Raw genomic sequence first — 276,343 nt, 5'->3', positions numbered from 1 at the left:
CAGTCACTCGACTCCCTGTTAACAAACCCGACCAAGTCAACGGAAGAAGAGATCGCGTTCGAAACACACGAATCTCTCTCTTCTCGTCGAAGGTCAATAGGAGCGAGTCGATGGTTGGCGAAGGGATAACGGCGAAGGGTTAGGAGAAAAAGAGAGAAGAAAGGCGAATCATGGAAAACGTAAGCACGAAAAGGAGCGCGCGAAGAGGGAGAGATGAAAAGAGAACGGAGACGAGGCGTAGGAAGGTTATCGACACGGACTGCAGTTAGCGAAAGAGAGCAAGGGGATACGCGATGGAGTAAAGTGGAAGGGAGAAAAATAGGGTGAACGAAGGCAAGCGACAGAGAGGAAGAGAGTAGTTGCGCGATAACGTGGCGTGGGCGGGTGTCGCTGACAAAATGGACCAATCGGCTGGCTGGGTTGCCTTGTAACCGATCCCGCGGGTTAACCAGGAACCAGGAACATCGACCAAGACTCTCCAAAAAGCCGATATGCCCAGAGCGCACGCCTAACCGTCCTCGTCGCCGACTCCACCCTGCTGCCTGCTGATGCTTCCACATGCGACCACTTCCTCTTTCCCTCTCTATTATATATTTCTCTTTCACCCTTCCACTCTCCACGCGTCTACTTTATACGTCGCCTTTCCTCTCGCCGTCGTATCGTACGTTCTATCTTCGTTTTTCTCTGTCTCTCGCCCTTGCGGTTCGCCGTTCGCATTGCGTTCCTTCGTTCGATATATACGCACCAGTCGAGGCTCTGTCTTTCTCTGTCGCACCGGTTGGCGAAAGTTCTCGACAGCTGGGTGGATTCCTCGATGGAAGATGGAGTCGTTAGAGGCTGCCCGGGAATGGAGAGATATTCTCCGCGGCTGGCGCGTTTCACCGGCGAGTTGTTAAATTACTTCGATGAAGTTGCCGTAATTGAAACTGGTCATTGAGCGAAATGTGTTTAGAGCCGGGCTCCGAGAGAGCTAATCGCCGCGTAACGGCCTGATCACCGGCCAGATAATCGATGAACGATCGATGTCGACACAACGCTTGCAAATGGTTACAAGTTAAATTAAAATTCGTCGAAGAACGCGCCAGTGCTATTCGCGCGGCAATTTGTTTTCGTGTTTATGGCGAACGATATTGCGTTGAATCGATGAAAAATGAATTACGCGTATCGCGATTGAAACTGGACAACTTGTACTCCGATCAAGATACGAGGAATATCTGTGAAACGTATAAATCGAAATAACTTATCGATAGACAATATAGCAATATCGTTGAGTATCTAGTAGCTTGTCGTAGTATTTCTATGAGCGTCATTGTACTAATTTAATGGAAGATGGATTACTCGTATCGTAACGGAAAATGGAAAACTTCTCGTAACGATGCAACGAATGTTTGTAAACGTTTACCAATTGAATTAGAACATCAAAGAACAATGTGTAATTTGTAAAGTAATTCGTTTAGATATTTATACGAACGATCGTTGCATCGATTCGATCGAAGACGAATTACCCGTATCATGACAAAGAACGGAGAATTTATATCGTAATAACTTCACGAGGAATGTTTATTTTCTCGATGGTACGACGAGCTAAGCGTTAAATGATGACGAGCTATTAATTTCTGGTTTCTGCTCGTTCTTTTAAAAACATCCGTCCTGGTCTTCCCGATAAGCATCGTCTGCAATTCAACGAGCGGAAGGCGGGCAACCGTTGTGCAACAAACACGCGCAACCCGAACAATGCCTCGTTTCAACGTCGCGTCGCCACGTATCGGATACGCGAAAAGAATTTCGTGGCGGGGAAACGAAAGGATGAATGTCGCGATTATCGATACGCATCGGTTCCGTGTACCGTTTTCAAGCTACATACCCAATATGACGTGAAAAGGGCCGTTCTCGTTCGCTCTCTTCCATTTCTACGTTGATCTTTGTCGCACACTGGATGGCACGGTCGTCTTGCCGGTCGTGTTTTGACAGTTGCTGCTCTGACACCTCTGGCACATTCATTAGAAAGTGGTTCTCAATCCCAGGTAACCGTGGAGGGTCGAGTATAATTTAATTTTGGAAGTCGATGTAAACGGATATTCCAGCGTTCACGCTTATTGTTTCTCTTTTTCATACTTTGTTGGAGAATTGAAAAATATTCTAACATAAAACACGGATTTCCGCGGTGTTATTATGGAAGTTATTAATCGCTAATATCGCGAATGTTAGTGAAAATTTATTTTTTCATCGACGTAACTGAGCAAACGAAGATCTGTTATACACCGTAAATACTTTAACGACCACTTTGGATATTTCACATATCTTTGTACAATATACGTGTTTTTCAATCTTAATAATTTCACGATCCATCGCCTAATTATCCTAAATTACTGAATCCTAAATATCCTAAATAACGTTTAATCGAGTCATTGTCGAGTATACACGAGCCACCGCGAAGATGCAAATTTCAACAAAGAGATCGATTTACGAATGCTACGCGCAAATAAAAAAATGACCACGTTTCGATGCCTTGCCGTCCGAACATTTGCTCTTCAAGCCACCGTGGTGACAAAACGTTCGCGTAAAAATCTCCTTCGGTGATCGTTATCGATACGATCGAGTCTCCGGCTCCTTGTTTCTCTATCGGCATTCGGATGGATAAAACCAGGGAGCGTAATCTATTAAGAAGGAGAGGCGCTCTAGTTGAGAGACTCTGATAGACATCCAGCTGTCCGGATTTAGATGTTAGGATAATACGGTGTGGTCTGGGCCTTGCAACAAAATAATGTAGTCCACTCTGAATGGGGGAAACCCGGAATGAGCGGGAGGGCGAGGAGGGAAGCGGGGAGAAGCGTCGACAGAGGAAAAAGAGAAACAGAGATGGCTGACGTTCATGATGATCGAGGAGAGGAGGATGAAGCGAGATCAACGGAAGAGTATCGACAGAGAGTAACTATTTCTCTAGTGGTTATTTGTAGACAGATTCGACGACGTGACAATGCCGCGAAAACCATAATGGGGGCCCATAGGGTCCCCACTATGGGAGGCCTTAGTGAGATTACGATGCCCACCAGGTATTTGTTGTAGGTCTTAGGCAGGCACCGGGGTACCATGGAGAGGTGTGAAAGTGATGGTAAATCTTCGTTGAATCTTTTTAAAATCGCTACTCGCCATTGTTGCGGTAAGAAGTTTTTCAGGCTTTACGGATCTTTCTCACTCCCGGATCCCTGTTTCCTCCCCTCCCTTTCCCTCGCTCGTGCACACGTTCTATATTTTAGATCTGCCCTTCCGGCAGTGTCAGCGAGATCATGGACTCTTGGCTGCTTAAGGGTGCGATCGAAACTCGAAAGAAAGAGGGGAAAAGCCGCGATACTCGCCTAGAGAAATCGGTATTGTGCTGGAGAGATCGCAACAAGGAATAATGGAGCATCACGAACGGTGACGCGGAACGATCCACAATGCGGCAAATCGCATTTTCATTTCTTCGTCTTTGTAAAAGTTACAAGTTCGAAAGACGCGAACGATGTTTCCATGCGTGATAATAAGATACGGTCGTACCTTTGACTTACGTATGGTAACCGACTACGGAACGATCGATTCAACTAGAAAAAGACACGTAAAACAGACGTAAGACATACGTAACACGATGCGTGTGACGGTGTATACACGTGTTGTGTGTTTTAAGATTCGATTAAATTAAGACACATGGTTTCTATTAATCGGTAAAAGTGATCGTAGAAGTAAAATTGATCGTGCAGATTAGAAATAACGATTACGTATAAACCAAAATAAAATAGTGAATTATACTGAATGTATCTTTGAAACTTTCATGAGAACTAAGCACGTGAACACGAATCTGTTTAAAGAAACGCCGCATAGAAACGTCGTAAGCAAGAAAGAACGTATGTAATTCTATTATATAGAGTTTTATTCTCAGCCTGAAATGTCTACAATCAAACATTTTTTCCTGGATACTTTTTCTGAAATCTTTTCAGCCATCCCGATGATGGACAAATATAGCCCTGGTCGATTAAAGCGTCTCGCATGACCTGCTACAACCCATAATAAACTGCCCCATTGCAAATTACAAATTCGAAAATCGGCGTGTCGACTTTCATCGGGGGTCTCGTATCGTATCCGAGTTCACACGGGGTTAATGAGAGGTTAGATATAACTTGCCATTTTGGACCATAATGCGACACCGGCGCCCATTTAATTTAAGTATATCCCGTGCATAGGATTTCAATGGGGGTGTGTCACGCGTCACCCCTGGCCCCTTCGGCCAGGCCTGCGACAACTTCATGGGAAAAACAAAATATTTAGCTAACTGGAACAACTGGCTGAAAATATTTTCTTTCCTCGATAGATTATTGTATCGTGACAAACGCCGTTCTTATCGAACAATAATGAATTTTGATCGATGTTTCAGTAAACGATTCGATAAATCCAAGAGATAATAAGTGAGACACTCGGAAGCCAAGCCGATCAATTTCGTTTCCTCGCAAACGAGGAAATTTTCTCCAAATTTATCAACTCATTTTATCAACTTCCGATGATCTAAAATCAACCTAATTTCAAATAACTCTAATTCCTTAATTTCTTTCACGTAATAGAATAACGTTTAGTATTTTTTTTTGTAATTAAATGATTTACATCTTGATGGGGTTTATCGGATTAGCTACAACTCAAATGCAACAGAAATTTAAAAGTGTCCGTTTCATTTCACAAAGCATAATTAGGCGTGGAAATACGTATATCTACATACGTTCGAGGTAAGAAGAAAATTCTTGGTACATCTACGTCCAAGCTGTCACGTATCTGCAACATATATGGATATGTCAGGCGTCACTACTGCCCCTGCGAGGTACTAAGCTGCTTACCACTCTGGAGTTTATGCTGTATTATGTTCGATGGGGTACCTTCTAACTCTATAGAACTTGCGTGGAATCCGTATCTCGCCTGCTATATACGCTATCTTATCATTCAGTCATACGCGCGAAGTACCAATACGCCAGGTTCTCCAAAGATCAATGAACAGAATTCAGCTCCACGAACAATTATAAATAGCACAAGTAACATACAACGATCGCTTCGATACGAAGTAACCGTATAAAAGTCCCCTGGTTGGCAAAAATAAAAAATCTCATCCCTTAATATTTACGAGCGACGATAACATTGGCCAATTAATTAGACTTTCATCGTAGTTTACAGTTTGTACATAAAACAACCGTTCGTCGCCGTAGTCTCCTTTTTTCTCTCGAGGCGCGATCTTTTGCCCCCTTCGGCAACAGGACCGACAACATTTCGAGGAAGTTTCTGACGAGGGTATTACGCAAAACTGTATCGGCTTTTCCGTGTTTTGATTTCGCTCGAAAAGCGATGGAACGAGAATGGAGGGTAAGAGAAGGCCAGATACTTAGCCGAGGACTAACAGCAGGCTACGGATTAAAGGGGGTGAAATGTTATTATTGCAAGGGGTACGTCTGCGGCCGTGAGTACTAAGTAGCCCGGTTAAGTATGTTGTTTAAGCCAACACTGTAAGTAACCATTCCCCCGAGAAATTGCCGTGATGACATCGTACCCAAGTCGAAACTCCGTTCGCGTGGAATACTTCAGCATCGAAGTGCCTTGTCCAGATGGCTCTCCTAATACCCCGTTTTTAGGGAAGCATCGTGGAAAACCGAGGCGCTCGTGTCATGATACACGATGGCAAGAAAGGTAACACGTTCGAAGTATTGGGAAACTTCGACGTCGTTTATCAACGATGCATACCGTGAAACCGACTTACGTCAAGCGTAAGACACGTTTTTATCGCTCATTTTCTTCGACAAATATCGCAGACGAGAAGACTTTTTTTTACACTTCTTACGTTTATTACAAGCATTGCCTGGTTTGTGTAACATGGGTGACTAATAAATGTTAAACAATGACAAATTATGATTATCATCGGTTCAATGTCCACAAAATGATTATCGTATACACATAGATTAGACATTTACGATAGACATTCCTCCGTAACAAATTGCAAGGCCTAAAAATGATATCGTTACTACATGGCAACCCATCGGGTTCTTTCGATGTTTTCTACCTCATAGAAATATATTTTGTAAGAACAATTACTCGTAATATTAATATTATTATTTATATAGATACTTGAAAGTTCGATAGTTTTTCAAGTGCTTTTCCTGCGATTATCGTCTTTCCTCTTTTTCGACGTATCATCTTTGCGCTGCTCCTTTGTACAAGATAAAAATCTCTCTCATAGCGTATAAATTCATACGAATCGATGTTTCTGCAGTTTATGATACCTACGTTACGTGAAAGACACACTTTTCTTCCTCCTTTCCTTTTATAAAACACGCATCCTTTTCAACGACACGACAGATGCTGGATGGTAAGTTTCTCCATCGAGGGAAATAATTTTATACTTTCGAGTACGGAAATATAGAAACATAGGCGCGAAGCGTTCACTTCCCGACGAGCGAGAAGGAAGTTCCTCTGATATCCAACGTGTCGCCGTGGTTAAACCGTGCTGAACGAATAATCATCGAGGCAAATTCCAGCTTCTAAGGCGAGAAGCTTTTGTACGACAGGAAAATGACAAATGCACTACCTCGGACCGAGATTAAAATACGCTATTGCCGTTATTAGAGACGAGTTTTGAGCCTTTACTTCAAGATAGAACGGTAACAGACGTATAATTTCCTGGAAGCTTTGAATTGAACAACTCTCTCGCTCCGCCAAGTCGAGTGAGACGAGTGTAACCGGCTTTCAAAGCTTTGAGGGTGAGGAAGCTCATTAACGAGAGCTTTCTGTTCCTTCTTCCGTCTCTCTCACCCTCTCTTTCTCTCTTGGTTACATCGACGCACCTTCCATCTTAGCATCCGATATCCTTAACGGAGCTGGGTGAGACCAATACACCCTTACACCCTTTCGCGTTTCCTCTCCTACCAAACCGAACCGAATTCCTTATTTACATAAATACGAGAGCTTAATGGTAGTAAATTGCGGTAAATTTATCTCATAGGGTGCGACGTGTGTAATTTCCGCTCGTGCAGCCGGCATAAAATAAGTCTTCGACGCTTTCAATTAAGGATACATTCGAAAAACAGAATGAAAAACGTCTCTAATTACGTTAACGCTTAACTAATGAGGTGTTTATACCGCGAACAGTAACTTTAAATTAATCGAAATACCGAGAGGAAAATATAAAGTTGTGTCAAAGTGGCTTTAATTATTATGTAAAATTATTCGTAATTGCATTACCGTTTAAACGATATAACGTCTTGCACGTACGTTTGCAATGCGATCGTTTCATGTAACCGATCGACGCGGTGCACAATTAACGGTGTTAATATTCGTTTCAATAAACATTCGCTACAAAGATAATATATTTCAACGATAAAAATACAGCCAGCTTAACTCTCTTCGATTAACCTACAGCTGGTTCTTTTAATAAGCTCCATCAAACATATCTGGCACGTTAATGGTACAGACATCGGGGACCATCGATTTCTTCGAATTCCGTGTCGATCTCGCGGCAATAAAACCAATCGAACTTACAAAGGCAGATAGAACTGGCACGTACCGTGATTACTGTCGCTTTTAATGACACTTTCTTCGGTGACTTGTAATAGTAGTATACGGGCGCGTCGAACGTAATTATTCCTCTTCGTTACGATCGAATGAATTCAATTAAACGGTGAGCATCTCTCCCCCCTCCCCCCTTCTCTCTCTCTCTCTCTCTCTCTGTGCACGTATTTCCGCTATCGGTACTCGTGGAACGTTCGTTAACGACACGTATGTACGTTTCCACGAACAATTACCGAGCAACGTCATTAATTTCATTCGAAGTGAAAATATCTACTTGGTTGCAGGGTAGAATCAAAGTTTCCCTTCGTCGCGTGGCTTCGTGGCAAGAGTAAGAGATAAAGAGGTAGGCGAGACGTTGCTCTAGGAAACCGTTCGATCGCCAATCCAAACGAAATCGCAGGAAAGAAACGTGACGAGAGGAGGATTCCTAATTCAACGTACGTGACTTGTGCTTCTACGTCGACAGCTTTTTAACCCTTTTCCCCTGCCTGCGCGGCGGCGAAAAAGTTTAAGTATCCCCGGGTTGACTTAAATACAGACAGCGAGATGTGGTTAATGCAACCGCGAAATAAAGGGCGTGGTTTTAACGCGCAGCCGAGGATTGGCTGTTGAACTTGGCTACCCGGTCGATACTGGCCGACTATATCTGCTCGACCTGTATACTTGATACTTATCCGGCAAGCGTGTATGTACATCTGATCTCTCACCGCTGCTGAAGAGGTGTTGGTATCCCCAGGCCAGGATCGACACGGCAAGATTCAGCGGTAGAAGGTAGACGAGCAAACTGCGAATCTTCGTTTCGCTGTGTCTATCGACCGCTTCAACGTGAAACTATTGCCCAATGGTAACATTCGTAAGAACCGTCTCATTGATGGCGAACAATCGAATTTCTTAGCATATACGCATAATGGTAGCAAAAGGAAGAATATAATTTCGTGGATAATCCGGTAGCGACACACTGATAACGATCTGACAGATTTTACGAGATTCTCGGAAGACAACGATTTCGCTTTTACGTATAATTATCACAGGGAGATAGTAAGAGAAAATAACGATCTACAGGTAAATAATTGAAAGTAAATTTGAAATAATAATATTCGGAATATCGTCGCTTTCTTTTATTCTTGCAAGTATAAAATTGATCGTACGGTAGGATGGTAAAGTGGCTTCTTCGCGGCTCGTATAATCGCGATCGTAATTAATTTCTATTGGTATAAGCCTGGACGTTCCGTGAAAGTGATCGAGTATTCTTTTATTACACGGCTATTATTGTATCGCGTGGTCGTTTATATTAATCTTACTAGCGAGCGTTCGTTGTGTTAACGACGATTAGTCCTCAAACTATTATATCCCCTCGGTGCAAACGCGTTCCATCGCGTCGAGACAGAGAAAGACGTTTTGTATCATCGGATGAAGCAATCTCGGCCGCGTTATACTAATATAGAGTATGAAAAAAGAGATCTACGGAAGGCTGAACGAGCCCGAGCAGACGATCAATCTTGATTTCTTAATGCGACATTAATAGGCGGTGATTAAAATCTTCTTAATGATACCGCGACTTTCGTCATACGGATTGCAGATTAAATCACGCGATTGCCTGCAATTTTCAACAGTAAGCGAAGATTCGTCTCTTAATAATGCCGCTGTACCAGCGGATTATTTCGTCGAAGGGAAAGTACGTATCTCCCGGCGATCATGCGATTGCTTATGGGTCAAGTGCTAGGTTAATCATAATAATCGAGTAATATGTTTTTGCACACGTAATTTTATACAATATCTTAGACGTTATCTAATTGCGATAGTTGTACTTATTTTCAAATTCCAACGAAATTACCCGTAATTACGTAGAAATTACAATACGGCAGTCGTAAGATAGCGAGAAAATGTCGTTGACTTGTTCTGCGTGGATTTATACAGATTTATAAAGATGACGTTAATCGGAAGTCTAATGAATTGGACGAATTTTTATTACTATAAATCATAAAAATGGTATATCAGCTATGATATCCATTTTTCATCAAATCATACAACAAAATCGTAATTATGTTTATATGATATATATAAGTGTAATAATATGATATAATAATGATATATATAGGTACGTTTAAAATCACTATTATTTCCCATTTTATCTTTTCTTCGAAATTACACATTACCCACGAGGTCCTTTTCATAAACCACAGCTTTTCCAACTTCTCCTTTACTCTATTAACATTAGGACTTTATTAACGTTACTTTGAAAATCCCGGTTTTACTCGAATTTCCTGAAATTCTATAAAGCGTGTACCTAATTATTTTGAGAATGTAAATGTGTTTAGAAAATATTGTCCGATTATCGAATAATTAATTCCTATGTATCTTCGATGGATCTATCGCTATAAAAGCGATCTCGGTGACGTTCACCGATGCTGCCCCTATGGTCAGTCGACGAACAACCGACCGGAAAACTTATATCGCCGCACAAAAGCGAGTAGGTTAGTATAATAACGCGATATCCATAATAAACGCGACCGGTATCCTCTCATTGAGGGCAACAATGCCTCTGATAGATGAGTTAATCGGTAAGTTCCTCCCCGGTGGGGCGAGGAGCCCGACTCGACGTTTCATGTTTCATTGTGAGGCATCGTTGTTCGAGGACGTCGACGACGTCGCCGTCGACGATGTCGACCGTTTTTACACGGTGCGCTCTACCATTGAACGGCGTGAAAAACGCACAGCATGTCCAAGAGGATGTATATTCAACGAGGAAGAAGTAAACTCGACGTGATTCTAATCAGTGACACTGCGTGATTTTTAACCTTGATTCATGGCTTTTAGAGAGTATCGATCGGGCGATTTGAAAAAAGAAGGATTCCAAGTTTAAGATGAATAATGATAATTCTTATTTAGACAAATAGCTTCGATTCTTTGCGTCAGTCGATATAACGGATACGAACAAAAGCAAAGTAATGTAAAAAGCTGGAAAATTTTAAGTGTTGCAAACGCGATATTAAAAATAATTAATAATTGTTACATAGATGGAGGTAATTTTGATCTTCCGCCTCGATTCGTAAATACATCATGGTCGAACAAAATCAACAAAATTGGGTAATTACGAATTGGTAATTTAAAAATTTTCCTGATATTAAAAACTAATTTTTCTCTAAATAGATAATTTCGATTCTTGCTACATCGAACACGGATAAAACCAGGTATTGCGCGTAAATATTTCCAGAGTAAAATATACACTCTCCATTTTGTATTTGTACATTGTACGGGCACAAGGAAGTGTGCGGAACATTGCCTCGAAGGATTCAGGACTCCTATTATCCGGATCAGTATTTGCCAGTGGTTCCCAATGTAACTTCCAATCGAATATTTTTCCTTGTCGATATCTAGCGATCGAAGGGAGGAACAGTTGGGAACTACTGATCGCCAGAGGAGTAATTCATCAGAGAGGATGCTGGGACTGGCGGACCTCCGCCTCCCTCTTCTTCTTCGAGGTTTTCTATCGTTTCTCATTTTCTATCCTCGTTTCTCTCGTCGTATCCCTGTTGTATTCTAACTTCGACGACGACCAACGAGGTCAAGCCGCCGTAGTCTGTGGTTAATTTGTCGCTTCTTTCGTTCTTATCCTGGCGTTAAACGTCGTTGGTCACCTCGTTTCGAACGTTTATAAAACGAAATCGATGGCCGACCTATCGCTGACTGAGGAAGATCGTCGACCGATAACGAGCTTAAATCCTACGTGTCGTGGTTTCAAGGAAATTCGAGCGACGTTCGAAGATAGTTTGGCATTTCTTTTCTTCCTCTTTTAAATCACTTAAAATCCGGGAGAATTCAATAATGGCAGACGTTCGCTCTCATCAACGTAACTGCACGCAAGCCACGACTGACTGCAACCTAAACGACAAGAGGGGAGGCAGGCTATATTAAGGATTGATTGACAAACAGGCTGACCCACATTTGCGAACGAACGCGAACCAGCACACGCGTTCATAACCAAGTCCTTAAAAGATACATTTCGTGCGGATAATTATACGGCAACTGTTCGAGGAAGCAGAAACGGCACGTGTCCGGTTAATTTCTGAATTTCAGGCTTGCAAAAAGGAGTGAAATTGTTCTTGGAAAATGGCCGTCTCTTTTTTTGCCAAATTACTCGGTCGCGTGAACGAAAGACAAGCACGGAGGCTTGTTAAAACGATGATTAAACGATGCGATCCTCGCGCGATTCCTTTCCACCTACCGGGAAGAAGAATATACGTGTATATCTTTATCGTCGATATCGACGCCAACTAAAGCAATACTGCGGCTTTTAAAATCGTCCAACAGCGAATGGTTTCTCTAATGGATTCCGAGAACCGTCAGACGTCGTTGCTTTTCTTTCTTTTTCTCCCCTTTTTCTCCCCTTTTTCTCTTTCTTTTTTCTTTTTCTTTATTTCATTTTACCGTCGAACCGAGCGAATAAATCTCAACCTCGATGATCCTGCCAGCCACTCGATTTCCTGTGTACATGTAAATCCACTTGAGAAATAAACTTTCCCGATAAATCGGTCCTTCGAAGCATCCAGGTTATCCTGTAATCAATTATAACGCTCTTCCCGAACCGGTGAAACGAATCCAAACGATTCCGAGGAGCGAAAGGGTTCATGATTGCGGAAGTTGCAGCAGCAGGTCCTTCTCACCGCGAGGCCTCTCGCCTCTCTTTCCCTTACCATCCGTGGAGGCAGAGCAAATTGCCTCATTCCGCACGAAGAAACGGAACGTTTTGTCCTGGCAGGCGTCTCTAGTCGATATTAACTCGAGCCACGGACGATCTGGCGCGTCCTGATGATTTCATCAGGCCCGTCTCCGCAGGATCATCATACTTTGTAACCGCGCGGCAAAAAGCAACTGCTCGGGCCAGGACACGCCAGGAAATATATGCCCGTAATACGGCGTGGATTCAACGCGTCCGCGCGCAACGGGTGACGTATGATGATAGTGTAGCCCAGGAGAATCAAGATGGCCGTAATAATATCATTATCCCAGTGGTCTCCATCGGTCGTTCGGGGCCTCGAGTAAGACATTTACCGTAACGACCGGCCATTCGTTATCGAGTCCCCGGCTTGCCTAACCTCTGTAGGAACCGCGACACCGACAGAATTCTCAACAGAGAGAAGGTCGTAGATACCATCAACCCGTTGATGCCTCTCTCGATCTCTTTCGATGCCCGCTAACGTTTGCTTCGAGACTCAGACACTTGGAATTCGGGTAAATGACGAACGAACCACGAACTATATACAACCTATATAGAAAGTTCGTCGTATTATAGTAAGTTCGATAACTACCGTTCGTTGGCGAGCCTGATCTACCAATTACCAAGAGAACCTGATTCTTCCACCAGTGGTCGACGCGACGAACGCAAGGCAAACATTTACTTTGCTACATAGATTATAACGTGATTTTTATTCCCAGCTACAAGACATCTTCCGCTTGGCGTAAAATTATTGAATCCACGAACGCGTCTGTACCACGGACCGATAACTCGAATTGATCGCTTCGACTCAGCAATCAGTCAAGCGAGGCTGCGTCAACAGGCTTAACCGAGCGCTACAGAGGCTTGCCTATACTTCATCCGTTTCCACACATGCTCCAGCGTCAGTTTTTCTGAAGACCCATAAAGCCTCTATCACCATCATCATTATCGCCATTACTGTGCATCCGCTAACAGTCAGCTGGATTCGAGAGCCACGCGTTGGCACGCAGGTAGTCGGGAAAGAGAGTTGTTTCTTTTAGAGTCGTAGAGAGGAGAAACGCGGGTACCTATGTCGATAGCGTTCGAAGCGTCATAAACGAGCGACATTTGTTTAGCGAATTTCACGGTGCATGCTGCATTCATCTCTCGGCTTGGCCACACGATCATCTCGTCAGGTCGTTTCATTGTCGGCTTAGAGGTTAGGTTTAACATGGCCGAATGACGGTGTACGGCTTCATTAAGGCTTTCCACGGTACACCGTTGGTGGCGCTAGTGATGTATATTAGCGATATCTCATAAGCGGGAACGGGAATTAAAAAACAAGGGATACGAATAAGAGGAAGAAAGGCAAAAAGGCTAATGACGTCAGCGTCAGGGCAGCTGCCTCGGTTATTAATTAAGAATACGGACAGACGAACGGACCAAGTGATCGTACCAGCCTGAAATTTGCCCAGGGGACCCCGGGAAATTAATCGTGCACGATGGATTCTGAACTTAGGAGACCGACCGGGCCGAGATATGGATACCTCTAGGCTACGACTACGCGTGCTAGCAACACCAAAACTTAATTACCGTCGAACGCACGGCATGGAACCCACAGAAGCTTACGGGATAGACAGAGAAGCAGGAAAAAGTGTTTTACGGCTGCTAATTAATACGAAACCGTCTAATGGTGAAATTCATCAAAGAATCATCACCGATAAACTTGATGCGGCTACCTTCGCAGACGAATCGTTTTCGAACGACCTTACGACTCGAACGTTCGAGTTTCGTGCTTGATCCTTCGGATTGGAAAATTTACAATTATACAATTTTTATAACGTCGAATGCCAATTTAATTTCTCTCGACCGACCAGATTTTAACGAGCTCTAACAGCGTGCTCGAAGCGCATTAAAAAAAAAGAATTCAAATACCAAGCGATACAAACTTTATTCCGCGACGCGATAATTAACGACATGGCAATATCATCGGACACGGCGGCTGAAAACCAGCAGGGAAACAAGGGAAATCAACGAGTCACAATGAACGTAATCACGGGAAACGTTGAAGTTTATTTCTGCCGGATAATTCATAGGATAAATTAGAATTCTAGCCTGATGAAGCGGTAAAGAGCGCGGAGCGGTGGCGACCGCTGTAGCAGACGCGCGCGGCATCCTTTTAGCGGCAATCCCACCTCCGCCCGGTGGCGATGGTGCTGGAAGTTGAGCGCGGCTCAAACTGGAAAGCGCCGCCGTTGCTTCTCCAAGAATTATAATAACGAATGCTTAAATCAGCTTAGCCACACTAACTTCGCTTTTGCGACTACCTCCCATGTAAATATGGAAGTAGCTCTCTACAAAGTGGAAGAGTGGGAGCCCCGTCGGCCGATTGGGTAAACCGGGTAAGCTGGTAGGGAGTAGTAGTACCACGGCGTCGCTGGTGAATGAGGAGGTAGCAAAAGAGGTGGCGGAGGTGGAGGGCGGCAGAAGTGCGACGCGTGGAAGAGTCAGAGGGATTCATGAATCGCAGATGCGGTGGATTAGACCGTCTTTGCCGTATTTCTGTTTTCGAGGAAGACGGCAACGGGCGGCAGCCAGATTATTGCGAAAGTAGCGCCGTCGGCGAAGCTGCAGCCACGGTTGGATTAGGAATTAAATAGCCATTAAGTACCCCTTAACGGACCCTATACATACTGGTTGGAACGTGTAAGTACACGAGTTTTCTCGGCGGAAGTGAGTTCGATGTGCAAGTGCACCTGGGCAAATTGATCCCGAAGCAGACCGGCCGAGTCTCCTTCTTAAAGGATAATCGATATTATCGTAACATATTCGTTTAATTTAACTTAAAACTATGATCGGAGTGAATGCTCTCTGCAACGTGTTTCTGCGACAAACTGTCGTTTTCATAGATAAGGTAGTTGAAGAACAATGTAGCTATTCGCGTATGAATCTGGATATGAAGTCACCGTTTAGAAGTCACATCGTCGATCGACTCCATAGATTGGTAAATGGAGAAAAATAATGTTACGAATGTTATGTTTTAAATTGACTTTGCCACTTATCGTTGTCTGCGCCATTTCCTTGTATCGTAGTAACTCGACGTACAGAAGTAAATCATCCGTTTCTTCAGAACTGGACACTGATCGTGTTATCTGCGTAATGAAATTGAGAAATTTGCAAAAGATGAACTTCAAAAACGTTAATTCCTCAGAGAACATATTCGCTCTAACCACAGCGCGATTCGTTTAACCACGGACAGCTTTTTTCTTTTTTCTTGTTCGTTTGTAACGTGTTTCACGCATGCGAGTGTACGTTCGTTGGTGAATATTTGTTTTCCTTTTTAACAACAGGAGCGTAATACGTCTGAACATAACGCGCGATCGCGAGTGGCCGATGAATTTTTTAATACGATAGGAGCAAAATCTTGGATCTATCGATATTTCACTATACAGTTATCGGATTCCATTTGAGCACCTCTGATACGACGGGTTCAGCTATAGAGAGCTCTAAACCGAATCCAATCCTGATTGACGTGAGGGAAAGAAGAGGGGAAACTATCGCGAGGATTATCTTTGGCGCCACTAACACCACCTACGGACGCCCACCAGATCTAGACGAAGTCTTCTCATATTATATTCTAACAAGGGATGGTGAGACGGTGGTCCGAGAAACCTTCTCGGTCATCATCATCATCCATCGAGTAAAACAAAAGGCCAGCTGTCAAAATGGATCTCGAGGGTATCGCTGGATCTCTCTCTCTCGTTGCATGGATACACTGATCCGCATTAAACAGTTCGTCCAGAACGATGTTGCGCCTACGCTTATCGAAGTATGACACGTATAATCTGTAAAGAGCCCCTAATAATGGATGAGTTGATCGTATGGTTAGCTACCTTCGAAGGGATCTGATCCATGCTTATCTCACAAAATACACCAAGTTCTTCTGCTTTAACGTCTACAAATAGTCTCGGCCAGAATCTGGTTTAGTTGTTCAGATTCGGTGATTTAATAATCGAAAGATAATTCGATGATCGTCGGAACAGATTGGACTGCTGCACGTGGGAAAATGCGTTTGTTCGAAGACGTCTACGTTCGGCTAACTTGCTTCGACTGTGTCGTAGACAAGGACGCAACGATGGGAAGGATCGAAGTGGAAGGATCGTAGGAGAGGGAGGAAATGCTTATAAGAGACGTAGCTTATGTTGAAGTGGATTGTTTGTAGGCAAACACGACTGACTCTTCGCTCAAGATCTCGGTGTGTTAGTCGAAATGTGGTTGATACGTGTATAGCCAACGCTCAGGTACGATGTAGCCAGAATGACGCTGACTGCGACCGAGGCGAAGTAGGACCACGAAGATGATGATGATGGCGATGGCAACGAAGGTAGTGGCTCGTAAAATAAAAAAGGAAAGAGAAGGAGGCACCACGCCAGGGATGAAATTACCAAGTCGCAAGTCACTGCTGTAACACGTTAACCCGAGACTCGTCCAGGCTCTGGTATTATAAGTAAGACGTCCTGGGAGAAGGTGGGTTCCAGATATCCGATCGCTGGAATGTACGTAAGCTGGTGCTGTTTCTTGTGCTCGTTTCCAGTTCTCGTGTTACCTAAGTTACCTGCTGCTGTGCTATCTTGCATTATCAAGAACAAGACGCGATTGATCGATGCAAAACGCATTAACTCCGCGAGCTTTTTTTACGAAACCCTCTGTTTCTTCTTTGTTTTTTCGTAATGAAAAGTACCTTCGCCAGACTGGGTTATAATTAAAGCTAAATATACACCTATATTTCATCGCGCTTTATCTAGAAGTTTATAGAACGCTCAGCTGCATCAGGACACGTATCAACGTTAAAACGTAATCGAGTCAGCTTTACTATACACGGAACAACTATGTCAATGTCGCGGATTTGTAAACATCGTTAACTCGTTCGCAACCAACGGTGGTCTGATTATCGAAAGGCCGAAGTTTTTTCCACACCGACCAATATTTGAGTTGAATCGTCGATTAAACACCTCTCTTAAACAGTCCGAACAGAAGTTCCGCAATACCTGCATTCATAAACGTCACAAGCAGGCGCAACCGCACTTGCTATCGTCGCTAGAGTTGTTCTTTCGCGGTGTCGAAAGACAAATAGGGGACCATAGGGTATAGGGACCGAAAAGAGAGCGAAAGAGATGAAAGACGACGAGTACAATGGTAGCAGAAGGTGAGCGACGAAGAGAGCGTAAGAGCGGGTTGGAGCGAGAACAGGACTGGGAGATGCACGGTTAGTTAGGGCTCGTGTTTGCCGAGCGAGTTACCCTAACCCAACTCAGGCGGTTGGCGGAATTAAACGTTCGACGGAGGCTCGTTAACGTCATGAATATGTACCCTCCTACTCTGGCACTCGCTACTCCAACGTGGTCCACTCTCACCACGCTCTGGCTACGCTTCATTCCAACAGCAGACTCTGGCCAGCGCTGTTTGCTGGTTAATATTCATCGGTTACTGCCATACACCCAGTCAGATCCGGGGATGATTTTCGATGAGTTCTGATTACAATCGATTTGATCGCTAGTCGGCCAAGATCTTAACACGAACCAGAGGAATAATCGTACGCGATTCAGGCAATCCCAGGATGTCTTTTTCCACTAACGGGATTCAGAGACGTATCGTGCCCTTCCCCTTCCGCCCCTGCCCCCAAAAGGAAATTTTCGATACAGGTCTACGTACGTCGACGAAAACGATCGTTTTCGACAAAAGGAACAAGCCAATTCCTCCGTGAATGAAAAGTAAATGGGGTTAACCAAGCTCGCTGGTTCAGCGGCCTATTATTTCCAGGGTAGATACACACAATGAAGACACGAATCTTTCGCGCATCTTCGCGGAAAGAAACGTAAAGAGGAGTTTTGTATGGGTTACTCGTAGCTCGTGGATTTGATATTCGGGTAGCGGTACCTATATATATATATATATTAGAGTATCGTCAAAGATTCGAAAGGAATGAATAGAAGAGAAATTGTGTGCGGTAGAATGCTGAAAGAGGAAGAAACAAATTTATAACCACTTAAACACAGCTGGATTTTTGTATGCTTTTTATTCCTGCTAATTAACCGAGAGGTGAACGATGAAAAGCAGAATGCGATTCTTAAGCCACCGGTAGCCCGCGAATCCAACGTGACAAGTTATGGCGCTTTTAAACAGGAAGACGTCTCTTGAAAAGCGTGACGAGTCAACAATGAATACCATAGTCGGATCCGTCCACAATATCGCTTGAGCATACGAGTAACCAGTTATCGATTCACGGCACCGGTAACTGTGATATATTTCTATTAAAGGAATGATTGCTTCCAAAACATTAAACGATTATCCATATTATTTCCTATGTAAAAAAGAAAGAATAATTGAAAAAACCAATATCACGGTAACAAAGGTATAAATTGAATTCTAGGTGGATTGAAAATAATGCAGGGGAGAGAAAGAAACCGGTTGAAAACTGAATCTCGACATTAACCATAACACAACCGTTCCCTTCCACAATTAATTTATCATCGAGTCGACACGTTAGCGGAGCATTCAACTTGGCAATAGGCTTGCGTTAGTCTTCGGCTGCTGCGAGTTATGCGTTGGTCATTTATATAAATAAGAAGCAGAAGCGATACCTGACTACCATCCACAGGGTGACTCCACACTTTGCATTATTCCCGAACGGCCACGTTCGGCCAAGAATCAGACACCGCGACCGGGGGGATTACGAATACAGAAGAGAGCGCGAACCGAGTATTCAGAACACGTTCACGAGCGGTATCGTTAGCGTATTTTTCTTCGAGCAACGAGCAGACTCGTATATACGCTTTTAATGAACGGCTACTGTCCCGTGCACGTCGACGATTATAATTGATGAAAGGAATTTTCACGATTGAAACGTCTTCATTTCCAGTCCCAATCTATACCTATCCCTTTCCATGATACGAACATCGAGAACATAGGCCAACTCGACAACCAAGTCGTATGTTTTTAATTTAATAGCCCAAATCGAGGAAAAATTTAGGTAATTGATATTACGACTTCCAAAATTATCGAAACATCCGACTTCTACTTTCCGTAGAAATGGTGTAGATTCACAAAGGTTCCAACGAAGGAATCGTTTAAAGGATTTCCTATGATTTTTTAAAAGTAAATAATTACACCTTTCGTTCGAATTTCTTTGATATTAATTTTTACGCCGTGATCGTGCCAAATAATTTCGCTTGTCGCAAAAATTTGAACAATTTCGTCAAACTAGGAAAAGAAAGATTTGAATACTCTATTATTCCATTATGAGCAAACTGTGCAGCTTAACGTAGATTACCAACTAGACGGACCAGAATTGGGAAGTCGACATTTTTTTCGACAGATTTGTCTTGGAGAAACGTGAGATTTTTTTTAGAAAGACCGCCAGAATAGCTGAAAGACGTCCGTTGTGCTCACGAAACATATGCGACGAAGAGAAACCGGGGACGGTAACAGGTCGTCATAACATTAGTCGAAGGCCTGACAAAAGATCCCTAAGCAAATAAACATTCTAACGAACCAGTTACTTAACCACTGTGCTGACCATCGTCCATCGTATAGCAGCAGAGGGGAAGGAAGCAAAGAAAAACAGAGGAGCAAAGACAAACTGGTCCAGGAACCTGATGCAGAACCATCTCATTACCGGATGCTGTCGCAAGCTGCGGAAACACTGAATTCATTGGGTGGATGAACCAGTCTCAAGGACGCTAAAATTCGACTACTGATCACAATTAACGGTTTCTGATGACCCGAAAAGGTTCAACTAGGGTCCAGTTCAAGAGGATTTTTAGCTTTCTTTTTAGCTTCGGATAGAATGAAATATTCATGTTGTTATTACAGCTTTCTCGTACAGACAACGAGGTAGAACAGGCTGTTCTATCTGTTGGAATATTCTCCTTAAAAAGCGTAAATACGTTCGGCCGACCATTATACTAACAGAGATACAAAGATAACAGATAACGCTGAATTGACAACAAACATGAAAAAAGAAAGTGGCAATGGTCGTTCTGGTTTTCCAAGCGATGAAACGTGACACAAAGGCGTGTATACTATGTGAGCGCAATTCGTCATCGCATTCACGTTGTTCCGTGAAAGGCCTTTGTATCTAAGGGCTAGTTCGACTCTCAATTAACCCATCAGCTACCGAATGGCTCCCGCGTTTAAGTTACCACGAAATCTCCACGTGAAAAAAAGAAGAGAAGGAATACGAGAAGTCGACGCGAAGTGAAGCACCGAGGAGGAGCAGGAGGAGGAAGTAAAGAAAAGAAAAAGAGAAAGAGAGAGAAATAAGAGGGCGGAGGATAAAGCGATGGAGCGAGAAAGAGAAACGATTGAAAGTCTAGTCCGAAACCGCTTAATTAATTCAGATTTATCCGAGGCATGACGGGCCAAAATTTTATTCAATTCTCCCTTTAATGCCAGCTTCCTTTTTCTCTGTGTCCCGAGGAGACAGGAACCTCCGCCGGTTGTGCGAAGCACGTAGCCAACGTGACAACTTCGTGATTATTATTCCCGCAATTAAGAAGTAACCAGAAGGAGGAAAGAAAATACGAGCTCGCGCGACGAATGGTCGCGAACTAAAATGCTCGCCGCGTCACGTCGACCGTCTTACTTTTCCACACCTTTTTTCCCCCTTTCTCTTCTTTTTTCTCTCTCCTCCCTCTCCCTCCCTCTCCCCCTCTCTCTGTCTGTCTCTTTCTCTCTGTCGCTGTTGAAAAGAACACGTTTGTTTTATTATCCGGCGTAACCATCACTCTGGAGGAAATCACTGATACACAAAGCGTAGCCGGTTGCGCGGTGAATTTCTCACGATCCGCTGGACGTTCTTTTAGTGGAAAAATGAAAATACATACAATGGTGCAGGGAACGGTGGTTCGTAAAATATGTGAGAAGACGACAAAGATCTTTCGTAAAAACTTACAGTTTCTTACGATACGTGTTACTTCACTGAACAACGGTTTAGAGGATTTCATTTCTATCAAGTACGTTCGCGACACGCACGAACGATCTTTAAATCCAGACCTCTTCATCAAACTATCCAATCTGTCTCAGTAACTATACCCGCGATGTATAATATGTCTACGGTGTATAATACGCTTTTTCTCCATTCAGTTTTATACAAAACGCTCCTTTAAGACGCGCTGCGAGTCTTATTTTCTTCCATCCACTCGGCCGGTTAAAGTCGACTACCAATAGTAGTCGTAATTTTACGGTTACGCATGGCTCGCGTAGCCATCGATGAGCATCGGTTTCTGACTTCTAGACGTGGCTGCTGAATATATCGCATCCTTCTCGAATAAAAGTTGAATTACTACCGTTTGACGTGCGAGAGAAGTCGTCTCTCGTGTCAGGTGGCTGGCGTTCTCGTTCCCGTCCGTCCGTTTCTACGAGTCACACCTTGCAGGAAACACTTCAGGCTTAATTGCTCCTTCAGGACCCTCCCCCGGCGGCCCGTGAAACGCAGAATCAGCATCGAAGCCAAGGATATATCCAAACGAGTTCTTAGCATTCCACCTGCACGAAACCGAGTTTCCAGCCAAGATAAAGCGAAATTCTCAACCATACGCGTTATCACGGAGGTAAACGGTGTAAAATGTGAAAAGCGGTAGGAAGAAGTTTGTCGAGAACGTTTTGTAGCTTCGATATCATGGAAATAAAAATTCTGTCGTGGATGGCTAGTTATTGAAAGCTGAACTTTTACGCTACATCATTTTGGTAGCGAGCGAAGAAGAGTTTAAAATGCGCGCGAAGGGATTTGTCTGTACCATGACAAGAACGTGTACTGTGCATCCAACGTCTCTAACGTTGAAACTACGGAGTTAGTTAAAATGATAATTCCGTAATGTTTCACAGAAACTTTCCGGTTTGCGTTACGGCGAATTTTTGAGATACTTCAGATGGAAGCTTGTTTTTCCCTTACATTAGATACTTTTCCACGTTTTATTTCAATTTTTTTCCGACTTATTTCCAAGTAAAAGCTTCCTACAAAGCTGATATCCTCGCTTACTTTCTAATTACTCTTACCACGCTAATCGTTTCTAATAAGTAAGTGTAAAAATCTATTTGCGACCCAACATACTTACAACATTCCCCGTTGTTCAATCCAACGATCGAAACATCTGCAAGTACAATATCCACGGAAGGAGATCGGCAATAGCTTCCATCTAGATCTAGCGAAGCTGGCACACGTGATAAGTCCAGAGAATTAATCCGCCCTTCAGGAAGATTACGGATTTCGGGGAAAGTAAGGATTTCCGTAGGATGGAAGGGTGGTGGTTGCAACGCAGAAACGGCAATCTTCTGAAGTGTTTGCTCTGTGTGTCCAACAACGCTTACCCTCCCCATACCCTTAACTCTCCCATCTACCAACTCTCTCTCTCTCTCTTTCTCTCTCTTTATCCAACTCTCTCCCTCTCTCTCTCTCTATCTAACTCTACCCCGAAGTTTCCTCAAGTTTATCACGCGTCACTGTCGCTTCTATCTAGGAGAACGCGTGCTCCCGTCTTCGTTCATCCTGGCTGTCGAAAGCTCACGCGTTCGAATCTCACTCGACACGGGCCATCGTTCATCTCCGAATCGTCGATAGGTGGATTCGTTGGGTGAATTTCGCGAAAATCGCCGAGGGCGAGTGGCCCGATGTGGCGGCGATGTTTGCCGCCTACACGTCGAGTATTGTTGAATCACGGCCAGCCCCGTAAGGAAAAGGGAACAAATAAAGGGTTATTGTATTTACACCGAAGCTTCGGGCGATGGCTCTGACACGTGTGTACGCTATGGGAAACGCTTGTTCTTATTCACACGGACAAATCTGTATGATCTTCGAATTTGATATTTGTATCGTAATCGAAGATTTTCAATCGTCCGTTTCTTGGCGATGAATTACGGTGACCAATAGATAACCTTTAATATTCTTGGTTTGGAGAATTAGACTAATAGAAGAATAGTAAACAGTCTTAATTGATCTTATATAACTTTATAACCACCTAGCACATTATTTGATTTGCACTTGATATTTACTCTTAGATATACGTAGCTATCCAGTTTTTATTACAACTCTCTTTTAGATTCTTGAATAGCTAACCCATTGTACGTTCAAATACACCATAGAGATGCGAATCATTTATACCTGATAGAAGAGCGTAAGAGGAGGAGAACCTTGAATCTTAAAATGTAAAAGACACTTGTAAATTAATATATCGAATTTCTTCATATCTATGCATCCTGCGAAAAATAGCACATTGTGCGTTTCTAGGATCTGGTATTTCAGATTGCATGCTGCTTTTTTTAATGTACTACAGAGAAATAAATAATCGGGAATTAACTCCGTAAGTATCGGTCAGGCTACCAACTACAATTCCAATAAAATTTCAATAAAACAAGAAGCTTTAAATAGACAAATTTAGCAGCATCGTGAACATCGTCGATGAATCCTCGGTTTGTCTCGTGCTATCGTCTGACACGGTAAACGCCAGCGAAGCTTCTCGCATTAGCATTTCACACGGCGTAATGGCGAGCACGGCTGGACAACGTTGTTCCTCATGGTCAGGGGGCGTTGGTACGCGGAAGCGGTGCGACAAGGACGAGAAGGTAGCTGGTGGTGGATAGCCAGGGGTGGTGGGTTACACAGCACCAGGAACGAGCCATCATGCCTTGTGATTACCGGTAACCCCTGGTACGGGGCAAGAGGCGGGTGCTGGGTGCAGAGAACATAGCCTCTCATTAGGACTCGCGTGGCGCGATGCGAAATAAGGGTGTATCGCCAGTCGGGAAAATTGTAAGTGTCGCGAGATCAAAGCCGGCTCTAGTAACGCGATATCGCCCCCGCATGATAGGGCACGACTTACCCTCTCCCACTCCCCCCTTTTATCCCGACACCCAGCGTAGGCGACCGTGTCAAACGACCATCCCTTTCACGGGACCGAGAGAGAACGAGCACTTGCTCTGCTTACAAGCCGATGGGTGGGGCACGTAAGGAAATATAGCCTCGCAGAAGGTGTCAACTGCAGCACGACGAACACGAGTAATCGTGTATCAGCCATTAAGAGTAGGGAGAGCGTTGGTCGCTTAATGTTAAAGAGAAGTTCGTAGTTGAACAAAGTCGAGTAAGAAACCTTTCCTTCGGTCCTTTTTTCATCTTTAGGAAGTAGGAAGATGAATATCACTGGAACGGCAGAAATTTTACACAGAGGCAAACTTCTTAACGAACGACAAACTCCTTTTCACGCAGGATAAACGAGATACTTTAATTTTAAATTTGCAAATCAGAAAATTAATTGGATGAATGATCTATGCTGTTATACGTAAATATAAGATCCGCGTGGGATATGAAGCACAGTGTCAACAGGGCGTTCTGCGACGTGGGAAATTCATCGATTATCCGCGAACGATATCGTTTGACGAATCGACGATTGGAATTCGACGAAAGATTTCTAAAAGCACAGTATCGAAACGAAGAGTCGCTGTTCCACGTCATCCGTTTAAGTTGGTCGAACTTGTGGTATTCGTCGGACACGTTCTTCGAACACGGCCAAAGAAACTGGCGTGGAACTGTATCAAGACAAAAATCGATACCGCGTTCCCCGTCGGCTATCTACGAAGCATTCGTCCAACCTGGCAGCGCAATACGTAAATTAAACCGCTACGGAGCTATCAAGAGGATTAAACGCGAATGATCAAAACCGTCTCCCTTTCGATCTGTCTTCGATTCAACGTATTAGATTAGATTAGATTTTATAAAGTCCCGTCCGGTAATATCCGTTCGACCAACCGCCAGTCCATTACCTTATCGAACTCGTAAACAACGACGACGCTGGACAGAAGAGCAATAGGTAGCTAGAGGAACGGGCCGATATCGCCAAAGGGCTATTTATACTTTGCTAGACAGGCTAGCATTCAGGATCGTACATTAAACGTGCGAGCTCCGATTTTCTCTGAAAAGGAGGCCACCGCTATCGGAATGAGAATCGATACGGGAACGTTTTACAGAGTAGCCGTGTATGCGTGTCGCGGCACCGTAGAGAACCGTGCCAGGTAGCCGTTTTGCTTCCCGCGGGAGCACAAATCACACGTTTCGAGCCGGTGGGCCTCTTGCCCGCAATTATAACCGCGTACAAGTTGTAATAACCGTGCACGAGCACCGTTTGTAATATATCCAAGCCACCCTGAGAGGCGACTGCACACCCAAGAGAACGACGTTAGAGTGGTCAGGAGGGACCTGTTCCTCCGACGTTCGGCCAACCCCGTTTTAGAGGCGACTCGGCACATAGCACCTATATCATCGAAAGACTGCGGAACACGAGGGGGGATGAAACCGGCCGAAGGACCGATAGGATCGGGCTGCCGTGCGCCCCGCGACGTTATTTACGATCGATAATTAGCGGTATCTATCGCTGGCGGCGCCAACTTCACGCCGTACTCCGCCCAACCCGAGCCAATGATATAGGTACCATACGCGAGGCCAGAGAGTGTCAGAACTCTTCTGTGTCTCTACGTTGCTGCCGCGGTTTTGCTGTCGTTGCTGTTGGCCAGTTCGAGTTATGATCGACGCCCAGGACCGCTCCGAGCTCGTGCTCCGACTCCAGACCGGATGGAAATTACTCGCGGGGTTAATTACTCATATCTGCGTCAGCAAAAGTAAAAGTTCGCGTTCCATGGATAAGTGGAAGAGACTTTTAGACGCAGAGTTGGCACAGTTGTGGCTGATATACGAACGCGTATAGAGCGCGTATTTCTCTATTTAATTGCGTCTGGCGAGGGAAACTGGTTCGTTTTCATACGACCATTTTTCCCTCGCACGATCATAATGATAGAGCACGCGCATTTTTGTTATCGATCGCAACTGTTTCATCTACGAATCGTAAGGTAGATAACGGCTGAGATCAGAATTATATAGCCGCGACTATAGAAATGCCAGAATGGTCAAAATGACCAATTCGATAGCCTTTCGTTTCACCGGATTTTTAGGAATTTTAACGATCTATCGTGAAACGCACGGCCCAAAGTCAGTTTCTTCTCTCGAATTATTATCTTTCCACATGCTGCTCACTCTGATTTCTTTGGTACGTATTTCATAGTACATGATCGTTGCCTACTCTAATATTAGACTCCTTCAGCGTGACGAACTGAACTTCTTCGTTCACATCGTCGCTCCTAAGCTAGGGTTCTTCATGAATTTTTCAGCAAGTTTTCAGCGATTTCTCGGTTTTTTTCAAGGATCTTGCTATGTAATTTACCAAGATCATATTTGTGATGAAATAACGAACACGGAGGACGAGATTCGCGTAAGGATGATGTTAGAGATATCAAACGGGTTAACGGAATTCGCTTAGGTAAAATTCAATTAAGAATTGATAATGAGGTGCGAAGTGGATGCATGTGTGTACAAAAGGTAGCGAGGTTGCCTCGATAAGATTACCGAACATCTACCAAGCATGGCGTTACAACGCGAATTTGAATAATTAACAATATTGCAATGTGTCGAGTCACTTGGCGGAACAGATGGCGATTAGCAGCGTACAAACCGTTGGCATTCGCCGCCCTGTGAGCGTTCGAGCTCGAGCGCGCGCGCGCCCCAGCGACCGCGAGTTTGTACGTGTACGAAACAATCAACACCTGAGCCACCATTGGAGCCTTCCATTTTTCAGAACACGTTCGTTAGTTTGACACTTCTCGGCACACAGCTTTCGAGGTCCGAAACGTAGAACGAACACTTGAGAAAAATTAATTAAGTTAATGGACGTGAGAGGGCGGTAGAAACTGATAAATTGGTGAGGAAAATGGCCGGAAGGACGAGCCGTAAATGGAAAAAGAAAAATAAATAACGCTGTATAACGGACGACTGCTTCGAAATAATTGCAGAAATTATATTCGAATTAATAACTACGACGCGTCTCGCGGGACGTTGATTGCTGATCGTCATTTTCAAAGTAACGAAAAGCTAAAATTATACGACGATCGTCGACGATGCTGCATCGTGAAAGATTTACAGACGATGCGTAAACCGAGTCTCGACGAATCGATGGAATTTGGCAAAATGGAAAATTGGGAATTCGTGCATGACGAATACAAGGAACGTTCCTCACGAGGGAGACCAGCGACAGACGACAGCGTGGTGTAAACACATTTACGCGGTCAGAAACGGAACGAAGTCAAGAGCGCTCGACGGAAACGGAAGTGCCTGTCATAGCTGGATACATAAACACGCCACGCTATTATATATTCACGCAACGGGTGCCGCGAATAATCTCTTAGTCGCCTTGAATTTCCTAGCGGGATGCCTGAACAAATATCGTTTCCTACCTCGCAAAGCCGATGTAACCGTGGCGAGGTAAACACACCGGCGCGCAACGTACAGATTTTCCTCCCCGTCGAAACGCCATTTCTCTATTGTCTTTAAAATTGCCACAGAGAGATACAACGTGAAGCATTTGCGAAGATTATCGCGTTGTTCGTTAATGTTCATTGCACAGACGAAACAATGAAATTAATAATAAATTATTTGCTGTTTGGCTATGTTTCGGCTATGGTTAAATCTTTCGGTTAGCCTGCGGAAACGCAGTACGCAAGCACGCACATTATTCAGGGCCGTATCTGTGCCATGTGGTCAGCAGGGCTCTTGGCAATATTTATGCCGGCGTAACTGTCCGCCTACCAGTAAAGGGGTTCCTAAACGCATCAATTTCACGCCGCGGCGCGAAAAGGGCGTGAATATTTGAAACGGATATCCATCTTCGGTTACTTTGTTATTTGGCCGGCGCGATCGTGGAAAGGACCTTCATTTCCTATTATTATTTTTTCAGTCGGCTTTTCGTGACCCATCGATATCAGTTTCCTGAGTTTCGCGTTTGAAATTTTACCCTTTGACCCTCGTGTCGTAGCCACGTCGAACGTAACGTCACGTTCGTAAGTGTATTCGCTCGTATCTACACGGTCGTAATAAAAGATCGTGATATTAAAGAATATAGAAGATACTCGATGTAAAAAATGTTCGTTACAATGTTCAAAGGGCGAAACAAATTCCATTGAGAAAAATATAAATTTGCGTATACAACCGCGTTCCGTCGTAATTCGTAATTATAAATGTGGAAACGCAATGTGGTAGCGAAATCGACGCAGTCTCGACATCGAGTCGCATTCGTAATCGATTCGTACGTACGGCTACGTCGTTCCCCGGGAACACGAATTTGCCTTACGGACGATTTGTTTTCTATTCATGGACAATTTGACGAGGCTGCTGCCGTTGCAGCGGCGCCAGCTTTGTTCGCAATTCGGTATAATGTCGCATGTATTTGGATCACGTTCCACGATATGTCAATATAAAGGAGTTACTCGTGGGTCTCTGCATACCAATTCAGGGGCGGAGCAGCTTGTTATCCTAAATACACGAAATCCTTTGGAGACGCTGGGTCCGCCTTTGCTCCCACCCCTCCCTCCTTTCCTTAGTTCGCCACCCCTCTACAATTCGACCCTCCATCCTTTCCTTACGTTCTGGATAATGCTAGACAAATTGACGATTCAGTCGAACACTAAAGGACACACTGCGTCAATGCCAGCGTCGCCTAAAGGATCAATTTAAGCGTATTATAGAAATTGACGATCCAGAATATCGTGCGTTACAGCGACGACGAAAGGGGATCTTCAAACTTGGAATATTCTAACGTCATTAAGAATTTCAAGAAACGATAGACGGGAAAGAAATATACTCGTCGAATTGATACACCTGCTCCTTTTCCGAGATCGGTGTAAGAAGCGACGACACGGTTTCGTATCATCCTACTAACAGCGATTATCCTACAATGAGAGTACCGGAGGAGTCTCGTATTTCTTCCACGCGTCTATTCGCAGGACGACTAGACCCCACTGTCTCAACTAAGTCTCGACATGTAAAACACAAGCTAAAACGCTTGTCCCCGGTATATCCAATCGAGCAGAAGGTATCGCGATTTTTTAGTTCCGACGAAACTCGTCCTACCGATTGATCCAAACTGAACGAAGAACGTAGTGAAGCTAAGCTTACGTTGTCATAATAATATCATCGACTTCGTTTCACGCAGACGTGCACGGTAAGAAGAAAGAGATTCCATCTCCGTGGTTCCCGTTTCCATCTTTCAGTCAACTTCGCGGCAAGCACGGAAACAGGGGCGAAGAGGGTGAAGAGAGGCCGCGCGACCTATCTAATTTTTAACGCCGATCGTTTCACGTCGGAATATCGACGACTCGAGAGGACAAGGAGGAGCCGACAGTGGATATAAAACAAGCGAGTTGAAAAGTAAATCGGGGAGAGCCAGTGAAAAGAGAGATTCCTCTTTCTATTTTCTTTCTCTTCCTCCCCTGTCGTTTCCCGCCGCCTACGGAGCGAGGTCGGAGCCAGGGGGTTCGGTCGAGGACAGAGATTGGAAGACAGGAAAAAGGAACTCGCGCTTTATTCGAGGCCTTTTTTTACATCGATTCCGGCAGCATCTCGCCTCCTTCAGATTCTTGCTCGAGTCGTCACCGAGGGCTCGTCTATAAAATATTTGCTTTGGTAATGAGGCCATGGTTGAGCAAGGGGGTTCGTGCCGTTGCACCCCTGTCGAAAGGACTCAAACGGCAAATAGAAGAGTGCCGAGTTTGAGTTCCAGTAACACCTTCGAATACTCGGCGAATCTCGCCGACAGATCTACCCGATAGTCTTTGCCAAGAAACTCCTTCGCCACTTTTTTCGCAAACAAGACGTATACACCTTCGACACTGACCTTTATCGAATGAGTACTATTATAATACCAGCCTTTTTATACGAGAAATTCCACGGAGTAATCTTATCGAACGTAAACTTAATCGTCCTGATCTTTTGAAAAGGAAAAAGTAATTATGTATAGGTAAATGAGCGATTAGTTAAATATTTGTAGAATAAACTCGACTCAGTTCGTGATAGCTCTTCTCATTCGTTTTGTTGTTCTAGATTCGATTTGGTTAAGAAAAGAAAACTAGCAGACATCGTGAAACACTTGAAAGAAGAACAGAAAAGCTTGCGATGTTGTTATACGCGTTTTCAAGATATTTAAATATTTAGAGTTAATAGAAAAAATGTACGCTTTTGCGGGGCTGACGTCGCCTTTCTAATAATTAATTGGTTCCCACGCACGTATTAACCACAGGATTATTTTCCCTCGACGTACCCGCACGATCCAATTAAACATTTACATCGGCCACGAACCACAGCTTCCATCCCCCTATTTGCATATGGTGGCTCGAAATCAATTACTCCGCGTCTTCGACAACGAATCGAAGGCTCGTAAAGTCTCGCTCGGCCGCGTTTCGAGTGAAATGACGATCGGGCAGGGCCCAGGGTTCGTGGCAACGCGTTAACGCACAATACCGTAACGAGCTAATCACGATATCAAATTCTTTGCCTGTCAGCGCGGCATTTCGATGCTAAGATATCCGGGCGTAGAGACAGCGGGGGGTATGCTCCGTAGAAAAACGTTGGATGACCGATTATGATGAAGCGATTCTCCCAGTGTGGACCAAGAAGACAACGGGAAGAGAAGGATGGAAGCAATCCCAATATACCTCGGAGCGAGCCTTCTCATAATTGAAACACGCAATCTTGTACTTACGATAATGCATTTTGCCCGGGCGAGGGCCGTGCTCTCGCGTTAGCGAGAACACCGCGTGTGTCGCGGTTCGTTTCGTCATTTTTCTAATTAACACGTCTCACGTTCTCGCTCGCGTTTTTGTCGCGGCACCACGTATGGACGACGAGACCGACCGACCAAGTAGACCGCAGGGGAACAAGCGGGGGATAATTGAAGCTCTCTGAAAAGGTGTCATTAACGTAGGATGAAACCAATTTCGGTCTATCAACGTTATCGAACGATCAGCAACAACCGTGGAAATTCACGAAACGATTCCTCCAAGGTCTAATTATCCCAGGACGCGCACACGCGAGCAAACACGCTTCACAGCTTTACAACCGAGACGCGATCGTTAGGTACAAGATCCTTTGGATTTCCATTGTAAACGCGTGACGATGCGTGGTTTGCAATATCGACAAACGGTTGGCGAACAAAGATGGAAAGAGGATCCAAGGCGAAGGGTTGCTGAACGAATCGAAGTACCAGGTACGTGCGACCAGACCACGGTGCCCCCACTACGTGTCAGATCAATCATACACCGTGCATTCAGACATCCCGCTGCGATACAGGACAACTAGCCCCGCAATTCGTTTCTTCTCTGTGGCTGCTGGCCTGAAAGAACGTGCCCGCAGCCCTCTCTCCTTCGGAACCTGGCCCCCAACTGGTATCCACGTTCGATATGTTACAATAAAACCACTATCCTAGCGCCGACACGTGATGACTCTATCGGACGGGCCGAAGGCAGACCTGGCCTTTTCTGAGAATCACGCGTCTCTCGTTCGCGTCTCTCGAGCAGGATGCACCAGTCATCGTCGAGACGTCGTCGACACGTTACATGCCCCCTTCTATGGCCCCTCCACCATCGGCTGTTTCATCATGGAAATGGTACGAGCAATCGTTGCGTCGCGGCGAAAGGATGAGAAAGAGGTAAAAAGAGGAAGAAAAAGGAAGGGACAAAACACTTCCCCTCTAACTAGTTACGAGTCCTTACGGCACTGCTGTGCCCTCCGGGAAGATCGAGCAGGCGCGAAATGGATCTGGCATTTCGAATGGATTGGACCCCTCTCTTCTTTGAATTTATCGATAGTATCGGGATGATCCCGGCGCCCTCGTGTTTGCTTGCTTGCCTCGACAACGTTAGGCGTTATAATTTAAACGAATCACGGCCTGAGATTCTCTTCCGTAAGAATTATTGTCAGAGAACCGATTCCGATCTAGTCGCTCGAGAATTACGTGTTACGAATATTCGATGAGTGAGAATTATTTTTATATTCTTCGTTCAACAGGACGATATCTTTCCCCCTTGTCGTTCATCGTATTCGATACTAAGATGATTCTAGTAATTATCGATGTACTATTAATGGAATAACCGAAGACCGAAAGAAGAACACGATACGCGGTTGTCCTTTTGTTTGATTTCACCACGATCTAAGAAAATACGTCCTTTTAACTAAATACATCCTTTCCTCGCGAATATTTTAAACATGCTCCATTAGCGTAACGTTAAATATCTATTTTAATCTCGTCTTTAATAATATTTAAATCTCGTCTATATCTTATCTTTAAACCTAACAGACCGTATTAAAATACTATTTATGTCACATTGAAATACTTTCTGTTAATCGTGAAGTAAAATCAAACTCGCAGAATCGATTCAAGAGGAATGAACTCCTTTCGGAAAAATGAAATTCAGAACGGTTTGTTCCAGCAAGCGTACAAACGGATTAAAGCCGTATCAAGCGAACGGGAGAACGAAATAATCAAAATGGCAGAAAGCCGGCATTATACCGGCATCTAATTCAACGAGCTCGAAACGAAATGCAGTCATGACGAGAACTTTTTTCCCCCGCGGGAAGTTTCCACGGCGGAACTCCGTGCTTAAGTGGGTTCCGCGTTCGATCGCATGCAAATTAGATTTGGCGAATTGCACTCGTGAGTGCCGCTCGATTCCCTCGAATCTTATATTCCAGGGACTTTCACGTAGCTCCGTGGATCCGTGGCAGGTAAGGGCAAATAAATTTTTTCACCATCAATCGTATTACACCGGTTCGTTGTGTAACGTTATTACAAGCTCGTACTACATTCCTATTAGATACTTATCGCTCGAACCTCCTACGGTTGAGCCGGCTGCTATCGACTGGTTCGCTCTCCCGTTTTCCACTCTCCGACCATTTTCCCCCCTTCTGTTGTCGTTATTGCACGTGGCCGAGATTACAGGGTTCGCCACCCTTGCCAGATCGACTTTCGTCTGAAGATTATTCAAATTTCGCGTGTCTCGAATTTAACCTCGAAGATTTTCACCTTCTCACCCCAACTCGTTGCCAAATTACCGAAGAGCTTTGTTTCGACGTTCGGATCGTTACGTGACCGACATGTTTCGCGTCTTTCTCTCGTAATTGCGTCGAAACAGTCAGCGAATAAGCAATTTTATAACACGGGTGATAATCGACGAAGGTCTCCGATATTTCTCTTCCGTTCGAAAAGGTAATATTCTACGCGATCTGATGCAACCACGTTACATAATTGACACGAGGTTCCATATTATGCGGTTACTAACTGGAAACAATGCAAAGATGTTCCATTTACGATCCAATCACGCATCCGCGAATCTCGTTCGAATTATGCAACGTCCAGTTATTAGTGCAAAAGAAACATCGGTCGATGCGACGTCCTTTAAAGACGCGCATTAAATTGTCCACCGCAAGACCGCAGGAATAACCGACGATTTCATCAATCTGCCGTCTCGTAACAGCGGCGTTAAACGAAGCGCCGTCGTCTGTTTGCTCAAATCGTTCCCAAGAACCATGGAAAATCGTCACCGTGTATCTCGTGTACACGAACTGATCGAACGTTGCGCACAGGGAACACTCGATTTCTCCGCCGAGAATCCTTAATTCCCACCAGCCAGTGCCCATTTACTTTGCGGTCGGCATATGCAATTGCATCGGCCGTGCAAGTGAGTCCCTGATGCGTCCTGCGGTCAAACATCATCACCGTAGCTCACGCGCCCTGACGCAGGATGCACCTACCCTGCGGGACCTTCTAATATACGAAATTGCTCGTCCTGGCATGTTTATTTGACGTCGGGGCTGCCGTACTCGACCCGTACTTCCAATTTACCGGCTGACATTTTTCAACTTCCTCCGCCGCATCGCGACGTTTCTACTTTTCTTTCTTTTCTCTTCCTCCCTCTTCTTTTTCTTTTTTTTTTTTCTATTTTCGTCAGCGTCCCTATTTCACCCATTTCTCTTTTACAGTCGTGCTTCTCTCGCTTCTTCGTCGTTCTTTTTCGTTCGCCTTTTCGGTCTTTTACGCTTCTTCGCGGCGATTTTTCGTTGGTCGAAGCCAACAACTAACGGTTTCACAGAGGCAAAGAGGCAAGGCTCGATGAACGGTTAGGCCGATGGTTAAAAGCGTGCTAGCGTCCCCCAGCAAACTCACGTGCGCCTGAAGCTTGAAACGTTTAATTCGCCGATTTGCAACGGGAATAAGGTGGTGTTTTAACAAGAATTCTTGTCTCTTTGGCAAACTCCTATCCTCGATAATATACTTGAACATCTAATCTAGTTCGTGTTGGAAAATAGGAACAGCTGCGATACACGGAAGATTCGAAGTTTATCGGATTCTGATCAAATTAATCAGCTATTCGTCGGCTATTCGTATTTTCTAGCCGTCGCTTTAAGAAACATTTTCGTGGCTCTTTAAACAAGGAAATTCTTTACGCGCTGTAACAAACAGTATTTATCCATTTGCCGAATTTGTTATTAAACAATTAGAGGATATCGTGTTACAGTAGCTGTCTACATATTAACGTTACATTATTTACAAGACGTACGTATTTGTTTGCTTGATTAGTTAACTAAACACATTTATAATACTAATCCTATCGAATGTATCTTTTCATATTTAAATCTGATCCCTAAACCTCCTCACGAGCCCCGCAATGTGAAAGGTTAACGGGACAATAACTTAACTATTCACGACACATTTATCTTTAGCTTTGTAGTATTCGAGATATCGATTCGAATTTAATGTATTATACAGGGTGATTGGTAACTGGTGGTACAAGCGAAAAGGGGGTGATTCTACGCGAAAAATGAAGTCGAAAACATAGAACAAACATTTTTTTTTTTTAATTTTTCCATCGAGACAACGATCTACAGTGAGATCCGTTATAACGAGACGCGATAAAGTGCACGCGTACCGAGCGAAAATTCAAAGTCGATTTTCTCGAAAACAAAGCCTCGAACGAAAAATTGTTATTCTATATTTTCGACTTCTTTTTTCGCGTAGAATCACCCTCTTTCCGCCTGTACCACCAGTTACCTACCACCCTGTATGTAACGAAATACGAGTTGACGAATTTTTCAATCGAAAATGCGACGAAGAATGCAAGAAAGTGACTTTGCGAACTCGCAAACACGACGCATTATGCAGCGTGCACAACAGTGCGTATCCGTTCAAACGTCCGCCGGCGATAAATCGGATAATGCACGGAGGCGCGTCGCACGATGTATCGGCGAACATATAATTAACACGGACCAGCGTTCTACACAATCATTCGCATTATCGTGCTGATTATCGTCTTCGGCTTGCATCATCACCTCTGGCCGAGCGGGAACCGCTAAATCGCTCGATACTAGGCCTGATTCAAAGGAAAATGCTACCCCGATAATTACTGCGGCTAATCTCCGCTCTAACTGCGAATGTAGCTGCCGAAATATACTTACTCCGTGAGAAACAGCTATCCATTTATCTTATCCCATCGATTTTCCCGCCTTTTGCACTCTATACAATATTCCTAAGATATTGTCAGATAATTGTTCTTGTCGTAACGAATGATTTATTATTACTTCGAATTATTATTGCCGCTTCTTGCCGAACGACGTACGAATACGACGAAGCTGTAAAAGTATCGCCCATTTAATAGCACAGAATAGCATCAGACTAGCATCGACATATTCATACTATCGTAAATTGTTATAAACGTCTTACTCATTTTCATGGCACAAACACATACACCATCTTCGCAGGTGACGTGTATTGTTATGCAAATGTTAAAATTTGATTATCTAGATATTATTTCAACAGCGATGAACGACGTATCACGAAGAACAAACGTTATTCGGTTCATGCTGAAATGCTAGAATTCGAAGGATCGGTTAATCGGAATTTAATAAAGTTCCTCAATTGCAATGTATCATATGAAACAAACTCGGCAAGATACCGTTGCAGATAGACGAAAGTACCAGTTATATTATTACTTCATTTATTCAGTTACATTCAATCTATATTTTACACGCCCATAAATGTAACATCGAAACCAGATATTTTATACAACTATGAATCAAGCTTAACCTAACATGTTTCACCTCAATAACTATTAGGTGAAGTAAAAAGTTCTGAGCGCTTTTTCGCTTTATTTCGACGATGAAATTAACATAGTCAAGATTATTCGATTTAGATTAAATATGCGCCGTTTTGTTCGATTACTTTTGTCCATTTTGAAGGCAATTTCATAATTCCGCGGTTGAAGAAGTCCTCGTCCCTATTGGTAAAAAACTTGACCAGCTCATTTTCACAAGCCTCTCTTGAGGCCAGTTTTGTACCATCAAGAAAATTTTGCAAAAACTTAAAAAGGTGATAATCGCTTGGTGCCAGGTCTGGACTGTACGGCGGATGCGATAGAACCTCCCAGCCAAGCTCTCGGAGCTTCTGACGCGTCGTTAAAGATGTGTGCGGCCTGGCGTTGTCTTGATGGAACACAACACCTTTCCTATTGGCCAATTCTGGCCGCTTCTGGTCGATCGCCTGCTTCAGTCTGGTCAGTTGTTGACAATAGAGGTCCGAATTAAGTGTTTGCCCCGATGGGAGCAGCTCATAATGGATGATTCCCTTCCAATCCCACCAAACACACAATAAAACCTTCTTGGCCGTTAATCCACGCTTGGCGATCGTTTGGGCCGGCCCACCGCGATTGGACCACGATCTTTTTCGGCTGTTGTTCTCGTATGTGACCCATTTTTCATCGCCAGTCACCATCCGCTTCAAAAATGGGTCGATTTCGTTACGTCTCAACAAAGAATCGCAGGCATCAATTCGGTCCAAAAGGTTCTTTTGCGTCAATTCATGTGGCACCCATACGTCGAGCTTCTTCTTGAGACCAGCCTTATGCAAATGGTTCCAAACGGTTTTCTGGCTAATCTTCAGTTCCTGGGCAATGGAATAAGTGCTCACATGCCGGTCCGACTCGACGATTTCCATGATTTTATCCACATTTTCGACGATTGGCCTACCAGAGCGTGCCTCATCTTCGACGTCCATATTACCAGAACGGAATCGTTGGAACCACCGCTTTGCTGTTGCATTCGATACTGTACTGGGTCCATAAACAGCACAAATTTTTTTGGCCGCCTGCTCCGCCTTTTCACCTTGGTCGTAGTGGTACTGAAGAATGTATCGAATTTTCTCTTTTTTTATCTCCATTTTCGAACGCTGTAACACACAACTGGCTTCACCGAACACAAAACTGACAAAGAACCTTTTTGATGCGTAATATCACCTTGAAATCGGTGTATACTATGACTCGATGCGATGTGCACATCGTGAGATATGGCTCACTAAAGACATCTAGCGAAAAACGCTCAGAACTTTTTACTTAACCTAATATCTATCTATCTATCTCTTCTATTTAACTTTCAAAAACTGAATTTTTCATTTTCATACATGTTAACGAATAAAGAAAATTTGAACAGTGGCGAAAAGAAGTTTCGTACAAAACAAAAAAAAAAAAAAAAGACCAGAACGGTAAAACGTGAAACGAGCACATTCGAGTGAAGTGTTTTCCCGTTTCGCGTTGTAACGAGGATCGAGTCGATTAAACGGAACACAGGCCGAACGACAGCTTGTATAATACATTTTTAATTCCGACGGACGCATTGTTGAGCCACGCTCGATATCGCTGACGGATCTGTGACGAGATATCGTATAGGTGCATCTTGGTCATTAAGCCCCGCGCTTTTTGCGAGACGAGCAACGATCCCTATCAGTACAAATGAGTGTCATTTGTACCCCGGACCCAGCAATAGGATACGAAAGTATGGACGCGTCTCTACAAGTGTCGTCATTTTTTTATATTCTCTTTTTTCCACCTAACACTATGTTTTACTACGCTCGCGTCTTTCTCTGCTTTTCTTTCTTTCCATTTCTCTCCCTCCCGCTTTCTCTAGCTGGATGTTCTATACACGCACACGCACGCCTTGTATCGACGCTTCGTGCGTTCATACACGAGACAATAAGCGAATGCGCTCGGCTATACAAAATGGGATATTGTCCGCGAAAATAGAAAATATTAATTTCGATTCGACCACGTGACACGCTTTCTTTCAACGCTGCACAATGCAACGCAATATACCGCGGCAAGCACCAGACAATTAAAAGTCCGTTGTGGAAAATATTGGCACTCTTGGCCAGCCAACTGTATCGATTAACGACGAAAACACGTTTCGTCTGGAAGCCGCGGCCACGTCGAACATTATCGGGCGAATATCAATATTAAATAAGCTTTTTGAAAACTACGATTAAACACGCGTTTCGAAAATCCTATATTTCGAATAGTTTCCAGTCTTTCTTTCTCTGACTAAACTTGATCCGAACGTTATATAGATACAAATGGGAGAATAATATTAAATAAATTTAGATCGTTTAAAAAGTTGCAAGAAAAATATATAAAATACGAAGAAGTTATTCGAATGTTACTATACAATAAGATAAAAATAGATCGATGTAGATATAAAGTATGTTTGCATAACCTCTCGTTTATTTACATCGTTAGACAGTTCTCGCAAAGTAACGCCAAAATTCTTGAATATCTTATGTAAACACCTGTTTCTAAACATTTTCTTTACGTGTACGCGTAATCAACGATATCGATGTAATTACATATTGCATGTAATTTCGGAATAGAACGAACGTATAATACGTTCGATTCCAATATGGCCGATCTGCGGGCATTAATTTCTGAACGTACGATTCTGAGGACTGCGGAAGCTGTCTGTCACGATTGGTCGTTCCGATATGTTCCGAGAATCCATTTCGTTGAGGTTAAAATATCCCTATGCGCGGTACAGAGTTAGTCCCGAAATGTGCCTGTATTAACCACGACTCGGCAATTTGCGCTTATTAATTCGAATTATCGCTGCCAAGTGGGTGTCCAACACAGGATATTAAAACCTCTGACCTTTGACAGGATGAATCGTGCCGAAGTTCACTCGGCTCCGCTTTCTGACATGGCGTATTTCTTTCAGCTGGATCGACACGCATGCGAAATTCACTTACCCGTTAAGGACACTGGGCTCCCACGATCAACAGGCAGCAGATCGAAGCCTCGACGTCGATAAATTACGACGCTGTAAACTCTACCGAATACTCTCTCTCTCTCTCTCTCTTCCTTTCTCTCGCTCTCTCCCAGGGCCACGTGAAATTAGATGCCATTAAACGATCCGCACGAGAACACTAAAAGCGATTAACGTCATTCAACGAACCCCGAGCGCGTTGTTCCTCTCCGTTTTTTAAAAATATGCCCGTCAACGCGACCAACGTGATCGCGACGTTCGACGAAAATTGCATTTACCACGGAACTTTCAGCCACTTCAGTACTCTAAACGCACTCGAATTTACTCGCGCGATACTTCAGCCCGACATAGACCAGGGATAAAACGGCCGGTTTCGCTAATTCGTTGTAATTTTTATCGTTGTAAAACAAGAGCACGTCACCGTGCACCGCCGTTTTGTAACAACTACGAGTTACATAGATGGCGAGATGACCGTTAATTTTTTGACATAACCGCGGGAAACATCGTCATGAAAATTTCCATAAATGGACGTTTACATATGTGTATTTAATATTCGAATAACGACTATAACGAGAAACGTGATGTATTTTTCTAAAGATTCAATTAACATCTTACAGTATTAATATCTACGTATTTTACATACGTATCTTTATATGCGTATTATTCTACAGACGTATTAATGCAACGTTAATCGAAAGTAAAATGTCCTATCCCCTTATAAACGCGATAAACTCATTATTCTCGTCAATCTGCCACAGTAATTTTATCTTACAAGAGATTTCAATCTTCGATAAAATCTACTTTTAATATCAAAATAATTAATAATCCATTAATATCGATATCGTTATAGATTATAAACATGTTTCTATCAAACGCCAACAGACATGTAACTATCGCCACCTAGCAGGTAGTGGCGGAAGCGCCACATAGGAGTGGCGTTACCGACGTTGCGGGTTCGGCCGGAAACTCATAAAGGTGTACGTCCAACGAACCACGATGATAATAATAATAATGATGACAACAGCGACAGATGTAGGACGCGTTTGAATCCCCGCCCAGGAACGCCCTCGAGGAGACTATTGGCCCGATAACCCTAGTCCGGGAAAAGGCTGCCATGGCCGGCAGTACCTGGCGAACGATCCAATCAGAATTCGTGTCGGCCAAAACAAAAGGCACGCACAGTCCTCGAGAGGGTTGCAAGTTTGAACAAATGAATACCGTGGTACCCCCAGGGGTGTCGCGACGGTAAGGAGGACCGAGAGGGTAGACGATGGATTCCCGAGTTTTTGATGTATTAAACCGTGGGCTCTACGTGACACCGAATGCTAAGTAGACCTTTGAAATAACCACACGGCGTATTCGAATAGCAGAGAGTGGCCCTCCACTGCCTCTTTATTATTACGACCGGCACCGTTATTATTATCGTCATCGTCATCATCGACCGCCCTTGTTCGTTCCGCAGCGTCGAAACCCGTGCCGAGTTATTATCGTCACGCTCGATAAATTAAACAGCCAACTCGAGTGTGACCCACAGCGTCTATGATCGCCATCGCCGATAAGATTTCGATCGACCCTTAAATGTGGCCAACTTTATCTAGATACCATTTTCAATCGTTCCTCGAACCTAGTCGAATCCCATTGTGAACGCCTTTGACCCGCCAAATCGTTGGCACCGTTTCGGTCAGAATGTTTCATGTATATATAGCTACGTACACCGATATGTGGATATCGATTTAATTCGACAAATGAAGTTATCAAAATTTTGATTGGACAAACAGAAGAGTGAATTTGTTTGAAATCGTTAAATAACGTGCGAGTTTGTACATATAGTCTCTTCTGTTACGTGTATGATTAACAACGTGTTCTTCCTTTGCCGGAACTCGAAATTATTATCGTTTGTTTATAGTCTAGCGTTCGACTAATAATCGTTATCCTTTCCCCGAGACCTATAATTTACCACTCGATTGACTGGCAACGTTGGTCAATTAGAAAGGAAAGGAAGCAGAACCAGCGGTGCGACGGTTGCACTTACGCTCCTCGCTCTTCATTCTCCAACATATATTCCAAAAGTGATCCGTCACGTCCTGTGCTCCAGCCTTATATTCTGGCTACCGTTTCTAGTTCTACCAGCCATTTACGTGCAACATCTATAGAGAAAAATACACGTTGCCCATGATCCGTTCTGAACAGTGAAATGACCTGGACCGAAGGATGCTTATTTGCCAGAAATCAGCGAATACCATCTAACGTAATCTTTCTGGCTCGAAGTACGCTTAAAGGCCAGGCTCAGCTACTGAAAATGTTATCTTAGATTGCTTTTTTTTTTGAAAAAAATACGATTACAATCTGACATTGATAATTACGATAATACATGCCATTTAGCGTTATTAACAGTATCGACGTTTCAGAAAATTTGACTAAGATCTTGATCGTTTCGACATATGTACTTATTTCGAAGCATACTTTAAGGATCAGTTTCGAACACTATATACAGGGTGGTTGGTAACTGGTGATAGAAGCGGAAAGGGGGTGATTCTACGCGAAAAAAGAAGTCGAAAATATAGAACAAACATTTTTTTTTTTTTTTAATTTTTCCATCGAGACAACGATCTACAGTGAGGTCCGTTATAACGAGACGCGATAAAGTGCACGCGTACCGATCGAAAATTCAAAGTCGATTTTCTCGAAAACAAAGCCTCGAACGACAAATTTGTATTCTATATTTTCGACTTCTTTTTTCGCGTAGTATCACCCACTTTCCGCTTGTACCACCAGTTACCAACCACCCCGTATATGTGTGTGTGTGTGTGTGTATAGGTAGAATTTTTTCCAATTTAGATAATTACAGTTCTTCCGTCTTCTTCTTAAAAATTCGATTACGGTCTCTTGTTGATGATAATAACGGTATAACGAGATTGGAAAGACAATCACGCCTCGATGGGAGTAAAAAAAATTTGTCAATGTTCTCGTTATTTGCCAACGATGTTGCATTACCCAACGTCCGGCAAACGTGACGAAATAAACGTGTTGGTAAGGACGCAGAGTGTGGAAATCAATTTGATAGACGAGTGTACGCGTGCCGAATTACCTCTACGTGATGTCGGACCGTTTCACCATTTTCGTCATTATATTAACGACGAGACGAACACGCCAGTCTCGACTTCCCAGTCCCGCAATGGTTACACGCGTATCGCAATGTTACCATGACGAACAATGGTAACATCGCGATCCAGGGCACGTTTCCACCCCGTGGTGAGGCAAATCGCGGAGGCGGCGGTGGCGGTACAGGCACAGGCACACTGCACCTCGTTAATTGAAGTCCGGCGGAAGACGACCATTTTCCAAATTTCATACTTTAGGTGCTCGTCTTTCTGCGACGCGCGATAACGTTGCGTAAAAAATGGAATTTTTTTGATTGAATAATTGCCAGCACGGAATTGTAGAATTTTCACGAACCTAAATGCTTCCGTTTCTCGGTTCGTTCCGCGATCGAACAACGATTTATTTAAATTACGCATCGAATTGCGCCGGTGGATACGTGCGTCGATTTAACCGATGAATTAAGAAGGAGGAAAAGCAAGTATCTCTCGACGATATCGAATGAGAATTGTTCATCTTGCTGATTATTGCTTTTGTCGATAATAAACACCGACGCCGATTCTTTGCGTTTTACACGAACGCGGAATGGTCCCAGGGGTAACTTCATTAAAAGTATGGTGGCAGCCTGCTAAACTAGAAATATCGATTAATCTTTTTTTTCGCGCTCGATATAATCCTTGACGGAACAAGGCACTAATCCGGGCTCCTGTCATCCGTCCTGGGGTCCTGCTGCTCTATCCGACGGATGAGACGGATTACAGCTCGTACCAAATTAACCTTTGTCTCCGCTTTGCCCCGCTTCACCACCCCGGCAGAGCTGATATGTCGAGTTTACACGAAAACTCACTCAACCGGTCGCGATAACGCGAAACTAAAACTATCCTTGGTGACACAACAGGTGTCCATAGAAGCCGCGATATGGATCGACAAATCTTCCGGTTTACACGGTACGCTCCGTCGAATCCATTTGCCGCGATCAGTCCTGTCGTTTCAGCACTTCGAGCCGTGAAAGTGAATCCTTCCAGATGATCTTGGACGATTCGAGGAAGACACAAGCTCCGGTTATAGCAGTCCTTTCTCTTCTCTCGTCGTAGCTAATAGATATAGAAAGATAATAGCGAAAATGATTCCCTCGAACGTTTAAAACGACTCGATCTTAACGAACTCTTACGGACCAAGGTACTTAAGATTCCTTAGATCCTTCCGGAATATAAAAGACGAAGCAACGACGGTTGCCGTTCGAACGCAAGTAAAGATATTTCGAGAGATCTTGACTTCGATAAAGTCCACACATCGACGACCACGAAGGCCTGGAACCTTGAATAGAAAAATGTCCGTCCGACGTTCATCCTGAACGTACAAAATGGCGTTTCTACCCTCGAGGGGTGGTAACGCGTGTATATTCCAACCCTCGGTTCCAGCCCCTTCAGATCCATGGGGTAACAAGCACGTAACGTTATGTAACCGTATACATGCCTAAGATCCTGGAGGGTTGGCAGAAAATCGGGCTTTGTCGCCTGGCCATGTGTCCCTAATGCGACTCCCGTGGGGGGTCATTTCTATTCTATTTCCCTTTCATGGGGTGTGTCGACGGTTCCCTAACCCATCCCGTACCGCCCTTATCGCGTATGGTAAATGCATCACGGAGACCCCACAAGGGTGCTCTCCACAGATTGACGTAAAATCAATGAACGAAGTCAATGGGTCTCTCGTTCGGTTATCCAAAGAGCAAGGAATGGAGAATGGAGCAGTATTATATAGGGTTGCAACACGTCCTATACCCTGGATAATACGCTTGTTAATTACTTAGTATCACGGATCGAAAACATCGATGAATGGCAGGTATAAAGAAGTTCTCTCGGTAGATTTCCATGATTATCGTGAAACTTTAGAGATTACGTTTCCGTTTAACGAGTTCTGAAGCACACCTATACATCCGATATTCGAATTAATATAAAAATTGTAATTTGCAATTTTGCGTGACATTATCAGAAATTTTCTTTGATAATTATTATCCATGAACGATACGAAGAAAGTGCCCGCAATTATCACGAGAATTTAAAGATCATATTTCTGTTTCTTTCTCTCGAAGAAGCCGTGAAAACGGTGCAAAAGTGGATGCGTTAAACGTTTAATTTTAACGAGTTCTGAAGCACACCCATACATCCGATATTCGAATTAACATAAAAATTGTAATTTGGAATTTTGCGTGACATTATCAGAAATTTTCTTTGATAATTATTATCGATGAATTTGATAATTATTATCACGAGAATTTAAAGATCATATTTCTGTTTCTTTCTCTCGAAGAAGTCGTGAAAACGGTGCAAAAGTGGATGCGTTAAACGTTTAATTTTAACGAGTTCTGAAGCACACCCATACATCCGATATTCGAATTAATATAAAAATTGTAATTTGCAATTTTGCGTGACATTATCAGAAATTTTCTTTGATAACTATTATCGATGAACGATACGAAGAAAGTGCCCGCAATTATCACGAGAATTTAAAGATCATATTTCTGTTTCTTTCTCTCGAAGAAGTCGTGAAAACGGTGCGAAAGTGGATGCGTCAAAATAAAACTGGTATTTATAATTTTCTATACTTGGAAAATCGATCACTTTCCGATTCCATTCGTTGATCGTTTCGAGCCAATGAAACTAAAATAATTGTTTAACAGCACAGATTTCCACTGTAGGTGGATCTCATTAACGAAAATCGCAACTGTGAATGTAGGAACATATATTTTATTTTAATTAAAATAGTAATTAAAAAAATTACGATAATTACGAATGTAGCTGCAGAAGCTTTTATCGTAGCCAAACGTTTCGATGGAACGGAAAAAACATTTGTGTAACTGACGGAAATCGTCGGGCGAAAGTAAGTCTCTCGTTCAATTAAATGTACGAATAAAGACAGCTCGTTATTCGAAAACTTTGTCGGTAGTTAAAAATAAACAACTCTCCGCTCCTAGATAAATTCCATTGGTGGAGAAAAGTTTGCACGATCTCGTTTGGAATCGTGTAACGATTGTGAACGAGGTAAAACAGACGTAAAAAATAATTACTTAATGGTCGTATTAGAATCGAATTCCTTCCCTTACTAGCGCGAACGAACGAGACAAGCGATATAATTAAAGTGGAAATCATTGCACAAGCGTCTATTTAAAATTGTGACTGTCAGCGACGAGAAAGGAACTGACGGCTAATCCAAGATCGTATATGTGAAAGAAACGCTCCATAAACTAATTTCTACGCGGGTTTATTTATAACCACGGCGTGTGTAATCGACACTCGGCTACCGTGAGACGAAAAGAAATAGTTTCGAAGCGTAGCCGTTCGGATCTAAAAAGTGGAAGAGTCATCGTTGCTAACGAGACGACGACGGCCAGCCGTAGTCATTATTGACGTTCTTCCTTCGAGAATACCTTCGTTCTTAGCGACAGATATTATCGCCATTGTTAAGATCCCATGATGCAGATCACCAACGTTATAATACAGCGCGATCATTACCGTTAAATTGCTCGGCCGCGAAACCTTTTTAAATATACGGTTGACACGTTGCTATCACGCGAACCTGCTCGAGGTGAAATAATAATATAGTTGGTACTCTGTAACTGAAATAATATTTTTTTCATTAATATGTAATTCACAAAATATACTAAATCGCACAATCTTCCATTCCGTATCACGTGTTTCGGATCTTGCACTTCTATTTTCTATACGGATACACGTATCTATCCTTTGGACGTCGCTTTGGTACTCGATGTATACTCGCTGCTAACATCCTTTTACTTACATCTAAACTTATATCTAAACTTACTTATTAGATCCTGATAGTCTAAACCGTTCGAAACTAATCTACTCCGATCTATGAACCTGTAACTGAAATAATATTGGTGTATCGTATAAGAAATATCAGTAGCTAAGATTTGAGAGTTCTACGAGTGAACATTCATAAGAAATTTCTTTTTATTTCCACGATTACGAAATTCTCGAGCCTAATAACGTCTTTATTTTATTATCTATTGTATATTAGTTATCTATTTATGGGAAAAAGGAAGTATCTCGCTGGTTACATTGCAATCGATCAGCTACTTCCTTTGTTCCATTCACAGCAACGTATTTCGTAAAGATATCACGCTGTTTGTAATATTAATACTAATACTTTACGCATAACGATATCGAACGACCTTGCCGGGAACATTTTCTTTCCTCGTCTCTTCTTGCATCGTTCTTATCCCATCTTCGGATGTCCGTGTAACGTAGAACCTCTTGTAAAAAGTGTAAAACCCTTGCTACAAATATAGGAACTCGTTCCTACCAATGTTATTCCGTGCTACCAATATTTCCTTCGGTCGAAGACGTATCAAACGAGATAACCGCGTGCAAACAGCCCGAGCTGCGACCACGAGTGTCACGATCGTATCTCTTGACGATTTACATTTAGATAAAAAATCTATCAAAGTTTTACGAGATCAGGAAAATGCACATTCCGCGACATTTCCTCAATCTCCCGAGAACCGATGGCATCGCTCGATCGGCTCGATCGTGGCAAGGATCCGCCAGAGGATGTTCCGCCGCGCCGGTCGGCGAGTTTTCCGCGGAAATGAAATAAAAATGAGGACGAAATGCTCTCTTCCGAACAGGTAATTCCCGATATTTCACTCTCTCTCCCTCCTACCTACCTACACAAGCTTCGTCGCGGTCGGCCCCATCGCGTCATCCCTCTATTCCTCCACCGTAGGCAACAACAACGGTTGTCCCCCATCAACCTACCAACCGTACCACCCCCTCGATGCTTTTCGCGCTTGCTCGCCCGTCGCTGCCGGATTGCTTTTTGTTTCGCGCTTTGTGCCTCGTCCTTTGTTTCCGCGAGTCGCCGCGAGGAAATGACAAACAAATGAGCGCCGCACTCTATAACGTCTACGCTCGTCGCCATGGCGATGGGACGCGGCCGATCGGCATTTTTAACTCGAGAGACGCCACCGTGAAACGCTTCGAACACCATCGACGAGGATCGTGATTGGAAAATTTATTTCTTCGAGAAAAGTTGTTACAAAGAAATGTCCAGCACCTACGTCGATGAATTCTAATTACTGTGAACTGTTTCTTCATCGATGCATTTAAATAAATGCACTTGTGTCGTATATATTTAGCCTTCTTCTATTTAGTTACACTTCGATGAGATCGTTTCGTTGAATTTACAAATGTTGGTACTTATGTAAGTCGGAACCTCGATGAGTCAGCCGTCTCTGACGGGGACGCGAATGTTTGAATGGAATGGTCCTTCGTTCGGAGAACAGCTTCTTGGCAAGCTTTACGTAAATTGGAAGAACCGATACAGATGTGTACGTAAGTAGCAGATACTCGGGCAATGAAATACGAAATGAATATTTAATTACTATGGTATATAAATATAATAATTCTTCGATCGAAGTTGAACGATAATGGAGATTCTTATTGAAAAATCATTGTGATCAATGTTTTCGTATCAAATGCTTTCGTATTTCATTTGGAGAACAACTTTTTGAGAAGCTTTACGTAAATTAGAACTAATACAAATATGTATGTAAGTAGCAGATACTCGGGGAATGAAATACGAAATGAATATTTAATTACTATGGTATATAAATATAATAATTCTTCGATCGAAGTTGAACGATAATGGAGATTCTTATTGAAAAATTATTGTGATTAATGTTTTCGTATCGAATGCTTTCGTATTTCATTTGGAGAACAACTTTTTGGGAGCTTTACGTAAATTAGAAGAACCGATACAGATGTGTACGTAAGTAGCAGATACTCGGGGAATGAAATAAGAAATGAATATTTAATTACTATGGTATATAAATATAATAATTCTTCGATCGAAGTTGAACGATAACGGAGATTCTTATTGAAAAATTATTGTGATTAATGTTTTCGTATCGAATGCTTTCGTATTTCATTTGGAGAACAACTTTTTGGGAGCTTTACGTAAATTAGAAGAACCGATACAGATGTGTACGTAAGTAGCAGATACTCGAGGAATGAAATACGAAATGAATATTTAATTACTATGGTATATAAATATAATAATTCTTCGATCGAAGTTGAACGATAATGGAGATTCTTATTGAAAAATTATTGTGATTAATGTTTTCGTATCAAATGCTTTCGTATTTCATTTGGAGAACAGCTTTTTGGGAAGCTTTACGTAAATTGGAAGAACCGATACAGATGTGTACGTAAGTAGCAGATACTCGGGCAATGAAATACGAAATGAATATTTAATTACTATGGTATATAAATATAATAATTCTTCGATCGAAGTTGAACGATAATGGAGATTCTTATTGAAAAATCATTGTGATTAATGTTTTCGTATCGAATGCTTTCGTATTTCATTTGGAGAACAACTTTTTGGGAAGCTTTACGTAAATTAGAAGAACCGATACAGATGTGTACGTAAGTAGCAGATACTCGGGCAATGAAATACGAAATGAATATTTAATTACTATGGTATATAAATATAATAATTCTTCGATCGAAGTTGAATGATAATGGAGATTCTTATTGAAAAATCATTGTGATCAATGTTTTCGTATCAAATGCTTTCGTATTTCATTTGGAGAACAACTTTTTGGGAAGCTTTACGTAAATTAGAAGAACTAATACAAATATGTACGTAAGTAGCAGATACTCGGGCAATGAAATACGAAATGAATATTTAATTACTATGGTATATAAATATAATAATTCTTCGATCGAAGTTGAACGATAATGGAGATTCTTATTGAAAAATCATTGTGATTAATGTTTTCGTATCGAATGCTTTCGTATTTCGTTTGGAGAACAACTTTTTGGGAAGCTTTACGTAAATTAGAAGAACTAATACAAATATGTACGTAAGTAGCAGATACTCGGGCAATGAAATACGAAATGAATATTTAATTACTATGGTATATAAATATAATAATTCTTCGATCGAAGTTGAACGATAATGGAGATTCTTATTGAAAAATTATTGTGATTAATGTTTTCGTATCGAATGCTTTCGTATCGAAAACAAAATGGTGAACAGGACAAAGCTACTCGCGCAACGATAATGCTTCTATTGCAATTCTAGCTCAACCGTAGGGGGAATTGCTTCGACCATGGGGGTGGCTCCGTGTGTGCCATTCAAAGTCGACGAGTAGATGAGCCATGAATTTTTCTCTCGGTGGTCTCTGTAACTATCGATTGTGTTTCAAAGTCGATTGTGTTTCCATTATGTTGGCAACCGAGAGAGGAAGAAAGCGAGAGAAAGTAGAGAAGAGCCGGGTGCTCGAGAAGCAGAAACTGGATGGGGGAGAGAAAGGAGAGAGAGAGAGAGAGAGAGAGAGAAAGGAAGAACCCCAAAGTACGGAACGTCCAATTGACTCCGCCATATTGAGTTTGGTTCTATGGGCTCTCGAGTATACAGGGCTCTTGGAATCGAGACACGTTATACGATGGTCCGCCCGTAGAAGGAGCTTCTAGGCTAACTTCGTTATGGGGTTTCTACGTGACCAAAATCCGGCTGGATATGGAACTAGCGTACGATACGCGCTACAAAAATGTACATTGCCAGAAGTATCGGATAATGTATTCCTTAAGTTCGCTTCTTTTTCAAGATAAACAAGAGAGGAACATATAAATGAAAGGAACGTACGCTTGCTATCTCAAAGTTATCGCTTTTAATATGTTACACTGAGTTACGTTAAATTACACAGAACACACATAATACGCAGAAAGATATAAAATATCCTGGAGACTGGAGAACATTTAGCAGAACTGAAAGCAATAATAGAGAAGAGACAAACGACAAGAAGGAGGCACAGCAAGGAGGCTAAAGACCAAAGTTGCAATAGTTTTTGGTCATTAGTTGCTAATTTATAGTTCCTAATTTTTAGTGTTTACAGGTAGAATAAGCAAGGTAGTGCAATAGAATAGAGTGGAAAAGAGGGGAGGTAGACATATAAGAAGAGAAATAGACATAAGAGATGTAAAACCGAAAGTTCGTCCAAAGCCAAGAGGCACGGACTAAGCAATAATAATAATAATAATAATATAAGATATCCAAAGAACACGTTGTAATTTTTAGTGGATGAAACAAATCTCTCCTTAGGCCCCATTTCTTTGGTCGTAATCGTAAAAACACGAATTCGCGAGAAAGCATATTTTTAAAGCATTACCAAACATCCACGATTTAGTAACAAAATGTACCTACGATGTAGCGTTAATAGAATTTGACCAAATAAAGGTATACGTCAATGAATGCGTATTGTAAGTAAATCTTTTTTAAGAACCGCAGCATCTGATCAAGATTACCGTATACCGCAACTATCGTATACCGAAGACGTATCGCCACGAATTTACCACCGGAAACTTAGGAGAATCCCGGAGGGACCATTGTGACACCCTGTTCGCGATATGTATCAAATTATCCTTATAATAGAAAATGGCGGCAACGTTACACCTACCAGGTGTTGTGCTAGGCGCCAAAGAACGGTCCACACTGTAAGAACACAATGAATTATAATGCACTCCGTGTCGCGCACAATAATATCTTCACAATGCCGTTTCTGGCTACAAAAGGTGTTGCTTTAATGGGAATCTGGTTACACCGAAACCTTTTAACCAACGTCGTCGCTTTTCCCGCGCGTGTAAACAGTCACACCGACCACTGATCGAATCTTTTCCCCTGGAAAACACATTTTTGCCAGTTAGGTCGGGAATATGATATTCGATGCTACAGGGTAAAACGACGGTTTTCGATATTTCTGTATCGTCTTTATCTGCGCTGATTTCGAAATATGCTCCAGCTACTTAAAGTGGAATAGGATTACACAAGAAAAATGTAGGATAGGTCGTTCCTTGGGGATCTCGTAAGAATATGAAAAACACAATTCGTATCTCAACGTCGGTCACGAAGAACGTGGATTGTAATTGATCGTTACGAATTAATGACGGTTTCCGATATTTCTGAACAGTTTTCACCAGCAACTATTCATCCTCGAGTCTAAACACGCGTCAGCCAAGTACTTGAGCCTGCTACGATCTTCGAATTTTTCAATCTTTTTAAATAAACACGAAGGATTTTTAATATTTTAAGGTGTTTAAACACAGAATTTTGTTGAAACTGAATACGTTTTTTTTTTTAACGTTAGAAACATATAATTCGATCAAAGATGACTGAAAGAACGTAGCAAAGTTAGAGTAAGTAGAATAGAATTACGCGGAAAAAATCTCGGATAGCTCGTTTTTAAAAAATCTCGTGAAAGTTTGACAAACACGATCCGTGTCTTTACCTGGCTACCAAAAATAAAGATTGTAATTGTAGGTAGAAGAACTTGACTTGGCCACCAGAGATGCAGATTATAGTTGCAGATAAAAGGACTCGACCTGGCTACGAAAAATACAGATCGTAATTATAGGTAAAAGGAGGAAATTAGGATCGAAACAGAAGCTACGCGTTAGTTTGGCGATACATTTTTCTTTCCGTCGGATCAGCGCTTGTGCTATTGGATAACTACGGGCGTAAAACATTAACGAGCGCTCGTCTCTCTTCGCCAGTTTAATTACGAAAATTCGTTTCGTTTCTCCGATCAATTAACTTAATGCTTCTCAAACGTGAAATCTACCGTATTATTACAAAGTGGCGTGCAGTTCGTTGCACGAGCAAGAATGGGACAAGTCAGTCCGAGAAAGATAAAAGAGTGACCGTTGTAGTAATGTTCGTTGGTTTGTGTGAACTTGCACTTTAAGGAAGCACAGTGAAGCACAAATCAAAATGCAGTCGCTACCGGAAGAGTACTCGAGCAGTTGAAGAGCCCTTCGCTATTACTGTGGAGGACTTCGCAGTGCTTGACGAATCACTCACTAATTGCGTTCGTGACATGGCCCAGAACTAACAAATGGTTTCTTCGCTTGGAAAGTGTCGATTATTTTTTCTTTTCTTTTTTTTTTTTCGCAATCTCTTTCACCGTATTTTTCCAACCGTATACACATCCGTGAATTGTACGCGAAGGTTGCGAAACTTTGTGAAAAAAATGCGGAAAATGCAAAAAATTGAGTGAACTGTTAAATATTATTAATAGTACGAAATCTGTTGATATAGGGAGAGGAAAAGTCGATGTTTTGCAGTTCGATTTTGGAAGTAAAATTACGTTACTTTTCGAATGAAACGCCCGCTAGACTGGCTTACTATTATTCTCTCTATTGTCCTAATGGGGGATAATCATAAGATTCTCCTTGAGAGTCTCATTACGAATCAAGGACCCCTTAATGGCTCCTATGAAACTCATTGGCCATTTAACGGCGAGGACGCGCCGATAAACGCCGAAGGATTGACGAGCTCGAGTGCGAATTTTCTCGTCAATCATTCTCTTCTCCTTTGCGACATTTTCTACTCGCAAACTCGCAAATTACGCGAAAAGATTATAATTACGAATTCAGAAGCTGGTTTAATCCGTGGTCTCTTCTGTTTTACGAATAATCGTGGGAAAGGAGCAACTGTAACATTTAGGGGAAGATAATAGAAACAAAATTAAAAATATACGTATTAGAGTTAGGTATGTACACGAAGATGAGACACGTCGCGCACGTTATGCTCGCAACTGTATCGTATTTTCATTATCATCAAATTGGACACGTAGTACAGCTACGAATTTTAACAATGGTAGCCTCACCATACTTGCCTACGTACGCCCGACACCCTTTATACGTTCCCCTTGCGGAAACGCGACGTCTCCATGGTTACAACATTGAAACCCCGCTAGGGGATGACAAAATGGAGAGGCGCAATACTCGGTCTGACAAAAGCGAAGTAGAATCGAAGAAGTTCTTCGGCTACGTGTAACTTGTACCTGAAAAGTCGAAATCTATATAGAAGCAAATAAGCAAACTCGCAAAGTTTCGCGCTAATGCATCCGCCCGATGATTAAAATTCTTTTAAACGAATTCGAAAAAGGAAAACATCTCTTGCTACAGGTAGAAACGGTCGATACCTTTACGAAAGTATCGACGATAATTATTAACAGTCTAATATGCCCGATAGATTAAACCATAAGTAACAGTTTAACGACTAGGATAGAACTTTGGTCGCGTGAACACCATTTATATAAATGAAATTTTAATTAGCGAACTGCCGATTCGATCCACTTACTTCGACGTAACTTTCTATTATATGAATTTCAGCTAGTACGAACAGGTGCAGATAATTGGAATTCTATGTATATTCCAAATTTATAAAATTACAAATATATCGTACGAAGATATATTCTAATGATCGTTGTATGATTTACTAAACTCTGTAGGAATTAAATGCGATATATATTTTACTAGCGCAACCAGTTTCTTTCGACGACAAAGGGAAACAGAATTACGATCGCGTCATGTCCACGCGATTTGCGTTAACGTCGTTCAATAATAGCGCCCGCATCGACGCTATCTGTCATCGGAGACCATTCAACCCATGCGTACCCACGACAGAGCATCGCATTTGACGATGTTCAACCTGAAAAAGAAACCCCAAGATCTTATCTTCGCGGTTCCTGCTGAATGGCAGACTATCCTTTTGTCATCTAAGTCTGATAGACTTCCAATGATTCCAATACGACACTTAATCTGATTACGTACGATATACAATATGAGGAGAAATAGAGTTCGAGAATAGAATAAGTGAAAGCATAAATAATATCGAAGTGTCGATAAATTTTACATAATGCTGCAATTTAAAAGAGCGACGCATTCGTATCTAATAATACGCGACAATTTATCAATATACGGCCCTAAATCAACTTACAACTTGCAACCTTAGGATATCCTCAGGTAATGTATAATATCGTCGATATTTCAAGGTTCTCAACGTCATTGTATAATATTGAATATTGACGATATCGTATCAACAATACATATTGATTTTTCTACTTGAGAACATTAAAATACATAGTCCAAGAGGATATCGCTCTTGCATTTCAGTCAAAATCAGACTATAATCGAACACTGCTGTATGTATACACTGGCAACTATATTTACTGATTGTAGAATTTTTCTCTCTCGTTACGCGGATTAATAAAGTTCAGTAGGATAAGGTAAGATAAGGTAAAGTAAAGTAAAGCAAACAAAAGGTAAGATCTATAAACAAAAGAGGATCATCGAGTAAAATGGCGACCTGATACACAAGCGTCTAATCCCGGATGAGACGACGGATGTGACGGTGGCAGCAAAGGACGACGGTGACGAAGGTGGTAGCGGGAGGCGACGCAGACGCATCTCTCGGATTACGTCTTAACAAGCTCCACGACGTTCATTTGTCTTATCCGCTCTCGCTAATGCGACAGCAGCTGTTGAAATGATTAATTCACCACGAGGATGTTCCTACGCCTTATTCAGACTCGTACACGCGGTCGAGCTTGCGCTACCACTGCTACACTCCGACTTTCCATTATGATTCCCATCTCGATTAATCAACCGCCTTATCGTTACTATAAATACCATCGAATGTTTAATTAAACATCGTTCACCGTGACAGTCGTTTGATATGAACGCGTCACACGTACTATATTTAGAATAGAGATAAAAGTAACATCGTGTACCTGTTCTTTGGGCGAAGAACGGTTCAAATTATAAAATGTCCTTTTCATTTAGATCGGCTAGAAAAATATATTTATAAATTTGTATATTACATTTAAAATCTAAAAGATGAAAATATGTACGTGGTACGTATCATCGGAGTAATATTTACGGTATTTTGTCGCGTGATGGTTCCTCAACTCGGTTTCAAACAATCATTTCATTGCTTTACTTTTTGTGATACACTGACACGTTGACGAAAGTGTTCAAACACTTGTAAACAGCTCTTATGAATACATCTACCTCGTTATGTGTGCCGGGTTAGCGTTAAATGGTAGATAGCAACGCATACAATCATGACAATCATGTCTCGTTACAATGCTAATAAAATTTTATAATATTTCGTATAACGTAGATGTAGTATGTAATACAATATGGCCATAAAAGTTTTCTATGGTAAGTATACAAATACCTTCATGACCGACGCTTTCATTATTGAGCTAGTGTACGTCAAAATATTTGTAGATCCTTCGTGCTTTTTATCTTTCAAGTAGCTAGAGCTATATTACACAAGCTATTTATTATGAAATAACATCGGTGTTTCAAATAGATTGAAGGAGAAACGAAAATAGCACAATTATAAAACTTCAGTTGTCTCCAGTTTTGAAATGGTAAGAAGAGCAGTATGTACATAAAGAAACCTTATTACAACTGTTTATACTTTGTCAAAACAACGTTCGATCGTTGCGATCTGAATGGATTAACTTTCAATTTCCATAACTTATCTGTTGCGAAGGAAGACGGGGGATCGGTTATTGTTACCGATCGATGACTAATCCGCTCTGGAATCGTTAGTATTCGCTACGTAAGGGCGCTAACTGACTCGATTATGGTTCAGGGCCCGCGAGAACAAAGGACCACCAACGTGACAATTGAGCTTCATCGCGCTGATATAAAGTTACAGATGCGAAGGGAGAAAATGAGAGGCGAATATTAAGTCGGCATACAAAATGGCCGTCGCGAAGTGTGGAAAAAATAGGGATGCGTTAGCTCCTCTCGCTTCTGTGTACCACATGCTGGTTCACAGAATGCAATGCGCGTGGGGGACGAAAGACGTGACGCGCATGCGTCAACTACACGGATCGAAAGCTCCGCCCGGTGACTGCCTTTGTTTAATCCACGGTACCTACGCCCACGACATGTGGCCAACAAACTACGAATTTGTCTCTCGACGGGATCCTAATCTTGGATTGCAATACGCCACAGATGCTAAAAAGCATGACGTGAGTGGGAATTCGATGGCGCGAAATATGCCAGTAAGCTCAGGACATTTTTTGTCGTGCTAACCTCAATTAAGGTTAGATAATAATGTTTTATTTACACGTTGTACAGACGTTTATGAGTGTGTTGTTGTTCTTTTTTTAATAATAAAGGATATATATAACGATGAGAATGTACATTAAACGAAAAGGTAATAAGAAATTGTAATTACAGAGATTAGTAAATATGTAATAATTATGTATATATCGGGAATTTATAAGCTAGATTGAAACGAAGCATAAGGCTTTGGAAGACTCAAACATAAATTTAGATAAATTTACACTCGTATTATTTTACTTTTAATAAATATGGAAATATATGAAAAATATCGTACATATTAACTGCTTATAGCTATTTAATTGTATAAGTTGAACGAAATTATTAGTTGTAAAAAATTATTCGGCATGTGGTAGCGTGGCCGAGCGGTCTAAGGCGCTGGTTTAAGGCACCAGTCTCATCTGGGGCGTGGGTTCGAATCCCACCGCTGCCAAATTTTTTTATATGTCAATAATGTAAAACATTTTTTAATTGCCAATAGAAAATATACATATTATAAAATTAACGCAGTTGAAATGAAAATAAAATAATAACCATAGTAGTTAATTGAGTCATTCTAACCAGATATATTAGAAATAACTTTAGTATTAATAGTGAAAGTACTAGAATAATTGTATATTTATTATACAATTAATGTAGAATTACTATGTACGTATATAAATAAAATAATAGAGATAATAATAGAGGTTCTGCTTTACCGATAAATATATAGATATTATCTAGCATCAATAAGGAAGCAATCTGTAATAGCATTTACAGAAATGCTAAATTACAGACAGATATACAGCCATCGACCAAGAATAGGATAGACTTCTCATGTAATGTAAAAATGTGTCACACGATCCGAGGGCTACGTAGCTGCTCATGCCATTTTACTGTCACATGCGACATTATCGATTCAGTATAAGATCAGATAACGGCGCTATTGGAACAGTATGAATTACAATTAAATTAATGTTCGATATAATTACAGTAGAGAAGAAATTTTCCCTCTAATTACAATCGGAATCGATCTATGTTTTACATAAATCATTCAGTTTCACTTTAAATTCTTCACCTTCTAGGTTAGTATCCCATCCAATGTACAAATCACTGGAGATAACGTGCTTTTAATGTAATTCATTTTTCATTCAATTTTGTAGTTCATAGAAATTAATCATTGTATTATTAATTCTGAAGAACAATACCATTTTCATTTTCCATCCACTGCAGACTGCAGCAAAGTTTCGTCATTACTTGAAGGCATAACTAGCAGAAAGAAAGTATAAATGCAAATCAATCAGTAAATCAAAACATTGCTCATGTCGGAAATATGAAACTCTCTGTAAACAGAAATGTCCGTGCACCCTGGAAATCTGCAGCAGACGCAATGCACAAACGTGTAACCTGGTAATTGAAATGAAAATATATGATGAAATGACAAAAGAAAATATTTTCTTCTGTCGTTTATTATCGCATAAAATTATTTTATGATCTAATATTGTTATGCAATTAATTTCAACTGAACCCTGATATTTTATTAAAAAAATATGAATCTGAAAAGAAACTAAAGTAATTTAAATTATATTTTTATAACTTCATCTATATAATTGTGTTACTAAAATCTTATTTTTTGTGTTCAAATAAGATGGTGATGTCAATTTCTACACTTTATGATCAAAATATTTTAGAAATTAACTCTAAAAAATTTTCTTTATTTTTTATTATTTCTTTATTTATTATAACAATTGTTTTATTTACATAAATTTTATGTTATGACCAATAAGGAACAACCCGAAGAGTCCAAAAAAGTCCATTTTTATAAAAAAAGTAATTCTGTAACTACTAACAGTGTGTTCAAAACCAGTTGAAATCGATTCAGAGTAACTATAAAAAATTTAGCAGGTCTTTTAAATTAACATAAAAGATAGTAGGAGCAACCGAAGGCAAAAGTTGATGAAGTAAAGTAGATGGAAATGGGAAACACAAGTATTTGCTGATTTTATGTTCTGTGCTATTTTTGTGTAGAAATAAGCAAGGGACTTTGTTTGCTCAGATGCACACTCTGTACAAAGAGCTTCAAGATATATTTGATTAAATTAAATGAGATAGTAAGTATTGATATTGAAATATAAATTTCATTTTACAGACATTGTTATTGTAAAAAAAATGGTCTAAGATATAAAAGTGAGTTATAACATTTATATACTATATATTTATTTATAATTCACAGTCATTTATGTAATATACATATTACTCTTGTATAGAAATGAGTATTCTATTCTTAGTCAATGGTTCATCTAAATCATTTCTATTTTCCAATTTATTCAAAAGTGAAATAAATGTTTCCTTACAGACATTTTGTCATTATGAAACATGTATCTAAAACTTTATTTATCTTAGATAAGGAAAAGTATAACAGTCGAATATTAACAAAATATAAACCACTTCTGTTCCTACTAAACAATATATATGTACATATATTAGTTAATACTAGCTATCTTGTGAAACATATGATTAGTTTCTTTGGATGTACTTTTGTTTTAACAAAATCAATATAAAAATGTTCATAGATTTCATTATGTATTATGAAAGAAAATGAAATCAATTAAAGTAAACCTAATATGTACATATGTATTTAAAATCAGACTTAAAATAATTGTTTGACCGGAAAAATTTTAATAAACAATATTTTAGAGAAATATATTTAATATTATAAGATAATTTTGTACGATCGCGTATTTTAGACATAGTATTACTGTAATATCTGACAAAACATCAAAGTGCAAACTCATAGCTTTTCGTAAATATGTCACGTAAGCATTTTTAGAAGATATAATTTCTAGGAACATTTGATTGTAGGCTTTAGTAAAATTCATTTTGACGTTGAACACAGATCCGATAAGGAGTTATACTTCGCTTCTCATGATGACCTCTACTCTCATCTATATGGAGATGAAAACTTTCGTCAGTAATACATTGTCAACTTCACTGAAAGCGCGGAATTTTATGTATGACTAACGTCATAAACGATATCGATTTATATCTTTAAATTAAACTTAAGAATTATTTGATTATCTTTTTCGGTTTGACTAGCACAACACGTATATTTTTAAAACGTACATTTGTACGTAAATATGTATACACACAGATATATATAAAAATTTAAAAGCCAAATCTGTTTTAGTGCATAATTGGAATAAAATTAACACGTACAAATTAAAAAAAAATTTTCTACGTATATTATTAATCATTAATATTAATAATCATGATTACAAATGATAAAATTGTTTATCTATCAGTTTTTGAGATAGTTAAATTACATTTTCTCTCTTTTGTGTATGGCTTATATTTAATAGTGAAAAGATTTCCTAAGTGGGTCTGGGATCCTAAGAAGTTTTTTATGATGCAACAGCGAGATAAACCTCCACCTTGTCTTGTGGACAATAATTTAGGAACTCATTCTTACGTAAAAATCAAGGTAATTATGTATATAATTATAAAGTCTATTATAATTTAATAGGGTAACTACATAACGTAAAATCGAATTTCGATTGTAAACGTTCAAAAGTGTATTATGGTCGACCTCTGATAACACTTGACAACCTAATAGTCTGATGCACATCCGATTTTGATTGATAGATACGATTATAATACATATATTTTTAACGGATGTCGAAAACAGCTGTGTCAATTTCTTTTAGAACACAGTCCAATTTATCTCGTATCAATCTTTTTCTTATCGTTGTTTGTTTTTATTTATCATTAATTTTTTTATTGCTCACATCTATACATGAAAACTTAAAACTTCTTCTTGTCAAACGAAATGCATCTATTTCTAATTTAATAATACTAAAATATCTTTAAATAGTAATAACTGATTGAATAATAAAATAATAGAAAGATAGGAAGCAATAGAAACAAGAATTTGTTCTAAGAGGAAAATTTTCATTTCTTTTACAGGGTGTAAAGTTCCATTATGTAGAAGCTGGAAATAAAAATGATCCACTTATATTACTTTTACATGGATTTCCTGATTGTTGGTTATCTTGGAGAAAACAAATACCATGTCTTACTCAACATTATAGGTTTAAAATTCATTCTTTTTAATATTTTAATAAAATCATGAGATTACTTTTTTTATATTAATTATGTCTTTATTCATCCAGAGTAATAGCAATAGATTTGAAGGGGTTTGGAGATAGTGATAAACCAGCAGCTAAAAGTTGTTACAGAATACAAGTACTAATTGAGGAATTGAAACAATTTATTTTAACTCTTGGAGTAAAGCAATGCAGTATAATCGGTCATGATTTGGGAGGACTTTTAGGATGGTATATGGTAGCCCTATATGGGGACATGATTCATAAATTTGTTGCAATTTCATGCCCACATCCTAATTTGTATTGGAATGGGAGACCTGGAGATTCTATTTTTGATTTAAAGTAAATCTATTATATCTATAAGTTTTCTAACGTATTTTATTTCTAAGATATATATGTTCATTTATTTATTTACGTTAATGTTTAGATGGATACATTTCAGTAGATTACCATTTTTGCCTGAAATTGATGCTCTTAAAGAAGACTTATCAATAATAAATGATGCATTTCAACATCTTCAACTGAATAATGCAAACAATGAGAAGGATTATGTAGAAGCATATAAATATGCATTTAGTAGGAAAGGTAAATAAACTCAAAAAAATTTAAACAATGCCTGTTATGTGTATATAAAAGATGACAAAATTAAAATGGTTAATTACAGAGGACTGGACAGGTGCAATCAATTATTATAGAAACCTTCCTTTAATAAGACTTAATACAGATACTCGTGATCAAATTTCTACTCGAACCTTGCTTATAATTGGAAATATGGATCCAATTGTAACGATAGAAAGTGTTGTACAAAGTTCTGAATATGTTGAGAAATTTAATGTGAAAGTAATCTCTGAAGCTCAACATTTTCCACACCAACAAAAACCAGATACAGTAAATGAAGCAATCTTGAAGTTTTTTATGGGTAAGTCATTTTGTAAACTTTTGCAAATACTAAGTTATGCAATGAATAAATCGTGTTCTAGGTGCGATAAATCATGTAGAAAAACCATCATCCAAAAACATTATGTCTTCATGGTTTGGATCTCTTGGTAATACTGTCAAGTATGGTAACCATATGTTTGATGCTGTCCATAAAAAGACCAGTGGAGTAGTTAGTGCTTTACCCAGTAAAGTATTTTATTTAGGTCAAACTACAAATTGAATTATATTTTTATCTATATTAAAATATAGGACTTACCAGAGCCTGAATTTTTCTACTTTCTTTATTTAAGTTTTAGGCTCTCAGTGCAACAAAAAATATCTAGTTACTTTTCATCACAAAACAGAAAAGACTACAAAATATGTTGCCATATATATAATAATTAAATGTTTTTATAGCTTAACTATAGCATTACATATATACTATAATTTAATTACTACAGAACAACTCGAATGAACCTCTTTATCTTAATGACTGTCTGTATCAACAAATGTAAAAAAGGCTGATTTATTTTAACATGTTTTGTCTAATATTATTTACATTTTAATGAATGAGATAGTTTTAAGTAAAAAATTCTATCACTTTTTTAATAAACATGTATACATATTTTTTTCATTTAATAACGTAAATATACATATATATACATAAATTTTAAATATAGTATTAGATAACATGAAAAATCTGTTTTTTCATAAAGTAAGTGTATATTATAAAGCTAGTATAAAAAGATGTATTCAGACATTTACATTATATTAAATACTATATTAATAATTGTTAAAATTATTTTTGATAAAATATTTATATATTTACTAAAATAATTTAATATAATGTAAAGAATAAATTAAATTGTTAATTATAAAGCATTATATATTTATTATAATAAAAAAAAAAGTATATATATACAGTTACAGTTTTTAATATAAAATTTGTAAATTTATTGTTTTAAGAGGCAGGATCTGTTTCATTATTTTATTGTGGGCTTCCCTCTTATTGTTAATTTTAAATAAATATTATTTTGTCGCAGCTTTTTTAGTCTGTTTTCTGTAATAACGATCGAAATTTGTAATAAGCTATTTAAAAATAAAGAAATTAATACATATTATTTAAAATCATTTTACTTTATACCAGAGAATTTCCTCTCTGTATATACTTACTTCCCAAAATTTTCACCATCTTCAATAGTTTCTGGTAATTCACAGTTCATTGTTTCTGGTAGTAGAAAACATAATAAAGCACCAAGTAATGGTCCAGTTCCAAATATTAATGGTGGTAACCATGGTGCAACTTTTCCCTAAATATACATACAATTCAATAAAGCGTTATTATACTACAGTCATAAAATACATATGGATTAAGCATATAATATGAAAAAAAATATTACCATTGTTGCAATATATGGAGCAATCATACTCCCAACCCTTGCACAAACACTTCCTAAACCAACACCAACATTTCTAATTACAGTTGGAAATACCTCACTGCTATACAGATATATTGTTGGAAAACTAAGTGACATTCCTGCAAGACCTAATGTAGCCAAAAGTACTGTGAAATTTGAATTTGATATCACAGCTAGTAATAGCAAACTTGCAGCAGATAGAAGATTTCCACTTATTAGAATTCTTAAACGTGATACACGTGATATTAAAAATAAAACTACTATAGTTCCAGGCAGTTCAACAGCAGCTGAAAATATTATATCAAATTTTAAATATGTATCTTTGTTGAATGAAAATAGGTATTATATAGACTTACCTGATACAGCAACATTTACAAAAATGTTACCATCAATATAACCCATATACTGTGCTAATCCAAAAAAGCAAGTACCACACACAAACCAATTAAAACATACACAAATAGTTTTTAATCTTAAATTGGGAGTTCTAAACAAGTGTGTTATATTATATTTTTCTTTGCTTTGCTTATGACGAAGTCCAATATTGCTTTCATATGTTTCAATTGCTATTTTAACATTTTCTATTGGTATTTTATTTCTGCCAGCTGCTTTGACTAGAATTTGTTCTGCTTTCGATAGCTTGCCAACAGCAAGTAACCACCTTGGTGATTCAGGTATAATCCTACAATATATAAAAATGTGTTTAAACTCTACTCCAACTTAATGACACATAAATGTTTAATATTAATAATGTTCCTAAATTAATATCGTTAGTGTTCAATGATTAATATTACGTACCAATAATATGATAATAAGAAAAGGGATGGTATGGAAACTGCCATTTGAAAACCATCCCACGTATGTGTTAAATATGAAATTAAAGGATTCATTAGGTGACCCAGTAAGAATGGCACATGGAAAAGGACTGACATAATTGAACGCCATTCTATTCCTACAATCTCCATAACTATAATTTATTACGTATTAAATTATATTCTTTCATAAATCTATATATTATGTTACTTATATAATTTATCAGTTATACTTACGTAAAACAAAACTAACAAGCATAGTACCACCTGTAGCTACAGCAGAAATAAATTTAAATATCACAAATAATTCAAACCATGGAACAAATGCACTTATAAATCCAGTTAACGATTGTAATCCTATGGCAATCATCAAAGGCTTTTTTCTACCAATTCTGAAAAAGGAACAAAGATTATTTTTATTATTTATGCTTTTTATTACATCGTAATAATATTTAGCATACCGATCGGCCATTATACTGAATACTAAGTTACCAATAAGAACTCCAAACATTATGCAAGATTGTACAAAATTTGCTAATTGTTCTCTATCACAGACCAGGTCCCACTGAAAATAATTATGTGCAGTAATTTGTAAACTCATTTCTTGGAAGTACGATAATAAATTGAAAGTTCAATTTACTTGAGTTATTATACTCTCTTTAAATGTGCGCCTATCATATTTAAAACTTGTACACTTCTCCATTGTACCATTCCCTACATCTATATAACATTTCATTATTGTAGATACATTAGTGGCTGAGATTGGAGCAGCACATGTAAAATTAGTTGGAGGTGCAAGAAATACAATGGAAAGTTGATGCCAAGCAACCGGAAATTTTACAAGAGACAATGCCACAGCAATAACAATGTGCCATGGGCCCATCACACCCATAGCATTTTGTATAACATCTAATGGTGCATGTTCTGAAACAGAGCATTCTTAATTATCAATTATTACATGTAAATAATTCTACATCTTAGTACATAATTCCATAATAATAAAATTGAAATTAGAATGATAACAATTAAATTAGATTGAAATAAAAGGAACACTACTATCATACATATGTAAGTGCACACGTATAATTTAAATTATGATTGCCGCCAATCACTTCTACATTATCGACAGATGGAAAATATTAATACTTTTGCGTTATATATAATGTCTATGGTAAAACTAGTATTTATTTTTAACTCATGTATATACATATTTATTAATTTTTACTACGAAACTCAATAATATTAATGAAAAACTGATATTATTAATAACGTTAAAAGCATTACTACATGTAAAAGTTATTAACAAGTATAAAATAACTTGCAAATATATTATAAAACTACAGAAAAGCTATCGTAACTTATCATTATTAAACACACTTATAACTGAATAATTGTAACATACAACTTTCCAAGTATAATAACGATATTTATATGACATATATATTACTCAGGTTACAGTAACCTGAGTAATATAATATTTGAAATCCGAGAAAAATTTATCCGAGTTAATAACATATTTATCGAAGTACAGTGTCTAATTATATCGTAAGTAAATATTATTTTTATACAGTAATATTAAAACGTTATAATCTTTAGAAAATCATGACAGAAATATGTATATGTACATTTAAATTTCTAATACGCAAATTACGTACGCGTCTAAAATAAAATTCAAAAGGATTTGAAAAATATGTATAAATAGATAGAAGGAAAATAATAGCAAATTTTATGAATACATTGTTAAATATTTGCAATTCAAAAAAATTCTTTTTTAATTCTTTTTTTCTAATCACGTCGATTCTAATGTATTCCGAACTATGTATTATTTGTAAATTAGTCAAGTAAGTCTTTACATAAAAATAATTCGTGTCATTAAGAAATAAAATTCTATCTGTTAATAAATACGTATTTTTCCTATTCTAATACATTTCGATCAGTTTGAAAATTTCGAAATCTGTTTAATTGCATAAAAAATATATAACTAGTAACATAGGTCATTTATTAATAGATCATTGATAAAGCATTTCAAAACAAACAGAATTTTTATATTAACTGCATTCCTATAATTTATACGTTATGCTTCTAAATTTCCATACAAAAAAATATTAAAATGCAGAATGTTGAAGTTTAATTGAACGGTTGAAGATTAAAATTGAAATTTTCATGTAGTGATAAATGTATCATTTCTTAACAAATTTTTATCCTTTTTATTTTCTCAACAAAGAAATGTTATCTTTCGATTTCTAAATTATATTTTCTAGGGTAAGAAACATATATTTTATTTTATTTAGATAAACAAATGACAAGTACATATCACAGAAAAGATTTTAGTTTATCAAAATCTAAAACATTAAAGAATTTCGCTGTGATTTTAAAACCCATATATTTCATTATTAATTATTATTCATAAGTGGAAACTGTAAAAAGGAAAAAGATATTCGCTCTTTGGAATTAAGTAAGTTAATCTCTATATTTCTCTATATTACGATATTAGATTATATGAATAAAACATATGTCCAAAAATTGTCTCTGATTACTGATTTTTTATCTTTGTGGACTCAGCATAATTATTTTTTCAGGTACACATTTCGATGATGTAATTGCAGACGTGCGGATTATACCACAAAATTGAATGTATATTTAGACTCATGTTGTGTTTCAAATGTTAACAGGAATAAATATAGTAGATGTAACCGTGCTAAATATATATATTGCCTTACCTTTTATCGCCTTTTCAAGCATTGTATTTTAAAATTTCTGTCAATTTTATGTTAAAATTCTATTTCAATTTATACAATTACTATCTACACAATACCACGCGTGTCTAAATGTTTGAAAGCCTCAACTTTTGTTGAGTGGCTGAGGCAAACTGAAAGAGCCTAGACCCTGTTCTTTATCTGTTTTATCGATGTAGATCACAAGCAAAGCTATCAAGTTAATAAATATCTACCTTATCGATACTTTTGATCGTTATGTTATCACCATACCTCTGTATTGTATCTAACAGTAAGTAATGATTGTAATGATTACTACAATGATTGGGGTTAGATTAATCTAACATTGTACTACAAATATTAATAGATATAAATAAATAAGCTCTTTTTAAAACAGGATATTTTTACGTTTATTTTGTATAACATAATAAAAAATATTGATGGAAGATAATAAATATTAATTGTATAAAATTATAAAATTGTATTTTTTTACATTTTAAATAGGTATTCATTTGTCAAATGCAAACGAGCTAAGTATTTTACTTGAGGAACGTTTTGGTTCGTTATGTTGTTCATTCTCCAGACTTAATTTTCTTTTTTTCGATTCCGAGGTCTCCGAAGTATTACTGTTTTGTGAACCTGTACTCTCTTCTTTGTATCTTGCCAAGGCAGTTTTTGTTAAATCTGCAGCACTCAACTCGGGAAATTCCTCCTGCAAACTTTTTTTATTTCTAGCATACCAACTGATAAACGTTTCTTTCTTTGGTCCATCTTTTGCCTCTTTTGTTTTCGACTTTAAAGGTATAGGTGTTAGTGCTGTTAACTTCTGTGGTTTTTCTGGAGTTATTTCTAACCCAGCTAATCCTATTTTACATTAAAAATAAAATTTGAAAATATAATTAAACCAAAATAACTCTCCCCATTTCACCCCCCATTTTAGTAATAATACCTTTCGTCGCCGGAGAATTTCCACTTTTTAAAAAAGGATTACTTCTTCTTATTGATAATGATTCAGTCATAGATAACGGTTTAATTTCTATATCTGGCTTTTTCGTAATAGTTAATGAAGGTGTGGGCTCTTCAATATCATTATTCGATTCTTCATCGTCACTTTTATTGACATTTTCATCATTGTTGTCATTATTTTCTATGTCCTCCTTCTTTTCTTCTACCTTTATATCAGCAATCGACTCCAATTTATTGGATAAAGCTATTCGATTTATTCTTCGTGCATATTTAATTGCCAATTCTATAACTTTTTCTGAAGCGATTTGTTCGCATAATTCTACCGCTCGATACTCCAAATTACTTCGGCAAGCAAGCTAATTAAATAAAATTAATAAATACGTAGAAAGATACATCAATAATTTATAAATTTAATAAACCACAAATATTAAATTTACCGCAATAAGAGACAGCACTGCTTCGTTCTCTTCTGGAGGACTGGTTCCTAACTTCCATAATTTTAGTTCTTTTTCCGTTTTCTCAGTTTCAGGTTCACAAAGCGGCAGACGTAACGATATTTCTGTTATTACTGGGCGAGGTGTAGTTGGCGGATAATGACTTCCCTTGCATAAAATGCAACGAGCGATACTTTGTTGTTCGTTTATCCCAATTATAAAATAATGATCTGCTTTACCCTTAGACTGTTCCAAATTTATTAATGTAATATAACGGATGTAATGTAGTGAAATATATTTCTTACTTGTTCACTCATATCACTGGCCACTTTCCATAAAGAAGACTTTTTATTATATACTCTTATAACATCATCAGCATCCATTGTTACGGGGGATCCAAAATCGGTAATTCCTAACCACATTAATTCTGATGATGATGACAAAGGGAGACATAGTGTTCGACTAATTAAATTTACTCCCCGAATTTGAATTGACAGTAAATTCATACACTGATCTCCTGACGCCCCTATTTAAATATCTCATTTTTTAACAAGAACTTGTTAAAAAATAAAAAGTAAAAATGATCAAAATACCTGTTCCAGTATGATAAGCAAGTACTAAATTATTTTTCAGTCCATTCATTGCTACTACAGGACCCGGCAGAGCTACAATTTCACGCTGGGTGCCTCCTACAGTAAAAATTCTTAAATGTCTCCTGGACGTTGCAAGTGCTACAAAATTATCACCAGCTGCAATACAATGTCCTTCTTCATCTTCAGGAAGATCTAATGACCATTCTTTATTTCCAGAACCCCAACCTATTTTTCATTTAATTATACTTTTTAAATAAATTGAATAAATCTGGTTCAAGCAATAATTATGTATAGTATTAACCTTGTAATGCTATTACAACAAGTTTGCTTCGTGTATCACTACTTGATGGACAATTTAATGCAAATGCTTCTGGTGATAAAGCAGCTATTGTATGTCTTAAGTAATTATTGATATGCATACTACGATGTACTGCCGCATCGTGAAATTCTACTTCAATACTAGATTCGTCTCCATCTTCAGATGTAAAGCATCTTACCATACCCGTATCATTCCACACCTATATATTATGAAAACTAACATTTTAATATATGTATGTATATATTTGTACATATATAATGATTCATATTATAATTTACAAAAAATTTTACCATAAATCGAGATAACAAATGTACTGGTGATGAACCAGGTTGAAATGGTGGTTGTAAATGAATTTCAGGTATAAAAACATTTGCACCATGTTGTGATTTTTCAGACACTACATCAGAATGACTTTTTTGGTCATCTTCAAGTTCTATTGATGCCTTTATTTTGTTTAAAGATATAACATTTTCACCGTCATCATCGTCATCATCATCTTCTGGAATATCAACATTACTATCTTCGACATCTCCATTTGTTTCTAAAGGTAATTCATTACTTGTTGTTCTATTGGGAATTATCTAAACATATAAAAATGATATATTTATTTTTAAAGCTTTAAAAATAATATATATGTTTTACATATATGTACCTACAACATCAATACATCCCAATTGGCCTAAAGAGTCACAGAATGCAATTTCATCTGATTTATCAATATTCCAAGATAATGCAGTAATTTTAGCATTCTGTTGATGCCCAATATAGCCAATTAATTCTTTACTTTTTACATCCCAAACAACTATTTCTCCTTGTACTGAACTAGCAGCTAATAATGTGCCACATTCGGAAAACTTACATATATTAATTTCCTTAAATGAAGATAATAATATAATAGAATACATATTATATTAAATAAAATATTTAGATAAAAGACAGCATACAGTTTTCATATTAATACATTTTAAACGGAACAATTCCTTCCAAGAAGATCTTTCAACTATAACTACATCTTTTGCACAAGGATATGCAAGATAACTTCCATCCTTAGGATGAAATGAAGGCACATTATACATTTTAGCTGTAAAAAATGAATTACATTTGGGCACAACATTGGCCCAAATATTTGCAACACGTTTTTCTTTAATATTCCATACTCGTATTGTACCATCTGCACTTGATGATGCCTACATAAATCAAATATTATAAAAGGTATCATTACATAAAAACAGAAAACACATCGAGTATATATTTTACCACAAACTCTTCTTTTGGATCCAAAGACAAACCTAGTATAGGAGCTTCATGACCTATTAGTTCTATGTTATCTGATGTATTAATATCCGTAACTTGTATTCTCATATCACTACAATGTAATATGTATTAAATATATATTAATTAAAAATTATTAAAATGCTTTATGCACATTTTACATACCACCCTCCTGAGACTATAATATTACTATTTTTTGTTGTTGCTAATGCTGAAACAGGTGCTGAAAATCTAGTAACTATTCCTTCTTTTTCAAGATCTGGATAACTAAGAACTTGAATTGTATTATTATCATTGCCAACAAATATTTTTCCATTCTGAAATCATTGAAAGATTTTTTAAAAAATTATGAATATCAATAAGTATATAAAAATAGATTTCATAATTAATATTTTCATTTAATATTTCTACCTTTGATACAACTGATATAGCCTGTTCTGAGACACAACATGCACTTGGATCATCATCCATTAGATTTAACCAGGATCGAACATCTCCATCAGATCCACAAGTAACAAGCCCTCCCCTAAAAATATAAATATTATTTTTCTAATTACATGTTTTCTTGTATTCTTAAAAGATTGCTTTGAATGCATTGAGCTTTCCTTTAATGTTTCCTTTTATATCACTAAAAAGTTCTAAACAAAGGAAATAGTTAAAAAATGTGCAAAAATTGCAAACATACTTATGTAATAAAATATATTTATATTAAAAGTGTTAGCAAAAAATATCATAAAGTGTATGAAAAAATGTTGATTAGTATTTATATCTTTACTTACTTTTCACCAGTAAAATAACAAACATCTGTGTGTCCCTCTGGATGTGCATAACGCATAGGTTTTTTTATTAATGGCATTTTTCAATAGATTAATTAATAACTTTACATATAGTTGAATATAATATATTAACTAACTTTCTAAAATCTTTCATCGGAAAATTGTGATCCTCTACACCCGTATTTTGGCGCGCATTCTCCAACTGTACACCTTGTACCCCTTTGATTAGAAATTTTACAAATGTAAATTTAAATAATATTTACATTAATCACTTACATTAACCTTACACTAATATTACTTTACTTAATTTAATTTAATATATATACAAAATAATATGTAAAGCTAGAATAAAGGCTGGTGAAGGTTTTCATAGGAAGTATTTATGAACTTAGGGAATTTTTTTATATTAATGCATCAGTCTGGAACCTATGCTAAGATGCTGTTTCTGCAGCTAAATTCTATACGTTTGATAGCAGACGCAGCCTTTTCTAGACTGGCCTATGTTCAGCAAGGAGTTTGTAAATTTCGTCATTGTAAGATATAAATTTCTCTATTAGGATGACCATGATTTCAAAGGCTGCAGTGGGTATTGCTGTTGGCATAGCTGGAATTTTTGTTGGATATTGCTTTTATTTCGATCAAAAGCGTCGTAGTGATCCAGATTTCAAAAAGAAATTGCGTGAACGTAAGTCAAGCTATTAGGTAGTTTTTCCAAACCATGTGATACATAGCTTATTCATGCTATTTATGATTCTGTATAAAAAACACTTGTAATATTTGTCAATTACTTTAATAACATAATAATAAATTCAGAAAGATAATTCATTATTTTTAGAAAATTATATTTTTTTATTTTATTAAATTTCATATCATTGTTAATATTTTAGAGTCTCTTATCAATATACTTTAAGATTTGGAAATAGTATTTCAATATATAAATTACTTGGTATATTGATATTATATATACTAGATATATAAAGCTTAATATTATTATTTCATGCTTGTAGGTAGAAAAGCAAAGAAACAAGCCCAGAGTTCTACTTCAAAAATCCAAGATTTGAAAGACCATGAAGTAGTACAAAGATTTTTCTTACAAGAGGTAATATTATATTTGTTAACTGTTTATCAAATATTAGACGATTAGTTTTCTTTTATTATATTACCATAATATGTTTTAAAGGTCCAACTAGGAGAAGAAATGCTTACTTGTGGTGATGTAGAAGGAGGAATTGAACACTTAGGAAATGCAGTTGCAGTTTGTGGACAACCTGCACAGTTGTTACAAGTTCTTCAAAAGACACTGCCACCACAAATTTTTCACCTTTTATTACAACGATTACAACCTATTAGTCAGGTATGCAACAAAACTAATCTTTTAATAGGGACAATGAAAGGGGAAAATTTGGTTTCTCACTTATTGTTACAGAAACTATCAACTCAAATTGCAATGGCTGAGGAAGATGTTGAGTAAAATACTATACAAATTGCGTTGAATATTCCAAAAAATAAAATCAAACCATTAGTAGAAAGTGTATGTTTTTTTGCTGATGTAGACATTTGTGTGTCTTTAATCTGGTCAAGCTTTTTAATTATATGTTTTGTTCTCCTTGACTAAACTTCCATATTCCTTAATTGTATATTATTAAGTAAAAACGTGATTACTTATATGCATTTAAATTATAAATGGAAGAAATTCTTGTATTCATTTCTAAATACAATCTCTATTTAAAAATTTTCATTAGCTATTTTTAAAATTGTGACTGCCACAATAATGATTTATAGTGTGCAGACCAAGTATGTATTAATTAAAATGGCAGAAGATACGTATATATATCACACAGACTCTAGAAAGATCTCTAGTCACACAAGATTTTCTTTATACGATATGAATATAATAAATTGTTCATATTTGTTAAATGTTTCACAATTTTAAGAGTGAGCAGAAGTATAAAAGTAATTAAGGAGTGCATTGATCTTATTATAAAAGCTAATATAATTAGTGCTATAGAAGTTTCAGAATAATTTTATGTATTGGTTGTTGTAACATGTTGAAATATTATACTCCCTTAAAAAGGAATTCATGTGAAATGTGATCCTAAATAACATGTTATTTCCTAGAAGCATTTACAAATGGCTAAAAGAATACTATTATGACTATATATTCATAATGAATATATTTTATAAAATTTGCACAAATTTATGCAAATATATATTCTACCTTGTGAATATAAAATTAATATCCTTGTAATAGATGTATCATTATAAGCATATGTACATGACATTATTTTCAACGGTACTCACTAGCATACTAAACACTTTATAATTATTTTTTGTATAAAAAAATGTTCTATTCTTATAAAGTAAAGGCAATAATAAGAAAGAATCTGTTTATATCTTAGTATTTAGCAAAAACTGTTTTTCTTAAAAAACTGTATCATGCGGAATTAAATAAATGTTATTAATAAAAAAAGGAATACGTTCAGTAATACCTTCTGCATTAAAAAATTTTAATGAATATAATGTAATTTATGTAATTATTTAAAAAGAGAGATGGAATATCAAAATTATGATTTGAAAGTATTTTTTATAAAGAAATTATCAAACATATTTTTTTTTAATAAAACAAAATATAATATAATATGTTATGTCCTTTAATTCCCCTCAACATAACTACATTATACAATGTTTTACAAATATTATTTCTATTAACTATAGAGTTATCTGATCAGTCACTACCGCTATACAGGTAGCTCCCAATCAATATACAAATGTACAATTTCGTCTCTCCAGACAGCAAAATGAATGAACACATGCCCTTGATATAACGGATAAAAGTAAAAGGAAGCAAAAAAAAATATCAAAACAGTGCCCACAGTAAGAATAAAAAACGAGAAATACATATGTATAGGTGTAATGATCGAATGTTTGAATCGAGATAAATCGTCTTACAATGCTTTGCAATGATAAATTAACTCGTTATCATCGTTATAATCATTTAACAAATTAAAATATGAACACTAGATTTTGTATATTTTTCATGATATAATATTCAGTAAACATATTTCATCCTAATACCTATGTTAATATAATTAGTTTTCTTGATAATGATATTTGTATTAAAAAAATAGGCAATATTTACATGTATATATAAAGTTTCCAAATATGGCTCCTTTGTATTTATAACTTTATTTCAACATGTTAAATGGTGCAAATTATTATAAATAATGCAGTAACATTTTGCATAATTTGAAAATTATAATACGGCAGTGTATAGCTTTTACTTAAATTGTATTTAATATTATAATCAGTTCTGTACAATTCTTTTTACATTTACAAAGCGACAAACGAGATACAATTTGAGCAATTAAATATAGTTATCACAATGAACATTGTGAAATATATGACATATGATAAACCTTCTTAATCATTTTAAATTATGATAAAGTGTACAATAATATACTATGAAACTTTTATGAGTTAGGTTTTATATCTTTCTAAATTAATGGAATATCAGAATTAAAATTTTTGAATTCCGTACTTTTTTAATTTGTTTTCATCATCAAGAAAAACTAATTTTTATATCGCAGTTTAGGAGCGCTATTTTGAGTTTAAAATTTCATTCCTTGCTTCCGCCATAACATCCAGAGCGTTTTTTTGTATAAGAATTTTCCCAAGATCTTTACCGAGCTCTTCAGCACCCAAAAGACTTAAATTGCTTACTTTACCAGGTGCAACACTACAGTACAGTTTTGGTTCTCGATATGGACATTTTCTATCATGCAACAAATGAAAATTTTATGAATAACATAATATATTCATTATAATATAATCTATTTAACTTATTTGCTTACTTTGAAGGTTCTCCATCATCATCAGGTATATAAAGCTTACTTTCAGAAGTACATTTGACAATTTTCTGCCCATCTAAAGACCACACAGCACCAGTAAGCATAAGAGTTTTGTCTTTTAAATTTGAAGAAACAGCAACTGGTGCTGAACATCCACCACCTAATGTCTTTAGAAAAGAACGTTCACATACACATCTTAAAGTTGTTTCCACATCATATAATGGCTCTAAAAGTGACAATATTTTCCAATCTGTCTCTCGACATTCAACCCCTAATGCACCTTGTCCAACAGCATACAATGCTTCTTCTGGTTCCAGTATCTATCAGAATAAAATGTAATAAGAAATGCAAAAATTTTTATTATGAAATTATTATAATTTCAATATATAATGAAAAATAAAATTATTATAATTTCATACAAAACTGTAGTAAAACTCACCTGATTTATTCTATTCTCCCAATTCAACCTTTTTAAACCAGCAACTGCCAAAATAATTGCTGCAAAAGGTCCATTTTCATCATCTAGTTTTCTTAATCTAGTATTTAAATTGCCACGAATATTTTCCACTTTTAAGTGTGGCATATTTCTAGCTAACTGGGCTGTTCTACGCAATGAACTAGTACCAATCACACTACCTTTTGGTAAAGTAGATAATGTTTCATTTTTGTACTTCTTAGACATAACAACTGCATCACGTGGATCTTCACGTCTATAAAAATATTTACTTAAAATTTCAAAAGCTTTACTTTATCGAATGTAAACTTAATGAAATGTATAAAATATACACAGTAAAATTATAAGATGAGTATTTTGAAAACATATTATATATTGTCAGATATTATAGTAACATTTTTTGCCATTAAACATAAACACAAGAAAGAGATATTAAAGTTAAATAATATATATGAAAGTGCTCCACTTAATAAAATTTAACCAGAATGATCTACATAGACTATAGACAATACGTATTTTACATATGTAGTACGTGCCTTTCATGAATATGATAATTTTATTACAAATTTAAATTCTAAATAAACCACCATTTTGAAGTAGCAGAACATGAATAGAATATTACATTTGCTTGCAATATCATTAACTTTATTTTATACTCACTTTAATATGGCACCTAATGCCATTCCTTCTGGTAATGATGTTGGTAAATCTTTTAATGAATGTACCACAAAATCGACACGACCACTTTCAAGGGCAAGTTCCAATTCCTCTGTAAATAAAGATTTTTCCCCAATTTTAGGTAAAGATTTATCTAAGATTTTATCTCCTTTGGTCACCATTGTAACTGCAAATAAAATGTACAGTTTGTCATTCAAAAGTTCATTAAAGAATTCCATAGAAACAAATTATCTACAGATAAATACATATACAAAAAGTCATATAGGTATTTCTTATATAAGTTTGTATATAATGTTTACTATGATTTATATATTATATAAGAGTTTTAATTTTAATGTGTATGTGTGTATGTCTGTGCATGTGCGTAATGATTATTTATTAACAATGACAATATAAAAACATTTAAAAGCATATATATACATGCTACGTATATTATAATAAATAAATGTTTAATAAATTATTAATAAATAAATTTTAGAATTTTAAATAAATAAAAATTTGTATATATAATTTTACTTACTTATTTTAAATTCTTTTGTTGGATGATATTCTTTTAAACATTCTATTACATATTTTGTTTGTTTCAAAGCCAACTGAAATAATTATAATGATATTTAAAATTTAGTATAAAATATGCAGTTATACTTGTACTATATATATTTGATAAGGCATACTGCATACTACAGATTCAAAATACATAGTATGAAATAAATACTAAATATTTTCCAATACATAAAGCATCAGGATACAATATTAAAAACTGCTGACTAATGTACATTCAAGAACAATAATTATCTTATGACATTTTATAAGTCATATATTATGTCATTTGCGTGTCAAGTATAATTTATAACTTTTTAAAATGGATGAGAAGAGCTATTTTAAGATAAAGTTATGGAAAGAATATTGTTTTTTATCCTTTTTACATTCTGAAGAATAATAACAGAGCGTATTTATCTAATTATTATTATTATTTCCAACCATATAAAATTTTGCAAATTACAGCAGTAATTAATGGCAAGCTATAAGAATTAACAAAATCATACTTTTTTCTTTTCTTATAAAAAATTAACGTATTTCTACATTTACCTCGCTTTTCCGAGACCCAACTCGGATTACGTCACGTGCGTCCGCATTCGTCATTATGGCAACTCAAATTTCTGTTCTTTTCGTATGTTAATTACCATATAATATTATCAACAATAATTATTATATAACAAGCTTATTTTATTTTGGAATGTTGCAAATGTACATTTATGCCCAAGGGACATAAGAAATTGAATTAGGTCAAAGATACGAACAACTTTCACTATACTTGCAAGTAATGTCTGACGCGGACATACAGCAACTTTAATATTTAAAAGAAAGAGTTGTATATTTCAGAATTCTCATAGCTATTACATAAATGTTTGGAGTTTATTTCACAGTTACTGACACTGCAGCAGAAGGTGAATATAATTAAAAATATATATATGGAAGAAACTACATCCTTATGCACGTCATACTTCTACTACATAAAGACACTACAGAATGTGAATAATATGACTTGAGTGGAAGCGACGATACACGACCGACGACTGACAATGAGTAGAAGCAGTGTTACCAGATTCGAGTTAGGTTTGGGTTAGGTTCGGGTTAGGTTCGGGTTAGGTTCGGGTTAAGCGTGGAAGTGGAATCCATTTATCAATAGTAGTGTAGAATCGTGAAGTAGAATGCTTCTTAATGCGTATAACAAATGTAACATTCGATAAAGATAGCGCAATATTTGAAAAGTTTATTTCATAAAATTAAATATTTTGACTTTTAAATAAAAATATTTTTAATTTACATTTTTATTTCTGACACGTATTTATGAAAGATTAACCGGAAATCACAACACTGTTTTGGTAAATAGCATCATATATTTTACGAATTTTAATTCATAATATTTAAAAAATAAATTTAGTTTACATGTAAAAACAAACATATATACATAATTAGGTACATTGATAAAATTTTAATTAACGATATATATGTATACATAATTATATACATGTATATATGAAAATTAGAAATAAATATTTTATATATAACATAATTGCACTTTTCTATATAGTTTTAATAAATATAAAACATAATTTCACAAAGTATTTGTCATTATGTACAATATTAATATTATATTGTAGATACATAAGATACTTTTTTGGAAAAATAGATTTCATAAAAAATATTTTATGGAAAACAACTATATTTTCTTATTAATTATATTTCCATGAAACGTAGTTTTTGTTACTATATTATTATGCTCTAACCTGCCGAACATTGACTAGCTTCATAGGGACGTAAAAATTAAAAAAAAGAAAAATAATTTTATCTCTAATATGTCTAATTTTTTATACAAATAAAATGATATGAATATCTTATGTATTCAATATGAAAACGGGACAATTACATTACATGTATAATATTTTCGTATTTTAAATTGCACAAATGTAAATTATAATTAATTAATATTAGTAAAATAAAATAAGGATATTAGAAATATATAAAGATGTATTTCTTTTCATGGATGTGAAAATATTTTTGCTTATGTTAATATGTAACTTAGTTCGTGCAGAAATTTTTAATTAAGACTAGTTATATATATATATGTAATATTCAATGCATAAGCAAAACCAATTAAGTTTTAAATGCTAGTTGAATACTATATTGTCAGCTTGCACTTTACTAAACGCATAAGCGAATTTTTAAATATAAATTAATAGATTAATTTTATGATAACATTGTATGTTTCAATGATAAAAAAAGCGCTAAACTTAATTTACCGCCTGTATTTTTGCATTAAACAATTTATTGCAATAAACATCCACTTGTATTCTTTGGATCTTTGGTAGTTTGATGAATTGAATCTTCTTTAACAGGAGGTAAATTTTGTTCTTTTTCTAGTTTAGCAGGATTTAATCCAGACAATGTTCTATATACATCCAAGTTCCATATAGGATGATGCGATTGCATTTGAAAATCAATTGGACTCACTAAACCAAAAGTAGCTTTTGTATCCAATGTTGGAACCTCCCCTGGTATTGTATGATGATAACTTTTAAAGTACAAATTATTAAAATTAAATTTTATTCAGAAGTTGCTTCCTTTAATCTGAGAGAGTGAGAGAGAGGGAGAGAAAGAGAGAGAGAGAGAGAGAGAAACAGTGAGTGTGTGTGAGAGAGAGATATGATACTTACATTAAACCATTTTCACGGTTACATTTATCAAGAGTAAGTTTTACTATAGGTGTTAGGCGTTTAAATACAGCATGTTGATCTGGCTTTACTCTAGGTGCTGGTCCATTTATTTTTCCATACTCCTGACATAATATCTTTGCTTTCTTTAAACACGCTTCACTTTCCTGTAAGGCTTTAATTGCTTCTCCACACTTATCCATAGATAATAAATTCTCACCACAATAATTATAAGCCTATAAAGTTTAATTGTGTAAGAAATTTGTATTTTTTCATATTTATATCTTTTAATAATTTGTTTACATAGGATTGATAAAATGCTGCCTTGAGTTCCAGATATTTAATCCACTGTGCTGATATCTCTGCTTTAAATGGACGTAAGGTATTAGCAGCATCCAGAAATAATTTACTTGTTTCATTAGCTAGTGCTGATATTAAATTAGCATTATGTTTTAGTTCCACTGCTCTGGCTACTGTCACTATAACATAATGTGAGTAGAAAAATATACATTCATTAACATCTGAATAATGACAAATGATGTTGCATAATATTATGAATTTATTCATTGTTCAACCTTCCTGTGCTTCCGCTGTACATTGATTCACATATGCATTTATTATTCTTGGATCTAGATCACTTCCTAATGGTGGAGGATTCGCCAATTGTGGTAAAAATTCTGTTTGTACAAAAGTAAATATTCCTGCAGCCCGTCTTAGCATAGTATGTACATCTTTTGCTTCATTCATATTTATACTAAATTGTAATGATGGTACTTCTTGTAATATTACTTATTTTACATTTCTGGTTATTTTATATCTTATTGCTTATACTTACTCATCCTTGGCAGCAATCATTGCAGCATGTTTCATGAACCAAAGTCCTACATTCATGCTCATATTAGCTGCTTCATAAACAGAATCAGCACTAGAACTATAATAGATATTTTAAATTATATGGTAAAACTATATTTTGGATTAAATAAATGTAAAAGAATATATTACTAGGTACTTGATCCCAATAAAGTATGTGTCCACTTATATACAATAACATTTCTAAGTTTGCTAGGATTAGGTCTGCCAACATGTTCAGATTGTTCTGCAGCAGAATTTATTTCCCATATAAATCCATACACTAAGCTTAAATAGCTATGAAAGGCTGGTTCTATAGTATCACTTGAATTATTTGCATTTTTTATTAACTCTAAAAGACGACTTCTTGATAATCTTAGATCACTATAATGAACAATATAATACAATGTAACATTGATAATATTATATTTTATTATTTGAAATAAATTTTTTATAATATAATGAGAATATTTGAAATATTCATCAAGCATATGTAGAATTAAATGCGTTTAATTTAATTTCTTCATAAATATAGCTAACCTGCATAGTTTTCTTGTAGCATCAGTAGGATCAGTTATTTTTAATTCGAATTTTTGATTTGTCGTGGCTTTTAGCACGTTACGATGAAACCAATGTGCCATTTTACTAACAATTTAAATTAACGTGTTCTCTTTGATATTATCAGAGTACTTATAACCAATCTCTTCGATTTGACAGATAAAGGAAATCGAAGTAAAGCAGACAGCACAACACAACTACATAAACGTTATACTCAATGAAAGATATTCCACTTTTTGCGCAAATCTTCGCACACTTCCGCTCTGTGTGTCAGCGTGTAACCAAGAGTCGGCCGTCATATTTATTTTCTAAAAAGGTAAAAAATATATCAAAAAACAATGTATGTATAGCAGTAGATAACATTTTAGATACATAATAATATATGTCGTATCTCATTATTGGTATGATAATTGTGTCTTAACAAAATTCACACATTTGTTATTTAACCTATACAATTTTGGTGAAATATATAACATATACAGTGGCTCGCGAAAGTATTCGAACGTTTACACTTGCAAATTTCAATTAACAAAATGGGGTACTAAACTAATTTGTTAAAACAATTTGGTATCTATAGTGACGGGAAAGTCTCAAGATTATATCAGTAAAATTTGAAAACGATTCAATATAGACAGGAGTTGTGATAGATTTGTTAGAAACATTCATGATAAGTGTCTCGCAAAAGTATTCGAACATTGTAACGCTGTTGATAGTTTTTCATCTTCCTTTGCACCGAATGTAAACATCGTTGCTAAATAAAAATATTGGTCATTCACTTGATGTTAGGATATCGTTTCAGTAACAGGAACGTAAAAGTGTGCACAGTGGTATTTAAAATGAATACCAAAAAATCTGAAACAAAAAAGTGTGAAAGAAAAAAAATATTCCGATTACATGAAAACAGCAAATCATATAACGAGATTGCCGGAATTGTGAGCAGAAGTCCACAATGCATTATATAATAAAAAAGTCAAAGAATGAGGGAACACTTGAAAACAAAGATCGATCAGGTCGGCCAAAGAAATTGACTGGAAGAGAGGAGAAAGTTATCATTCGCGAATTAAAAAAAAATCCTACTAAATCCGCTCCTCAACTCGCAAGTATGGTAGCTAGTATATTTCATAAAAAAGTTTACCCGGAATTATGTCAACGAATCTTACGAAACAATGGTTTTCATGGCAGAGTACCGCGAAAGAAGTCATATATTAATGCGGTAAATCATAAAAAAAGATTGACTTTTGCAAAAACCTATATTAATAAAGATATCAAATTTTTATTTATCAGAATAGTTTTTCTCGTTTTTAAATTAGTTATATTTTAATTTTCTTATCAACTTTTCGATCTTTTGTAAAAATATTCTTACAATATGTGATGTCCTTGAAATCTAACGATATTTTATCTACAGGCTGATAAAATTGAGAGATATCACAAAGAAATGTAACTGCAGAGTTTCTTTTATATAAATTTATTATTATCATTAATCATGATGTAATACTTAAATAAATTTGTTATTATTTTTCTTTTTTTAGATGGGTGAACACACAGGCTTAACAAACTGTGAGGCTCGGGAACTTTGCAAAAAGCCTGACCCAGCGACAAATGGTTATATAATGCAACAAACAATGTATCGTATTAAAGATCCAAGAAAATCATTACCTTTTTATACTGAAGTACTCGGTATGCAGTTATTACAGAAACTTGACTTTCCTGAAATGAAATTCTCTCTGTACTTTTTGGGATATGAAGATCCAAAAGACATACCTACTGATAAGAGAGAAAGTATTGAATGGACATTTAGTCGCAAAGCTACTTTAGAACTTACTCAGTATGTTTAAAAATATATATAGTCTAACATATTAACTTAAATTTATTAGAATTAATTTTGGCTGCTTTTTTGTAGTAATTGGGGTACAGAAACTGACCCTGATCCCAAGTACCATAATGGGAATACTGAACCTAGAGGATTTGGTAATATACTCTTTAACTATTATATAATTGTTGAGATACAAAACAAAAAATTATTATATACATGTACAACATATTCCCTTAATTTGTAGGTCACATTGGAATCACAGTACCTGATGTAGAAAAAGCATGTGAAAGATTTGAAAAGTTAAATGTGGAATTTGTAAAGAAGCCTAATGATGGTAACATGAAAGGAATTGCTTTTATCAAAGATCCAGATGGTTATTGGATTGAAATTTTAAATCCAGTAAATATTGCAAATTTAATACCAAATCAATAAAAGATTTGGTATAATGTAATTCTTTTGAATACTCACAAATGTATAAATTTCATCAAACAAAACAATCAGAACTAAACCAAACCATTTTTATGCATATGTATATTTAATTTTATATGTACATGTACATGTGCATAGTAAAATTGTAAGATTGTAATTATTCATATTTATGTATATTTTATAGCACCTGTACATTATTATATTACATTGTGTTATATGTATAATTTATGTATAATGTAACATCTAATTATTCTTTAGTAAATAAAATCAAAATATTTATTTTTAAGCAATCAACTTTTTGTAAAAATAAATTCACATAAATTTTCCCCCGTTTTATATATAAGTATATATAGTTTTAAATATGATTTCATTCTATTTGACTATCGTTCATGCATGAAATCGAGTGAATGGAAAGTATAGAAAATTACTATTGGTTCATCTATGTATAGTAACATGTCAACATATACACACATGCATAGGTAATACTATTTGAGTGGAGTATCTTACGCTACAGAGTTCCTAGTCCTAGGTATCTTAGCTGTATACAACAGAGAAATGTCATATTACCGTATATGACTTTTAATTTTGATTAAATCATGTCTGTATAGCCACTTATATTTGACCTAAGTATTATTTGCAATAGTATCCTGTGATAATCTTTTCTCGTTTATATCATTAATATTTTGTTAGTCTCATAATTTTCAATGATCATCTATTACATTGAGGTTAGGTTTCGAACCGCAACATGATATACATCAGTATTTATTATTAAAAATTATACCGTAAAGAAATTAGAACGATATTTTTCGAATTGTGTCTTTGAAATAAAAAGGATGTACAATTCAAATATATTTTATGATTAATATCATTCAAATTTTTCTCTTTTAGTATGGTAGAAGATAAAAAATATGAAATTGACAGCCGAATTGAGTGTGATGGACATCAAGGTACATTAAAGTACGTTGGTCCTGTTGGTAAAACTAAAGGTTTGTGGCTTGGTATAGATTGGGATGATCCAACACGTGGAAAACACAATGGTACATATGAAGGAGTAAAATATTTTAAAGCTAGGTAAAACCATACAAAAATATAATTATATAATTAATTTAGTTATATATAAATAACATATTTTTGTTTCGTAATAGGCATCCTACATCAGGTTCATTTATACGACCAGGTAAAGCAAAATTTGGGATTTCTTGTCCTGAAGCTATTAAAATTCGTTATGGCCTTATCAATGATGAATTAGCTGGCATTGATAGAGACACCTTAACAAGCTTACAGAAAGAAATTAATGCACCCTTTTTGGAAGTTGTTGGTTTTTCCAAAGTAAATAAGAAGCAAAGCAAATTTGATCAATTAAAAATTGTGTGGTTAAGAGAACAATGTGTTAGTACTACTGGTAATCCTGGAGAATTAAAAGAATTATGTCCAAATTTGGAAGAATTAGATTTATCTAAAAATTTAATAAATAGTTGGCAAATTATAGCAGATATCTGTTGTCAACTTGACTGTCTTGTTCGGCTTAATCTGAGGTAGATTACCAAAATCTTATTTAAATATGTTAATAATAAGTAATTACCATTGTTAATATCTATTTTTATTATTTATTTAGCGAAAATTATTTACCAACTGAAGAAAATATGGAAATATTAAAAGATTCATTTTTTATGCTTAAATATTTAACTATAGCAAGAATGAACTATAATTGGTTTGACATTCAACGATGTATGAGTATGTTTCCATCTTTGCAAGAACTTTCAGTTTCTTTCAACATTGTGAACATCATACACAAGCCAATAAAAGATGAAAATTTAATGAAAATATGTAAATTAACTCTTGAAGGAAATTTGATATCTAATTGGGATGATATTCTTAAATTGGGATCGCTTCCACGGCAAGTTAATAACTTTAGTTTTGTGTGTGTGTGTGTGTGTGTGTGTGTGTGTGTACCATTGATTATAATTTGTATTAATATATTATTTATTAGTAAGATATTTATATTGAAGATTTTTTACAGTTTAGAGTACCTTAATTTAAATTCCAATAAGATAGACAAAATAAGGTTCCTAACTGTTGAACCAACAGCAAAAACCACAGCCTTTTTTAATCTGCGGCAATTACATATATCGCAAAACAACATATCAGAGGTAAAATAAATATTTATATGATATAGGTAAATTATAAAGTAAAATAATTTGATAATATAATTTATAGTGGCAATCTGTATCAGAATTAGAAAAGCTAAATAATTTGGAAGATTTGAAATTTAGAGAAAATCCTATTTTGAAAAATGAAAATTTAGAAACTGCACGTCAGTTAATCATAGCGAGAATTTCAAAATTAAAATCATTAAATGGCACTGAAATCTTACAAGATGAAAGACGTGGTGCTGAGTATGATTATTTGAAATTATTTCTATCGAAGTGGACCGAAACGGAAAATGATGCAGACAAGAGAAATAGGTTCATAATAGAACACCCTCGATATCCAACATTAGTTGCAAGTAAATAAAAAATACAATGAATACGTTTAAAAGTTAGTACTTCTTTAACTTTTAATCATGATATATTGTTCAAAATTTTTAGAATGTGGAATTTCTGATATTCCATCACCTAAAGTGAAAGTGGAAATGGTTTCTAACGTCATAACAGTAGAGTTTGTATGCCCAGATCATCCAAATCAACCTAGAGGAATTAAAAGAAAACTATTAAAAGATATGGAAGTTCAAAAAGTTATAGGACTTGCACAACGACTTTTTAGAACTGGAGGAAAAATTCCAAGACTTTCATTTATACAACAAAATGTAATTATAACATTTTACAATTTATATATGTATATTGGGGTATACTTGAGCGAAATAACAAGTTTGCGTTATCGTGTACTTTTTACGTGGAAGAAATCTTTTAAAGACACCCTACTCGGGGAGGGAAGACGGAGTAGTGTGGAATATTTATCCATTACGGTGGCCGCCGTCGGGTGCGACAGGATAGCGTCGCAAACTCATATCGTGCACCTAAATGTATTTACGTGATCATAAACTTGCGGGACTCATACACCCTCAATATATATTTGGATTTATTATATATTTTTTATACTACTTTTATGTAATTTTTTAGCTTTCGAAAGATGAAATACTTCTTGATAAACCGCTTCAGGAACTCCGATACTATTCAATACAAGATGGAGACCAAGTTATTGTAAGATGGTGATATTAAATGAATTTCATAGATGTAATTGTATTTTGTACACTGTTAAGATTTCATCACCATACTTTGTTATTAAACTTTTTTAATTGCATAGATATATTTTCTGTACCCTTAGTGATTTGCTGTACTTTGTTAATTTTTACTGTTAGTTGTGGTTAAATTTTTAAATATTAATTCTATTAATTTATAAAAATCGTATATTATTGGAAAAAATATTTTTCATTGCAAAAATTAATACATTTTATATGTACTATAATATAAATACTATACAAAACACAAGTTGCAGTATGTTTTTATACACTATACGTTATATTTGTTAAAAATGGCACAAACTTTGTTATAAATATCATATTAAATATCTAATTTTGTTGCGCCTTCTGTTCAATTTTGCCATATTCTTCTTTTTCAAGTTGTTCTCGTGTCAATAGGGATAATCCCAACTGATTTTCACGTGTAAATGGTTGGGCCATTTGTCGTAACCAACGTTTACTTATCTAAAAGTTACGATTAATAATTACTAATATTTATTTTAGGCGTTCTAAATTTTGAGTTTTACCTGCACAGCTTCCTCGGTTGATAAATTACATAAACTATCAGTTAAATGTTCTTGTATCCATTTTGGTAACTTACTTCGTTTATCCATTCTCGAAAACCTCTAAAAAAATAAATATCGTCAAAGAAATGATTGTAAAAAACTAGAATTATTTGTCATAATTTTTGTTACCTTGTCTGCAAATACCATTATACCATAATCAGTTTTTCCTCTAATTGCTCTTCCAACGCATTGTGCTGCGTGTCTCATTGCATCAAAAGTTAAAAAATCATTTTCTCTGATCTGTGAGAAGAAAGAAATGGTCATATTATTGATACTATTAATATAAATATTTATAAATCTACAATTTTGTTTAATAACCTACTTGAAATTGATCACGAAGATATTCTAGTCGTGCTTTTAAAATACGCGATTGTGTATATACATAAGGAATTCCAAACATCAAAACAGCTCTTCCCAAATGATGATCAAAATCAACTCCTTCTGATACTTTACCACGTGCCACAGAAAGGAGAACAGCACCTCTTCCATTTTCACATGCTCGTATGTAATTTATAAGAGCTAAACTCGTTTCTGCGGAATCCTGAGTTTCAATAAATAGTAATTTGTGTCTTTGAAGTTGATCTACCACACCTTGATCATACCTATAAAAGTAAACTATAATTATATTATTATAATGATATTATCAGTATAAATTAATTGAAACAAACCATGCAGCAACGACAGATTCCATGTATAAGTAGGAGGTAAAAAAACAGACTAAACCATCAGGAACAGTAGCTGCAAATTCAACTAATAGTTGACCATAATTTCTTATAACAGCAACATCTTCTCTTGTTTCATACTTTGACGAAATTGCAACTTGGTCATTACCTTTCGCTACAATCTGACATTATTTTTGAATTAATTTTTTAGTAATTAATATTCTAAACAATATCACACTTACCATTGGTAAGAGACAAGGTCTGGCTAATGTCATAGTAAAAGATGACATTATGACTGGATGAAAATTTAAAATTTTAGGATACATGTCTAATGGAGACAATGTTCCTGAAGTAATTACTACTGACTGAAATCTATCAAATATAGGTTTTATTGCAATAGACGAATCTAAACAAACAAAATGAAGAATTGGATTTAAAACATTAGGTGTTTTGTCATCAAATGGCTCCACAATAATTGTAAATCCTTTTGTATATGTAGATACTAATGTTGCCAGATGTGTCACTAATATAACTGGTGAAAAATCGGTTAAATCGGTTATCTCCATAGTACGTAAAAGAGAAGCTAGTCGTTCTGCACAAAATCTTAATGGTTTACGTTCTATTGAAACTTTTGTTTGAACATCTCTCAGAAACGCAGCAGGTGATTCTTGAACTACGTGTTGCACACGTAGACGCGTTTTTAAATATTCTACAAATCGTCTTAAAAAACCGACAAAATGTTCTGCATTCCTAATATTACCAGGAACCACCTCTATAACAAATATATATAAATTAAATTCATAATTATTCTAAACAAATGTAGAATTAAGAATTTACCTTGCAAAATTTCATCTGGTAAGACAGGATTAGCTAAGATAATATCTGTTTCTCTTGCAACATGTGCATCTTTTAATCCTTCTACTAATCTCTCATATTCTTCTTTTAATTTATTTACATCATCCTCTCTCATCCTAAATCACAAATATTTATAATGGCTTTACAATTATATATTAGTCAATATAACATTTAAAACATAACTTACTCAGCCACTGTTTTTTCAAGAAGTTGTATATTGGCTGAACTTTTTTCTAAAGTTCTTCTATTAATTTTTACACTCATTGAATCAATGCATACATTATCTAAAATTAATTAAGTAGTTAGACTTTATTTAATTTTTGCCACATAACTAATGTATTAGCTGCATTGTACCTATATTGTGAGCTTCATCAAATACTACTACAGAACTTTTGCTTAATTCTTTTGACACAGTTTCTGCAATCTTGGGATCTAATAAATAATGATAACTGTACACTACAATCTGGGCATGTAAAATCTAGAATTACATGATAAAAACATTAGTGCTTTATATTGTCTTAAAATAAACAATCTGCTTACTGAAATGCTTACTGTAAACCTTGCAAGAAAATATGGACACCAATTGCGGTCTCTTCCATATTCTTTCAAATCATCAATGGAATATATGCCTGGTGGCATAAATTGTTCTTTACCTTCCATATCAAATCCTTCATAAAAATTACAAATTGGTGTTGATTCATCATAGTTATGTCTCTCACGAACATATGATGCTGTGAGAGAATGACAACGACCATCAACAATTTTGCCTTCACGTTCTCTGCTTACCTAATTTAAATCTATTGTTAATATACTCATTCATATAAGGTACATTTATTAAAAGCAATTAAGTTTGAAATTAATTACCTCTGGATGAATACACATATTTTTTCGTGAACTAAGAACTAAGCCAACAATTTTAGGTTTACTTTCTGTTTCTTTTTCATAATAATCCATAAGCTTTTTTAATTCTTCTATGACTTTTTCTATTTCTGGTACAGTACGGGAACAATAAATTAATTTTGTCACATCCAATGGATTTTCCAACATATATGCTACAATTAATGATAACAAAGTTATAGTTTTTCCAGTGCCTGATGGCATTTCCAATAAACAGTGCCCCTAAAATTATAAATAAAATTTAAATGTTAATTAGTAATCATATGACACAAAAGTGTTGAAAATACATACTTTAGCATCCAGGCCACGTTTGAGCTCGAGCATATATGCATATTGTTCTGGATAAATGTAATCGTAAGGAAAATATACAAGTAAGCCGTCAACACTGATTCTGTAAATGTAAACATATAGTTAAACTTTATACTTTAAATAACTAAGAATATTGTTAAATGGAAATTTATGATTACTTCATATTTCTATATTTGTTATTAAATAAATAACAATTTTATACACAACAAATATCATTTATTTATTAATATAAAAATCATTAAGTTTCAAACAACGGATGAGGTTATATCGTTATTTGAACTGGTCATTGCACATGAAAACGAATACATTACGTTTATACGCTTCATAGATCAACTACGAAACTTGTGTTCGTAAAACAATATTTTTTTGAATACGTAACAAGAAATTTTTAATGTTCTAAAAGAATAATTGTTTAATTTATTTCAATACAAAACATTCTATATTTCAATATATGCATTCAATATCTTGTATAATTGATATTGTATTATTATAATATAGTAATATAAGACTTAGTATATAAGTTACAAAAATTACATTGAAACACTGCAATATATTACAATTTTGAGATTTTTAATTATATATATTACATAATTTATATTTTATAATTTTATAATCGTTGTTTTGTACTAAACCGGAAGAGAAATAAACACATAAACAAATAACGAGCACTACAATATAGATATAGGTAACACATTAAAAAGCTAACGAAGTCCTACTAATGTGCACTTATGTAAGTAAAGATCATACTAGAATTAATAAGGTTTAGTTATATTAGGTTTAATTTATATTATGCGCAAGATAGAAAAAAGTATATAAATTTTTTTATGTACTCTAAAAATAATCAATATTTGAAATAATTATAATCATATTGTAATCGTAATATGTAAATAATTTTAAATTTCAATAATATTTGAAAATTTTATACTAAATTATTCGTAAATTTTTAATATTTTCGAAGTGTGAATCGATCTTTACGTATCGATATATATTTAAATCGATATGCTGGTCTAAACCGGAAGATGTTCGCTACTTAATGTCGTTTCCGTGAGGATTTAGCGTCTGTACTGCTACACGTGCATGGACAGTCATAATTTAAAATAAATTAGGAACGTAAATTTATATACCTAATTTTTAAAATGGGAAAGCCAGGTAAATAGTAATCGTTTAAAAATATTATTCTTATATTTAATATCTTACAAAATGAAGGTTTTTTGACTACAACACGATTTCTACAATATAACAACTACAATGATAACTTATTTTATACTCATGGAGTATAAGACTATTTAATTTATAAAATATATACATGGATCTATTTGAACGTAATTAATCATTTTTTATATGAATATGTTGGGCATTCAGTCAGATAAACTATAATTTTTGTATTTGTGTGATAGTATGTTACATTAACCTATATTTGTATATTTAAGATGTTTTTGAATTTATTTTCTGCTTCAAATGGTTTATGTACTGAAACAATTAAACCAATATAAGTTTTTATAACAATGCTCTCGTATATATGTTATTTAATATCATGTATCGTATCAATATTTTATATCAATGCTACTGTATCTACTGTTGTTACAAAATTTATTTCATTACAGGATTTTCACCAGGTGGTGGTGGATTTAGAGGAGGCCGAGGAGGTGGACGAGGAGGAGGTGGACGAGGAGGTGGTGGTGGACGTGGTGGAGGCAGAGGAGGAGGAGGAGGTGGTCGAGGTGGTGGTAGAGGTGGAGGTACTCCACGGGGACGTGGAGGTAGAGGTGGAAGAGGAGGACGTGGTGGAGGCAGTTTTAAAGGTGGCAAAACTGTAGTCATAGAACCACATCGTCACGAAGGTGTCTTTATAGCAAGAGGAAAAGAGGATGCATTAGTTACTTTAAATTTGGTACCAGGTTCAGAAGTATATGGTGAAAAGAGGATAAGCGTGGAGGTACATAAGCAAGTTACTATAATTTGTTATGTTAATATGGAAAATATAATAATTACTCATATATGAATATTACAGGGAGAGAATGGTGAAAAAATTGAATATAGAGTTTGGAACCCTTTTAGATCAAAGTTAGCTGCAGCTATACTTGGAGGAGTTGATCAAATTCACATGCCTCCTGGAAGCAAAGTTTTATATTTAGGCGCTGCATCTGGGACTACAGTATCACATGTAGCAGATGTTGTTGGTCCAGTGAGTTTATATAAATATTTTGTCTAATACGTATAAATTGCATACATTAGAGCCACTTTAGTATATTATTGCTAATTTGGTGTCGGAGTTATGCTACAGAAATCACATTGCCGTTTTTCTGATTGAGTAAGATAAGTTATATCTTGCTCCAAAAAGACGTTTGTACAAAATTAACAGTTTACCTTTTTATTTAATCTATGAATTGCAATTAGACCTACATTATGCCTACAAATCATTTGTAATACACGATGATAAATTTATTCCTTCTCCTTATTTTAGGAAGGATTAGTATATGCTGTAGAATTTTCTCACAGATCTGGTAGAGATCTTATAAATGTTGCTAAGAAACGAACAAATATTATTCCCATAATTGAAGATGCGAGACATCCTCACAAGTATAGAATGCTTATTGGAATGGTAGATACAATATTCGCTGATGTGGCGCAACCTGATCAAGCTAGGATAGTAGCTTTGAATGCCCAATATTTCCTGAAGAACGGAGGTCATTTTGTTATTTCTATTAAGGCAAGTATATTAATTAGTATTTTAATAGATTTCAAATATTGTATTATTTTTTATTTGTGTCTTTAAGTTTATATAGTCATTATTTTGATTTAGGCGAGCTGTATAGATTCTACAGCTCAACCTGAAGCAGTATTTGCCTTGGAAGTAAAAAAATTAATTGCTGATAAACTGAAACCACAGGAGCAAATCACATTGGAACCATATGAAAGAGATCATGCTGTTGTAGTTGGAGTTTATAGGCCGCCACCTAAAAAAGCTACCTAAAATTATGCATATGTATATATGTTTTATTTAATTGTTAAGATAACATTATAATGACTACGAATATATGCGATAAATTTTAATTACGAATGAAGATATGAAAATAATCTGTAATATAATGTAAAGTAGATAGTTATCCAGATGATTCGAACATTTTCTACAAACAGAGTTTATTTCATTATTGTACCTGTGTATTTTGTATACAGAAAAAGACATACACGTACGAATGTTTAATACAAAATTTATATTTTAAATATCATATGATCAGTTCACTTATACTTTCATACAAATAAACGAATTTTAAAAGCCATATAGTATATTTAATTGTATACAGCATTTATTTTTATTTTAAATGTTACCCAACTTTAAGAGATATGCTTTATATGTTTTTAGTACTGCAAAAACAAATGAAAATTACAATTACATCTTATAAATTCTTTTATTCAGATAAACTCTTCAAAACTAAATTTTTCAACTTATGTAAAAATTATTTAAATTAGTTTGTATTATATTCTCACATTTCATTATGTTACACATGAACTAAACAAAAATGACTCGTCCACCATTAAATACATCCAAAAGCGGTAAGATGCTTTCATGAATAATTATAACCATAAGTAACGGTAGAAAATTATTTTTAGGAAATGCTATCGATGAAAATCGTAGACCATCAAATAAAGCGCTCAAATTTAAAAAGTCGATAACTACAGCAAGCCGTAAATTTAATTCAACTGTGAAAACTCTAGATCGTTTAGTAGGAGGAGCAGATGTTCCCGAAGAAAGCGGAGACGTATCGAAACCATCGGAAGAAACTGTAGAGCAAACTGTTGTAGTGGAATCAACATCTAGTGTGAAAACTGAAGATGGAAAACTTATTCGTACAGCTGGACCATGCTGTACTTGTATGTCACAAGTACCAGGATCAACCGGGTATAAATATTATTTTTTACATCCAATTTTTAAAAGGGAGTGAATTTATATTGGAGGAACGTTTAGACGAATCGAAACGTTAAGAAATCGTGTTTATACAAAATATTGTCTTGTAAATGCAGAGATAAGAAGGTGGATGAAATGATCGACTATGTGCATCAAAATTTACAAGAAGCGGGTAAAGCACTGGCTACCTTAGGCGAGAACTTTGAGCACGATTCAAAGGTTGAGCCCTGTACGCAAGTAGAACCGTCATGAAATTGGGAAAATGGGGGTACAATAAATAAATAAAGTTTCTTTATAAGATTGAATATGCGAATAAATAAAAATGAATGAACTAGACTGTCCTTTAAAACTCCCAATTTCGTAATACGAATAAACTCGTAATCCGTTATTTAAAGAAAATTTAGCCCTGTAATATTATAAAACATAAATATGTATAAGGTAATACACGCAAATTGAATTTATTTTTACAAAAGTTAATGTTCGCTGACATATTTGGTCGAATACAACAATGGATTGGTTTGGTTCAAAATAAATTGGACATTTGTAAGAACGAGATCGAATCATTGCGTAAAGAATTGATAGCACGAGCTTGTGAAATCGACAATCTGAGAAGACAATTGGCAGAATGCGAGGAACGAGAGGCAAGTTTATTAATTAAAATCTTTATTTCTCTGTAATTTTTAACATAATAATATTATTATAGAAATCAGTGGCAACTACTCAAACGGTTGAACCTAGAATAAATCTCGGATCACCTGAAGTTCCAGTTCCAGAAGCAGTGACAATGGCAAATCCAGTCTATGAATCTGTTACTGAGGGAATACCAGCAGAAAATACTGAAAGAGAGCCTACCGTAATAAAGGAGTCTGTCGCAATGAAAGAACCTGAAAACATCGAAATTATTTGTACCGACGTAGCTATACAATCAATTTTGAAAGACAAAGACAGGATGAGACGAGAAATTGAAGTAAATTAATAATCTTAATCTTTTACATTTATCCTCGAGTTTGAACGAAATATATTCTTTTATTAAAATGTGAAAATTCAATTGTAATAGCTGGAAGCTGAGATAGCAAGGCTTCGCAAAGAAAATGAGCGTATAATAAAAGAACGTGCCGAATATGAGAATGCGATACAACGAGCATTGTTACGAGGTGTTTCCTCATTGAATGTCGAAGCATTGAGAGTTATGCGTTGCCCACCAATTCCATGTTGTACTCCTTGTGCACCTTGTCCTGCTTCCGCTATGTAAGATTTCATATTTCATGTTCTACAATTAAATTAATAATTGGGAATTGAAGGATACAAATGAGAAAATTAATTTCAAAGGCATTAAGCAAAAAATGTTCTACGATGATAATCTGTATGCCACGCTTGAATACTTTTTAAACATTTGCGATCCTTTCACTTCGAAATAAAGAAAAAACATTTATTGATCTATATCTAAGCAAGGTCAATCTTGACTCATTCAAGTTTCACTCTCAGGGAACCGATTGTGTCTTGTAAGAAGGAAGGCGCGTCGGCTGCGATCGCTAAAGGTTGCGTCACTCAACGTAGTGGCACTTGTGGAAAGACGGCTGTTCGCGAACAAGGTTGTTATACTGTAAAACGACCTTGTGCCAGTCCTTGTTGTTCTGCTGGAAAAAGTCAAAAGTCTGCATCAAACAATAGCATGGTTTTTCTTCTTCATCAGGGAGACACAGAGAATATTTGTAACTCGAATAACACGCCAATGTCTCGAGTTTGCGGTTCGCCGGTCATGAAAAAGATTGAAATACCACCGTGTCCTAGATTCATTATATAATAACGTTCACAGTATATAATAGTAATAAGCACTTGCTTCGTGATAAAAGTTCCCCAAATTGTTTGAAATAAAACAGACGAACCACTTAAATTTAAAGTTATTGATGATTTTTCAGTTTATGATGTGGAAATAATAAAGAAACATGATATTGAAAGTATAAATATAACTTTATATAATATCGTCAGAAAATATTATAAATATTAAACATCCATTCTCATAAATAACATTAAGATATTTTCCATTATTCAATGTAAGATAGAATTGGAGGACATAGCAAAGGTTGCGTGATATCGTATCGAACCTCAAACATCATCGACACATCGCAATCCAATTCCAATGATTTAAATACGAAGTTAGTTTGATTACTTAAAGCAATTAATTCGATAAGATGAAACTATATCAAACGACGACAAAAGTGAATGTGTTAAAACATTTCGAAGTTGTGCATTAATAATAATCATACATAATTCATTGAAAAAATTTCGCAATTTTTTCTATCGATTCTTTTAGATTCTTAAACGTTTTTCGGCACACATTGTATGGCTGAAAAATTGTGCGTCGAAACCACTGCTTTCTTTTACGAAATTTTTTATACATTCTTAATAAAGATTACAGAGATATAAATGTCAATCGAGTATTAAAATTCGTTAAGTAACGAGTAGTTGCACTTCTTTGATAAGACACTCAAAAATAGTAGAAGGAATCACGATGACAGAATGTAAAGACAAGTACGAAACTTTTTAAAACGTTTCGTGTTGTAAGACGTATGGCTGTTAACGTTTTACAAGCTGGAAACGGAAACGAAATCGGAGGAATTTATTATTTGTTCGCCGTGAGCATTTGCTTTCAAGATATAATAGGGCTAATCTGTGTTTCTCGATCAGCATGCTGCATCACGATGCGAACATTTTTTTACACAGAATCGCTAGTATAGAATCTAAAATACGTATTGTCACGAGTCACGAGGCCATTGGTTGAAAGCGTCCTGGCAATCGTTCAGTTCATGCCGATCGAAAAGCCTCGATTTCGGTATTTCTTAAGTGCATTTTCATATTTGACGCAGTTGCATTACCGAAGGACGCCGAATCGAATGTTATTCGCCTATTTCCTGAATACATCAATAACATTACAAAAATATTTGCAAAGTATAACGTTAATCGAACGGATAATTACAGCTGATCCAGCAGCATGGTAATGTTATTAATATGTTTTTAGTGAAGTTTCGGGTTCCCTTAAGGAAAATATCACACGCTTTCTCAAGCATATGCGTTGTCGTTTTGCGAAACGATCTGTAAGTTCCTTTTTTCTCTCACGTACTAGAAGTATTACCAGCAGTTTGTAGAACTTACGTAAAGTTTCGGTATGTAACTACCATATTGTCTCTGTGTCATTCGATCAGCAGTTTAAGAACGCCTTGTTCAAAGACGTCTTAGACAACATCGTCCAATCTGTGTTATTAGTCGTTCTGTTACGATAACTATGGTCGACAGTTAATCCTGTTAATTTTTTATAACGTTGGCGCATACAAAATAATGTTTTCCTTAAAAAAATAAAAGGAATGTTACAAAGAAGCTTGCCGTCAAATCAACAATTGTCTTTTCTTTTTTGGACGACTTTCGTAGTGAGGTAGCAGTATGACAAAAACGTTTGAACAAGAATCGTATCGGGGCCATTCTAGACTGGTCCCTTGGCCAATAACGAAAAAGATATATGCTTCGACGGTCCGATGAAAGAAGTTTATTTGTTGTGGATCAAATTAAGGAATTCCTCGCGAGTCTTTGGATCGTCCCGGAACACGCCGAGCATCGTTGACGTAACCGTCTTGCTGTTTATTTTCTGAACTCCTCTCATTACCATACACATGTGCCTGTAACGTAAACAAAGTATTTTTAAGTTATTCACTGCTGCTATATATCGAATAATTACTCATATCTCACCGTTAAAATTGACAGTAATTAATTCACCATGTATATATTAAACGGAGTTTGAGATTTCGCTATAATCTATGTTAACAAAGATACTGTTATCTAATGGGCAAGAAATAAAATAAATACTATAATCAAGATACGTTACGTTGTACATTTTAAACACAATCTACGTTCGTTCTAATGTACATGATACTTAATCTCGGAGTTGCGAAAAAAGTATTGGTACTAAAACCGGTTGGTAATCTTTTTATTAGTTTCCTCATTTTTGTAAGCTCTCAAGGCGACGCTTAACATTTAATCGACATAGTTTTTTAATTACCAATTATTCAAGCACCATCGCTCTCTTTTTCCCTCCCACTGAACCTGTTTTTCCTCTTTTGTTGCACGCAAGTTAGGTAATTCGTTCGCAATTTATGATTACGTTGATTATGTATAACACAAATTATGATATTTGAATTATTGAACATTCGGTATACGTAATTTAGATGATCATTAACGATTGCAACTCCTTATTTCACATTACAGATACATCCTGTTCACAAGAATCTTAATTGATTTGTTCGCAGCTAGTACACGATCGAATCGTTACGTGAACGATTTATACATAATTATTAAACGCCTTTATGTATACGTTCTTAAGTATGGAATGAAGCGTTTTCTATTGAGTGATAGCACCTTGTTAGTACAAGGTCGTATTCCTATATGCGATTAATCCTTGCGAAAACTATTGCTCAAGATCCGAGCGTATTGGAACGAAACCGAAGGCAATATAAAAATATGAAGAAAATATCTTGCCAACCTACGTCTATCGTATTTCTTTGCTCTGTTCAATTGTAAGTTTATTATAAGAATAGTGAATGAATTTTTTTCGTTAAATTAAAAAATACGTACACTCCTTCGACGACCACAGCCACTCCCGCTGGTTGCACCGCTTTCGTTACAGCTAATGCAATTTGTTTGGTAAGACGTTCTTGAACCTGAAGTCGTCGGCTGAAGACCTCTACGATTCTGTAAGAAATCAGACAGGAAAACAGAGATGAATATAGTAGAAAAGATTTGGCTATTAAAAGGGGGAAAAAGAAAGAGTAAAGATATAAAGAAGACGACTTTACATAGAACGTAATATGGAATAAAAGATAGGTAACGAAAAGTGAAAGTTCCTGCTACGACCCTGGCTCGAATGTCTGAAAATCTACTAGTTGCTTACCGTTTGAAGGCTAATGTTAAGTTCATAACATTTAACAAGTAAGTGGACACCGGTCGATTAAGTCTAGCAATGCGTGAAAGTGGTCGGCGTGCCAACGATCGGCGTATTCTTTTCTTCTCGCTTTAATATTCCTCTAATCAAGGCCGATAACTATTGCCGGCTATTACTGCCGATGCAATTTGTTATCGCGAAATTGTGAAATGCAATATCACAGTATTGCTTATTATTTTAATTAAGTTTTATCTATCAACATTTTAACGAATCTTTTTTCACCATGATCATGACCACGTAAAAATATCGAACTAAATTAGATAACGAAACTGTTTATAGCGAATAAAATAATTTTCATTATTCTTAATAGTTATTTTAATGATCTACGAGAATCGATCTAAGAGCGAATCCGTCTAATCGCGTTTAAGCGAGAACAGTGCAGTATCTCATAACGGCTTGAAGTTATTGAAAAACTCAGCACCTTTCCCTCCTTTTATTTCATGGGGTTTGTTGCGTGCTATGATTGTTGTGAAAAACCCGCGGAATTCCCGTGCAGACCCTCACAGGTCGCTCCGTACTCTCAAGTGCCGGTAACGTAGGGGTGATCAGTTGCAGAATAATTTTCACAAATCATATTGATCTGACCATTCTTACAAGCTCAAATGCATAAACAACCGATTCGTGTGTTCCTCCACTCTCAACAACCCTCGTATGAGGGACTATGAGAACCTCATCTCGAATAGTTTAGATTTAGCGTACATCGATACCTCCACGTTATCGGAGTGGATCATATCAGACCATCGGACTATCATTTGAGGGAAAAGTCCTGAGTCTCTGCTCACTGACAGGCAGCTACTAATGACGAGGTGAATGCTTCATGGCTTCATAAAGTCAGAATTTCTTAGATTTATAAACATAAACGTGTACAGACATACAGAAGACATAAACGTTAGAAACTATAAATGAGTACAAGAATAATAACATAAATTTTGAATATAGGATGAGCATAAGGAGAAATTCTGACTTGGTATCTAAAATGTTATATATGATAAAACGTGCGTAACAAAAAACAAAGAAAGACCCGAAGCGGTATTCTTGTGTCTACGTTGTCTTGATGTATCATACGTTACAACGTAAACGTGTAGGGAATGCCGAGATGAATATCGATTAATATATCAAAAAATATAATATTATTCTATTCAAAAAAGTGGAATTGAGCTTAAAATCTGTCCTGTAAAAAAATGATTTGCGCCATAATATGTCATCCTTCGAATCGATCGACTTTCGTTAAAACAGTTTTTTAATAACTTCAACTCCTTATGAGATATTCCACTGTTCTCACTTAAGCGAAACAGACTGTAGAATACAGCATGTGATAATTCCTATATGAAGTTAATTATGTCGACTATGATTAAGTTCGTTAATCTCTGTAGGAGGCTCGCTTTAATTACGTCAAAAATAAATCAGTACGTATCGGTTAATAGCGTTAATAAAACGTCGCGCAATGATGACAGTTCAATCAACGCGATTTAATTGATCGCTGGTACAAATAATCTAGCATCAATTAATCTCCATTTCCGCGAGACAAGATATTAGCTGTCTTAATCTGACGAACGATTCAGCTGCTCTCACGGGATTCAATTGCACCAGCACGATGTCTCGTGTTAATTCAATTTACGATAAACGCTGCCTTCTAGTAAAGAAAATTCCTCGTTACCTGGCCAATTTGCTCAGCCCAAGGATCTTCTTGCATGGTAGGTAGCCGATCGAGACTTTTCCGTAGAACGGTACCAAGTGATGCTCGCACATGGAGAACATCTCGATATCCTTCACTACAACCATCTCGTCGTGATCTTCATCGTATATCGCGTCGTTTATAACGTCTGGAATAAATATGTAAATATTATAAAAAGATCACAGGAAAGAAACATGATAAATATATATTTAGTAGCACTTGGGTGAAGTAATTACAACGTTATTTTACGATTAAGCAAAATTAGAATTATAACGTCATACAATTGAATATTAAAATAACCTGTTGATTCCAAAGGTGTAAATTCTTTAAAAACAGTTGACCAGTGATAAGTTTCGTGAAACTGGATGATAATACTAGGACGAACAACGTTTTTATATTTAGTTTCAAAAACCAAATAAAAGGATAGCTTTGATAACACGCGATTGATCGATAACGCAATGGATTGCAAACCTGTTCTTTCGTGATTTATCGCGTTGACTTATCCTCCCGCAGCTTTCGTATGTATATAAAAAAAAAAAAAAACAGAAAGTAGAAAGATATTGCATGAAAAAATCTTGTATATATATTTATTTATATATTTCGTTTACTGAGATCGCGTGATCGTTACACAATTTTAATGACTCCGTTGGCGCAAAAAACAACCAACCTTGTACAAAGGTGGGAAAATGGTTGTCGTTTAAATTGTTCTGCGAAAGAACATCTTGCACGTGGGTTAAGGTCCTCGCGATCCTAGCTGTGATTTACTCGATATTGACCTACTTACTACAACATTCGTACTAGTGATGGTGTATAGGTATGAATCGGTGGTTGGTAGGTGTCGGTGGGAAATGGAGGGTGCTCTCCACGGTTTCCACGGCAACCTTAACAAGAAACACCTTCACAATGACCGGCAATGATGAAACGAATTCGCGCCCCGGTTAACCAAGTGTATTTTTCCATACGTAATAAGATGCTCCTGTCCGCTGTAAATAAATGACCCCTCGAAACCTTTTAACGTGACGAAACAATGATATATAAATTCCAAACGCTTTGGCGGTGGAAATTCATTTCAACGAGCTTTTACGTGCACACCTCCGTTTCTATACTAGACTAAACTCGAGCAATTTCCTCTCTTCTATACGAACTACCTTTGAAGGAGATGCTGAAAGCGTACAGTTTAATTTTTCCACCTGGTGATCTGACGCGATCAACCTTCGACCGAGATTTGTGTTATCGATCAAAACAACTATGCAGAATATTATTAACTAAATGGAGCATCATCGATCCGATAGTTTTTATATATTTTTTTATTGGTAACCTTTACCTCTGACAACAGTGGAATCATCGAAAAAGGGAAAGTGCAATCGCAAACATATGGCACAGAAACGTCAGACCACAGGCTATATCGATTTTGACATTGTATTTGTAGAACCGTGTGTTATATGCAATATCTTTCGCGTAGTATAATCTAGAATTAACTATCACGTTAATTATCGTTAATTATAGAGTATCAGTGCATTAAAACAGGTAGTAGCACTTAAACATGATTTTGACTCGATCGTTGCTCACGATCCTACAAAAATAAATTAACGAAGAACAGAGGATTAATGGTTTCATGGAATGTATACTATAGATATACCACTATATGTCCTGATACATTATCGATAAGAATGGAAGGTAAAGGGAACTTATTATAGGGGAACGGTTCCGTAGGAGTTGGTGGTGGGTGACTAAAAGAGAGCGTGGGTTGAGCTTTCGTAGGAAAGTGCTCTGGACTCGTTTCAAATTCACTGGGGCGAGTAGAACTGCCGTTAACCAGGCTTATCTCGAGGGCAGTTGCACTCTAGGTGGATGGAGAGCTAAGTCGAAATGAATTAAAGGGACACCACCACCTGTAGCTGCTGTTTCACCTACATCAACGTTGTGTTAGATCGTACTATTTATCGAGAGCCATTTCGTACAAGCGAAAGTAAAATATCAAACGGATTATATAGCGCATCAATTAGATCAATTCGATGGATTCTCGACATGACTAACAAATTGTTTCTTAATTAAGATTCTAATATAAATTATAAATTATATACGTATATCCGAATAATACAATATTATGTCGAGGAAATAAATTGAAATTTAGATATCGAATTAAAGCGGTATATCAGGGCATCTTTAATGGGCATGTCGCTTTTACTTTACTTGGCTATTCGTGGAATCATAATTACCGCGAAGCAGTAGCATTTCTACGCGATACGCGACAAATGGAAGAGAAAGATGAAAGGTATTTTCTTCGAGTCGCTGTACGTTCCTGAGACCCATTTATATCACGAGCTTTACGCCTTCTTTTTTTCGAATTGTACTTAAGACTTCCTCTCTTTTCCCCTGTGACGGATCTCGAGTAACTCGAAGGAGGGAGGAAAGAAATGGACGGCACTTTCCTCGAGTGGGTATATTCATGGTTTTATCTGTTCTATCGACCCTATACCTTAAGAGAATCATGATTAAATGGCCGTATTATTTTCAGTAAAATAAAAGATCTTTTATGATTAGAAAATCGGACGACTTCTTATCTGATTTATGGAAAATTACATTATATTATATTATAAAATTATATTATATTCTCTTATCTTTACCTTGTTATTTTATTTTTCGTTCCTATTGTACGATATCTTTTTATTCTTAATTATTTAATTATTTTCGTTCAACTTATTTCCTCGTACATTTCTTATACAAGGTAATAAAAACGTGATAGCTAATGATAAGTGACTTACCATCGATGCTTTGATCGTAACCTTTGGTGAAGAACAGCATGGCTTTCGCAGCACGTTCCGGAGTCTTTAAAAGACCTGGTCGATCAGGATCCTCGCCAAGTGAGCTCAAAAGTAGCTTGTAACTCCGTGACATTTCCGGAAGTAGAGCCTCGCGCGTGGGTGGCCTATGGTCTAGCTCCAAATCGTGATGAAAGGTACATTTTTCATGTCCTGGTAAAGCAAACACTTTAAAGTATCTCTATCATACTTTTTATCATACTATCTATCGTACTTTTCAATGTTTATTAAATTCACTGAACTCTATTTAAATTTAATTTTATCTCGCATATACGTAAACGTCAATGTTTACTAGATCCTGTTCTTGGCGATTATGAAGCCTGATTTCATTTTTTTAAACATCATCGTTATCGTTGGCAATGACCCGCGCTGACGTAAGACTCACGATTCGATAGGTTTGCTTGCGTGTGGTAACGAAAAACAAATTTGTTGCCTTCCTATGAGAAGCACATATTCGATATTGATAACAAGTACAAGCACGTATTTGCTATTTTTAATACATACTACGATACCTCTGCCAGCAAACACCTGTTCGCAAATTTTGACGAACAAAGATTTTCCTAATGCGTCTTTTGTCTCTCGATACTCTTTGCAAAGTATAGAAGAAGGTACGCAGTAAGATTTCTAGACAAAGACACGATCGATCGGCAAACAAAGTTGAATCACGAGTTTGACGGGTACAAGTTTAATAAAAGCAGATGTCTAACAAAGTGACACGATTTTAATTGGCAAGTGGAACAAATCAAAGGAACAACATAAAAGGAATTAATAACGTAATAACGAAACGCAACGTAAGGCAACCTTAATCCGTGCTTATTACTTTGGACCAGTTCTTTTTTTCTTCTTCCTCGCTTCCTTTAACGGGTACGAAACATTGTATATTCATAAACGTTAAATGTTTCCATTCACGATTAGCATAACGCTTTAATTCACATTCGCAAATGTAGATCGATCGATGGATCGATCGTCCGGCGAGGGTCCCACGCTACTCTTCGAACGATGCCTGTAATATTCCAAAGTGTTCTGATCCACGACGAGGTTTGTCGCTGACGGTCGTCTTGCATGCATTGCCGAACTTATTGCATAACGATTAACGATGGCGTTACATCAAGCAGAAGGCGAGATTTCTATCGATAGCCATAATTTATCACTTGTATAACGCTTCATTCGCGAGCAATCTAGAACGTATTAAATTAAAGAGAATCAGTTCTCGGGACTTCTCTCGGCATAGATTTGTTCTTGCAAGCGCGGTAGATAGAATCTAACACTGGAATTGACGTATTCAAGATGGAAAACTAAGTTAAACCATGCTCTTGCTAATGAACGGTATCGCGTAATTCAATCGAGTAACGGCACTGCTCCAATACGCTGTATCAATATGCACGCATATTGTACGCATTCCTGGAAATTGGTAGCCAGGTTCAACTTTATTATACGTACGTGATATAGTTACGTTAGTTATCATGAATTGCATGATTTTTGTTTTATAGAAGGCTAAATATCGATCCGATAACTATACGCTGAATTACGAGGGCAGACTGAGAAGTTTCCAGAATGACAATGACAGTAAGACAGATAAAGCAAATCTTAGCGCGGATGCCGCAAACTTTTCAATCTGCTCCTGTAAATAGACGAACGTTAATGTTTCCAAATTCGGTAAATTGAGTTAATTATTAACGCTTTGGTTCTATTTGATTTAATCAAAATTTTTCGTAATTTTAAGACCTTTTCCCGAGAAAGGAAATTAAAGAAGGTTTAACAAGAAAGAGATATTATTACGAAACATAGCACACGTTGCTTTGCACTCTACAGCAGAGGTGGCCAACTTCATTATATAATACATGACGACTATTTTTCTTAAAAATGTGTTCGCGATCTACCTATTAAAATCTTCACGTTTAACACATTCAAACATGCGCCTTGTGTACCAATAAATGAAAAAGAGAGAAGAGGTATTAAACGAACATGGCATTTTATTAATATTAATATTTATTAACAAGTCGACCGACCGAACGTGGTCCACTTGTTGGCCATTCCTACAGCACGTACGACACTTCGTTATTATGTAAATATTGATCTCTTCAATATTTACGATTATGTGGAAAGATTGCACGTGCAAAAACCCATCGATTCTTCGTAATCTATTTTAGCGAGCAAAGATATTATATTTGGAAGATATCGAAGAAGCAGGAAAGCAAATACACGAAAGCAGCGATTGAAAGATCATCGACGCACGTTTTATTCAAAACGATGAAGTCATTCTTGTTTCTAAAGTTATAAATTCGTGGCGAATGAAAGTGTACGAAATTATGTCAACCTTTTTCACCGAAAAATAAAAGATGCTCTCCGTTCCTTCAGAAAGTTGATAGTCGCGTTACGAGGGATCGTACATTCGTAACATTACAGTTATGAGTTACGTTCCATCATAACTGTACCCCAACAGTTCCCAGGGTCTTTTATCATTTTACGATCAGCAGGTTACAGTTGACCTGGAAACGGGAACTATGACCACAGTGCTCTCCAAATCTTTGTCACGGATCACGGTTTGATCAATGACAGCGACGCTGCCCGAAATAAAATTAAAAGTCGGTGAGATGACCGAGATTAGACTAACAACAATGGAGAGTGGAGAATAAAACGAGCATCGGGTGTATGAATGTTTTGTCACGGTCCTTAATACGTAAATGATACCGTAACGTAATTCCCTCTTTTTCTTCCTTCTTCTTTTTACGGAAAGTGCAACAGGCTACGGTTACTTATGTTCGTGCAATCGATTAGGCACGCAATTAACGGCAGAAGATTCCGTCGTTTTGAGAAAATTGAAATAATTGTTCTTCGAATTTGCAGATAAAGCGCATAACAGAGTTAATAACGATCAATGTTACAGAAAAATTTAATGGCGCGTTGCTGCAATTTACGGAGCGTAGATAATATCAAAACCTGAATGGAAATTGTTCAATTATCACAAATATCCAAGTCAACAAAGTAGCTGCCACTTGTTGTAACAAGTATATCTAATAGCTCGATGGAAAAAGAAGCATTCCAAATTTTCCAATCAAAAAACGTCTGATCCGGCAAAGTTGTAAAGTCTCGAATCTGGGACCCTTTGCACGATCAACGTTGCGAATGAAATTTAACGAATCAGGTGTTACAGATTCTTGCTACTAAAGCAGTGTTACACAGTAACAGGTTTTATTGGCAATGAAATAGAACTTTTATAAATCACAAACCCTACGCGACATAAAAATGTATCTAATGTCGAAGAAGATAAATCTATAGCCTATCAGTTAACTATAACGCAAGTAGACTATAATGCAAAGTGGCCCTGGAGAAACGCGATTTTGTGTATCTATCTAATTTATACAACTTTCAAACGATTATTTATCGTATGAACATTCCCGTTCCATCTATTACGCAAAGTACCAGCACGAGAACTGCCTTTCAGCTAATAGGTTTCGCTATGTAATAATAACACTTAATATCGTATATATATTATATTATTTAACTCGAAAATTTGTAAATTCAAATGAACTTGGTAGTCGACTAATCGTGGTAACACGATAACATTCGTAACATTCCACTGGTTCGTTACTTGTTATTAATCTCGGAAATTTCCTGTGACGCGAACGTGGCAAAATCCCTAATCGGAGGAGTGCTAATCATACGTGGAAACGATACCTGGCGTGGTGGAAGTTCGTGGAGTTCTGGGCGTCCCCGGTACATCCAAATTGCTCTCTTCGACGCTCTCCGACCAGGAAACAGTTCTTATTGGTCCCGGCTTTTTTATTTTCATCTTGTGGTCGTCTTCGTCGTCGTATATGCTTAGGTCCTTGATTTTCGCGCATTGAGTGGAAATCCCGTTCATGACTGCGTCTTCCGATCCTGTTCGCCACTCGAACTATAGTAGCAATAGTAACACGGCCTCTTCTCAATCCGATAGATGATCGATCAATGAGGAACACAAACGCTCTATCAAAATTGGTTGAAGGTGTTTTTCAAACGAATGGCACACAGCAAGCAGAAAGTAAACGTAATAAACGGTAGAGAATCGAAGCGATTGACGCTAAACGTGCCGAGTTTATAATAGTAACTGTATTATTAAATTATTTACTAATACATATACACATCGCGGCAATAGTGGTTTAAATTCGTCGAATCGTGGTAAAAAGAGAATCTGTTCCATTTTTAATTCTGGAATGTTGATAATTGATACTTCGTTAATTGGCCACCGTTACCCCCACCAGTTCTTGGAACTGACTTGGAAGAGCCTCTGATATTACGTATGTAGAATAAATAGATGTGTCAGGTATATATACCGGGTAATTATTGCGACGGTGAATGAGTATTGCCACTTTCTATTATAGGAATACTTTTGTTGACGAGGAAATATCGTTCTGTCGTTTGACAAGAGACTCCTTCTTTAAGGATTGTGGAACCACGTAACAAATGGCGCGCGATTTTCTCTTAATGCCTCTAAGTATTTCAATATGAATTTCGAAGCAATTTGAAACTTCTAAAATATCAAATATGATTTTATGTTTAAAATTTTTTAGTCCCGATGATTTTTAAATCTTGTGTCTTGACAGAGTTCGAGTCTGTTTTACATTTTCGTGACTCATATAAAATATCGAAGATAGAACACACTGTACAGATAAAATATAATATATATTAAGATGTATTAAGATTTATACAAGTACAGAGACTTTCAAGATTTATCAAGTTTCTCAAAAGCTTTAAATATCAAATCATATTGAAAGCGATTCAAAGTGTTTCAGCACATCCTCTACCACGTGATTCACGAACAATACGCGTGTTATGTATATAGTACTCGGCAAGATTCAGCGAATCGGGTTCTACCATCAAACTGATGAAACTTACTCGCAGTCGGATTGACTCTGTCGATTCACGTGCACCCCTTGGATGTTCGTCGAACACCGGTACGAAAAAAGTGAAACGTCGTTAAAAACGTCCGACGTCGTTTTCCCAAGATTAAACGTTCGTACTCATGAGAGAACAATCGCGAATATTATTATATTCTTTAGACAAAATGAACGAAAACGAAAGGGGAAATAAAGGAATGAGACAGGTTTGAGACACGGGAGAAGACAGAAATAAGAAAATAAAAAAGAGAGTGGTCAACGAGTCCGAAAGGAAAGAGAAACGACCGCGAACTCGCTCGGTTAAGTGACGCAGTGTGACTGAACCGACGGAACTGTGGAGAGTACGAATGTTCCCTATGGTTCTTCCGTCTCTATCTCTTTCCCCCTCTGTCTTTGTTCCGCCCTAATCGCACCGTGTCTCCGTCTCTCTTTTTCCCAACAAGTACTTTTTTCCCTCTCGTTTTTTTTTTAACCTTTATTTTGTTTTATGTAGAAAACTGTAGTGACCGTAGCCGTTGAAGCGTGGTGTCACTACTCGACCCCCAAAAAACAAATTCTCGCGACTGATGAGCAAAATCTCGCGTCACGTTCAGTATATATCGGGAGAATGCAAGTACTGCACGGTGAGAGTGACATAGAAGTGAGAATACCTCCCTCCAAGCGAACGATCCTCCCGCTACAGCGTTCGAGAGGGAAATACCCAACTTTGCCCGGACTACACACTGCGAGATGTGCAGTGTCGAGTGACACGTAGCGCCTCGCCATAGCAAAGTGTCGAAATATCCGTAACTTGCGATTGCGAGGTCGACATGGCACACGGTTACGCTTTTAGCGTACAAAAATACCGTGAGAATTATCGTTTCTAGATACATATAATTAAGATTCACAATGAAACATACTAAATGAAAATGATATAGAGCTGCAATGATATTAGTGAAACAGTAAAGGTAACCCTTTCCATTGTCAAGCATATAATTTTCCAAGATATTTTTGCACAGATTAAGAACCTCGAGTCATTTTCAGGGCCATCAATATCAATTTGGAATTATGTATTCCTTTCGAGAGTACGAATTCTAATCTTTAACAATTACAGGTCAACTTTTACTAATTATCGTTTGAGCAGAGGGGACTTAATACTGCAGGAATATAAATTTATTAAATAACTTCCATTAATATGTATAGCTTCTTAACTCTAAAATAACCAGCTTCTATAGTGAAGATAAAGTAGGTATATTTTCCGATCTTAATAAAAATCAACACTAATTTGCTTATATAATGTTCTAAAAAAGAAAAGTAAAATCCATCGCCACAAGCATTTTGATTTTTCTATGGTTTAATTTATGATTGCACGCTACATAGATACATATATTGTACTCATCTAATATCGGAGTAACCACAGATTGATTACAAGGAAAATTTATGATGGAGCAACAGGAAAGCACAGAAGGAAAAGAAACACTATCCTTTATGGGTTTTTAGAACGCGAGTCAGAATTTACGTCATTGTGATTTCCAAGAGACCGGTTCCTCGGTACTGATCTTATTCCTTTTATTCGCAGGACTCCTTAAGACCGTGTAAACGTGTTTAATGCGCGTAGATCTTTCTTAGTACACGTTTTACGCGTACGTCAAACACCAATTTCGCGAGATCATACTTAATTTTGACTTTTATACATTCTATCTTCTCTACGTAAGCATCATGAAAGATGCACAACTCGAAGAAACCTATATATTTTTATTTCCTATTTATCAAGACATTCCTAAAACGCTATGGAAATATAGTAGAGTTATTATGAAAACACACGTATAATCGTCATTTTCAGATGCAAGCGATGACCTTGAAAACAGCGACATAACAAGATCTCGATAGCCCTATAAGTACTGTTGGTAATTAATAGCGACAATGATAAAAGCGATGGTGGTCGCATGCAACTGGCCATTCCCTGTTTCAGTAATTAAGTTTCAACGTCGATGAGGTTATCATGATATTCCGGCTAGGCTATTAGTCTACAAGGGGACCTGAAGGTGGAATGAGTAAAGTTACTATACGTCTATTATAGTTTGTGATAATATATTAGAATCCGTTAACTGACTAGCAACTTACATATGACTTACACTTACTTATTGCCTCCTACTCGTTACTTGTTCTATTCTCCTACTATTTCTGTTAATTGTACGATACTTTTACAGGACTGCCTTTCGAACTACGCTTTTTTAAAATAAGGAACTATAACAAAAATAAATTATGATTAATAAGTTAGTCAATTCAAGCTGCAATGACATTGTACCTATATATATATGTATGGAAAAGTATACTTTAAACGAGTCTTTGCACTTTGCATTACTGAACGAATAAAGCATAAATCTTTGTTTTATCTAAACGATCTACGCGAAAAAATAATGCGTTGGCTCATATTATTTTCTGTACGACGATAGCGTATCTATCGAACTGTACAAAAGCGCGCAAAGTTACATTTCTCGTCCGTATTCATAGTTGCACTACTGAAACTCGTCTGATTGTGAGATCAATTGACCTTCACTACTTGCAATCAATACAAAGCTGCTGTTGGTACATCGCGAAGTATCTGACATCCCAAAAACCCCGCTGAATATGTTCAACGAAACGATAAAATTTCGCCTTGTTACAAGAGTCTACTTGAAATCCATGAAGAAGGAAAATACTCTCGACGTTCCATTGTGCGGATTTTATTAACGTTCGTCTAACGACTTAACGAGCGTGAAGCTTTTTGCACCGGTTTAGAGGTTGCGTTATAAAGGGGGAAAAACTAAAGGAAAGGCGACGTATAGAAAACTAAAGTGTATCGGTGAAGAATTCGAGGTCATTCTCATGTAACAACAACAGCGAATCAATGCCAGAGGAATGTACGATGATAGGCACGCGAAGAATGGATCTACCCCGAATCATTTAAGCATAGAGTCATAAAAGCGAGAGCTCTCTAGCAAAAATCACTGTTCCATCATAATTTACTTCTCTATGTAATAGCAATAGATAGGAGATAATCAATACAATATCTTTCTTTTAATAATTATTTTAATTATTTAAAAATCGATCTCGGAAGTAGTAAGATTTCATTTCTACAAATGATAATTTTTAAATAAATAATAAACAGTAAGGACCTATATTTTGTGATATCGTGAACTAGAAACTCTATATCCAAGTTCTTTGCTCTATCCTAATACCGCATGCTTTACCCTAATACAAAGTATAGAGTACGCAGATACTTGATATGATTATATAGTCTCATGTCGATATCGACGATATCGTTTTATCGTTATTTAATATGATTGGCAAATATAAATCTATTATAACATGACATCGAGCCGCATGCTGAAAAGAAATGCAATGAATATGAGAAGATATAATCCCTCATAGGTGTTATGTACTCGTTCTAGTCTAATAATTGAGGAAGTCGCGATGAAATTAAAAAGTCATGATAAATTCTAACTAACATATCTATGTGTATATGTGTGCAATGGCTATTAATTTATAATTAATTCATAAAATGCTTGTAATTACAAGCATTTACAAGCATTTAATTTCTATTCCGTTTATAAGACCGATTCCATGTCCAATACACTTTTTATCATTAAAGTATTAAACAAAAGAATAACTGAACTTAAAATGTTAATAAACTCTGCAAAAGTAAATATAAGGTTTACAACTTTATGTAGATATAAAGAGTTCAGTGAATTGGTAGAAATACAAAAATTACGATATTAACATGATACTTACCGCTTTTGGCTATGCAATTCATTTTATCTCTAAGATGATCTTCGATGTATTTCTTCATGAAAATCGAGGATTACTTATGCAGGACTTATATTCTTTAAAAAATAAAAGAAAGATTAATGTTTTCTCTGTACAATTTCTATAATATATATATTATGTATTATATATATATATATATATGATAACTGTACAATGACGTCTCAAGGAATGATGAGGAAAAACGCGACGGTTAAGACTGAATGTAAGTATGTATCGAAGTAAGTATGAATCGTTCACTAACGATTCTCTTTCCAACTACAGATTTATATATCTCTACTCAGATCGAAAAACCTTTGTCAAGCTGATTCCCCTTCCATCTCTTGCCACTTTGGTATTACAGCAGGAAATACGAGCACTTCTTTTCGAAACTAAGAATAAAGAAAGTTGTAACAAAGATATTTTCACTATAATACAAAGGCGAATTATCTCTTTTTAATTTTGTAAAAATGAACAGTAATGAAATCGTAGATAGATGATATTAGAATTGTGAAAATCGTTTATAGCGTCAACATAACATTCTAAATTATGATCATTAATAAAAATAGAAAAATAATTTAGTTTTTTTTTGCGGTAAGTTATATAAATGAATGACATACATTCATTTGGATTTTATGGAAAATCAAAACAATAATTAAAATCTTATACAATACTGAATAAATACTTAACAGTACAGTTATATAAAGCAATTGTATCAAAATCTCCATTTCATCTCCATTTGAAAAAAGATGTGACTGAATATGTCTATTGCGGACGATGAATAGTTATCTAAACAAAGTCAATTTTCATCCTATCATATAGTGGTTTGGTTTAAATGTAAACGTAAATTTATTTGTAATGAAAAGCAGTTTTATTAAGGAGATAATACAAATGATTAACATCTATTAAAGTATAAGAAATAAAATATAAAACATTAACATTAACTCATTCATCAATTAGAAATATAAAGATTTATATGATGTGCGTTAATCGAGCACATATACATAGTTTCAGTAATCAATAAATATATTTTCTTTGTGTTATACTTTATATAATGATACATTTATAGAAAATGTAAATGGATTATATATATATATATACACATATGTATATATCACGTATTATTGTTTTTACCAAAACAAGTAGTTATTTTATTATATCAGCATTATTATCATATGTTAAATTACGACAATTACGAAGACTCATAAAAAAATTAATTTTGTCAACTAAATACAAAAGAAATGCAGTGTCATCATAGATAAGTATGTTTTGCATTTTTTTCTTCGATATATATATATATATTTAGTTATATATATGAATATATTTTTATGTGCATATTCAAAGCACGTTTCAAATAATCTTTGCAAACTAAAACTTGTTATTTAGTATTCAAAAATACTTAAAAATATAATTTAACGTCTGCAAATTGTTTTAAATGCGATTATGTAGATAAAAATATTTCTATAAAAAATAGCTATCTGTGGAGTGTTAATTAGTTGGAAAATTGAAAATATTAGTATCAAATTTAAATATAACTACAAAACAAAAAATGCAATGTTCCCCATTCCTATATTTTTGTTTTCGCTATAATAGAGCAAAGTTGTACCTGTAACCTGTAAGTATATAAAAGACTTTATGTTTCAATGGAAGAAACAACTTCGAATTTTATATCCTTCTTTATCAACTCATCGATCAATGATGTTTTATTAAATGCAGCACCAGCAGATAAAACACCACCACTAAAACAGTATAATAAAAATTATAAAATAATATGTATATGGAATAATATACATTCAAGTAAAAGCTATAAACGTACGTTACAGGTATTTTATCGGATTCCTTAAGTATTGTTATAGCAGAAAGTAGTAACATAACGCATGTAGCGCCATATGCAGGATCGGTTCCACTAACTTTAGTAATCATTACTTTGTTTGGTAAATTGTCATGTTTATCAGTAGGTTCAACTAATCCTTCAGTCCATCCATCTGCTTTAAAGGTTATGGAGAAACGAGTGTTATCCAGTATCTCCGGCTTAGGGCCTTCGCGGCTTATATATCCACCGGAAAAGAAAGTGGGATACTAAACAGAATCAAATAAATTTTGCAAAACTTGCATTACTTTTTGTTTCAAGTATCAAACTGATATGAAATATGTATTTTATAATAAAAAAATAGGACATACCTTTAGCAACAAATTACGACCAAATTCATATTTAGATAACATTACAAATATTAAACCAAAAATAGCAGTTGTCAACACAGAGAAAAGAGATCTATCATTAAAAAAGAAAGAGATATATTTAATATGAAATTTTTAATATAATTCTTATGATTGACTTTAAGTAGCTTAATAATAAGATAAATATAAATTTTACTTGAGTGTAAAATAAGTTTGAACTTGAACTGGCCGTTGTTTATATTTTTCATACAAAAATCGCTGGGTACGCAGAGCTACAGAACGGTCAGATCCTGGAAATACCATAGACCAACCTTCTGATATAGAAGATTTGTGGAGGAAACCCCTAAAAGGTTATTAAGATTATTAAGATTAGGAAACATAAACAATGCAGAAATGTATTTAATATATTTATAATTAATTTATATAATTATAATTATGTTATGTTTATTTTATTGTTAACCTTGGTTTAAGCTTTGGCCAGAATTGAGGTAATCTCTCAGGATAGAGTTTGGAGCGCAACTCGCGTAATTCATGAAAATTTGCAATACCATAAATTGCTGATTCATATGTTCCATAATGAATGAGAGCACCGCTAACTTTTGTAGTTACCCATGTATTTAGATAAGTTTCGATAGAATTGACTTCACCATTAAATTTTTGTTGTGTAAAAATGATACCAAGATCACATGGTATGCTATCAAATCCACATGCACTTATGATATAGATACCAGCTTCTTCTGCTGCCTTATTATATTTTAATTGAATACTTTCTATATACTGTAATACAAAAATAAAAGGATAAACAATGTAAAAATATATAGCACAAGTAACAAGTAGAATTAATATCAAGTTATTAACTTTAATAATTTTGAAACATTTTGAAAAAATTACCTGTGGTTCACCACTGACATCAACTTGATGAGTATGTGTAGCAATACATGCTTTAATTACTGGTTCTCCATAAAATCTATATGGGCCACAACAATTAACAAGCACTTTAGCTTGTGCTGTCATTTTTTTTAAAGACTCTTCATCTTTCAAATCAGCAATCAATATAGGTACATCTTCTAAAGTTAATTCATCATATTATTATAATATAAGCAATATTATGCAAGAACTTAATGATCTAATGTTACCAATATCAGAAGCAAATTCTTTAACAACTGCTTGTAAAGCTTGCTTTCTGCGTCCAGATACTCCAAATTTCATTTCTTTTTCTTTAGCTAGTTGTGCTGCTACTTTTACAGCATATTTTCCAGTATATCCAGTAGCTCCAAATATCACAAAGTCTAATCGTTCGTCTGTCATAATGATAACACCTAAAAATAATAAAATATATCTCTGGTTTGGTATAAGAAATGCCAATGTCATATTTTTGCAAAAATGAGTTAAACCTGATATTAAGTTTGCAAACAATTGTATATTATATATAACAAAAGACAATTTCAAATTCTATGTAGAAATGACTAAAATAACATTTGTATATACCAATGTTAAAATGTTAAAATAAACCTTCTGTAGAAAATAGCAAAGTCAACATAAAAAACAAAAACAACATAAATTTTATTGTCTCTTTCTATCAAAAAAGAAATTTGGAACACTGGAAACATCTGTGTCAGAAATTATTTGAACATAAATTTTTTTAACATATCTTTAAGTGCTAATATTTGAATTTAATAAATGCTGAGAGTGGCAAGAGACTTGCATCAAACCACAGACATGTATATGATCATGTCAGTCTCTTATTAAGACTATAATTACCGTATGATTGATTTAACTTTTAAATATTCAAAGGTAAAAAACTAATATTTCATGGTCAGACTATTTATATACACATATGCAAATTTATATTTTTATGAATATAAAAAAATTGAATATGCTCAGGTAGAAAATTGCTTTATACTTTATTATGTTGTATTATTGCATGTAATAATTTTACAATTATATAATGAATTTAAATAAAGTACATGTTTTTACTTAAATGTCATCAGTATATAAATTATTATGAACTAGATCTGGTTTGAAGTTCATTAATTAATAAATATGAATTATTTATATATATGTATATATAAGTGCGAATTATATATAAGAAATAAGATATGAACAATAATAATCCTTGAATATACTTCTTTAAGATGCGCATTGGGAAATATCAAATAAAAACAAAAGACACGCCTTTTAGTATACTATCTTGAATATTGCTGTAGACTGAAATGTCATTTCGCCGGTAATTTGATATAATTATAATTCTCAAGAGTTTACTATATCTTTAGCAAAATTATAAAATTTTTATATCTTGTCGACAAAATACATACCTTGTATAAACGTTGATAAACAGGATCACAACCTTTTTCCGTGCTAACTTTAGTAACGTTGCACTCTTCCTCACAATTACGTCTTTCTATCCGTATGTTGATAGAATCGAATTGAGCTTGACCAGAGTACATACATACATATGCATACATATGTATACTGAATACCAATAGAGAGGGGATTTTATTACGTAATGTTCAATGGTCTGCTGTTTTTATACATCAAATACAAACTTTTAACTATAAAAATTATTTTTAAAAATTGAAAATATAATATTATCTTATACAGAGATACTTACTTCGACGCATTTGCATTTGGTAATGTGTTTTATTAGTACAATACGTTTTCCTTTCATCTCCGACATATATTATGAATAAAATAAGTAAAATGTTAACAACCAACCGTTGTTATATTTCCATTATTTAAATACATATTTAAAGGATCTCCCTCGTTTATACTAATAAATGTGTTAAAAAATAATTCTAGCAAATAGTCAAACGAATTAATTTTCAGAATGACTTATATGTCATCAAAAACTTTCATTTATGTTTCTAAAAAGTAATAAAATGCATTACCGTAATTGTCCTATTTCAATTATACAATATTAAATTATTCTACTACATCATTTATTTTTCTTAATTTATATTTACAACAATCTTTTGTTTTATTACTTGTAGTCTGTATTCGGCTAGTAATAAATTATATGTAAATAGCTCACTGTTTAGAATATCACTTTGCAATTAAAAACCTAAACTAGCAAATTTCTATTGTGATTTAATTTCAATGTACTTTGTTTTATGTATACGTAAGACACGAAGTATCGTTAACGTGTGTACAATTCCGCTTTCTCTTGGCTATATATCATCACATGTATACACTATTATTTACAGAAATGCACGCTAAAATTATAAATTTTTAGTGTTAAGAAATTCACCTTATATGAATAAAATAATCTATAAAATAATTGTTATTATTTTATAGCCCAATAAAGGCGATCCAAGCAATCTCAGACGATGAAAAAAAAAATTACGTTACTGAAAAAAAATATTTAGCGTTTACGTGATTTTTAGGTTGAAAAAAAATTAATGCATACATACAAAAAGCTTATGACTTTCATTTTTTTTATGAATATAAAATTCGTAAATATTTCTTACGAAAATGGAGCGCAATTAATTTTTTTGATAATGTTCTAATGGAAAAAGTGATAAAATACAAAGTTTTCGCAAAAACTTATGTACTTTACAAATCCTTATCATAACTTAAGATCGAGAAATATGTTCATACTCTTTTAGAGATATTGATCGTTGAATAATTAAAAACTCATATCCTTTCCTTTTAATTACAATATATAGTTATATTCAATAACTTTTAACTGATGCAAGACTGAGGGGTCTAGCCTTTTGTTTATTCTTTCTACAAGAAAGCAGAATACTATTTCATTAATTCCAGAGTTAAATATACATCGAATATAACTATCTCCTTATTCTAATATTTACAATATTTCACATTGTTTTTGATAAAGTACAAAACTATAGTACTTTAAAAGAATGAACGGAAAAATAGAATTCTTATCTACCTATTCAATTGCGAAAGTATAAATTCTATAAAAGAGGAGAAAGTTAATATTTGTTTTCTCTTTTAAGAATGTAATCATCCGTTAGCAAATATCATATTTGTAGTTTGTTCTTAATTTTACAATAAATACATAAGACAATATAGCTCACGTACGCTGCGTATCACCACAAAATGATGTCATTCTAGATATTTCTTTTGATGTAAAATTTTCTTGGGTTTTCAGTTAATAGAAAATTTATATAATGTTGAATATATAATTTTTACAATTTTTGCAGACATCATATGAAATAAGACATCATTACTTTAATACCTATCGCAGTGCAATAAAATATCAGTTAATGTAAGATTAATTATTAAACGATAAATCAATCATTAAAGTTTGAAGACTTTTATGTTGAAACGTAGTATAGTTTGAAGTGGTGAATAACTGTATATAAGCTACACATCTATTGAACATACATGATCAGTATCGAAAATGCAAAATATGTTACATGCGATTTAGGAAGGCATACATTTTGAAGTACGTATTTAAACATTGTACGTAATAATATACCCTACAAACACATTAATTTGATCTTAGTTCGTTATCAAATCTTACAATAATTGCACTGTAATAAAAGAGACACAGATACGTAAACATAATTTCTTACATATCGGAAATATTAACGAATAGAAACTTAAAATTTTAGCATCACTCCTTTTCAAGAAACCCGATATATTTAAAAAAATTATTAACTATATGTTAAGAATATTTATAAACTGATTATTTTCACACCTCTCCTAAAAGATCCTAAAAAGATCATTCAATCCAGATAGAATTCTTGCATATTAAATAAGCAATGGAATAAACTTTATACATAGGTACAAGTCACAAGTAGTACTAAATCACAGAATAAACTGTGTAAAGAACTTCACGCTTAAACAATAACCATGTTTAAAGGAGCATAATATAAAATGCTCAGTCAGGTAAAACAACACAAGGCTCCATCGAAATTACAGTTGCTTAACAACGCATTCAAGGACGGTAATAAGGAAGGAGCACTAGGAGTTAGCATTTGGCGGAGGTGGTCTTCTATCATAGTCTCGTCTATAATCTTTGTTTGGTCGCCATTCGCTAGGATAATTATCTCCAGGGTAACCTCGACCTCTAAAGTGGCTCGGAGGAATATCAGATGGAGGATAACCACCGCCACCTCCACCTCCATATCCTCCTGGACCGTATCCATAACTGGGTGGTCCTGATGAATATCTATAATAATCACTGAACACGAATTTTATGATTATTATTTTTATTCAAAATCTTGTTTCATTCTTTTAAATTTATAACTTACCTCCGTTTGTCATTCATATGGATATTACGGTCGCGATCTCGATCTCTGTCACGATGATATCCACTAGACATTCGTCCATAAGAATCAAACCGGTCACGTTTATGATCTCCAAATCTAGGTATTGATAATCTAAATTATATATTGTATTATACAAAAACGAATCTGTACTGTTTCTATCACACTGATTATACATACCTTCCATCTCGCATATCTCTTCCATCACGGGATAACCAATGGTCATCCTCTCTGCTTCCACTGTAGTGTCCACTTATACTGTAACCGCCGCTATCTCTCCTAATTCGCTCATCTTTACTTCCACTCATCCTGTCCATACTTCTATCACCATGCGCTCTATCTCTGTCCCTATCACGTTCTCGATCTCTCTTCATGTCTTTGTATTTTGATTCTTTCTCCTTGTGTCGTGGCGTGTCCACACTATTAGTGGTACTTGAAGTAGAATTTGGCGTCGACGTAATGGGAGTAATGGTGGTAGCACCAATAGTAACTGTAGATGTATTGCTGATACTGTTTACAGCAGATATAATCGAGAGATGTTTCTTACTCGGTGTGCAGCTACTATTTGAATTTTCTTCCGTATCTTCAATCTTTCGTTTTTGTGTTCTACTCTCTTTAATACTTTCTACTTGCTTTTCGATATGTTTTTCGGTATGCTTCTATAAAATAAATTACATTGATGATATTTCTTACATTGTAATAATATTAAAATAAGAACAAATCTCTTATTATACCTTTACATTACTTGATTCTTCTTTCTTTTCTGGGCTAGACGTAGCACTTGTATTACTTTCACCTCCTTTTTTCGTCGCATGTTTATACAATTTATAAAGTTTCTTCGCATCGAATTCTGTAAATTTAGATACAAAATACCATAAATTACTTCTCCATTCTTTGATTTGTTCAGGATCTCTATATTCTTCTAGACAAGTGTTAATTTGGTTTCCAATTTGTACAAGACACTGTCTTGTGTGAGCGACTTGTTCCGCTTCGCTCAAAGACTGGTCTGGTCTATCCAAAGCCTTAAGTGCCTTCTTTACTGGTCTCATCTTTTCTTTGCACTGCATAGTAGAAAATACAATATTCAAACTATTGTGTAAATTTGATATATAAAAGTAACATTAAATTTTTAAAATAAATTAAATTAATAACCTCATTAAATATAGAAGGATCCAAATCACCAAGAACATCAAGAGCTCTTGGTTCATTATTAGCAGTAAAATGCATCGGACCCGCTGCTTGTTTTGCTTTTTTAGCCTTCTTATTTTCTTTTTTCTCCCTTTTAGCTTTCTTTTCCTTCTTTTTTTCTTCTACTATCTCTTCTACTTCTTCTTTAGTTTCTTTCTTTACGACAACCTCTTCTTCTTTCTTTGTAGATACCTTTAAGTAAAATAAGCATGAAAACATTTATGTATAGAATATTTCTTAGAGTTAAATGTAAATATGTAACACAAATATACTTTTAATTGTATATAAATTTACCTTTTCAACTTTGGATTTAGATTTATTACTTTCTTCACCTGAACTATCATTTTCCTCTATAATTTCTTTTGTAATTGCAGTTTTTGTTTCTTTTGGTTTTCTTGGTTTTCTTGCTTTAGTCTAAAATTAATATTTGAATATATTAAAATACAAATATGAAATGGAAGATGACAAGGTTTAGGAAAGGAAAATGCAGCAGAGAAGCGCTCATAGAGGAAAAAGAGGCATTCAAACAGTGATGTAAGGAAAGAAAGGAAAGGCACGAAGAAGAAGAAATGGGGAAGATAAAGATGATCAAAACAGAACAAGAAGCGTGGAAATACATTAACAGATATAGAAGAAATAGGGAAGGCATAGATGAGGATATAAGCGAAGAAGAGTGGAAAAATCATTTCATGGAAATTTCGGAAGGGACAGAGCACAAAGAGAGCCGAGAAACAGGGGGGCATAGAGAGGAAGAGAAAGCAACGGAGGGGAGAAAAGATAATATAAGGAAGGAAGAGGTGATTTACCAGCTAAGGAATTTGAAGGAAAAGAAAGCAACGGGGGAAGACGGGTTAAAAAATGAGGTGTGGAAGTATGCACCGAAGGAAGTGAGGGGAGGAGGCGTTATGGGAGTTATTAAAGAAGATATGGAAAGGGGAGGGGATACCAGAGGACTGGAAAAAAGGGGTGATATGCCCGATATATAAGAAGGGGGACAAGAGAGTAGCGAAGAGCTACAGAGGGATAACGCTGATGGATACTGCAAGATCTACGCAGGGATATTGGATGAACGTCTGAAAGTAGAGATTGAAGACAAATTGGAAGAGAGCCAATTTGGATTCAGAAAAGGAAGAGGAGTGACCGATGAGGTTTACATGATAAACCACATCATAGACAAACAGCTAAGCAAAGAAAGAGGAAAATTATATGGATGCTTTGCGGGCTTAAGAGCGGCGTTCGACAGGCTAAACAGAGGGAAATTGGAGGAGAAAATGAGGAAAATGGAGATTAGAGAAAAGCTAATCCAGAGGATTACAGAAATATACGAAGAAACGAGGAATATAGTGAGAGTCAAGAACCACAACACAAGAGAATTTTGGACTGTGAGGGGAGTCAGACAAGGATCCTCATTGAGCCCGAAGTTATTCAACATCTACATGGCAGGACTAGAAGAAGAATTAAGGAAAGGACAAGCCGGGGGCATAGTGGTAGGATAAAGAAAGGTATGGTTATTGACATACGCAGATGATATTGTGCTGGTGGCGGATAGAGAAGAGGAGCTAAAGGAGATATTGAAGAGACTCAAAAAATTTTTGAAGGAAGCCGATTTGGAGCTGAGCACGGAAAAGACTAAAATAGTAGTCTTTGAAAAAAGAAGGAGCAAATGGAGGCAAAAAAAAATGAAAGTGGGGGAAGCAAGAATTAGAAGAGGTGGACAAGATAAGATACCTAGGGTATATACTGCAGAAAAACGGAAGTGATGAGAAGCGCATACAAGATAGGAAAAAGAGAGCAACAATTGCAATGAAGAAAACATGGAGCGTGGGAGAAAGAATATTCAAACAGGACTACAAAAGGGGAATGAAGATGTTTGGAGCACTGGTAGAGAGCGTGGCGCTGTTTGGAGCAGAGGTATGGGGATGGAACATGGAAGAAAGACTGGACGGAGTTCAAAGGGGATATGTGAAATGGATATTAGGCTTAGATATGACAACACCAAACTATATACTGGTGGAGGTATGCAAATTAATAGAAATGAAAGAGAAAGCATTAAAAAGAGCAGCAAGGTATGAAGAGAAAGCCCTAGAATCAAAAAAGGAATTAGTAAAGGAGTGCATAAAGGAAAGAGAGAGAGAATGGGGGAATGGTCAGGAAGGGAAAAGAGCAAGAAAGAGAAAGAAGGGACTAGAAGAGCTAAGAAAAGGAGGGACGCAGATAGAAACAAGAGAGGAGTAAGAAAGGATGACAGCAGACCAAATTATAGAAGAAAGAAGAAAAAGAGAAACAGAAAAGAGGGGGAAAAGGATAAGGGAATCCAAGTATAACATACACTACAGAAACATAGCCAAAGAGAAATTACCAAAGTACTTAGAAGGGAGGATGAAGTGGAAGGACAGAAGAATACTGGCAAGATTCAGATGCGGAAACGAGACCAAAGCAAGGGAATACTGGAAAGAAGAGGGGGGAAAAAGATGCAGACTATGCAAAAGGAAAGAAGAAGATCCAAGACATGTAATAGAAGAATGTGAAATAACGGGAGGACCAAAAGACATAGGAAAAACGCTGAACGAGACTGGAGAAAGTTTAGCAGAACTGAAAGCAATAATAGAGAAGAGAAGGGCAAACGACAAGGAGGAGGTACAACAAGGAGGCTAAAGACCAAAGTGGCAATAGTTTTTAGTCATTAGTTGATAATTTATAGTTCCTAATGCTTAGTTTTTAGAGTAGTAGAATAAGCAAGGTAGTGCAATAGAATAGAGTGGAAAAGAGAGGAGGTAGATATGTAAGAAGGGAATTAGATGTAAGAGATGTAAAACCGAAAGTTCGTTCAAAGCCGAAAGGCACGGACTAAACAATAATAAATACAAATATGAAATGAATAATCTATAAATTATAAATCTATATATCGTCACCATACAAAGATGAAAGCCATCAGGAATTTGGAAATTACCTTAAATTGATATTCAGGATGTGGGATAAGGACATAACCCTGCCAAGATAGATTATAACGATAAAAGGGATTTTTATGGGAATACAATAAAAGTAAAATAATATATCTTACCACTCCTAATTTGGAGTCAATTTGTTTTTTGAGTACTTTTAGTAGATATTCGGCTCGAGTGTTTATTTTTTTTAATTGAAGTTTGCTACCATTTGGGAGAAGTTTATCACCCAGTTTCAAATTATTATCCATTTTTATGATTTCCCATGAACCCATGCCATGTTGGTATATACCTCTTAAAAGCCTAGAATCATCTTCGGAGCTCCAATCACAATCAAAATTTGCCGGTTTCAATCTGTGTAGTAGCATTTATAATAAAATAAACACGTATGTGTGTATATAAATATATCTTAATGCAAAAATTCGATAAAAAATATACTCACTTAATATCAATATGCCAATTAGATCGTTGTTCCGAATCCGATGGTAAAGCTTGTTCTAGAGGCTCTAATTCCTTTACCGCGGCAGAGAAAGATTTTGCGTTGACCATAACTCCCCCAATTTTAAATGTAGGACCTCTACCTCTCTTACGACCAGGACCTTTACCCTCTTCTTCACCTTTATTCTCTTTCGCGGTACTTTCAAACTCGGATAAACAAGCTTCACATCTAGATTTTAGTTGATCTCCTAAGAAGCGTAATTCTGACATTGGCTTTTCTTGCAATTCTGCATCCGCCGCAATATCATCTAATCGTTTCAATGGTGCAGGGAATTTTTTATAGCTTTTAACAAACCTTCGTATCTGTGTAATAAAAGAATTTAAATTTACTCAAACACATGTAGATTATTATAAAGTACAAAACCTAAGTACATACCTCTGCATCAGTGAAACTTTTAATATTTTCTCGCGGCGTAACCCTTGGTCTACCTCTTTTCTTAGGACGCTCATCATCGCTACCATCAACCTCACTTCCGGAATCCTCTCCTTCTTCACTATCATCGGCAGATAGCTTTTTCCGCTTTCTTACTCTTCCTTAATAATGAAGCAAACATTGGATAATATATAATATATAATATATAATATATAATATATAATATATAATATATAATATAATTTAACGCGTTACATACCTTCTCCACTTTGATTAATTTGCTGCAATGTTTTTCGACTTCTTGGAGGTAAATATAAATCCTCCATTTCTTTTGACTTCTCTTCTTCTTCAACTTTTTTTCTGAAATTTTCAGGAATAATTTCGGCCTAAAATCAATCAGAATACAAATGTTTTAGTTATTTTTTTATACATAGAAATATTATAAAGTATATTTGATATCAAAAAATTAGATTTACCCAATCTTTACTCTCATCATCATTATCATTGGGTTGATTAACTGGTTCGGATTCTTCTTCGAATGCTGCAAAACTAGCAACTTTGAATGCTGATAACAGTTCATCTCCAACTGTTGAAGGCCCTTCATCTCTTGTTTCTGCTCTCCTCAGAATTTCATCAATATCACACTAATAAAATAAAAATAATAAGAACTAATCTTTTCATCTATACATATAGTCTTAAATTAGAATAATTTAAATTCTTTAGAATAATTACAGTGGGTTCTTCATCTCCGTCCTCTTCATCTTTAAATAAATCTTCAGCTCCAAATTTTAAAATAGCATTTAAATCTTCTTTATTAAATGGATTGTTATTGGTCCCTGCACTTTTTTTATCTAATACTGTTCGACCAGTTGTATCCATCCGTTGAATTACAAGATGATCCAGAACCATTTTTTGCTTTGCTCTTTCTACTATTTCCTCCTCTACAGAATTTTTTGTTACTAAGCGGTAAATATTTACCTATATAAAATGAAGCATTCTTTTTAATAAAATGTTTACTATTTATGATTATAATGTCGATACAAAATATTGAAATACCTGATTCTTTTGTCCAATACGATGTGCTCTAGCTTGTGCTTGTAAATCATTTTGTGGATTCCAATCTGAATCAAAAATAATAACGGTATCAGCAGTAGCAAGGTTGATACCAAGACCACCTGCTCTTGTTGATAATAAAAAGCAAAAATCTTGCGATCCTTCAGCATTAAAATGATCTAATGCTTGTTTTCGTAATTCTCCTTTTATACTTCCATCTAATCTTTGGAATGGAAAATGTTTCTTTTGTAGATATTCTCCAAGAATATCTAACATCCTGACCATTTGACTAAATATTAAGACCCTATGACCTGTTTCTCGTAATCTCACCAATAATTTATCAAGAAGAACTAATTTTCCAGAACCGCGAATTAGTTGCTGTAAATAATCTTCGTTATTGTCCTTCCTTTCACTTTCAGTAGGTTTTGTAAGGAAAGCATGGTTACAGCATTTTTTTAATTCAATAACAATATTCAAGAACGTCATAGTAGAACCTTTAACACCTTTCCGTAATGCATTATAATTCTTGGTTAATATCCATTTATAATATTGTTTTTGCAAAGATGTCATTTCTACTCGTAATATTTGTTCAACTTTAGCGGGCAAAGATTTTTCTACATCTTTCTTAACACGTCGCAAAATAAATGGTTCTAATTGTTTATGTAATTTGGAATATCCCTTTTGAGCTGCATTATCATGCTCTTTTTCAAATTCCTCCCATGAACTAAATCTATATAAACAAAAAGGACGGTTATAGAAAACTATTATGACTAAGAGAAAATTTGTAAAATCATAACAAGTTACTAACTTGGTAGGCATTATAAAGTGTAATAAGGCCCATAATTCCTTTAAACTGTTTTGCAATGGTGTACCAGTTATTAGGAGCCGGTGATTCGTATGAAATTCAGCGAGAGCTTTATACAAGAGCGAATCATCGTTCTTTAATCGATGAGCTTCGTCTACTAACAGTACGGCCCAATTTAAGGCACCCAGAAACGCTTTATCCTTAAGTACTATTTCATATGTCGTGAGTATGGCGTTAAATTTTAATCTCTTTGAGCTATAACACCACTCATACTCTCTAATCTACACAAAAACAAAATTAAATTTTTAATATGTGATAAATATATTTATAATATGCAACTCTTTTAAATATTGCAAAAGAAATTCGAATTTATAAGAATAAGAAGATACTACATACAACATTACGGGAAGTAACGTCACCCAGATATGTAACAAAATTCATATCTGGTGCCCATTGTGACATTTCTCTTTGCCAGGAAGTCATTGTCGAAAGGGGCACCACTAATAAAAATGGCCCATAAAGCTGATGTGTGTGGAATAAATAATAAAGGAAGCATATTGTTTGTATAGTTTTGCCAAGACCCATTTCATCTGCTAAAATAACACTGTAAACGAATAAAATTCATTATAATATAATATGTATATTGAGAGATTATATAAAATAGTGAAATATAATCTACCTATTCTCTTTGCACCAAGAATGGATCATCCAGTTCAATCCATCCATTTGATAGTCTCTAAGAGTCAAATCCCGACCTTTTCCCATATAGTCTGGTTGTCCTTTTAACTGATGGAATTTGGGCCTAGACTTAAGAACTTTGCAATGTTTGCTTGGTGTTCTTTTTGACTCTTCTCTTTCGCGAAATTCTTTTATTTTCTCTGGCCATTTTTTAACAATCAATGCTCCATCTTCCCATGTAGCCTCAGCATAGGGTAAACTTTCCCATTTACAATAATAATCTGGATGATCTGAATCAGGTTTGTTATATTCAGCAATAATTCTTTCAACATTATTGTAACTTTTCAGGAGATCTTGTTGAAGTTCTAATTGGCATTCAAAGTAATCTATATCTTCGGGTCCAGCATAATCCCGCCACTGTTTGATTTCCCGTTCTCGTTTAATAAAATTATCTAATTTTTTTAATCCCTTTACTTTTTGTGCTTTCAATGACTCTTCTGATTCCCATGTATTATGTATATGAGACCATCCCTTCCATTTTATTGAATATTGCAGTTCGGTTTCTTCATTAGACAAATCCTCTGGATTTGGATTGCCATTTTCTTCTATAGCATAAATTGTTGTGACATTGCCTGTAACTAAAAGAGGATATGCTATAGAAGAATATTTGAGAAAATAAGGATATGATCACGTTTGTGATTATTTTGCAATTTACAGTTTGCAATTATTTGATAGACTAACCTCCCTTTTTACCAACTCTTTGTCCCAAAATTCGTTCAATTGTTTCTGTATTATCTGGTTCTGGATTTGCAGTGTTACCTTCTTCAATTTCTACAAGATCTTCACTGTCAGTTCTCTCTTCACTTTCCTCTTTGTAACTAATAGCAGTTCCACTTCTTCTTGTAACTTGCCTAACAGATTTAAATTAACATTAATTTATCAGTATTATATGGTATTAAAGTATTTTATGGTATTTTATTTTTGAAAAATATATATATATATAATTTTTCAAAAATAAAATACCATACCAATACCTCCATACAATAGCAATACCTCCTGTTATCATCACTATCAAAAGAAGAATTTTCAGATGATTCTGAAATTCGTTTTTTCCTTATCCTTCCTTTTTCTTTGGCTTTTTGTGCCGCGCGTCTATTCAACGACTTACTAGGTGGTGGTCTCCTGCTTTCAACATTATCAGATTCAGAATCTGAACTGTCTGAGTTCCATGAATTATGTGAACTGCAAAAAAAATACAATGCTAGCACATGTGTATTTAATAATATAAGAAATATTGTAATAATGAAAAAATGAAATACGTTTATAAACTTCATTGTTTGATACTTTTATCACATAATATAAGTTTATTATTTCAATGATATATTTAAATTATACTTATTAAAATCTTGCTTCTACTTTTCAATAATAAATACAGATTAATTCACATGCTTGATATAAAAATGTCCTCTTCTATAAAATATTAATGAATAATTAACTAATAATTAATACAGCAATTTACTGTGTAATTTATTAAAACTGTAATATATAATAAGGAAAAAATGTTCTTTTTCTGGTGTAATAATTTTTACTTACTTTTAGTAATAAGAACATAAGGTTTCTAAGTGGTATTTTGCTATAGCATATTGATAAGATTTTGTATATATACATGCAGATAATCTAACACAAATTCAGGTGAAAGATTTCATACTTATTAAATAGTTCTTTTTGAGTAAAAATTTTAATGAATCACATAAGTGCATATGAATAGATATATAGCACAAACTAAAAGTGCAATAAATAATAAAATTATTTAATGCAATGCAATAGTTTACTCAACAAAACAAAATTGTAGATAAGATAGAAAACAAACAATAGTGCTATAGTGGAAAAATTTATTTGAAGCACTAAGCTTATTAAACACAAATATAAACATCAAGAATGAAAAATATAAAAGCACATTGATACACAATATATGCAATACAGAAAAGTGCATACATGATTAACATAAAAGCTTCATAGAATTATTATCACAGCTGAAGTTGCAAGGTACAAACGTACTACATAACAGCTACTTGTATATTATATTAACCAAATTCATTTTTCCAATAAATATCACTTTTCTAAATTATAAAAATTAAGACTTATAATATTTTTGATTTTATGATTATGATTCTACACACTTTTGAAATATAATTGAATGTTAAAAAATAAAGAGCTTCATTTTTTATATTTGCTCAAGTAGATATATCATAAATTTATAAAATACTCTTTTAAAAAATGCAAATTCTGAATTACCATTGTCTAAATAATAAAACTGCATTTATTTATTATATGTAGTTATATTAATTCAATTCATAAGGAACTGGAAGGATTATAGAGTTTATAATTTCAATTTCCGATAATTACTTGAATTTTTTCATATTACTTACCCCTTTTTTTTAAATTTCTTGCGACTATCGCTATCGCTTTCACGTTGTGTAGCAAGCCTTTCAGGCTCTTTCCTAGAACGGCTAGATCTTCTGATTCCATAAATGTCAGGATTCTCATCCCACTCGCGACTAGACTCATTCTTAAGCCTAACTTTTGTTTCTGTACTGTGATTTGAACTTTTGCTCTGGAAGCTATCACTTTGTGCAGGTGCATCCGACTTCTCTGATTTATCAGAATCAGAACCTGATCCAGACCCGGAACCACTTGAGGAGCTAGAGTCACTGCATTTGCAGTTGGGCAATGTTTTATTTCACTATCATTGTTTATAATTCACAAAATATATAAACATCAAATTTTCCAAATATAAAATATCGGCTGTTAACTTAAAACAACAATTGATTGCAAACCCAAATTTTATTGATGATTTCATTCATAATGATTATTGAATATTGAACTATAATTTTGTAATCTTTCATTATAGAATGGTCTGGAGTGAAAAATGTAGATAATAAACTCAAAGGCGTTATATATTTAATAAAGTAAATGTTGATTTGTCAATGCATATTAATTAATTGCAATAAATTTAGATAATTTGAAATAACTTTAGATACTTTAATATTAGTAATTTTATTCTTGAGCATTTATATTTCAATATATGTATTTGTGAAAATATTCCCGTTTTTTACCTTTCTGTACAATCTAAATTAACATACACTATGTATAATATTATTAGGACAAATTATCATAAGAAGTAAAATGAGTAGAAGCAGTAGGATACTAGCTCACCTAGTGTTTAAATTGTTTCAATATACAAGAAAACATTGCATGAGTAACAGAAACTTGAACATTGTGCTTATATAAAATTCAAGGGATACATTAAATTAGCATGATTGTCAAAGCAATGTTAATGCTATATAAAGCTATAGCAATACACAAAGTTAAGTAATTCATGTCAAATAATCCCTTACATATCAGAAAGTCAAACACACATTATATAAAGGAATAATATCTTACTATTATTAGCTGTTTTAGATTACTATTATTAGCATATTATATTGGTAACAATTGTGTAATACTTTATTGGAATAGTAAAATATAAACACATTGCCTTATGTCTTGGACTTTCTGAAAGGAAGAGATTAGATAATAGTAGTTTCAATACCAACCTTTCTGATCCAGAACCAGATCCTGTATTGCTTCCAGAAGAAGAACTATCACTTTTACTTTCATTTTCAGAATCAGATCCCGATTCTTTACCAGACTCAGACTCTAACGTTTTCTGTAATTTAATAAGACAAATCTAACAATATCCTATCTTTAAAAATATATAAGTCGCAATGTGTTGTTTGGAATAGTTTTTACTCATTAATGCTAATATAAGTAATTTTCTGAATGTATTACTTATGTCTTTTAATATAGCAGTCCTTTAAATTTATTTTAGCATATTTTTAACATAATAGTACAACATCTTTCCCATATCTTGGCATATTTTTAATGTTCAGAACATAGCTTGCAGATAAATTAACAATGCTATCTATCAGGAAGATCTTTCCTCCATTTTATAATTCTTGACCACCATTTTGTAGTTAAGAAATGCTTAATTTTCAGGGTCTTCAGAAAGCTTTCTAAGTACACTTCAATAAAATATTAGGAACCTAGCATATTTGATCTTACATCTTTGGATTACATTCAATTATATATTAGTAAAGAAAACATATAATTAGGTATCTACATTAATATAGATTAAACTACTAAAGACTAAATATCAAACAGAAAGATAGTTACATACATGTACTAAAGATTCTATTCTTTAAGAAAAATATTCTTCGACCAAAAGAAAGTTCACAAGCTTTGAACAAATGAAGTATTCTTTCTACATTTGCTATGCATTGTATGTAACTATCTTAAGCCATGAATTGATAGAAGAGTATTACAGAATTTCCTGTAAATGATTAATTTAAGGAACATATACTTTTCTGTAAATAACTAGTATAAGGTATAATGGGTATTATAGAATAATGTAATTCAACATTTTAAGTACTATACAGATTTATTGAACATTTCAGCAAGTACATTATGAACAATACTTGACTAAACTTAAATCTGTTTCTTGAACAACATATAAGTTAAGAAAGAAACTGTTCACACTCACTTCACAATAATTCTATACCATCATTAATTTCAATATCAAAATAATTTTTAGCATTAAAAGATTGACAAAGATAAATAATACCCAATCTATGTTGGAGACAATATAAAATACAACTCTGTCATGTGAAACACAATATTGTTTGAAAACAAACCCTATATTACATTCCATCTTATGAAAACAATCTATATCTACAGTTATACAGCAACACCATGTGCTTCTATATAACAGAAACAAAACTTTTGTAGATGAAAACTACTGTTATTTTGACCAAGTTTTGTTTCTTCAATAGGTTCCAAAACTTTACCTTTTTCAAAACTATCTATAAGATTAAGAAATGTTTGAAATGTTAAAATTGTGCATATTTTGCTGCTACGTAGCAATATGAAAACCAAAATACAGTTACTTCAAATATCATACCATACTTAATTCATTAACGATGATATAAACGTCAATGAATAACTCTTATATATAATAAACATATACTTCAGTATATAATATGTATGTAAAAATTATATCATATCTTACGAACTTAAGAAACAATAAATTTTAAATACTCATTGCATAGAAAGTTTTATATTTTACTTCTTCAGATTTAAGTAACACAAGCGGATATAAGCTTGTTTATGATATTTATATAATCAATCCTTGTTCTTGAAAGTTTCAGTATTATGTTTTGTTATGTAGATCTTGGTAAAATGTATTATCCAATATTATATATTAAATATTATACAACTATAAAAATGTATCTAATATAGGATAAATGTAAGGCCTGCATTTACAAGAATCATTGTCCCCCTTAATTTTATACCTTATTTGTATACAATTCTAGTAAAAATGACATTCAAAGTTACAAATGTATTATCTTGCGGTTATTTGTAAATAGAAAATAAATGTATGATGTACTTGTGTCCATACAAACTCAAATTTTATGGAAAACATTTCATAAATAAAGAATCAGATATTATTCATAATATATAAAAATTCTTGAAATACAGAGAAATGATTTCTCCTAAAGTAAAAAGCTCAGTATATATGAAATATTTTCCATGTGAAAAGCATGTAATTGTCAGAGCTTTTGCAGGTGATTGTGCTACACAGTCTCAACTATAATACAGAGAATGTGTATCAATCTTTGAGCTTAATTTGCAAAAATGGGTCTATTTAAAATTTTTGAATAAGCATGGACCCAAGGTAAAGGAGAATGCAAGGAATCATTTTTAACGAAAATTAGGGTGGAACAATGATGTTTTAAGTGATAAATGTCAAAATGAATGAATGTAAACAAACTTATAGGTTATTAAGAAGCTAGAAACTATGTAAAATTGCAGAAAATTGTGATTTAGTGAAGACAAGTCCCTGAGCTCATAAGGTCAGTAAGACCCCGCCCTATACGCAAAAACCTTTTAAACAAATTTCCAGTGGTTTTTTTCGTTTTTACGAGGATTTTTCTCCTTGTAGATCAATGAAACGCATGTGACAACGCGATTTTTCCCTAGTCCAAACAACACCACTGCTATATCACGCAAATTGTTCTTTAAAACAACATTGACGCTCGTATTGGCAACGGAAACAAACAATTATTGCTAAAAAAAATTGACGAAAAGCTAAAACTTAAACAATTTTCGAACCCGACCACTCACCTGCATCATTCCGTCTGCGCGTCGCACCGATATCTCGATATAACATGCACCACGCACAATATCACGTTAATTTAATAATTAAACTGTCGTGTATACACGTATCCGTTGTATTAATCGACTATTGATACACAAAGTCGCGACATCGTACAAAATTATCGAATTTCCACGTACTATATGTTCACAGGCCTGAGCTTGGCCGCCATTTTGTGAACTAGTCTCGTTCTTTCGCCCTCCCCGACCGTCCTCCGTCTACCGTTCCAACATGCAGCGCGCACGCACCTCTCCCCTCCCCTTCTTCCATCTACACCCCTTAGTAAAATGAACGCCCTGTAAATCTGATAAAAATTAGATCTTTTATCAACATAATTTCAAAATCTGTAAAAAGACCGTCCTTTACAAAAATAAACATTTACATTCTACAATTTTATTCCCCAATTTTTCAAAGAAATATCGTTTTAATGAATTATATTAAAACGCAGTCAGAAAACGGAAATCGTTGTATGCCAGCCATTTTGATTACTCACAGAAATTTTACCCAGAATGCCTGGTGAGTTTTTCTGTTGCTCTGTATATGCGCAATTATAGTGATCGAGTAATCATGCAATGAAATCCGTTTACTTATATAATTCATTATAACAATTTTTTCTCATTTTATAGAAAATATACTTTAAAATGTAGGAGAAAATGTAATTATTCAGTTGTAGTAGTTAAATTTAATGTTCACTTAATCCACTTTAAGAATAAAGACATTATATAGGAAAAATTTTTATAGAAATATGTTTTTGTGTACATACAGAAATCATGAATATATAATATTATTTTCGAGCTCAGAGACTTAATCTTATTTCTTAGGACGTTATTATGAAGCTATGTATGATATCTTGGATACTGTATGAAAGTTAATGATGTTACCATGCAAAGTGAATAAGCGATTTTATAAAGCAACATAATATGTAAAAGCTGTCGTTTTACATCAGATTGGGTAGAGACAAAAGACAAATTTGATCGAATTGAAACTATAAAAATATTAAGTACATTAAATAGAAAAAAATATTTTTAATAAAACAAATAGTTTTACCCGGTCCAATGAAAACCAGCTTGCATTTTCGCAGGCGTTGTAACTAACGTATTATGACGAGAATGAAAGACGAAAAATATTACCCAGACACCCGTGGCACGTCATATCGGAAAAGGAAGAAAAGCCAGCGGGTTCGATATACGATTATTTACGATTTCCGGTTGAAAGTCGATTTCTTGCCTTATCATTCCATTCCACATATCGATATCTCGTTTGGCGATGGGCGCGTAAAATAATTATATGAAACTGCTACAGGTTAGCACAATATTAAAAATTAATAAAAGTAATATATACATATATTTAAAGTAAATTCTTAAACTTAAAAAATTAATTCTTCATTGTATTTGATCTATGTGTATTATTAATATCCTAAATATGCTATATATTCATAGTTTTATACATTTATCTTTATTGTAAGAAAGAAATTAAAAATAAAATACGAAATGGATAAATTTTCGCGGGAGCGTATAAGTTATTTCGGAAATTCGTAAAAGAGACAGTGAAATGTATTTTCTTTATTTACATTACAACTTTAGGTTGTTTACAGTTTTCAATATACATATGACATAATTCCAAGAAAAAGATAAAAAATGTTTAAGTAACGCAACAAATTATGATTTATATATATATGTCGGAGGTGAAAGGTCACCGGAGCCTTCCTTCTGGAACCTCGGAAAGGAACCCATAAACTTGTAATTAAAGTTTACAGTTATAATTAAACGATTTGTCGTCACTCTACCCAATCCTACCTGTTTGCGATTTACGATAATAAACTTGGGCTCAAGGCGACCATCAGTCGCCGAACGTAGCCGCGATCAACGGGACGGGCGTTTCGTCTAACGAAGGCGTGGAGTTATAGTATGACCCTCATTAAAAGAAATACCCATAGAGGTATACCAGATGATGAGGAATACCAGATGTTGAGGCACGTACACAGCACAAGTCCAGCCAGTCCGGGGAGCCGCTATAAAACCTGGGTTTTTTAGGCAATTAAGATTTTTGCAAACGGACAGGCAGCTTTTGTCCCAAATCGACCAATCGACAGCGACGCCGATCGGAGGAGCTGGCGTACCTAGACACCCCATCAGAGGTTGTCTCGGTGGCGACGTTGGGACGAAGATTCATTCCTTCCGGAGACCTCATCGACGAAGGGACTAGCACCGCTTGATCCGCGAGTAGTACACGTTTGAGCTAGGGCAAGTCTATCTCTCATCCCGTTGACCGCGGATTCGTTACCGGACCTAAGATCAGCGTCATTAGCACTACAAGTTATACACCGCTGCTGTTGATTGTCGCGTCGGGAGTGTTCATTCGCGTGCGAGCAGACCGTATCCGCGCGACACCACAACGATGGCCAATTCCAAGGAAGATCCACCGAACGCTCACAACCCTGCTTGTGACCATTCTACGACATATATATATATATACACACACACACACACACACACATATACATGTGTATATATGCATTCTACATGCATTAGTACATATAAATATTAATATTTGTAAATATTCATATCAGAAGTAACCTTTAATTATTCAATTTAAATATAAGATAAAGTGCATCACGTTTTACTAGATAATTATCATGTTTAATTAACAAATTGCAATATTCACACCTCCTATAATAACTCGAAATTATGTGACAATTCAGTCTTAAAGTAATTCAAGGCATAACCATAGTATAATATTATTATAATAAGAAAAAGACAACGAAGATAAGAATGTTGTATTCATTGTCTAATGACAATATTTTATTATAACATATTCACGATACTAAAGAATATATATATATATATATATATATACTTGCATAAATGAGTCATGAAAGTCAACATATGTAATTTACAGACACGCGTTATTCAGGATTAGCCGCCGAGGTTTCTTCTACATCGTCCGCAGTTACTCCTTCCTCTATCAAATCTTTAGCTTCTGCATTGTCTGCAGCTACTCCTCCCTCTATCAATTCTTTAGCCTCTGCATCATCCGCAGTTACTCCTGCCTCTATCAATTCTTTAGCTATTGCATCTGGTAACCAAAGACCACTATCAACACATCGTTTCATGTGATAGAATGCTTCTTTTCGTGGCATCACTGCCAACGTTTCTTGCAATAAAGCATGATCTTGGGTTTCAAAGCATTTTTGTAGAGGCTAAAAAGAATATATTGCAGTAAACACATGCTATATCAAAATAATAAGCATAAATATTTACAATAAATTTGCTTGTACCTCTGGTAGACTTTCAAATACTTCAAGCGGGTCAAGACCACCTGGACCTCGACGCGCTTTTTTCTCCTCTTCCTCAGCTTCTTTAAGGGCATCTGCTACTTTTTCAACAGCTCTTTTACGTATTCTTTCTTTAAATGCTCTCAATTCATCTTCGAAAGAATTTCTATGTTCTAACTCAGCATTTTGAATACGACTAAAGAAGGAACCTACACATGCTCTTGGATCAACATCTAGTTGTTTTGATAATTCTAAAATATATTGCATACATATACATTGATGCGCAACGTGTTCCATTAGATCATGTTTCTGAAATTAATAACATATTGATAAAACAGATTCATGTCATTATCTATTATCTATTACAAACATTCAACTGTATATATACTTACTTCTTCTATTTCTAGGTTAATACACCAGATAACCAAGTAATTTGCAGTATTTTCGCATACTAACTGGGGATTATCTTGTAAAAATTTCTTACTATCTTCATACCTTCCGAGCATACCAAATTCTTTCAACTTCTTCTCGTTTTCTTTTGCAAATTCTTTCATTTTTTTTTCTTTCTCTTCATCTGACAACCCATTGTCATCTCCCTTACGTGGTGATCTCTTATTAATCACTGTTTTTGTAAAACCATCTTGTCCAATAGTATCAACATTCCAAGGTGTTAATTTCTCTTTTTTCTTTATTTCCTCTTCCCTTTCTTTAATCTTTAAATCTTCTTTTTCAAGATCTTGCAAAATTTTTTTTAGTTCGGTTAAATCTGCTTCCTTTTGTTCATTTTCTAATTTTTTAATTTTTTCCTCTGTTTCTTTCATTTTTTGTCGAGTTCTATAAATAATATAAGTTTTTAAATTAATGGTGGTAAAATATACATATTACTATTGTGGATAATTTATGTATGTAACTTTATGTTTAAAAATTAACATACTCTGTCTTTTTCCTCTGATGCTCCTCTTGCTCACGTCTCCTTTCTTCCATTCTTTCAACCCTTGCTTGATGACGCCATCTAAATAATGATGGTGTATCAATGTTTGGGTGAGTATCATCCTCATCGTCTGAAATCTGACAAGTATAAATTTTAGCACCATACATACATATCATTGTTTATACATATAATATACTTCATAAATTATTTTAGGTACATAAATATACTAATTATAAACAAGTACACTCAATGAGGAAATAGAAAAAAAGACAAATATTAAACAAAAAAATGATATTAGATTTAGTATAATAAGCTTGTACTGAAGAATGTACTCTATTTTTTCTCAATTTATAAACAATAAATACCTAGATAAAAAAATTTTCTTCTAGACAGCTTCTAAATTTCATAATTATTTTATATTTTTGTCAAGTATATAAATAAAAAATTGCTTCGGAATTTCTACTATTACTCTAGAATATTCCATAAGTATACTGGACCAAAACTAGGGTTCCTACCTCAATATCTTTCCATTTGCTATAATCCACCATCGTTCAGCCGGTTAAACGTGCTTTCTATTCAATAATGTATCCTTATGGAACTGATTAGTTTATAAATATGACTTGTGTATAAAGTTTCTTTTATTTTCTTATTTTTATAAAAGCAGAAATACGACGCCCTTACTTGTCGAAGTTTAATTGTCAACTACATTGGTGTGAACATAGAACATATTCGCACGAGATAATCGTTCGATGTATCATACCAGTGACTCTCAATTATTTAAATTGATTCGTACGAAATTAATAAACATATACGATATACGTAATTAACTTTTATTAATAATATTAATAATATAAATTTCATGACATTAGTGATAATAAAAAATATTTGTATACCTCTTTACCACAGAAAATGCAACTTGTTAAAACAGTATATGATAGTTTAATTCAAAAATGCATGATTAAATACTGTAGAAGTTTATACGATAGCCGTATGCGGCAATTTCTTTAAATTTTATTGGTTGTAATCCTTCATTCAAAGATATGGTTTTGCTTTCTACGTATAATATACATAAAGATTAGACATAAGCACGTGTACTCCAAATACGCTGAATTTGGCGTTATATACAGGCACTCTAGATTTGTTGATCTTCAATGAAAACGTTTCATTTAATTCTTTCTTATTCACTGAATTTTATACCTTGAAAATAATGATTGGTATGCGAATGAACGCGTTTAATGATACAGGACTTGGTGAACCAGAACAAGATGCAAATACCGCACTTATAGAATTAGATAAAGGTATGTTTATAGTCTTCAAGTTAACCTCGAATCAATTTTTCTACAGTTCTTATCGTAGTAAAAGATATTTTTTAGGTCTACGATCAACAAAGATTGGCGAACAATGTGAAGCCATAGTGCGATTTCCTCGATTATTCGAGAAATATCCTTTTCCTATATTAATAAATTCTTCTTTATTAAAATTAGCAGAAGTTTTTCGTACTGGCAGTAATTTTTTACGTGTTTGGGTCCTTAGAGTATGCCAGCAAAGTGAGAAGCATTTAGATAAAATTTTAAATGTTGATGAGTTTGTGAGACGTATTTATAGTGTTATACATTCTAATGATCCTGTTGCTAGAGCTTTGACTCTGCGAACATTAGGCAGTGTGGCTGGTATTATACCAGAAAGACAACAGGTATAATTTTATTAACTTTTATACCTTAATTTGTATCTTTTGTTACGTACAAACTTTAAAGCTGAAACATTATTTAATTTATAAGGTTCATCATAGTATAAGAAGATCATTAGACTCTCACGATTCAGTTGAAGTTGGAGCTGCAATATATGCTGCCCAAATGTTTGCTGCACAATCAAAATTATTTGCTGTTTCCATGTGTAGCAAAATATCTGACATGATTAGAGGTCAAGCAACGCCAGCATCAATGAAATTACAACTTATACCTATTTTACAATATATGCATCATGATACTTTCACAGCTTCAATGGTATGTAAATGTAAACTTTAAACTTGTAAATAGAATTCAAATATTTTTTTAATAATAAGTTTGTTAAAGGTAAATGAGCTTTGTATGGAACTCCTTGGTAGCTATCCAGCCGTTGAATTTGTGAGAGTCACATTAAGCGCTTTAAGTACACTAGCTTCTGCAACATTAATTGACGTTCCACAACAAGTTGCTCTTTTATTACGTTACCTGCAAGACGATCCAAGATTGACTATCAAACGCCATGCTTTACATCTACTGCATTCGTTAGCAAGAAGAGGAGCACATTTATGGCCGCAGGGCGCACTTAATAATTTGATAGGTAAATATAATAAATAGATAATTTTATGTGATAAATAAAGATAGGTGTTTAATGAATTTTATATTTTAGAAAGTACTACAACACTTCTACAAGATGGTGCTGGGAATAAAGACCTTCTTATACGAACGTTAGACGTAATCGAGGTTATTACTCATTCATAAAATAGCAATGAAGGAAGAAAATTTGTTAAATATTAGGATTTATAAATAAACTTTTAATATTATTTAATTTAGGTACTTAGTCAGAGTGCAGTAACATGTGATGCAAACAGGGAAGAAGGAAATCCCCTACTATCATTATGTGTAAATGCTTGCTATTCTCCTGATCCTTTCATTGCAGTGAAAGCAATTACTATTTTAGCTAGAGTTGCATGTTATTGGTATGTAATTAATAACTTTTTTATCTGTGATGTTAGAATATAGAATAGCTTGAATTATGTATAACTGAATTTTTAACCAAAATCTTAACTTTTTACTCATAGCTATGAAGAAAATTTGCCAGCTTATGGTATACAAGATGTTGTATCTTGTCTGGAATCTTTGATTGTACTATTAGCATTGGATGACAAGTATTTATATCAGTTGAAAGTTTGTTTACGTTCGACAGTAAAACTATGTCAAGCTCAACCTAGCCATTGTGCAATATTTGTCGATGCTATAGGTAGTACACTCTTCAATACTCATGCAGAAGGTGGACAAAGTGAGAAACAAGCACTTGCTTTATGCGAAGCATTGGGTGCTATTGGAAGTTTAGGTGAAAATACATTACTTCCACTTTTACCAGACATATTAATAAAACTTGAACAAACTGTGCATGTACATACAAAGGTAAAGTTAAACGAAATATATATATGCACACTTCATAAAAGGTGAATAAAATAAAACAAGTTTTTTCAAAGGTAATGTTATGTACGCTACTTTTTCAAATGATAACGGGAGGATATGAATGGAATTCAGAATGTTTGGAAGCAGTAGAAGAGGTTATTAAAAATGTAGATGGTTGGGCTAAATATCGAATTGCACGTAGTGCTGCAAGATATGGTCATCATACGATAGCAACTCAAATATTTAGGAGTTTAAAGGAAACAGTTGCGTCTGAACAATTACACTTTTGGTTATGTGGTTTGGAATTAGTTACGAAAGCTGAAAGTTTTCTCATGTTAGTTTCTATTTGTTGTCTGTAACTCATTTTATGGAAGTATATTCCTATTCCTCAAATCATTACAGTGAAAAAGCGGGAGAAATAGAGGGCAGAGAAAGAATTCATACGGTGGAGAAGTTAAACAAAGCTATTGCGCGTTACGCGAGTGCATGCGCTTCATTAAAAGCTGCTAGTACGCCATTACGAAGTTTACAATTTGCTAGCGAATATTCGAAATTACGGTGTGAATTTCTTCAAGCCATTGTGCAACTTTTACATTCATGCAGGTGCTTTGAATAAATATCATAAAATTACTGTTACTCTTAAGTTTTAAAAATTACATAAATATAAATATGTTTTAGATCTCTTTGCACAGCTCCACCACCTGCTATTACATGTACAGTAGTTTTAAGTACAAAAGATGACCTACAGCGATACGGACGTGTTACTAATCAGGTACTTTATTCTATCTTACATTTTCAGTCCCATTTTGAATATAATGCTTACAAAATGATGTATATTTAAAAGTTGAGGAAATCAGCTCAAGAACTTAAAAACTGTGCGGAGAACTACCAGAAACTTTATCAATCAGCTTTTGATGCTGATCCTGGATCATTAATAAACATACGAGCGTATCCTTTTCAATACGTATTTGATTTCTAATTTATAGTTAACTTTAGTATGGTTTTTGACTTGACTTACCGTATACAGATTACAAGAAATTTGTCGTTTGTTAGCGAACAGCATCGAGCGTGTTTGCAACAGTACAGGAATTCAAACGCATCAACAAAACGAAGTCAATTTTAATTTTGGCGATACCGTAGAAATGCGTCAACTGGCTCGCTGTTGCACCGAGTTACGTCGTTTAGCGCCAAGCTATATAGATGAAAAGAAGACAACTACACTTAATCATTCGAGAATAAACTGCTTAGTCTCACAGGTGATGTTATTAGCTGGACCAAAAATGAGATTACCTATACCTCGATATTATTTCCAAGCTTTGCAAGCAACCAGTGTCAAGTTGTCTGTCTCACCGCAACCACGTGTTCTTGGTGAACCAGTATCCGTTCCTCAAGGAAGTCAATTAGCGTTAAAAGTTGAAGGAGTGTTACGACATGGTCGACGCGCTTCTCTTTATCGTTCTGTCGCTGCTGTTTGTATTTCTATTTCTACTTCGCCTCCATCTAAGATTAATTCGGATCAGAAGGTATGAATAAATATATTCGTTATGGTAAATTTTTTTTATACATATCTATATTGATACCAAGTCCATAAAAATAATGTTTACTAGCAGGATTCTAATACCAACGAACTACAGCAAACGGTTACGCCACATCGCGATTTCTTCGCTTGTGAATTCTTACTTTCATTAGGAAGTCCGGGTACAACTACAACACAGTGTGTAAGTAATACCACTAATGTCAACAATAACGTAAACAGTAGTGGTGGACAATATCAAGTTACGGCAAGCGCGAGTATACTTGACAAGGATGGCAATGTGTGGAAATGCGGACCGCGTTCCACGCTTCAAGTCAGGGTACACGAAGAGCCAACTAAAAGAAAGTTACCATAACAATGTGATCGTGTATTTTTTATTATACAACATTGTGCATACACAGCATATAGAATAAAAAATTGTTTTACTTTAATCAAAATTATCATAGTGTTTTATTTTTAATTATCCCCTTATAAAAAAATGTCTTATTTTTTGTAAAAATTGGATTTGTTTTTGTAGCACACATGGCGTTGAGTTAGATAAAAATAATTATATTAAGTAATAAAGTACAAAGTTGCAAAAGCTATGATTCGATGAGAGGTAGAGGAGGACCGAGTAGAGGAGTAGCGATAGTCGATGTACGAGTGGACGCGCCGTGAGAAAGCCCATGAAAGGGAGATTGCGAGGGTGTTCAGCGCACAGTCGTGCACCGTCTGCCCGTTAGTACGGTACGCGCCACATCTTGACATTTGTGCTACGCTTGATTCGAGCATCATCTCGAGAAGAGCAACAGTTATGCCCTCAGATCATTGTGTCATTGGCTGACAACGTCCAATATTAAATTTCGTCACGCGTTTAAGCGCGGTGAGTAACGTGATTTTTCTTTTCAATTTTAAACCGTTTTTTCCTACTTATACGTAAAAGAAGTTTGATAGTTCAATTTTGCCGGATAGTATACAACTTTTTATTCAAACTATAAACTACGAATTGTTATAGGAGAAAGTGCAATTTTTATTAAGAAAAAGTTATTTTATCGTAACAGCCAACAGCCATGATAATATTGCACACTTTTAAAATTTTATTTTTATAATATAACTACTACCTTAATAAATTAGATGTTGTGAGAAGAAGCATATAGAAATCCAAATATGGCTCGATAATTTATACCGAATTTGAATCAATCAATGCGCCGTTAAATAATAGGTTGAAAAAAGCGCGAAGGAGGAAGAATTGAAATTTTATTTCTTATAATAATTTACGTCCTCTTATTAATTACCCGATTACTTCTTGAAACTCTACAATGATATTTAATATCAGGAAACCTCAAGAACATATTATTTTCGCTAGGTAAAATTAATATACCGGTAGCGAGGGGTAATTAATATTTCTAGAAAGACGTACTAACTCCTACATTTACGGTAATTAACTAACATAAGAGTTGCTTTTAAGGGATTACGCGTAACGTGAAATTGCGCTCTTTTCCTATATCAAAAGAACTGCGTGGTTTATTCGAAGCTGGCTCACTTTTATACCTTCTTAAAAAATTACAAAAGTCATATACACGCGTGTCATCATACGGAATATCATTAATTAAAGATAAAAGAAAGATCTTCATTTCCAAGTATCTGTACCGTTCAATAATTACAAATCCCTTAAAGACAACAGCGTATTTTATTAAATATACAACACGTATTTATTATCGCGAAAGTTTCGTTGAGCGAAGTTTTCCAATAAAATTAGCTGTCACAGGATATCGATCATGCCTTATTCAACTAGCCAATCTTCTAATTATGCATGTTGAGTACCATGGGCATCATAGCTTTTACAGTTTTTACTCTTATCGTCCTCGCTGTATGTGTACGGTACTCGATTCTTTTTCCAATTATCTTCGCGCATGTCCCGCGAATGCTATTATACGCTTTGCCACAGTGATGAAGACTCGCCAAGCATAATGTACAATAACTGTACCGGCGAGCACTACGGTACTAAGTATTGCGGTTTAAGTTGCACGCCGATGCATGTGCCGTGATTCGAACTACACTCGCAAGCACCGAGTAGTTGTGCTAAATGGTTCGCAAACTAATGTTCAAAATTCGGGCAATGTCGCGATGATAGTGGAAGTGCGAGGCCGAAAATGTGGAAGGGGGATAGAATGAGAATAGGGAAATAGAAGGGACGATGATGGTATAGGGTGGAGAAGGATAGAAAGGAAGGGTGGCAGTAAGCGATGTCTACGAAGTCTTCCTTAGTTAAAAGTTTTCAAGATTGAATTAAATAAAACTGCTACGATGTTTCCGTTATCCTGTTTCTCTTTGCCCGCCTTTTTTTTTATCGCTCTCTATCATCAAGTAGCGTTGCAATGGAACGACTTTCGAAATAAGCGGTACAGGGAATTCGAAAATCTATGATATTCAGCAATTGACATTAACGGTGCCAATGATCGTGTCGTATTCTGTTTTATCCGTTCTCCCTCTTTTTACCACATTCTTCATTTAATTGCGAAGATTGGAACAGGATTGAGAAGAATTTGATATTTCTATGGAAACGGATAAATCCCTACCATTCGAATACCGTTATGTACCCTGTTGAACGCCTATTGGATTTTATATAGTTGTAACAGGAAATGGAAACAAGGTTCAGTTTATTTTTCTATGCATAGCAAATCTCATTTCCTTCGTACGTATCGTACGTATGTGTACGCGAAACAGATATCTTATTCCTATCCCTGCAATCAAAATAGAGGATTCCTAGATATTTCTCGATCGACATATGCAATACCATGAATGTAATTCTTTTGTTTTACATTAGTTGTACGTAGGGATAATTCGCAAACAGATTTTAAATATGCTATGAACGAATCTTATAGATTTCGACTTTAATGCTTTTTTGTATCGATTGTTAATTTTTCGTTTCTTAAAGGGTGAAAGTGGATGGAAAGGTAGTAGTTTAAATAGTTGATGTTTTAACGTGAGCTTCAGCTCACAACAGGTGCCATTAACGTATTCTGTTCAACGTCTATGCTTATCCTTTTTTCTAACCAGTCTTCTATCCAGTAATAGCTTTTGTATGTAAACCGGTGTTGTTATACATTCTGTAAACTGAACTCATTTTATTAACATTTCACCGTTCGCTGTATCTTTGAACAAAGGAAAACGTCCAGAAGATATATTAAAAACTAGACATAGTCCAGGGGGATTGAATAAGAATGTGACTACAGGGATATTGCATTTGCACAGGGGTGAGTAGATATTACACGAGCGGGCGGAAAATTTCTGACCATTAGAAAAAAGATCCAACAGTTATAAACAGGAAGAACGTAAAACGTATGAAAAGCTTTGAAAACTGTTGTAAAAAGATAAACCGTTTTTTTACTTTTGTTTCCTATTTTCGAATCGGCTACGCTCATGGTTATTCTCCAATTAAAGGGAGCTTTAGTTTCATCGAGCTTCGCTACGATGTTTGTTCCGATTCGATCACGTTCATTGGTGTAAACATAAAGTCCTTCAAAAGTTCCGATTCGGGTACTCGATAAAAGAAATTCAGGAAACGAATATCGCAGGGATAAGCGAAACTGTAGCGAAGAAAGGATTTTGAAAAAGGAAATGACCGAAAAAAGAAGCAGGAAAAGAAGAAGAAGGAGAAGAGAAAATGGAACAAATCTCTACGATAATCCACGCTTAATCAACGAGGTTTTCCCCAGTGCACCGTAAAAATCGAACTGCCTTATTGCAATCCACTTCTAATTTCAACAGTGGCGCGCTTGTTTCTGCACCCTTTCATCGTGGCACACGTTGCATCGTGACGAGGGATGTTATATGGGGGAAGTGACGAAAGTGAACGACAGGAATAATGGACAGGTTTGGCTAGAGTGGCTTTCCGTTCGGTAGAGGCATTTGTTCCACCGACAGTAACTCGTGCCCGTAATAAACATGCCGTGCCAGTAGATTGACTGATGATACCGTTCTCCGTTAGATGTTATTGGTATGCCCCTATTACCTTTCACCATCGACTGCTATTCAATATATCGACGGATGTCGGTAATTATTATAGTCACACCTCTTCTTCTTCTTCTTCTTCTTCTTCTTCTTCTTGCCACCCTTAGTCAGCCGTACAGATTTATCTTCGAGACACGTATACTTGCCCGTAGTTGTAAGCGTTGCTCGTCGAGTGGGCTTGGAGGGAAGATAAAAAAAGAAAAGATTGAAGTCAACGGAAGTAGAGGTTCAGCGAGGCAGCTGGTTCCATGGGTAAAGTGACGATAGTTGGCCGGAAGTTGAGACGCGAGAGCAACTAGTCGAATTCAATTTCGCCCCACGAAAGGGGAAGAAAATAGTGAAATTTCGCATTACAGAGTCGTATCGCGTCTGATTGAATAAGAACGACAAGCACGTATAATTAGGTTCTAACCAACGAGAAATACAATTTTTCTTGATATCAAGCTTCCTATGTGGCGCGGAAAACTCGAGCGACTATGTTCTTGTACCGAAAAAAAGCGGAAAAAATAAAAATACAAAGAACTGGGAAAGTGAAAGAGAAAAAGAAAAATCTCTACGCGTTTGTGTTTTTTACGCTCAGCTCCGCCAATCGAATCATTTAGAGGTTATTTATCTAGAGATAGAAATCCGTGGCTGGCGATACGGATTTATATCGTGGCTGTTCGAAATTTTTTATTTAGCCGGAGAGAACGGTTGAATGCTTTGGCGGGGCTTCGCCGCTAGGCCAGAATAGAGTCGTCTCGCTCGGTATTCGAGGGAAAACACAGAGAGAGAGAGAGAGAGAGAGAAAGAGAGAGAGAAAGAGAGAGAGGGACAGAGAGAGGAAGAAGAGGAAAGCACTCGAATCTCGGAGAAAACGCAGTGCGGAAATTCCCTCGGGCACGATCGTCATTATCATAATTTTTTCTCAATGTCGCCTAACGAAGGTGACACTGAATGCGTAGAAGGCGTGCGTCGCGCATCCAGGCAAACAACAGACCAGGCGAAACAGGTGGGGATTCTTCGAGCGTACTGAAGGGGGTAAAAGGGGCACCTGGTGTATCTCTCTGTGCACGGCTCAGCCGCGGGGTGCAACTTAATGAGCTTCCTGTGTTGGTTCCGCTTGTAGCGCATAACTCGCGTCTCTCGCTCTTTCGTTTTCGTCTTTCGCGTTTTCCACCGTTGCTCCTTTATCCCTCGGGCTCGGTTCCGTGTCTGATCCTTTCGAAATCCGAGTGCTAAGTTGTTGTTTAGGATGCAGACGTTTATGATTGAAAGCAATTCGAGCGTAATGCTTATTAAAATACAATCAGCCCACCTCGTCCTTCTTTGAAAGATAATCTTTGTTTCTGCGAATTCGCCTAGTATCTTTTTAGTAGAAATTTTTCATCAAAGGGTCTCTTACTCTCGCTCATTTCGCTTCCCTAGCAATTATCGGTGGATTCTGTCAGTATGACTCGTGGCTGTTTCGGCACTGCATTACGTTCGCGCGGAGCCGCTTCGCCAATAATTTGGTCGCCACTTGACATATTATTGTATTAGAATTCATAATGGCCTATTTCCACGGTTGATGTTCGCTAAAATCAATTTACCGCATTGTATGTATGAAAATTCGATCGATCGACACTATGCGAATTGATGCCCGAATGTTGCAAAGTTACCGCATGAAAATACCCGAAATCATCGTATCTTCTATAAGTTTCTCTCTAACCGCAACCTGTTACGAATCCATCGAGTCTTATTACCACGGGGGATCGGTAGAGCGCATGAGTAGAGGCATACTTGATGCTCAAATGTTAGATAAATCCCTAGGCTCCACTTATGGCAAGCAGGAAAACAAGGATTTTGCGGTCTTGCAAAGTGCTACGATGCACTATGTGCCAAGTTTATCGCTTCTAAGCCTCTTTACGTATGTGCCTTTTTTTCCTGCTAATTTACTCTAAACCCTGTTTCGTTACTCTTCAGGAAGCTGACCTGATTCGCCGACTTGTATCTCTGATCGCTGTAATCTCTAGCAAATTTACATATAATTAAGGATAGTCGTAAACGACAGGGAATACATGCTGTTGCATGTTTTTATTTTAAACTGAAGCTACTTTGGAATTCGATCGTAGAAATTGGAATTCTCTATCGTACGTGTCAATGACGCGACTGAACAAATTTCACATGTTTCAATAATTCACTCAATTCAGTCTGATATTAATATAACGTTGCTTAATTACTTGTTACGAACGAATTGATTTAGCTATTATTCTGGCACTGAAATGACGCGCGTAACAAATATTTAATGACGAAGAACAGCCAGCGTTAACCGCAAGAATTCTGCTACCGATACAGTTTTTGTCAAGTCATTTCTACACGTCGAATTAGCACGTTTCTACATAATGTACGATATAACGTGCAGCGTCAGATAAATTCTTAGTTAGTAAATATTATCTCCGCGCATTTTAATACATCGACAAATTGATCGAATCAATCTGAATGAATAATATCGAACGTTAAATAATTCATTTAACTGCAAACAGTGCCGATTGTGCTTTCCGTTATTTAGATCTGGTCAGTATTATCTAGTTAGTTGTATTTTAAATTTATTTTTCTACGACGTATGCTATCTCGATTATCGAAATATAATTTTCCATCGATCTACAGAGAATACAAGATGCGGGTAAACATTTTCTTCCGTAAGCGATCCTTTGATACAATGACCGCAAGATTCTCCCCATGGAGATAACTTGGCTCCACGGAGAGTAGGGGAGTCGGAGGATCTTCGAACTCTCGGAGAATTTACAGCGCTATGCATGCACAGTAATCTAACCAGTGTCATAATTGAATCTATGAGAAACACAGTGCGAGTGAGATTAGAAGCTCTACGATGTTTCTGGTACATCTTGACCGGTTCGCGTGCTTACACATCGTCATTGTTCGACGCTCCCCTACGCAGCAGTTTGGAAACTGTTCCTTGATAAACATCAGGGATCGGTCAGAGAGCACTACGCGTACAAGTATTTCAGCGTGGAAAGCGAGAAGAACGCATTCAACTGACACGAAACGCGTCCTGCGTATTGACATCTTCATCTCGAGTGATTAATGAACTCGTCGGACCTAACATTTGGCGCCATGACAAAATACGAAGCGAGGCTCCGACTTTCCAAGGCAAAACGTACCGGAACAAAACGGTGTACGGTATAGAACAAAAACCGATGTTAACGCAGTTAGACCGTGAATAACAAACAGTATGAATATTTCGTGCTTAAAACGCATTTTCGCCGCCGAGAGCTTATTTATTCACGAATTCATCAAGAAAGGATAAACATACAGACACAATGGATATTACGACCCTCGTTAGAAAACCGCAAATACACGACGACTGGTTTACCAACACGTGTCATTACATCAAGTGAGCGCCGTTCTCTCTTCTCTCGGCGAGATTGAAGCATCAATTCTTAAACTCTATTCATCCGATATTTTCCATGCTAGTCCGTGCATCCGAGTTATGGAGTTCAATGTCACGATGTTGGAAATTCTTGGTCGAAATTCCACGGACAGTCAGGACCGCCGGAAGGAGAGATCGGCAGCGACGCATGGCAGCCAGACCTAGGGGCGGCATATACGACTTTAAATCCCTGGCTCGTTCGTAATTCTATCAATCTTGTTTGACTTACTTTTCTACCGGCTTCGATCGGTGGATTCGCGTCTAGTGCATCGGCGAGACTCTTCCATATCGTTGCCGTCCAGTGGTCGTGTGCCTCATTTCCCTCGATTCAATTTACGACATGACGGAAGTGCATAAGTGAATTTTCGTCCCCGTCTAGCCGGAGCTGCTGTAATATTTTCGCGCCACGTTCCGCTGATATCCATGACAGTGGCATGGTATATGCAACCGGGTGGAATCGTTCGTGAAAGTCTCGGGGAGCGAGTATCGCGGGTACGTACATACGCGAGTCTCGAACTATGGCCTGTCGTTGCTTCAGAAAGCCATAGGAGGCGAAGTCAAGGTGCAGCCAACTTTACAGACAGTTTAAACCACAATCCTTAAGTTCTGTCGTTCTACTCGAGGGAGAAGAGAAGAGACAGAGAATAGGATAGGAGAGGGTAACCCAGCAGCAGCAGCAGCAGCAGCAGCAGCAGCAGCAGCAGCACAGAAAGCAGCACGCGGAGAAACTCGAATTCTCGTGCAAACCTAACTGCGGCTATTACTCTGGTGGCAGTCTCTGCTCATCGATAGTCAATTTGCCATTTCGTGGTACGTTACGTGTGCTTCTGCCGCGTTTCGTTGAACGATCCGCGGTGCTACGTGGATACCGTGGGAGCCAGTTCGAAGACGTTCGATCGATAAGCCTCGATATATACCTAGGCTACGTAAGACCTATTCGAAGATCCGATTTCACGCGGGGGGAAATCATTTTTCATTTCTTTCTTTCCCGTTCGATTTCGACGGACGCAGACGGGAAGAAGAAAATGATTAAGGAAAGATGCCTCCGCGGAAGGAAAACGATGGCAATTGAATGGTTTTCTGGAACGCGGATGCCACCGTTCGCGTACCCACAATCCCGCGATATCTCATCAAAAATGAAATATTACCGGTCTGGCTATTAGCAGGAGCGTGCGAACGCGTGCATGGTAACGAGGATGAAGATAAAATTGCTTTTGAGTATTCGTTCGGATCAACGGGTTGCCAGGAAAATTTAATAAAGCGAGAATTTTCTCTGTGCGAAAGTTAGGAAGGCCTGACTCTGCGCGTTCCCTTTTTTTTTTTAACGCTACCTGCTAGTGCTAATTATTACTTCTCGCGTGAGACGATGCACGCGTGCAAAATTTTAACGATTCACATCATCGCACCCTGTTTCGTTAACAAAGGAAGTTGATGGATCTCTCGGCCTCTATCGAAGCACGATTACGTTTGCCCAGAAATCCGACGAGAGTTTGAAGTATCGAAGTTCGCCGATGAAGGGTGCCTCTCCCGGTGTACCGCTGTGTGTCACCCTCCTCCGAGTCAGGTAAAAAAAATGTTATTTCTGGACACATGTGTTACGCAGTAGTGACTCGTGTTAGCACAGATTAAAGGGTATATAGGATTCGAGGACGTTCGAGGTCTTTCTTCTTTTCAGACGTGTGACGCTGCTTTCGTCGAACGACTCTACATCATCGAATCGAACTTTCCTGATTTCCATTGACCGTGCCGTTTAATGGCTTATAGAAACTTTCACGGTTATCCTCCGCCCTCCGCCCTCGTATACAAGGAATTTCAAACGTTCTCTTAAGTGACACCGAACTTTTATCGCGGATGAACTCGCGCTAATCGATAATAAAGTCGAGACTGGCTGACTTTTTCGAGAAAAGAATCCCAAGTATCCATATCGTTCGAATAGACCGATCGCTTGCTAAAACGCTTAGTAAACGTTCTATCGGAATTCCAATGCAAATTGGAATCCATATTTCGCGGCGATATCGATCGTTTCTGATCCAGTCGAATTCGATGGACGATTACTAGCGAATATACGCGAAGACAAAAGCGGCTGTCTCCGGCCGCCACGGTAGATTAAATATAAGGATGCCACGTGTACCTTTTATCGCGAACAATCAGGTTCCAAGTAACGTTAAACCAACGCGTATGCAAATACGTATCGAGTTCGGTCGAAACTGCGAAAAGTTGTTTGCATCCTCCGGCAACGGTCGGACTCTCATCGATAGTCAATCGCCATTTCCCTGTACCTTTTCGGTACATTAACGAGCACTGAGCGTTGAAGAGGGAGAAAGCCGGGAGCGTAGGGAAAATGGAGGGATAAAAGGAAGGAGAAAGGAAGCGAAAAGGCGAGCCTAGGAGATGGGAAGGAACACGTTCGAGAGGACTACACAGTTGCACTTTCCCAGATCACTGGAGAAGAGGGGAAAATGAATATGCTAGAGAACTTTTGTTGCTCGTATTCCGGGTACGGGGGCTTTTTAAGGAATAAAAATTTCCCCAATTAGGGATTATAGGTCGACTTAAAGAAGGCAAATCGTTAAGATCTTTTGTACACTTCGTTGCGATGGAGGGATATAATCGATTTTCGTTTTTATCAGAAGGATCGGTTATGCACGTGACAACCGCTTCGCCGTATTCTATGCAAATTTCATAATCATCCGAATGCTTCGTTATAACGCACCTGCTTGGCCTTAAACAACAGCTTTCACATCGATCGAGCGTTACATATATGGGTATGCCCAGATGGCGTTAAAATCGATCGAGATGCCTACTTAAGTCGTATTAGCCAAATGCCTGATTCACAGGATAGTCTGAGTGTGGTATTTAGCTGGAGCTCTAGCAAGTGTACCATGTAAACTGGCCTAATGGAGGCACGCTGCCGGTCGTGCAAAAGTGCAGGAATTATCTATCGGGAGTTGCTCGAATTGCGAGCCGAATTGAATTACGAGTTTGTAACACTTTGTGACGGGTTTTGCAGATACCCGTGGCTCTCTATACTTCGCCCGACCTTTTGACCCTTGCTAATTCAACTACGGTTGTTCTCCAAGTAAAAGGCGACCGCAAAAATCGATCCTTCAGGAACCCGTAAAAGGAGACACTGTTTTGTTTTTCTTCTTTTCTCCCGGTTTTCCACCGCGGAAAGATTCGTGGCACTTAGTTAGGACGGAGGTTGCTTGTTCTTGCTGGCAAAAACGAGAAACTCGACGAAGTAAATCCGGTGAGAAGATTAGCTGAATGCAAAGGAACCGGCGCTCGACGAACCTAAGGAGCTTCGGCCGACGGAATTCGATGAGAGTGCTCGAAAACTGTGTACGGTTTTTAACTGTACGGTAGAACGATACCTGAACGAACGAGAGAAAGAGGCCAGGGATAAGGGAAAGAGGAGAAAACGGGAAGAAAGTGGAAACTCGTAAGTAATAGCTCCGACAGCAAACCTGGTAAAATGAACGGATAGACGATGCCATGGAGCGACTCTTATTTCCTTTCGCGCTTCAGAAGTCAGGATAGCGAGGGAAAGAAAAGAAAAAAAAAAGACAGAGAAGAACAGCGAAAAGCCAGTAGAAGAGTAAGAGGAACGGGTATTAGACAAAGAGGCGGAAAGAAACGAAAGAAAAGACGAGTCGTAGCCGCTGCTGTGTGTGGAAGAACCGAAGTTACCTTTCTCTTCCCTCTCCCTCGTCTTACTTTCTTTTTGCCTACACATCTTGGTACTCTCTTACCGTGGCGTTCTTCTTGTACTGCTGTGGGTGTCGGTTAAACTCTAACGTTTAAGATCTCCCAAACAGACTTCGAAGCTTTCCGGACGCACTTTACGTTCAGGGAACTCCCAGTCGTTCTCATGCGCGAGATATTTTTTACCGTATCTAAGGGACGTTGTCCAGCTTAAATACCACTCAAAATTAACGAAGACGAAATTAATCGAACTCTTCTAGAGACTCCTTTCGTCCCAATTTTCGTATTACGTATGAAAGGGCCAGAACGAATTTTGAACGAACGTCGTTCTCTATGTCCAGAGATATTTTGAATGCAATGAAGCGCGTACGTGTATCGTTTGGCGTATTAAACTCTTCTGATGTGCTCGTATCTGTTGGAAAATACATTAAGGTGTTGATATACGGTAGTAATTGTGCATGGAAAGATTTTCCGTGATATTCGGACGAAGAAAGAGAGAGCGAGAGGAAGAGAGAGAGAGAGACCGAGGGGCGGGAGGGAGGAAGAGAGAGATGGACTTTATATGGAGAATCAAAGACGCTTTTGGTTAGCCAAACCACGTCCAGTTTCCTTCGAGTCAAAAGTGACCAACAGAACAGCTTATTGGACCTCTCAGAGAGGCACTCGTTGCCTGTTATTCATTCTCTCGGTAATACAGCATGCAATTCTCGTGCGCGCGTTTATAATACTCTGTGCATACACTTTGGATAGATGTGCAAATGTATGCTCTGCGCGGAAATTGGTGTTTCGATGTTTAATTTGCTATGGTACAGCTAATGACGGACATTCAAAAGATCGCGTGATACTGTTTTGCATTTAATTATATTCACGTTCCAGATAAATAGCAACGTTCAAAACACCTAGATTCCATATTCTCGACTGCGATACCAGCTCGCGAGATGCTCGGAAATTCTCTATCGAATAATCGAAACAATTGTTCAGTTTGATTACAATAAAAATCGAGTCGGTTTGTACAATGTTGTACGCGTTCGCATAAAAGCAACGATGAAAAGATTCGTGCAAACTAATTAAAAAGAGAAACAGAATAATATTTACACGAGCGTAAAAGTTTTAAGTTTACCCAGACTACGCTACGATTACATTCGTATTTATTAACCGATAGACAATCGTAACTTTCAGTTCGATTAATTGCTCAGTTTTGCAGCTCTGAAATTCTTCTCGTCTTTCGCTTTTTTCCATTGGAAGCCGCGAGACGATCGCTAATTGCGCTTAGTACCTCAGTACAGAACCATCCTTCTTCGCAACGATTCGCCTTCTCGGAATCAACACGCGACAATGTAATCGCTAAAAGCTTTTTTCTCCTGTCATGGTTACGATGTTGTCCCCATGTAAATATTGTAAAAACAACGAAAAAGAGGCAACAAAAAGCGGTCGCCGGCTGATGGCCACCACTCGACTGCCTCGTATATCCGCCTAAAAAGCAGCAGTCCAGTGAAACGCGATGCACTTTCGCAGGACTGTTTAACGGGAATATGTATGCATGTCGGCCGTCGTGGTTCACAGCGTCGGCGCTGCCGTAATTTTCGTCGGTCCGAGTTACGTACGAGGAAAAGCGCGGGCGAATTTTTAGAGGTCTAACTTCGTACTTTCTAGCTCGCGCACATTCGTTTGCTTCTCTCCATGATTTCGTCAAATATACGCGTGCCGCTGCATTTGACATTGACGTACCTTGATTCCTTGACCCCATCTGTCCTGTGTTTCCGATATGCTTGAAAAAATTCCTTTTAACGTTTCAGACAATATCAACACCCTCGATGCGTGCGATTTTTCGCGAGGATAGGTATCTTACTCTAGTAAACGCGAAACGCGTAATTCCATAAATAACAAACCGAATTTTAAAGTTAATAATAAAATTCCTCACCTATCCATATATAATAAAAACCAACGTGCGCTATCATTGGTAGATAAAGCTTGAACTAAAAGATTCGCGAAAACGGCGCGGTGCCAGGCGTGTTAAAGTCTGCGATAATATCCATCTTGGGGGTGTTAATAACACTCGCTCTATAAACGATCAATTATACATTCACGTAGGTACCTATATCTATCCATAATGCTAGCCACTTAACGAGCTTTTTATCCCCTCTATATAACTTCCGGATATGTAGCCCAGTAGCCTTTCTTTCCGGACAACTGGACCGGTCATCGAACCTTGAAAGATATTAAACGCGTATCGTGCTTTCCCGGGGGTCTCTATCCCTCCCAAAATCACCCTTTGTCTGTCTTTGTCTCTTGAAATTGTCGGTTAAAAGAGGGGATAGGGGGATGGTTATTTAAGTTAAATACCGCAGTCGCGGCGTAATTTTCGGCGATGCAAAGAGAACGTGGCCCGAAGTCATAAAGGCCAGGCTTCGGCACGAGCGAAATTTTCATTTGACCGGCCTCTAGTCGCGCGAGTGTGCGTATTTCGCGCGGGCCTCGCTTCGCCTCGGCTCGTAGTGGGGTCGCGGAGGATACTCGGCGAAGGGTAGCGACTGAAAAGGGAAGAGCAGAGGCGGCAGTCACCCACTATTCGAGTATTATTGCGGTGCTGGCTGCAGGAGGGTGAGGATGGGATATATCAACGGTTGGCGTTTATGTGGCGACCAACTGTCGAGTTAATATTCACGCGATTCAGCTTGACCCCGTGCCACCCCGTCAAACCCGCGCCCATGAACGGCCATGCGAAATTCTTCACTTCGCCTTACCGACCAAAGCATTATGCGTCTTTCCTTCACTGGCTCTTTTTCCACCGATTGCCGTATATTGGTATATTGTATGTTTCTGTATGCTCTCTCACGAGGGACCAGGAAGTTATGGTAATCACGGTAGACTATGGCCGAGTCAGAGAATTCGATAGATTCTCGTAATAAGCTATTGTGTTTGTTAACCGAATCGATTGATGCAGTTAGATCGGGCGTGATTCTGAAGTACTATGTCTCTATTTATATTTATGTTTTATATTTATTATTATTTATATTTATTTAGATAAATGCCATTAATGACGAATACAAACTGCATTTAAATACAGCAGAGCTCTTGTCCGAGCTAATAGGGAAACAAAACTGTTCGGATAATGGAATTTTCGAATCACAGAATAAAATCACTTTTCTCATATGAAATTACATTTATTCGAATACAGATTAATATTAATCGATAGTTTCTTTAAATAGTGATGCATTCCATATCTTCTTTGGCTACTGAGTCACATAATCATTTCAACGTAAGTAAACCTATAGAGCCATAATTTTCTTGTACTTCGAATCATCCGAACGCTTTTTCGAATATCGCGGATGCTTCGGCTTGAGAAATACCGTTTCCACTTGTGTAAAATCGTCGTCATTATTGTCCTTATTTCAACGAAACTATTTCGTCACATCGGTAAATTTAAGGTTGTCCTGCCGTTGTCAACGTCAGAGGAATGTACAAGCTTTGGATGATTCTCAATATCATGTTTTGTTTTATAATCCTTGCGATTTTGGCTTTCCCAATACCATGTATTTTTGCTAATTCTGTTACATTTGTACCATCTTAAAGTTTTTTAATTATGTCGTATTTTATTTCGCTCATTAACGCTCGTTATTTAACGCTCATTAAACGCTAAAAGGGAAGAATACCTGAACACTGATACAATCAAATATGTGTATATTTGAAATGGATAGGAGCATCCGTTACTGAGAAATATTATGTTCGGTTAATAGAATCTACTGTGGTCTAAAAATCATGTAAAATTAGGTAACCTAAATTAAATTCACATCAAATTCCATTATAATTGTTTATGAACTGATCGATGGTTGATATTTCAATCGGATCATTTCTTAACCAAAAATGTCTATAATTAAAAATCGATCAAAACAAGTTAATTGCAATTAGTTTAATTTTAATCTTCGCAAATGTAAATATGATCTAATTTATCTTCAACAAAAATGACAAGTATTAAACGATAGCGTTAAAACGTATTAAACAATAGGATATTTATAAATAGAGAACTCGTCATATTTTCAAGAGACTGGGATTTGAATAACGAGTTAATTCGCTCCCCCTTTCTCGGTTAATAGGTTCATTAAAACTTTTTGACGTTCTTGTACCTTTTTTATATCACTAAAAACAGGATGGACGAAGATTTTCACGTTCGCGAGATAAATATACTAATTCTGAAAGATTGCCTTTCGTCCAAAAAACGAATAAATCATTTTTGTTGCAGTACGTATGGCGTATGGCATTGCTCTATGGTATGGCATCGCGGGACATTGTTCTCTGCTTCTTCCTTGCTGCCTTCCTGTATTCGAGTTTCGGTAAGAATCAAATGAGATATTCTCGCTCTCCTTAGAATCAGAAGTAGCACTCTTCATCCAATCGTAGCGGCGAGAAGAGGCGTAGAAGAACAAGTTTGAATTGGTCGGAACACGGGGCGCAAAAGTTACAAGTTTTTTAATCCGTACAAAATGATACGAACGAATCTCTTGTATCGTAATAGCATCGTGCCGTAGCTACTTTTCCTTCTCTCCGTGTTTCTTTGCTCCACTTTTCGGTAAGAATCAAATAAAATGCTCCTAAAAGCACTATCGGAAGTCTGCAGAGCTTCCGTAAAAGCATTCCCGTTCGCAAGGTGAACGCGAAGCAGAAATTACAAGAGCGAAGCTCGGCTAAACGTTACTCCGTCCTCTAGTTTCTCCCGAAATATTCGTTTAATATCTAATTTCTCGTTTCATCGTCCGGTAACGCGTGACAAAGGCATAACGCTCTCTTCGAATTCATCTTTCCCGCGCGTCTCACCGCAGGGAACGTTTATTATTTAATAAGGTGTCAGAGGCTGCGACGCTCTGATATAATTTACTCTGATATAGTTAATAAACATTTCTCTACGCGACACCCTGGTCTTCCTTGTCTTTTTTTCTTTCGTTTCTTCCATTTCTCGCCGATGCGACGTTCAGACGACACGCGTCACACGCGTACCTCTACGGACAAAAAGCTCGTTGAACGAAGAAGAGAAACTAAATCTGAATAGCTCAGTGGAAAAAGAATTATTGCCCCATAACTTTGCCTCGTACACTCGCTATGAATCTATAGAGGAGCGATATGCATGACGAGCTAGATTAAGCTGGTCGTGTTAAGAGAGATGTAAAAGATTAAAGAAATCAATATCGAGCCCGGCGGAATATATGGAGAAAGGCAAACGTCCAATGAAATTGTAGAATTCGTGACTGTCATCCGAACGCTACGATCCATTCTCCCGTTAAAGCACATTGTTTTCGTTCGAGGAGCGTAACGCTTAAAATTAATTAGATGTAACGTTGCTGGATCATTAATCCCACGATCGTTAATTATACCCGGTATAATTCCCCTTGGCCTAGGTCAAGCGATGCCAAAGTCCGAGATCCAGCCAGAATTTCTAGCACTTCTGGAGAACCATACGGTCATTCAAGGTCGTGACGTCTCCTTCACCTGCGTCGTTAATCATCTTCAATCTTACAAGGTAATTGCATTCACGTGTCGGTGTAATTAGTAAGTCGATTAGGAGCAACGCTTCGAAATCGTAAGTAATGACTTAAATCGTATTTCCGTAAATGTTTGGCCACGACTCGAAACGCGATCGTGTCGAATCGAACAATGTAGCTATGGTTGCGTAACCAAGCTGCTTAACAGAGTATAATATTTACAAACGTTCTCTGATATTTCCACTTTATACGTGTTTGTACGTAAAAGAAATCAACAGGGCATATGTAAGTGGCGAAATACAGTTGAAATGGACACGTATGATGTCGATTATGGTAAAGCACGTAGGTTTGCACTTTCGTCAGTCCACATCCAGACTTCTGTCCGGAGCCCCACGCGGGACAGACCTGCCGAGTAATTCACTTTCGAGAAGAAGTCCAAGTTTGATTGCGCGCTCGAATCGACAATCGCTTCTATCGCGAGATGAAACGCTCTTGGCGGGTGTTCAGAGGATTTCGTCCTGCCGGATTCGAGGGATGGAAAAGGACACAAGAGAGTGGAGGAAAAGAAAAAGGAGAAGCAGAGAAAGAAGAAGAAGAAAAAGAAGTGGAAGAAGTGGAAGCATAGGGAATTCGAATGTTACAGCGAGCAGGCGAGTACCGGGAGAAAAGAAAGGAAGCTCGAAAGAAGAGACATAAATCAGAGTCGCTAATATACCGTACAACGTGAATGGGTCTGATTTCTACCAGTCCAAGAGCACCGTATCCTTTCCCTTTCTCTTCCCTTCGCTGCATTTGCTTCTGTTTTAAAAGTGCAATAACTCTATATGAGATTTTTCGTAGGGAAAGCGAAATATCGCGATGCAAAACAATTTATCGTGTCGAATATCAAAAATGGGAAAAAACATGTTTGAAGAGGCCATAACGAAAACAACCCTTGGCGAATTTTGTTGATTTTTTAGATAAATTCTAGTAGTCAGACTCGCAACATGATGAAACCGATATCGTTGAAAACGATCTGTACTCTGATTTATTGCGGAATGAAAATTGACCGGTTTTACAGGAATAACTTTTTTTTTTTTATTTGAACCGTTTCTCACCAAACGAGCGGATCTATTTCTTCCGTTCTTGTTAATAACACTTTTATTTCAACTTAATTTCCAACTTCATAAATTGACTAGATACCATTTTTTCGGTAAAACAGAGAACAGTCACGATGGTTATACGTAACACGATGAATATTTTGTTAAAATAAAATGGAAATTCATGAAACAAAAAATAAACATGCTACGGTATACCTTTTACTCTGCTGGAAAAAGCATAAAAATCGGTAAGGGTAATTTTGATTACGAAAGCTTCTATTTCACAGATTCTGCGTATACCATAATATTTGACGGCGTGTCATAAACGTATCGAGATGAAGATTCGTTCAAATTCAGCGGAGAAACGATGCGTCAAAAGTAATTACTCTAAACGATCGGAGCATCGATCGGCATACGTTTTAGAGTACCATCGAAAACGCGAGATGTATGTATTGGACGATTCAATGTCATTCTAAACGCGTGAGATATAACAGATGCCATACGCGTAAAGCCACCATTCGATCGCTTATTGTTTGCGTAGAGAGAAAAAAATTTTTTCCCGCCAACACGTAGAATTATTCTGTCGGGCAGAACGGTCCATCAGCGTTATTTATGCACACCTTAAATTCCATTGCCGCTCGATCAAAACGCCGCTTTTGTTCTACCGATTTAAAATCCCTTTCACCCGTTCAATAGAACCGTCGTTTGAAATACGACAGATCGAGCACGCAGGACGTATGTTCGTACAAACGGGACCAAACGGGGAAGTACGATCACCGATCGGAATTTGAATCCTGGAATCCAATAACAGTGTTCATTCACTCGCGTCAGGATACTCTAGTAAATAATTACGCTTCATTGGGGAGTGGAAGGAGATGGTGAACGTACAAACGAAATTTCAAACTCATACAACGAGCAGATCGCGATTGATGCTCGTTTAGTTGGCGAAATTCGTCTAACGTTACCCCATCGTTTCATTTTCCTTTTTTCCTTCACGAGACAACCGCAGAATACGTTCCTTTAATTTCGACATTGTTCGTTTCCAGGGAGCAACAAATGGAAAATAAGAGTTGAATTACGCCGTAATACGACTCTTTTTTCTCCAGTTCCTTTCTTATTGCGGTATAATATTTACGTTCCGAGTCTTAACGGGCGCATTTATGTCGGAATTCATGAATGCAGAAGGAAATCGGAGAGAACATTTTACGTTCGCGCAGGGAGAAACTTGTTCTCATATATCGCTTGAAATATATAATTCGCGTGCGTGTAAATAATATTCTTTTATCTTAACGTAACAGCTTGCGAAAGGTAAATTATCTGCATTTTTTCCTACCGTAATTTCCCCCTTTTTTTCATGTTTATTTTTTCGTTCACGTGTGACCATAACAGGGACAACAGCAACAGAAAAAAAGGTATGTTAAACAGAATTCTATCCATTCGTATTCCTTATTTCCTGCCTTCGACCCACTGGAACACTCGTCCAACGAGGAACGTTTCTTTCGAAATTTATTATTCATACCTCGTAAACGAGTGCAAGGTCCGAAAGAAAGGCAAAGAAAAGAGCGTAATAAGAAGAATACCTTGAAACGAAGAATGCCTTGGCCGCTCTAACCGGGCAGGTTTAACTGCCTAATCAAGAAAGTAACCAAGGTAATACCTAGGAACGTTCAATAGACAGTAAAGCGGCAGCATTTACAACTCTAGTAATCAGTCTTGGTACATTCGAGCGAGGAACGCATTATTCTTATTGCAGGGTTCGCCCACGTGAACCTTATTGAACCGGAGAATGTATTACAAGCGAGAATGTACATATACATATATATATACATATGCACTATGTTATATTCGCTATGTTACTGACTAGGCAGAACAAGATACATCATTCATAACAAACTAATTCTAAAACGACGGTATTATAAGGGGGTGAGCAGTGTAAGTAATGCGGGCAGCGAGTTGCGGTTTATAATCGGTTGCTGAAACTGCGAGAACATTCATGCTCCGTGATTGTATTATGCAGGTCGCTTGGATGAAGTCCGACTCGAAAGCTATCCTGGCCATTCATACGCACATGGTCGCTCAAAACCCACGGTTGTCTGTCACTCACAATGGACATAACACGTGGAAACTGCACGTGACCAACGTCCAACCGAACGACTCTGGCACGTACATGTGTCAAGTTAATACGGATCCTATGAGGAGTCAGGTTAGTACGTACGTTCATCTTCGTACGTTCATCTGATTATTATTAAACCAGCGTACTTGCTTCCATATTTTGGTTCTACCTAAAAGTAGATACATGTATCTATATACGTGATATGTTACAAACGATTATTATTTTTGTATGTTGCTTTTATTAAATCGTCTCGATATCGTATATACGATGCAATACGGACGAAGGGAGACGAGTTAATAGATAACGTTTGTTGCATTACCGTCGATTCCAGCTAACGCGGTTGACACGTCGAAAATATTACTATCGAAGGGATAGCCGTTGATAAAATCGATAAAATTGAATATAAAATTTCGTCGCGAAAGGGCGAACGAAAACACGCGAAATAAAACGAAGCAGATATAAAATATGAGACGATTCGTTTCATTGTGTTTTTCAGTGTTATCGTTACGATTGGTCAACTGGTATATATCGTATATATATTTTTTCCGATGATAAACCTAGATTAAAGGGAAGTCTCAATGTTGGAACAGCCGTATTTGTTGAGGTTTGAATCCGCGAGTTAAGCTTGATTTAAATGTTTCGAGGGAGAAACGGGAAAGAGTAGGTTGGCACAGTATGGTCAGACTAGACTTCTCCGCATACAGACAAATGGTGGTATACGATAGTCCGTAACGATCTTTGCGTAGATTGGTCACATGAAGGTAGTGATACCGCCCGATATCATGGATTTGGACGATTCGGCCGATCTCCTAACGGCGAAAGAGAACAGTGATCTGCGACTACGGTGTCGCGCCACAGGAACACCGAAACCTGTGGTCACTTGGCGACGAGAAGATGGACGAAATATTACTCTTCGAACGGAGCATGGTGTTCAACGAGGTAACATTTTCCAGAATTATTTCTGACAGTTTATACCGACGATACTACCAATTTCACTGATCTTGATCAATCAGTGATTCAAGCAAGCTTTAGGTCCGACATCACCGATGATTTTTATCTTTAATCGCGTAGATTATTAAAAACTTGGATTTTTCGTTGGAAACGGATGAATATTTGATATTATAGATATACACTTTTGAATATTTCTATTATTCTAGCTGCGATTACAGAAATTCTTACGCCGTATTAAAATAATTTCGAATTGAAATGTTCTATAATGCCGGAAATTTACTTAAACTTTACCGTTTGCAAAACTGACAGTAGAATAAAAGAAGCTTTTAATAAATCTGTTAAAAGCAAAAAAATAGTGAACAATACTATTTGTTATTTCTTTCATAAATCATAAATATTAGGAAACACGGCAAACTTTTCAACAATAACGGAGTCATGATCGTTTTAAAGAGAATCAATATGTATTTTTATCATTAAGCAGTTAAGGGCGTCTGATTTGCATGAATTAAATCTTGTTCCTGGTGCTTATAAAAAAGATGCATACATGAATAAGTACATAAGTGTAATGTGCCTCGAGTATTTCAATGCAGTTCCGTTCCACGCAACCAGATATTCGTTGAACGTATCAACGTGAAAGCGCGATCCTGTCTGGTCCATCGCGTTCCGCAGAAAATCAACCAGCCGATTAGCCTTTCTAACAGTGAGTGATGGATGTTGACTTTACATATATTTCCTCTTCGCCGACCCCATCGATTCGCATACCCGATTGCAATATTCGCTGTGTACATTGCGCCGCAAAAGTGTCTACCACTCAGAATCTATATCGTGCCGGCGTTTCGACGATCTTTCCGTAAAACGCATCATAGGGGAGTATTCTGGTTGTTTCGGCTTCCTTAATGAGCTCAATTCGGATCCACCGTCGTCCCCCATACGTTACGTTCCCCGGAAACCGCAATAAAAATGTTATATGGAATATTCAAACGGGATACGATTCGTATACAACAGGTACGCAATATGACCTGTTGGGAAATTTTCAAAAGGACAAAATATAATAGTCTACGAACGAAATACATTTAAAGTTATTGAGAAAGAATGGAATTAACTTCATAACGAGGGTAATATTCATCCTTATGCTGTATACGTATCATAGAAAGACGTTATGCTTGTAGGAACATGTAAAGAATTTTATTTACATTTCGATTTGTTTATCATAGCTAACGTTATAAATAGACATTTAAATATAACATAAAAAATTTGACGATGCAAAAATACACATAATACGTAGAAAAGCACAAAATATCCATAATATAGTTTTTTTTATAATATTAAAGAAATAAAACGAATTTCTTAAATCCTATTTTTTTAATCGTATTCACAAGAATATGAATTGCCGTAAACAGTCGAATAATGTTGAGAAAATTGCATCCAATCCATTTCGACATAAAGTGGAAACATGAAAATTACATGTGAAGTACAATATCTTTCAAATATCCTTCCAGACTTCTAAGGATTTAGAATAGAAATATCAATAGGATTCCTGAAGGAGACTTTACAATCGTCGGAATAGGGTAAAATTACCGTCTAAACGACGGCAGTAAAATAGAATAGGAATATCGATATAACATATATGTGCCTAGAGAGTCTGACCCGACGTTTCATATGACCCGTTGATAATGCTTGACGCAGTAAAGTCGTACGAAGGGGAGCAACTTCATCTGACGGGCATTCTGCGGCAGGAGATGGGCTCTTACCTTTGCATCGCCTCGAACGGCGTGCCGCCAACGGTCAGCAAACGATATTACGTGAACGTACGATGTAAGTGAAGCGGCGGGTCCGTTAAATTGGCGGGCACCTCGACGAAGAAACTTCCAGTGATTAATTATAGTTTTCTCCGATGCAGTTAAACCGCTGATTAAAGTCTCGAACCAATTAGTAGCGGCACCTGTTAACAGCGACGTCGTTCTTCATTGCTACGTCGAGTCCTGGCCGAAAGCTCTGAATACATGGTACAGGGAGAATGGTGAGCATTATAATATTGAATCTCACGTGTTATTTCTCAATATCGTTCTCAGTGTGACCATTATCCCGCGTCTTGTTATGTGAATTCTATCGTCTATCCTCCAACCGATGTTAATGGTTATATAGGTTGGTTCGTATTATCTATTCAGACTCGGAGCAGTAACAGCATGGTTCCATTCAGACAAATATATATATACATAATATACTGGCTTTTTCAGATACGTTACGCTGACCATCATTCTCAGCAAATTCAAATAGCTCAGATTCGATCGATTCGAGATAAACCAGAATTACAGTCGGGTACTAGAGAGCCAGGATTCAGAAGTTTTAGTTAGGCAAGCTTTAAGTTATTCGTGTTTGAAGTTTGAAAATCAGGAGTGAAAATTAGTATGTACTTCAAGTTCTCTTCTCCTTTTTCTCTTCTTTTTCCCTGTTTTTACCTTTTTTTTTCCTTGTTTAATAATTTTGTAGTCATTTAAGAAAAAATTATTTGATAATAAACGCAAAAAAATTGTTCAAACGATAGCTACTATAGGGAAAGATATTGCTCTTATATCCATCAGACATTAGACTGATAATATAAACACTAAAGATATTGATCCGAATGGGATCGTTGCCGTTTTGTGTTTGAACGGATAATATTAAACCAATCTTACGACGGACGATTGTTATAGGTATGAAATTACTGTCGGATGAGAAACATGATCTAACGGAGATTCCGTTGAACGATTATGCGTATCAGTTGAACTTGACCATCAGAAGACTGAATAGGGACGACTTCGGTAGTTACAGCTGCTCGGCGGAAAATTTGCTTGGCAAGGCCGAAGGGACGATACGACTACAAGGTAATCTTTCCACATTCGATTACTTTATCGCTTCATACATACAGTCAGTTATCAAATATTATCAAAGTCTACGCACTTCATAAATGTGAAATATTTTGATGAAAATACAGTAGTTCGACCAATCTTTTTGGAAATTTTGTATTAATTCTGCATGGACACGTATTTAACGCTAGAGGATTCTTCATCGCTTAAAATAATAGCAAATTATTTTCACCAGAGAAAGATCTTTTCCACGATTGTTTCGGAGGTATAAGAAAAACATGTTTAATAGAATCGAACGATACATTGATAGCTACATCTAGCATTAAAAAAATAACACTATTTATTTAACTTATTAAGAAGAAGAAATATATATAGTTAGCTTTGCGCCGTTCACGCTTGAAAAACTTTACCGCGGCTTTCTCTGACACGTACCCACGGAAAGCAATTATATTCGTTGATATATGTTCCTCATATATAAACCGATATCGGTTCGCCTCCATGTGCTAGACCGAGGGAGTTGTAAAGGCAAAAGCTTGCAGAAGCTTAAAGATTTTAAAAGATCATAACCGTATATTCTTCAAAGTATTCTTCGTTTATATCATAGGAATGTGATCGAAAATTTAATTCCTCCCGTTAGAAGATCGATGTAAACGCGTTGTTTCTTTTTCTTTCTTTTTTTCGGTAGCTCGTTCAATCGGACACGTACAACACATGTTTGATCGAGATGTGCGGACGCGATACCTAAATTATTATATTTTCTTTTCGCTTTATATTTTCTTGCTCTTTCAAGAAATAAATATACCGTTTCGTAAATCGAATTCTCTACATCGTTGACAAATGATATGAAAATAAAATGGTTACAGAGTTGCATTTGACGCGAACCACGTCGATACCTATTCGCCACAACACGGACTTCTTAGACAAGTACGGCTCGAAGAAGCAAATGGACAGAACAGGGAACCATGGATTCGGACGGGAAGGTGGTTCATTGTCGAAAAATGGAAACATGGGTCACACAAAGCCGATGTTAAGGAGAAACAGTTCGAACACGTTGACGGATGTCACAATGAAAAAATCGAAAGTTTCATCATATCCGGCACCTGCACCTGCGCCAGCGCATTCTACACCGACTCAACTGAGCGTTCAGAATAGCGTCACATCGCTGCGACAACACTCGCGATTAAACTGCGTAGGATTAATGTTCGCTTTCCTAGTGATAGTGATCTGTAACTCGTAAACAATCGGCTGTTTCGTATGTACGGAAGAGTACAAATCACCTTTCACAGGGATTAAACGAGAACAGGGATTAAAGAAAAGGAGCTAAAAGAAAAAAAAATGAGGGAAAGGCAGGAAGCAAAAATATCTTTGAAAACAAGAGTCCATTTTATCCTAACTAACGTTCGTTATGTTTTGCGTTAAATATTCATACTTTCGATTCATAGACAATGTTTTTATATTCTTTTTTATCTCCAACGCGGGAAATGGTCAGCTACGCTTCTATCGTGTAGAAAAGTACACGCACAACCTTTAGGACTATAGATGTTATCGTTCACACATGTGTGATTATGTCAAACGCATCGATATACATCGTTTTGTGGTGAAAAAAATAACGAACGGTTTTTTATGACAATAACTGTAGTTGTATACGGTAAATCGGTAGAACAATCATCCATCACCGATAAAACGCTCGCGGACTGTTGTCGTTGCCAGATACACGTGTAGAAAGCGTGTATGTGAATTCACCGAATCGATGGATGTTCATTTTTAGACCAATCTCTCGTGTCACACTGCCGAACACAGATATGATGTACAGTTATTTTCGAATATACGTTCGAACGCGAACGTAGACGTTAATTGTTTATACATATTTTGTGCGTGTGCATGTTGGGGGAACCGTTATTCGCCGCTTTCCACAAATTTTATTTCGAAAAATCGGTTGCTCAGGCATGAATGTGATCGAACGAACGGAACCAGATCTACTTTTGCACGCCCGATCATCGGTTCATGAACGTTCTCATTAGTAACAAATGAATGTATTGTTTATCGATGTTAACGTCTGAGTTGTGTATCTGTGTATGTATGTACGACAATAAACGTTGTTTTTACCAATGGCTTTTTTCGCTATCCCTTCTAGTGAATATCAGCGATCCTTTCAAACAATGCAACTTGTCTTAAAAGGAAAACTTTTTCCATCAAAGTAAGAATCAATACGTTCTTTGCAAATGTACGAATTTATTGTTTCGCAAGAACGCGATGTTTTTGCTGTTTCGTGACAACTTGGATCGCTTTATATCCGTAATGAAAATTGATTCGAAAATCGTGTCTCTACATGTTGTACCTTGAAAGAAATAGGACACGGTTGTCTTAGGAATATTATCGAACCAGTAAACTAATATATAACTTAATATCTCGCGTATCTTACCATTAATATTTGTTATTTAGTGACGTGAGATTTAACTAAAAATCAATTTGCAAGGCATGTTGCCGGTAAATGCAAGGAATATTCCTAAAGTAATACTACGTAAAAAATGTGCCACATTTTTAGATACGAAATTTTTTAATTTTTCTTCTATACGAATATTGAAAAACCGAGATTTCTCATCGAACGAACGACATTGCATCGTGAGATATTTTATCCGCAGACGCAAAGAAGCTACACTCGAATTTTTTTAATTATCGACCAACTTTAAAGCTAAAATAAAGAGGCACGATAGCGTGTTCTTTTATTTTTCATGGAGTATGAAACGACTTTTTCGATCGGTTACAAAGAGTCCGATTCTCTTATCAAAAGAGGAAAACGTAGCAAGAGTCGAAGGATACGCCGCACCGCCCACACGATTCAGTTGCTCATCGCCCGGGATGTCAGAAACGTACAGTTAATTAAACGCTCGTGTTCAACGTCGGTTCCTGTCTCGCGTGAATCATGAAACGTCTGCTACATGCACTTTTCATTTTTAATCTATTGGCAAACGTCGTAACGGAGCGGGCCAATTGTCGAATCATCAACAAATGGCAAGATAAGAGAGTCACGTTGATCTGCACGGGACTCACGAACTTAACGGTATTGAAAGAAGGGTATAGCAATAGTACGTCCATCACGATTTCAGATTCGAGAATATATAATATACCAGGGTAAGAAAAGGTCATACTTCGGAACTACAAAAGTCATATTTCAGTCGAAATTGTTCGAGTTTTAGACATTTAATAATCTGAAAAATGTATATTTCTATTTTATCGAAACAGAGATATTCTGGACTCAGATAGAATCTATAAATATATGTAGTTATAATCGCTTTAGAAACTGCGAAAGTTTAGGTCAATTTATTACAAACTGTTTATTCAACGGATGCTATTCTTCTTTATAATTGGACAGTATAGATATAAGATTTTACAACGATAGGTTTTCCTACATGATTATATCCTGACGTTATTAGGTCATTTCATAACAAATGTCGTTTCCTATTTTTCTTCAGATAAACGCGCGTACCATGTTTCGCTGATATGTTTGTAGGAATTTCTCCTTGTGTTTCTTAAACAATATCCTCTTGATGGTTTTTGATACGAGTCCGAAGCAATTAGATCGAATTAAAAACTTTTTCGTATTAAAAGAAGTTATAAAATGAGTGTCAGCGAAAACAATTTGCGGCCTTGTATGCTATACAAATTGAAAAAGACAGTAAAATTAAACATACTGTTAGAAACATTGGTAAAGTGTACTTTCAAAAAATCAGGATGATCATCGGTGATTAAAAATAAACGTAAGTATTAATTTTTTTCACTGAAAAAATGTCGCTTAATAGAGTCCAAAAAACGACATTATTTATGAGATGACCTAATATTTCATTGAAAATATTGAGTATGAAATTTGTAACTAGTTGATATCGAATTGTGTTGAGACTATTGAACATTAGAGTCGTTACGATGTCAGCTTCCTAACAAGTACGTATTTGATAACATGAAAACCAGACAGAAGATAATGACGACAAAGAAACTCTGATGAAACGTGTCGTTTGTTTATAGATACAGTTTTGAAAGATTTGGCGCGAGCCTCGTAACTTTGGATCTACACGGGTCAGACATACAGACTATAAGTCCTGCTGCGTTCGGAAATCTCGCCAAACTAGAGAACTTGCTACTGTGGGGTAACAAGTTGACCACCGTAAACTACGAATGGTTCCTGAACATGAATGTATACAGTTTAAAAACTCTAGACGTGTCGTTCAACAATATCTCTATGATCTATGATATGGTATTCACAATGCTTCCCAATTTGGAGAACTTCTATTTCGATTACAATAAAATAGAAATCATCAACTTTCAAATGTTCGACTACTTGAGAAACCTTAAAAATGTAAAGTTTGAGAAGAACCCGTGGTTCTGGGGGTAAGTAATTCTGGAACTTTATCGTTTGCGGCTTCTAGTTTAAATGAGTTACGGAAAAATATAAGAGGCAGTCGGCTCTTCTTCGATCTCACTGTCAAGCGTATTCTTAAAAGCTGTGCTGCTTACGTAGATACAACTACGTTCTTAAAATAATTAATGGATAATTGATCGACGTGATACAAAATGTGATATTTAAAAGCAAATTCCTTAAATCCTTATCTGTATTGCAATAGTAGAAACTCGTGTTTTTCCATTTCAAGATTTTCGTATAAATACTACTCTAGAACTCTTTCGTAGTATTGTAAAACTATTTTTTTTTACAATGTATATATACATGTGAAAATATTGATATTTTACACACGAGACGTACTACATTCCAACGTGTATCTATAAGGAATAAATTATTTTAAAGCAATTAATTTGTTTTATAATATATAGATATCGTGCACATTTAACATGGAAGTTTGAAACTATGAATGTGAATTATGGTAAAGATTGGGACGAATGGGAATGGATGAACGCCGCCATCAAAGAGTGCTCCCAAAATGGCCACGGAGTAATACCGCAAGATACAGTTCTCGATTGCATCGTTGAAAACTTACTGAATTACACGTACGAACTGTTTTCTACAGAACAGCAAGACACCAAATGTATCAGGGAAGCCCAACAGTTGGTACGCTGTATGAGACCTAAAAATATTACTGGGAATACGGACAACGAGACTGCGAGAAGAATACTTGAAGATTACACAGCGATTCTACCGACAATGTTCAGATCAAACGTTTTATTTAAACCACCGCAAATTAGAATTCCTTAAATCTAAGAAACACTTAATTAAATCTCAAAATACATATATCTATATGTTTCTTCTAAACGTATATGTAAGTTATATCAAAGTAATGGGAAGTTAGGTACGAGTAGAAAATCTATTTGAGTGCTCGATGTACCTACTTTCTTGTGTATTTTAACCCTAATAAAATTATTCAAAATTGTAGTTTACGTGAATTACTGTAAGCTGCTTGTGATGTGAAGATTTTTTGTTACTAAAATTATAGTTAAATGGATTACAATTAAAATTACATGGCATAATGTCCCGTAAACATGGTAATAATATGTAAACCCATTTTCGAATGATAAAAAAAAATGCATTCTTTTTATGTAAGAAATATTTAATTAGCATGCAGGTGTCATCCAATTATAACAATATATAGGCTAGAAGGTCCACGATTGGAAGTTCCAATTTCACATTCAGAAACGGTTGGATATTTAAAGCAAATGATATCTAAACTTTTGGACGAGAGAGATCAAAATTGGAAACCGGAGAGAATGAGGTTATGGCTTCGAGGACTTTACATGGAGGATAATCATATGATTTCTGATTATAAATTAAGTTCTACAGATCGAATAACGCTGCTTCTTAATAATTGTTAATATAAATTTTTGAGCTAGGTAAACGCGTTCATGGTTTTTTCGCTTTTTAATATGTTTAAGGAAAAGGATCGTAAACAGACGATTAAATGTGTCCGTTTATTTGAACGTTTATGTAGATACAATTTTGTGAATTGATTGTGGAAACAACTAAACATAATACATCATTATCATTACTAATGCTTCTGTACAATTTTAAAAGTAAAAAAATTATTACGTTAAATCTGAAAATCGAACCAATTAATATATAATTTTATTGATTGTCACAGATTATTATCACATATTCGATTAACTTTTTAACGAGCAGTACGTATATAGTTTAACTCGTACCGGCAGAGTAAAATTAACTTAATATGTATTTAAACTATATATTTAACGTAGAGAACCTGCAGTTGCTAGATTTTCTAAATTCAATCTTCTAGTAGATTACTTTAAAAAAATATGCTTATTGTTCAACTTCATTTGTGATAGGTATTACAATTAAAATTTTCACAACATTTCACGGTATTTTAAACGATCATTAAAAATGCGCTTTATATCATAATTGAATAAAACTGTAAATATACTCCGATCGATCTTTTTGTACAAATATATTTTGAAAATTTGGTTAAAATTCATTTCAATTGTAAAAATTTACCGTTAAAATCTCAATTTTGTGTCAGAAATGCAAAAGTTAATTTACATTTGGAATATTTCCTTAATACTTTTGTCATCATGCTTTTGGATCTCTACGTTATAAATAATATCAATGATCTTTGCATGTTTCACTATAAAAATCATTCAACGAAAGTAATTTCTTTAATTATAATGTATTTCTCTATTCCAGCTGACTGCCGACCCAACCGCAGGATTAATGCCTAGCTTTTGTTCCATGCAATAGTGCTCATTTTCCCGTAGCACTGTTTGAAAACAGACAAAAAATATTCATAAATCATAGCTACATACTTACCACCGTCTCTCTTTCACTAATGTTTTACAAGCTTCCAAAATATTCGTTAAATAAAATTCGTTAGATTATCGTTAATTAATTATTCATGTAATATCCATGTTACTTGTTTCTAAGTCGAGTTACGAAACAAAGAAATACAGAAATAAATTTTCGTATATCCGAAACTTCGAGAAGAATGGAGACATCAAGATAAAGAATTATACGAAACGTGAAATTGATATCAATTACATTCCTGGAGAACGTATCATGTATTGAATTACGTTCAGTGAATTCGAACGCGAAAATTAGCTGGATATATATGTTATTTTTAGAAAATATTTTTATTTCATATACTCACCGAGATCCTGGAACATAGAAGCTATGAGTTGATACATCTTTGTGCACGCAGCAACAATAGCGTTTTGCTTCGTTGGCATTGATTCTCCGTGATATTCGAACAGAGTAAGGGCTTGTCTAACAATAGTTATCTAAGAAAATGAAAGAAAAGGAAACAGACAATAAATAATCAGAAACTAAAAAAAAATATGTTGAGAAAATAAAAACAAATATAAATGAATATAATCATATACACTTACTTTACACATAAAAGTGGACCCATTCGCTACGCGCAAACAGTTAAAGTAACAAGTACCGCCAAACTTTTCTCTAATGAAGTTTTGTAAAGCAGTTGTGTGTATTGAGGTTATATCGAGTATATTGTTGGCGTTCATGTCCACGATATTCTTATGATCAGACTTTTTCACTGGTGCGCGTTTAACGTAACTTGCTTCGAGATTACGTGAATTTGCATTTGCTAGAGCTTCGTTGATACATCGTTGTCTTTCTAAGACTTTCGTAGCTCCGATTGGTTTTGCCCAACGTATTTCCCATCCTTCAGCCTCAGCGACGCCATTATGTCCTATTTTGTTCTTATTTTAATAAAGTGTGTACAACGATTAAAGACGAAATGAAACATGACATGAAATAATAAGCATACTTGTCATAATGTCCATTACACTCTGTGCTGCTTTACGATTTTCATAATGTACAAACGCGAAATGATTAATTTTTTTTAATTTTAAGATAGGAATTTTTGTATTTTTCTGAAAGATATCTCGAATTTTTTGTGGTGGCATGTTCAAAGATAGATTTCGTACAAATAAAGCAGTAACCTATAAATAATAGCAAATGCTATAAATACTTTTTATCTTATATCATTAATATAGAAAATTTATATGTATTTTTCTAATAACATAAGATTCTACATTTTTTTTTATTTTTCACACAGCTTAAAATAGCTTACATTTTCCATAACTTCTTCGTCGATAGGATCACCAGGTTCAGGGTCGGCCCAATCAACCGCGATTTCATGGTCCCATAACATGACTCTTCCAGGTATTAACTTTCGTCTTGCCATCGCGGCTGCTCTATGATCTTTGAATTCGACGAATATGAAACCACGATTCAGCGTCTTGTCATGTGCACTTGGATACAGATAGATATCAGTGATGCCCTCAAGAATCTTATTCAACTCTTGCATAAATTCTTCTTTGCATTTGTTCTTGGGTACACCACCGAAGAACAATCGACAATTATCAACCGATTTAACGACGCCGATACGATGTCCATGTCTGATTTCGTAACCGTCAAGTTTTGCGCACGCGCTTCTTGCTATTTTTGAATTTTCAAACAAGGCGAATGCATATCCGCGAGTTGATCCAGAAAAATCGAGCATCAATCGTAATTCAATCAAACGACCGACTGTTTCCAGCATCGGCATTAATTCGTCCTCGTAACAATCTCGCGGAAGACGGCCAAGAAAAATTTCAGCACCTTTCACGCGTTGCTTCTCGCCACGAATGATTTCTGGAGCAGTTAAACGGCGTTGTCCATTTTCTTGCACCAATTCGTATTTCGTTCTTTGCAACATTTCCAGCAATCTGATCGTCAACTGGCACTCTCCCACAGCATTCTCCCGCGTGTTCTTAGTTATATCCATTATGACTTTTATCACAAATTTATGCACAACGAAAACAACGATCTAAATAAGCGGACTGTCGACAACTAACTGATCCTCCTAAGCTTTTTTCCTTATCCCCTTCTTTCTTCTGCTTACCCCCACAACCATACAGAATTCGTAGATATACTCATGTGAAACGTTATTCCTCAAATGGACCAATCGCAGTGATCGATGTGTCACTGCCAATACAGCTATATGTTCTCAGGTAAAGGAAGATAACGAAGCATCTATAGTTGACTCGGGTAGAAAATGTAGGTACAGATATATATCTCAGGGGAGAGAACATGCATCCTATATTATATTTCATATTGTCTATAGACTATAGTGTTAAACAAGTAAATAGGTTAGCTGTAGATTTACTACTTGCTTACTATGGAATTACTATGGTAATTAGTATTATGGAAATATGAATGTAATTCTGACCTCTAAAAAACATAAGAATTAATGAATTATAAATAAATAATTATAATAGAAAAGTCATTGACTGTGACAATGATAACTTGGTAACAGTTATCTATTTCTGTATATATGAACTTCCGAAAATATTTGTTGCAATTTATATAAGCAGTATCGGAAATTATGAGAGGAATTTATTTGTATCGAATAAATTACAAAATTAATTAGCATAGTTGTAGAATATGAATAGAATGAACAAGGATTATTAATTAGGATTCTACCTAATCGGCGGTCTCTGTCCGTTTTATTTTATTATTTTTTTTTATTTGCCTCTCTATTCCAAGTATTTTATTACCTGATTATTAATAAGTACTGAATATTCTTATGTTAATTTGAATATGATTATTTGATTTCAAACATGAGCTCGATTGTTTATTACAAAATAAATTTTATTCCGTTTCTACGTAAATTTATTTCATTTTAATCCTCTCTTTCATTGTTCCATGAAAGGGGCCATCCCTGAACCAATAGTTCTGGGCCTCAAAAACATTAATTCGGTTCTGCTGATCCACCGTCTTCGGACAATACGCCCGCATCATTGCACGCTTGCGCGGAAAGGTCTATATACGGACCTCGTGAATTTAAAAAATTGAACATACGTGGGTTATCAAAAATAGAAGTATTCATGTAAAATTCAAATTGTGAATACTTTAATACATACAATGCGGTATGCAAAATCAAAAGGGGTCCGTGGTGGCAGAAATCAATTTTTTTATAACTGGTAGCCATAGTAATAGAAGTTCGTTTCGAGGGAGCCGTGATTTTTATTTAATATTCATATTTTTGAATCTATTTTTTAAAGGAAGTTAAGCATTTTGTGGTTATATATTTCTTTCGAAATTAAAGACATCAGTGTTGCGGAAGTAAAGTTATATGTATAGTTCAGTATACCGAACCGAATATTGCTTTACAAGTTACAGAATTCAGAATAGTGTCAATATCATAATATTCTTTTTTCTTTGTTCTAAACTGGATAAAAGTGTCTTTTACACGGAATGCTGCTAGTAGGATTGCGGATTGATATATAACTTCCTTGTAAGATTCCGCTGTACGGAGATAAATGTCTCGCAGCTTAGATCACGAAATATCTATTTCTTTATGCAGGTTTATGGTCAAATAGAACTCGATGTTCTTGTTAATACCGTGAATTTCGAGATTTATACGTAATGTCGAGTAGCTCATGAGCGGTTCTCATGTGTAGTCATTTCCACGCGCTTTACATTATTTTTATATTAATCGATTAATGTTTGGGAATTAATGCTAGGTTAAGAACTAGCTCTCTGCATACTCGAGTCTACACTATTGAAAATTTCCATAGGGATTTTGGATGATCTAGATTGAATTGCAAATACATACTCGTTAATAAGTGAATTATTAGCATCCTTCATGGGATGTCGTTGAACATTGCAAGGACATCATGGGATGTCGTGCGTTTTTGTTTTAATTAATTATAAGATAGATATACATGTAGATGCAATTAAAGAAATATGTTTTAAAAATAAGTACATGTATAGAATCCAATTTTATCCTACTTTATCCTATTCTATCGTATTCTATTCTATACCTATGAAATTAAAAGTAATAAAAAATAATGAGAATACATAATACATCTGTATAAATACTTACTTATATATATATATATAATACATAATAAATATATAAGATATAAATATATAAGATATATTTAATTATAATTTTTTGACCTAAGGTATATATTATTTTATTTCAAACTAAACGTTATCATCTTTTCTATTTTTCAACCAATTTTATTTAATCAAATGACATTATGACACGCGTGCTAAATTTTTAAACACAGATATCCAGGTTTCGAATTCATAAATTTTGTTCACCCAGATTGTATTAGCTTATGCTTACATCAGTTTAACGTATTATTTCTTTATTTGAAACATAATACCCTCCTATCGAAAATATATCCTTTCCAGGAATTGAACGATTCTTATCGCATAAGTGTATATATGTATATGTTCGACTTGCCAGAGAGCCCCAAACACTTTTTACCAACTGAAATTGCTTATGTAAACAGAGACGCGGGGGGCAGTCTAGTGCCTAAAGTCGAAGCGATAGGACACCTTCAGTATTACTCCGTAATAGGTGTCGATTTGTGTGATAAATATTTTACAATCATTCTTCCACCATTGAAACTTCGTTTAACGAAGGTACATTTTTATTCCATAATTTATTAAAATCTTTTGTAATCTAATATTAGATTATCTTTTTTCTGTTTATTCCAGTAGCTTTGTTCCAGTAGGTCGTATATTAAGCTTTCAAGGTACAATTTAGGTTTGATTGTTTCATTTTCGTACAATTTGCTCTTTTTATACATTTATTTTAATATTTCTTTTTTGATGCAGATCGTTGTTTGATTGCGAGGGAAACTTCGAAGTATTAGAGGGATGCTGTGAAATTCGAAAAAATTTGACGAATTGTTTCGTTGTTTCGATCTACATATGTCTTAAATAGTATTCTGTACAGTTAGAATGAATGTTCTTGATAGATGTTTCTACTTCTTTCGTACTTTTTTAATTTAATTTAATTTAAAGTCGATTGACTTCATTTTATTGTATATGTGTAGTCTCCTTTAAGAGATTGCAGTTAGTTATACATTGTTGCATTTCCCGCGTGAATTTTCTATAGCACTGCCATCTCACGAGTTTTATCAATAATTTTTATTGTTTCTGAAGAAGACGCCATTACAAGTTCAGCCTTTGGCGCGTAATATTATCAAGCAACTGTTTTGCCAAGGAGTTCTTGATTTGTTGCGAGGATTTCCGAATATTTATAAAATGTGATACAGTTTATTGCTAGAAGATATATCTCAGTCTTCGGTAACACAATATAATCTCTAAAATTACATATATTGCATTTAGAATATTCGTTAGTGTTCAGTGTAGAGATACATTTTTATAAAATTAGCAAATAAAACTTTAAAATTCTTATTTTTCCCTATTACATTAATAAACTATAAAATTTTGTCCTCAACAATAAATTATATATATACACACATGCACACACTATTTTATCTTTTGTTACAGATATTTCACAACCAATACTTCTACCATAAGGTTTGATGATTCTTCCGAGATGACGGTCCTCATGATGGTTTCTTCTGAGCTACGTTGACATTGTCCACATCGTTCTTCATATGTAACTGTGAGTCGCATGCTTTTTTGTTTCTCCAATCAGTCACTCATGCCGTAGGATGAAAGATCCGAATCGACAAGGGAGACTGGTTGTATTACGTAGAATTTTTTACAAGCATAGTGACCGCGGGTATCTAATATATCCGTAAGTGGTAATACATATTTTTATTGTATGTGTTTTATTTATTAGTTCAGGATAGGTCTTCTTGCATATTGCATTTTTTATTAGCATGAATAATATTACGTAATGTTAGTAATTGATTGATTAATTATGAATGATCATAAGTGGATTTATACGGATGTAAGTACGCGTATGAATAAAATATGAATGTTTGGATAAATGATAAATGTTAAAATTACTTACTGAATTGATTATTTTGCGACGGAGAAGTTAAATACTGTAGTATCGTGGAAAAATTATTTCGAAAATTCCGATGAGCTACAGATAGAAAACAAATCGCGATGGGCCATATGCTCGTAGCCCTTTAGGGCAATGGGTGACAATACATATTATACATAACTTGTTTGTAAAAGTATTAAAGTCCATTTCCTTCCGAACAAAAATGTATTTTCTGTGTGCAAGAAGAAACTTCGCGGTAGGCAGATTTTGGAATCAAAGCAACAAATTTTGAATATTTTTTCGTGATTTCGAAAATATGCTTTGACGAAGAGATCACCTTAAATTATTTAACATTAATGTTTACACTACGCAGTCTATTATTACATTGCATTGAGTTTTAATGTTTTCTTTCGTAAATAAATTCTTTCTCGTAAATAAGTTCTTTGCCCATTTTTTTTACAATACTAGAATTTCAATAATTTCTTACGCTATTAAATTCAGTAAATTAATGTAGATTCACAATAATTTCAAATATAATGAATAAATAAAAATGCAGGAACAGTAGTCCGTTAGATGCATATAAATCATATTTTAGATCAGGATTTTCAGGTTTAATCCTTTCCGTACCCATTTCCAGGATCTCATTCGCGTGTCCAGGTGCTACGCGGGTGAAGGAAAGGCAATGGGTACGATGACCATAAACTTAATAATTTATTAGCGACTGACGATAATTGGTGTATCGTGAACAATGTAATTTCCACATTGTGTGTGTGTGGTTAGGCTGTGGAATTGCGTCGTCGTTTCGATTCTTATTAATATTCAAGAAATTCACAAATATAGATAATAATATCCTTTGTTCTACAATAACATTCAAATAACAGTGTAATCGTATCAAATTTCGTACCATTTGTTCGAAAGTCGTCACTTCTTTAGAAAATGCAATACATATATATCTTCAATTGTAAATTTATTTTTAGTTAAAACTAAAATGTGTATGTATTTGTATCGCACAATGGTCGCTAGCTATCGTCAGTTGATTTCAGGAAAACGGTACGTACATTAGAGTGTGAAAGTTGAATGTCAAACTCGGGTGTCGGAGGCGTCCCGGGACGTTCTCTCTAGTGTAGGCTCTTGCGCCCGGGTGTTATGTGTGAGAACCGTGGAGTGAGTGTGTTGGTGTACTTGTGTTGCCATCTTTTAAATATAGGGTTAGGTAGGATAGGTAGTATACTTTCTGGTGTGTCTGTTAATTATAAGTAGGTAGGGCCGGGCAGGTTGGCACAGTCTCCGGTCGGGTAGGCGCGTTTTCGTGTGACAAACCTGTTTCTGGAAATCTGATTTGAAAAATCGGCGGTGAAACTGACACGGGTAGAGCATGCTCTCGTCTCTGGTTTTGGCTATCGATTTTTCGAATTTCGCGGTCGCGAGTGAGCTCGAAACGAACGTTTATCGCTCGAGCACGCACATGCGACTGGGCAACGATCATAATGATCGTTTGTCGTCTATGTGCACGGGGGATAGCATTTTATCCTTATACGTTTTTTTTTATTTTGCTATTAGAAAGACTCGAGCCTAGGTTTAAGTTTCAGCGGGCATTGCGCCCGAAGAAAGAAAAGGCTACGAGCCGAAGAGGCCCGACAAACTGTCATTGAAGAGGGCAACTACTCATGGCTCTTCATCCTCTGGATCATCCAGAGCATGGAAAGTCATTCGTATTATCACTTTGTCACTATGCTCGTCTTTAGTATTTGTAGTAGTAATAGTATGTACTTCTCTTCTGGCCGATTTACGATGTCGGCCCTTCGTTACATCGGGCAAATCGTTGTTTTTTCTTTGTGTTGCGAATGATAATACCGGTTTGAATCAGAGTTGCGAGAAAATGGTGACTACGGTTTGAGTTAGCGTTGCGACGAAATATCGATCGTGTTTGCTGTAGTATTGCGAACTATAATAGATCGTTCTTAGCATTTCTTATTACCAATTATTAGAATTTCTTAAAGTGTTATATCTCTTCTATTTAAATGTTAATTAATTGTTTACTATTGTGATTTTTAATTATTGCGAATAATTAAAGTAGCTTTTACGATAGTTCAATCAGAAATAGTAATTTTTATTTGATTCAGTTTAAGAATTAGTGTTGCGATATTATTCAATCGCGGCTATCTTGCTTACTTTTACAATTAGCGTTCATTTCGAAAAGTTTAAACAGTTATCATTAATTTTGTGTTAGGACGAATAAGTATCGCGAGGACATTCATATCGCAATTTTAGGATACCATTCCTTGTATGTCGTTTATAATTTCATAGCAAAATTAATTTTATCTCAAACCATGACTAGTGTTGTAATTTTCATCTATGGACGATTAAAAGTTCATGAATTCAAAGTTAGATAGCGACTTCTGCGTTGCCGCTTTCGGTTTAAGTTGAATATAATTCCTATTTATGCCGTAGGAAATCGTAGAGGGCGTAAAAAGCACTCTGATTTTTTAAGGTCGGTATTTCAGGATATTAGGCACAAAATCCCATACACTGTCGGTATCTTGTACTTAATCACTATTAACAGCTTGGGGGATCTCGTGTCACATGTTCTGAAATACCGGCCGGTGAAAAGAAGAGATGTTTTATCGTTAATTAGATACCGTTAAAAAATTGGATACGATATAAACGACGAAATTATGGAAGGAGAAATATGTAGTTTTAATATATTTTCAATGAATTAACACCTTATAAAATATTACTAATTATTAGGTCCAAGTATATTAAGTTTCATTTTATTTATTAGTACCTCTATATGAATAAAAAAAATGTACTATGCAAATAAAATATGTAGAACTAGATAGAAAAAAACGCTTCATTGGAAGATAAGGATATGTCCAAATGCTTTTTGAAGCTATTTTAGCTTTCTTCTATTTATCGTGTAGCATTCATTTAATCGGTTATCAGATCCCATAGGAAGTTTTTGGGTATAGAGTGTAATAGAGTAATGATTCGTTTTAATTAAATGATTTTATTGGTCAAAATATCTTCTATTATATTTAACAACCTTGCTTTACAATAAGTTCGATAAAAGAATTAGGCAACTGTCCAAATCATATGGAATAAAAAAGTAGTTACATATTAAGTATATTCTGTAATTCATCTGTGATAATAAAATCTTACGCAAATAAAACGTGATAAGGACATAAAATCGAGTTATCAAAATCGGAACTAATAAATTTATTTAGATGGTCCAAAGGTAGTAATGAATTTCTTTTAAAAATGTCGAAGAAGTATCCGTATAATGCGTTTAACATTATGCAACGAATTTATTATCAAACGAATAAATGCAACGAACGCTATACAAAAGTAATATGTAGTTGTCCTATACAGAGCGTCGAGTTAAGCGTGACTGAAATTCCTACGCGTAAACGTTTACATAATGTGCACCATTTGTTGGAACCGACTGTATTTTTGTACAATATTTATTTGTTAATCTATTAATTGTAACGGTTGTTATAAATCAATGCAACGACGTGTCTCTGTGCTAGAAGCTACGAAGCTATTTTGGAAAACGATACATCATTTCTTGCATTCTCCATCAGGCATTCATTTCCACTCATAACATTATACATTGAAATCTGAATTGAAAGCACATATAGGAAATTTGTCATATTATAGATTTCGAAAAGGTGCCAGTACGGTGTATATGTGCTTCCAACCCGCGTGTTTTCGTCGACTAACTACGGCGGTTCTTAATAACATTATTTCTTTGCTATTACACATTAGGTACCTACATGTCCTTCGTTCGCGATAGAAGGATGGCTTATCAGTGCCAGTTTCTGTACACGATCGATGGTTAAAATAAACCTGCGTACATGGCACTAAACAACATTATAGAACATTATAGAACACGGATCTAGTAATCTTAAGCATACAAAAATAAATTATAATAATAATCATGTATCTTTGAACTTATACATGTACAATGAATACTATATTATGTGTACGTATATATATAATATATATAGATATATAAATATATTTTAAAGTACAGTATCCCTTATAATTATTCTTGATTTAGAATACAACGAAAATGCTCTTTTTCTTTTTCAATAATACGTACCAGAACATCTAGGAGAATTACCTAATGCATGTCAAATAATCTGAAACTACCTTTTTATACACAAGGAATGCCCACAATTAAATTTCGACAAATTTTTGTAAAAAAAAAAAGAAAAAAAAAGAAAGCGGCATACTGATATAAAACAAGTATCCGTGTTCGTTGTACTTGCATAGAAATGACGATATAATTCTTTTCTTTGTACCATCGTGAAATTTTACTCCAGCAACAAGCAGGGATAGAAATCGTAGATAACGTGCTATCGCAAATATTATTTTCCTACAGGGAACACATCGATCGTTTAGCGCTTGCTTAAAACATTAATTAATACATTATTTTAAAAAATATATTACACCAGCAATTTACAGTTCTCCTAGACATTCTTGTTTCACTAAACCCACCATTGCATTTGCTGGTGTATGCTTTGGCTGTAGCAAATTACCTGTACATAGAAAAATTTTTATGAAATAAATTTTTAATTAAATTCTATGAATATCTTTTAACGTAGAAAAATCAGATTGGAAATATTTGTAGGAAAGATTATTACACAGTGAGACAAAATATGTATTTTCTTTAGTAAAAGAATAATAAATATTTCTATAGATTTTTAAAGAAAACATTTCCAAAATCGTCAGTTTTGAAATTCTTGGATCCATTATTTTATGTTCCTGAGAGATACGAATATTTTTGTAAAACAGTATTTCTGTCTGTGAATTGCATACGTACCTATTATAGTTTAAGGAGTTCAGTAAATTACAGACTTAGAGCATAGGACGAAACGACTAGGAATAAGGTTGCAATGTCTAACGCGAATCGATATGCGCTTGATGACGATCCTTTAACTGAAAACGCATTAAATATTCGTAAGAATCATACTTATTTACAAAGAGATACTATTACTCAATGTATATATCGCGATATTTACCATTCTCAGCTTGCTCACCCGCGTATACTGTAAAGCAATGGAAAAAAACTTTAGTAAACCAGCAACTTCATTATACAACGAACGATTACAAAAGTCATCTTTCCATCTTCTTACCTCCTACAAACATGTGTGGTTTTGATGGCGGGGACCATCCGAAATCGTTTCTGGCCATAAGGATCGCTTCATACGATCCAGGTTCAAGCCCTTCGAATTTATATTCCACGGTAAATTGATTTCCTTTACCATTCGTTACCGTCGGCTTCAGAATTGTCCAATTATCGTCTCCTTTGCAACGATATTGTAGCTACATTATGCAATTAATACATTTATATTATCATATGAAAAGAGATACTAATAGATACGAAGATAGTAGAGAATGGTAATACGTATTTAATTACCTTGTATTCGGTAATTGGCGAATAACTCTCCAATTGCCATTTTAAAATCAATCCCGAATCGGTCTTTGTCATCTCACCACCAAAAATCATCGCTTGAGAGGGAAGACCTGTAAAGCGAATTAATGGCCGTTTCATTGTAGCACATTATTTTCGAGTATAAAATATCCAAATTCTCGAAATTTTGGCTTTACAAATTTTCGAATTTTCCGATCTTGAAATTTTCATACTTTGCGACTCTTAAATCCTCGAACTATCAAATTTTCGAATATTCAAATTTTAGAATCTTTTTCATTTTCAAACTTTTGTACGTGAAAAATTTCCAAACGTCGAAACATTTCAGTCGCTCTCTAACGTGTTTTATTTCATTTTTCAAATTTTTCCTTCTAATTGAAAAGAAAGAAGAAACTCATACCGGTAAGGGAAATAGTTTTCTCTGCTCGTCCTAATTTATTTTGCGCGATGCACGTATAATTTCCCAAGTGTTCCTTTTCGGTATGCAGAATCTCGAGGATATGCCGTGTTTTGTTCCCCTTGATCTCTATGCTTCCTTTTTTCGGCATCACTTCCTTTTCATCTTTCATCCACGTCACTTTAGCATGCGGATGAGCGTGCACGTTACACATCAACTGTGATTCAACACCGAGACCGGTATGCACCCATTTCCCCTTTGTCTCTATTTCGGGAGCGTCTACGAAAACAAATTGTACACGTTCTTTTATGTTTGATTTATTCCATTGAGGCAACATTTAAATATAGAATAGTAGGTCACTGTAACAACGAGAACGTGTACCACAAATTCTTACAGTTAACAACGACGTTAATGGCTTCTACAGGTGGATTCTCCATTCCGTTCTCGATCAAACACTGATAACGGCCACCATCGTGTTTGTTAATGTTTATTATAGTTATACGGTTGCCAGTGACGATTACGTTATTATGCACTCTTTCGTTCTGTAATAAAAAGTAAAAAGAAAAAGGTGAGAAACGTATGAACCACATTTACTAGACTTTTGTCGAATAAACGTCTTTAATACGTTCTATAAATAAGAATCGCGATTTCTTGCGATCATTACTTTTCCTTAATTAAACGTTCCAATGAAACTTTTTCGTTTATCTTTAACCCATTAAAGACCAAGCAGTGAAACGATACGTAAAAGTTGTGTAAACGCAATATTATTGGGAATGCGAATAAAGTAATTTACATGCTGTTTTCTGGAAGTAGAACAAACGTATTGAAATAGCGAATACTTCATAAAAATCCACTATATACAAATCAGGGAAACTAAAAAGTAAGAAGATGATCGCGTTAATTTTTCCAATCTTCACGAGAGACTACGCTCTAGGTAGAAGCATTAATCTAAATATATCATATCATTCTTCTAAAAGGATAATCTAAGAGGTACGTTATTTTATTTTCTGATCTCAAACATTATTCAAGTTCCTCGACATCCTTCGCCAAGCCATTTCTCAGCCAGTTTTTTAACAATTTACTTTTTGAAAAGTATCGAGCAATATTTAATTTGTATCCTAAATAAAGGGAAAATTCAATTATTCTGGAAAATATTTTTAAAATATTTCTCTTTACAAGATACAATGCCTTAGAGTCTTTTTTACAATCAAAATGTTAAGACGTCCTGACTTCGGAGAAATATTGCAAATGAAATAAATAAATTTTTGCCAGAGTTCACGTTCCTTCGCGCACAGAATACGAGTACAAATATCATCTTACCTCGTGATACCACTTTATCTCACTTATCGGTTCTATCCTTGTTTCACAACCGAGGGTAATGTTTTGACCGACATTGACTTCTACTCTTTTCGCAGGGATGACCTGTATCAGGGGTGGTTTATGCTGCTGCGTTGGCGGCGATGTTGATGGAACCGGTGCTTGCTCAGAAACTAACACTCTATGCTTAATCGTAATGGGCGGCTTGTTCAAAATACTGCACTCGTAATCGTTGGAAGTATCATTGAGCGTTGCATTGTAGATCACTAATGTATTATTCCATAGTCGAACCATCCTCTCCTTGTCTGCGTTCATCGGATTCGAGTCGTAGTAGAGAAATTCGTCGTCTTTCTTCCACATGACAGCGAAGTTTTCTAAGATATTACAATTTGGTCAAATCTCTGTACACATTTAGATTTAACTCCTTGCACTGGAGAAGCATTTTAACGTTTTTGTCTATCAATTCGATAATCAAAAATTGAAATCGCGAGATAAAATGTTCAGTTACTTGTTTCGTTATAAAATAAATATTTTATATTTTAAATTGTGATATTTCCTGTTCAGTTAATCACTCGAAAGAGTCATAACCGGAAATATCATCCTCTGAATCTTACCATGGTATCATTAAAATTGATAAAACGAAGCATTTCGTGAATTTCTTATTGAGAAAGTCAAGATAGCTGATTAAGATTACTTGATCGTTCACCATTTTCATATTTAATTTCTGATTTCTAAATACAGTGGCAAACAAATTTATATTATACATATGTAATAATGGATTACGAAGAATATCTCTGATGAAAAAAGAAGGTACTTTTTGACAAAATATTCACGCTTAGCAATTTTGCGAACCGACACAATACATTAAAATGATCGTATCAGAACGCTTGTATTCCGGATGCAAGGGGTTAAGAAAAACATAAAAAATGTAGAAATTCTACATGTTGATTTCGTACCAACCTGCATTTTTTAATAGACAATGTAGATATATGGTGCCTCCATTTCTCACGTGTATACTCTGTGGCTTAGATATGATTTGTGGTGGTTCCTCAAGAGCTCCAGTATCATCTTCGTTATCGATGGTATCATCGTCGTTGTAGTCAGACGGTGGATCGTCTTCGATGTAATCAACACTCTCGGAACTTTTAGCCGGTTTGCACCAAGCTGTAATCAAAAGGAATACGTTACCGTAACACGCATTTTCTTTCTGAATTTCGTTTTAAAATTCTTTGAACACGCGCCGTTTTCTTCGGTTCCCGTGAATCTTGTACGCTTTATTAACATGGCAAAGAAAATGCTAAGAAGATGAAGAGAATTTTTATCCTCTATTCAAACAGGAATGCAAAAATCGCGATCTCGTGTTCACGATCGCTAGTAGAGTAGGACCTTTAATGTAAATGTTATTTACGATTTACCGAGTGAAATCTGTTTGTATACTTAAAACTTTCGATTTAGTACTTTCTTGTTAGTACATAGTTGATACATATATTAATTTAGACTCGTTATAATAATGACGCCAATAAAGATAACAATATCGACATTAAAAATTAATTGCCTCGATTATGCGAATTTTTCAAAATTATATAGTAAAAGTAATTAACGAAGAACGAAACGTTCGAAATACCGACAGTACGCGCACTGATATTCGTAATAGTATTAAAAATTAATTACACGTGTGTAACTGCTTCAAAATTTAATCCTCGCTCGAACGATTAATCATACGAAATCTGGGCACCGACCTCGCGTACCACACAAAGAAGAACGAATCTATTGTTATAGACCGATCGCTAACAGCTGTTACCTAGTTCTTTCTCAAAGGAAACACCTAAGATTTATATCCAGGAGAGGCCTCGAACAACGATCGAAAAGAAGGACACGCCAGTTGCAATTAGATTTCTAGTGCACGACATGCGCTTAATTTCAGGCCAGCGTATGTAAGCACACTGTTTTCTAATAATACACGGCCCTATACTTGTCTGTCTTTCCCAACAATGCTCTTTTCTGCTTGTTTGCGTGTGACTTGCGTGTGGCGGCTGCTATCGGGAGGCCACGGTTTAACAGGATAAAAAATTTCAGGGTGAACAGTGGAACGAATGAAATAAGAGGTCCACACCCTCGTTGGCTGCGTGTCTATGCTCACTTTGCCCTATTTTCAGCCACGTTCGTTTTATGTTCATCGTTTACGTATCCACGCTACGATCGCCTTCGATGTCAACTAAAACCACCACACCTCTGTCCATGAACAGACGAAGATAATAGCGAAAATTTGAGATGAAATAAAAGTAAAATATGCTAAACGTTGAATAATTTTAGACCAGATTCCTTGGACCAGAAACAGCACATCATTGTCGATGGAAAGATGAAGTGATGTTGCAGCCGAGATGGGTTACTGGATAAAATAAAAATGAAAATAATTTTGACGAATTTTGAATAATTGATCCATGTCCTTTGGAGCTTTTGATTTCGTTATCGGACACTCGAGAAGCAGGTAAAAGCGTCGACGGCTGACCCACTTCCGGTCCCCACTTAAGGTCCACTACGCTCGCGTGAGCTTCGCATTGTCGATACGCCCGAGATCTCGCGGTATCCTTTACTTCAGCCTTCGTGAATTTATGCTTGATTCGAGAATAGCTAGTTAGTCTAGATCTGAAAAGCTTTCGGATTTAGGACACCGTGAACGCCTCTTTGATAAGCTTTGATTACATTGCGAGTTTCAAAAGAACCTTCAATGTCTTTGTATTCCGATGAAACTTGATTGCTTTTGCACGATTAAAGACATTAAGGCGCGATATTAATGAAAGATGTTCGAGATTGAAATAGGAATTTGCAATTCTTGCGAATGTTACGTGTAATTTGCCGCAAGAACGTTGAAAGAGGTGCAAAACGTTTATACGAGTATTATTACACGAAAGGATTGAATTATTTGGAATAATAACTGCGATTATATCAAGAACGACCTATAAATCTAGGTTAATGGCTGACCACTACGGTAGCCAGTTCTGTTTCCACTTAGCCTGTAACCCCTTGCTAGCGACTCAGCGTCGACATCCCTTGGCAACGGCCTAGAAAAGTCGCCACGGTGTCCCATTGCTCAATTTATTCTCACCATGGGGTGCTTAACGTACTCTTCCCTTTCTGTCGACCTTCGATGACCAATCGAAGCGAACACATATGTTTCGCTTAATAGACATCCTTGAAAATCGAAATTCAGCTTTTATCGATAGTAACATCGTTCAATTTTTATAATTGTTTTACATCATAAAGTTCGATAAATTCTTTTATCGATTAATTTTATAAATAGTCTACGGTTTTTATATATTTATGGAAATATTGAATATGCAACAACGTACTGGGTGTACGTAATACGTAAAAATAATAAAATCGCCAAAATATTCGTTAGATTTTTGCGTATCTTCGTAGTTTCTTGAAATTGAGTATTTCGTCAGTCGTATCTGTCGAGAATTTGGCAAGAACAAAGGGAAATTTGTTCTATCGCGACGTGTTGCGATTAAACGTCACTACAAGAAATCCGATAAAGCGACGACTTTAAATCTTTTCTCGCAAAATTTACGACTGTCCTTGGCGATTATATTGAATTCTAAATCTTCTCCCTCGAATTTCAGCAGAATGACAGGGACAAAGGTAAGGACATCTCGGCGACGATCTGGACATCCGGCGTCCAAGGTGAAAGAGACTGCAATACGCAATGCATCATAAACCAGGCATTCGAACAAACGCAATGTAAGACGCAAGCACAGCTCGATGCATTGGTTCATCGCGGAGATCTTGCGAAATCGAAAAGAAATCCAAAGAAATCCAATTCCCTCTTGTTTCTTCCTCTTCGTCGTCCGCCTTCCTTTGTTCTCTCTTTTCTATTGGAATTCGAACGGTGACTCGGTACAAACACGAAAGAATAACGGACGTGCTTGAAAACCGCAAAATCGTTTTGCATTAGGCGCACGCGTAATAAACGATGATGTCATCCCAGCGACATGTCCAAAAAAAGGACCTGCCTCATGCTCGCGATTCATCCTAACAGTACACGTCATCCTGTTTATGCGTTTGCCCTTACGTGATCACGTTTTCTTACGTGTCTGCGCCGTGTTCCGCGGCCGGCCGCCACCCCCACAAATCAAAAGGATACAGACTGTAAATCGACCGGGTGAGATCGGCTAGAACCGCATCGAGTGGTCGATGCGGCGTGCGAAATGTCAGGGTGTTGTTGCAGGTTGCAATTACGTTCACGGCCCGACACATACTGCAAGGAAATTTATTCAACTTGTAAACGTAACATCCCGCCTTTTATGCCCCATTTTATAATTGTTCTTAGCGCGAAGGAGCGTACAGACGATCGATATTATCGTCAGTACTCAGGATCCTCGGTATTATCGTACGTGAGAGAACCTTTACACGTCCAATATATATCGTCGGTACAATATGGGGAACCCTGAATACGTCGAATAATATCGATCGTCTGAACACTCTCTTAAAGAACGACGATGATGCGTTTCGAGCGTATAAAACGATCGGTCACTTTTCCATTACCATCGAATCTGGAAGCACAACGTCTCTTACTCCGTTGTGATTTTAAAACCGATGAGATATAGTTTCAAGAGAAGGTAATATTTGCAACATTTAGAACGATCAATCTGGATCTGAGGAAGAAGTAACAAATAGTTGAGAACCTTGTAAAATTAAATTATCGAATACTATTCCGCAGAATTGTTGAAAGTGACGACTGTGTGAGTAATACTGACTAATATTATGGAAGTAATCAGGATCGAAATCCCAACTCTCGTAAATGACGCATAGATGTCAAATTAACGATGATGTTACGTTCGAGATACATTTCCTGTTGAATGTAGCTTGCATCAATTATACTGCAACAGTAGCAACTAAGATTTTATATCTCATTCGTTTCGTATCTCTCATCACGTATGAACAGAAATGCAAAATGTCCGTGAATATATAAATGTCTGCGAATATATATGTCGGAGAGGGAAGGACAGCGGGACTTTCCGTCGGGAATGCTGGGAAAAACCTCCCATCACCATAGTCAAGATTTTAACGTTTAAGCCATAAAAATAAGGAAAACAACTTTTAATGTTCCAACCTGGCGTTACGACGATGGGTTCAGGTTTAAGGTGACATAACGGGTCACCAGACGTAGCCACGGTCACGGGAGGGCCGCGTACCTGACAGAGGTACGGAATGATTTTATGACTCTCCTTAAAAACAAGGATTGACCCGAGAAGCGGGGACAGGAGTATATAAGGGTAGGTTCATCTGGATTCAGGGAGTTTTTAGTTAGTTAGTCGTTGAGCGAATTGCCGAGTAAGTCACGCTGATACTGGTCATCCCGTGGACCGTGGATTCGTTATCGAACCTGGATTCGTTGTCATCCGTTGTCATTCGTGATCATCTCGGACATTCTATTGCCGTTACTCATAGCCTCTTGTAGTGCCCACATTCGCACCGATAAACACTAACCACATCCGCGACGGTAAACTAAATAAAGGTTCATAGAACGCCCCAAAGTGCCAACCTGACTCTGACATATAAATATACGATTAAACCGCATACAGGTTTCTTACATCATGAACATCCAGCCGGATTTTCCGCGATTATTCATCGAATTTTAATTTCTATGCCAACAAAACATGGTTTCGTAGAAACGAAATATTACCAGAGGATAAAGACCGACCACGCATTGACATTTCGAATATTTCTCGGTGGTCATACTACCAATTTAGATCGACGTCATGTTCCTCCTATACACAGACCTACAGCTTTTTTCGTGCAAGCAAAAGTATTCTCGATTACGCTGTTCCCATCCGCACAAACGCAACGGAGCCGTTTTTGCAATTACACTCTGTATCCTTCTTTTTCTGCTCATATCCCTTCAAGTAACTCACACACGCGACACACACAGTGGATAATAGTAACAGTAGATACAAGAAGACACCAGTAGCCAATTCCGATGAAAACGTTTCGAGAGAAGAAAACGATGATGAACGAGAAACCGTAATGCAATTACAACTGTTCTCCGCTTTGTACATCGGCAGTTACAAGGTGCAAGGAATGCCAGTTGCATCGATAAATCTCAATCGGCCGTTTCTCATCGATACGAAAGAAAGGTCATCGGATCTATGATACATCCGTTTCGACGAGCTGCCCTTTAATCGTATCTTTCCTCTCTGTCGTAGAACTAAACGTGGAGTTGAAACGTTAAGCCTTTGTGGTTTTCTTTCAGGTTTTAATTATGAAACGTATCTTTCGTATTGTATATTAATTTTACGGAAATATGCCGATATATTATCGGTTACGAAGGAAGAATTTTAAACAACTTTTCCAAGTAACTTATTGGCTATAAATTAGTTGGAATTAAATGGCAAATTCTGCTTGGATCGCAAATTGCCAAAGAATGTGAAAAGCTACCTTTTTGGTAAGAACGATATAAATTCTACGTGAAATGCGATAAAAAATGCTATGAGCGGTAAAATAATCTTTCTTAGCTTCTGGAACTATCAAAAGATAGAACGTACGATCGAGTCTCGAAGAAACTAGATCCATTAAGGATAAATAAATACTTAATTCGTATAAACTTGAATATTAACAATTGCGAAAATAAAAAATTCTTAACCCAAGGGAAAAATCTCGTTAAGAAATACGAAGACGAGACGGTGTAACAACCATCTCGAGTTTTTCCCTCATCGATCGTTTTCCTCCCTCGTGAAACTTGCGTCTGTTTGCCTCGACGAGCCTTCCTTTCCTCGCGGAAGTGTCGTCGCCTCATAGGGTAGAAAAGCCACCATAGCTTTCCCCAGTTATCGATGGTTGGCGTCTTCGTAAGGCAAACACGATCGCCCTCTTCAATTATCATAATGCATCACGATGTCTGAATCATCCAGTCGTGTTTTCCTTGAATACTTTCTACCTACCTGACTCGCAGCAACGTTCAACTTACATGCTATATATTTTATGTTAAAACCGACCGCAAACGTAATGACGATCGAACGAGGAAATCTCAAGCATGGCCGTTAATTTTCTGACTTATTGCGCAACTACTGTCTTATATCATGGTTAACGAAGAACCAAGAGGAAGTCCGGGTTTGCAGAAATTCTCAAGAGATTACCATAGAGAACGTCGTGTTGGAAAACGATCGAAAATATCGGCGAGATATTAACATTCAGAATTTATCGTGCGAAGGCTGAAGTTGACAGTGTTCGATGGATCACGAATGTTGAATGGGCTGACGTCACCTCTCGCATTCCCTCACGCCTTAATGGTTATTATTGCTAAGAGGCACGCACTCTTATTCCAAGAGGGAACCTCTCGTTTCACGTATGCCGCGTTGAACACGTGTGCGCCTGTAAACATCGGCCCTCACATTCGTGGGTGCGCGTAAAATACCACGAAAGGAGGTAGGGGTCGTTGCGTGTCCACGTATGTATACACCAACGATGTACGTGTGTCATGGAATGTGCAACACGACGTGCATTGTACACTGGTGTTGGAACATGGATAATAAAACTGGGAGTGCCATTTGGCCGAATTGACCCGTGTTAGCACACAACGCTGGCGTATAGCACGAACCTCCGAAAAAGTCTTTGGTCTCCTAAAGAATCGACGATATCGTTCGTTTCGTAAATACCGAGGACGATGTTTTCGAGGCGAAGAGTTTCATCCTACTCCTTCTTCGTCGTCTTCTTCTTCTTCTTCGTGCATCGCCGTATATGGCGAATGCGAATCTCTTCTCCTACGAGTTAACTATGGAGGATCTGAACGAAACATTACGGCGTAACGATTCGAAAGCGGTTCGACAAGTTTGCAGTCGCCGTCGATTAACGTTGGCACGCGGCGAGAACAACGCTTTCCGAAGTTCCCTCGAAGGGGATGGATTCATGATTAATCGTCCGTATCACGTTAGCTTCGATAAGACGTTAGATCGAGTCATAAGTTGTTTGTTTCTCTCTCTTTTCTAATCTTTCAAATGCTACTTGCAATTTGCTTGTGTAAAGTATTATACTTGAAAAATTGATTTAGCGCGTTGATAACAATGGCATTGAGGTATTTTCGAGTGACACGTAACTTTAACAGGTTAGGCTCGGTTATTTCGATCCTTTCTGCGTGCTCTCCTTGATATAAGCTTTCCAAGAATATATACGAGGTATCTATTAACGTTTTTTCGAATGAAAGTCTTTTAGTTGTTGATGTAAAAGAGATTTTGATGAAAACGCGTTGTATTCAATGCACGACAATGTATGTATATTAGAATTAATAAAAGACGATAGTTGGAAACATCTTCTAGGATTTGCTTGAAACGTGACATTAATCGTGCCTAGTAAAATTGTTCGTGTAAATTCAGATTTGTGTGAATGTAACAAAAGAAACGAAATTCAAATATAGATTCATTTTGTTCCAAACATTATCGTAATCGCGGTACTTTGTTTTAGATACTTTGTAAATTCTTGCATATTATATTCATTCTCTATACTTTTTTGCGCATTTAATTGCATATCTACTTATGACTCGATCCAATTAGTCAGATCCGATAAAATACAACTTATTATCCTCGTACAACAATTTTCCCAGTAGCCTGTTAGCGATAATTTCATAACCGGAAATAAAGACACCTTGGTAATTAATACAATTCCGTCTAACAATAGCTTGGAAAGTTCTAAAGGGCGACGTTCTAATTCGCTCGAACTAACGACTAATGGTCTAATTCTCACAGCGTCGTATTTCAACTAATGCAACGTCGCTCCTTCTCTTTTCTCCGGACTAATGAATTGCGTCACAGTTTTTCGAATGAAACAGAGAAGAAGACTCGCTGCTGACTTGCCCCTCGACGATGTCATCTTTTCCACTCTAGGGGAACCAACTATGTATTGCGCAACCTGGCCGACGAAGAAGAGCCATCGCCGCGTGGAGAAACGGAGAACGCGATTCGAAATAATCCGTAGATTGCAGCTGGTTCTCACCACGCGAAAATAACCGTGTGCGGCTGCAAGGAATATAACGTCCCGCGTGCGGCGAAATGGCAAAAGGGAGGACGAGACATCGTGCGGATGGCGAGCTGCCAAACGGGAAGATAACATAGGATCGCAGATGCTCCCTCTTTCCCCTGGCTCGGGATCTAAGAACCGAGCTAAACTGCTGTGACCAGAGAGAAAGAGAGAGAGAGAGAGAGGAGAGCGTGAACGGAGCGGAGCAAAATGAAACCACGAAGAAGATACCGTGACTACGCCCGGATTTTTTACCAAGTCCCAAAGCCGCCTGATTTAGACGCAGCTCCGTTGACGGAGGAACGAAAGCGTCTCTCGCTCTCTCCAGAAACCTCCGCAGCGTTGCTTAGCCTCCTCTGCTCCGATTTCGCCTCACGCCTCTATACGATACAGGAAGGGAAGCAGTTTTGGGGGATAGCATAGCATAGGAAATAATTTATACCGAGCGTCTAAAGATAATTTCCACGGAGAGGGATATCTAATAGAGAGACAGAGAGAGAGAGAGAGAGGCAGTCTAGGCGTAAATTGGGTTGTATAGAGATTCGATGGATATTTTCTTATGTTCGTTTATACGCTTACGTTATTATCGCAGTGGATATGTTAACTAACAAATACATCGGAACAATCAAATATTTAAATTCTTGCGAGACATCGTTTTTCACATGTTCCATTCGTTAGAACGATAGATCAGATTTTCGATGTTTTAAAAATATCGAAAGTGCTCTTTGTATAATATTTAGCAGGTGCAACGAATGTTTCTTTAATTTCCCCTTCTTTTGTTGTGTTCGTACAGATATAAATTTGCCTAAACATCCGCGATCTAGTCACGGTGAACTATCATAGAAATAGAAAATAATTAGAAGATACAGCCTACAGTAGATATTTCCCTTTTAAATAATTTAAAGAGAGCTTCTTTACAAAAGTAGCTAGGAGAATGTTTTTAGAAACCACGCGCTCCATCATAGCCAGGCAAACTTGCATTGAAACGAATGATGATCATTCCGAGTGATAACCTTGCAGTTTTCTTCGTTATTACACGGGCTAATAAATTCTAATTAGTCGCACATCGTAACTCTTTCCGTATTTTACGATTATAATATGTATCCGTAAGGGATTTGCGAAAAATTTATTTCATCACCATTCACGTATTTGTATGTTTATACGTCGTTACAAGTCAGTAGCTCTCGCGTAATTTCACGTTTATACTTCGCTATAAGTCAAGAATCATTCGCGTAATTTTACATTTACTATTTTCGCAATCTAATGTACATTTATTGTTTCTCGATATAATGTCTCTAAGTGTTGAGCAGATACAAATATGTAACAACAATATGTGACCAAAATATTCAAAAATTTCAGTTTCGTCCATCTTCACATTCGATGTATACGTTTTATTTCGGAGTAAGAAAGTCACATATCGTAGAAATTATGAGAAAAAGATGTGACACGGATCGAAAAAAGGAGATTCTGCGCGAAGCTCTGTTAATCGACAATATCAAATGTAAAAAGTTTCTTAATAGCTTAAAACGGTCAGGGTTCTCAAGACCTTCGGTATGGCGGCAAGCAGGATGTGGTAATTATTATTTGTTGACCGCGTACTCATCTTGCGTTAGTAGGCGAATGTCAACAGTTTATCGTTCATTGTGTAAACGATGACTACCTTTACTCGTACAGCGTAATGAGCGAACTTGGAGCGGAATTTACATTTATAGAGACATATAGCTGAAAAATATTCGCGAGATCGAATGCTAGCGTTTTAACGTATGCAGATGGAATGGAATTAAAATATAACGCGTTTACTCGATATCTTTCAATATTTCTTGCGTGAAATTGTTTTTCTTGCAAAAACGAGAAAGTAATACACGAGATTTGAACAAATTTTTACGAGCTTGAAATCACAGAGATTCTTCTGTCGAAGCTTTTAATTGTATTTAGTATTATTTAATAGCTATTGATTTCATTAATTTTATTTTAATAGTTTACTACTTTAACATTAAACATAAAAGATAACCAATCGTAGTAAGATAACAATTGTATACAAACCGTCTAAATAGATAGTTGCGTTGATAGTTAAATCATGGAGTTAAAAAAATAAAACAGAAAGAGAAAACAAACAAACAATTAGTTGTTCGCTAAAGAAAGATGTAGATTCTATGCAGAGTGCGATAGTGAACGCCGTAAGCGACAAAATAATTTGTTTTAACCTTTAGAACGATGCCAGGCTAGCGCTAAAATCGCACGATGCACGTAACGAAATTAACAAACACTTCGTTCTTCGTTCACGCTTAGAGTCCTCACCTCTGACACCGCCGACATCACCAAGCGACTCTTCGACGATTCTTCGTATCGTACCAATGGAATTAAATAAACATCGTGGAACACGACTCGAGAAGCATCCCCCTTCACCCTTTTACTTGGAAAAGTCATGGATGCGAGATTTGGTAACGCGATACGTATAAACACGAGAGGGAAACCAATCAAGGGTTTTCAACGCTGATATTCGCCCTCGCGGAACGACGAACTTGAACCACGGAATCGATCGTGTAATCCGGTCACGTAGACATTTAACCCTACGCACGTTCCCCCGTTGCAGGATCTAATACTTTCCCTTGTTTGGAAACGATATTTCTGGGAATCGTCTTCGCCTCGAGAGAAACCCACGCGTGCATCTTAAAAAAAGACTAAGAAAAAGAGAATATCTCTTGTAGCGAAGCATCGAAGCATCGGCTGAACCTATAAAAATCGCCGTTCGTTTGATTTATACCGACAATTACACGGGGACGAAGCCACATGGGCCATTGTGCGTTCCCCATTCTCGATCTTCGTGTCGTGGATCATCCGACGACGCATTGTGCGAGACGACTCTCGGCCACCAGAGGATCCTTCCTCTGTGGACACGGTTAAACAGTCGTTAAACGGTGAGTCACGATCCTAAGCTGGAAGGTGATCGCGTTATGCAAAGTTTGTAGGAACTTCGTCGAACGTGTTTGATGGACAGAGAAAGTTTTAGAATATCGTAATCGTAAATACGATTAGTCGATCGTCAGATATGACCGTTCTTCCGTACATAATTCTGTAAATGTATGTTACGAAGATGAAATATCGGATAGTGTGGTGGGTAGATGGCTGGTGTGTACACCGCTGACACGACTAACGTTCCGTGTAATGGCATTATATCTCGTTCATTACCATTGATAAAGCCTTAAGTAGTATGAATGTCGGGTTACCGTGAACCGTATCTTTACTTGCTTTCTACCTACCAGGTAGGTGAGATAGAATTATACCTACTCTGAAAACTAATTTCCAATAGCTCGCATTAGGCGAATTTGTGCAATCTTGTTTGCCAACAATGTTGCAAATCTTGCTGCCAGAATTTTTCTCTCTACTCGATGCTCTACGTTTAAAAGAGTAGTCAAACATTTTTATCGGTACCAGTTTCCTACTCTAGTCATACACTAGTTAATATTTTCAATATTACAATATTCTTGTGATTTTGACGAAAAACGTAGCGCAGTTTTTTATCAAATTTATCGTTGCTACCTATCAAGATTACTCGATTCGGACATTTCCAAATTTTTTGCTGCCACTTTTCAATATAAAATCATTTTTAACGTTCGTTAAGTTTTTGTATCGTTGTTGCGTGCGATTTTAGAGAATATTTGACAATTTAATAGAATTATCTTCCAATAATCCTTTTGGAAATATGAAAATCGCATTTAAATTAATAGGATTGAAAGCATATATTTGTGACATGTAAATACGGAGATATCATGCCACCATTATGGTACAGCGATCTGACAATTGCGTTATAGACAAACACGGGCGGGCAGATTCCTTTACTCTAGAAATTAGTGGCGGTAACCGATAATAGTTGTCAGTGTGCTTTCCCCTACGCAATATTGACAAGTCGTCGGTAGACTCATTTGCGCTACCTCACTGAATCTTGACCACGTGCCACACGCTCTATTATGGCCATCGTGAAATCATCGTTTCTCTGCTTAGCTATTCCCGTTTAAGTATAACGAACGCGTAATTACTCTCAATTAGGGCAGCAGGCGTATCGCAGTCTACCGTTTCTTCGTACAACTTTTTTATCCATCCTTCATTCATGATTTACGTTGCTTCTTCGCAGAGTTAATCGCGGCTCGTTCCGTTGCTAATTAAAGATATAACGTTATCAGAAATGTTTTTCGTCCAAAGCACTTCGTTTTAATTCACAGAGTAATCTCGAGATAAGCGATTTAAGCTAAGAAATAGGTTACTCAGTGGTGCGCCAGTGTCGTTCGAAGAGCTATTAATTGTCGATAAGTTATCGATAATTTTTTGATACTTATTAATACGTCGATAACATTATCACTGTATCGACGCAACGAATAAACAGAAAAATACAACTCTCTAAAGATTTTGAGGAAAACAACTGAATGAATTTATCAGTCAGGTTTGAAGTTATTTGTATACTACGAAAGTACACAAATGTACAAACAAATACACAGGAAATACACAAAATTCCACAAACATAATGGAGAAGAGAGAGAAGTACACGATGTGTAAGTAAGCTCACAGTCTTCCTATTCAAATCTAATCTTACATTTGTAAGAATTGTATAAAAATTAACAGTTTATGCGTATATTTTTTCCGAGTTAAATTCTCTTTACGAAAATGTTTTTCATCCTTAGATTTTTAAGGATATCTGAACGAAAGAGTTAAGAGTAAATTCAGCTTGTCAATACCGAATGAATAAAATTGTAACAGGATCGATATGTATCAATAACGTTATCAGTGATAGCACCTTTAATAAATCCAAAGACGAATATTGCAGTGCGTATGGCATTTCCAAGAAAGAAGGAAATGCCATGACCCAATGGTACTCGGTATGGCAGAGCAACATACGCTTGTAATACCGTGTGACGCGGGCTTTTCACTTATCGTGACAGAAACGAGATGTAAATCGTGGAAAAAAGCGGCGACCACGACTCAATAAACCTACAGTTAGTCACGGTTGACCTACTTACGAGTGTCTTCGGTAAATCATGAGCAAGACAACACACGCCACGGAGAACACGGTGGATTTCCGTGAATCCTCAATGAAGCCGACGAGCCGTGACTGGTGTAGATAAGCAGCTGCGGTTCCTTGACACTGCGGAATCGACGTATGTTGCTCCATGCCACTTGGGCGTATCGTGGACTATATTAATTGATCGGTTGCCTGTTCTCTACGTGACTATTCCAGTTTATTCACGATCTCGCCGAAAGTTCATATTTTGATGCGTCTTGGGTGCAATTAAATCGAAATCGTTAAACAATGAAAAGATTATATACTCGAAGAAAGGCAAAATAATCAAGCAAAAAGAGGACACTATACTTCTGAATGTGATTATCTTATCTAGGTTCTCTCGAGCTTTCCCTTTTCATTGATTCTAATTCTCGACGTTTTAACGAATCCGTAAAAATTCAAAATTGTTTGACGTGTACGATACAATGCACAGTTTTATGAAGATGGATTCTCTTTATAGTCATTTGAGATCATTATTTCCACTTAATTCGATACTACGCACGGTATAAACACGTTATTTCATTCTTCGAGAATTACGTATAAAATGATTGATTGTTCATTATATTTCCATGATGCATCCGACGTTTCAACGGAAATGATTAATCGATTAAGAAACTAGAGAAAAATATGATCAAATACGTCACATTTGACAGCAATGATTGCCAAAAACATGTATAAAGCGAAGAAAATGACATACCGTCAAAACAATCACCAATGATATTCTAGATCGAATAAAATACCAAAGATCAGGATGCCGACGTTAAACAAATCGTGTGTTTCCGACATAAAGAAGAACGACGAAGGCAAGCTTTTACCGTTTCCATAAATCTCGACGGATTCTTATCGAAAGCCGCGTGACAGATTCTTTTTTTAATTCAGGTAGCTGGCCTGTTACACGAACGCTTCTCCACAAAGACTCAATCGACCAGTTTGTCGAGTTTCGTATATGGAGAGGCAAGCCTTATTGGAGAGAAGTCCGGGCTCCCTCGGAGGAAGGATAAAGAGATGTCCTGATACCGATCGTGCCCGTGAACGCAAAGAGTTTCATCGACCTTTTCCCGATCCGTGCAAACCAACACACAGGACAATGAATCGAACTTGCTCCTACGAGGAACGCGATCGTCTGTTATCGAACGACTGTGAATAACTTGCGAATCTTATTGATCCATTTAGCTCTTTACGGCGCCAAACCGTTCGACTCGTTCTGGGTACGGGCCACATTAATTGACTAGTCAGTCGGGTTACATAAATGGTATGAACGCGTGCACAAGTTTCTCTATAGATCGTACAAGCGAGCAGTCCTCGAAGAAATGCCAGCGTCTCTATCGATTTACGATCGCGCGTCGACATTGACCTTTACGCCATCGTCGTCGCTAAGAATCTTCTCGTGGGTCTCTAGGGTCTCTAGTTGAATCGAGACGGTTTTCTCGATCCGTTCGCTGTTATTTCCCGTGCATCGTCCGTACACCTTAAAGTATTTCGTTCTCATCTTTGATTAATATTTTTTTACTTTAGATATGTATTACTTTATGATGATAATATTCATACGTTAACTATAGTATCGCATATTAGATAATTATAGTTTGAAATACCTCGGGGGCATTGGTCAATCAAAGAAACGTTGAATTAATAAAGCCTAGATTAATAAGTTTGATTGAACGATAAGGCGGCTTGAATTTAAGTAACTCGACTAATTTGAACAAGGTTTTGCACAGACGTGAGACACGCATCGGACAATACTTTTGAAATGCCATTGCTGCATTATTCGTGCCATACGATGAGTAAAGTTACGATAAAGACAATGTGTTGGTGCGTAGGATCGAGCTGTGTCATTTTTTATCTATTTGCGTTTTATATATTTACGTTTTTCGATATGTCTTACTCATACTGTAATATTTTCCAAACAACGATTCTATGTATATTAGTTTCGTTAACGACACAAAGTAGTCATAAAATTGGAAAATTGCCATCGACGATTAGGTGGAGCGCAGTTTTGCATCAGAAGATAGCGATTGTCTGGGATATATATCTTCATGTTAGTTTTCGCGATAAAAAGTATTGGTATGCTTATACTCGGCTAGATCTATCGAGACTGATAGCACGTTTCAAACAATTATACTTCATAAACAGTACAGCTGCAATGACAAATACCGCCGCGGCGTATCTTTTCAAGGACGGATAGCTGATAAAGTAGCAAGTACGGTACGAACCAACAAAAATAATAGTCTGCAATTTTTAGCGAAGTTTAGTGAGTCAGCCTGGCGCAAACACGTCCTCGCTGACTTTTTTTAGCCACTTTCGATATTAGATCCTTTTAACAACACAAAGTTGAAACACCGTTTTAAGCAGCCCAGCTTTTATCTTCGCTTTCTTTTGTATCATATTTTTTATTCACAAGTAATATTTTAATAGGATTTTAATGCAAAATTCAGAGCGTATCTGAAACAGTACGCGTGGCGCGTAACGCGTCAACCACTTTCCATTCTCTGTTCGCTGCGCGAAAGGAAAGAAGGCGCCAGGTTCGATGCGGAGGCTGGTTTGTTTTCTTCTTTCTTTAAATCTTAATCTCGGCGGGGCTTGTTCAGTTTTTCATCCACCCTTGAAACGAAAAGGTCCGCAGCATCTTTTGTTCCCCCGAGATACTCAGCTCGCCGCTATAAATCACCTCCGGTGTACTCCAGTGCATATATTATCCGGCAACAGCCGAATGCGCTTCCGCTTATGCAACCAGTTGCGCTTACGCGCCGGATCCATTGTGCCGTCTTTTACATTTACATCTTGAGAATTCATCCTGCACTCTTTGGCTCATTCACAACGACAAAAACGACCAGCATTCATGGATCGAACTTCCCTAATATGCTCGCGACTTACGTAATGCTGTCCTTGAATTATGGAACGAATATGACGAGTGCGGCGTTAGTTCGTTCACCGTCAATCGACGCTTATTCTATTTGTCATTCGGGTTACGTATACGAACTTTTTAATGAGAATCTTATAAAGGTGTACAGGATATTATACAATGATTGGAAAAAGTATCTGCATATATTCTTGTTTATCAATGAAGCGTTCTTTCATCGGTATCAAATTGTAGACATATGAAAGTACTATAAATGATACGAAATTTAACGCACTTGGACCGAATTGATTTAGTGTGTAAATGTTGTAATAAATACATACAATGACGCGCAAATACTTTTTGCAACCACTGTAGGTACCTAATAATAACTTGATCAAAATTCTTATGGATAACAGACTTTTCAGAGATACTGATTTTACGTAATTCAATGAAATTGATTACCGAGATTATTTCGATCGATACGAAAGAAAATGATCTATGAGATTCAAAGATAATCTACTCGTGTAATATTGTATAAATGTACGGTGAAAAAATCACGTTGAGACAGGAAAAGGGCATTTCTATTGTACCTAATGCAATTAACGTAGATCCAGAACGGGAATAATTAAATAATTCCGTCGAATTTTTACAGAAAATTGACAAATACGAGGAAAAGCGATATCAAGTTTAACAATTTGCTTACCCCTGTACATCTCAAAGTATTCTATAAATATTTGCCAGATATCTGGTTCGATAAACTTATCGAGACGCGTAATGGACTGGAGAAAGAAAGACGCGATCTGTAAATGAAAGAACTACTCTATCCTATTGTATCGTGTACACGAGATAAATCTTGCACGAGTCGCTCGCGCTTCCATTTAAATAATTCGTTCAACGAGCTCCTTTAATTCATCCGCTTGAAAGCTCCGATGGTCTTTTATATACCAGCAGCCTGATAGTAGTTAGGTCTCTTAAGTTTCTCTTTGAGCCGGAGCCTCCCGAGAGCGAGAAGCATTCTGTAAATAATTTTTGAACGCGTCGAGGATTCAGGACCGTTTTTGCTCGCAAGACCGTTCGAAATTTCACTATACGAAACGTTGATATTCGGTTGGCCTCTTCTCGAAAACTTGGTTGACCGATGAATAAGGTTTGCCATTAAAAGCGGGCAAATATTTGCCAGCCGTCCTTAAGTGCTCTTCATCGTCGTATCTCGTAACATCCTGGCCCGTTCAGGTAGAGGATCGGGTAAATAAGAAATGATTTCAGAATTCTAAGGAGCTAGTCACCAAGTTAAACAGACATTCTCGATGGTTCTTGCCGCTTCTGGTTATTCATCATTGAATCGGAGCTGACTGTACAACTCGCGTTTAAATCAAGAAACTTTGGCGTATAAGGCGAACTGTCCACTGAAATTTGAAACGCGACATTCGTCTTCCTACAGTTTTATAATTTCGAATCGTTTCAGAATAGGATGGAGTCGAGTGACATAGTAGCGATTTTGCGACAGTGACTTCACACGATTTCGTAGTTTCGTATTTTTAAAACCTGGTGCACACGAACATTGTTGCGATTTGGTAGTTTTATATTTCCAATATACGAGTCGTTATCACGCAACGTTCAGAGTGCGCAATTTTCCCGGTTTATATTTATAACGCACGCGAACATACGATCTCGTTATTGGAAAAGTTTTCTGTTAACGAACGATGCAATGCCGATGCAATTTTTTGAATATTGACATTATACGGATCGGCAACTTTACACTTCCGATAGCAGCATTTCACTTTCTCTGTACATCGTCGTATTAGGAACACGATCGCTGAGTCGCGCAGCGTCAGCGCTGCGAAATCACAACATCGAACCGCCCCTCTGCAACAAGCCCGAAATTGCTGAATCGCAGTGTCACTATTGCACGATCGCAACGATGTTGTACCTCTTGTCTGCTCCAACCTTATTTAGAATCTCGAACACCGTCATTCGTCGAGAACGATTATTTCGAAAAGATCGAGGGACTCGTGACAAAGACGACCCTTGTCAAGTATTACAGAAACTGACCTATAACTTGATTCGCGTTATCGAACGAATATCAATCGGTTTTATAAAACCCTTATCGCAAGGTCCGCAACTTTATGATTAAATTAGATGTAGTTGGTCTGCGTTATAATTATCCATTTATAAGAACCGTGTAATACGATGAATATTTTGTCTGGAAAAAATTGAAACACACGATTAGAAGCCGATACTTTTGGCGTTAGAATATTCTTTCGCTCTCTCTCGTTTAGTTAAAATTGCTGGAGTATCGTTTTGCCTTTCCGAAGAAAGGCGAGCTCTTCGACTTTTCCCGTTGAAACGAACGTTTTCTTCGTCCTGTGACGAGGCACCGCGTCAGCTTCGTGATCACCGTTTATAATGGTGACGTAATTATTTCGATCCCACGCACGACATCTCGTAAAGCTGCGCGAAACGTGCATGCCATGCCGGCATACACACGACGACAGACACATATATAGCTGGTAAGCATTGGTACGGTATCCATAAACCACAGGGAGAAAGTTATGCGCTCTTGGAATAGAGGGTCGCGTCATACTGATATCCGATACCGCAAAAACGACATCCGCAGTACATACATACTACGTCCTGTTACTCCGATTTAGGTTGGGATTAATTGGTCCTGTGTTAGCCATTGATAAACCGTCTACGCCTCTCCGGCAATAAAGCGCACGAACGTAAAAACCGCAAAGACTTGATATATAGAACAGGAGTTACGTCTTGCACTGCCGACAGTTAGAAAACGATACGCTTTCGTCTCGATGATACGTAATCTCGAAATATTTATCGAGTGGTTGATCGAGCTACACCGATATCGCTACAAAACGTTATTTTTCCTTCGCCAGTATGATCAAACAACGAAAGAGTCGATAATCCTTTGCTTCGCGATTTTATTCGTCGTTATTTTCAGCCAAGACACAACCAGATATCGCAATTTTACATTTCTTTTAACAATTTGCTTTATTCTTTGTTGAAAATGACAACGCGAGTTCGTGCTCGCCATCCATATGCAGATGCGTTAGTTATAAGAAATAATAACTGGAAGATAGTCCTAGTTACAATCGATAGGCTTAAGATGCTTCTTTATTTATATTTTATATTTATCCATTTTTGATTTATCCATTCAATAAAATAATAACTATCGTGATCCTACCTCCGAGTATAGAAATAACAACGTGCTTTAATAACAAATTCAAAGCAAAGTTAGAATTCTTTGATAGAAATATTAGAATTAATAGAAATTGAAATAGCGATTTCCTATACCACGATTTTTGACTCGATATTAGAAGGCGAGAGGTTTAGTTACCCAATGTGAAAGAATTTCAAGGAGAACGTCAGCCGGACAATGTTCGTCAGTGACATTGCACGACAGCGTAGCTCGCGGATGGTTTATGAAACGCGACAACGGGTTATCGATATACAAATCATGATATGGAACAACGTGGTCTGTCAAACGCGTTATAAATATTCATCCGACGGTTATTCTGTGATTCACGTTGCCTCGTGTCTCGTTACTCTTCGGTTCCAGCGACGATTACTCTTCGGTAGCGCGTCTATCGTTTAATTGACACTGAGGCGCTAAGAATTTATGACAAAACTACTTAACCAAATGCATGAGTCACCAATTAAACCTGTCATCGCTCGAGGAAGTCGTTCTGCGTGAGCTTTTCGAGTGGCTCACCGACAACTTTCATGACGCGTTCCCTCTTTCGCGCTTGTATACACCGTGACTTCTCTCTCGACACGTGCTGAAACTTTCCCCGTTCTACCAGCACGCCGAGGAAAATGGAGGAGGAAAATGGAGGAGTAAAAGAGCGTGGCACAAATTGACGCGTCTTCCACCGTCGGCGTGTCCTTCCTTCCGTCTAACACACGGCATAAAATGGCGCACCGTACGAAACACGTTTACCGGAGAGTAAAAGGACTCGCATAATAACGCCGGCTATATCTGGTATACGGGGGCTTGCATGTTATTTTCGATGGTAAGTGCGCCCGGCCCGTTGTTCCGCAGGCCATCGACCCGAAAACCGACCAACTAACGAACGAGTCTCGTTTATTCTCTTAATAACGCCGAACTTTGCGCCGATTGTTAAACAAGTTTGTTCGCTGTCTCGGCGTTTCCATCAACGAGCCTCGTTGTCGGCAAATTCGCGCGAACTCGTTGAGTAAATACGAATGGAGGAAGTTAAACGGTATCGTGGCTCGATCGATTTAATTATTGGCTGTGTAAATTAAATCGGTGCGTTGGTAACTAAAATTTTGGTTTCGTTCGTGAAGCGTGTAACGTAACGGTAACTTTGTACTTTAAGCGATGAGTTTGGAACAAAAGCGATGGAACGAAAAGGGGTGAGTTTGTTTTAGAACAACGTGTGATCTCGCCGCGATGATTACAAAGCGCGTAACTTTTAATCCTAGTTGCGAAATTCCGTCACACGCGTTATATTCTCCGAACTTGGTTCCACCTGATTTTTAATCTTTTTGATTAACTTGATTTTAATTTAAATTTTACGACAATTTTTAAAGCCCGGTATTCGGTACGAAAGTAAACCGGACTTAAGAGGAAAATAACGAGAACATTGTTTCGACAATGTCCACGAGTAAACTTAAAATTTTAGCGAAAAATTAGAAAAAAAGAAACATGTAGCGCGCGATATCGTATTTACCTTCCCTTTCTCGATAAAATGCAGCGTTTTAAACGAGTAAACCAGACTTACAGAACAGATGCGCCGCGTGTGTATTTTGATAATACTAAATTTACATGTCTCGTAAACAAGTGGCTAAACTAAGCAAGTCATATAGATGTAGATGAAATTCCTGTAAACTTTCTATAACGCGGGAATTTAGCATAGCCATTACTAAATTACGGATCATTAGAGAGCGAAAGAAATGAAAACAGAATAGAGATTTATTTCATCCTGTACATATTAATATCTCGTAGTGAAAGGAGAAGAATAGGCTGTAGGGATAGAAAGGAGGGAGCGCGAGAACAAAGAAAGAGGAAGTGAAAGGAAACGAGGAAGAACGAGGAGGAAAATGAATGCGAGTATAGAAAACCGAAACAATGCAAATGGAATGTAAAATATTTGGAACAACTTGTAACGAAGCGTTTATTCCTTGGCTGAAATAAATTACAATATTTATCTATCTATCTACCTCGTACATTTTCTATATTTTTACATGTTATTTGCATTCTGTACATTAGAATTCTTCCATAAATGCATAAATATCCTTGAACGATTAGGACAGATTAAATTCTAAACGAACGAACGAAATAAAAATTAAGCGACAATCGGTGAGTCACCGTCGGCACGTTGGCGTTTAAAGACGACGTTAAAAGCGACATTAAAAGCCGATATAACAGACTGATCCCGATTAATTTGACGAAACCTAACTCGTCCTCGGACAACAAAGGGTACAATAGAAGCGCACGGTAGCCTTAATTGATCCACATAGAAGCACACATGGGCAAAACCGTTAAACACGGCCGTGCACACCAGTACGAAACCGATGCCGACACAACAATCGGATATGGGACGATTCGAACAAGAGGCCCTTTCATCGTTGATTTCCTTGTTTTCACGTGGCGGCTGTGTTCCACCCACGAGGTCTATCGTACACCGAAAAACTCGTCGTGCGTGACGCCCTGCTACGCTTTTTTCATTTCCTATCTCTTTCTACGTATATCGTACGCGTATACGCGTACACGCGTGTAACCGTGTATCGTGGAAGACCCGCTGCATTTTTAACAGCCACCGCGCGAGTATACTCGTGGAAATAGGCCCTATTATTAGAAGCAGCAGAGAATTCACAACAAAGGAAGCGGAGCCACCCCCTCCGGCGTTCGATGTTATTTCGTTTGGGGAAAATTTCCTGTGAAACAACTGGCAACTCGTTTACGTTCGTGTAAATGTTTCCTCCTCCGTAGAATGGGAAGTTTACTCGCTTAGCGTATAATAACGTAAAAGAGGAAAAAGAAATCGATGATAAAAACAAGTGACAGTATCGAATCCAGTTAAAGCCTCTTGCATGAATAGTCTGTGTGGCGTCGAGTTTGCAATTAATTCTTGCGAATCACTCGCACGACGGAGTCCGATCGAAATTGATGAGCACAGACGGTAAATACCGAACGTCGAGGTCGTTAATTAGGTTCGCACGGTTCCACGTTACTTCGAAATTCCCCGACGAGGAAATTCTTCTCCATCGTTTTACGTTCATCTCACTGTCTTTATCGCTTTCCTTCTTCTTTTTTCCGAATATCCCTGTATCTTTTATGACGTTTGCCCGCTTTCGCGAAGAACGCCCACGATCGAAATTCGCGATTGACAATCCACCGTGTACGGAATGGTCGGGCGAGATCGTTAATTAGCTTGCCGAAACCGACAATATCCTCTTAATTGAGAATCGTTCTCTCCATAGGCGACGCTCAAGAAGAAGAAGAAGAAGAAGTTTCCTCCGCGAAAGTAGCTGGCTATTGCGTGCGCGTCTATGTAAATTATGCGCGCACTTAGACCTCTGGCGATAATGCAAATGAGAGCATCGTTGCCCTGCCAATGCCGGAATTCAGTAGCGGCAATAGTTCCACGTATTATCTCGAATGCATCCTCGAGGCTAAATCCGTGCCTATCCCCGAGTCAGATCCTGTATCTACGTATATTTCTCGATCGTAGCATTACCGTATTGGATACACGTAACGATATAACGTTAACCCATTTCCGTTGGACTTTTTATTTCGCTACTGGAAATGTTAGTAGAAAATTACCCTCTCATCCACGACCACTGTAATTACCACACCTGTGTATTTTATCACGTTTGGCGCGATCTATCAATCATATTGATCACGCTGATCTTAAAACATATAAAATACTTTTCACCATACTATCGTTACAACGTTCCTTTCACCAACCGATGACCGTTCGATAAAGAGGCGCTACTATTTAACCTCGGTACTCTTGTCAACACGCAACGCGCCACGATATTTATGAAACCCGCCACGGAATCTCCATTATACGAGCTCCTACTGTTCGAACAGGCACGCAGACACCCGTCAAAGATCGTATAACGGGGAATCCGCGTTGGCAATCCTAACAAAAGTTTCGTGCAACAATACACGGACGAGCCCTGAAATTTTAAGCACGCGTACACGCCTAACTCGAAATTTAACGACCAGAAAAAATGTTCCAGGTAAGAAATGAACGTTAGCGTAGAGACGTGTGCGGTGTGGGCAGGTGCCCGGAAAAGCGGGTTAGAACCCACGCTTCCTTCGAAAAGATCGCCCTTGTCCAGCTGTGGCCTGATTCGTGATCGTTGCGGTCTCTAGAACGTAGAATGTAGAACATGGACGTATATAACAGGCACACGCTGTTAACGCGCAAATTATTATATCGACGACGTGACACGCGAGTTTCAATTTTCATCCGAACTCTTTTAGGCTGGCCACGAAACCACGTTATCGCGATAACGTTGGTCCGTGATAAATTTTATCAGCAAATCCGAACGTACCAATGATCGATCGATCTTCGTGTTAGCCAGCTAATGATTCGACAACTATCTTTTTTCTTCTTTCGTGTAGTTACCTTTTTCCATTTGGCTTTTTGTCCTTCGTTAAGAGTGTCCATCGAGAAACTAATTGACTCGATATAACGGCTCCCACGAGCGACAGTTAATTTCCGTATTTCGTGGCGAAGGATTAAATTGAATTACGGACTACGGGTTTAGCGTGATTACTGTCGGGGAGATTGGAGTTCTACACGAAGTACCGTGATTATTATGGCTCGTGTCAGTAGCAATCTGTGTGTTAAAAAGGTATTAATTTGGAAAGTTACATTAACCTATTTGGAGACGAATTTTTATTAAGGTCGAAAGAAGATAATTATCTGTTTCCTTGAGAGTGATAAATAACGTTAAGATAGCATAATTGAGTTTCATGGTTGGTCAAGTTACAACTTCGCTCTATAGCGTATATTTTCGCGACGTTGAAAGAAATGTGAAAGTTGTCGTAACAACTGTGGAAACACTTTACGAAACGATTTTCCATAAATGCCAATATTCCACGAGAAACGAAAGGATATTTTCTACCAAACGTTTTCGCGCTTTAATCTTTGGTAAGATTAATCAACGGGGAAAGATGATTTTGCACATACACGTAAGCATCTGTGGTAATAATACACTCGGCGACGCCAGTTGCGTGTTTACTGTTTAACTTCGACACGATTGAGTATACGACAACGAAAGCGGCTTTAATTCACCGCTGACATAATTTTCCCTGACCCAGAAACAGCTAAAATATTCAATGTGTCGGCGACCCTCTTCTTGCCTCTATGTCACCATTTTCCAAGCGTTCCTTTCCGAGGCATGCTTGAAATATTTAATTGCAGTTGACGTATAAATCTCCCCGTCGTTTTTTTTTTCTCTTCCCCATTTTTTAAACACGCGGTTAATCCCTTCCAGCGATAAAATCCTGCATGCATATATCTCACGATCGAAAGAGAAGAAAAAAGAGAAAGAAAAAAAGAAATCAGCGACCCGTTACGACCAGCCGAAAAACTGTCAGATAAAAGCAAGCCGATAAAACACGATGTCAAGGAACATCAAAGAAATCCCCGAGATCTTACGGTCTCGTTACTCGTGCAGTCACACTTGCAACCAGCCGTCTCACGAATTATAAAGCCTGGACGGAGGAGCTTGTGCCAAACTTACACGCACATCTCGAAGCATTTCCTAGTATCACGTGGTCAACGAGCAACACGTGCTTTCACGCGATGTACGTGCACGCGTACGAAGAGAGACGGCTGCTCTGTATTCGTTCGGTGATCCATCGTCTACGCCTAAAAATTCATCTATGCGTTCTCGGGGTCAGAAGAGAGGGGTAAAGCAAAGGAAGACGAAGAAGAAGAAGAAGAAGCAATACGACGACGGAATGCCGCGGCCAGTTCAACGCCCTGGGTGTCTTCGTCTTCCCGTGATCCCAATACACCGCATCCTTCTGCCGTTGCAGTACGCCACCGTCTTGGAAATAATGGCCGTACTGTCGCCAAACCCGAGCAGCCAGGGCCATCGAGTCTCCAGCTACATGCAAAGGAACAAGTAGGCGGACAACGATATCAAGTGCGAGCGTGCTCGTTGATGATTTATGGAACTGTATCTCGCCGCTGACACCCTATCGAGTCCATTGTTGCTCCCTGATGAATTTTCATTCGGAACTCTCGTGACACGATATCGATTTTTGATTAATCCGTCGCGGCAAAGTTGAGGTCGTCGATGATTTAGGATTTTTCTAGGAATCTTGTCACTCTGAATCTTTCCCCTCGAATGTTTATTTCGATCGAAAGATAAATCCGAGGGTTGTGTAACGTATACATCGATAGATAGAATGGAATTTCTCGAGGTTTTTTGACAACTTACAAATTAGGGAGAATTAACCCTTTCGAGAAGAATTTCTCTTTTAACAATGAACGCGATTAATCGTAATTTTTCAAATTGGATATGTAGTTCCATTCATAGCGGGATCTTATGGCCCAATAAGGCTCGATGGTGTTAAAAAAAATTATAATTCGGTAATTTTCCCAAGTCTCCTCGAGGCATCACGATTAATGATAATATAAGGGTTAAAACTCATCGAGGATTTCGAAAGACAACAGAGGTTCGTTTATCGGAGCGAAATTTTACTAGTTACTGCTCAATTAACCAAACCTAACTCAAACTCCTGCCAATTGAATTATTTGACTGTGAACTCTCGTTTGAACGAGAAACCATAATAGAATCGGAGCCGAGAATCAGCGAACTCCTATTGTACGAACGATTCAGTTACATAAACTTTTTATCTTCCATGGATCCGAATAAACGAAGTTGTACCGTATATAAGAGAAACTCACGTAGAGCATTTCTGCTAAGTGCTCCCATCGATATTTTAGTAATGCGAGTCGCACAGGCGGTGGTCTCAAGAATGATCTTTCGTTTCGCTTGTTCGCAACATTGAAACCATTAGCTGTTGTCGAATATAACGAAGGAAAGCGTGGTAGAGATTATTCCGATCAAATGGTTTCTTATGCCACCACAATTAGAAAAGGAATCAAACGGTACAGAAAACTTGGCATTCGATTCCTTCCGGGAATTTCTGTTGTGAACGCTTCGACGGTTTACAAAATTGCAACAAGGAAAACTATAAATATTAGAATATTTAGACGATTATTAGTTGCAAAATTATTAGAGTTGTTTGAAAATACAAAAAATCCTTGTCTTCGACGGAGTCGGCATAATATCGCCGTTCGGAAAAATGATTCCGGAAGAAGCGTTAGACGCGCGTGCGAACTATGTTATGCAAATAAAAGACGTCGAATGGAGCGAACAAAGGCACAAAAGAATTTGAAGAAAACAACAACTTATTGTCCAAATTGTCCCGACCAACCTCAGCTATGTATAGAATGCTTCGAAGCTTTACATTCTGAATAATTTTTTTAGTAAACTATTTTCGTATCTTTATTTTATAACAATTCAACTATTATTACAATTAATTATTAATTAACAATTTATTATTATGGAATATCTCTTCAAATACCTACGACGATCCTTCGCGAGTAGTCAAATAAGCGACACCCGAATATGGGTTACGCGGCCTGATCAGAAACTTTGCTGACATCCGAATACGAGTGTGGTGGCAGTCAACGTGTTAACGAACGAAGGGAAAATCGAATTTCCTTCTTCCACGGGGTAACGATGTATTTCTAGATGACTAAGAACGAACGCCTTTTTCGTCCGAGTCGAGACAACGAATGTGACTGGAAACGGCAATGCCGATTTGGAATGGCGCCTGTTACGATTCGTGACGAAGTTTAATGAATCGAGAGCGTTGTTCACGAGACAATTCGATAGCCCGTTAGAAGCGCGCGTACATCATAATAATTATTCATAGTCGTCGGCGCGGTTCAATGCCGATTTTGTGCTCACGTATACGAAACCCGTGAAATATAACGGGGCCGCGAAGCTCGAGAGAGACGAAGAATACTGATGTAAATATTTGAATAATTATCAGCAATAAATTCGTTGGAACTATGTGCACGTTGTTGTCCTTATATAATAAGCGACGCAGTCTCGCGAGGGATTATAATGTGCTAATTTCAATACCAACACACGGATTTACAATTCAATGTCGTGCTTGCACATAACGAAATTCAAATGACGACGACGCTTTAGAGAGGATGTTCGCAACGATCCCTGTTCGATCTTTCGCGCTGATAAGTATACCTTGACACTTGTTAACCCTAGCAATTACGTAAATCACCATAGACACGTCTATAGGTACGTACGTTTCTTCCTGTATTTTTTCCAGTCAGATTGCTAACCCTTATTAGGTAAATGACGAAGCGCGAGAAATAACGTTTAATTTGTACGAAAACGTTCGTATAATAAACAGATGTGTAATACCGTTGTGTTATTCGTGTTTCTTATATTAAGAAATGCGTTTTTTTGTCGTAACGTATAAGGGAAACACGATGGAGCACTGACATAAACAATTGTCGCTATAAATCAGTCAGTGCGCTCTATGAGTCGTAATACCGTATCGAACCACTGACAAAATCAATCCATAAAAATAAAATCTTAATGTTAAACTTGCTACGATAAATCTTCGGATAAACCACTTAATCGATTTGATTTTCGCAACAAAATCGATCCTAACGAAAGGTACTAAATATTTTACAACGAGTACATTCAAAAATTTGACCATTGACCATTGACCATATGGGCCAAAAATAGACCCAAGCACAGAAGGCTAAAGTAAAATCCGGAAACTAGACATTGGCCAGACAAAGAGATTCTTTGCACCAACGAGTGAGCTGTCTTTCAATTTTATCGCGTTTACGATCTACGTGGCCAGGTACAATGTTGAGAAAAATTTAATACCGAGGCTTGTTAAAAGCCACAAAAGAGGGAAGAAGGATGATGTATTATCGAATGCCGCTACGAAAGTGTAAACTCGAGACGGCGAGGTGAGATACGTCTCCGCTGTCTGATGACACAATATGGCCAGGTGCTTTAAAAATCCCAAGCTGGAGGAGAAGCGAGCGTGCATTCTTTCGAGCAGGTGTCCCAGCAGGTTAGACGTACCTGAACCTATATCCAACGAGAGAATGGTCCGTTAGACCCGCTGGACTAATTAATTGCTGTTCACCGATCGCAACACTCTCGATGCTCCTGGTGTTCTACGATGTTACACGACACGACAAATCTCTCGGTCGAAATGACGTAAATCTTATCTACGACTTTCGATTGAAACCACTGTCGGCGCTGCTTGCTGACGATGAAAATTCGACGATTATTCAACGTCGAGCAATTAAGGTTCTACGGTAAAAATTTGTTTTAAGCAAGAGAATACGATGTGAGTTTAATGTATCAAACGTTGTACGCAACGAGCCAACGTTGTATTAAAATTGCACTATTTTATTCATCAGTTTTCTTTCGGTCAATTTACTTTGCCAAATTCTGTTTTTCTCTCTGTTATATTTCTTTGTAATAATTTGTTTCTTTTCTACCTGGTATTAGGGAAATTTGAAGAAATCGGAGAATATTTTGTAATTGTCCGATCCGTGTAACGAGCTTCTGTAAAAAGGATCTATTTTTCTAATAAAGCAATAGAAAGCAATAAAAAGCAAAATGAAACAAGATTTAAAAAATCTTATCTAACTTTCCCCTACGTGACGCCACAGAAGATCGAGAATGTTTCGTGATAAACACCAGATTATTTGAATGGTAAATATCAAACGACGTTTTAATAAGCTGCATCTTGAGATTCTAGAATTTAGAGTCCCTATTCCCTAGAAATTAAACTGTAATCCCTTATGAGTTTATCGCGTAATGAAGAACGGTCATCCGGAGAGTTTAACCCAGAATCTCGCGCGACTGCTTTATCAACGAATTCTAGAAAGTCTGGAACGAGAAACTGGTGCAGTTTTCGAATAACTTTTGCCTTGCCGCGGACATATGAGACGTATCGAGAATTCACTAACGCCAAGATCTCTATTCAGGACATATTTTTATCGTACGGAATGTTTGCCATATGGATATACACGCATGCCCTATATAGGACACGATTAATTGTAAGGAAAGTAAGATTGAAAATAGAAGGAAATTGAAATAGAAAGTTTGGAATGGAAGATTGTCAATTACTCAACCATCTAGGCGATAGAAAGATTTTTCTTGGCAGTTTAATCGCGATACTTTCATCCAAGCAAATAGCTCGCTTACGGCCTTCATTTCTACAATCGATTAAAAATTAAAGAGGTTTTAAATTTATCGCTCTTCTAAAAAAAAACCGATGATATAGAACAAATTATATATACACGTAAGCAATTAACTGACAAAAAATGCGGGTAATTACAATAAAAGCCAAGTACGAGACAACAGTGAGCGCGTTCGACTTTTCCCCAAATGGCACGCGTACTTTTACCGTCGTCGCGATCTCATTTTGCATCGATATTAAAATCGTGGTGCAATTAAAATTGTTTATCGCAAAAATCCAGCGAACGTTGTACCCTCCATCGAGTTCCAATCACGTGCTATCGCTTGTGGAACTTAGGGAGAGAGCGACTATCTCGAAAGAACCTATAGTTTGTAAAACTGACAGGTTCGAAATCAAGAAATTGACAAGACTGGATTTGTCATGTTTTTTTACTCGCGCGTTGTTCTATGAAGTACAACCTCGCTGACTCAAATTCAAATTTTCATATTTAAAATTCATATTTTAAATGACTTATTTCGCCATTTTTCATATACTTTTCGATTCACTGAACTCAGAAAAACAAGTTATTTTTTTTTATTCTCTCGTTAAATACCGACAATGTCTTCGCAATGTGCGACGTGTTTGATTATTCTTACAAAAAGTTCAAGTTTAAAATTTAAGACGTCGAAGCGTAACCAACTGAAATGGACCTATAATCCTACAAAGAAGACCGCCACGAGACGCAGGAAACTATCGCATAGTCGAGTAAACGGGTAGAATCGTTTCTCTGTGCTGGCATTCATCCCTCGAAAGATAATTAGTCTCCTTTCCTTCTTCCTATCCGGCGCTCTGACACTGATAATAAATCCCATGGCATGTGAGTAAACGAAAGACTCGGTTGTCAACGGACGTAGGTGATGTAGGCATTTGCTCGGGTCTGTTTTAACGATTACAGGCTGCACCGAAAACACCCATAGACGGCAGTGCTCTGTGAAAAGTCCACAAACAGACCTAGCCGCGGGTTTAGAGAGAGGGTTCGCCGCCGCGAGTGTCTCATGGAACACGTTCTATTCCCAGACACCGATCGAAAGTGCTAGTTTACAAAAGTTTCCGGCGACTGTCTACTGTTCTCGCCGTAAAGATAAAACGAAGGTGGCGAGGTATGACCCGAAGATAGAAAATGTGGCCGATAGATCGGATGTAAAGGATGCGCGGTCCCAAGCGAGGAATCTCGGAAGAGGAAGGACGGATTCTGACTAATGTGCTCGTCGATAGGATGCTCCGTCTATTTGCATTCTCTTCTCCTGCACTTTGTCAGCCTGTATACTTTCCTCTAAAAGAAAAAAAAAAAAAATAAAAATAAAAATTCGAAAGGATAACGGATGGTGGTAAAGGGTAGTGGGACTCGATAAGGGGAAAACACAGACGGCGAAAGTCCGTTTCACTTGGAATACCAGGAGAGATATTCGAAAAACGATACTAAATATAAAGAGAGTTTGGTAAATTGGAAAGGAGCACTTAGGACGCGAAAGCGTTGGAAACGTTTCACTTGCAGCCACGTATTCGATAAGATCAGCCGTCGCATTCCGTCCATCTATTGTTGCGTCGCGTCGCGTCATTTGTTAAACGTTACAATGCGGCAGAGGAAGGAACAGCGAGTAACGACACAGAGGGGGCGGCGCGAAAGAACCTCTGGTCCGTTTACGATCTCACATCGTTATCTAGATAACGATATATTCCGTCGAGAACAGCCACGGTTGTATATATTATGTGCGTGTCTTGAGTTTCGACCAGTGAAAGTATATACATATGTACGTACGTACGTACGTACATGCGATGCCGCCGCCCTCGATATACTTTAATCCCTTCACAGAATGATAAAATAAAAAAGAAATGTAAAACGAACGATTCGGAGGAGAGAGATTTATATACGATTATCTTTCTTTATTTCTTCCAAAGATATTTTGTTTCCGACGAGTATTTTTCAATAAGCGTGTTACGCGTGGTAATGTTTAAAACGTGGGATTTATAATACCGCATTTAACAGATAATCATACGAAAGGATTCAGTCTGATTTATGTTATCTGTTGAAGCGTGGGACGATAGCGAGACGTTTATTATTTCAGATACCACGTATCAGCTCACATGCGACAGTAGTTACATTGTATATAGAAGTAATACAATTTTTATATCTCAGCCTTTTTCTCCTTTTAACAAACAAGAACACCTTTTATATCCGAGAATAGACCTTTGTGTATTATTGTAATCGAAAGAAGCCACAAGTACGTTAGATTTATCATACGATTCCACCAAATTTGTCTCGGACTTGGAGAATTCTGTTAACGATGGAAAATCAAAATTCCATCAAACACGATGCAAAGAACGTACTGGAATTAATCGTGTACGATAACGTTGGTTTGAAAGGAACCGCGCTCTATCGCTTGCTGTCTGGATAGGCTCTGTAAAGTAACCTTAATCGTGCATTCCTTTCCACCGGCCGAAGGCCTCTTAGATTCACGCTTTTTAAATTCCCGCTCGCGAGAATGCGGTTTCGTTGTATCCGCGTGGATCCGCCAGCCATCGATCCGTGGCGTGGATGCTCGTGCTTTAACGGCTTATCGCCATCGACGACTCAACGAGAGAAAGAGACCAAGAGAAAGTGAAAGAGATCGCTCCTATTTCCGATACGACAGCCGGTTTGCGGTGCGGGAAAAGTTTGGATAAGTGTGGAAGGTGCGCGTCTCTCGCGTATGCATGACTCGCGCCTCGTGTCGGTAATCTCAAGACGCCAATAGGATTGAAACGACTGCATATTCATAATGCCTCATCCCCGAGAGCACGTGACGGTAAAAGCACTTCGGAAGAAGGCCTGTAATACACGAGCATGTAATGCACACGTTGAAGAATAACGATGGAACAAAGAGAAAAACGTCTGGCAAGATATTCGGTACGAATACGTCGGAGTCCTCGTTTGTCTGCGGCTTCTTCTCTTCTTCGACGATTACGGCCGAGCCTTTAACAATGTTTTTGTCTGAACGACCGACCGTTGATGGCGCGTGGATTGTGAAACCTTTCGCGCCGTGTTGGTTAGTTATCGCTTTTTCGACAGGTACATTTGTACAGGGTCAGGTTTTAACCTTTGCCGCTAGCCAAGTGAAAAACGTGGAAACGAAACACCTGATATTTAACTTGTGCAGACGTGTTTCGTACGAACAGTTTGACGTGCATTTAAATGCATAGAGGTTTGTCTGTCGATGTAGAAATATATTGGTAACACGCGGTGTCTATTTGAAAAATATATCAGATGCCTGGAGAATGATTTATATAGAATTCAGAGATTTATACCTTTCCTCTTTTCTTTTACCTTCTGCTCTTTTTTCTGCGAAATTGCATTGGAAATTTCTTTTGTGTATTTTTTTTGAGATATAAACGCACGAGATTATTCTACTTGTTGTAATAAAAAAAAAACAGAAGGATTGATCGATAACGATTATTCTTTTCGATCGAAAAAGCGAACGTTTAACACGTTACAGCGCAATAAAACGATACTGGATATATTTCAATACCTCGAGTTTAAATTAGTCATCTAAAACGAATCGGATAAGAAACAGATAAAGGTTAAGAAACACAACGGCGGAAATTTATTTTCTTCCTATTTATCTAGCATCGCTCTATGTTACTAAACCTGATTTTAATGATACGTTCGCGGAAAAGGATCTAGCCGGATACTAACACTTTCGTTGCAAACTGGCTTACAAGCGTCACGCAGAGCAGAAACGAACCAGCTCGAGTGGTCGGCTTAAGAAAATAATGTATCGCGATAACCACTGAAATAATTCCTCGCAGACTCGTTTTAAACGCCTCGATGGTTAACTTATTTGCACCGTAATGCACCCGGTTTGTAATCGATCGATCGAACAACCGCTGTGCAGCTTGCGATATTGGTCTATAGAGCTCGCAAACTGGAAAAAAAACTCGATTTCCACGAAATTCAAAAGGAACGGATCGTTCGCTGTAGCGCTGGCATGCGACGGTATATCGTCAAAGTTCGGCTCGTCAAACACGGTTCAAATTTCTTCTGACCTGCGGGTGACAGTTTAATCGCAAAAGAGCATCGGTTTACTTGCGTAAAAGTTGCATAAACGCGATATTACTAAAAAAAAAAGTTTTATCGAGAAACGTATTATGGAAACACACTGCGAGCAAACAAAATAAACAGCTTGGTAGCGACCATAGCGCGGCACAAGATACTCCAATTTCCTCGAAGTTGATAAAATCGTAGAATTTGGATAGAAGGAGACGACAAAGCCATTGATCATTCTTGGAATTCCTTTCCATACATTTTTTCTATATTTATCCTAACATCAGCGTCCTGTCGTTCGACTCATAAACAATTAGAAAATCCAACGTACTTTAATCGGTTCTTTGTATCTCCTCTGATAAGCGATCGAGTGAGGACAAATTAATTAAATCGATCGCTCGGTTGAGTAAGTATCCGCGCGGCAACCAAGAACTCGAAGCTCGCCCGCATGTAATCATAGTAATTTCCTGGTGTCAACTGGTTAGCCCTGTCGTTCTCTGACTTTTTAACGACACTCCGACCGTGGAATCTTTGGATCGTTGCACACGCAATCGACACATGCAACCGACTAACGCGACGTAACGTTGCTGCCATCGCAGTCGGTGTATGGAGAAAAAAGGAAAAGGGGGAAATATGGTCGAGACGGAAGAAGACAAGGAAGAAAGACTTTATACCATGATTTAAACATGCGAATATTTGTCAAAGTGTTGTTGGTTAACAGGCAAGTTTGATTTTGTAATTATAATTGTCAAGGACCATTGCATTTCGTTCTACAGAGGTTTAAAGGTAATTTAAAGGTAGAAGACTATAACGGTCACCAAGGGAAACGAACAATGGTCAATCGATGTAGATAATTTCTGAAATTAATAATTTTGAAGGAAAATATAATTTTGCATCTTTTTGCAACATGTATTTTCTTTCATATTTTAAAATATTTCCAAATCAGTCCCTCTATTTTCATTTAATATATCGATCAAAGAGTTATTTACGCTGCACTCGACTCCGAAAAATATGATCGCAGCTCTCGTATTAATTAAAATGTTATTTACCCTTCGGAATATCTACGATTCGTCTGACGAAGTGTTAGATCACGTTCTTTAATAATAACGTGCTATATTTATATTATAGGCGTGTTATTAATCGGACATTAAGCATTTACTTTCTACGAAGAAAATTGCCGACAGCTGCTTCAACGAAGATAATGATTTGAATACAGGAAAAAGACTCATTCGTGAGTCATTCGTTTAATTATTCCTATTAATCGATGATAATGACGCGTATATAAATAAAAAATAATTCGACTCTGTGACCATTTTTTCGTCAAACATCACACGTACAGCGAAGATCGTATAGATAGAGAAAATTTGTATACCAAATTTCATTTAACTTCTACGTTTGTGAGTTGTAAATTATAATACTTCAAAAAATAAGAAATGATATATTACAGAGAAAAATAGAAATAACATTTTTTATATTACGATTCGTTGAATTTACGGACCACTATTCTCTTATTTGTACCCTCGGCGCTATACGTAATCATGGCATTAGTCACACAGAGTACTCGTTATCTCGATCAATTCGATAGAACATCGATCTGGAAACCTGAACTGTGTTATTAACTGGAGGCAAAGTTCAACGAAACCTAGCGTGACCTCACGAACATTCGCTGGCTAGGAAGTCGCCTAATTACCAAACTGTGTTGGGTCGGATATTTGAAATTTTACTCGGTTGCGTACACGATACCACGTATTCTCGTGTATGAATCACGTGAGCCAGAAATACCAATGAAAGATCGGCTTACTATTGGACGATTCTTCGAAATGTGGGTCGACGTTGCCTCCGTTTGACCCACCTCTATGACCGAACGGATTTAATTATTCGACGTTTACGAAATTGTTTCGACAGTCGACAGAAGCATTGTCGATAGCTGTCGGCTGGATAACGAAAAAGACAAAGGGACGATTTCCGTTGTTGGTGGTTCGCAAGGTATGACCAGAGGTTGGCTCGCGATTCTATGACACGAATACCAACATCCACTGTCACGAGTCACCGTTTCAGCACGATTACGTAACATCCACGTCCTGCGCGAGGAATGGAAGAAAGTTACAAAGTGGAATTCTCTCGACTTTCAGTTCCCACGAGACTGGAGATAGTACGTACCGTGGATATTGGCAGATATCTCACTGGCAAAACGGCCAGGCATATCGCGTTGCGAACATCCTACCAACGATCAATTATCCTAATAAAGTTATTAAGTTACCTGCAATCAAACGTAATCGTTCACCGAGAGTAAAATAATGCACCTTAATGATTTTCCAGCAAACGCCATTATACAGATTGTTTCAAAAAGTTGGAACTAAATCGAAATACTTGCGAGGAGAAGTCAAAAGTCTCGATAGACGTAGAGCCAGATATCGTTAGTTTCAAAGTTATAAACGGTTTCGAAGTACGAGTATGTAACAGTTTAGGAGACTTTACCGCAAAAGTATTCGTCATCTCGCGTCATACTTACTGAAGAAGCTTTCCCAAGCAGCAAACGTTCGACCAGTAACGCGTTCTGTGTCACGCGTTACCAGGCTAAGAGAGACTGGTACATCGAAGGGTAACTTTCAAAATCGTAAAAGATCGACAGCATTTCGCGCCTAAAACTTCAACAAGATAGTTTTGCAAATAGTTGAGAAACTGTTTTTTTATCGTATCCATAACACTCGTAAGTATCGTAGATAATACTTGAGCGATGAAAACGTCTTGTAACTTTAAAACTAAAACGATACCTGAATCCGTGTTTCTCGAAACATTTTTGCCTCTTTCGACAAATACTACGTGCTGCCGAAGTTTATCCCTAGCCCTTTGAAACGCCGTGTACACTCGTTTCCCTCGAAGGTGAGCTTTAATCTTGATTCCGATCTCATCGCGAGAAGATCGTAACGAGGATGACCCGAAAGGTTTACCAGCTTCCTCCTCGAGTGTCCAGGACAAATAGTAGCGATTAATCAGCGTGCTCAGTTAAATTTCAACGGAGAAACCTCTGCAACTGTTAGACAACACGTCACGGAGAAGATAGCTCGCAAACTCGATCCGTACGGGTAAGTGGAAAATTACCAGAGGAATTCTATAACCGCGATTCGTTCTCGAGGAATCTAAGCTCGATAACGTTAAGCAACCGCGATTAATCTCCATGGTGCATATATAAAATTTCACGGTACATATAATCTTGCGTTTGTTGCATGCGATGCACCGTTGTGCACAAGGGTGTGTTATCGTCCAGCCGAGCCTTGACTGTGTAAATATCACACACTCGACATTTCCTGGATTCATGATAATCAAGGTAAACAACGGCGCGACGAGGTGAAATCTCGCGATATCTAGACCTCTCCCTTCGCCCTTTCCGACACCGTCGCCTCCCTCGACCAACTTACAGCCAGGCGTCTGTAGCCACTTGTCTGTGTTTTCAAGGTGCACGTTGCGCTTTTTACGCGGTCGTAAATTTAGCGGTAAGATACGCCTTGAGATCGGGCCGCGAGATGCTCGCGACCACACCGACGAGAACACCGTCGCGTTCACCTCGCAAGTATATAAGTAGAGTCTGTTAGATTCGGAGTATACGCTCTCAACGATACTGTTTTTTCCAATAATCGACAGCTAAAGCAATTTGTATCTCTTAGAAGCATCTTGTTAAATTTCATTACGTAAGTTGTATCCTCAAACAAATAACTCACTTGCTTAAGCTCGTTTAACAAATACCGAATGGTTCGTTTAGCAGCTATAGCTATATCTACTTATATACTATATAGATAGTTACAGTATTTGGAATGTCAAAGGCAAGAAATATCGCAACAGAGAATTAAAAACACGATCTTCGCGGATCGATCGATCACCATATCGACTAAGCGGAAAAGAACGGTCGAACGTTTCTGCGATCTCGTATCGTAAACGCGTGTACCGATGTTCTTGTACTGTGCGTTATATATAGTTGAAAAAATTACTGTAAAGTAATAATAGCAAATGAGTACGCAACAAGAGGACCATCGAACGCGTAACGATACATTAAATAACTAGAAGGCCACGACAAGGTCCATCGATAGTTTAAGTTTTATCGTTTCAATTTCAAACGCTGCCGAGGTTGAATGAAAACACGCGTTTATTACGAAAGAATTCACCGGTTAAAACGGCGAAGATAGCTCAACCTCGGTTCACGTTAGCAGCTCAATTTTACGTTATTTGCCTGTTAACTTTTATGAATTATTCGCGAGCCACTTGTCCTTGATGATAAATTCTATGATAGGCCTATGATGGTGGTCTGCTACGTGTTGGTCCACACGAACATTGGATAACGTCGCTCGCCAGTTCCTCCGCGTTCTGTTCGAATCTTACGAAATACTTTCGAAACAGTATACGCCTTTGTGAAAGTCATCGTTGATGATGTTACAGCGCAGAATCATACTGACAGAGAGGAAAGAAGGTTAATAAATGCAGCGAATGCATAACGGTCTCGACTTTCCTCCTCTCTCTCTCTCTCTCTCTCTTTCTTCCCCCCCTCCCGCCTCTCCTCGTTCTTCATTCTTCACTGCATCCGTGACTACCCTCATCGAATTCTAACTCGGATTCTTAATACCTAGATTAAGGTTGTAGAACGTTGCGTTGGTGCTGGTAGCTTTCGACCACCCACAGCCACTAAATCCATCTGCCCGATCGTTCATCTCGACGAGTTTAAAGCGAATCACGGTGGAGATCGATTCTCGTGTATCGATTCTGAAAAAAGTGAAACTCCGTTCGCGCGTTTAAGAGGAAAGGGAAGGTGGCACGAATCGTAAACGATGGCAGACGGCGAAAGACGGATTTTCTCTGTATAGATGCACGGATTTAACTATAGCGGTATATTCTTCCCTCCGTAGGGAAGCCGCAAGAAGCAATTTATAGTTAATTAGCAAGAGTGGCAATAAGGGCACACACAGTGGCTACACAGTTGTTGGCCGCGTCGAGGCTCGGAGGAGAACAGAGCCGCAGAAGCGACCACGAAGCGTGATGTGCGCCAAATCACATGTTAAGGCACAGTCTGATTAAGTGCCAGCCGTGGAATCCTTTTACTCGACCGGTTCATGAATGAGACATGTTTTCTCGATGGAGGTGTCGGAGACCATGCCGCGGCCAAGAAAAAAACCGCAACATCTGGCTTCAAATGTTGGAGCTTACGTGAAAGTGTTTGCACGTTAATCACCGTTCGATGAAAGAACCGTTATAACAGCGTTTGTTTTTTTTAAGAGGCTGCATTTCGAGGAAATTGGGACGCAAAGAGAATCGCGTTATAATCGAACCGTAAAGTATCTGGGTAATACTGGACAGAAGCGGCGATCGTAAGAAAACTTCTCGGACGATTCCATTCAACACCATCGAGCATGTAACCTCTTGACCTTATTGTCTCTCATCGATTGACATTCTGATATACGCATGAATCATTCCTGTGTCGTAATACTACGAACGCAGTATCGTCGATAAGAAACAATGGAGGACGAAAAGTAACATCGCACCGCGATAATATTCGATTCACAATGCGTACACTCGTAAATGGAATTTTATACCGATATCAAGCACGGTCGAAACTTCATTCATGAAGCCGCTCTCAATGTTAAATGATTCACGTATTACCGTGAAAAGCTACTGCCAGATGCATTCGTAGACGAGAAGCAGTGACGCAACGCAGTACGAGACGCCATGTTTTTATCCGATGATCTTGATTTTATCAATCGCCCCATCCGAGACACCGATGAAATGTCTCACGACTGAGTTTCGACACCATAATATTTCTTTTCCCTCGCTACCCCAGCCTGCGTTTCGTTTCGAGGAATGCACATCATCATCGTCGTCATCGTCATAATCATCACCATGCTCGTCGGCTTCGTCGTCATCGTCGTATCCTCGTGGTTCGTATCCTCGACTTGCATCTCTCTAATCAAAGCTAGCGAGCATCGTTAGATCGATGAATTCCACGAACATCCACGCTCCCTTCTATCCTTTGCCCGTACCTCCACGTTTTTCCAGCTAACGCTCGTTAACAAAAACCCTCTGGTGAACCTCCCATGGCGCTGCAAGAGAGTTCGACAACATCATAAATGTGAACTCGACTGTTAAAAGCTCGGTGCGTCTCGTGAGCGTGGAAAATGGGAATGTTAACCCATTCGAACGAGGAAAACACAGCCTCGATATTTTACGAGGCAGCCACGGCTTCCGCTATTGGAACAATGAACGCGTCTATGAACGCAATTACGCGAAATTGTACGCGGCGACGCGCCTGTCCAAGTTGGAAACACGACGACGAGACGTAGGAACAAGGGGAAACCGTGGTGCACGATTTTCGCCGAGCATACGCGAAGCCAGCGTTCAACGGTATTTATAGACGGTCAGACAGAAAATGGCTCAGAGAGAAGAGAGGGTCCGTGTTCCCCGTACTCGACTGAATTAATAACTGTCGAGGAACCAATGAAAGCGAGACGACGCGCTGATAATCGTCGGTGGATACACCGCAGCTTCTTCATCCTACAAATCTGTCAAGGACACGCGTCGATAGATACACGCCACGAGAAGCTGCACGATCAGTGACTCGTTTAGAGATTGCTTCATTCATTGTTTTCTTCGATCCGTTTCTTTAGCCCGGTTAGGTCGACGAGTCGAAAATAATCGGACTCTTTGTGAGACGCTATTAATATAAGGAGAACTCGTAAATGTGGAGCAAAAAGCAGAGGCAACTCGTTGAAACTGAGAGTTTGCCGCCAGAATCGGATCGACCATCTGACTCCCGTTCCACGCGATTTGAACGCGTCATATCGACTGTGAAAACCTACTGGGAATTTTTTAACGTCGCTTTAAATCGCCATCGAAATTGGGACGGTCGACTTTCCTTTCGATGGAATGGGAATAAAAAAAATGTCCCACGTTCGGTTCGACCGTGCCACCTGGGTCCCCGATAAGACCCTTGGAGCGATCGCATGGTGCCGTTTGTTTCTGTCCATATCCTGACGCGTGAAACCACAGAGAAAAATCTGGACGATGCAGTCAGCTCGATGGCGAGACGTGGTTGAAGCTTTTTTTCTTCGTCATCGTAGGCACCATGTGCGGGTGCTGCAGAGAGAGAGCCATGGACCTTGATGGGCTTGGCAACCATGGCAACCATGGTACGACGCAGCGTTGCCACGAGGTGAACGAACACGTGAATGCAAAAGAGCTGTTGGAGCTTATTGGTCCTTGAACTAGCAACAAACAAATGGATCGGTAAACATGGAGCAACGACCAAGATAAAGACTTCTCTCTCCCGTTCTTGTCCCTTCTTCGTCTTTTCTTTCTTCTATTTTCCTTTCTTCGCGAACAACGCGTCTCAACAGGCTGATAAAGGGAATTCGTCTTTTTCGATGGTCAAAGCGGCCTTGAACTTGACAACCTTGACCTTTGCGGTATGCCAAGACAGAAACGCGTCGACTGCGTGGCCGAGGAAAAATTCAACGATGGCGAACTATCTTGGCGTTCTTAGAAACACGCGTTTCGCTGCCTAGAATCTCGCGACCTTCGAGGTACAGGAGTTAAAGGGCGATGCTTCTCTTTCACGGTCGAACTATGTTTATCGGAACCTGTCGACAGGTACAGTTCACGCAACTGGAACTTATTGATTCTTCGCTTTATCGATAATCTCCTATTCAAATAATAATACAACTTCGTATTTAGGTAAAGCAAAGCTTCGTTACTTGCGTGAACTTCGTCTTATGTATTTTAGTTTATTTAGGGCATATTCCTCGAGTTCTTTGACTTCAATAACGTCATAGTTGAGGTGAGAAGAACTTTTATATTACGATATAGAAATCCTCCTTTTCCAGTAAAAATCTAAATTAGGGTATTTCATAGTAAATATAATAGAACTGAAAATCCAGGTAGAACAAATAATCCTACTATATAGTAATAATTGCATATAGTAGCAACTGTTATATGCAAGAGAACTTGATCCGTTAGAACGAATTCTACCAATTAAATCTCCTTATCTGTTCCCATTCTTCCTCTTAACTTCCATTATTTGAAATTGAAAGAATCGACGAACTCTTGCTATATAAACCGTTTGCCCTCCGATGGTTTTAGATGATAAATGGAACTCTACTGTAATAACAGTAGAACAGTAGTACCCCCAATAACACTAATTGTCCCTATTATCTATGATTCCTCGTTCAAATAATAGAAGTTTGCATTCGGATAAGATGATTTAACCAGTAGAAATCCAGTTAATCTGCCACTAATTAAAATTTCGTTTCAATGAACAGAGTTGTACCTCATACTGTGAAACAGTTACTAACAAGAACAGGTTAGACTTTGCTGAAATACGAGCAAGATCAGCTGAGATACGATTCGTACGAGTTAGTTTAGCTTGCAGTAAGACGGTTAAGCCGGTTTCCATGTAAAGCACGATACATGCTGTTTGCACACACGCTCCATCGAATTTAGATGATTCTTCGCGACATCATTCTGCAACAGCCTACTATTTACCGAACGATGAGAACATTGTCCAATTAGGCCGTGCCAGACGATAGCTCGATATCCGGTTTTTATCGTCACACCCAGCAGATCTTGAAAAGTGACGCGTTCGACTCGTCGACAGTTTGATAGACGGATTGACATTGCAACCATGTAACCTTCGTCGTTCGACATTGCACTTTCTTTAGATCGTACGATCCGTCTGAGCGGTACGTCGAACGATAAGCTTATTTTCGAATCGATTAAAGAGGATATTCGATTACGAGTCTGTCCTGCTAGGAAATTAACGATAAAATAAAATGCCATATACGATATATCTGAAAAATAATGAGATTGTCGTAGTAATTGTCTTGTTTAGTGTACGTATAGTATGTTAAATTTGTGCGTAACGTAGCGACGTTTTCAAAAGCTATGTTTGGACGTGTTGATAGTAAATTTTTCACGGACATTTAGCGCAATATATATCATCGTACGAGTCGTAGCGATCGAAGCAACAGTATCATCATAGTACATCTGGTTCCTTTCATACCACAAGCGTATATTTTTTGCCAAAAATAAAGGAGCGCTTGCGCAATCGCCATGTTCTCCTACTTGGCTCCCTGTAATTCCTTCCTATTTCTAAGACTAAATATTTCAAGAATAGCAACTCGCTAGAAAGTAACGAGTAGCTTACAAGCAGCTGTGACAAGGACGCTTGAGATTATTTCGATCTTCAAAAATCTGTCTATACATTGATTCAGAAGTCTTGGTATTATCGTTTCACAGGCAACTTTTTCCGTGAACCAAATTTAAAACAATGTCGCGATGAAAACAAGTTTTATGAGAGGAGAATATGACAGAAAGTAAAAATTAGTAAAAATATGACAGAAGAACATAGCAGATGGTGAGTTATCGATGTATGAGAAAACTGTATTGATTGTCTAATAGATTATGAAACTGTATAGGGTATCTAATATTAGTATCAAAAGGACGAAATGAGTCATTTTTATTCGTGCAACTGATGACGTTAACCGATGCTAATTTGAATCGACGTATTGCCAATCCTGTTATTTTTCGAACGTACTATATATCGTGTATACGTGTAGTTTAGTATGGTGGTAAGATTGGTATTTTCGCATTGACGTTTAGCTTTGTACGCTTACTTAATCACTTAGCGCTAGCTCAAAGCCAGCGACTTTGTTAACATCGTTGACCGAGAAGCATACAAAAAACGACCTAAAAGCTTGTCTCTAATAATGCGTGACTCACAACCTATTCACTTATCTATCTAACCCAGAGGTTTCCAGGCTGCGACCCTCAAAGATATAACTATACCTAAGCAGTTGTTCCACCCTCGACGATGCAGTTAAACGCAGTTGCTACGCTCCTGCGAACCGAACAGCTTGTAATCTACCGCATCGTTTAAATTTAAATGCATCAGACGGCAATTAAAAAGGTTTTCTAATATGCGAATAAAGAAGAATTTACGATTCCAATGGAAAACCTAGATATACGGTTCTGTACCTTGTTAGAGTTATAAGCTAGCTATATTCTCTCTTTTCTGATCGAAAAGACTTTGTCATTTTTATCGTTCTCTCCCTGCCTACGTACGATCATATTGATAACATTGAAAATATTTAGGATACGAATTCCTATTTACTGGTTTTCGACGATCGGACGTTTCGATCGCGAGGAATCTTCTGCTTGACCCAGATTCCATCGTTGACGCGTGAAAAGCTAGCGTCCACCTCGATCGCGAGGAACACGACGAAATAAAAGAGAAAAAAAGGGAAAGAAACGATTAATCATAGGATATTATCGTGCAGAAGTGGAAATAGCGTAACGCAATCGAGACTGATAACAGCTCGGAACGAGATGCAAACGTACATTTATTGACCGTTATATATTAATTAAACTGCATCATACGCTTTATACAGGGCATTGAACGGTTGACTGCTCCCGTCTCCTCGGATAATTCCTGTGTCTATAACGATATTGATTCGTTAGTGACAACGGGTTACGAGTGGCCGATTAGCTCATGGACGCTAAAGATAACCACCGCTTTCCGTTTTAATGTACATAATATACTTTCTTTGCTCGGTGGATTAACGTCATCCGTGAAATGACGCGCTTTCTAGCGCGTCATTAAACTGAAGATTCTAAATCGAATTTTCCTCCCATTAGAGAGCGTAAGATTCATAAAGCTTCGAGAAAATTATATCACAGCAGGCGTAAAATTATTCCAAAGGCTATGTAAGATTACGTGCTACTAAGGAACGAATCCAATTACCGGTCTTGCACGCGTATGAATGAAGGCTGCAACACAATTTCTGCTTTTTATCGAATTCTTTCGTACGGTGAGTTCGCTTTTCAACCGATATAATTAACAGCCTATCGAGAAATTACTTCTGCTGCAAGGATATTTCGATCGTTGGCAACGATTACCATCCACACGCTATTAAAAGACAAATTTATTAGTTTCCGACTATACGTTAACTTTCACTTATATAACTCGATATAGGGTAAATGTCCCTATAGATGCCATCGTAAGCTTGCAACGTACCGCGTCATCTTTCGTCATCTTGGATGTCGTTTCGACGACACTTCGACATTTCGTCTCACTTTGAATTATGATATTACCCGACGTCTCTTTTACGAGACAGGTATGTTTTTATGCCTTCGATGTAAAAAAGTTAATTATTAATCGATTCGAGTCTGCAAAAGATTCCAATGTCTCTATGTCTGTCACTCGGTCTCGTTAAACGTAACCAAGTGACAGTCAAAGCTTTTTACTAATAACAATGAATTTCGTTGGTGCTCACAGCTACACTTTCATTTCGAAAAATTAATTTTTAGATACCAAAGACGAACGGATCTATGCCGCTTCATCGTCTTTACGTTAACTCGCGATCCTCATTTCCTAATGAAATTTTCCTGTACGCGTCTCTCGTTACGTTACTTTACCATTAAATAAAGTACGTTAAACGGCAATTATAGAGACAAAGACGGTTGCAGAGATATCTACTCTGTAACAGGGTGCGCGTACACGCCTTTGGTCCGTCTAATTAACCAAGGACACGAACTTAAAATTAGCCACTCGGAGCGGTAGTGAACCGAAACCGGCTCGTAATTTTAGGACACATTGTCCATGCTTCGTGACATCATCATCCCGATACTCGTTATTACTTGCTACGCTGCTCCGACTCTACGTACGTATATGTATCCATACGCGTACATACAGACAGACGCATGGACGAAAGAGCTCCAGTGACATCATCGCCTGCGAAGGGTTCGCGCGGCCCCGTTCCAACGATGATTGCAAATGTCCTTCGAAAATAGATTCGTCTTTTCTAGTCGCAGCAAGATGGTAACACGACACCGATAAATATCGTCTTCATGAAGCGTAGGTAGCCGAACGATCGATGAAATCATCTCTGTTCGAAACGTTTCGAAAAGTAGGACTTGCTCCGAAAACAATTTACATCTCGTTCCTCCGCGATTCGATTGTTGTCGTAGCGATGATGTTTTTAACATTGAACGGCGTCATACCTATGTACGTATTCTAGTATACTTGACCCACTTGATCGAGTGTTACAAGTGAATGAGGATGTTCACGCTTAGCATCGGAACGAGGATGCTCACGCTTAGCATCGGAACGAGGATGTTCACACTTAAGCCCGTCGGTAAATCTGATAATGCAGGCAAATGTTCGCCAATCACGGTTTGCACGCGAGACAATAGACCGTGTTTCTAAGTTTAGAGAAAAAAACAGGTATCTGCACGCAATCGGCTATTTTCTGTGCATAGATGCATCGTGGTCTTGGCACTCGTTTAAATCTCAATGGTAACGCTCGACGATTCGACGATGACATTTTTATCGCGATGAATCGTTACGTGAAAACCAAGGTACGTATCGTATAGATACGTGCGGGCACGCGGTACGAAAGAGCGGAAGTGAAGCCAACCGTTTCGTATTAGTACTTTACGACGATACAATCGACCTACATGCTACCAAGGACGGGGTAGAAGACGATGGTAAGAAGCTGATGGTGGTGAATGACGGTAGCGATGATGGTAGCGACCGTTTCGACGATGGTTTAAGCGGAAATTGTAAATTTTCGTCGCAGAGTTGATCTGGATTGCAAGAGTCCACGGGTGAAAATAACATTCCCTCGTGAAAACGGCTGGCTCGTCGAGTTTATAGCATGACGTCATTTACCCACCATCTGTAGGGCACTGTATTTCGTTGCGCCTTGCGCTTCTTTTTGCCCGAAATCCTGCTCGGCGCGTTCTCTCTCCGCCGTTTCGCCTCGTGTGTTCGCCGATCCCCGTCCGGTTTTATCCCGTGTTCTCATGCCTTCACGTTCGACCGTGCCACTAACTTTTTACCACGATCGATTCAATTACGAAACCTTCGCTGGCTCTCTCTTTCCTGTCTTCCGTACGTACGGTTTGCCCGTTTTGCAGTAATAATCGTGCAAAAAGAGATCGTAGGAAAGGTCGAAGCGGGTGCTGTAACGTTCTTGTTAATTAACTTGTCACGAACAGATGGCACGAGAGAAAGAAAGCACGGTACGTACGCCCCGTGGTTCCCATAAGGAAAGAGAACTATACAAACGAGTGTCTAATATCAATTACGAATATAACAGGTCGCGAAACAAGAGTGAACGAACGACCGCTTCTATCGTACCTCGTTATTTCGGAACGTGATGAGAGACGAGCATACTTGACCCTACCTAACCTTTCTCAATTGCCACGCCATGAGATAATACAACACCCGTAAACCCCTCTCTATTTTCTATGGAATTTTTTAACCGCCCACGTGGGCGCGCAACAAGAAACGCGTATCTCTTTTCTGCGACTGTCGACTCAGAAAATACGTCTTTATTCTGCTCGCGAAGACACGAACGTGCTCGAGGTTACTTCCGTGAGAAACGATCGCCTCCGACGCGATCGATGATCGATCGTGCTGCAAAAAAACGTGACAGTTTCGAGATTACGCGCGTTTAACCATACAAACAATCTCGCGAGACGTGATTAATTGCGGAAAAGCGAAACATGATTTCGTCGATGTTCGGAAATTAATCGCTCGATTCGTTCACCGTTGGTCGAGTAATTCGTCGTTTAAAGCCGAGGAAGAACGACTGTAACGACGTCGTAGGGTGAAATAAAAAACGATGATCGAAGAATATTGGAAAGCGCGCGCGTTGTAGCGTTCGGTTTGTTAGACGTCACCGAGAAGAGAGCCAGTCGCGGGTCGAGAGCCAGACTGCTCTCTCTCAACCCGACGAGCAAGAAAACCGTATCATCGTCTCGCCTAATAACGGTTCTAGCGTCAAAGCAGCGTCTAGCGTTGCTTCGTGATTTCAAAGGCTGCACAGGCAGGCACAGACTCTGGTGGCGTAGCAATCGTGAAAGCCTGCGTCGTCGAGGGAGCACAGGGGAGAGAAGACGGCGAGATGAAAGGGTACTGCGGTGCAGCAATTGCGCGTACGTTTCTACCAGTTGACCTATTCAACTCTCTATTAGATGGCAACGCCGAATTCTAAACGGCACCCACACCACGCTGCCTCCACCAGATCACACGTATTTTCGGAGCAACCAGCTACGCCCCTCGAATCCTTTTGGACGCACCAGACTATACAATTTCGCCACTCGCTAAAATTTTACCAGAACATATCGACGTACAATCCTGCTGTGCGCAATGTTTCCACGTGAAAGAATACTCGATTGTATCGTACGAAACGTGATAATTGATACGGATTATAAAGGAAGTCGGTCAAGATTTGTATTTACGTAAGATAATTGCTGTTATATCTATACTCGGAGGTAGGATCACGGTAGTTATTATTTCATTGAATGGATAAATCTATCGCACCGTTCCGAGCCAAAGAAACCTTTATTGCACGCGCTTACAAAAACTGGGCATAAAAACAAAAAAGCATCTTAAGCCTATCGATTGTAACTAGGACTATCTTCTAGTTATTATTTCTTATAACTAAAGTATCTGCATATGGATGGCGAGCAGGGACTCGCGTTGTCATTTTCAACGATGATTCAAGACACAATGTAAAAACTTGTCAAATTTATTTGACGCGAAATTACGAACAGAAGGTGACGCGTCGATGCCTACGATCTGACGATTTAAAATCGTCGAACAAATTCGTCGTCGAAATTCAAATATGACGCGTAGAATGATTTGCGACAGGTATAGAATCGAATAACGAGAGTGCGGAAGAAAATTTAATAATAGAAATAGCTAAATGCGTGTAACAGATGTATCGAAAAAGTAGAAAAATGTTACTATAATATCTACAATAGTGTAGACTTTTCACGATCGAAAATGCCGAACCGAATAATTATTCGTAAACGTTTCTTGAAAATTCTTCGGATATAGTTTTTATTCCATCGTGATATTTGTAAACGAACGTGTATCTACTGGAGATTTGAAAGGGAAATTACCAGGAAACGAGTTAGAAAGCTCGCAAGTCTCTAAGAGATACGGCCTTCAACAAGTGCGCTTAATCGAGGACACCGACATTGTCATCGTGGAAAAAGTGGAACGTTTTATGTAAACGAACCCAAGGTCCCGAGTCGTAACCAAGCGCATTAGTCGAGATAACGAGGAATATGTATAACACAAGAATCGTCGTATAAACCTGTAAACGTTGCCGATCTAACCAGAAAACAACGGACGTCGCGACGCGATGATTTCCTTGCCACCATTTACTTAACGAGTGTATACACTGTATTCGTTTTACGGTAAACGATTGAAATTTCACCGCTTGATTCGAAGTAAACTCGGTGGATAACTTCTAATACCTGGGGACGTGGACGATGGCCGGCAGACACAATGAACCAGTAACATATGGGATAAAAGCTGACAAGCGTTGCGCGTTCCAACCTGATGTATGCGAGATCCTCCGGCTGGTGTTAGAAGTCCACCGACTAGACGAGTATCTAGGAAAACTTTTTACAAAGAAAGAGAAACAGTCAAACAGGCGGCGTTTCCCTCCACTCTAATCCGATGTAATTAAGACCACAGTGGCCTCAAGAGCGGCTCGACCGCTTGAGTTTTAACGTTTCGAGCATGACTTTTTAATTTACGCCGATGAGATAATGAACCTTTATGGCCGACGATATAAGTATGAAAGTTTTCGCGGAACGTTCGACATTCTAGAGGAAATGACTTTGAGCTTCGTGGCTAGTAACTTGAAACTAGTGGCGTCAACGATCGAAATCATTTTCAGAGAGAATTTAATGAAAATACCCGAGAGTCAGAGTGGAGAAGCAATGGAATCGGAATTTTAACATTGTCAAACGACGAATATTTTCATTTGAATGTGTAGCGTGTGGGGATTTAATTCGAATCATGGGATTGCAACGTGGCGCCTGCGATGATAGTAATCTTTAATGCGAATCGAACGAAGTTATTCGAGAGTTATCGTACCAAGTTGCTTGAAAGCATAATTACAACACAGACAGACTGACATATATGTATACGTAGTTTACTTTGAATATAGCAGCTGGGAATCGAATTCGAATCGGCTCTTCAATATGCATGCGAATCTTTATGCAGAAATGATTAACGTATGGATAAGCCTACTCGAATGTTACGTTAATGTCAAGGACGTGAAAGGTTATTTCGTGCATGACAATATACGGATACTGTTCTATGGTTAGGAAACTTTACGGTTAGCTCGTTGTTGCACGACGATTTCGGACCACTTGTCCGGTCCAAGCACTCGTTAAAGTGTCTCGAGCACGAGTAGTCTAAAACTGTTGGAATTAATCTATCTCGTTCGAAAATAACGTTACAACCTCGTTTCGGGAGTAGATTAAAAAAGAATAAAATACGATCGCTCTGGAGAGTTATATCATGCGAAACACGTGTATTCGGATACAACTATAAATCCCGATTAACGAACAATGATAAAAGAAAATATCGTTTGCCGACACAATGGTCGAGAAGCGTTACGTTTCGAGATTCAGGATAAAATATGATCGAAACGATTTCAACGTATTAGGTGCTGACACGAGTTCGTGCGACTCTCCAGCGATAAGGCAAACACGGTATTCACAGATAATTTCATCCGTTAACCCCGTTAGATCGGTTCATTTATTTTTATCTGCCGTCGCAAACGTGGAACGAGAGACGAAATAGTTAGGACGAGAAAGGACCGTCCGGCGAATAAGACACTCCAATTAATTGTAATTGCGTTCCCTTCATCGATCTTCGCGTCTCTCGATAACAACTGTCCACGCGCTGCGATATTCGTTTAACGTTGCCAGAAAGAACGAGTAATTACTTTCCCTGCACCCTTTTTCTTTTTTTCCTCCAATAGCCTATCGAAAATGATAAAATATCCGTGTCAACGTTGTATATAAATATACTCGTCGTCGTTCGTCCCTGTTCTTTTCCATTTTTCTTCTTTTTCTTTTCGATATTCCAAATGACGCGTAAATCCGGTTATCGGCGAGAGTAATATACATATCGCTAATTACACGAACCGTTCGGCCGATATCTCGGTAATAACGCCGCGCGTCGTCTTATCGTTAACAGACGTTCGTAACGAACACGACAGAACCGGGACAAATCATTACGAGCGTTCCGCGAACGCGAGTTCTCGCGAACGCTGGCTACGGCAGTGGATTTCTTCGATAACTAACCAGCCGAGTTTAACTCTGAATGGATCCGTTGCATTCGAAGAGACACGCGTTTGAATCGTAGGTTCGCTTGGATAACAAACGGCCAAACGAAGACCCAGCCTCCACGCGCGCATACAAAGCGCGACGAAGAGAAGGAACAGCGACGAGGAAGGTCGATATCGATGGGAAGGCTTAAACGCCAGCCGTCTCGTAATTAAAATAAAAACACGGCATTTGTATTCTGGCGCAAGAAGAAGCGGGACAGAAATAGAAGAGGAAGAGACAGAGAGACGTATCATTAGTAGTCTAACGACTTCGCCGGTGACTGGCATGCCTTTTCCTCGCCAGTGAAAATCACGTTGGAGAATTGAACGACCTATGATGCGTTTACTGCTCCTTTTTATTCATCCTTTATTCTTATTTTTATTTCTCCTTTTCTTCTTCTTTATTCTTACGCGTGTCTCGAACCGGGTTATAGTCCCGAACGAGCCATTCTTTCGTTTACACGAGAGCAAAAGGGAAAAGATAAAAAGGCTATACAGTGGGATCGAGTAACTCGCTCTCTCCATCGAACTGGTCTCGGGCGTGGAAAAGGAGATAGATGATTCGAAGGGTATCCGAACCGACGCGACGTCTGAGCGCGACGAAGCTTTTGTAGCGGTCGAAGAATGAATTTGTCAACGTCCGTTTCCTTGAAATCCTTTGATGCAAATAGACTCTCGGCCGACAAAGGAATATAACGCGCGGGAAAATGGAAAGCTCTAGGTGGTTCCGGTGATAAAGAGTAATAGCTTTCGGTGCGCGTGTCAAGAACGCGATATCGTGCAATCGAATTCTCGATCTCGATGATTATCGACGAGCGTGTAAAGCTTTCGCGTAACGCTCCGGACCGATAGCGGTGAACGTTAATATAATTTACGAAGTTCTAACAGCGATTAATATCTAAAATCGTGTTTCCTGTCATGCTTTTCAGCAGTTTCTGCAGAAACTGTTCCGCCGTTTAATTTGCCGTTTAAGTCCTCTATCGAACTTGTAACGTTTCGACGCTTGTTTAGTTAGAAGTTTAAAAGCTGCGAAACTCGAATATCTAAATCCGAATATTTCAAGTTTCTTAATTTTCAATTTAGAAAGCTCGAGTTTCGAAATCCATTTCGTAGTTGCGTCGATCATATAGATTGCTAGCGTCGGACGATCGACCCACGCAGTCCCAAATCTTTTCGATCCAAAGATCCGACAGTCGGCCATTCGTCGTTAGCCTTGAACTATTTAGAAAGAAATATTCGCAATTAATTGCGTGAAAAACGCGATATCATATCGTATCGTTAACTTGTGTGCGAGGCATAGGAGAACCAGAAATGGAATACCATCGCGAACAACCGATTTAACCTTTGTCTCGCCTTAGGCACTCGTACGTAATTCCTCGCGATCAATCGCAAAGTCTCGACCATCCATTCGTCCATATAAGTCCCTCTATCGAACTTGATCTACTACTTTCCAATAATCCTTTCGTCCGTTACTTTCTTGCACTTAAACGAACAATACGCGAAAAGAATACATTGGGGAGCCTGGTTCACCATGTAGAGCAAACATTTACTGAATCCAACTGGACTATCCACAGATGGTAAAAGTTTCACCTTTGCCTCGGAATAACGGTACTAGAATCACTATATCCGTACTATCCAAAGCAACTGCCTGCCCAACCTTATTTCGAACTATTATCTCTTGTTATTTTAACTCTTTGGTCGTGTAATGAAATGAACGACGAACTGGCAACATCTCTTTGTCTTTGACGACGTAGTATAAATTTGAAAACTTTTGTAAAAAAAAAAAAAAAGGAAATAGGTGGTATAATATCTTGCGGAGTATTTTTCTTTCTTTCTTTCTTCCTTTTTACTTACCGAGTTTTAATCGAATTTTACCGCCGAAGCGTGTTAAAACATTATCAAATAAAGAAGGCTCTGCGATTCATCGAACGCGACAAATCATCCTTCTTGTCCGACTTGCTAAAAGCGTCTGGTGACTCATTATAAACGATCACAGTCGACTACATAAACCAATAGAGAAAAATATTTGAACAACTTTCGCTGAAGCAATAATCCTGTACTCGCGCAGAACCAGTCCTCTTAAATCGATGCGTGTTCGCATCCTTGCGATAACGTTACGATCAACCAGTTATTATCAAAAACTAACAAACTGCCACTTAACATTGATAGATTAGAGAAGTACGCGGAACGGTTTTTTTCTTTTTTTCTTTTTTTTTCGTTTTATATTCTCGCGTACGATTATCCTTCTTTAGCGTTATACTCGCGTGAGACAAGCAGAATATAGACTAAGCAAGATAAAGTACAGAGGAACGTTATCGCAGCTGGGACCGGTAAACCAAAATAAAACCTGCATCACTGTTTCGCATACCATTAGCTAATCCCTATTTATAAAATATTATGTTCACTCAAGTATGTACACGTGTGTATATCATGATCTAGGCTAGAATGAAAGAGACGACGAAGAAGGAAGAGAGAAAGAAAAAGAGAGAGAGAGAGATAGTTGTTCACATATGCGTAGCACGCGTAAAGCATACGTGGATGGTTAAAACGGCACGCATGAACGAAAGTATAGCGACTAAAAATACCCGAAACGGTCGAGATAAGTTCCAAGTCCTAAAATCGATGGCGTCTGGTGGGCGGTTTATTAATGGAGTCGGATTACTAGAAATCAAAATTACCGTAGGCGTAAGCCCTGTGCGGGTGCACGCGGTTGATCACCGTTGAAATCGTGGACCAAAGGATTTGGAGACTTTGTCACGGTTAGGACAAAAATTGTAGGTTCTTTTGTGTTAACGTCTAATTTAAAAATTACTGATTTATGGATACGGATATATATATATATATTATTATTATTACGGTAATATTCGTACGATAGATAATCAAAAGTATTCGATAATTAAACGTTGGAACGAGATGCATCACGACGACGCCTGCTCGCATCAGGCCAATTGTAGGATATGCGATTGAATTCCATCCGATAAGTTCGCATTCCGTTATAGCGTATCGCGTTGCTCCTATTGGAACCTTCGCTTTCGCGTATTTTACATGCGTCGATGATACAAAAACTTTGTAAATTGTAAAGAGGATAATATTCTCTTGAAAAGAAGAAAATTTGTTTCTATTCACGGAACAAGAAACTTCTGCTTAAGGTACTCGTAAAATATTCGAATCTACTTAATCAGAGTTTGATTGTACTTGAAAGTACCACTTATACTTCTTAAACTACTTATGACGTATCTTAACGAGGTTCGAGTCTTCTTAAAATATTATTCTTCCTTTCAGAGTCCTCGCGAGGTATACGAAACTTGCCAGTCAACGATCTTCGCGATATTCTTAATCTCGTCTTTAGCCAAAACTGCAGAAACAATATTTAGCGTTATAAATAGAAAGAACTATTTTTCAATGAGATTTCTCCACTTTCGAACGATCCTTAACGTTTGTACGTTACATAATTTCTCGATCAATAAGTCATGCAAACTTTATCAAGGAAATGTAGATAAAAAAAAAAATAAAAAAAGACGTATCTTTGCGATATCGAAACACGAATACGTCGTCGTATATCCAAAATGTATTCTTACATAATTTTGCAACGTCAACGGCGTACGTTTTTCCGATATTCGCAACGTAGTTTATTTGAACGATCTTGATCTCGTTTATCATTCAACCTTTCTCTCTTTAGTGCTTGCAAATAAACCGATGCTCGTAAATCCTGCGTCGAGACGGACTACTCTTCAACGGGTCCGGCCTATTAAAATTCCAGGACAACAGCTGAATAGAGGATGTTAATGGACCTCGGTTTCATCCCCTTTTACAGTTTCAACGAATCTACTTAGAATGATAATAAATACAGTCGCTCGTGAGCCGGCCTTCAGCGACCCGTGCTCAAAACCCTTTCGAACATCCCCAGGTTCTTATTCTCGTGAGATTTTACGTGTGGTCGAAAACAATTCACGACAATTGAAACGATCGTGTACACGATGGAAAACAAGGCTGTATCGCCATCTGTTAACTGTATCGATAATTCTTAATAAACAATTTTTGAGACAAAACTTGCCAAGATTTGTAGGCGAACGTTGTTTTAAAGTCGCGGGTTTTACTTCGAAACTTTCAGACGTTGTTATAAGTTTTACTTCTTTTCAATTTCGAATAAAAGAATTATAAAATAATTATATTACATGTCGTTGAATTATATTGTATATAATTATAATACAGACATATATATATCGTAATCTGCGATTTGTAGAAATCGTCAAAAAAAAAAAATTGTAATTTATAGGTTGCGAACGTAGTAAAAAGTAAAATCTAACAACATCTAACATTCCGATCGACCTGATAGATCAAAAAGTAGACGGGACAGCCGGCGTGTCTGCGAAAATTCTAACCGTAGCTGTTTAAATTCCTGTAACAGCAGGTAGGAACATAGGCGAGGTATTCGGCGATAAATAAAACGGAAGGATTGAAAAGAGCCCGGCTTCTAGATCTCGGATCGAGCCGAAGAATTACGAGGCACAGATCCACCGTCGTTCGCTCTAAATACGAATTGGGAACGCCGAAATCGTGCCTTGGACTATACTACGTTTCTGCTCTGAAATAAACGCGAGATCATCGACATCCGACAACGTAGAGGTATTAAAATAATCGCGTTTCTTTGGAATTCTCATATCCGATGATTTATCGTCGATGCTTCGTTGCAACAATTACCAAGAATAACCGAACAATCTGTGGTTACTCGGAATAATTAAACGATCCCTGCTCGAAATAGACGAACACATTTTCGCAGAAATAACATAAAATTATACGATGACTACGTTCGAATTTGTAGAAGGAAAGATGATACGTTGCACAACAATAACGGAAATTTCGTAAAATTCCGATTATCTGGTGGCTGGTTGGTTGGTTGGTTGGTTAAGAAGTCAAGGACAATTACGGGACAAGATTCTGGTTATCCGATGTCGCAACAGGATGTTCCTTTAACGATTTGTCCATGTGCTTTCCCTCGTTCCGGCAAATCTCTCTCGACGAGGTTGTAATCGACGATTAATCATTCGCTAATTTTGCCGCTGAACCACGTCGTACTTAAGAGCGCGTTTAACGAGCGGAAAGATAAGATTCTTATGTAAATACGTAGCGCAAGAACAGTGTTATCGTGTCTCTTTATTCAAGAGCTGGGAAAAAAGCATGGCGGATGCCTCGTTTCCGACGATTTCTCGTTGCGCAACGCGAAACGGAATCGATCTAATTTTAAACGAAAACAACGAAACCTTGAATGCATAATTCCAACGTTCGGTTCTATAGCGACTTGTAAGGTCTATCGGTCTCTCTATCAATACGTCAATCAAAATCGTACGCATACGCCAGCTTGGCGAGTGAAACGTTAAAGAAAATATCGAAAGCATCGATGCAAAGATAGAGGTGAGAACGTATAACATTGGGAGCGTTTTCTAGGTAAAAAATTCCTCGCTCGGAACGTGTCTGCGCCTTGGTCTACCAGCTGAAATCACGAAACCTTCTTTTCCGTGAAAAAAGGCACGACAATCTGGCGTCAAGGTATCGCGTTCCTCTCGGCTACGCGAGTGGGCGACGCAGGTATACCGATTAATTCTCGTTGGTCTTCTTTTTCGCTTCCTCTCTCGTTAGATCTTGGAAAATCCTGACGAACTACCGAGAAACTTCTGAGAAACTGCCGAGAAGCTTGGAAGATCTTTTCTCGAAAAACTTGTCGGCCAAAAGCGTTTTCTCATGCGGGTTGACCTTTCTCGCGTCGCACCTCTCCCCATCGTCGCTCCAATAAAACTCAATTAGTTAATTACTCGGATAAACCCGGATCAACGTGACGCAATCTTTGATAAGAGTCCATGTGCCACTTACACGAACATCGCCGACCCTGTTAGTTTCCGATGATCGCATATTCAAATCGGCGCTACGATACAAGATTTAAGGAAACTACACACGAGTGACCGATATAACACGTACATATATGCGTATCTTGACCCGTGCACACGGACGTAACTGGTCAATGTTTTTTTCCGCCCTCGTTGCGTATAGGTTATTACAGTTCTAAGCAAATAGACTGCGACTACTACAAACCATTCTCAACGGTTTTCTCTCTCTCTCCCTCCGAATTACGAAATTACACCTTTCGTGAGGTATACGCAGTCTGGAATTCGAGAATTACAAAACACGCTCGTTAGCATCAGGAAGGAGAAGAAGAGACGGACTTCGTCGAGCAACCTTATCGCGTCTTTTACACGATTTGTATTAATTCTACGCTTTCAGTTCTATCACATGCTAAGAAAAAAAAAGGAAGTACAAGGAAACGACGATCCTTGCAGCATCTCGTACATTGCGCGTTGCAAATCGTATTCCGTAGTGTGCGGAGATCACACAACGAAAACAAATGTTTTCCTTTTTCTACTAGGTATAAGAGAAAAAGACGAAAGAGAAAACTAAGAACTTGGAATAATACGGTAGGAACGAGCAAGAAATATATAGTACGGCTGCATTACAATCAACGCATTACTAACACGGTCACGTATAATGGCAAACCGTTGAAGTATAACTGACAATGAGCAATTTCACCGTGACACGAGCTACCAACTGGTACACGATTTTCCACGATAATTTCTATCGTTATCTAACCACGATCGCTGATGGTACACGTGCGAAGAAACACGCGTTTCTTCGATTTCAAGCTGTTGTTGGCTCGGTTCGTGGATACACGATAAAAGGGAAAACCTCGAACGCCCACCGTCAGATTTCTCCACAGTCGTGTATACAGACAATGTCCGGACGGTATTTTAAAATACTGTGGCAAACATTATCGACGCTTATCTCGAGGACCATTGAACTCTGATTTTATCAAGAAAGGATTTCTACGTGTTACGCGTCCAACGCTTCGACGAGTATTAGAAAAAAAGAAAAAAGATAGGAAAGAAGAGGAAAAGTAGAACATCATTGATGGAATATGCGTATTTTCTTTGTAACGCTTTTAGTGCTATTTAATTTAGTAATATCGTTTGAGAACATGTCGTCGGATTGTTCTCGTAGAATAAGCTCGAATAGCAGATAACTGCAATTCTAATTCACGACGATGATTTCGGATTTAATGAATCCAGATCGACTTAATCGATCAATTCGGTGAAACGATATAATGTTCTTTAAAGTGGTCCATCTTACCTACAACAATAAAACCGAGAGGTACATCCGTAGTTATTTATACAAATACTATACTATAACAATTACGCATTCTCAAAGAGATGATCGACTGTACAAATATGCGAGTACCTGTAACGTTCGATCTGTTAAAATATTTAAATCAGATTTATCGTTACGATATCGCACATTTAAATGTTCTCGCTAAGCGATTATTCGATTCACGATGAATTAAATTCATTGCTTAAATATTTAAGTTATTAAAACGAAGACTCGGTTTCTGCCGGGATTACCCCATATTATTCGATATCAATGTCTCGACCGGACATTCCAAGTAGAACCTCCGTATCTTATTCTTCCGTTTGAAATCTACGTCACGTACGAAACGAGTTGGTCCGAGAACTTCTTATTGGGGATAAGAAGAAGCCGCTCCTATTATTAAGGAATAAATGGAACATCCTTCGGGAGATTGGTAGCCCATCTTTTCGACCGTGAGCGAGTTACCAGAAATCTGTGAATGCCACGCTGGACACGGGGCAACCGGCAACCGTCTCTCCGCCATCCCACTATCCCGACCATCTGCCTCCGGTCATTCTCCTACCTGAAACTTGTGTTCACCTGGCGTCTCTCCCACCTACCCCCTGTGATACTTTCGTTTATCTTATTTTTCGGGCCATTCAGCAACCTCTCTGCCAACTACTACCACCGGTTCTTTGGGGATCAAAAGAGGCTACTGCCTTCGCAAGATACCGGAGCCTCTCCCGCATATTTTTCTCAATGGAATTTGCCAACAGCTGGACAATTCCACGCAAGAAACAGACCTCCACGCTCGTCGATCTTCGCGGACTTACGCGAAACGATCCCTAATTACGAGTTAGCGCAGCGATACTCTTATCTGAATGGTTTCTCTAGTTCGATGTTCGCTAGGTGTACATGAAACGCCGTAAGAAACGTATACTGTGTGAAATAATCTGGAACACCGATGTAAAAATGGTAAGTTTCGAGGTCTAAAAATGAGACACTCTACCGACCGTAAATATCGAAACGCATATTCGTTACATATACCGAAGAAACTAACAAATTTTACTTTATTTAGTATTTCACGTCGAAAGGAACCTGCGATACGAATTTACAGTAAAATAAATAGAAAATAAATAACAGCGGAAGGTATTCGCTCCGCGTTAAGTATCAGCTATAGTTTGCCCACAAAAATTTTATTTGACGTACAACTTTCCCAAATGAGGAATTTTGTCGCTAAAAGCGCTTTTACTTTATCAGTTTGGGTAGCAATATATTTTAATGTTCGAAGTGGTCTTTTTAATCAAAGTTTAATTTTAATTATAACTTTGTGAAATTATCGATTCTGTCGCTTGTACCACTATTCGTCGATTAGTCGAGATCGTTCGTTTTAACAAGTTCATTACTTGTTTCAATGGCATTCGATACTCGGGCATCGCAAAGTGAACTATGCTGTTCCTATAGTAAACTCCATTTCTCGCGCGTTCGCCATGTAAATAAATGCATGCCAATCGAGCGTTAAATGTACACGCTCGAATATGCACAGGAATGTAGTTTACGCGGAATGTTAATGAAACAATTAACTAACGTTTGCTGGCAAGCCTGGCCCTGGAATCGAGGGATAATTTCAACGTTACGAATCCCAGATGTTTGAAAGAGTGAAACACGCCGTGACTATTTATCGTACAAGGATTTATTACTCTTCTGAACGTTAGTTCCTTAGAGTCCGAATACGTATAGATATTTGCTTGCCAACGCTATAGAGAGCCTGTTCGTTAAGTGAAAAAGCTCGAACTCGTCAGACGCTCTATCTACTCGGGAAACTTATTTCAAACGTGCTGCATCCCATCGATAGAATAGAATACGCGATGTTGTTAATATATAAAACATTTACAATCGAACATCTCGTGTGGCCAGCTATACCATTGTATAGCAAAGGTCGTGTATATATGTAAGAGAGAGCGTCTGATCTGAAGAGTCGTTTTAACCAGTACCGTAACACGTGATCTATAATAAGATACTTGTTATTGCAAGCCCTTTCTAAAATTTAGTATTCCGATAACGTATGATTCGACTTAATTGGCGTTTAATATTATTGAATTAAATTATTAAACGAAAATAATTATCAATTGATAAATATTTCAAATCGCTTTGAATGTTGTAAGATTAGGCATCTTACGCGATAATGTGCATTTTATCGATATTCCATTAATATTATACAATAATATTCAATCGATATTCTATCTCCTAGGACGAAATAAATGATATACCTTTGCAATTAAACTTATCACATAGGACGTATGCTTAATAGTGGCTACCAATTATCATCGCAGATTGTCTGTTACGATAACCGTACATTACACGCATTTTTTACAAAACACCCAATCGTATTACTATTCTGCCATAAGTATCTTAAGTATATAAACGTCTCCAGTTGATATTTCCTCTCACGTGGCAATTTATTTCAATATTGCACAGCTGGTTGTAGGTAGTGAATTAAGTTGAACGGCGTGGTGAGCAACGTATGGACGAAATTAGATTGCAAAGGTCTGCTTATCGCGTGTTTCGTACATTCGACCATCGAATTATAGAATTATGAAACAGCAAACAGGCTGACGCAGAGTATCAAAGTACTCTCGACATCGTCAACATGGCAAATTGAAAGTGTACGCAATTACCGGTTTATCGAGCAACGGGCGCGCTTCTGGCTAAACTGGCGCACAAGGAAGAGTAATTAAGCTTTTTTAAGATACAGTAATTGTTCCTTCCGCAACGAACGATCGCTCGGCCGATGCTCGTCCATGCTGCCCCGCAATGGTAACTATTGTTGCAATTGCTTATACGGAGCGGACGGTGAGGTAACTGTTAGTTAGCCGTGATGCATGCGAAATTATCATGCGCGTCGTCTCGACCCTAGAACTTTAAGATCTCCTAGCACGATCTACTCAGCACCCACGCCAACGCGCACGCTCTGTTCGCCAGGCGTTAAATCTAGATTTAATTAACTTAATGGAATCCTTGAATAGACGCAGAGGACGCGTGTTCGCCGCGTGAAACAACAAGGACGAGCATCACTTCAATCAAGTTTTACAGTAAAAAAACTATTTCATGAATATGTACATAACGTATGCCATTGATTGAATTTAAATGTTCGTCCCGATGAATTGGAACAACCAGGATGAATTTTATCCTTAAAAGGTTGGTGGTCGTGTTCGTTAACGATGCTCTTATGAAATAAAAATAAAAAAAATGAAGAGGAAAACTCACCCTGCGCGGCAAAGAGTATCACCAATAGACCAAGAAATCGCAGTGGTAACATGTTTTCCCGTCTTTGTTTCGAAAACACTGTCAACAAACGACACAATTGGCACTACAGTCGTCGTTTGGCTTGAAACTTAATTGTCGACTTGAGAAACGTACGTATACGAGTGGACGGTATTTTCGCAAGGATGATCGTTCAACTGAATAAAGAACCGAACGTATCCACCGATACGAGGTGGATACCGAATACAAACTGAGAGAACGAGCGCGCGTGGTATCCGAAGAGCGGCGACGGAACCGGGCCCCCGGCTTTTTACAGGGACCTGCGCCGACCGGTTGCGCACTCAGCGCCGTACAAACTCGACACGCGCCTCAACTCCTGTAGGAATAAACTTACACGCCTACGATGTATGACTGTGTACGTGCACCGATGGCTTTGTGGAAGCGCGCGCCTATACAAAACTGAGTATGTATTCAATGGCGCAATGTCGAGTGAACATTGCGTAAAAATTTTTTTTTATTTTATTATAACAAACGATAACGTCGAGAAATTGACCAGCATATCACCACCGCTCTATAGAATATACAGCAGATAGGAATGATTTCCCCAAAGAAAATTGAAAGAAGAAGTTGTCTCGATCTAAAAATACTAAAAAGGCGCCAGGTATACACGTATGTTCTTTATCTTCCTTCCTCGTCGCTGATATTTTTCAGAACAATTTCAAGTCACATTGCGCGTAAGGTTTCGTATCAGTTGATAAGAAACACAGATATGTTTCAATTTGAAATTTAAATTTGAATTTTAAATGCCAAAAGTTATATAGGATGGGAGAACAGGAAGCGCATCTATATTTTATAGGAAATCGCGACTGAGCATAAATCAATGTGCGCAGACGGATAAAAGCAAGAATACGTATCGAATATCGAATTTATCTGTGTACGGAGTTCCGAACGCATAAAGTATCGGCTCACACGCACGTATATGTACGCGCGTGAGAAGCATGTATTTGCACGTTACTTTCGTCGAGCGCTTACCTCTTTCGATTCATCCATTCACTTTGTCATTGTGCATAAGACGAATGGCAAAGAGCATTCACTTCTTCGCATTCCTTTTTTATCTCTAAACGAAGTAAAAAATTATATTAGGTATCGATCGATACATTGATCAAATAATATCAGTGTATATAGTTGTTTCTATACGTTGACTCGTCTCGTTTAAAGAGAATTATCATTATACCGAATTTAGTAATTCCTTTATAAAAATGAAACTAACTTGCATGTAGATTCGTAGAAAGACTGTAATCATTGCGGTTACGAGAGTGAACGTAAAAATAATTCCGAATAATGTTGCGTGGATTATTAACCAAATGACTCATACCAGTACAAAAAATTGCGATGATGTCATTTGTAAGATATATTTACATACACATATGTATGATTTGAGCTTAAGCGTTTAAATGCAAATTAGCGAACAATTTGAAGTGATTAATATTTTTTTCGTGAAATTATTAAAGGATTAACGACATTCCTAAAAACAAAAGTGTAAATATTTTAATAATTTTTACACATGACTATATTCATTTTCATGATTTAGTCATATATATTTCACGTAGAACTCTAAAGAGATCTTCGGCAACGGGAAGAAACATTTGAATTTTAAATTGTTGATAACACGGTAAAAAGAGAAAATATTTGAACTTTATATGCACTGCCCTTGAGTAGACGCCTAACACGTTTCATTTCCCTTTCCCGTGATAATAAACAAAGCCCTTATTTTACCTCACGCGTACAACTATCTCTCTAGGTACATACCTCGTGAAAGAGTACCTGTAAACTTATATCATAACTTTGATACCTAAGTTTTATTTCTAATGTTATTTATACAGAGCATTCATTTGTCTAACTTTCAAAATTCATGTAATCAAAGATATTGGTTTACTTCGTGCGAATTACAAGGTATCCCACAACAATATTTTATTTTTCTCAAGTTCCCAGTGTAGCCATCTCGCGATGATATTGCGAAGCTGGAACATAGAAGATTTATATAATGACCTACAATACGGGTTGTCAAGTGTATAAAAAAAACAAATTTAATATCTCGTAATAAGGAAATATTTTTGTCGTGATTGTGGATACGTTAATGTAAATAGAAAAATACATATAAAAGAGTAATCATAAACATTTTCCGGTGTAACCGGAACCGTGGATTTTCATTGGCAAAGGATGGTGTCTGATTGGTTGATTTTGAAACGGATTGAAGTGCCGCTAAGAAATCCGGATGCGTTGCCGAACGCGAAGGGACAAAGGACGCTGTCGTACGCAGGCAGATAGACGCCATATTCATTTGTCAACGGACGTCAAGGTGTGATCATCGGAAAGAAGCACAGTTACTTCGGAAAAAAGTATCAAGATAGTATAATAGTGGTTTCATTGAATAATCATTACAAGTTAACGTGTATTTAGAACGATATGGCGTCCTCGGAATTACGAAAACGCAAGATGGAAGAATATGAAATGCAGCTGTTTAGCTTTCATTCAAGAGCCGTGTATGCTACTTGTAAGGCGCCGCCGTTTTCAGTTTCTCTTGAATGTTTTTCAGATTTTACAGCATTCTGATTGTGTATAACCACATGTTCCAGTCGTTGGACGGGTGCACTCTAGTATCATGTAGATTTGATCATGACTAGAGTCACACTCGTCCATTGCTTGGAATACTTTCACCGGCCCCTACGGACTAAGTTAATCATAAAGACGACTAACGCTTCACTTTTTTTTCTTTTCTCTCGTTTCTTCTCTTATTCTCTTCGCTTCTTTCTCCTTCTCATCTCTCACACTTCAAAATCAGAGAGCAAACAAGTAAAAATTGACCTTGAGCCGATATACGTGTCAAATTCCAGTTGCATTTTTTAAATTTTGCTTTGTATTAATTTTGTTGCATTCAAATGTCTGAATAAAGTGTAAAAAATATATGTAATAAATGACTTAATACAAATGATTATATTATATATTTAACAAGTATTTTAATTTATTTCTGTTAAAAGTCATTTTTAAAGTTTGTTCATAGATTTCTAGTATTATTTAGTAATGCAGTAAGAAGGTTGATAGAGTATAAATGTAGAAGTATTTTCAATTGTTTTTTTTTATAGTGAAAAGTATTGTAAGTGAAAGGATTCTTAGCACGATTGAGAAGATGTGTCAAACAATTGAAAAAACATACAAATTAAATTCTGAGAATCTAACAGTACTTAAAACAAATCAAAAGAATTTAGAGACAACATATTTTAAAGGAGCAATGCCACATTTAAAAAATATCGAGGTAATTACATTGACCAGAGGTATATCAACAAAATATTTCTTCTAGTACATGTAAAGTATATATATATATCACATATGACTCTTCTGTTTAGAATATTGTAAATAAATATGTTGCTGTTCCAAGTAATGTTTTATTGGAAGAGGACAAGTACCAAAGGATACAGTATAATGATACAGAATTTGAAAATATAAATCAAAGATTAGAAGATTTACAGCAAAGAGCAAAAAATGTATGTATCGAGTATTTTTTAAATATAATATAAATTTTATGCTATTATAGAGATAACAAGTAAAGTCCAACTTCCTATGAACGTTATAGGCTACTATTTTGAATACTGTATTGAAAGAAGAGCTACAGACTTTAGATCAATTTCCAATTTCTGAAGAAAGTGTAAATAAGATGTGTAATGTAGTAGAAAATCTGACATGCTCCGACGTAAATGAAAATATATATCAGTTACTGGAAGATTATAAACAATTTTCCACAAGCCTGTTTGATACAACGCAAATTACAACAAAAATAAAATACAACACAGTAGATAATCTTAAATGCAAAGAATTTGATTTAAGTACTTTATGAATTGAAGTAATGGTAACAATATAAAAATTAATTATTTGTCCTAGATGTTTCATGTAGAACAAAATCATGTAAATAATATTTAAGTAGATAAACTGATATTCTATAAATTTTATATTTGTATATTTTGTACTTTTTAAAATATTTTTATAAATAAATTGACTTATAACTTTTTTAATTAATTAGATAGCTATCATATCATTACATAAAAATGTTTGTAAGAAGGAGGATTAAAAAATTAGTCCTGTAATAAAATTAAGAATTCACAGCACTTGAACAAACATCTACCAAAAATGTTGGATTCTTTTATATTGGAACAAGGTATTTACCTTTCATACATTACTTTCATTTGATATATTTATTACGATTAATCTAAGATACAAATTTCGAATTATCTGCTAGCAGCTAAGAGAATACAGAACGTAACGGAAATATAATATAATAAGAATTAGCATAATTAGATAAACAAAATATACGTCATAAATGAATAAAGCATAACTTAAAATTAATAAGTTTCAACATAAAAAATATAAATTTTCTTCATAATATTTTGTGTGATAATTTCAGTTAACAAAAATATACAAGATAATTAGAAATTCAGAAAAATTTAATAATTATAGGTACGCCGTTTCGTTAATCTGCCGTTGACTCGTTTTACTTCCAGCGTAAGATCACTTACACCTACACCTTACAGCTTTACACTTTACACGGTAATGGCTCCCTCCCTCTTAGGTATACGAAGAAGGAATATACTACACCAACCAACAACCCACAGTTAGGCTTGTTTCACATAAGCAATGAGAGTCTCATGACGGCCATGACTGTCATGACGCACAACGAAACAGGAATCTTTTTTGTGTTCACTGTGGGTTCTTATTCTTACATGTTCGTGTATAAACTGGCATTCCCGGTTTTAACCTAGCTTCTTCCTTCCTGCTGGTAGTCGTATATTCAGTCCCTACGTATTCGTGTAGAAAAGACTTTAAAGTACACTAAAGCGTAACGCTTCCCCTCTTAAAACATTCCGAGGCACTTTATAATAAAGATATTCGCTTCGGCGCTTAACAAAGATTTATACCAACATCATTGCACGATCCATTGAATATAATAGAACAAAGTAAAGTGTGCTATTATAATTTTTTATTTCATTAAATAATTATAGAAGAGTAATAAAATTATTAAATATTAGTATATCTTATATATTAGAGGTTTTTCTCTAAAATAATAATTTTTATTATTTTTAACCATAAGAAATATAAATAAAATGTTTAGGTAAAAACCATATATAACGATGCATAGTTATTTTAGAAACAAAATAAAATATTTGGAAGGTGTAAAAAAAAGAAACATTTTTTAAATATTGTGTTATATACATATATAACATAATCTTTATTTATATTCTGCGAATATTATACTATAATATATTAAAATAAAATATAAAACATACTGTATTTGTATTGGTAATTATAGATAAGTTTAGTATTATAAATTTTTATTTAATCTTGAATTAAATATTAATTTATATATATAATAAAATGAACATTACGCACTTTTTAATAATTTAATTATCTGTTGAATATGTGCTACATTTTAAATGAAGACACAAAGGCCAAAGATACAATGTGTCAATCACAATTTGATTGATGCTATCACAAAAATGCAAAGTTATATTAGTACGTAATTATCTACATAATAAATGATGAAGAACATCAGAATGCATGTTACGAATATCTTTATCGGATGTTAAAGAATGGCAAAGAACAACAACCAATAACTTTAATGTACCACTTAAATTTTTCAGTAATAATTTTTCATTTTATTTTATATATTATCTTCTGTGAACTTTTTTATATTTGAATAAAATTCATGCTTATTTTTTTCATAAAATATTTGCTATGTAATAGCGTAAACAGTAGTTTAAATATTTGAAAATCTCTAGTATTTTTTTAGTGAAAAATCGATCACAAGAGGAACGAACCAATAGTATCGAGGTATGTTTCGTTTTCATATAGCGCGTTGTAGGTTCTTACAAATGGTGTGGGGTTAGAATAGGAGTAGTATGAAAATATACGGAAATTATGTCCGGTATTCCACGTTAATGAATGTATTGTCATATGTTTGATACTTTTAAATATCAAAATAATAATAGAATTTTAAATTAACCGTAATCATTGTTAGCCGAATAATAAAAATCTATTTAGATTAGATTTAATCATCTATATTAGGTTTGTATGATTTTTGTTTTCATAATTGTTTTTGTAAAAATTCCGATTTTCTTGAACTTTTAATCGTCTAATTCATAAAATATTTACTGTTGTTACTATGTTAAGATATTTCTATAATCATTACTCACATAAAACAATTAGTTTCATTTAAGTAAGACCTCGTAGAGGATGTATGATTTTTATAAATCTGTTATGTGCAGCTAGATTGATAATCAAGATGTCAGAACAATTTGTGGGTTGTACAGTTTCCGTAAAGTGTATCGAAGAAGTTGGAACTTATCAAGGACAAATAGTGGATTTAAATAAGGATTGTATTATACTTTCAAAAGCTTTTTGTAACGGAGTTCCTCATAGTTCACCTATAGTTGTATTATGGTATTGTTTAGTGATGAGAATTTGATCAATTTCCTTATAAATAAGAATATTAAATAAAGCACGTAGAATTAAGCACAGATTGTTTTTTAATTTTTAGTGCGAAGGATATACTGAATGTAGAGTTTATATCAATTAATAATATAGGATTCGACAGTAGTGATACGAGTGATAATAATCAAGCACAGAATAATATAACTGTAAAGAGACCTATTGCCAAAAGAGCTGGTAGATCATTTTCCGAATGTGTTTCATCTTCTGTTCAATCCACATCATCACAAACGCAAACTAATATTAAGAAGCCAAGTAATAATTCTCAATCCACAATAGAACAAGCTGCAAATGGGAAAATTCCATTAGGTATAATAGTGAAGAATTTTAACTTTTTTTATAAGTAAATGTAAAGCATTTTTGATAATTTGCTTTTTCAGCTGAATCTATTGATAAACCAATGCAAAAAAAATTAAGTAGTAAACAAAGAAATGAGCACACATTTGGTACTCCAATTGATCAATCCTTGAGTCAAGATTTTGATTTTGAAAAGAATTTAGCCCTATTTGATAAAGAGGTATGCTTCTTTCTCTTTATAGTTTCATTACATAGCACATTATTAACATAGTATTAAAAGTAATGTACACTTTCTACAGGCTGTGTGGCAAAAAATAAATTCTTTAAAATCTAAGAAACAAAAGCAAGTAAACTATAGGCACGATGAAAATATTATTGTGTCTGAACGTGCAGATATTAGACAGATACTGGTACCTAGTGCTGGTGAAATAGAATATGTAACAGACAATGGTTTAATAATTCCTAGCATAACACTTAACCTTCATCGTCAATTAATAGGAGCAGCAGATAGATTGGGTATTAGTTGGGAGCGTAGAGTATGTACAATTAGTTAATATAAGAAAGAAGCTTACAATATTTTTGTGTAATGAAACTAATTTTAAAATTAGGTGGAACTTCTTGGTCGTGCCGGTACAGAAATTATATTGCAACTGTTAGGAGGAAGCCATCGACTTAATCCAAATAATGCACACCAGTGGCCAACGATTATTGCACTTTGTGGACCTCATCGTTCTGGTGCTGCAGGTGTTAATTGTGCTAGACAGTTATCTAGTCACGGCATTAAGACAATAGTGTTTGTAGAAAATTCTGAGGATGTTTTTCTCCTACAAGAATTGTCTTTGTACAAGTTAACAGGAAACAAGGTAGAAACTAAATTTAAAAACTTGCCATCAGTGGTGGATTTGATACTTGTAGCACTTTGTGACGAGAACTCACCAAGAATGATTACACCTATAGCAAAATGGGCAAATAATAATAGGGCGCCTATTTTAGCCATTGAACCACCAGCCACAGGAACACCTGGTATTCTTAGTAAATGTAGCCTGCTTGGTGGATTACCATTATCTCATAGTGTTGACAATGGCAAATTATATTTATGTAATCTTGCATTGCCAAACGAAGTATATGCAGACGTTGGTATAACATATAGGTCTCCTTTTGGACCAAAATTTGTCATTCCTTTGCATTCCAATAATTCTTAGCAAATTTATAAAAAGGATGTTATTTCTCATAAGATGTTATAATTTAGTATATTTTTACTTGTATGCCTTGCTAATTAAAGTTTATACTTAAATGGCGAAGATATTGTCAGAAATTAATGATAAAGATCATGTATGATGTAGCATTTAATGTTATACAGATGAAGTGTAGTTTGTGTAGGAACAATTATAATTTGGTGTGCAAAGCCAATTGTGTGTAATTGTTCTTTTAAACGTGTAAGTATACAATGTATACAAGAAACAAACATATAAATGATAAATATACAGTGTTTGGTTTTGTAAGTTACATAAAAAAAATAAATGCTTTTAAATAAAAAATAAATTCAAGTAAATCTAGTATATAAATTTTTAAACGTTATGAAGCATAAAAACTACAAATACTACTTGTATTTGATACATTTTAACAAGTATGTTGTTTCGTACTATAAGTATATAATAAGTACATAATACTAAAAGTATATGGTATTCCTGTTACAAAAAAATATAATCGTACAAATTTTTTTATACATATGTGACTCATTTTTATTTATAACATTGGAACAAAAATTACTACTGATCATATTTAGATGAATTTATCCCCCAAATTTGACACGAAGAGATCGTCTATTAGTAGAGAGATGAAATTTTCTTTATACATATTTTTCATAACTTATGAGAGATATATTATCATAAAAATTTGTAAAATTTTTATTTACAAATTGTTTATAATTAATCATAAAGTTTAAATATGAGACAAGAAATATTTACATGTCTTCTATAATATTCGGATTCTCTTTTAGCTCCTATTTATTTTTGTAAAGTTAAGCATGGATTAAAAAGTATTTTTATTACTGCAATAAAATATACTTGTGTCACAACATGTCCGTGTTCACTGAATAATGTATGAAATATGGTAGCATAATTCAAATAATGAGTTGTAATAGAATGATTGTATAAGATTTACTTTACTCATAGGTAGCTTAAGTAAGTTATTTATACTGTACATGTAAATATATATTTATATATTTTGAACATTGGTCTTGACATTTAATATGGTAGTAAATTCTATAAATAATACCAATGTCATTTTTTTTAGAATTACTTGCACAGAAAGCTTTAAGTAGATTTAAAAATATAATATAAAAAGAAAAATATAAATGCATTGATTATACATTGAGCAAATCTAATTAGTATAGGCACTGTAAGACAAAGTTTGATATATTGTCTAAAAATTAGTTTAAATCCTTATATCTATTTTAAAGATAGAGATGAAAGAAATAATATTAGTGATTTTAATATTCTTGGTACTGTATATTTCTTTTATTTCTCTGTAACTACAGTTTAACGAATTTTTATAATAATTCTATTATTAAATTAGTAATTAAAATACAGAGTACAATTGAATAATTAACCTCTTCGGTACGCGCGTCGACTATAGTCGACAGTCGCCGAATGTATTCCCACGATTGACTTTCAGCTAAAGTCAGTAATCACTAAAAGCATACATATATACAGCCTACTGTCAACTTTAGTTAATTATTGTACAAATTCTCGGTTTAGATAAGTACCTATTACAGTTGGGCGGAATATGAGCGCTACATAATATAACTACTTGTCGTTATTGCTTGCAAGTTTAATCGTTCAGACTTTATTTCAAATTGTAAATAATTTGTAGACAATGTACACAATGTATTCTGATTCATCAAGCGAAAACGACATCGTTCCCTGCCTCAACAGTGGAAATGTCGAACGGGCAGGAGTTTTTACTTCGTCTGATTCAGAAGCAGAAATAACCAAAGAAAAGAGCCGTAGTTCAAATATAAAGTGGTTGCATGCGAATTTAAAACCTCAAATACATACGTTCGACGATAGAAATTCTGGAACTATAACAGAGAATATTACCTATTCATCTCAAATCATAGATTATTTCCGAATATTTTTTTCCGAGGATTTGATGACACATATAACGAACACAACGAACAATTTTTATCGATGTACAGTCGAACAATTGGACAACATTCCTCCCTCACTGAAAAAGTGGCATGACACTACGATAAACGAATTATATCGTTTCATTGCTTTGACGCTGACAATGTCGCGCTTAAAAAAATTATCATTCAATGAATATTGGAGTACCAATGAAATTATTAGAACAGATGTCTTTGGTAAACATATGGCACGAGATAGATATGTCGCATTACAAAAGGTGCTTCATTTTAGCGACAAAAGATCAGAGACGTCTAAAAACCTACTAATCAAAATTCGTGAACCTTACAACAAACTGCGCGAAACATTCAAAAAATCATTTTGTCCCTTCAAGAACTTATGTATTGATGAGAGTCATATGCTTTACAAGAAACGATTGTCATTTAAACGATACAAACCTGAAAGGAGTAGACTTGGAATAAAAACGTTTGTGTTGTGCGATTGTAAGACAGGATATGTTTTAGATTTTATCGTTTATACCGGCGCTATTTCTGACGTTGATACATTTTCTGAAAAATTCGGTAGATCAGGCAACATTGTGGTAAACTTGCTACAACAGTATTTAGGAAAGGGTCATCAATTGTTTGTCGATAATTGGTTCTCAAGCCCCGCACTATTCAACTTTTTGCACGATTGTACTACAAACTCATGCGGAACAGTAAAAAAACAACGCGAAGGTATGCCGAAAATGGGAGAAGAATTAAAAAGTGGAGAATTAAGTTTTCGGTCATCGGGTAATTTGCTTGCACTAAAATGGCAGAGCAAACACGAAGTTTGGATGTTATCCACGAGTCATTCAGCGGAATATCGAAACACTAGAAAGATAAATTATCGTACAGGTGAAGTTTTACAGAAGCCTACGTGTATATTAGATTACAGTAAATCAATGGAAATTATTAGTGAAACTAACCGTATAATCAACACGGTTGAATGCACAAAGAATACCTTACAGTGGCACAAAAGATTATTCTTTCATTTATTGGATCTTTCGGTGTGGAATTCGTATTGTTTATATAAATTCAAGACCAAAAAGGTTCTATCAATGTCCGAATTTCATTTAGCATTAATTACGGAACTTTTACAATCGTATCCCCGATCAGTGGGGACAGTGTCTCCTCTTAGATCCGAAAGCCTTTTACGTCTTACAGAAAGACATTTTCCAACTTTGCATAAGAGTGATAAAGCTAATAGAAAAAACCCAATGCGTAGATGTGTCGTATGTGCCAAACTTGATAAAAGACGTTGTTCAAGATATTGTTGTAAACAATGTAATGTAGGCTTATGTATAGTTCCGTGTTTCGAAATGTATCATACACAACATTATTTTTAAATTTAATTTTTTACTTGTTCATATTTATTTATATATTTATCACAGTTATATCAATAATACAATTTTTTACCTTGTTATTGAACTTTTCAAAATTATTCCTTTTATTTATCGAAAGCAAATTATACACGTCGATAATACTTCATTATAAAACACGTGTTATATGAAGGTATCTCGCGCTACGCTTACTCGTAGCAATAAAGTGACACTTATACAGTGGACAAAGGCTGTACCAAACAGAGATTTACTGACATTGCATTAATTAAAGATACTTTTTACATTTATTGTCAAGTTTTATAAATGCAGTGCAAATCAATATACTTGAATCCATTACAAAAATATTTCGATACTATAGTCCAACTCAAAGCACGCATACTTATTTTCGTTTTCTAATAATGTTAATCTATAAAATCGTAAACAACACTTGTACTATTTCGGTATTATCAAGTACAATAATGCAACAGTCGTTTATATGATATTTGAAATTAAACGTATTATTAAAACTGTAGTGTAGAATCGTCCTTTCTTTAAGTTTGCGTCAGTTTTCGTATACAACTAGTTGACCTTCAGTTTGATTATTTTTAATGAGGTTTAGAAGCTGAACCATTACATAATGTTTATTTTGAAGAAGTCTTGTTTCCACGATTCTAAAATAATCTATTATTTAATAATAAGTATATTACTAAATATAGTACTTAGTTTAGAATTCTATTATTCTGAAAACAATTCAATGATATAGAACTGTGAAAACAATTAAGGCCTAATTTTCTCGTTATTTATCAGTCACAAGATCTATTTTCATCTATTAAACATTTCTAATACTTATCATGGAGAGCTGCTGGTAATATGAATAATCATAGTTTCAACTACAAGTATCTTATTAAAAATACTTCGTACATATAATATTTACATTCATAACATAGACGTCGCCTCAGAAGAAACAATGATACATTCATGAGATTTCATCACCTCTCACCTTACACGTTACTGGATCTGTACCTAACTGAAATATTTAATTATGCTAATTAAACATTAAGCTAAAAATTGATCTGATGTTGGTTAAGGCGTTTCTTTAGTCTAAATTTCAATTTTTATTTTACAATACATCTAAAAAAATATAATTACTACATTTATATCGTAATGTGTACATCTTTGTTCCTAAGTTCCATCTTTTACTATAGATTTTATTTATTTAAAAAATTAGGAAATTGTAGTATTGTTTTAATACCTACGAAATAATTAGAGCAACGTATGTTAGCACCTTGTAACGATTATAAGGATTCTTACACGTATTCAGCCTCAGTCAAAATATCACTTAAAAGTACATTACACATGTTTGCATTATTTTTTAATTAAACGTTATTTTCATAGTTTGAATGAATTATAACTGTACACAGATAACAACTGAAAAAACGTACTAATACAAATTGGCATGATGTATTTTTGTCTTATACGTCAATCACGATAAATAATAGTAGTTTAATAATTTAAAGAAACACTATACACATAAAAATTTCCAAGCATTATAATTTATGATTTAAGACTTAAATTTTAAGTAAATCAATCAAAAGCTGCTAATTAGGTGGCGTATTCTTTTATATTAGATAACAGACCTTCATTATGAAGTCCAACATTCCATTTAAAATTGAAAAATATTTTTTATATTTCTTTTCAATATGAATTTATTATATATGCAGTTACCGATGACAAAACGTTTTCCTTATCAACGTTTCATCAATAAATATAAATTGTAATATACATTATTTAGTCGTATCAGATTGATTTTTAATCCTTGGTACTTTTTTCTGTATTATTAAATCTTTTAAGTCGCGAAAAATGCACCATAACTGGTAAAATATCCTTTGATTATTACGTCAACTGTGCTCCTGTCATTCAAATTTGGCAATTACGATCGATAGCATTTTAAAAATATTTAAGATGTCGTAAATTGTCGTAATTGCATGGTCAAATAGAACTTTATGCGCCTAATATCTCGACGTAGGCAGGATTTTTTCAAGACTATTCTGCAGGAATTTTTTATATTTTACAGTATGTAACTGTCAAAAAACAATTCTCATGGTCATTACACTATACCTTATACATCTTCGTAAAAAGACACGCCAGTGTTGACTGGCTCTTATTGCGTCTCCCTAGGATGCTGGCGTAGGATTAGCAGCCGGTGGTACAGCGTTTTTTTGTTTCGCTCGTCTACGTTTGTTTAATAACGCGTTATTTGTGTGATCTAATTGTTTCAAATTGGCCGTATCGTAGTCTACGCGCATGGTAGCTAATGACCGTGTCATTTCTTCTTGAACTTCTGGCCAAAGTTCTTCGCCTTCTCGGAGTACGCGACCAGTATGTAAAGGCGTGGGGGGTACTTCCGTGTATTGCTATATATAAAACAGACAATGATCTATATTTGCGACCGTACAACGCATGAATTGACAATAATGAAACAGAATTCTTACAGCAATCCATTTGTTGCGCATAACCTCGTCGATTTGAAGTCTTTGAGCTGGATCTGTACACAACATACCCTTGATGAGATTCTTTGCCTCTGTGCTTACATTAGACCATTCAGGGGCTGGAAAGTCATATTGGCCTAACCGAATTCTTTTTTTCATCCCTGGTGAAATAGCTAAACCATGATTACTGTAGAAAGGTGGGAAACCACACAATCTAAAATATTATAAAATATTGATATGTTTCAGAATCTATATATAAATTTAAAATATTTATTCGTAAATAATAGTTACATACAGTATATACATTATAACTCCAAGTGACCAAATATCACAGCTTTTGTCATATTTCTCTGGTCCCAAAACTTCAGGAGCTATATAAACCAGAAAAAATATCTGCTTTGTTATTTCCATATGCTTTTACGCAATTAAGTTGGTTAAAAATAAAATTAGAATTTTGAAAAACAACTTACCAACATAGTATGGCGTATAACACGGGGTTTGTAGCGTATCTTTCATATGGGTCTCTTTCGCAAAACCGAAATCAGTAAGTTTCAATATTCCGGTACTATCTAAAAACGAAATACATAATCGATGTATAAGTTCAATTCAGTATGATTCAACGTATGTTAAACATTTCTATGATTCATTCAGCTTTAATATACTTATTTACATACCAGGCTTAGAGTACAAAAGATTTTCCGGCTTAAGGTCTCTGTGTGCAATATTCATATCATGCAGGTGCTTTACAGCAACACAAATTTCATACATTATTTGTGCAGCTTCTATACAAAAATTACATAAGATAATCAGAAAATGTTTCTTATATTTACATTAAATACATCATCAAAATATAATACGTTAACTTAGTTTACCTCTCTCTGTGAAAGCACCATCTTGCCTATCTTGTATTCTCTCAAACAGTTCTCCTCCTTCCATACTAAAAGTCGATGAAACTTATTATTCAATATCGCTCGTTAATATCGTTTATACGATAAAATCACTTAGTCCAAGTATTTACAAGCTTACCATTCCATAATGACTAATAAACATTTATTTCCACTATATGTATTTTCATATACATCTTTGACTTGCACTATGTGCCTGCAGTTCGATGCTCTCCAATGCAATTCAACTTCCCTTCGTGCTTTTACACAATCGTACAGTACCTATAAGCACAAAATTGAACAAAAAATCAATATTAAATTCAACAATTCCAAAATATAGCAATTGCATACAGCTTATAAAAATTTCGAGGCTATAGGAGATTTACACGAAACCTTGAATAAATGAAGTGACGTAATCTGTTAAGATAAAAATGAATAGACATTAGAAGTGATAATATAGTGACTGGCAGTATCGTATAGCATTGTACAATATTTAATAGGTAAAAGAATACGCAATGGAACGCGTATGAATTTTATACACGCGTATGATACTCGTATATTCGCTTTAAAAACCGCTGGTGAACGACCTAAAAACAGCTGACTCCATCGTTAAATCGATAAAACTTATTGCATTATGTAGTGGTTCGCGACCTAACATTCTTGAGTTAATGTACGATAGTCCGCATCGATGAGTACAACGTAGTTTTAAAGTACCGTAATATTCTAATTTACTAACAATGTTTTTAATTTATACTGTCGAATTAAAATATATTACGTGTATGTATATGTATTACATATAATTTATTTGAAATTTAAACGTCTTCCATCTTCCAACCGATAAAAAACACCTTATGTTTGTGAATACGTAAAATAATAAAAAATATTAGTATTGGAAACATGTCGTACGTATAACCAGCTCGTAACGTTCAGCTCAAAGAATTACTTGGCAGAGCAAACAAAAGTTTTATCTAACGCTACAAAGTCGCTATTGGCACAGTACAAATGTCCTTTATTTAAGTAACATCGATCAAGACCCATGTTAAACTCGAATTCTTCACTAGTATAATACTTCATTTCGTTTCCACTTAGTTTGTTTCTTCCTTTTGCTTTCGTATATTTTATGATACAAAGCGAGCGTTATTCTTAATTAAAATATTGTCATTTCGCGTTCAATAGCTATAGAATATTTATAAACTCAAAGATTGCAATATCTGTGGCGTGTAATTTTATGCATCAGTTCGTAAAAATACAGGTCGTGAAAAATATGGCGCTGATATAAAGTTGCGAGATAAAAGAAGGGCGGAAAAAGTGTCTCACGGTTGAGTAGTATTTTTAGAGCATCGAATACATTGGGCGTTCTAAAAATGTTCAAATACAATTAAAACCTGCGGAACGCGCTTGAAAAGGTCGAAACCGGTTTCGACTTGAAGTTGCTGTATCGATGGTGATAATGAAATAGACAACTATCACGTATAAATGAAACCTCTGCGAAAAACTCGTTACATAAGAAGATACGTTCATTTGCACATAAAACTTGCCTTACGTTAAGCGAGACCGTAACAAAGAATCGCTCAGATTCTTACGTTTTCCAATTTACAGAACGTCGAATTCAGATTCAAATTTTTGTGCTTAAAGTACGAAAAATCGACTGTTTTGCTAGGCGAGTGGATTTCTCCGATATTGCTGAACAGCGTATAATCGTCAAGGCGCTTCGATTTGCAGGATTTTCCACGATTGTTATGCTCCCCTTGTAAATGAAAATACATTGGTTACGTGCTCACGAGCATTCGACCGTTTTGTATTATTCCGCGGTAATGTGATTAGCGTTAGCACAAAGTGACATGTCCATTGTTACGACGACTAACAGACGCATAACTGAACTCGTAGGATTATTATTAATAGGCTCTGCGATCAGATTATGCTCAGCAGCCTACACCAGCGTATTTTACGCAGAAAAAGAAACGCGCAATACAGCCGATCGTTTGTTCTTCTTTTTCCCCCCTTTTCTCACCTTAATTATACAAATTATATAACGTTTTTATGTAATCAATATCATAAATAACGTAATAAACGTATAAAACGTTTCGACACTTTCATCAAGCTTACGCGTAAAGGAGAAAAGAATCTTTTTATAAAAAGAAATCGCAACGATATTTTCGTCACTGATTTCCTGTTATTGAGATTCTACTGACGGATCGCAGAAATACAGAAACCGTTCGTTCGTACAAGAACGAAGGAATAAAAATTCAAGTATTCTCGGAATGCTACAGTCAAGGCAAAGAGATGCGAAACAATGGTGACAACGGTCCGACCGATCGTGTCCGAGGCAAGAAGCGATCAATCAACGAAATCAAATTCGTAACAGGAACACGCTTGCTTGCGACATCGGCTCCTGCCATCATTCGCAAATATTGATTTTTTTTCTTTTTTTTGTAGCTACGCGAAGATACGCGTGGAAATACGATTCTCTGACTTTCTCCTCGGGTATGCCTCAAGGTGCTGTTTCTTGTATTACCAGAATCTATACATTGGTATCAGCTTACACCGTATAGCGACCACCACACGTCCTACAAAAATCATTATTTCAATGACACGCATAAAAACATTTCGCATTAATAAAATCGTATTATGGATCCATATCGATGACAATTACAATTATCGCGTGGCAAAGGCGTCGAATCGATTTAACATTGAATCGGAAGTACTCGAAGGTTAATATAAAGAGATAATTAAGAGCGCGCGGCTTAGAATTATCGCCATTACCGTTGGATCTGTTCGTGGTCATGCCGCGTAATTTAAACCGTTTTGCCGATTTATACGACTCGTTTCCAATCATTCGGTCCCGATAATTCGACGTGATAAATTATCCTTAAATTCCGCTCTGCTTGCTAACCATTAATTCGAAACGAATCGCTATATACAAATTAAATTCTTTTTTTTTCTTCGCTGAATTTTTTCTTCCTCTCTTCTTTCAGTTTTTCTTTTTTTCCTTTCGTTAAGATATCGTCTGTATCGAAAATCGATAGGGAATTGAGTAATATCTGTGACAGATACGATCGTGATGACCTACACACCTTTACGCGTTGCTACGAAACTACCATGTTACGTAGAAAAAAGGAAAATATCTATCGATAGTTGGTTTATGACAAGAAATGTATTTTAATCTTTCGATGTTGGATTAGTCGACGGGTCGATACCTTTGATAGCATTGATCATTTTTATACAAGCAAACACGAGATCATCGATGCTACATACATAAGTATAAATAATGACATATTACTGTCGAAACTTATCAAGCTGTTCTTGTCTATACAGTCACAATTATACAGCATATACGGGGTGGTTGGTAACCGGTGGTACGAGCGGGAAGGGGTGATTCTACGCGAAAAAAGAAGTCGAAAACATGGAATAAAAATTTGTCGTTCGAGGCTTTGTTTTCGAGAAAATCGACTTTGAATATTCGCTCGGTACGCGTGCACTTTATCGCCTCTCGTTATAACGGATCGCACTGTAGATCGTCCCGATTGACGTTATTTTTTAATTTTTCAAATTTTAAAATTTTAAGATTGTTATTCTATATTTTCGACTTCTTTTTTCGCGTAGAATCACCCCCTTTCCGCTTGTATCAGCACCAGTAGTTACCAACCACCCTGTATATCAGATGTTTGCATATCCCAATTGCGTGTTTACTTTCTAGTTTACAGAGAAAGAAACTAGATTGTTATTAGAAAAGAGCGTACTAAATCGATAAAAGGAAACTAAATACAGAAAGTAGACAATAGCATATAAATATATTATACTTTGATATGTTAAAGCGTGAGAGGAGATACGTCATTGACTATATATGGTACATATACGTATATATTATAATTTCTAACTGATTGATGTATTCAAAGTGTGATCTACGAAAAGATATCGAAGCCTATCTTTTTTTTTCAAATTTAATTCTTTAAAATATCGCTAATATCGAGAAAAATCTATCAAGGAACAGCTCCTAAATTAGCAAGGCATATGTCGCGCGTGTGGCATCGTATGATTCACGTAATCGGTCGTTGACATTCTATGTATGTATGTACGTACGCCTTTAATCGATGCTTTTTTTCAAAACCTATTTTAAATTATTTTTCAAATTTAAAAACTGATAAAACTATTTTTAACGATTACACGCACGTTGGTGTTAAAATATTTAATAAGTCTCGACAAAGTTATCACGACTCCGAACTCGTTATTACCTTCGCCGGTACTTTTATCATAGACACGCCGGCGATTGATTCCATGATTCATATAATATTTACGATCGCGATGACATTTCACATTTGGCGTTTGTTTAGTTGCCCCTGGAATTCTGCGCGGGAACGACGGCGCGAGAAGTTGCAAGAACAACAAACCGACCGCGAAAAGGCGAAAACACAAGGATCCCCGAAATTTTTCCAAGGCGATACAGAGAAAATAAGAGAGACGAACAGACTTCGAACGATACACCGCATGGTCGGAATCGTCGAATGGGAAATCACCGAGTATAAATAGAAGATGACTCGCGGTCTGGACTCGCTTGGACACCGTCAGTCGATGATCATACTTTAGCACCGCTAAGTGGGTATCGATACAGCAGTACTTGGTTAACTGGCCACGATCCGGAACCTTATCTGGCCAGTTATCGAGGTGGCTATATTTCTAGGAAATCTCAAACATTTGTTTTCCCTGGCGAGTGCGAGTGAGATACAAGTACACGATACCTTTGTTTATTTTAGAAACATAATGCCAGAGGTACATTCACGAAAACGGTATGAAGAATCGGCGGGGATAGCGATAGCCAGCTAAAGAAGTGAAACGGCGAACAATTAACGCGACATTACCGTACATCTCTGACAGATCCTATATATGCGTAAAAATGTACACGCATCGAATAAGGTATCCGGTACATCCTTGGAGCATCGTTCCGCATGTTCCAAAAATAACTAAGGCCAGATGTGTCATATTACACTTATACGTATGAAACATATATTGCTTTTATATCTACTGATAACAATCGAAACGTTCGTAAACCCTGTTACGTTTATCTCGGTCGGTATAATCGAGTAGCAATATGAAAAATAATATGTCTGACGTTTTCAACCTACACGTGTCGTCATACATGCCGCTTTTGTAATTACACGCCTGTACACAACGTTTTATTGCTCGTGCGTGAAATTTTAATCGAGTCTCCCAGCTCCCGGGTAGTTTCGCACGGTAAAATAGAATATAAAGAAACCAAAGGATACGATCAGCTTTGCTTGCGCCGTAATACGCATATAGCGCCATTTCCGTGAACAAAGGAAGAACTAAATAACCCGATTATTTCGGTGTTTCGAAGCTTTCGTATTTGCCCATTTCGTATTCATGTTCCATTAAAATTAAGTCCATTAACGCAAAATTAGCCCTCCGGGTGCAAGCTACTTTTTACTAACACAGCGTAGAGCACCTAAGATCGTGTTTCTAACGTGTTCGAGGCTTTGAAAAATTTAGAAAAATTTATGGCTACTTTTAACGCCTCTACTACGATATCCTGATAGGCGTCAAGATGAAACATTAAACAATTTGTTGTTAAAAACTCGAAGTTTAGAGAAAATTATTTGACGACTGAAGAATCGTTGAGAGGCTAAAATCGCATGTCTCGCGTTGCATGCGGAGGGTTACATCCACTTTCTCGTATACGTATATACAAAAGCCAAACGCATATGTAATTTTTCACGGGATAGCTAACGCAGACTGATTAAAAAAAAAACGACCGATTCGACGGAATAACCAACGAAGACTAATTAAAAAGAACGACCGATTCCACGGAAGAAACCATTGATCGTTATCTCACCTTGAGCGCATATTTTTCCCTGGTATTTTTGTCATAACACTGAACAACTTTTCCGTTTATTCCAAGACCAAGCACGTGATTACTGATTTCATAGTCATCGGTGATCGGTGTGACTTTTGGTAAACGGATGTCGCATCTTGTGACCGTGTGTTCCATGGTTTTCCGTTTGGTTTCCACGGTCGAAACCTCTTTCTCCTTCGTCGACACCTCGATCTCTATTTCCGCTGCTCGTTTCCGTTTTCCTTTCTTATTCTCCTCGTTCTCCTCGCCGACGGGCCTCTTGCACTTTCTAAAATGGTAATCGATCGTCAATCACGTTCTCATCCCATGGGGGAGAAGAGACTCGACTCTTAGTTTTCTTCTTTTTCTACGTGTGTACTACGTGTGCATATATGTATGTATGTATATATATATATAAAAAAAAAAAAAAATAACGCAAATGTACCGACACCATAAATATTCGAAGAAAATTGAGACACTTCATGAGAAATGCGAAGAAGTACGACGATTTGACTGGCACCGTTGATAAGAAAAACCTTAGAACGATAGCATATTTCGTGCTGACACTTGTGAGCGCGCCACGCGAATGACAGTACTGACAGTAGTATAGCTAAAAAAAAAAATTATTTGCCAACGAAAAGCTATTTTATCAGTCGCATCGGCGCCTGTTTTATCTTTGAGAGTTACCAACGGAACGCGATTTATATCCGTTTGAAAGTAAATCGTATTTCCTGTTATTCGCCGCGAGACTCGAACGAAGAAGTTACTCATTACAGATTTCAAGTATTATTTCTTATTACCTTAAACTGATAAGTCCATTATCGTCTGATTAATCGCGACGTGGTACGCCAAGCAGTTACTCGCATGTTGTTATCAAATTGACATTGCGATAGAAAATATCAATGTTTGATTATGTATGTGTAATTTATATAATTTACATCTTTACGTAATTGCTAAATCTTGAAATTTCTAAAAGTTATTAAACCAATTATAGGAAATAAAATTGGCAAAAAGGTTACGCTTAAATGTATCACGCATGGTAATTAGTTAATTGATCGAATTAATTTACTTTGCGACTTACAGGAAATATTTTGGCAAACTGTATAATTCGTTTGTGTGATCACACTGTAAGTACACATGCACGATATAGCGCGATATACTTACTGAAATACGCGCACACCTTTATGTATTACACAACTAAGTTCGATCGATTGCAGTAAAATTATACTACATAGCTCAACGCACGTGAATGGAACATTTTCAAATTATCAAGACTATCCCAATCGGGTGCGTCGATTATGCGTTGCTTTAATGATGATCGATACACGCAATAAAACAGCAACAGAAATGATCGATCGATAGATCAAAGAAACAATAAACAAAGGACAAAAACGTCGTAAAACAGGGTTAAAAAATCAGTCGCAAGTTTTAATCAGCACGAGATTAAGTAATAATATGCAATTGTTATGATTGCAACGAACAAAAATCTACAAAGAACGATGAGGAATAGTGTTTATCGTCGTATTATTCAAAAGGACGAGTTGACGTTATCGTATTTAAATCGATCTGATATATTGATTTCGAGGAAATAAAATATAATACGTTCTACAGATGTTTATGCATGTATGGGAAATTTAAAAGCGGAAATTATATAAAACGCGCGTAATATGCAAAACCGCACGAGATACCCAAAGTGAATTATATGTTATATTATGTAATGGATAATATAAGTGTTTATTTAAGTTTCATTCTTTTTAATTAATAATTTATGAAAGTATGAATATGCATGAACATCTGCAGTCTAATAATATGACAGAGACCTCCAGAATGTCCACTTGGCTGCCGATTTCGGCATTTGTGTAGCTTTTTTTAACGTTTCGAAATCTTTCTAATCGAATCGTTGAACGAAGATAGAAAGCATCGCCTTCCGGGAGGGCCGAAATTCCAAAGAATTCTCAGAGGTAACACAGTCAGGTAGCGGTGAGTTATGGATTAACTGTGTGAGCTCCGCGTCGTCGAATAAAATAAGAATGTGTCTCTAATCGTAACTCAAAACTCGATATCCAAAGAATAATCGCACAGAGAGGGAAGAGGCCAGCTGAAAACCGAAGATAAAAAAACTAATATAACTCATCCTCAATAATGAAACTGGTGATTGACGATGGAAAGAAGCGTGCAAAAAAGCAATTATCAGAAAGCAAGTTTTTACATGTGCGTATGTACATATGTGTAGGGGGATTACACGGGATGCAGTGTGTCTATCTCAACACTTCTAATGAGATGAATCGCGTTTCTGTTACGCAAGTTACACAGCCAAAAGATTCGTGAATTTGGCAATATAAACACAATGGGAGGAACAGAACACAAAATGACTTGTCGAAGATCTATTTGCATAAACGTATATCCACCGCCAAATTCGCCATCTATACCTTATCAAGATTCACTGAGTGATTTACTTAAAATAGCGGTAGCGTATGACGTATGCAAACAAAATAAAATGCATTAGAGATAAGGCAAACTGAAAATCAGGGGAAAGAACAAAAAAAAAAAAAAAAAGAAAAAAAGAACTCTGGCATGATTATAAAAAGATAATTATGCTGGTTGTCTAACGTACTTGGTGACGTCCGCTTCTTCAAAGTTCAATTTCCCGCCATAAAATGATATATTTGAAAGAAAGAATACCACTGTTACAACATTTTATATTTCACACTGTCATGAGAACACTCGATTAGTATTTCTTAAGAATTATTCTTGTCACGATACGTCATAACACTGAATCACAATTCGATACGACGGTATAAAAAATAATGTTCACGAATATTCAGAATGTAACTATGCTTCTATTCGTTTGTTTCACACGAAAAAAAGAAAAAGTTTCTCGGAGGTGTGTCACGCGAATACCAAACGGTCAAAAAGATCAAAATATTTATCTACCTGACCTGTCGTAAAATAGCCGGTTTTAACACGAATATGAAATTATTCGATGACGCCGTTGGAAACCGATTTTTCTCGCTGTGAAAAACCTAATAAGAAGAAAGTTAACCAAACGCAACTTTTTCCATAACCATACTTTCCGTGCATTCGACCGACCACTACTGACTACTGAACTCAAGTCCACTCAACGACTCGGACTTTCATACCAAAAGCCAATTCACAAACACTAGTAGATAAAACGGCTATGGCGGCAAAGCGAAGCGCCCCTACAAGCAATCTTAGGATGTGACTCACTACACAGGGACGACTCTACGCTATAATTTTTTAGGTCCATACGTCAGTATTTTGGGCCCCTTTTATAATTTCTATGAAATTTAGTTTTTAAAGAGTCTACTACGTTAAAGTGACGACAGAGTGATTAAATGAAATACGGCTTTACAAGCTAATAATTTTTTTTTCAATTATTATTATTATAGGTTTATTTTATGTTACACTACAATTAGACATGTATGCATGTATATACATAATTTTTCGATGTAATAAAACTGAAGGGGGCAACAATCTTCAGGTCTCTTGCATTTTTATCACTTAGATAATTACAAAATTATTACATTTAATATAAATATATCTTTTCGTACAGGCACATTTTATATTTACATACAGGTTTCTCTTTCGTCTTATCGTTTCTAATCATATTGTCCATTAAGTATTTCATTAAATAAAAACTGTATCACACAAAGTATATGAACGCCAACAAGATAATTTCCATTGATACAATTTGTCATTAAAAGATTGTACGTGACGTGTGATGCAACGAATAAGTTCTTTCATAATATACGAATAACAATTTCTATGTATTACAGTCAATATCGCTTATGATACTGTAAAATTAAATTACTATCGGTATTATCGTTATTGGTACAATGCACCACAGTATCGTTTCATGAAAAATTCGTTATTACTTTTATTAAAGTATGCGGTATGTACTGTTAACAGTTACTAAAAATTACATCAGATTTTAATCAACAGATATAATTTACAGAATATCTTGAAAAGAAAACGTATTGTGGTTTAATCTTTGGATTATCGAATTAGAGAAAATACTTATGTTTAACTAAATATTAAACATTGCTAGAAATATTGTACTTGGTACTTATACCTATTAATCAGAAAAATGTTTATGGAAATCTCAATCAGCAAAACCTTTTTATGAACATTAACAATTGAGAACAGTTTAAAAATATTTAACGATTCGCACATTCGTTACAGTATAACTCGGAAAAATATCCATATTCTAAATGTTATTAATAACATTAATTATATAGCATTACTTTTATCCTAACTTACTAGTGCTAATTTAATATTTCATAATTTTCAAGTACATACAAATAATATATGCGCTTACATTTATATTCTATTATATGAATATAATTACAATAATTAACAGTAAGATATAAAATGTACAATTTATTAAGTAAACGCATACATATTTATTTCTTTATTTCTTTTAACTTGCTAAGTGTTTTTGTTTTTCATAAAAAATATACTATTATTGTCCATTTTGAAGTAAATAATACTTGATGCATAATAAACTCGATATTTAAGAAAATTCCGTTTCTATTTTGTTGAAAATAAAATAGATCTGATATTTTTTTCTTGAATGTAGCACAAATTAGTATTATTGCACAATGTATTACTTTTTTATGGGCATTTTAAATACGATGCATCTTTTTTTACTTAATCTACGATAAAACACAGTCTAGAAATATATCATATTTGCAATGATTATTTTCTAGAAAAATAAGTAAAAAGTGTGCATACGCCAACTCATATCTAACAAAATTACTATGTCATTAAAATTATAACGAAATATGTAATTTGTTTGTACTGATAGTTATATTGAATTATCTCCTCTTTTATCAAAACTAAGACATTAGTGATTTTTGGACGGAAAAATGCAGTGATCATAAAGAAATAATTTAGCTAACGTTTTAAACTTCTGTGAAGATTTTAATGTATATGTGGCAGAAAAAAAATTTTTCTGAAATTTTTTTACAATTTTTCAACATTTTTACGTAAAAATAATTAGAATATTATACATGTAATAAAAAACTGCAGAATTGATGAAGTAAAAGATTATTAATTCGAGCAAAGGGCTATCTTTCTTCACTGCTAATAAATTATAAGTATAATAATATTGTTTATAATATTTTTAATAATAATTTTTATAATACATGCCAATACAAAACTTTCCAGGTATATATTTTTATTTAAAAAACTCGAAATCAAAGCTTCTTTCTGCTTTTTGATCAAGTGATAATTAGTCACGTATGATATTGTAACATTGTTTGTAATTTTAATGAAAAGATGAGTTTATATTGACAGCAATGATAACAATATTTTCGATAATAAATATGTTACTATTAACATTTTTTACAAATACAACGTTTTGTGCAAGACGGAAAGTTTTGTACAACAGGTAGTCAATTTATAATAAATAAAAAAATGTTAAACGTTGAAATATTTTAAGCTAAATATTACATCTGATTAACAAGTTAAAACACATCTACCCTGAGTTTTAACAACTTTAAAAAGAGGCTTGTGAGAAATATATATATATATATACATATATATGTATATATATATATATGTATAGGGAGAGAGAGAGAATTATAATTCTTTTATGAAAAATAAAAATCAACATTGCCTCGTTACATTTTCCTTTCTCAATGTATAAAAATATTCGTCATTTAGCGCTAACGCGTATATGTGTATATATATATATATATAACATATGTATGTATTTATAGATATCACTTTTTTAGGTCACGATTTACATTGCACAATTAGTAATTGTCACCCCATATGACTTTCAGGTTCAGCTTTGTAATCTTGCATAGTAAGAATATAAGGCACGACACTAGCTACGCTTACCCTACCGATAAGACCTGCAAAGAATAAATCTTCCAAGACCCTAGGGTTAATTGAACGAAGTGGTGCAAGCCTTAAAAGAAGGCGCGGTAACCTGTTGGATCCTACGCGTTGTTGTAATTCTGTCCACGCAGCTTCTTGTAAAACTTCAACCTTTTTACGCCACACGCCGGCTAAGACATTGTCTATAAAAATTTCAATTTAAAAATAGACAACTTTTGTATAAATGGAGCATTCTTTACTTACCGGCACTGAAAAGAGTCAACGCTTTAAGGTACGCGTATTCAACGGAATCCACTTGTAATTTATGAAGTGAGCTAACACAATCTTGTAGTCTACATATATGTTCTGTGACAGACTTCACTTTACTAGCTGTAATTTTTTCCTGTGCAATACTAGCTTGTAAATGATTTATTATTGATGTTAGAATACTGGGAAGGGATAAAGTGTATGCACATTGTGCAAGTCCTAAAGTAAAAAGCTGTCCCCAGGAAGTGCGCACTAACGTTGTTTGAACTTCAGATCTGTAAAAATTAATAAGTTTATCCAATGTATCTTTACATGTATCATTCTGATTAATATCATGCTCTTTATTTACGCACGGTAATGCTTGAAATGCCGGAATTCCTCGGGCCCAATGAACTGACAAAAAAAGTAATCTAGCGGCACTTTCGCAAATATAATGTATCGATAAGTACGCAGGAGCTGGGCTTGGGGCCCTTAATTCGAATAACGTATGTCTTTCGGAAATTAATTGGCCAGTCCATTCTTCTTCTGGCTCACTTGAACCATTAACACTCTATAATAAAATTATATAAAAGTCGCAAAAACATTTAAAGATATTTTGCAAAGATTTGCCTGATATAAATGAAACATACATCTCCAATAAGTTTAGCCATACTATCTAATGCATGCGAAATAAGTAAACGTTCTCTTGCTAATGTTAATGCATCACTAAGATCACTATCACTGCTTTGGTCTTCCATACTGGGGCTTTCAGGTTGTTCCCAAGTTGGAGGAGTCTCAGATACTGATTGCTGTGGTTCAGGTTTAACCCTAGGACTTCTGTTTCCTACTTTTGTTCCTGCTGATTCACCTAACACTGGTTTTCTCTCATGTTGAACAGCTGTAACATTATAGTACAATATGTTAACAATTATAAAACTGTTTAAAATTAAATTAAAAAACCGAACGCTTCATTCAGTATCTTAAATAAACTTACAATCACTTCTCATTCCCATTGCAAGACATTTCTGAAGCCTGCAATACTGACATCGATTTCTATGGTGTTTGGTAACTTCACAACTTTTGCTTCCTCTACATTGATAACCCAATTGTTTTCTAATGCTACGTTTAAAAAATCCTTTACAACCCTCGCAACTTATTGCCCCATAATGTCTTCCACTAGCCCTATCCCCACAAACCACGCATAATTCTAATGACAGTCCCAAACCTAAAGAACCACGGACATCTCTTGCTAATTTTACCTGAAAAGTAATGAAATGTGAAGCAAATATTCCGAACAATGTAAAAATTAAGAAACAAATAGATGAAAATCCTACCTCTACATCAACATTATTTAAATGTTCAATTCCGGAGTGTAAATGAACAATGCCTGCGTGAGAACTCAAATTACGAAAATCTCGTCCCATTTTGTGATCAACTTTATCATCATGTACGTTGTCTACATGATTATTTCGATCCCTTTCCATGTCTCTCTAAAAATATATAGTTCATTATACAATTAATAAAAAGTATCTTAAAAGTTCTGTTCCTAATTTCTGCAAAAATTAATACACCGAAATTATACCACAGCGGGATGATGCGCTAAACTGTGAAAATTTCTTCCTACATTCTGATCTAGTTTATCGTCTTGTAAATTTTCACCCCGATCGTTTTGATCAATTTCCATATCCCGCTGTAATAAAAATAAAAAGTTGTTATTAAATAATCTCAAGAAAGTAATTTGAACATTTAAGGATTAGGATAATAATTTTTAAATAATTAAAAAATGAAATAAACACCTCTGTCTCAACATCAGCTACATGATCCATACCATGGTGACGAGATAAATTACGGAAATCCATTCCTACTTTTCGTTCCTCCTCGTTTTCATTTAAATTATCGTGATCATGCGGTTCCCTATGATCCCTGTCCATTTCTTTCTGCAAAAATAACAAATAAAGATACTTACATAATTGTACAATTCGTAAAACATAAAATATTCCTATGGTGACGTCACTATACATATCTATATTACGTATATCTTAAACAACCGCAAATACTCGCAAACCACTTGTTGTTTAAGGAAATTGCGTATAGAATTCATAAATTAATATCTTTCCGCTTTGTCGATACATATCTTTGAAAGAACAATGATAATTTTACATTCATATTCAAATAAATAGACAATTAATTAACCGTTCCTTTCACAATAATCAGCACCCTCTTACAAAATAATTTACCAACAAATAATATCAAATTATCAGAGGTAAATTGCAGCTTATAAACTTTAAACAATTTTTACAATTTTACGGTAAATAGCACAAACAGCTGGCTTGCTTGTGAAATTCACTTATAGAAATTTGCTCGTTTTATTTCCAAACTTGTTACTGTTATGCAAGAGAATTTACTAGCGTCAATATAACCTGTAAGTTTGTAATATAAAATAATTTACTAATAACATTGTTCAATTGTATAAGAAAGATCTAGCTTTAATGTGACTGAAAGAATACATAAAAAAAAATCTTTTCTATGAAGATTGCATAATGCTCCACAGATATTGGTAGCATTACATCGAATAGGATCGGATAAATCGTGATCATGTACAATCCGATTTGATCTAGGCAGATAGAAGGTATCGTTTAAAGGCCTAAGCGTCGACGCGGTATAAAAATGAAAACTGGAGCATTTGCCGTCCGCCCCTACCTGCCGCAACCCTTTCCCCCTACCATTTTAAGAAGTGAAAGAGATGGTCCCGAGTTGTTCGGTTCGTAGGTTGCTACGTGGTTAAGCGCATGCCGATACCATAGCCATGCTACACTGGCTGTCATAGAGCGAATGGTCCATTTCCATACACTCGTGATCCGACTTCGTCACCACTGTCAGTGCAGTAACATGAGAAAACGATGCCTGTACCGTTGCTCCAAAATACTTAACATTCTTGGACCTTACGTTTCGTTATGCATCGTACTCTCTCTGTAAGCGTACTCTCACAACCTTTCTAATCACGATAAAGCTTTCAACCGAATAACCACAGCTACTTTCGAACGTACGAAAATACGTTTGTGCTTTTTAGAAATTTTTTTACATTTAGAATCAAATTTCTTTCATACAAACCATCAACTTGTATACACACAATACTTACTTTATCTTTATGATCAATAATAACACACGTATCTGATTTCACGGAAGTGTCATGCATGAGATTCAACGTCATTCCATTTTGCGATCAAGAATTTCACGATAGTAATATGACACCTGTCGGTCTTTTCTTTTTTTCAAACTTGAGCCATTGACCCGT

The 276,343-nt window shown here is 36.7% G+C and overlaps 22 protein-coding genes, 4 long non-coding RNA genes, 1 other non-coding gene and 2 pseudogenes across 46 annotated transcripts; 18 read left to right on the top strand and 11 right to left on the bottom strand.

Annotated features, from left to right (window-relative positions):
• Nucleotides 1-55,436: 55,436 nt before the first annotated feature.
• LOC117206748 lies at nt 55,437-56,382 on the top strand. Its single transcript, XM_033446346.1, has 2 exons — nt 55,437-56,262; nt 56,339-56,382. The coding sequence occupies exons 1-2, from the start codon at nt 55,957-55,959 to the stop codon at nt 56,369-56,371; spliced, it is 339 nt and encodes a 112-aa protein (XP_033302237.1). The 5' UTR covers nt 55,437-55,956; the 3' UTR covers nt 56,372-56,382.
• A 292-nt stretch (nt 56,383-56,674) lies between these two features.
• On the top strand, nt 56,675-56,756 carry Trnal-aag. Its single transcript has one exon. It is a non-coding gene; the product is annotated as a tRNA-Leu (tRNA).
• A 267-nt stretch (nt 56,757-57,023) lies between these two features.
• On the top strand, nt 57,024-57,753 carry LOC117206749. Of its 2 annotated transcripts, none has more exons than XR_004487434.1 (2): nt 57,024-57,437; nt 57,536-57,753. It is a non-coding gene; the product is annotated as an uncharacterized LOC117206749 (long non-coding RNA). The 2 variants fall into 2 exon arrangements; XR_004487435.1 differs by having other exon boundaries at nt 57,025-57,387.
• A 1,801-nt stretch (nt 57,754-59,554) lies between these two features.
• Nucleotides 59,555-61,860, top strand: LOC117206545 (epoxide hydrolase 4-like). The gene is made up of 6 exons (XM_033446003.1): nt 59,555-59,783; nt 60,266-60,390; nt 60,472-60,747; nt 60,833-60,990; nt 61,070-61,324; nt 61,386-61,860. Exons 1-6 carry the CDS (start codon nt 59,571-59,573, stop codon nt 61,562-61,564), a joined length of 1,206 nt encoding a protein of 401 aa, XP_033301894.1. The 5' UTR covers nt 59,555-59,570; the 3' UTR covers nt 61,565-61,860.
• A 427-nt stretch (nt 61,861-62,287) lies between these two features.
• LOC117206547 (WD repeat and HMG-box DNA-binding protein 1-like) lies at nt 62,288-70,997 on the bottom strand. The gene is made up of 21 exons (XM_033446005.1): nt 70,631-70,997; nt 70,263-70,377; nt 70,017-70,168; nt 69,837-69,945; nt 69,524-69,766; nt 69,236-69,451; nt 68,870-69,160; nt 68,562-68,778; nt 68,261-68,485; nt 67,973-68,193; nt 67,671-67,913; nt 67,217-67,589; nt 66,853-67,131; nt 64,194-64,477; nt 64,015-64,118; nt 63,791-63,945; nt 63,540-63,708; nt 63,098-63,423; nt 62,724-63,028; nt 62,497-62,633; nt 62,288-62,412 (listed from the first exon to the last, which is right to left on the bottom strand). The coding sequence occupies exons 1-21, from the start codon at nt 70,705-70,707 to the stop codon at nt 62,307-62,309; spliced, it is 4,347 nt and encodes a 1,448-aa protein (XP_033301896.1). The 5' UTR covers nt 70,708-70,997; the 3' UTR covers nt 62,288-62,306.
• LOC117206548 lies at nt 64,813-66,260 on the top strand. The gene is made up of 3 exons (XR_004487413.1): nt 64,813-65,098; nt 65,845-66,008; nt 66,133-66,260. It is a non-coding gene; the product is annotated as an uncharacterized LOC117206548 (long non-coding RNA).
• An 80-nt stretch (nt 70,998-71,077) lies between the features above and the next one.
• LOC117206546 (mitochondrial import receptor subunit TOM20 homolog) lies at nt 71,078-72,686 on the top strand. The gene is made up of 4 exons (XM_033446004.1): nt 71,078-71,312; nt 71,635-71,726; nt 71,808-71,981; nt 72,054-72,686. The coding sequence occupies exons 1-4, from the start codon at nt 71,186-71,188 to the stop codon at nt 72,096-72,098; spliced, it is 438 nt and encodes a 145-aa protein (XP_033301895.1). The 5' UTR covers nt 71,078-71,185; the 3' UTR covers nt 72,099-72,686.
• A 571-nt stretch (nt 72,687-73,257) lies between these two features.
• On the bottom strand, nt 73,258-77,211 carry LOC117206620 (porphobilinogen deaminase). The gene is made up of 6 exons (XM_033446117.1): nt 76,697-77,211; nt 76,128-76,200; nt 75,590-75,773; nt 74,915-75,185; nt 74,479-74,795; nt 73,258-74,399 (listed from the first exon to the last, which is right to left on the bottom strand). The coding sequence occupies exons 1-6, from the start codon at nt 76,748-76,750 to the stop codon at nt 74,225-74,227; spliced, it is 1,074 nt and encodes a 357-aa protein (XP_033302008.1). The 5' UTR covers nt 76,751-77,211; the 3' UTR covers nt 73,258-74,224.
• Nucleotides 77,212-78,228: 1,017 nt separating this feature from the next.
• Nucleotides 78,229-80,353, bottom strand: LOC117206524 (BRO1 domain-containing protein BROX-like). Its single transcript, XM_033445960.1, has 7 exons — nt 80,212-80,353; nt 79,825-80,055; nt 79,658-79,753; nt 79,398-79,576; nt 79,126-79,301; nt 78,826-79,058; nt 78,229-78,683 (listed from the first exon to the last, which is right to left on the bottom strand). The coding sequence occupies exons 1-7, from the start codon at nt 80,310-80,312 to the stop codon at nt 78,437-78,439; spliced, it is 1,263 nt and encodes a 420-aa protein (XP_033301851.1). The 5' UTR covers nt 80,313-80,353; the 3' UTR covers nt 78,229-78,436.
• On the top strand, nt 80,220-85,777 carry LOC117206525 (lactoylglutathione lyase). Of its 2 annotated transcripts, XM_033445962.1 has the most exons (11): nt 81,179-81,442; nt 81,759-82,054; nt 82,130-82,197; nt 82,287-82,463; nt 83,356-83,542; nt 83,617-84,006; nt 84,087-84,368; nt 84,492-84,621; nt 84,689-84,977; nt 85,060-85,277; nt 85,591-85,777. In XM_033445962.1, the coding sequence occupies exons 1-11, from the start codon at nt 81,179-81,181 to the stop codon at nt 85,681-85,683; spliced, it is 2,394 nt and encodes a 797-aa protein (XP_033301853.1). In that variant the 3' UTR covers nt 85,684-85,777. The 2 variants fall into 2 exon arrangements, with proteins under 2 accessions (XP_033301852.1, XP_033301853.1); XM_033445961.1 differs by lacking the exons at nt 81,179-81,442; nt 83,356-83,542; nt 83,617-84,006; ... (3 more) ...; nt 85,060-85,277; nt 85,591-85,777 and adding an exon at nt 80,220-80,545 and having other exon boundaries at nt 82,287-82,765.
• Nucleotides 85,778-85,880: 103 nt separating this feature from the next.
• Nucleotides 85,881-89,230, bottom strand: LOC117206522 (general transcription and DNA repair factor IIH helicase subunit XPD). The gene is made up of 13 exons (XM_033445959.1): nt 89,157-89,230; nt 88,981-89,080; nt 88,657-88,911; nt 88,345-88,578; nt 88,147-88,270; nt 87,980-88,076; nt 87,775-87,908; nt 87,180-87,709; nt 86,944-87,119; nt 86,598-86,877; nt 86,405-86,515; nt 86,237-86,335; nt 85,881-86,174 (listed from the first exon to the last, which is right to left on the bottom strand). The coding sequence occupies exons 1-13, from the start codon at nt 89,159-89,161 to the stop codon at nt 86,040-86,042; spliced, it is 2,280 nt and encodes a 759-aa protein (XP_033301850.1). The 5' UTR covers nt 89,162-89,230; the 3' UTR covers nt 85,881-86,039.
• A 791-nt stretch (nt 89,231-90,021) lies between these two features.
• On the top strand, nt 90,022-92,279 carry LOC117206729 (rRNA 2'-O-methyltransferase fibrillarin). Of its 2 annotated transcripts, none has more exons than XM_033446318.1 (5): nt 90,022-90,147; nt 90,603-90,934; nt 91,010-91,183; nt 91,463-91,708; nt 91,802-92,279. In XM_033446318.1, the coding sequence occupies exons 1-5, from the start codon at nt 90,135-90,137 to the stop codon at nt 91,970-91,972; spliced, it is 936 nt and encodes a 311-aa protein (XP_033302209.1). In that variant the 5' UTR covers nt 90,022-90,134; the 3' UTR covers nt 91,973-92,279. The 2 variants fall into 2 exon arrangements, with proteins under 2 accessions (XP_033302209.1, XP_033302208.1); XM_033446317.1 differs by lacking the exon at nt 90,022-90,147 and adding an exon at nt 90,248-90,320.
• A 49-nt stretch (nt 92,280-92,328) lies between these two features.
• Nucleotides 92,329-94,866, top strand: LOC117206732. Its single transcript, XM_033446321.1, has 7 exons — nt 92,329-92,553; nt 92,611-92,899; nt 93,022-93,124; nt 93,379-93,546; nt 93,609-93,872; nt 93,963-94,153; nt 94,391-94,866. The coding sequence occupies exons 1-7, from the start codon at nt 92,520-92,522 to the stop codon at nt 94,707-94,709; spliced, it is 1,368 nt and encodes a 455-aa protein (XP_033302212.1). The 5' UTR covers nt 92,329-92,519; the 3' UTR covers nt 94,710-94,866.
• Nucleotides 94,858-111,161, bottom strand: LOC117206731 (GTP cyclohydrolase 1). 2 transcript variants are annotated; one of them, XM_033446319.1, is made up of 6 exons: nt 107,271-107,893; nt 106,071-106,361; nt 102,336-102,545; nt 99,553-99,718; nt 97,529-97,645; nt 94,858-96,576 (listed from the first exon to the last, which is right to left on the bottom strand). In XM_033446319.1, the coding sequence occupies exons 2-6, from the start codon at nt 106,255-106,257 to the stop codon at nt 96,447-96,449; spliced, it is 810 nt and encodes a 269-aa protein (XP_033302210.1). In that variant the 5' UTR covers nt 106,258-106,361; nt 107,271-107,893; the 3' UTR covers nt 94,858-96,446. The 2 variants fall into 2 exon arrangements, with proteins under 2 accessions (XP_033302210.1, XP_033302211.1); XM_033446320.1 differs by lacking the exons at nt 106,071-106,361; nt 107,271-107,893 and adding an exon at nt 111,026-111,161.
• On the top strand, nt 108,082-109,372 carry LOC117206733. The gene is made up of 3 exons (XR_004487431.1): nt 108,082-108,219; nt 108,366-108,496; nt 109,095-109,372. It is a non-coding gene; the product is annotated as an uncharacterized LOC117206733 (long non-coding RNA).
• Nucleotides 111,162-112,453: 1,292 nt separating the features above from the next.
• On the bottom strand, nt 112,454-115,673 carry LOC117206726 (saccharopine dehydrogenase-like oxidoreductase). 2 transcript variants are annotated; one of them, XM_033446315.1, is made up of 8 exons: nt 115,531-115,673; nt 114,352-114,534; nt 114,107-114,279; nt 113,676-113,992; nt 113,412-113,558; nt 113,219-113,309; nt 112,854-113,116; nt 112,454-112,776 (listed from the first exon to the last, which is right to left on the bottom strand). In XM_033446315.1, exons 2-8 carry the CDS (start codon nt 114,521-114,523, stop codon nt 112,671-112,673), a joined length of 1,269 nt encoding a protein of 422 aa, XP_033302206.1. In that variant the 5' UTR covers nt 114,524-114,534; nt 115,531-115,673; the 3' UTR covers nt 112,454-112,670. The 2 variants fall into 2 exon arrangements, with proteins under 2 accessions (XP_033302206.1, XP_033302205.1); XM_033446314.1 differs by having other exon boundaries at nt 114,107-114,282; nt 115,531-115,672.
• Nucleotides 115,674-116,663: 990 nt separating this feature from the next.
• LOC117206724 (chromodomain-helicase-DNA-binding protein 1) lies at nt 116,664-133,420 on the bottom strand. 2 transcript variants are annotated; one of them, XM_033446311.1, is made up of 21 exons: nt 132,209-133,420; nt 129,583-129,695; nt 128,416-128,697; nt 127,040-127,228; nt 126,728-126,897; nt 125,988-126,624; nt 125,705-125,912; nt 125,312-125,589; nt 124,507-125,233; nt 124,183-124,428; nt 123,927-124,094; nt 123,710-123,836; nt 123,454-123,611; nt 123,022-123,380; nt 122,699-122,933; nt 119,932-120,051; nt 119,602-119,829; nt 119,184-119,510; nt 118,630-119,108; nt 118,435-118,563; nt 116,664-118,364 (listed from the first exon to the last, which is right to left on the bottom strand). In XM_033446311.1, the coding sequence occupies exons 1-21, from the start codon at nt 132,215-132,217 to the stop codon at nt 118,145-118,147; spliced, it is 5,409 nt and encodes a 1,802-aa protein (XP_033302202.1). In that variant the 5' UTR covers nt 132,218-133,420; the 3' UTR covers nt 116,664-118,144. The 2 variants fall into 2 exon arrangements, with proteins under 2 accessions (XP_033302202.1, XP_033302203.1); XM_033446312.1 differs by having other exon boundaries at nt 118,435-118,548.
• LOC117206730 lies at nt 121,340-122,314 on the top strand (annotated as a pseudogene).
• A 1,531-nt stretch (nt 133,421-134,951) lies between the features above and the next one.
• LOC117206727 (hsp90 co-chaperone Cdc37) lies at nt 134,952-137,257 on the bottom strand. Its single transcript, XM_033446316.1, has 5 exons — nt 136,960-137,257; nt 136,448-136,581; nt 135,906-136,347; nt 135,517-135,822; nt 134,952-135,438 (listed from the first exon to the last, which is right to left on the bottom strand). Exons 1-5 carry the CDS (start codon nt 136,990-136,992, stop codon nt 135,145-135,147), a joined length of 1,209 nt encoding a protein of 402 aa, XP_033302207.1. The 5' UTR covers nt 136,993-137,257; the 3' UTR covers nt 134,952-135,144.
• A 176-nt stretch (nt 137,258-137,433) lies between these two features.
• Nucleotides 137,434-141,561, top strand: LOC117206725 (integrator complex subunit 7). Its single transcript, XM_033446313.1, has 13 exons — nt 137,434-137,742; nt 137,818-138,137; nt 138,223-138,447; nt 138,517-138,766; nt 138,836-138,909; nt 139,000-139,145; nt 139,248-139,593; nt 139,665-139,924; nt 139,993-140,193; nt 140,269-140,362; nt 140,435-140,538; nt 140,618-141,113; nt 141,201-141,561. Exons 1-13 carry the CDS (start codon nt 137,652-137,654, stop codon nt 141,477-141,479), a joined length of 2,886 nt encoding a protein of 961 aa, XP_033302204.1. The 5' UTR covers nt 137,434-137,651; the 3' UTR covers nt 141,480-141,561.
• Nucleotides 141,562-141,705: 144 nt separating this feature from the next.
• Nucleotides 141,706-166,806, top strand: LOC117206599 (lachesin-like). The gene is made up of 9 exons (XM_033446074.1): nt 141,706-141,986; nt 156,475-156,565; nt 157,625-157,746; nt 160,805-160,990; nt 161,647-161,839; nt 163,538-163,666; nt 163,752-163,871; nt 164,545-164,715; nt 165,561-166,806. The coding sequence occupies exons 2-9, from the start codon at nt 156,487-156,489 to the stop codon at nt 165,932-165,934; spliced, it is 1,374 nt and encodes a 457-aa protein (XP_033301965.1). The 5' UTR covers nt 141,706-141,986; nt 156,475-156,486; the 3' UTR covers nt 165,935-166,806.
• Nucleotides 166,807-167,538: 732 nt separating this feature from the next.
• On the top strand, nt 167,539-170,180 carry LOC117206600 (slit homolog 3 protein-like). Its single transcript, XM_033446075.1, has 3 exons — nt 167,539-167,829; nt 168,718-169,080; nt 169,519-170,180. The coding sequence occupies exons 1-3, from the start codon at nt 167,621-167,623 to the stop codon at nt 169,895-169,897; spliced, it is 951 nt and encodes a 316-aa protein (XP_033301966.1). The 5' UTR covers nt 167,539-167,620; the 3' UTR covers nt 169,898-170,180.
• A 477-nt stretch (nt 170,181-170,657) lies between these two features.
• LOC117206598 (APOBEC1 complementation factor-like) lies at nt 170,658-173,435 on the bottom strand. The gene is made up of 5 exons (XM_033446073.1): nt 172,740-173,435; nt 172,434-172,608; nt 172,033-172,355; nt 171,795-171,924; nt 170,658-171,407 (listed from the first exon to the last, which is right to left on the bottom strand). Exons 1-5 carry the CDS (start codon nt 173,433-173,435, stop codon nt 171,307-171,309), a joined length of 1,425 nt encoding a protein of 474 aa, XP_033301964.1. The 3' UTR covers nt 170,658-171,306.
• Nucleotides 173,436-180,616: 7,181 nt separating this feature from the next.
• Nucleotides 180,617-246,724, bottom strand: LOC117206596 (neurotrimin-like). The gene is made up of 10 exons (XM_033446072.1): nt 246,416-246,724; nt 185,522-185,725; nt 184,565-184,935; nt 183,639-183,786; nt 183,248-183,523; nt 182,836-182,942; nt 182,552-182,741; nt 182,438-182,464; nt 182,239-182,354; nt 180,617-181,954 (listed from the first exon to the last, which is right to left on the bottom strand). Exons 1-9 carry the CDS (start codon nt 246,465-246,467, stop codon nt 182,266-182,268), a joined length of 1,464 nt encoding a protein of 487 aa, XP_033301963.1. The 5' UTR covers nt 246,468-246,724; the 3' UTR covers nt 180,617-181,954; nt 182,239-182,265.
• A 1,988-nt stretch (nt 246,725-248,712) lies between these two features.
• On the top strand, nt 248,713-250,416 carry LOC117206664 (protein MIS12 homolog). Of its 2 annotated transcripts, none has more exons than XM_033446177.1 (4): nt 248,713-248,955; nt 249,556-249,725; nt 249,817-249,954; nt 250,044-250,416. In XM_033446177.1, exons 1-4 carry the CDS (start codon nt 248,919-248,921, stop codon nt 250,302-250,304), a joined length of 606 nt encoding a protein of 201 aa, XP_033302068.1. In that variant the 5' UTR covers nt 248,713-248,918; the 3' UTR covers nt 250,305-250,416. The 2 variants fall into 2 exon arrangements, with proteins under 2 accessions (XP_033302068.1, XP_033302067.1); XM_033446176.1 differs by having other exon boundaries at nt 248,714-248,966.
• Nucleotides 250,417-252,299: 1,883 nt separating this feature from the next.
• LOC117206820 (enhancer of mRNA-decapping protein 3) lies at nt 252,300-254,763 on the top strand. 2 transcript variants are annotated; one of them, XM_033446491.1, is made up of 6 exons: nt 252,300-252,526; nt 252,731-252,901; nt 252,999-253,258; nt 253,330-253,466; nt 253,546-253,782; nt 253,855-254,763. In XM_033446491.1, exons 2-6 carry the CDS (start codon nt 252,744-252,746, stop codon nt 254,446-254,448), a joined length of 1,386 nt encoding a protein of 461 aa, XP_033302382.1. In that variant the 5' UTR covers nt 252,300-252,526; nt 252,731-252,743; the 3' UTR covers nt 254,449-254,763. The 2 variants fall into 2 exon arrangements, with proteins under 2 accessions (XP_033302382.1, XP_033302380.1); XM_033446489.1 differs by having other exon boundaries at nt 252,301-252,526; nt 252,727-252,901.
• Nucleotides 254,764-256,175: 1,412 nt separating this feature from the next.
• On the top strand, nt 256,176-257,767 carry LOC117206822 (annotated as a pseudogene).
• Nucleotides 257,768-257,835: 68 nt separating this feature from the next.
• Nucleotides 257,836-275,926, bottom strand: LOC117206821 (MAP kinase-activated protein kinase 2). 12 transcript variants are annotated; one of them, XM_033446502.1, is made up of 17 exons: nt 275,772-275,926; nt 274,845-274,985; nt 274,631-274,738; nt 274,383-274,538; nt 274,043-274,307; nt 273,699-273,946; nt 273,423-273,619; nt 273,067-273,344; nt 272,750-273,005; nt 266,956-267,244; nt 261,250-261,389; nt 261,096-261,160; nt 260,898-261,005; nt 260,694-260,792; nt 260,519-260,594; nt 260,227-260,437; nt 257,836-260,148 (listed from the first exon to the last, which is right to left on the bottom strand). In XM_033446502.1, the coding sequence occupies exons 1-17, from the start codon at nt 275,871-275,873 to the stop codon at nt 259,909-259,911; spliced, it is 2,979 nt and encodes a 992-aa protein (XP_033302393.1). In that variant the 5' UTR covers nt 275,874-275,926; the 3' UTR covers nt 257,836-259,908. The 12 variants fall into 12 exon arrangements, 11 of the variants coding, with proteins under 11 accessions (XP_033302393.1, XP_033302385.1, XP_033302384.1 ...); XR_004487441.1 differs by lacking the exons at nt 272,750-273,005; nt 273,067-273,344; nt 273,423-273,619; ... (4 more) ...; nt 274,845-274,985; nt 275,772-275,926 and adding exons at nt 267,756-267,761; nt 268,776-269,053; nt 269,570-270,162 and having other exon boundaries at nt 257,836-259,782; nt 259,853-260,148; XM_033446494.1 differs by lacking the exons at nt 272,750-273,005; nt 273,067-273,344; nt 273,423-273,619; ... (4 more) ...; nt 274,845-274,985; nt 275,772-275,926 and adding exons at nt 267,756-267,761; nt 268,776-269,053; nt 269,570-269,585; nt 269,890-270,162.
• On the top strand, nt 265,440-266,281 carry LOC117206824. Its single transcript, XR_004487442.1, has 2 exons — nt 265,440-265,769; nt 265,859-266,281. It is a non-coding gene; the product is annotated as an uncharacterized LOC117206824 (long non-coding RNA).
• Nucleotides 275,927-276,343: the final 417 nt, after the last annotated feature.

Source organism: Bombus bifarius, unplaced genomic scaffold (genome assembly GCF_011952205.1).
Source record: "Bombus bifarius isolate JDL3187 unplaced genomic scaffold, Bbif_JDL3187 scf7180000008008, whole genome shotgun sequence".
Classification (NCBI taxonomy): Eukaryota; Metazoa; Arthropoda; class Insecta; order Hymenoptera; family Apidae; genus Bombus; species Bombus bifarius.
Note: the sequence above shows the minus strand (reverse complement) of the source record. Positions and strands in the feature narration are given on the sequence as shown.

Bases quoted from the DNA above. Each gene is read 5' to 3' on its own strand.
- LOC117206748 (XM_033446346.1), top strand. From the start codon at position 55,957: ATGGCCGTCGCGAAGTGTGGAAAAAATAGGGATGCGTTAGCTCCTCTC. The intron at 56,263-56,338 runs GTAAGCTCAGGA...CACGTTGTACAG, and splicing joins CGATGGCGCGAAATATGCCA to ACGTTTATGAGTGTGTTGTT.
- LOC117206545 (XM_033446003.1), top strand. From the start codon at position 59,571: ATGATTACAAATGATAAAATTGTTTATCTATCAGTTTTTGAGATAGTT. The intron at 59,784-60,265 runs GTAATTATGTAT...TTTCTTTTACAG, and splicing joins ATTCTTACGTAAAAATCAAG to GGTGTAAAGTTCCATTATGT. The intron at 60,391-60,471 runs GTTTAAAATTCA...TTATTCATCCAG, and splicing joins TGTCTTACTCAACATTATAG to AGTAATAGCAATAGATTTGA.
- LOC117206547 (XM_033446005.1), bottom strand. From the start codon at position 70,707: ATGCCATTAATAAAAAAACCTATGCGTTATGCACATCCAGAGGGACAC. The intron at 69,946-70,016 runs GTATGTAAAATG...ATTACATTGTAG, and splicing joins ATTATAGTCTCAGGAGGGTG to TGATATGAGAATACAAGTTA. The intron at 68,194-68,260 runs GTATTTTGATCA...ATATTTAAATAG, and splicing joins TGCTTATCATACTGGAACAG to GGGCGTCAGGAGATCAGTGT.
- LOC117206546 (XM_033446004.1), top strand. From the start codon at position 71,186: ATGACCATGATTTCAAAGGCTGCAGTGGGTATTGCTGTTGGCATAGCT. The intron at 71,727-71,807 runs GTAATATTATAT...TATGTTTTAAAG, and splicing joins AAAGATTTTTCTTACAAGAG to GTCCAACTAGGAGAAGAAAT. The intron at 71,982-72,053 runs GTATGCAACAAA...TTATTGTTACAG, and splicing joins GATTACAACCTATTAGTCAG to AAACTATCAACTCAAATTGC.
- LOC117206620 (XM_033446117.1), bottom strand. From the start codon at position 76,750: ATGACGAATGCGGACGCACGTGACGTAATCCGAGTTGGGTCTCGGAAA. The intron at 76,201-76,696 runs GTAAATGTAGAA...TAATTATTTCAG, and splicing joins TTGGGTCTCGGAAAAGCGAG to TTGGCTTTGAAACAAACAAA. The intron at 75,186-75,589 runs GTGAGTATAAAA...ATATTTTTATAG, and splicing joins GCATTAGGTGCCATATTAAA to ACGTGAAGATCCACGTGATG.
- LOC117206524 (XM_033445960.1), bottom strand. From the start codon at position 80,312: ATGGCACATTGGTTTCATCGTAACGTGCTAAAAGCCACGACAAATCAA. The intron at 80,056-80,211 runs GTTAGCTATATT...TGTTCATTATAG, and splicing joins GCTACAAGAAAACTATGCAG to TGATCTAAGATTATCAAGAA. The intron at 79,754-79,824 runs GTAATATATTCT...TATCTATTATAG, and splicing joins TTATTGGGATCAAGTACCTA to TTCTAGTGCTGATTCTGTTT.
- LOC117206525 (XM_033445962.1), top strand. From the start codon at position 81,179: ATGCATTATATAATAAAAAAGTCAAAGAATGAGGGAACACTTGAAAAC. The intron at 82,055-82,129 runs GTATGTTTAAAA...GCTTTTTTGTAG, and splicing joins GCTACTTTAGAACTTACTCA to TAATTGGGGTACAGAAACTG. The intron at 85,278-85,590 runs GTAATTATAACA...GTAATTTTTTAG, and splicing joins TTTCATTTATACAACAAAAT to CTTTCGAAAGATGAAATACT.
- LOC117206522 (XM_033445959.1), bottom strand. The intron at 88,271-88,344 runs GTAAGCATTTCA...ATGTAATTCTAG, and splicing joins ATTTTCTTGCAAGGTTTACA to ATTTTACATGCCCAGATTGT. The intron at 86,516-86,597 runs GTAGGTTATTAA...TTCTTCTCACAG, and splicing joins ATCTTCGTGATCAATTTCAA to ATCAGAGAAAATGATTTTTT.
- LOC117206729 (XM_033446317.1), top strand. The intron at 91,184-91,462 runs GTGAGTTTATAT...TCCTTATTTTAG, and splicing joins TAGCAGATGTTGTTGGTCCA to GAAGGATTAGTATATGCTGT. The intron at 91,709-91,801 runs GCAAGTATATTA...ATTTTGATTTAG, and splicing joins ATTTTGTTATTTCTATTAAG to GCGAGCTGTATAGATTCTAC.
- LOC117206732 (XM_033446321.1), top strand. From the start codon at position 92,520: ATGACTCGTCCACCATTAAATACATCCAAAAGCG. The intron at 92,554-92,610 runs GTAAGATGCTTT...AATTATTTTTAG, and splicing joins ATTAAATACATCCAAAAGCG to GAAATGCTATCGATGAAAAT. The intron at 93,873-93,962 runs GTAAATTAATAA...CAATTGTAATAG, and splicing joins GGATGAGACGAGAAATTGAA to CTGGAAGCTGAGATAGCAAG.
- LOC117206731 (XM_033446319.1), bottom strand. From the start codon at position 106,257: ATGAACGGGATTTCCACTCAATGCGCGAAAATCAAGGACCTAAGCATA. The intron at 102,546-106,070 runs GTATCGTTTCCA...TTGCTTTACCAG, and splicing joins ACGAACTTCCACCACGCCAG to GACATGAAAAATGTACCTTT. The intron at 97,646-99,552 runs GTAACGAGGAAT...GATTTCTTACAG, and splicing joins GGGCTGAGCAAATTGGCCAG to AATCGTAGAGGTCTTCAGCC.
- LOC117206726 (XM_033446314.1), bottom strand. From the start codon at position 114,523: ATGACAGACGAACGATTAGACTTTGTGATATTTGGAGCTACTGGATAT. The intron at 114,283-114,351 runs GTAACATTAGAT...AATTAACTTTAG, and splicing joins AGAATTTGCTTCTGATATTG to AAGATGTACCTATATTGATT. The intron at 113,117-113,218 runs GTATGTCCTATT...GATTCTGTTTAG, and splicing joins GTCGTAATTTGTTGCTAAAG to TATCCCACTTTCTTTTCCGG.
- LOC117206724 (XM_033446311.1), bottom strand. The intron at 128,698-129,582 runs GTTGGTATTGAA...CTGCAAATGCAG, and splicing joins TCTGGTTCTGGATCAGAAAG to TGACTCTAGCTCCTCAAGTG. The intron at 119,511-119,601 runs GTTATTAATTTA...TCTACTATGCAG, and splicing joins ATCCTTCTATATTTAATGAG to TGCAAAGAAAAGATGAGACC.
- LOC117206727 (XM_033446316.1), bottom strand. From the start codon at position 136,992: ATGGTGGATTATAGCAAATGGAAAGATATTGAG. The intron at 136,582-136,959 runs GTAGGAACCCTA...TATACTTGTCAG, and splicing joins GCAAATGGAAAGATATTGAG to ATTTCAGACGATGAGGATGA. The intron at 135,439-135,516 runs GTACAAGCAAAT...TATTCTTTTTAG, and splicing joins TATTTGAAAGTCTACCAGAG to CCTCTACAAAAATGCTTTGA.
- LOC117206725 (XM_033446313.1), top strand. From the start codon at position 137,652: ATGATTGGTATGCGAATGAACGCGTTTAATGATACAGGACTTGGTGAA. The intron at 139,146-139,247 runs GTATGTAATTAA...TTTTACTCATAG, and splicing joins GCTAGAGTTGCATGTTATTG to CTATGAAGAAAATTTGCCAG. The intron at 141,114-141,200 runs GTATGAATAAAT...GTTTACTAGCAG, and splicing joins AGATTAATTCGGATCAGAAG to GATTCTAATACCAACGAACT.
- LOC117206599 (XM_033446074.1), top strand. From the start codon at position 156,487: ATGGCATTGCTCTATGGTATGGCATCGCGGGACATTGTTCTCTGCTTC. The intron at 160,991-161,646 runs GTTAGTACGTAC...ATCTTTGCGTAG, and splicing joins CGGATCCTATGAGGAGTCAG to ATTGGTCACATGAAGGTAGT. The intron at 163,667-163,751 runs GTAAGTGAAGCG...TCTCCGATGCAG, and splicing joins ATATTACGTGAACGTACGAT to TTAAACCGCTGATTAAAGTC.
- LOC117206600 (XM_033446075.1), top strand. From the start codon at position 167,621: ATGAAACGTCTGCTACATGCACTTTTCATTTTTAATCTATTGGCAAAC. The intron at 167,830-168,717 runs GTAAGAAAAGGT...GTTTGTTTATAG, and splicing joins AGAATATATAATATACCAGG to ATACAGTTTTGAAAGATTTG. The intron at 169,081-169,518 runs GTAAGTAATTCT...TATAATATATAG, and splicing joins AAGAACCCGTGGTTCTGGGG to ATATCGTGCACATTTAACAT.
- LOC117206598 (XM_033446073.1), bottom strand. From the start codon at position 173,435: ATGGATATAACTAAGAACACGCGGGAGAATGCTGTGGGAGAGTGCCAG. The intron at 172,609-172,739 runs GTAAGCTATTTT...TATTATTTATAG, and splicing joins ACGAAGAAGTTATGGAAAAT to GTTACTGCTTTATTTGTACG. The intron at 171,925-172,032 runs GTAAGTGTATAT...TCATTTTCTTAG, and splicing joins GGTCCACTTTTATGTGTAAA to ATAACTATTGTTAGACAAGC.
- LOC117206596 (XM_033446072.1), bottom strand. From the start codon at position 246,467: ATGTTACCACTGCGATTTCTTGGTCTATTGGTGATACTCTTTGCCGCG. The intron at 183,787-184,564 runs GTAAGATGATAT...TTTTTATTACAG, and splicing joins AGATAAAGTGGTATCACGAG to AACGAAAGAGTGCATAATAA. The intron at 182,465-182,551 runs GTAAGAAGATGG...ATTGCTTTACAG, and splicing joins ACCACACATGTTTGTAGGAG to TATACGCGGGTGAGCAAGCT.
- LOC117206664 (XM_033446176.1), top strand. From the start codon at position 248,879: ATGGCGTCCTCGGAATTACGAAAACGCAAGATGGAAGAATATGAAATG. The intron at 248,967-249,555 runs GTAAGGCGCCGC...TTTTTTTTATAG, and splicing joins AAGAGCCGTGTATGCTACTT to TGAAAAGTATTGTAAGTGAA. The intron at 249,726-249,816 runs GTAATTACATTG...TCTTCTGTTTAG, and splicing joins CACATTTAAAAAATATCGAG to AATATTGTAAATAAATATGT.
- LOC117206820 (XM_033446491.1), top strand. From the start codon at position 252,744: ATGTCAGAACAATTTGTGGGTTGTACAGTTTCCGTAAAGTGTATCGAA. The intron at 253,259-253,329 runs GTATAATAGTGA...TTGCTTTTTCAG, and splicing joins AAATGGGAAAATTCCATTAG to CTGAATCTATTGATAAACCA. The intron at 253,467-253,545 runs GTATGCTTCTTT...CACTTTCTACAG, and splicing joins TAGCCCTATTTGATAAAGAG to GCTGTGTGGCAAAAAATAAA.
- LOC117206821 (XM_033446502.1), bottom strand. From the start codon at position 275,873: ATGACAGCCAGTGTAGCATGGCTATGGTATCGGCATGCGCTTAACCAC. The intron at 274,308-274,382 runs GTAGGATTTTCA...ATTACTTTTCAG, and splicing joins TAAATAATGTTGATGTAGAG to GTAAAATTAGCAAGAGATGT. The intron at 260,438-260,518 runs GTATGTAACTAT...ATAATATTTTAG, and splicing joins GGAGTTATAATGTATATACT to ATTGTGTGGTTTCCCACCTT.